The following is a 284604-nucleotide window of genomic DNA, read 5'->3' on the forward strand; positions in this document are numbered from 1 at the left end:
AGAACACTGAAGATGCCTCGTGGGTGGGTTTTCCAACATGACAATGACCCAAAACATACTGCCAGGACAACAAAGGAGTGGCTCAAGAAGAAGCATATTAAGGTCATGGAGTGGCCTAGTCAGTCTCCAGACCTTAACCCGATCGAAAACCTGTGGAGGGAGCTGAAGCTCCGAGTTTCCAAGAGGCAGCCAAGAAACTTGAAGGATTTAGAGACTGTCTGTAAAGATGAATGGGCCAAAATCCCTCCTGCGCTGTGTGCAAACCTGGTGACCAACTACAAGAAACGTCTCATCGCTGTGCTTGCCAACAAAGGTTTCTCTACAAAGTACTGACTTGTGTTGTGCTTGGGGATCAAATACTTATTTCCCTTAATAAAATACATAACAATTTATAACTTTTAGATTGTGTGTTTTTTATGCATTTTCGACTGATATTCTGTCTATACCCATAACCAGTAAACAACCATAAAAACCAGAGTCTGATCATTTCTATGGAAGTGGGCAAACTTACAAATTCAGCAGGGGATCAAATACTTATTTCCCCCACTGTATGGGTAGCGAATACTGAACTTAACATTCACCACGTAGTCAAAAAGAAAGCTTCAAATGAATCAAAAACCTGCAGAGTGTCTGTAGGTTCAATAAGTAGGTATTGACAAGCCCTCGGAGCATCTTGAAGAATTCATTCTGATGATCTGAAATGACTCATTCTAGATATGTGCATCCTTAAGCCTAAGGAGCACAAAGCCCTGATCGATAACATTATGGCGGCTAAGCTCCTACTTGAACATAATATGCATTAAGAAGTGTTCAGACAGAATCAATGCGCTTTAAGCGATCTCCAAACCAACACACTGCAACTTCAACAAATGTTAGAGACCTTGAATTTCACACAGAAAATATCAGAATATCATGGAGTATGTAAAGAAACTGGCTAAACAAAGTGATAAAGCGCAATTGTGATCCATCATTAATGTTGCTCTGTAACAGCTGAATGCGTGAGTAAGAAAGTCTATCACTGTTTGCTCTTTAAAAGTTTGGTCAGACACTACAGCCATATACCAGTACCTGTTGATTATTCACTAAATGTGTTTGTTAGTGCGGTGTCCAAAATAAGCTTCTCTCGAGCAGACACCAGGGGCAGGAGCTCGTACCACAAAATGCCGTGGTACTTGGCGCTACCAAGGGATTGAAATTCCGAACCTGGGCTACGAGGGACAGGAGAGACTGATCTCGAGGGAACCAGGGACGTGGCGCTTCTGCGGGCTGCGGCTTGGCTGAGATAGTTGGTGGGGGCTTAAGTATGGGACCACCAGGTTTGGCTGGGGTTTAGAGTCTGGGCAGAGCTTGTGCCACAAAATGCCATGGTGCTTTTGCTACGAGATAATCGAGACCCTTAGCATGGACCGTCAGGGTTCCTGAGGGTTCCTGAGGGTACCAGGGGTGCGAGGCATCTGTGGGCTGCTGCTTTTCTGGGACAGTTGGGGCGGCTTAAGTGTCGGACACCAATGTATTCCAGTTGATTATTGAGTGTTTGTCAGCGCAATGCTCATAATAATAATCCAGAGTCCTCTGGAAGGACTTTCAGCCCAAGATAGTGACCTCTTGCGGGGCTCCATTTCCTGCCAGCTCAACTCCCTCTCATGGAGGTTAAACATATTTTTTGTGTTCATTAAAAAACAAAAAGTCTTGTTAAAGGCTTAATAAGAAGAAAAAAACTTTTCATACAGCTTAAGTGGAATTTCAGCAGAATTTGTTTCTCAAAGCGCTTTCCTTTAATTCAGAAACATAACACTGTAATCGTTCAGAGACCAGTTAGGTTCAGTTAGGCATCAACAGCCGTTACATTATCAACCCACCAAGTATTGATGACAAGTAAGATCCAGCAGGTACAACATATGCGCAGCCTGCTTTTTGGTGCTAGACCCACTTGAACTTCGGTCAAAACAAGAAAAAATGTCTAAAACAAACGCCTTTAATTGCCAAAACGCATATTTATGTCAATATTTAATAAGCTCAACAGTTGAAATACCTTTAATTGGGGGTGTTCCCATGGGCCTGATCCCAATTAAAGTCCTTTAGGCATCTCAGTGACTTAACATCAGATCATAAAATTGGACTAATTTATTTTACGTTAAAAGAGGTAGAGTATCAACGACTACTATGAGCCATCACTATGGAGCCAAATCAGGGCCAAACGTTTTATAAACTTGAATAAAAAGATTTGAAATTGAAAGATGTAACTTTGATCTTGAACTTGATCTTGAAAGATACAACAATTGTGTAAGCGCGGAGAAAGTATATTTCAGTTTAAATTTGATTTTGGTTCAGTTCTGAAACTGTTGAAAAAAATCACTTATTTTCATTTTTTCTTTTCATTTATATTTAGACAGGTATACAAGGGCAGCCAGGGACAACCAGATTGGAAACCCTCCACTCAAGTCCATCAAGGAGATGGAGAGCAAGGCTGTCCTTCGCGGTTAATGTGACTATATCTTCAGTGATGATGCGATCCTGGCCGTTGGGTGCAATGACAACAGAACTGTCACTGTGCTGTCAATCGACACAGGGGTGGAGCCTATGACCTCAGTTTTTAGGTACAACGGTGACACCACATAGAAAGAGCCTGTGAGTTTTCCCGCTGTAATCCGGAGCTACAACGCTAACATGGGGGGCACTGATAAGCTTGACACGTTGGTCCACCTCCACCGCACCCCCATGAAGTCCAAGAGGTGGTACATGGCGACTGTTCACATACAGCACTGATGTCACAAATGACTGGGTCATCTACATGAATGACTGCAAGGCCCTTGGTGAGATGGGCCTGTCTCTGAAAATTTTAAGAATCCAGGTCTTCATGGGTGCCAGTAGCCAGAGGTCAGGCATGTCTTCCACCCGAAGAAGCTCATCGTCATCACGTGAGAGGCTGGGCACTGTTGCTGATTTCCCCAAGCCTGTCTGGGGACACAGTAGCCACACACCAAATGAGGCTGTCCGGTTCGATCTGTCCCTCTTTCATGCCCCTGTGCACAGCAGCCGTCAGACCTGCACATACTGCAGCAGGAACCGCAACATTATCAAATATGGTCTGCAGGATCTGTGAGGTCCACCTCTGCATGAATGTTGAGCATAACTGCTTCATTCACTCCCACAAATCAGTGGCATAATTTGCATTTGTATATGTATTTGTATATGTGTAAATATGTTGCTATGATGTGCATGCTGACAAGTGTTTGTATGAGCACTTATGTTTTAATGTTATAAAAGTTATGTTTTAATTTTATAAAATGCATGTTGCTTTCACCTTTGATGTGTTTTTCATGTATTTCTTTAACATCACACACTTCATTTTATCACATAAGGGCAAGTGATCATATATGGTCATGTGATCATATATGACCTCGATTTTCTACATGAATTTTTTTTTCACAACTATAAGTCTTGTTATGTCCTCCATTAACAAACCAAATTTAAATGAGTGTCCTATAAAGGGTTAAATTTAATTTTAATTCAGTTCTGGAATTCTTCAATGAATCACTTGGCTGTGTCCACACCGAGTTATTACTTACATATGTATTGTGAAATGATAAGCATTATTCGACTATAGCTGTAGCTGGACAGAAACTCATAGACTCAAGGAAGAAAGCATGAACAGGGATCTCACTGAGGTAACCCAGAGCATACATGGTACTACAGATAATAATCTTTTATGAACACATACTGTGTAGCAGTTGGTTTTGCTATCTTACATTGTGTTTAAAAACTGAAAGGTTTCCAGGTTTTTGTACATGCATTGGTCTTTTGACTCTGTATCTATTGCTTTGCAAGGCAACTTTTTCTTGTGAAAACAATCTGCTGACGGCATTCTGGCAAACACAAAAGTTAGCAAAGATACACAGCCAGAAGTTTAAAATAGCTAATAGCATGAAGCTATTTCAAGAGTTGGCAAATTTCTGTTTACGTATGCTCTAATGTGACAAAAGTAACCCATCATAATAATATTTGGAATGATTTCTAAGAATATCTATTTAAAAATAACTGACGATTCTTACCTTGGTAAATGTAACTTTATCCCTCGTGTCAGTTTATTCAAGTGAATAGGATTTTATACAAAGTGCTGAGGCATATGTCTCAGTAATACCCATGTTCCCTGAAGGCAACGTGATTAAGTAAGGCCTTCAGTCATCTTTGTCATGTTCTAAGCCCCCCTCAATATGGGTCACGCCTACACAAAAATCAAGACTAAAAGAGTAAAACTAACAAAAATAAAAATAAAAATAAATAAAAAAGGGATTTGAAACCAAAAAATAAAACTGAAAAAACAAGACCTCAAATAAACATATAAATGAAAGTGAAAAATTAATATAAGATTATCAGCACGGAATCCAAATTTAATATTTAAATAAACGTTCCCTCCAATTAATTTCGAGTGCAATACTGGATTTTCAAGATACAAGTTATAAGTTCAACATCAAAATTTGCTCTTCCAATTTCAATTGTTTTTTTTCCAGTCAATGATCTTTGGCTTCATACATCAGCAAGAATTCCAGGTTAACCTGCCGACTCTGACATTTGTCATTTCAAACAAGGGGCGATCATTGCTAGCTAAAATGCTGAAGCTTCACGAATGCTTTGCACAGAGAAAGAGGCAGAGGGTGAGTCACTCAAAAGTGTGACCAAGTCGTTTTTTCCATTACGACACTGTAATTTCCTCAGTCATACAGTGTCACTGCGTGCAGTGTAGTAGGTCCAGATGCCATTAAGAGGAGCAGCACAGCACCAGCAAAGGTGGACAATCCACAGTGGAGTACAAGCAAAGAAAAGGGACTGGAAAAAGGATCTCTTCCACTTTAGTCAATATGAAGCAATCAAAATACATCCGGGCTCGGAATATCTCTTTTTTTAATAACCATAATTTCAATTTCCATATATTATCAAACACTCATTGAGTACAGAGACACTCCAAATATCAAGTTCCTTACCAAACATCTAAAACTAATATGTAAAAAGTAAACCTGCGTTATTAAATGCGTTTTAGACACATGCCCATTTACTCATCTGCACCAATAAAAGAAATGAATGCAATATGTGCATAAAGTGCACTTTCCCATACCTCTTGGCCCACACTGGGGTAAACAAAACCATAAAGCCGTCAGTCCAAATAAAATAAAACACTACTGTGGTCTTAATAGCGCCTTGATTATATGGACCATAAATATGATGAAGGGTACACCATGAGACCAGACAAAAATAAAAATAAAAATAAAATAGGTTACTCACCCACCAGCAGGTTGACTTCTTACTGTCTATTGCGGCTGACAGAGGCTGTTTCCCTCTGAATCAGTTTTCGTCTGTTGAATGTTCATCTACTCCCTCTGTCAGATGATAAAAGTGGTAGTTGGAGCCACAGCCAGCGCAGTCACATAGTCCAACATCAAACAGAAGCAAATTTCACTCTTAGCATCTTACCTTAGAAAGCCAACACTAAGGTTAAAGCAGTCTGACCTTCGAAATTAAAATAACAGCAGCTGCCTTTCAAAGCCGTTTCAACTTCTGCAGCTTTTGCCATCCTGACGGGCCGAAGGTTTCTCCAGGCCAACATGTCGCCTGTCAAACAAACGCGTCTCCGTTTGTTTGCGCTTCCTCCCGCTCCAGCCAATCAGGAGGCACGGAAATAGACGTTGTTTCCGCGTTGACCAATCAGATGCGGAATGTAAACAACAGTTTAAAATGCGAGTCCAAAAAGTATACTCGGTTTTGCAACTCCGCTGCATGTTTGATTCAGACTACTTAAACTGGGTTCAGGGACGACGGTAATGTCCATGACACATGAAATATGCAGGGAAAAGACACTGACGATATTCAACGGGAATCAGAACCTTGGAGCAGTGGTAAGTGTAACAATACAGCAGGGATGCGATACCACTATTTTTTTTTTTACTTTCGATCCGATACCAAGGCTAATGTCTTGATATCGATATCGATACTTTTAGACGTGTACCCCTGTAAGAAAATGAAAATAGTAAGTTTTACAATGAATATTTGTGAATGTAATTATGAAAAATACATTTTATATCGCTGTATCAGAATTACCGTGACCTTAGTGAGGATAAGTGGTAGTAGAAGATGAGATGAGATGTATAAAAATTAAACAAGCTGCCTAATATCAGACAAATCAAAGCAATTAAAGACACAAATCAACAAGTCAAATGAAAATCTGAGCAAATCACATAAAAAAATCCCTCCCAAACAAAAATTAAACTAAGAACAGCCGCTCTGACTTTGATTCTTTTTGGACCATACAGAGTGGTCTTCAGGTAAGAACTTAGACAACAAAGGTCGCATCGTACATTCTCTGTCATTTCCCATGTATATGTTTTTGTTAAGAAACAACAGTATATTGACATGTACTACGTTTATATGCCTGTGATGGGCACTGTGGTGTATTTTCACTCTTTCTGGATATTGCCTGCCTCTCTGAATTTAAAGGCTTCCATCATAGATGTCAGCAGGTATAGGGGGCATTTCCCTTTGCTCCCTCTCTCTCACACACTTTTTATTGTTTTAGAATTGATACAGATCATAAAATTATTAATATTTCTTGTGAAAGTGGACTTGGTATCGTTATCAGTACCATCAAAATATAGATTTTGATGTGAAGATTGATTCTAGAAACACATGTTTAGATTGGAAGTATAGATATTTCTGGATCGATGCGTACATCTCTACAATACAGCAGCATGTAAGGACATGCCCATATGTTTAAAAGAGATATAGGAGAAGGAGAGGAAACAATATACACTTAAAGTATTTGCAGCCCTCAGAATTTTTAACATTTCTGCATAGAAATGGCTCAAAACATCAGTAGATCTCCCCGCAAGTCTTGAAAGTAGATAAATAGAACCTGATCAAACAAATGAAACAGAAATATTACACTTTGGTATTTGTTTATTCAGGAAAATGAGCCAATATTGCATATCTGAGAGGTGCAAAGGTAAGGGAACCATTGTTTTTAGTGTCCTTGGGGGTGCAAATACTTTCAAGCAGCAGTGTAGATGGGACAGAATGTGATATGATATTCTACACTACAATCTTGATATAAAAGCTGTGATTGATCTGATGCGAGCCATAGGTTGCGGTGCTGATGCTGGTACATTTAGATATCAATAGGAAAAAAAAATTAATTATATTCAACTGTACTGTGGGTTTTACCTTGTCCAAGAGAATTTACAAAAACAATGTATAGGGAGAACCATGGGCAAAACAGATAAATACATCACATTTTGGTAAAGTCATCAGCATTCTTGTTTCTGTTTCAGTCAGTCTCTGCTGTTCCCCTTTGTAACTGCAGGTTCTCTGCGTTGGCACATGCCTTAACAATTTCAGAGAATCCTTCCCCTGGACATGTTCAATATTTAAAGAGTTTTTCCACTGATACTCTTGCAGTTAGAGTGCAGATGATTAGGCCTCTTTAGAGCTCTGTTGTAGGAGTTGTTTCATCGTGCCTTGAAAAGACATCAAACTGTTGATTACCAGGCCTTATCTGGCTGACAAAAGCTACTAATTGGCATTCTGTCTAACACAGCCCACCTCTGTGCCGTTTTGATAAACTATTGTCCAATTTAATGGAGTGTTTACATTATTTTAGACAACACATTGTGGTCTTGTCCAGCTCTTTGTTACTATGACAATAAATCAACACATAAATTGATATGTTTTGTTGTACAAACTACTAATGCTAGCTACCAATGCACGTATGTAGTTGGATGTAAACATTGATAAATGTCTATGTATATCAAGTGTATTTAATTTATATAGCACCTTAATAGCAAAGAGCACCGAAGTGCTTCATATTCAACATGTCGTATAAAGCGTGTAAAATATAGATCACATACATCAATGCATCAAGAAATGAAAAGCTATTAACACCTAGGGTGACCAGAAAAATAAAAACAGGTCAAATGCTATTGAAGACCGAGGAATAGAGATGGGGGAGGCAGATCTGCGTGTCATCGGTGTAGCAATTGAAGGAGATGTTGTGTCTTTGGATAATTTTTTCCCAGCGGTAGCACGTATAGACTGAAGAGAAATGGACCTAAAACTGAACCCTGGGGAACCCCACATGTAATGTTTGCATGTGTGGAGGAGGAGCTGCCAATGGAAACAGTGAATTGTTTACAACAAAAACCACAGAATGCACTCTCCATGCAAGGCATTAAGGAAAGTCCTTGGTAGAAGTTGGACAACAGTGTCAGAGGATGAAGACCCACATCAGTGCTGAAACTGCTGGTCAATTTGTTCTATTACCATTATAAAGAGGATGAAGGTTGTGCATGATTGAGTCAATCCCAGTATTTATGACACTCCTTTGAGTACAGCCAGGCAATGAATGTGGATTCAGTCCTACAACAGAGCTTGCCTTCTTGAGTGGCGTATTGAGCTTTTTGACTTTGACAATATTTATGCTCCCTCTCCGGCAAATCATAGAAGCGATTTCGAGGCTTTGTGTTTTGTGGTATTGTTCACAGCAAAGGACATGAGTGCCCTGACTATTCTGCACATATGCGTGTAAAGGATGATGATGAATTGGTGCAGTTAAATGTACAAATGTATATTATGTTAGCTGTAAATATTTCCCATATAGTAGCCAGCCATTTATAAGTTGAAAGTGATAGTTCATATAGATGCAGTGAATCCATTCTGGTGCCTCGCTGTATTGGTGCTTCATGGTCTGAGACACCTGGCATGCGGGTGAGTTCAAGTGATTGGCCAACATTCAAGAGATTTTCTCCTCTGGAAGAAATTTTATCTTAAGGCTGCTTCCGAACATGTTGCTTGTGTCAGCCTGAGTCATATCTACACCATACATTTACTGTGAACTACAGGCATAAGAGTTGCCAGAATTTTATTATAAATTTACATTATGCCTACTGTAATCAACTTTACAGTATTATACTGTTGTAACACACCTTGAAGTTAATTACTCTAAATTCCTGTGTTTTTGTTTTTCATTTACAGTATGCTAGAGGCAGCAGGGTTGCCAGTAAATTACAGCTTTTGAGTTTGCTGTAAAACTGCTTAATAACCTAATAAAAATATGCAGCATAGGTCTATATTTTGTATAAAATTACTAACATTGTTATTACTTTAGCACATTTATGACATTCTTCAACATTTATATCAAATTATTTAGGTTACCATGACATAAATAGACAAAATACTTACAACAATATGATGACGGTAAACATTTTGGCACAGAAATGACTAATGTGGTTGTAGTGGTGACCTCACTGACATATGAAACACCATTTAACGTCAGTAAGTATCCTCGGAAAAGAGGAGATGTGGGAATTGACAGTGCAGTAGGTAGCATGGTAGCAGTAGTCAAGGTGAAATAATTGTAGTTGTTTTTTTTTTGTTGTTTTTTTTTGTGTTTTTACTTTGGTACCTACTCTGAAAACACCTTAATCTATCCAGGTATTTACTACTCAACAGACAAAACAGATGTCACCAAAGAAATACGTCAAATCTCACCATCTAATTTTCTCATAAATTGGCTGACCTTAATGGGCGATTGCTCATAGGAAGCTGGGTTTGGCCTTCCAGTGTTGTTCCACATGTCTCCCCATGGAATACGGTAGAGCTCTGAATTTACAAGATCTTTTTTTCTGTTGATTCTGACTTCACTCCCACAGTGCAATGCACTCTATAGTATTACACAGTATTTTGTGGGAAACTGTAATTATTACCCAGAATGCAATGTTTTTCACAGTAACATGCAATTTTTATATAAAACAGAATCAGTATTCAGCCGTTATTTTACAGCAAGTTGTTACAGTGTAGCTGAGTTCCCTCTTCATCTAATCTCATTATTTCCATACCCCAGTGGTCATCTCCTGATTATAAGTCATTAATTATTGGCATAATTGAGCTGACCTATTGTTTTGAACCTAACTTCTTTATCTTTTGTAAAACGGATGGCTTTTCGTGCCCTTCTTTCTTGATGTCAAAGTCATACCACGCACAGAGAAATGGTTAACACAGACTCAGTAATTCAGAGCAGAGGAAAACCAATGGATCCTCTTGCAAAGCGTATATAAGACGTGCATTTTTGTACGATGGAATATTTCCCAGCTTTCGGTTTTAAAAGTTGAAGATCGTCACTCCCAGCACAGTTCTGGCGAACAGCTTCTCAACAAGTCAAACCTTGTTCTCGGTTTTTGTTCCATGACGTTGAGGCCGGCAGAGTTTCTCAACTTACCGCTGCGTAAACTTCCCATAACAAGCTGCTGATCTTGTGATAGTGTGTCATATAAGGCATTGCTCAAACCATTGAGCCTATCACAAATACACTGTAATTATTGTTGTGTCACTAGACAGCCCCTCAGCTCTAAGACCAGCAATCAATAAGCAGTTAGCAATGCTCATTTATGCGGTAATTTGTACAGGGAAAAGTGAGGAAAGAAACAAGGATTTTGTAAATAAATGCATTACAACAAATACAGTGAAACCTTTAAGGGGTGGTTGAGTTTAAACTCAGCCTGAGATGCACTATGTCCGAACTCTGGACTGATATCAGTGAAATCTGAATGAAAGCGGTTATAAAGTACGTCCTCGTGCATTTATTCCTCACCAGCCCCATTGATTGGTTTGTCTGCAGGCTATCGAGTAAATGTGATCCATACTTCACTTGAAAACACTTTTGACGAGACTCTTTTCTTTTTATACTCGCGGACCTCAGGACATGTAAAGCTGTGATCTCCTTTAGTTGTGGCGGCACAACTAGTAGATTGGGCCTTTAGGCTATAGTGGATGTCAACCCAGGCGTATTTCTCCAAAGAACATCCTGTCTTTAACTGGAACACACACGAGCGCAATGTGCACAGGGACACACACAAACAGTTCACTTTTCATTCAATATGCAAATTGAAGCTGCAGTTCATTTGCTGATGAAAGAGGATTCATGCTCAATTATATCTTAATGGGTTGGATATAACAGCGTGCTCAGACCAACAGGTTTCGTTGAGTTTTTTTTTTTTATTTTATTCTTTCACTGGGTCAAATCTCAATCTTCCTCAATCAGCTGAAGTAAAAGTGATTTGACCTGACCCGGGCAACAAGCTCAAATGCATTTTTTTTTCTTTGCCCCCCTCCAAAAACAAGCATCCTTTCTCTCACTCCCTCTAAAGTTGTTATGAATGCAAATGCATGCACCAGCAAATCCGCAGGGTGAGATATGGGTGGAAAAATAAAAGCCCACTTGGGTGGAACGATAGAGGGCGTGAGTGCGCTTGGAGCGGACGCGTGCCGATGCCTCTGAAATGTTAAGCGCTTTGGGCTTAACAGACAAACAAGCACACGTACACATGCACACACACAAACACACAACACGCACACACTTCTTGGTGCAGTTGAGAGATCGAGAGAGAAAGGGAGAGGGGGGAGGGAGAGGGCGATGCAAGAATATGTGACCCCTCTCTGCAGTTTGTCAGTCTTTGTTTACTCTCTGCCAACCATAAACTGTTCACTAATGGCTTTTGCGCGGAGCGCTCTCCGCCAATAACATTATGTTAGGGGGAACTCCCTTCCTCTCGCAGGCCGGACAGCTTGGTTGGTTGGTCGGTCGGCGCCTGCAACGACCTGACTGGCTTGAAAATTAGAGATGCAGAGGCGGTTTAACAGAGCGGCAGCGTGGAAACCCCGGTAGTGCTCAATAGCAGCAGACCGATGCTGCATTGCGCTCCTCGCCGAGCAGGTTCGCTCCGCCGAGAGGCAGCATCCTCACAGAATCGTGCGTGTGCGCGTGCGTTGTGCATGCTTGTGAGAAAGTAAGAGGTGGGGGTGGGGGGGATATTAAAACGGGAAAAGTTGTAATTTCTATTTATTTTTTGAAAGTTGTATTCATCTGTCCACATTAGTTGCAATAAGGGAGCAGTTTGCAAGGAATGCTTTCTAGGCATACCGCAGGCCATAAATATTACACCAGCGTCCCATTATGTGACAATCTCTGCCTCCTCTGGAATGAATGAATGAATGAAGCCTTTTACACTTGCCCCGGCACATGAAAAAAAGCTGCACCAGCAGAAATATGACTGAACACCGGGCTGTGTTGAATCAGGGATCACACTCTTTTCTTCCCGTCCCTCTTTGTCCTCTTCTATGAATATGTGAATAAAGATATTTTCCCCACCAGGAGCTGTCAGCGGCCGGGACACCGGGCCATTTAATCTTGCTATATGACAGGGAGAGAGAGGGGGGTGGGGGTGGTTGGGGGGATGGGGGGTGGTCTGTCCCCGGTAACCGACATACACACAGAGCGACCCAACACCGCCTCTGCTGCCTCTCCCGTTACAGCTCAGCGATCGAGTTACGCGGCCGGGGAAAATGTTGCAGTAGAGGAGGGAGAGAGAGAGAGAGAGAGAGAGAGAGAGAGAGAGAGAGAGAGAGAGAGAGAGAGAGAGAGAGAGAGACTGCACCATCGAGACCGGAGGCAGCAGCAGTCCCGAGCAGTGCAGGTGAGAGGAGAGGGGAAAAAAAGAGCCAGAAGAGGAGGAGGCGCATGTGGAGGAGGGAGTGAGTGTGTGAGAGAGAATGCGGGACTCTTGGAAAAAGACGCATCTACGCTCGGTCCATCACCGAGGCATCCATCCCGAGCACAGGATTATGCCGTATTGATGCTGATGTCGGGATTTCCCCAGTCAGCCCACCAAGAGAGGCTCTAATTTTCCTTCTTTTGAGACAAAAAAAGAATTATATATATATTAGAAGAAACTCGTCCTGAAAGCACTCCTCTCTGATCATAACTTGCGTAAAGGAATCCGACTGCTTGGCACGTTGCTCCACTGCAGGGGGAGGGAAAAAAAGAGAGGAGAAGAAGAAGAACGCAGCTGGATCGGAAGGTAAGAAAAAGATCCACCGGCAGCATCCCAAAGACTTTATTCAAACTGCTGATTTTTATATTCTTCTGTGGAGATGCTGAGTTGATTTGCGTCCGGAGAGCTGAGCAGTGTGTGTGTTTTCTGTCTCCCTCTCTCTTTCTTTTGTGTAGTGGTGCTGCATTGCAGTTACTAACTGTGAGAAACGCGAGAAAAGCCGCCGTCCCAAATGTGACTGGAATTAAAAAGAACTTACAAATGGCATTATGAACTGATAAGCTTCCCCTTGTGCCAACGGGATAGCTCTGCCTTTTGCGAAGAAGAAAGGAGAGAGGAAGAGTGAAGTGGATTAACCAAAATCTGATGAATTAGTTATTTTTTTTTCTTTCGGAGCAGCATGGATTTTTTCATATCTTTGTGGCTCGAGCAGCGCTGGAAGATAGGAGAATTAGTGTTGTAGAAGTTGGAGAAAACCCGCTGAAGTGGAGCTGTGAGCGCAGGAGCTTTTCCCCGGACCTCAGGCGTCAGTCCGCAGAGAGCGGTAGTGAGAAGGTAAGAAAGGATAAATCAAACAACCACGCTGTGAGCTACACCAGACCACAAAACACCAATAAAGAAGGTACTAGCCGCAGCTCGGAGGCAGACAGAGCGGGGAGGAGAGAAGAGAGGCGAGAGTGAGGAAGAAAGGAGCCATGCAGAGGCTTGGTGCAGTGCACTCCTCCGCGGCGCAGGCTCTCAGCCTCGTGGTCTTGGTGCTGCAGCTGCTGACTCAGCTACCGGGTGCCGACTCAGCTCTCCGGTACCGGGTGGCGGAGGAGGGCCCACCTGACGTCAAGATTGGGAACGTGGCCGCTGACCTGGGCCTCACCGCAGGCACGGGCAGCGGGGACGTCACCTTCGCCCTGGAGAGCGGCTCAGAGTTCTTCAAGATTGACAACGTGACAGGTGAGCTGACCACGGGCCCGCGGCGCATCGACAGAGAGAAGCTCCCCCAGTGCCAGATGATATTTGATGAAAACGAGTGTTTCTTGGACTTTGAGGTGTCCGTGATAGGCCCACTGCAGAGCTGGGTGGACCTGTTTGAAGGCCGAGTTGTCATAACAGACATCAATGACAACACACCTTCCTTCCCCTCACCTGTTCTTCAACTCTCGGTTGAAGAGAATCGACCAATAGGGACCCTTTACCTGCTTCCCACTGCAACAGACAGGGATTTTGGAAGTAATGGCATTGACCGCTATGAGCTCATCCAAGATGGTACAACTGTGTCAAGTTCAACAAGACGCACAGCAGGAGGAAACCCTATTAGCAGAGTAGATGGACTTGGGGACCGGAGGGGTAGAAGTGGAGAAAATGGAGGAGGACCCCGGAGCAGTGTATTTGAACTGCAAGTGGCCGATATACCCGATGGTGACAAGCAACCACAGCTCATTGTGAAGGGCACATTGGATCGAGAGCTTAAAGACTCGTATGAGCTCATCCTCAAGGTCCGAGACGGAGGGAACCCGCCACGTTCCTCGCAAGCCCTGCTCCGCGTTTCCATCACAGACGTCAATGACAACAGCCCGCAGTTCGAGAGGTCTACATATGAGGCAGAGATGACAGAAAATGCTCCTCCAGGTACACCCGTCCTCCAGGTCAGAGCCTCAGACCGTGACATTGGAGTCAACGGGCAGGTGGAGTACGTCTTCGGAGCTGCCACCGAATCCGTCAGGCGACTTCTGCGACTGGACGAGGCAACTGGGTGGCTCAGCGTTCTACACAGGATAGACAGAGAAGAAGTGGCACAGCTGAGGTTCACAGTGATGGCCAGAGACCGGGGTCAGCCTCCCCGCACCGACCGAACCACGGTCATTTTGGCTGTCCGGGATGAGAACGATAACGTCCCCATTGTAGAGATCCGAAAGATTGGGCGGATTCCTGTTCGAGACGGAGCAGCACTGGTACCAGAGAATGTTCTGGTGGACACACCAGTAGCTCTGGTTCAGGTGTCAGACCGGGACCAGGGAGAGAACGGTGCTGTGACTTGCACAGTTGTAGGAGATGTCCCATTCACCCTGAAGCCCGCTGGTGAAACAGTACTCCCACCCCTACCTGCAGATGAAGCCTTCGACAGGTGAGACAAACCAATGGCAGCCGTTCACACCAATTCTGAGTAGGCCCAAATCAAGTAGTCAAGATCTTATTGCTAATCAATAAGTTATTCCTGAATAGCTCCGCAAAGCTAAGCCACTTTCTTAGGCACACACGGTTGGATCAGTACTTGTCTAATAATAGTGGGCTGTTTTTCTTAATGGAACACAAATGTGAGGCTCTTATAAAAGTAATGATGCATTTCAAATAAAAGTTCAGAATCATTCACTACTTTACATGAACATTAAGTAAAAGACAGACACAAATCAAATAGTATTCGGACACGTGCCATTAAGCACCTGATTGCAAGTTGCAAACAACAAATATCTAACAACTGGCTGTTATCCATTAAGAAAATGGCCATGATTATCAGACACTTGTTCAATAACACTGCAGTGTGTAATCTGTTCCCTAGTGTACACTATAACTGGTGAGGAGTTACTCAGGAATTATCTGCAAACTGCATTGATTTGAATATCTCTTGGTATATCCTCAGTTATGGACTACATTTTGGCGCTGGTGACATCATTCATAAACAATCTGGACATACTGTATAAATCATACAGTGGGTATTCTACTGTTCACATCTCCACACACAGAAAGCAGTTCTGGCAGCAGATTTTTTTTTTTTTTACATTTTCTGTTTTCCACAGAAGAGAAAAGTCTTGTTGTATGCAAATTTCAGTTAAACTTGGTTCAAGTGGTGGCACTTGGAGTAGTTAGACAATCTTTCAATATGTGAAGCTGAGGCATAAATTATTAAAGTCAAGGATTTTACTAATGCCATTCAAGGAGTACAAATGACAAGTGTCAATGTTCAGTCAATTGTAAGAACATTTTCTGAAGCTACTGAATAGATGATATAATACGGGAATGAGGGAAACAGATAAGTCCTTGATATAACTGCTGCCACATATGGCACCTGTGCAGTGAGGTTGGCTACTGTACTTAATGCAGATCTGTCCGTGACTGAAGATTTTATTCGAAGCAATAATCATGAGAGGTCTCCAGCAAATCGATAAGTGGATTTAATTAAAATGTCACAGTCACACTTACTCCAGTATTACTGTCTCACTGTGGATCAGGAAAATCTCTTCAAATCTAATGTGCATTAAAGGAAAGCATATTAGAGCTGAAATGATACAAAATAACTAATTACCATAATAATTTTGTCAGATGATTAATCGTTTCAGTGAATTTCCTTTCTGCTTTTTATCTTTGTTTCCAATCACTCTACGTATCATTTCTCTGCTGGCTGGACAACGCAAGAAATGTGCAGATGTCACCTTGTGCTTTGTGAATTTAAAAAGGAATCTTTTTTTTCTTAAACCATGTAATAGAACATTGCCAATGAAAAGACAAACACAATGACTACCTACAAAAGAAGCCTTAGCCAGCCAGCACCTTGTAACATATAAGTCAGCAAATTTGGGGCATCACTGTTATTTTAGTTTTACTACACTAGTTACAAGGCCTGTGTTATTTCCTTTTGAGATAGCTGCTGAATTCATGACTTGTTTAATTATGTTCACAGGAACAAGAAAAAATTCTTCTTGCACACTTCTGCCTTGCTGGACTACGAGGCCACAAAAGAGTACAGTGTTACGATTGTGGCAGTGGACTCAGGTAGCCCCAGTCTGTCCAGCAACAGCTCACTGATGGTGCGAGTGGTAGATATCAATGACCATGCGCCGGCCTTCGCCCAGAGCGTTGTGGAGGTCCACTTCGCCGAGAACAACTCCCCTGGTGAAAGGGTGGTCACTGTTGTCGCTACAGACGCGGACAGCGGTAAGAATGCAGAAATAGCATACTCCCTGGACTCTGCCACCAACGGGCCATTTAACATAGACGCAGACAATGGAGATATCCGTGCCACTGGGATCCTGGACCGTGAGCAGCAAGAGAGATACGAGCTACGGGTTATTGCGAAGGACAAAGGGACCCCCTCTCTGCAAGGCTCTGCAACGGTTGTTGTTCAGGTGACCGACCGCAATGACAACCCACCAAAGTTTGTTCAGGAAATCTTCACATTCTACGTCAAAGAGAACCTGCTCGCCAACAGCCCGGTCGGCATGGTCACCGTCACCGACGCCGACGAGGGCGAGAACGCCGAACTTAGCCTGTTTGTAGAGATGGACGGAGTCGACGTGAAGAAAGCGGGAGAGAAGGTGGACGGGGAAGGTGGCGAGAAAGAGCAAGACGAGGTGTTCTCCATCGAGAACAACACGGGGACCATATTCTCCTCTGCGTCGTTCGACCGCGAAAAGCTGTCCACCTACACCTTCCGCGTCCGGGCCGTGGATGGAGGGGAGCCGCGCAAGACTGCCACCGCCACGGTTTCACTTTTTGTCACGGACGAAAACGACAACGCCCCATCGGTCACCTCGCCAGCCAACGAGTCCTACACCCTCCTGCCGCCTGCCAGCAGTGCTCGCACCATCGTCAGGACGGTGACAGCCCTGGACTCCGACACAGGCCCGAATGCAGACCTCCGCTACGCTTTAGTGGGAGGAAATCCCTTCAGGCTGTTTGAGATCGGCCACACCAATGGAGTGATCACGCTGGCAGAGCCTCTGGAGCGGCGCCACAGAGGTCTTCATCGTCTGGTGGTGCGAGTCAACGACAGTGGCATCCCCTCTCTGTGTGCCACTGCGCTGGTTCATGTCTTCATTAACGAGAGCCTGGCCAACGCTACACTAGTGGATGCGCAGGTAATTCTTATGCATTTGTGGCTGCCTTTCTGGCTGATTTCAGCCAATCAAACTTGAGCGAAAGAAATAATGAACCCCACACTGCTGAATATTTTAGCGTGTGCTGACTGCTGTTGTTCCAGACGTTTGGCACTCAAAGCCAATAATGACAGTGACTACACTGTCCTTTGATCTATTCAAATAACGGCCACAATGATAACACATTATGGTCGAAGGGGGCTTGTAATGACCGATTGGAGCTGTTTAGACTGAACTGGTAAAAAGATTATTCTCCCGATAGAATGAGATAAATGCGCAATTTCAGCAGGCGGCGCGGTGTCGCAATTTTCTCCCCATTTTTCGGAAAAAACAATTGCGTCTATATTTGCTCCAGATAAAGTACCTCATTTCTCATTTGAAGCCCATTGGCAATTCCAGCTTCTTTGTAGTTTGGGGCCTACTGGAGTGTGTTCTTTGTCCAGCATGCATTGTTATAATGACTATGTGGTTAAAATAACAGTTATTACTGAAGTGGTTCTACTTTTATGGTACATTGAACTCTGAGAGCATTAGGTACGTGTGCATTTGAGTGTGAGTGTAGGTGTGTTTCTGTAGGTGTGCATGTGTGTGTTTATGTGTGAGGGAGATGTGAGATACAGAGAGAGAGCATTAGGACAAAGTGTGTTAGAGAGGAGACAGAGAGGGAGACGGGTATGTCCCAGTTTTGGCCTTGTACTACAGAGTAGGTTGAAGTATATTTGAACATTTGAGTAGAAACTGTACTTCAGCAGTGTCTCTTCACCATAAGATGGAATATTGATGAGATTTAGGAGTTTGTGTTGCGTCGCGCGGCATGATCTGAGTAGAACAGAAGTGGTCAGACTTTGCAGAAAGTATCTTTAAACCACTCTAAACCTTAAATGAATAATGTTGACACGGGCAATACAGAGAAATGTGGAATATGTGTGTACTAATGCGCTTGCTATTACCGACTAAATCTGTGTGGTCTCCTGGAACAGAGGACCTCGCAGCAAGAGCAGAGCTGGCCTGAAAGATCTGCACCGAGGTGCAGAGGTAATTGACTAGACTCAGAGACATTACTGAGATACCAGAAATAACTACAGCAGTATGAGTCCAAATTTAGGCCGTGGTTGTGCCGGTGGAAACCTCTCATTCTTCTCTGCCCCTGTATTAATCAAGCAAACTTCCCATCATGCTTTAAAAAAATGTTCAATTAAGCTATAAATGCTGGAAGGTAATAATTACTGAAACTTCATCTCCGGTGAGAACTAAATAACTCGTATTGACTAATAATTAAAGCAGCTCAGTGGGTTTGCGGTTACAGTGTTTGTTCTGAGACTAACGGCTTGTGGCTTCAGCGCCTGCTCGAAACCTGGCTTGCAACACATTCTTTGAAGACACGGTCTCGAGCTCTCAGGTCTGAACACGCAACATGATGTGTAAAGTTTAACCCTTAAAGAGCGCTGAGGTGTTTAAGTGGAAAAGAACAGCCTGACAACATCTCGGGAAAAGCCACAAGACACTGATGGGTCATCTTCTGTCTAAACATGCACAGGCATCGCAATCTGCTTAATGTGCGCAGGGAAAAAAAGATGCCAACTATGAATCCTATCATTGTGCGTCTCTCCCCTGGATGGGAGGAGGATAAAATAAGAAGCACCTGGGGAATATACGTATATTATACATGTGTGTATATATATATATATGAAAAATGTAAACATCAGATAATTTCTCATTTTCCGTTAAGTCAGTCTGGCTTTTCTAAACAGTCGCATAGCAACTACAGTAAGGTTGCACTTTGTGTGCCCTCTGGGTGTCTTTGTTTTGAACGAAACTTAAATATAAATAATGCTTTTAAGCGAGAGAAAAATGGAACACCCTGTATAATCACAGCCTGAGAGTTTTGACTCACCTCGTGCGGAGACGGCTTCCAAAAAAACATGTAGTGTTCCACTACTTTCAAAGAAAGATAGAAAAAAAACAAAAACAAAATAACAGCTGGGTACAGACCGACGGTGCAGGATTTCACCGGTAGCCATTATTTAGACCACCCAATGGATGTAACAAACTGAATAATCAGGGAGCCGAGGATTAGAAGAGAGCGCATGGTAGTGATGAAACAATAGCGCGGACAGGTAGAAATAAGTGCAACCTAAGGCCACTGAATCAAACAATAGGGTATTATGTGTCCAGGCTGGTATAAAAGCCGCCTTTGATTACAATATGCACAGTTTAGTTTGATTGTAGGGAGGAACTTGGCGGAGTAATTGAGTAGAAGTCATTGAAGTGAGAATACCTCCATCTCATAATGAAGTCAAACTGAGTGGTGGATGGATGCCAGATGCAATTAGGGAACGAAAACGGCTGCTGCCGCTGCAGCAGCATCGCAGCAGAAAATTACTCCACTCTTTCCCATCCAAGAGTACTGGGAGAGCCACATGTTGTGTAATTATCTGTAATATTTTGCCGCAGAGTTTGAGGTGGGGGAGGAAGGAATGTAGTTGTCACATTTCAGACACAGTTGTCCTTTAGGACGCTTCATACGTCAGAGGCAAAGGCTGCACTCTGGAGCCTAGAGTTTTGCCGGTGGAGTGGAGTCAGGTTTATGTTTATGTAGAGTTATTACAACAGTCAACGATCGCCAGGCCGCGTCTCTCTGTTGTTAACGCTGAGTGCACGCGAATGCGCGGAGGATAGATCTCAGATCAGATACTTTCTAGACTTGAGTCAATAGTGTGGTCAGGGGAAAACTCCTTGTCTTGGCATCCGCGGTGACATACTGATGACGAGAATCCCCGGAGAGCGGAAAAAGACAGATGGTGATGTGAAGACCAGCCAGAACAAAGCTCAAACAGGAGAATGCAAGATTCCACAGGGATTTCAGTGATGCGTCAGAGGGATGCGAGGAAGGTGTTGGCGCGTGCTGCCTTGCACTCGGAAGTGTCCTGGGTGCGCCCGTACAGACGTGTGTGCAGCACACCCCCGGACACTGCAAGTCTGCACTCGGATGCATTTACATCGGTTGCAATGAGTCGGCTGTCCCTTCTCCTCACATGCACATTGGAGTTGACTCCTTGCGTCTTTCTTCCCGCCACATACACCTGCACGCACGCCCCCAAACCCACACACACACACACACAAACTTGGCTGCGGCATTGTCATACGGGGCGTGCGCATATGGCACCGCGTCGCTGTTTTCCCTCTGTTTTCTCGCACACAATACAGCAGACAGCGCCGGGTTGCGCTATGCCAGGGATGCCCTGCAGAATGAGAATGGAAAGCAATACTGCGGGCGGGCGGGAGAAGGAGAGCGGCGGGGCGGATGGGAGAGCGGCGCCTGGCAGAGGGGGCCTCTGCAGTGGAAGCGGAATAATGGAGTAGAACCAACACAACTCAGTGGAAAAACAATGAAAGTTAACCCGCAGATAGATGGTGATGAAACAATGAAATATAACACACGCTCATTCCTAGCTTCGGGGTAACAAGAACAGAGAGTGAATAATGCAGCCGTATATGCTGTTCGCCTTGGATAATGCAATAAGCAAGTTACACAGTGCAGCTGAATGAGCGTAATTCTCTGCAGTATTACAGACACTGCAGGTTTGTTACTGTACTTATTTTATTTGGCTATTTCGAACCATCAGGGCTCACATTTTGCTTCTCCGTCTCTGTCTCTCTCTCGCGCTGCCGTTTCTTCCTGCAAGCTTTATTACCCACCATTCTTAAGGCGGCGGGGATTACATGAATCTGTAATTTCCAGCCTTGACGGGGCCAAAGAAATTGCCGTATGAGCTTTGAGACAAGGTGTCGGGGCTGCAGAATGAGATGTCTCAGTAACAGACAGCTTAGCCTCAGCGTGAGCTCATGTAGGTGCACGCACTGTATGATTTTTTTTGTGCTACGCCTGCGCAGTGATTCTCCCAGCAAAGTTGCCATATATTGATTATCTATCTTCAGATTCCTGCCCTGCATTTCCAGCCGGGGGCCTGCAGACAAGAACTCCGCAGCCTCATTGTCTCTCTGTTGAGCAAACCTCCATAACAACTAATGGCTGCATTTGTGTTTCAGCATAACCCACTTTCTTGTAATGATCCTTTTATTAGTGTTCGAGCACAGAGCACATGTTTGTATGGCTGCCCACTTCTGAAAACACAAATACAAACCACGATTTAAATCTAAGACGTACTTAATTGTGTGTAACTTGGATTATCAAGTCATATTCATTGAATGTTTTAATTTGGATTAGCATGGCTTCGCTATGAAATCACCATGTCGGTCGTAAGAAACTCAAGATCCTAAAGAGGCAAAAAAGAAAAGAGCCTAAAAAGGATTCCACAGAGCACACATGTTTACAGTAGCCGTCTATTTGTCTATCCGTCAAATTCTCTGTGCAGAAATCGTGGTAGCAAATCCTTAACAAATCCACGCCCACGCTATCATTCATAATAGAGACATTGTTCATTGATGAGACAGAAAATGCGTCTGTGCTCTGAGGACGTAGACATGGCATGTCTCTTGCCTTTATTTGCACGCGTATCAACTGTTTTCCCTTCGTTTCCTTTTCTAACTGGCCCCGACCTCGGCGTCTAAAGTTTTATTCTTTCAGTCAGCCGTAATTCGTATAAGCCTTGGCATTTCCTCCGCCACAGCAGATGATGCGACATCACAAGTGGGGAATTACAAGCACAACTTGAAATGCTGCAACTGGGAAGCAAGAGCAATTATATATTTAGTGGCACGATGAGTCTGGGAATAATGGAGAAGCTCCCACACTAAAACACAGTGAAGAGTTTAATTAAGATGAAGATGCTGTTTGATGTTTCTCTGTGGCTCACACCCACTGTGTCATCTTTTACAGTCGCTGATCTGGACTGTTTTTCTTACTGATGTTCCTTCTGTTTTTGTTCCCTCTCCTCCTTCACTCTGTCTCTCCTTTCTCTCTTATCCGTCTCCTCTCCGCCTCCCGCGCCAGGTGGCCCGAAGCTTGATGGCTCCACTTTCACTGGACATCGCTGGGGACCCGGACAACGAGCGGGCGTTAGGGAAACAGCGGCTCAGCGTGGCCATCGGTGTCCTGGCGGGAGCCGCGGCGGTCATCCTGGTTATTCTCCTCGTAGTCACAGCGCGCCAGTGCGGCGCTCAGGGGAAGAACGGCTACGAGGCCGGTAAGAAGGAGCCGGAGGAGGACTTCTTCGGTACGTCTGGGGCCCAACCGCAGGTCTGCCGTGGCGGCGGATCTGACCGTGGGCGCAAACCCCGGCGGGACAAGCGCAATGGGAGCGGCGGCGGTGTCGCCGGAGGAGGGAAGTCGGATAGGTCGCTGTACAGCGGTATTGTCACGGTCAACGGGCTGCGGCGCCACGTCAACGACGACGACGAGGAAGACCTGAGCAGCGCCAGCGAGCGCCTGGCGGCCCGCTACTGCGCTGTGGATGGGGACCCCGGCAGCCCACGGATGGGCGGCGGCAGGAGGCACCAGTCGAGTCCCGACCTGGCGAGGCACTATAAATCCAGCTCCCCTCTCCCAGCAGTGAACCTCGAGCCCCACTCACCTCCGGCGGAGGGAAAGAAGCACCAGGCGGTCCAGGAGCTGCCTCCATCCAACACCTTTGTGGGCAGCGGCGGATGCGTGGGGAGCGCTGGCTCCAGCACCAGCAGCAGTGGGGGCAGCGGCAACGCAGACGCCATGTCCCTGGGATCTGACCAGTGCTCTGACTACGGCTGCCAGACTGCAAACAAGTACAGCAAACAGGTAGGGGCTCTGCAAATTAACTCTTCGGTGGGTCTTCTATATAGCGTTGACCTCTTTCTTTAATCAGCTCTTTCTCTCGCCGCCTCTTTGTCTGATCTCCGTCTCCTCCTCCACCTTCCTCGCCTTCAAGCCTTCGCATTTACACATCTGCTGGCGCGCCGCGCGGCGCACCCTGCCGCTAATGTCTAAACGCTGTTTTATCGGCACAAAGTAGCTGTCATGCGAGCGCACGTGCTGGCGCGCGCACACACTCGCATGTCTGCGTCGGCATGCTAAGCCTATGAGCGGTGTGACGGTGCCACACTGTCAGAGCGTGTGTGATCTCGGTGTCAAACATCAGTCCTCATGTTTAGCTAGATCTACTGCGAGGCACATGAGTCAAGCCCGCGCTGTAGCCAAGCAATATGCGAATGTGCATGTTTGTACACACGCCATGTGTATGTGTGGGACCACATATATGAACCCCCGAGGAGTTCAGTTGGCACGGATACACAGACGGAGTGGGCGAACGTAGATGCTTCCAACAGGGTAATTGGTCATTTTCTTTTTCTGCTTGCCTTGTCAAGCTGTTTAACTTTATTCCATTCGGCGCATATGTTTATGTTAAACGCCATCAGTTCCGGGGATAATGGATGCACCAGTTTGGGATTTCATTTACGAAGGTACACGTGAAAAGCTGGAGTCATGCTGGCAGATAAATACTGCATAGGGACGGTCACTCACCCTGCTACCCACACCGGCACGCACACACACACACACGAACGCACAAATCCCGGCGCCATCTATCATCGTAGACACACTGACACAGCAGGGTCTCCGTAGTGCTTGGGGAGTGCTCCCAAGAGTGATATTTGAGTGACAGCGAGTCCTTCTTAAAGGGGCGGTGTCTCATTTCCCTGACAGACAGCTCCACATTTATCCTCCCCGTGGTGAAAAAGTGCTGATGTGGTCATTAAAAGGGAAGAAGAGGAGCTTCTTAGGCTAATCAATTCATACATGGGCTCTCTGATCCCGCTCGACACTCACACACACACACCCATGCACGCACACACATCTGCGTGAGCACACAAACTCCAGAGGTTAATCCATTACGGAGTCAATCCTCTTAATCGGCCGTTCCCTGGGAAAGAAAATGCTTACTTGGAGAGTTTGGTTTTCATGCTAACGTGCACTCAAAACATGCCAGCACACATAGAGAGTCATGCAGACACACAATCTGACAGCTTAATGAATTATTGATCGTATGCGGTAATTAACTCCTCTGCTGCAGTGGGATGCCACCCCCCCTCCCCCCCTCTCCCCCGCCACCCACCCACCAACCAAAACCCTCCCCCAAAATGTCCAACAGCCAGCGGTTTCACACACCACTCTGTGTGTTTGCGTGCGCGCTAAGACTTTGGGCGCTCGCGCACATGTCAGAATCTGTTAACTCCGACAGTTTGGCGACACGAGCAGGTTTTTGTTGGTGGGTGCCTGTCACCGCGCCCGGGGGACTGCTTATTCCGCGAGAGGCGCGCGCGTTTCTCGTACGTGAGTGCCAGCAAGAGATAGACTCGGGGAGCGAAAGGTGGCAGGGACGCGGCGCCACGGAGGAAGTGGGGCGCCAGCAGAAATTGGAAGAGCATTAGATCGTCGAGTGGGAGAGAATTATGGAAGGTTAGGAGGGGAGAAAGAAGGAGTAAACGAGATGGGGAGCCAGCGAGGGGAGGGGAGGGAGGAGGGGAGGGTGGGGGGGGGTTGTTTCAAAGCTACTTTACTGGGTCAGTCAAAACATTAAAAACTGTTCATTTGAAGTCAGCGCATCAGCAGACCAACCAGGGGGCTCAGGGTATGAAAAAACACTAACGGGAAGAGGAGAGTGATGGAGAAATGGGCTTCGTGGATGAGATTTACAAGGGAAGGATATCTCATCTATATGAATGAACAGAAGTGTAAAAGTATAATATAAAATATAAAATAAGACAAAGCATTTAAGCATAAGATATATAAGGAGTGGCAAGAAGTATAACTTATATACTTCCACGCCTTCTCCTAGTCTAGACATTAGACATCGCGCCTGATACTCACAGATAAATTAGTTTCACACGTTGAATTGAATAAAGATAAATCTAATTTACATATTCACATAATGCAATAATATTAAATATATATTTGTATTCACACACATATACAGGTATTTAGTGTACATGTTTATACAAACACACATACATTACAGGCCTAGAATCTGGAAACAGCTTCAAATTTCTGTTCACAATCCCTTTCTTAAAAACCAGCATCAGTTCTATGTATTCTGGGCTGTATTTACTGCTAAATAATCAGACTTTGCTTTTACCATTTTCCTCAATCTACCTTTAGGCGTACATTAACGTTACCAGAACATTGCTGAATAAATGTCAGTAAAAGAAAAGAAGAGCTTAGTTTTAGGGTCAAGAAGATTTGCAAGAGTCACAAGTTCAGTGCAGAAGTAAAAAAAAAATAAATAAATAAAAATCACAATTTGCATTATTCACCTTTACTCTTTGGCTTTTGAGAGTCTGCATACAAATATCCCTTGTACATGCCACACTGCTGTTAAAGCCAGAGGAGGTTACTTTGAGGAAAGGAAAACTCAAGTACATGATAATTCTCATAAAAATGCCTGGTGATAAGCTGCTCTTTATATAATAATCATGCTTTTTTTGATGCAGAATAAACATAAACTAATGAAACTATGATCTTTTATGTACAAATCCGATGTGGCCTTTCAAACTTTTGGCCTGTAGTGTACTTACATATACTACACACATGTACTCATAATATATACGTGATATAAACATACACCTTCACACATACAAAAAACATGAAAAACAGAAAAGAAATATGAATATGTGAAAGACTGACACTCAGAAACCTTTCCTGATTGTGCGGATTCATTTTTCCATTTAAATCATAACACATAAAGATATGCGCAGATACACGTTTGTAGGAACTAATAAAAGGAAGACGCTCAAAAACTGACCAAATGACATAGTGGGGCTATCATTTGAAATTATTTTGATAACATTCTTTTAATCTTTCAATTTAAAAAGAGTCTTTTAATTTATATCACAGTGTGGTTCACCCGTCAGGCCCCGTCGAGATGATTTTTCAGGAATTTTACTTTGATGGATAAAAGTGTATAAAAAAAAGTGCCTGAGTAAAATTTCGTCTAAAATAAGCAAACTCATGATTAATGGATGAGAAAATAAGTGTACAGGCATTCGGCGCAGAGCTTCGGCGCTTTCGCGAGTTTTGAACTCGCGGCGCCGCAGGCACAGTTTGGGCAGCGCCAGAAAGGCAGAGAAGTTCGATACCAAGTTTCTAACGGGAGACAGTGGAAGGGAGGAGGTTTTGGACTGCGTGCATCCAAGTAGGGAGAGGCGAGAGGAAAGTGGGTGGGCGAGCGACACAGAGAGAAAGGTCTGGTTTGGGCGGCGGCCAAAGAGTGAGAGTGGACTGCTGAGATGTGGGTCATCAGGATACCCGTTGGCATCAGGACACATTAATGATCACAGCGGTCACATGGCACTGCAGTCAATATGGGCAAAGTGGCCTCGTTCCACCCACCGACTAATACCGCGCGCGCATAATGACCATGGAAGCGTTTCTCCCCGTCTGCTGCCCCCGAGACGGCCACAACAGAGGTCACAAAGCTGGCCGTTTATGTAAGTTAAGTTAGTCTCAATTTGCATTTTCTTTTGTACTTCCCCTTACGACTCCTTTGTTCCTTTCTGTCAACTTTCTCGCCATATGCTGGTGGCCGTAATATGCGACACCGCCACCCACCACTACCTTTGTGTCTTCCGCGAGCCGCACTGACCTCTGGGAAAGAACCAACTCAGCGTTTTCACTTCTTTTACTCCAGCGAGCACTTTCCCCCTCTCTCTATCTCTCTATCTGGACCCAGCGGGGTTGAGTGGGTGGGTGTGTGTGTGTGTGTGTGTGTGTGTGTGTGTGTGGGCGGGCGTGGTGCCACAAAGGCTGAATCGAACCAGACGCACGCCCACACAGGTCCGGTCCAAGTCCAATCAATGCTCCGTTAACAAGGCCAAGACTGCAGTGGAAAAGTGGAAACAGGTGGGTTGACGGCGCATTTTTTCTTTTTTTTCCTGCATTGCACAATTCTGCAACTCTCAGTGAAGGTCAACGCTTGGCTCTCACGGCGCTCGGCTCCGCAGTGTTTCCACGGGCGGCTACGGTGTTGCAGGACTCATCCCGGCCGGTCTTGTTCTCGGTCTAATTGGACTGCGCGGACGGGGCCCGGGCGGACAGATTAGGTATACGGGATTATAAAATTGAAAAGCAGCTTTTCATTTCAACGAAATCCCCACGGGATTAAATATGATGAGCGTCTGTCATGGGCTCACATGAATTCCCCCCTGCACGTACGCCTTCCTGTGATTACATGCGGCGCGCATTTGGGTCACAGAGGTGACAGCACTCTCGGGCTACGGGGAAAAAAAAAAAAAAAAGGTGGCGAGAAGAAACGCGCGCGAGCTCCCTCTTTCCCTCGGTTACGCTCGAACACTGTAACCGAACCGTGACCTCTGTCACGGTGATACCAGCGGGGTTGATGTGTTTATTAAAGCCGCGGCGGCGAGTTCAGGCCGCGCAGCCTGCCATATGCTCAAGGGGGCGAGGAGGCGGGGGTAAACGAGAGGTGAGAAGGACCAGGTAACCAAAGCTGGGATCACCCAACGAGCCAGACTGAAAACTGATCTACTGACCGGGCGGCAAAGAGCGAGGGAGGGAGGGGGAGGGGAGGGAGGGAGGGGGGGGTTGTAAGGGGACGGGGTGCAAGGCGGTGGACATCAGAGAGGGGAACTCGAGCCAGACGGGAATGGAGTGAAACAGAGAGAGAGAGGAGATGAAGAAAGGCTCAGACGTTACAGGGAAAGATGCGCTCCGTCCTGGAATGAGAGCACGTGCTCATCCTGTAAACATTGATTTTCTGCTCGACCAGGATCCTATGGATATAAATACTCTCCGTTTGAAGATGCTTTCACATCCGCAGTCCAGCCTCACACTCACAATCAGAGCCTTTTTTTTTTTTTTTTAAAGCACAGATCTACGGTCAAATTATAACAAACAAAAGACTTTAAAAATAAGAAGAAAAAAACACATTACATTGCATGAGCTGACTAGTTATGAGTTACGTGGACCTGCAACCTTTACTGACCACAAGTCGCGCCGCACTTTGCACTTTGCACTTTGCACTTTGCCAGATTTATTCTTGAGGTCCCAGAGAGCCCTTTAAAGTAATAGCCGGTTGCAAGCGTTATTAGGTAAGACTGGTTGGCCCTTACCTGCCATAAATTATCTCTTCGAGTCGTTACAGACGTGGGGACAAAAATAACATTTGTGCTGCTCTCGCAGAATGATTGAACGAACTGATACGTTTGCAGGATCATAAAGACGACTCTTTCAGGGCTTTATTTAGCGGAGTGGACTAATTCACTCTGTGGTTTAGATTCGCTGCAAGGCTGTGCAGTTGTTTAGGTCTGCAATAAAATTTGAACGCCGGCGTTCGTGCAAGCCTTAAAGGAAACCAAGCGCTCTGAACTCAAGGTCCATTTAGTGGTTATTTATTATTATTTTTTTATTTAGTGACGATTTCAGATCGCACAGTGGTGTCGTGGCTTCACGTAAAACGACGGCACTGCTGCTGCGCTGACATGCTGCTTTTACAAAGAGGCCAATGTGGACCTCGGAGCGTCTCGACTTCAGATGCAAATAATGACCGGGTGAAATTAAAGGTAAAGAGAGCCAACGAAGGTTGGGCTCAGAGGGCCGTGGAATAAAAGTCGGTGGAGGATCCCCACCCAGTTATTATTAAAAAAAAAAAAAAAAAAAAAAAAGTCGTGTTTCCGTTTGAAGGAGTCTGGGACAGAAAGACAAAGAGAGGAGGGAATCAGAGGGAGGGAGGCTGTGGGAGTCAAAACGAAAGAGATTGTCTGTTTCCTTTCACATCAAGGTCACGCAGAGCTGCGATGTGATTGGAAGTCCCCTGTCTGTCTTAGCTGTTTACCGCACGAGATAATACAGACGGGCTGCTCGGCTGATAATGTTTCTGTGTTAACAACTCCTCCCTTCAGCTTTTGTTTCAACTTCTCTGTGAAATGGCAGGAATGTCACACACACACACACACACACACACACACACCCACACACACACACAGGCAAGCTGAGGCATGAACACACGCGTCAGACACCACCAGACTTGTGATTTTAACACATGCGGACGTCCCCACCGAGACGCGGTCTTATGTGCGTGTGTGGGTAAGTGTGTGTGTGTGCGCACATAATGGCACATAATTACGCGCCCTCCCCGATCCTCATGCATGTACACCTTCCGCGGCGAGCGAGTGAAGTTTGATGAGTATGCGACGGCGCGCGAGTGGATGGGAAAGTTTTCCATCTCTTACATCAGGTTCGCCTTCCATTCCCCCGCGGATCGAATCGCGAGCGCAAGCCCAGGCACACTCTGTCTCCTAGAATCACACACATCCACCGAGGCCTACGAACACGCTCCCTCTTAACTCCCTGACACACACACTCACACACACACTCACACACACGCACACACACACAAAGACCTACATAGCGAGCCCCTCGCTGAGATGCTTCCTTTTATTTGCTTCTTGAAGACTCCGCTCTGCATTGTGCTGCTCGGGATTGAGCTCATCTGCCTTCCAGCATTACCTTAATGGCTGTCTGTGGGTTGAGCAATTTTGCCCAATATTGCTAAACAAAGGGGCTCTTTCTCACACTAGACATGGATTCCAGGCAGCTTAGTAGCCCCCGTGACTGGTTTTATCCACCTACACAAAAGAATCTTCGGTGCATTAAGTGGTATTCAGCCGGTCTGAATGATATTGACTTGAATGGATATTTGAATTGGACTGGGCCCAGGTCAGCTAAATTGGACGGTTCCTGACGGTTCGGAGCCGGAGCTGGACCGAGTCAAGTCAAACTCAATCAAGCCGGAGCGAGTCGACATGATTAAATTTGCCGTTGGACGTTACAGGCGGCAGCTTGGGTTTTTGTTTGCGGACTGACAAAATATCGACGTCGATGCTGGGGATAACTTTATGAAGTTTTACAGCCGTACGAGCGAACCAATCTTGAAGCAATTAAGGGATACGCACGGATCAGTATTGGATTACACTGAAAGAGTAAAGCAGGCACATCCCAACTCTTAAAACACACTTTGCAGATACAAAGGTGACAAGCAAAAAATAAATAAATAAAAATCTTAAGACGTATTGATTTGGTCTGAATGAAACTGACTCGAATGGATATTTGAATTGAACTGAATTGGGCTGAGTCCACGTCGGCTAAATCGGATAATTCCGATTGTTTGGAACTGGAGTTGGACCGAGTCGAGTCAAACTGAATCAAGCTTAAGATTAAATTTGTTGGATGTTGCAGGCGGCAGCGATTTCATTTGTAGACCGACAAAATATGATTGCAAAAGATGTTGGAAATGGTTTTATGAAGTTACATTTAAGTTTATAGCTGGAAGCCATTAAGGTGTACCACACGCACGGGGATGCAAACGTACAAAACAAAGGTGACAAGCGCAAACTCCATCCGCCCCATTAATGTGAAAATAATTATTATTACAAAAAAAAGAGAGTCTGCACTGTCTCCTTTTAAAATCAGTGCCGTGTAACTCATCCAATAAAAAAAGCATCTCTTTCCAATCCTCCATCCCTAATGTCTGTCTGCCACCCCCATCCCCCCACCCCCCACACGCACACAACCACATCCTCCTCCGTCTGTCTTCCTCCTGATTGATCTCTCTGTTCTCCCTAAGTGGTTTCATCTCTTTTCATCACTCTCCATCTGGATCCATCTTTTCAAAACGTGTTTTTAATGGTTCCAAACTTTCCTTTTTTTCCCCCCCACATAACACTTAATAGTTTCTTTAAATTTTACAAATGGCTCTTAACAACCCTCTCCGTTTCCTCTCCGCCTCTTTTCTTCTTCTTTTTTTAGACCGTGGTTAAAGTCAGCTCTTCGTTTCTCTTCTTTCCCCCCCTTTTCTTTCCCTCCTTCTGATTGGATAAAATTAAGCATGCTACCAAGGAACAGGCCTCAAGTGTGAATATCTGCACTGTGCAATATGGTTTATGCATTTTTGCTAAAGGCGAACCGGAGCACATTTCTCGACGGATATCTGCTTATTAGATCTTGCGTGAGTGCAGAAAGACCGGCCCTGGTAGCGCTGCAGTCCAAAGCCAATGTTTTCGCTCCAGGCTAAGTGTAGCCATCTGTTTAAGGATTGTAAATCGGAAGATCGAGATGGAGATAGAGGAAGAGAAAGGAGAATAGAGGAAGAGGAGTAAAGAAATTCCTGGTCGGTACCCAGGGCTAAGAAAGAAAGAAAGAAAGAAAGAGAGGGAGGGAGGGAGGAGGATGATGGGGGGCGATGAGTGGCTGGAGATTTGGGTAGGCAGGTGAAGAGAAATGAAGTGACTGGAAGAACAGGCAACGGTTGAGTGAGTGGTAGGAGGAGATGCGAAGCTACGAAATGAGAATGCGTTCATAGGCATCGCCCAGGGATGGAATACGGATGGGGTCAAGGCTGGGGGATAGTGAAGGAGGAGATGAAATGAAAAGGATAGAAATGAGGTATATGGGTCTAGGATTAGAAGAAGGCGAGAGGGGAGAGACGAGGAGGGGAAGGAGCTTCAGTGAGAGTAAAGCTAGTTCAGACTCTTCAGGCTATTTTGGTGTGTGTGTGTGTGTGTGTGTGTGTGTGTGTGTGTGTGTGTGTGTGTGTGTGTCAGAGAGAGAAAGAGATGGAGAGAAATAAGAGCTCCCTACCTGCCATATTAAAGAAGTTACATAAATCTGAGTGGGCAGTCCTCTGCCTGCAGCGATGCTCTATATTATACCACTGACCCCAACCTCTCCCAATGTATGCGTGCATGTATATGGGAGTGTATGCGCACGTGTGTTTGATCCTTCTTTAGTCCAACTTGCTCGTTCATGTCAGAAATAGACAAATAGATGGAGGCACCCACACAAACACACAAACAGACAGGTGTGCGCAAACTACTCAGCATCGCATGCTCAAACCGTGTAGTCGTATCATTTTTAACTTGCTCCCGTGGACATTAAAAATGAATAACTAACATGATTTTTTTTCCCCCCGCACCCAAACACAGACTCGCACACAAACCAAACAAACCGACCTTTGATGAATCCAACTGAAACTTCAAATCAATGGCTCGCTCCTAATACAGCGCGGTAATTGCACGGAATTACCATAAAGCCGGCTTTTAATGGGTCAACACTGCACAGGTACAAATCAGACATACATAATTTAAGAGGCTCTCCTCTCCCGTTTCAGAAATGCGGCGATATTGTGAAGATGGAAACTATAACAGCACTTGAGGCAAAAGGGAAAACAAAACAACTCCCGTCCATTGAACGTTACGCGGGTAGACATACGCGCAAACCTGAACGCGACCGCCCTAAAAAAAAAAAAAAAAAAAAAAACTATAATCAAAGTCATGCAAATCCATCTGCCAATTAGGGCCCCAAACAGGTTTCCATGGGGATGAAATAGCAACGTCTAATTGGCTGGATAAAAGAATGCTCACATCTGAGCCGACAACCTGAGACGGTTTGGAAAACATACACATCCCCGTGCGCGTGCGTGCTTGCGTGCACACATGCGCAGGTGTACACAAAGTAAGTGGGGATCACAGGCAATTTATGCACAGTTAGGGGAGTCACAGACAGTATCAGCGGTAAGATGAGAACCGAGGATAGAGTGTGTTGACACAGATATGGTGCATTGTCAGGTGCAGGCACACGCGCACAAACGCTCGTTGACCGGTCAGTCCCTTTTAAGAGCGTGAATAAAGCTTTGGTCGTGGTGTCGTGTTAACATGAAAGCTTTCACGGCTCTTAAAAAGGAGCAGGCTTTGATTAGAATTTGATGCGCGAGAGTGTTTCTTAATGCCAGCCTTTGCTGACAACGACCCTTTTAAATCCAGCGGAGCCGTCGCAGGGAGCCTTCCGTCAAAAATGTGTTGAATCGACGGATTCCCCTCGACGTGCCGTCCATTGGTTGCATTTTTTTCATTTCATGAATTGAATTTTACAAAAGGCAGAAGGGAAGAATGGTTGGCCACATCTCGAGTGTTTCTAAATCAACAGTGCGGCTGCACCGTTGCACTTTCAACCCCCGATCAAACGTCGAATTCAGAATTATTGACTAAACTACAAATTGAATACTAAGAAGAAAAAGACAATGTTATATTCATGTGACTATCGAGTCGCTCCTTCAGGAGAATGGCTCGGCGTGACTTTTACAAAGCAGTGTTACTCTCACATGGCGTGATCATTATGAATGGTTTAATAATTCATTCCCAACTCCCATATGGGGATTTATGTAGAAAGTGACTCTGAAATCTGGACTGTGATAAAAACTAATTTACACAAAGCACGTCTTGACTGGCGCAGACGTCGGCTGGTGCGCTTGCATCTACAAAGTGCTTGACTCAAGGCGTAAGCTCAGCATATATAATTAAGTTAATTAAATTACGTAAACACTGTATACATTAGAGGCCTTGTTTCTGACATGCGGTATATACACTATATATATTACACTATATGTATATATATAAAGTATGTGTTCATGTGTGATTCATAAGGCAGTTCAGATAAGATAGTGCAGGAAATTCCTTTTCAACAAATTAAAAATTTGTCCTTTATCACTGATAACTTAAAAAAAAAATAGGGTTGTTCTTTACTCATTGCTCTTTGGACATATTTAGACTGTAGAAGTCTGTAACAGTTTCAATCTCTTAATTAATCATTTAGGTAAGATTCAGAAATGACAACAGACAAAGTTTTAGACCGTAGGTCTTCAACAGGAGGTCTGCGACCCCTAGGGGGTCCACGGAGGTACTGCAGGAAGGAGTCACAAAATCTTTGGTTGATTGGACATTTTATATATACATTTTTTTTTATTATTTCCTCCAGAAATTTAAATTTCTTTAGATACACATTAACATGTTTTAGTAAAGGGATAGGGGACACCTTAGTATTGAATTCAAAATGATAACAATAATGTATATTTAAATATAGCACTAAGCCGAGGTTAATATAGAACACATATAGTAGGTACTTAATATCTCCATCAGTTTAAACCCTTGTTTTAGACTGTTGGTTAGATACAACAAGACATATCTGTGATGCTGTTGGACTTTTAGGACTGAACTGTGAAAAAAAGCAGTAAATGCAGTATTTTTTGAGTGTCATACACCTCCTCATGTCCCCAAGTGAACCACGATAAACAATACAAGGGCAGATGCATTGACATGCGAGTCAGAAAGGGGGGGACATACTTTGACACGTTATTGGTAATTAGCGCAGCATATCGCTATAGTATTAGTGTACAACAAACACATTTCTTCCAGCTGCAGCCGCACTATTTTACTGAAGTAGCTGTGAACCAATTTGCATTTTTTAAGACATTTCTTTAATGCCACGGGTTGCATAATAATCAGGCCGAATCCTGAGCGGAGGATCAGCCCCTGCGAAACTCTGCTCAAGATGACTCCACTGAAGTCATTTCTTAACCCTAATGCCGAACCATAATTTTCAAAGGGGATTGCAAAATGGAGCCGGCGCGCAAAAACACGCTTGAAGTGCGGTTGCGAGGTTATCGATGGGAGCGGCTCGGATTCTCCCCTGCTTTCTCATTAACTCTCCTCCTTCCTTCTCCTTCTGCTCAATGGCCCAACTTTGCACTCGGTCCCTGGTGTATGTGTGCGCGCCCAGTCACACCCGCACACATACATACGCTCACATGCAAGGAGTCTGTTTGCATACCAAAAGCATACTTCATAGCTCTGAGAAAATGAAAGCCGTATTAATTATACAGTCCACGTTGGAGTATGTACGCACGCACGCACACACACAAACATGGGAAAATAGGAGGAGAGAGGGGTGAGATAGTCAGGGAACAGTTATTTTATGTTTTTCCCCTCCTGCGTCAAAGGAGACAGAGTGTGAGAATGATTGAGTCTCTCTGCGTCAGGGAGAGAGGGAATGAGAAATGGCGCAGAGGGAGAGAAAGAGTGCACTGTTTCACCTCTTTAATGCATGTGTCTGCCCTTCGTGTGTGTGCGTGCGTGTGTGTGTGTGTATATGCGTATCTGCGTGCGTGTCGTCTACCCAGTATAACGCCCCCTCTGTGTCCCCGAGCCACTCACTGTCACTCACACACACTGAGACTATTGTCAAGACATTGGACGAGGCGCCCCAAGACATTTCTGTGGCACTGTGTCTGTCACGGGGGTGATAGGGCTGAGATGGGGTTCACGCACACTGTGATGTTTTTATAATTTTAGAGGACGTAACATTGACTCGTACTCATTGTCTTGAAATTTATGCCGACCTTAAAACATATCACGGGGGAATTTCTCACCGTAAGCCTCACTGGGTATCGTATCGATATCGGTGCCGATACCAGTACCCTTAAAACGATACCGAAAACAATTAAATACTTTATTCAATTCTTTGTGAATAGAAAACAATCAGTTGTTTAAATGTCACCACTCCTCCCCATTCAAAAGATTTTTACACAAATAACATTTTGAAAGTGTCCAAATTACTGAAACTTTTATTGAATAACTGTACAAATCTGAACAACAAAGTATTATTTGGGCTCTTCAATTTTCAACATCACAACCATGAACTCTAATATTCTCTAACGTGATAAAGCAGCTCATCAAACACGAATCTTATAGTCCAGTATCTTATAAATGATTATTAGGTAAAAGTTAGCGAAAATGATTTACTTAACAATAAAGGTTTTAACACACAGAGGATGAGTAGAGGTAGCCTAGTAGCCTTTTTATATACAGTATTACGTGAAGTTATCGATGGTTGCGCTTTGTCATTTTCAGAAGACGAGACTTGTAAACACAGTGTAGTTCTCCACTTTCAAGTTTACTCAGTGTTTGATGACGTGTTTTGTCCGGTTGCTCGTTCAACGCCTTTTGGAATCTTACCACCTCTTATACATTTACTAGTACCAGCGGGAGTTTAGTATAGCCATACCTTTGGCTAGTACCAGCATTTTGGGGGCATTTTGAAACGCTGCAGCCAAGCCCACCACAGACGCAACACGAAAACGTTTCATGGGTAGTGGACCAATCACATGGCGCACTGAATCACAGAACGGTCGTGGTGACTGACTGCAAGAAAAACCATAGAAACAGTAATTGCACAAAAACAACCACTTGTATTCATTTGACGTGACAGGTGCAGATAAATATTTGGAAATTCTAAATTTCAACCTGTTAGTGTTATCATCAGGCAAAAGAAGACTTTTTTAAAGCTTTTGTAACATTTTAGAAATTTTTTCATGTCCATGCAGAAAATCAATGGCAAGCGGCCGTATATGGTCATTTTATTGACCCTAAGTGGTGTAAATGTAAACATGTATGTAGACCATTAGAACATAAATGCTGATTCAGGCACTCATCAATGTACGCATTATCGCTTTAGACAACATGAGGCCACAATAAGCCAGTTACGCTGGAGATGAATCTTGCAGACCACATTTGAGCCTGATTTGACCTGAGAATGTTTCCTTGATCTTCGCTGACTGACTGAATGAAAACCACATCCTTCTACACAGTTTAAAATTTAAAATGTGTGCTGAAGCTAACACATATGGTTCCTCGCACTTTAAAACAAAGCCTTCCCTCAAAAAGTAGTTGCATTGTGAGAACTGTGTGCAACTGTAAAAACACCTTCGTCCACACATTGTAAGTAATACAAGTACACACACACACACACACACACACTCAAACTTGTTTAATACTCATACTCAAAAATGCTGTCGTATCATTTTTGGGTCATATTTATATCTTGGTAGGTGAGTTAATGCACTGCCTTCCTGGAGTGCAGTGTGTGTGTGTGCTTGTGCATTTGTCTTTGGTATGCGCGTGGCCGGGTTCAAGTGCACTTTATAGCTCTCACGCACGCGCACACGCCCGCGATTGTGTATGTGTGGCAGCCGTACGTGTTTGTTTGTATCTGACAGCACATTAGGCAAAGCTATCTTTAACCTTGTAAAATGAGTGACACTGATTCTAAACTGACAGGATGGATTTCAGTTTGCCACGGCGCTCTGTCGTGTCAGCCTCTGTCAGCTCAGCCCGTCCGCCCATTTCGCACAAAAGACAGGAGCGCCACAAAGGAGACAGAGTGTGTGTGTGTGTGTGTGTGTGTGTGTGTGATGGGGAGAGGGCGAAAAAAAAACAAGAGGGATATGAGAGAGATATGGAGAGAAGGCGAGGGCCAGATTTGATAAAATGTAGAGTTTGAAAAGTGGAGGAGAGAGGGGAGGGAGAATGGGATGCGGAGAGAGGAGAAAGTGTAGAGGATGATGCTGAGGGGAAACTGGGATAGTGAGCAGAGGTGGAGGAGGGAGTGTGTGGCGGTGGTGGAGGGGGGGGGATAGAGACCTTGCTCTTGTACCGGATGTCTCTGAGGTCCTTTATTGACTCTGTCTATTGTTCACAGCAGCACTCCTAATCACTCTCAACAGGGAGGTTGTGTTAGGGTGTGTGTGTGTGTGTGCGCGCGCGCTTGTTTTCCAGCTTTGTGTGTAAAATACGCATCTTTAGCTTCATCCTCACTTTTACGCTTTCATAAACTGCCCCCCACAGAGAAGCCATTGTTCACTCTTCATCTGGTCATCTTTAATGGACAATGGCAGTGGGTGGGAAAAGCCTGTTCCTAACACGCATACTATTAGTCTAATGGTTCAAACGCGCACACACACACACACACACACACACACACACACACAGAACGGGCAGTAAATGGCATCTAAATAGCAGGCATACATATGTATGGTCTCACTTGCTCACGCATACGCACAGTAGGCCACTTGTACTCCACCATCCTGTTTGCATCTTTCTTAACAATGACCGCTGTCATGGATATTATAAGAGATGACTGTTTTAAGGACTGGCAGTGGAAAGTGATGAACATCACCGTCACACACGGACACACAAATGGGGCTAATCTGAATCATGGGCATTTGTCCTGTAAGCCTCGCTTTACATCTCAACTCTATGAGCTTTTGTTTCTGTTTTGTGCCTGCCCCTATACACAGCCACTGCTGCACAAAAGGATAAACATTTCAAAGGACTCGATGCTGTGAATAGAGTCAGTGATTTTCAATGTGTATCTGCAGGGTGGAGAGCCCAGATGGAGACAGGGAGAAGGGAGGAAGCACAATGCCAGAGTGGACAGCTTGATGGTAACAAAGCTGTGGTGGATGGCGATGCAGCAGATCCACATGCAGTGAAACGGACTGTGTGCCTGTCACTGCTGCACAAACAAACACACATCGCACCTGACACACACACACCCTCACTCCTACAGTAACTAGTTAGGGCTATGATACTGATCAACGGCCACAGCGTTTAGTTTTATAGTCGCCCACATAAGACGAAGAGATTTATGTCTGAGATGCTTGGGCAAATTGCATACATGCATTTTACGGTGCATCAACTGCTCATCGAGGCAGGCGTGCCAGCAGGCAGCAGGGCTGGTAGTTCCAGATATGGCCACAGGGGGGCTGGCAGCAGACTGCAGCAGTCTGAGGAGGGAAAGAGAGAGAGAGAGGGAAAGGGTCCGCATAGTGCCGATCAGATGACCTCGCTGCTGCAGTTAATGTTCTCTGGTGCTCAGACACAAGGCTAAGGCGCTCTCTCATTGCGCTGGGCTGCTGTACAACAAGCTATTGTGTTGGTAGCGGTGGTGTTGTTAGATGTGTGTGTGTGTGCGGGAAGAGACAGATTAGAGGAGCGCAAGAGGAGAAAGTGTTCTTGTGAGGGGAAAGAGGGAGCATGACACCGAGTAGGTGTATGTTACTAAAGCAGAGCACTGCTCCATTTCTGTAATCCCGTCTTTCTTTCCGACTCTTTTACCTCTTTTGTCTTCTTCCGCATCTTTTTCTCTTTGTCCCACATGCTTGTCCTCCTCGAACCCACCCCCCTTCCCTCCCACCCTCCCCGCTTCATTTTGCCCTCCCTCAATTCCTACTGCCGCACTTGCCCCCCTTTTCCTCTACCTCATGCCCCCTTTCCCTCCCTCTTCTCCCTCCCTGTCTCTCCCTCTCTTCTTTCTCTCGCTGCAGTGCAGCACAGTGATTATCATTCCTCTCACAGAGTCAGGCCTGATAGTCAGATACTGCTGAGCACCCTTCTACATCACCTGCTTCTACAGGGAGCAGCGGAGAGGCGAGAGACAGAGGGAAGGGAGAATGCGGAGAAGACCGGCAAACTGCACAATTAAAAAAAAAAAAAAAAGAATGAAAAGGAGGAAAAGAGGAGAGCGGGAGAAAAATAGCAGGAGAGAGGGGGGGAGCGAAAGAAACGAGGAAAAAGAAGAAAGCATGTAGAAGGGAGGACTGCTCTTACTGCAGAGGTGGTCCCACTGCAACAACATGCGCGCTGCATAGTTATAAACGTGCGTGCGCATGTGGAAGTGCACACCTGCAATGTGTGAGCATAAGCAAGCAGGTGTGCCTGGCCTAATGTGTGCGTTTACGGTATCTGCAGAAGGTGTGTGTGTGTGTGTGTGTGTGTGTGTGTGTGTGTGTGTTGTGGTAAAAAAACGTCTTGGCTTTTCGACGTCTATGAGTCAGACAGCTGAAGAAATGGTGTTCAGTATTGCTTCATCCCTCCCTGAGCTGAGTTTGAACCTGCTTCAAACCATTTTCTGCATTCTCCAAATACCACAACACGTCCACCGTCTCTTCCCCCAAACAGCATCCTCCATCTCTTCACTTCTACTTCCAAGAGTTTGCAGAATGGAGGGTGGGGGTGGGGGGCTGGAAGCATACATATTACCCCGTTGACTGACACTCCTTTCTTCGATTTTTTTTTTCTCTCATCCTGTCATTGATCAGTCATTCTGTTCTAACTGACCCACTGTGTAAACAGGACGTCTTTTTTCACCGTAGCCTCAGGAAACTGCATTCCAACACTGCATACCCCCCCCCCCCCCCCACCCCCCCCCCCTGCGATCACAGCACCGAGGGCCTGAGTACACTTTTAGGTCAGTTCTATATTTAAATAACCGGTGTAAATATATCATCGTCAAATGAATTGTTAACCCGTCTGTCCTGTTCACACAGCCACCGCAAGATGCGTTCTGTCAGCATATTCCACTCTTTATTCCCATCGCTGCCTTTGATGCATAACTTCATTTGACAGCGAAGCGGTTCAAAGGACTTTGTAGTAACCTCTCAGAAATGTCATTAGCACATGTAACAGCAGAGAGAATTTGACCGGCTGACGCTTAAACTTATTGCCATGGTGATGTGTCATATGAAGGGGAGACATCGGGAGCGGGTCAGAGAATCTAAAGGGCAATTAAAACAGTGGAAAACAATCGTAAAGAGAGGCAAGTTAAAGTGGACTTTCAGTTGTGAGTAGTAGAGCAACGTAGCGAGAATCAGGGGTGAAACTGTTGAAGAAAACACCCATACATGTCGAAATGACAAGAGTCTCTATGAATGTATTATACTCTCACTGCCATTGAGGTCACTTGTTCCCCTTCTTCTCCACATTGCTGCATTTCATTCGTACTTCCTAACCAAAACTTTGCTAAGTATTTTACCTCTCAGGGATTTTATTAGTACAAGGAATGGCAGAGAATGCTTTAACTAAGAATGCTTTCAAAAATGGAAGTGTTTATAGTTTATTTTCATCAATTAACAAAATGTAGTGAATGAACATATGAGAAATCTAGATCAAATCAATATTTGGTGCGACTTCAAGACAGCATCAATTCTTCTAGGTACTTGGTATAGTTTTTGAAGGAACTCAGAACTAACCACAGATCTTCTGTGGATGTAGTTATCCTCAAATCCTTCTTGTTCTTCGTTACCCGGAAGATAGTTCTTAATGACCTTAGCTGTATGTTTGGGGTCTTTGTTCCGCTGCAGAATACATTTGGGGCCAATCATACGCCTCCCTAATGGTATTGCATGATGGATAAATATCTGGCTGTATTTCTCAGCATTGAGGACACCATTAATCCTGATTAAATCTCCAACTCCATTTGCAGAAATGCAGCCCCAAACTTCCAAGGAACCTCCACCATGTTTCACTGTTGCCTGCAGACACTCATATATGTTTCAAATTCTGTTCATGTATTTTTGTGCATAGTTGAGTCTCTTGACCTTGTTGCCATGCTGTACGTCTGGATTGTTGGCTGTAACTCCTCCATGAAGACCACTTCTGACCAGACTTCTCCAGACAGTAGATGGGTGTACCTGTGTCCCACTGATTTCTGCCGGTTCTGAGCTGATGGCTCTGCTGCACATCATCCAGTTTCAAAGGGAAATAAGCTTGATGTGTTTTTCATCTGCTGCGCTAAGTTTCCTTGGCCAATCACTGCGTCTATGATCCTACAGAATCCATGACTTTGTGCATGTGTACCTATAAGGATTGATGCAAGGTTTGAAGGCAACAAAAACTTGTATCAAGTGAGACGTCAGGAGAATGTAAATGGCAATTAAAATGGTAGAAAACAATTGTAAAGAAAAGTGAGGTACGGTGAACTTACAATTAAAAGGTGTAGAGACACATAGTGAGAAAGTTGAAAAAACCCTCCTCTAAATAGCGAAATGACAGCGTTCCTTCTTTAAAACAGTCTCTATGAAGTATCTTCCATTAATAACTTAACTATAATATGCTCATTGTCATGGAGTTCAGTTATTTTCTCTTCGTTGCTGTCTTTCATTCCCAACTTAAGGATTCAGCTAATGGTTTCTAGAAATTTACCGGGACTGAGATTTTATTTGCAAATGAAATAGCAGAGAGAACTTAGCCAGCTGACCCAATCCCTTAGTCACAGTGTGGTTTAAACTCAGTGGTACGGTGATAAAACCAGGAGAAAAGCAGCGGCAACAGAGTTTTGAAACAGTGTTGAAAAAGTCAAATGAACTTTTCACAGATGAGGTAAAAATAAACCATGCCAAATTTCACACTTTGGGTGCTTGTTAGAAAATCTTTTAAAACTCAGACGACACCAGATACCTGGAGTGGAGGTAAGAGGGGTTTAACGTGCAATTAAATAGGCATAAAACAATACGAAAAAGAAAGGAAAAGCAAACTTCAATTGAAATGCAGTAGAGATGTCAGTGTAATCCTGAAAAGTGAATGCATTCCTGCTTTGAAAAAGCCAATATCAACGTGAACTGAATTCTAATCTTCTAATATGCCGAGTTCACTTCCCCTCTTTCTCCGTACCCTTGGCTTTGATGCAAAACCTGACCTCAAAAAGTTTCTAAATATATTTTGGTAACCTCTCAGACATTTCATTTGCCAATGTCAAGGAAAAGAAATTTGACAAACTGACTCAATCCATTAGTGAGTTTAGTTAAGTCTTATTTATATTATCAATCTCATTAGTGTGGTGCTAAAACTCGGAAGAAAAGCAACAGGGAATAGTGTTAGAGCAGAATGCTAAAAAAATTCAGATGAAAAAAAAAAAACTACCAACACAATTCATGTGATTTTTTTTTCACCACTGAATTTCACACTTTAGGTGCTTGTTAAGAAACCCTTGAAAACTCATATGAGGCAAGACATCTGGAGTTGGCACGAGACTCAAACATGCAATTAAAAACGGTTTGAAACCAAGCCGAAGAAAGGAAGCGCAAACTTTAAACGCAGTGGAGACGGGTAACGGGAATCAGTGTCTCTACAAAAAGCACGCTGCTTTGAAACAGCCAATGAGAATGTATTATTTTCCAAAAAGATGAGTGGGGAAGCTTCTGTTTGCAGACTGCGCCACCCACCAGGACCAAGCCAGACATTAAGTACATCTTCACTTAATCATTCACTCCACTCCCATAGTACACACAGCACATTCACATCCACCAGCTGCATTAGCGCAACAAGATTTTTAAACGGCAAACGCAAAACAAGAGAGCGGAAGCAAAGGTCATTTTGACTGATCAGCATTCCAGTTATGGAGTCTGGCCTGTTCCTATGTGGTGTCAACAGAGGCATATTAGTTTTCATTGTGTGCTGTCAGAGCGCACTCCAATATCACCTTACTTATTTTGCACGGTTATAGCTGATATGCACAAAACTGACATTTTATCGGCTCAGTTATTTTCAGGTAGTAAATGAGCCATGAGGAACAGGATGAGGTGATATAATTTGATGATACATAGTGACGGTTATATTGATTTGGCATTGAATATCAGATGTCTGCTTGTCCGGAGCTGTTGAAAGCTGTTTAGAAATGTCCCGTAAACACTTATTCACTAATATTTTTTGGTCGTTTTTACAGAGAAATAATTATTCAGTCGCTACACAAATTACATTTAATTGCTAGGGTCATTGGAACCATTCCCCCCGCGCACTCGCGCCGCTACGCTTCTTACGGAATTCCATACATCTGGCTCCTAATTGAGACTTGTGGTCTCCCATGAGGGTCACGCAATCCAATTTCAGGCGTGCAAAAATAATCATATTGAAAAAAATGTTTACACTCTGCATCGAACATAATGTGTTGTCTGGTGTGAATCACCGGTCAGGGACAACTGGCGGGAAAATTGCAAAGCTACAGGGAAAATTTCAGACGTCTGGAGGGAGCGATTACAAACAAATGTCAGGTGTCGGCTTGATTGACGTTCCGGCTCACGGAATTGTCTGACTCCTGTCTGTTTCAACACAAAAACATAACCGTCACTTTGAAGGAAAAATAACAAATCATTTTCACTTCCAATTGCTTATTTTCTGAGCACAGCCGCAGATGCAGCCAAGTCCGACTCAAGTCTGACCACGGCTGTTGAAAAAATGAAAAACCTCCCTGCGTTTTCTCCTCCTCACATATTAAACGCATGGATTTGTTCCAGCAAAGTTGCTGTTACTTTTTCATACTTTGCATGCTTTCTTTAAGGATGAACAGAGAACAATGGAATAGAACAAGGCAAGAATCACACGTCGTTTATGAAATTAAATCTGTTTAGCCCAATTGTAATTATTTAATTTCATCTCTGCATTAATTCACTGTGATTAAAGATGAATCCAGGAGGAAGCAAGACTCTCAAACAACCTCAGTGGATAAGGATAAGGATCATAAAATTCGATGTCAGTGCACAATTGTCGTACGCTAATTTTGCGTGTATTTAGTATGCTGAGTGGCTGCTGTAATGTATATGTTGTGGTACATCTGAGACGGGGGTAGAACAGGTCAATGCACTTGGTCAGGTGTGGATTATGCATGGCATCCTGACTCTGGCTGCATGCAACGTGACTACGTTTAGCGCTTGGAGGAACGAATTCGTATGTGAATCCGACCTCCACTCTGATCTCTGTTTAAACCAACATAGCTTCTACATATGACAGAGGAACTGAAGGTATAAGCAGCAGGCTAATGAATGATAAAAAACCACGCTCACCCTCCAATACCTGGTGTCAAACATAGATGAGAACCAGCAGAGAGTCACCGGGAAACCAGGCTTCGGCCCTACAACCATATTTGTAGTTTTGGTTTATGCATAAGCCGCATCCTGTCAATTCATTATGCAGACCAGAGAGTGTAGCGGGGCATAGACAAACACAAACAGACACTCACGGCCAAGTGTGCCCGCGCACGCACCGGCAGTCAGATGTGCAGATCTACACACACGTGTTGAATATGCAGACACATGTAACGAGAAGAGAGGGAGACTGTTAATTAACTAGAGCTCGTTAATTCTCTTTGAACCGACAGCGAAGAGGTTTACACACTAATTACCTTGATGACTGAGCCAACCTGCGCACGCACCCACACACACACGCACTCACGCACGCACGCACGCACACGCTTGTCCTCGCAGTACAAACACACGTGTACTCTCGCAGGCTGACATCGCACATCTCGCAGGCCTTTGAGAGTCTCGCGCTCATGCGCTGCCACAGAACACAAACATAAAGGTGTGAAGTCTCACTCGTGCGCATGAGCATATGCGCACACACGGCGCACCGCAACACGCACCACCTGCCCTGAAATGAAAGCTATATTGGGAACGCTTCCCTTATTCATTTATTTATTTCTTTTGCATCCGAGCTGCAAGCTGGTTACATTTATTCTTAGTTCAGACCCATCATGCTTTTGTTTGATTCGCGTTGATCTGCTGGGAATAACTTCGCTGCAACAGCTCCCGCGCAATATATATATCAAGACACTTGTACGCCTCGGCCTATGTTGTTGCAATTAAATGCGCGCGTGTGCAAAAAAAAACACAATCGCATCCTCCCAAGCTCTCTCGGTGTGGCGTTCGGGTGAGTCGAGCTCTCATGTCAGTACTGAACAGTAATGGCCCGTGTCAGATTAAGGGGAAGGCTTTTTTTATTATTATTATTTCTTTTTTTTTTTATGTCCTCCGCCAAACTCAATTAATATTCCATCAGGCATGAATTCACAGGCCACGCTGGACCTCTGCCAATTCATCCATATGGGGCATACACGCGCGCTCGATCGTATTTATAAATGCGTGTCGACGTTTAGTGGATGTTTGGGATATTTAGCAATCGGCCTTTATTGCAGCCGCTCAGCCAAATGATGCACGCGCGCACGCTGCAAAACACGTATTGTGAGTCAGGTTGGAAGACATCAAGGAGTGCTTGCAGGGAGATTTTCTTTACAAAGGGAAAACTGGTAAAGCGGAGAGCGGATAATAGGAGATATATTTCACGTATAAGCAAAGTAGACAGAGATGTAAAAGCTTTTTAAGATATTCAGAGGAAATATTCTGGTTACTGAGTAGCCGATGTACGTATGAGAAAGTTAAAAAGACATTTTTTGGGGGTGGGTGGGGGGGTAAAGACTGAGTTAAAGAAGATGGAAGATGTGCGAAAAGGAGGGAAAAGCAGGAGTGTAGGGAGTGGAGAGGAGTTATGGGTCAATAAAGCCTGCTGTGGGGAAGTGAAGAGGGACTCATAACGAGGTCAAGGACACATCATTGATCGCCATATCATAAAGCTGACTGGCAAGGAGAAGAAGGGATGGAGCAGGAGGAGGAGGAGGAGGAAGTGAGCAGGAGGACCTGAGAAAAGAGGGAGAGTTACAGCTGTGAAAAGCAGAGCTGACTGCAGGATTGGCCCGAAGGAAAGAAGGGTTGAGGGAGAGAAATAGAAAATAAAATTATCAGGGTGAAGGAATTAAAGGGGGCAGCTCCGGCCAGAAAGAGGTTTAGAAGGAAATTGAATTAGATGGAATCGTGGCTGAACAGATGAATTCTGTAATAGAGCACACGCGGACAACACGCAGCGCTCGGCTGCCAATAGTAGTAACTCTGACTTTGTCAATCAACATCCGCCCTGTGGCGTAGGCTGCATCTTTACATTCACGCAGTAATCCCGGCATCTGTTTCGCATTGCATTCACGCGGGACGCAGGGCTAAAGAATCCAATTTTTGCAAAGCATATAACCTGTCCCCTAAAAAGATTTTAAAGGTGGGTGGACATGACTCCTCATACCAGATGGTTTGTTAAACCGACCGGTTTGAGGGAGTCGTCTTTGGAGCCGTTCGGATGGGGAGGGGGCACTTTCAAAGAATTTGTTTGCACGTGACTGGCGGGACCATCTGTCTGTGTTGTGGGCTGACATGAACCAATCACATCAATCGACCATATGACATGGTAGGAGCGTGCCAACGTGGAAGCACATAGAGGAGCACTGAGAGCTGGTAAGCAGTCGGTCTACCTAGCTGTGTATGTAGGTTGCTGGCAAGTTACTCGTTTTTTTATGAGCAATCTGTGCATAAAAGACATTGTTAGGAGTGACTGTTGTTAAACCTAAGACATGTCCATAACTGCCGGTAGTTGGACAGGACACTGATTGGTCCGTGTCTCTGCGGATCAGCCTCAGGTACATGCTTTGAAGCCTGACAACATAGTTTGCCGTGTGATCTTGTGATCTCACAAACCTCCTGGGTACCCACCTTCCTTGCAAGGTAAGGCCGGTCTGTCAAACACTTTGGTCTAAAGCGAAATGGTTGAACTGCTGGATGTATTGCCATTCGGTTTTTATAGACCACATAGTTCCCAGAGGATGAGACCTACTAACTTACGGCGATCCCCTGACTTTTCCAGTTAATGCTGACAATTCGGGCCTTAAATGAAATAGCTCGATAACTGTTGGATGTATCGCCGTGGAGTTTGGTACCCACTCAGGACAAGTGAATGTTCATCTACATTTTAATCTAATTTTCTTAATCGTGACTGTATTTAGTCTACTCTGCTGACACATCGGCTGTAGCTGTGCTCCATACTTCGTTCTGAATTAGCAAAGCTTAGATTGCCTTGTAGCTAACTTTAGGTTGTTAGGGGTCTTTGCATTTTCAGTGCCTGTAAAATACTCTTAAATGTTTTCCAGCTGAAACTTGGTGCATCTTCTTGCCACTGATGTCTGTTTGAAAGGACAAAATACTGTCCACGGTACTAAATGGTTGCTAGGAACCAATGCTGTGGATGGTGTTTCCTTATACTAGTGAAAATTTTGTATCATTTGTTCCCATCAATTGATGCCTCAATTTCAAATTTAGATGCAGCTTGGAACCTGTTCACGTTGCATCATCAGACATTTTTTCCCCTGTTGTGAGAACCACTAAATTTCATTACCATTCCACGAACTCTCTTCTCCACATCTCTGTTAGTGTCTTCCTGTGTGTGTATGCCCCTTTAATTCTAATCCTAACCTCCTAGAGGACAAAAAATGTTGCACAAAGGAATGATTTTTGACTAGTTATTCTTTATTTTAGTCAAACACTGACGTTCAAAATACCTGTCTGCATCTAAAAAAAAACAAAAAAAAAAAACAACAAAAAGAAACAGAGGCTACAGTGGGACAGATTTGGACTCAACTGATGAAGCATCTGCTTAAGAAAAACCCACCGAGACTTCATCCAGTCAAAATAGATAAACAAGAGGTTAACAGGTATTTGATAGAGTCTTTTGGACGTAATTCAAACCAATCAATTCTTATTTATTAACGCAGCAGAAGAGGTGGGTACTAAACAATCAAAACTCTAATCCCGTGAGAATTCATGGTCATATCGTGTGGCTGCTGTACAGTTACACAGCAGAAAAAGAAGACGTTAAAAAGTCCTGATGTCAGAAATTTATGTGTCATTCTTTGGAAACAGAAATGATTCAAGAGAAGCATTGGACAGCACCGCGCGCTGAATTACATTTCCATTCCACGATCTCTCATCTCCACATCGCTGTTAGTCTCTTCCTGTGTGTATGCCCCTTTAGTTGTTCTTGTCGAACATCATTAGACGGTATTGGGAAAGTATTTCCAGAATTCTCAAAGACTCTTCTAACCTCCTAGAGGGGGAAAAAAAATCAATACATTGCACAAAAGAATGATTCTTAACTATTTTTTTTGGTTGTGTATTTCTTACTTCGTACAGCTAAAAGTGACTTGATGTGTTTTTTTGTTTTTTTTTGCAAGCACGCTAAAAAACGTCAGCCATGCAATTACATGGGTTGAAAATATTTTCCTGTTGTAGGAAATGCGTAGTACCCGTTTTCTTTCAGATGGTTCAAAGAAAATGGTTCAGTGGGCCTATTCATTACACTCAAGTGTTGTTAAGTGACCTTCTGGCTTTCCCAAAGACATCTTGAAAATTGTTTGCTCGACTCTGTGACAGCAATGTCACAGCAAAAACCTGGGCACGAAACGGGGCTCAAACTTCTCATCTAATCTAAATCATCTTTTTTTTTTTGAGTGACTGAACCGAAGGCGGCGGAAGAATCGTGCCGCCTGCCGCTGTTTTCGTGTGATCAGAAATAATTGCGGTTTTACATCATTGTCATCATGAAATAATTACCACTGTGATCATGAAAACACGCGGCACGACGCTGATCCCGAGGAAACAGTTTTGACAGGCTGCTAATTCCAGAAAGAGAGGATGCATTTGTGATGTCGACGTGTCTGATCTCGCAAAACAAACATCATTAGGGCGAGATCACACAGTTGACTTTTTTCATGGCGAGAAAAACCCGAAATCATTCTTATCCGCGCTCTGACTCTTTATCCTCAGAGTCTCGCACTGTGTCGCCCACTTTTCTCTCTCTGCGCCATTGCCCCTTGTCTGGAGAGTGGAAAAGAGGTTGGGCCGCTCCATCTAAGCTAATGCTCTAAAAATACATTTCTGTCTGTGGAGGGCTAAGATGAAGCCACTGAGATTCCAAGAGCTGCTGGTTTTCCATTAGACTCTAATATCTCTTCCTGGGCCCTTCCCGTCCCCTCCTTTCCCTCATCCTCCTTTCTTTTGAGCGCGTTGTTGAGAAGCGGCAGAAGAAACAAGCGCTCCGTTAATTCCCCCCTTTCTGCTTAATTAATTTTGCTGTGTTCCTCTCTCCTCTTGTCTTATTTGTTCAGCAGGCGAACTGTTCAAATGTTTCTATTCTCTGGGAGAAGAATTGGTACAGCTTTTTTTTTTTTTTTTTTTCCCCTCATCCGGACGCGTCCATCAGTTTCCTTCCAGATTATCCCGAGGTGACAGCCTGAGCCGAAGTTTTTCCGCCCTAATCTGCTTCTTCGCCCTGTTCTCTCGCTGCCTCTCCACGCGCTGCATGTGTCAAAGCACATCTAGATTGAAAGGGTTGTAATTTTGTGTGCCGATAAATGAGCGTGTGAGGAGATAGGAGGGTCGTTGTATAGAAAATGGGCTTCCTGGTGCAGAGCGATCCCTCCAGGCCAGATTGAGTCATTTAACTCTCTGTGATATACTCTCAGCATGGACTTATTAGAGTCTTTTTTTCTTTTTCTCTTTTTTTTTACCGCTTTGCCAAGTGAAAAGTGCTCTGCTAACTAGACCGGGGTGAATTGTGTGCCCTAATCACAGCAGGTGTGACGCTCAGTTTGTATGTAATGACGTAATTCATTACTGAGGCTGCTTCCACTGCAGGGCTGTGATGTTGTGGCTGTGGAGGGTTCACTGGTTTGTGCTGATGGTGATCGGTGCTGCAGACTTTAAAAAAAAAAAAAAAAACTGGATGCCGGTTTAGCTTAAACAAATAGAGGGCATTCTTCTTTCTTCTTTTATCCACGTCATTCATGCTGAAGGAAGTTAAACATGACAATTGGGCAAAGGTAAACATTAGGGTTGCAGGGCTAACACATAGACAAACTACTATTCACACTCACGTCAATTTAGAATCACCCTAATTAGCTTTTAACCAAACTCCACCCAGAAAGGCCCGAGCCAGACTCGAACCCAGACCTTCTCGCTGGGAGGCATCAGTGCTAACCACAGTGCGTTAAAGATCTGTGGCACTCATCTCAAAGCCCATTGGTCCCCTCCTGCATGTGCTCGTCTTTAAAAACTAAATTGCTTCATTTTTAAAGGGCTAATTCATTTCCTAAATGTTGCCAAATGAGGAGGAGGATATTGCGCCGTGGTGGCTACTTTTAGCCACACTGCAAAAAAAAAAAAAAAAAAGGAATTTCAAGAGAATTTCAAGAAAGCGAAAAGTCCTTGTATCAAAGAAATACATCTTATATTTTGTTCAGAGACAAGAATTTGTTGCTTATTTTAAGAATTTTTGTCAAGCAAAGGCAGAATTTTTGAGGATGATTTGACTGAATATAAGAACATTTTGCTACTTTGCATGGATTAATGCATATTTTGGTAACTGGTAACTTGACTAGACTGTGAGGGAAGTCCTCCTTTGAAGAGTGGCGCTGTTAGGCTTTGGATACAAAGACTTTTGTTCTCTGCTGGAACAGCGTATCACCAGACTTAACGCTTAACAACCTTCACTTATTTCAGCAGAGCACTAAGTGTTTCTGAGAGCGGACTCTCGTGTCAGCCAGCTGCTGCTATTAGGCACCACTCCAGATGAAAAGCGGGTGTCTTCGGACGGACCGGCCGTTTGTAAACATCTTCCTTGTCCAGCAGCGTTAATCTGAACTGGGATTAAACGCCATCTGAAAACTTTGAGAGACCACCGCGATTGGTTGATGGCTATTACCCTGCATTGTAGCTGCTAAGCCCATAATCAAGGCGAACACGATCAGATTATCCCGACTGCAGACCCCTGCCCAACAGCCTAATCCCTCAGATTTAGAATCTCAGATTAGGAGTCCTGGATGATTAATCCCATATTGTGTGTGTATGCTCCCTGCAGGGGACCCTTCGCCGGGTGACCTTCTCCGTGGTGAGCCAGCCCCAGGACGCCGGTTGCTATGACAGCGGCCAGGAGGACTCGGAGACGCCGAGCAGCAAGAGCTCGTCGGGGCCGCGCCTGGGAGCCCTGCCGCTTCCGGAGGAAGGCTACGAGCGAACCACACCCGAGGGCAGCGTGGGCGAAGAGGAGCACGTGGAGAACGGTACGAGAGGCCGATCACACAGTAAACCAAGACGCAAGCAGCCGGTCGAGTTCGTTGAACTCGAGTGGCCGATGCGTTGTGCGTCGTCTCTCCCAAGGCTTTGAGGGGCCGTTTGCCATGAATGGCTTAAGCATGTTTTCATTAAAACACACTTTCACACACGCAGAGACAAACACTTTCATTAGAGTCTTGACTAGCCTTGTCAAGGTCTCTGGAGGCTTTTCTGTAAGCGCATGATGGGAATGTGTTTTATACAAATAAAGAAGTCGTCCCCGTGTGTGCGCGTGCATGCACCCCACATTGAGCGTGTTTGTGTGTGTGTTTGAGGGTCCTGTGTATTATAAGCTAATGCGTGGCAGTATGTTGTGCCAGAGCCTCATCTGCGGCCTTGCCCTGAGCCTCCACCTCACCAGCAGATTGTGTTTTTCCCTTTTTCTAACCGAGTCTTTGTCAAGGATGTCAGGAGGCAACAACAAAAAAAAAGAAAAAAAAAAAAAAGATTTTATTTTAATATTTTGGTTCCTCTTTCCTGTGTGTACGGTCGAACTGGCGCATCAGTGGCAGCGCACACCAAGGTCACAGCAACCTTGGTGCGCTGACTCAGTACTTCTGGAGCTCTCACCGCGCTCCCCGCTTAAATGCAGCCTTTCCACCGACGTGTGAAATCTTGCAGCTTTTTGTGGCGTTTTAATAAGTTTTTGTCACGGTCAGATGGAGAGAGGAATGGAACAGCGGATTCATTGTGTTGGTTATAATTATACCGCGTAATGATGTGCTTGTTTGGTTTCACATGAGGGTGCTGCCGTCGCTGTGATTCATAGTCCAGAAAATTTGGTTTTCACAATACAACGGAAATATTTCATTTTCTCCTGTTAAATTCGGGTAAACCCGAATTAAGAGTATCAAACAGGAAACGAGCGCGTTGCTTTCATCAGCTCGTTAGAAGCCTATTTCTTTCTGAGCATAAGTAACTTAACAACTCCGATTTTGGTTTATGTATCTGTCAGGAAAGTCCCATTTATCTCATCTATCATCATTACAGTTTCCGCCCCCATATAACATGCTGTCAGGTATTGATTCATGAATGATTGGTGAACATAGACAATAACAATGACCTCTGACCCTACAGGACATCAGCGTTCAGTCTCTGGTGGCCTCACTAACCTTTTGAACCGACGCTCCAGGGATTTAGGAAATATGTAACTTTACCTTTCCCCTGCACAAATCTAGATCCGTCACTCAGAGCTCTGATAATTATCTGATCTTTGTTTGGTTTGACTTCACCTTTCCCCTTTTATGTAACGCTGAGAACTGCTGGGTTTTTATTTAAAACGTTCCTCAGGAGTCAGCGATTTTCATTTTGCACCTGCAGCACTTTTCTTACCGTTCTCATTTCCTTTACCTTCCGTCCCCTCCCTTATAACCTTTGTCCTTATTTTCTTAAACCTATTTTTAACTCATCACTTCTACGGTATTATCTTTTATTTCCTCGTCTCTTTCCTCATGGGGCGTCTCGGTGACATTGCGAATATCGGTGATGAATCGTCCCTCCTTTGTCTTTCCCCTCATATTCTCTGTCACGTAGAGGTGCCGTTATAAAAAATGTCTCTTCGTTTTACCCCTTTGTGTTTCCAGATGCCAGGCAGCTGCCGGATGTCGCTCTGACAGGAAAATGTACCAGGGAGTGTGACGAGTTTGGCCACTCTGACACTTGTTGGATGCCGGTCCGCGCTTCGCCGCGGCAACGGCAGCGCCACGGCAGCGACCCCCCGCGGCTGTCGACCTTCGCCCCGGGAGACGACAACAACAACCTCCGTGGCAACGACCACGAGAGTGACAGCGAGAGCGCGGGGAGCTCGGAACCCGGAGTGGTCGTCAGCGGAGAAGGTCAGCGGTTGGCCCTAGCCAATGGGGATCCTCTCGGCACCCTGGGCAGAGGGGACCGCAACAGGAACATGGGCGACCACAACCGGAACCTCCTGAACCGCAAGATGACTTCGGCGTCCTACGACACATTCAGCAGCGCGGGCTTCGGGAGGCGCCAGCAGGTGGACGAAGGGGGAGAAGGTCAGAACCCACCCGAGGTCATACCGCTGACGCGGACAGGAGGGGACCACAAGACTACGTCCTGCCTCACGCTGTCGCGCCGCGAGGTCTACCTGTGATAGCCTCACAACGGAGCGGTCCCCGCTGCACTACTCCCTGAACGAAAGGGAACTTTACTGGAGGGTCTTTTAACCTGTGAAGATGGGAGAACGTCAGGAAAATTGCTTTCTGACATCAATCAATTGGAACTTTTGGATTCTGACTAATATTTATAGGCACTTAAACGAGCAAAGAATCGACTCTTTGAAGAACTCTGACCGGAGAACTTTCTAAGACTTTCTTTTTTTTAACTACTACTGACAGTTACCGACGGGCAAAGATCCTGTTATGAACTTATCTTCTCTTCTCTTTACTTGAATCCAGTGCATGCCTGTCCCTTTGTCACGGGGGGGATCTGTGTGAAGAAGCGAGAGCTTGAGACGGTGTAAATACTGACGTTCTTAATACCTGGCTGCATCTAAAAGAAACCGAGGCTACAGCGGGACGGATTCGGACTCAACTGAAGAAGCATCTGCTTAAGAAAAAACCCACCGAGACTTCATCCAGTCGAACTAGATGAACAAGAGGTTAACGGGTATTTGATTGAGTTATTTGGATGTAATTCAAACCAATCAAACTTTCTTACACCTAATCGCAGCAGAGGAGGCGGATACTTAACAATCAAAACTCTAATCCCGTGAGATTTCATGGTCATAACGTGTGGCTGCTGTTCTGTTACACAGCAGCAGCAGCAGAAGAAAAGACGTTCTTTAAAAACAAATGATTCAGAAGAAGCAGCAACATTTTTTTTTTTTTTTCGAAACAGTGATCCAATGTAACTACTCAGAATACAGGTTCTCATAGAGTGTCAGTAGTGCCACAGTATTCCGGCGTGTGTGAAAATATCTGTTTATTATTTTTGCCTTCACGCCCGGTCTGTATGTATATATCGTATGTGTGTATTTGATAAAAAAAAAAAGAAAAAAAAGACAGCAGCGTTATCCCTCTGCTGAGGCCACCGTTTCAAAGTAGACTGAGGTGCTGACTCCATTACACATCTACAGTATCCTAACAGTGTTCATGTATGATAAACTTTCTTTCGCGCACACACAGCAAACATACACACACACACACACACACACACACACACACGCATGCAAGCTCTTACATACACAGACCTTAGCATGTGAACACAAACCCATATGGTGCATTTACAGAATGTGAACATGCATAGAGCCGCACAGTTTATGACATGACTCCGTGGCCGTGTAACATTAAGTATATGATAACTCGTCCATACAGAAACAGAGAATGCACACAAACTGACACACACACACACACACACATATAAAAACATTAGTAGTTAAGATGTACGCAATGCTCAGCTCATATGCACTACGTGTGTATGTGCTTTTTAATCCTGATTTTTTAACATATTGCCTCATCGAACTAGCTGTAGCATTTTGCCTGCTCCCCCTCCAGCCAATATTTAAACATGAAATGTATTTAAATAATTACTCATCTCTCTGACTGATGTATGAGGTTACATTAAAAGGAATTTCAATGACATCTACTGTAGGACTCATAGAAAAAAAAAATACCAAATGTCTGTAATTTCTGTAAGAAAAAAACAAAAGAAAGGAAAAAGACTCTGCATGAAAGGAAGATAACTAACTTTTTCTCTCTCTTTTTTAATCAACATGCTCTTTTTTGTGGGAGGTTGGGGTGGGGGGGTGAAATGTGCGTGCGCTTACGGGGGCGATGGAGATAATGATGGCAGCGAGGGAGTTAGCTTCAGTCGTGGAGTGAATATTGGGGTAACCTTGGGCCTCGCCCTCGCTTGGTCGGCACACGGTGTGCCGCGGGGCTGCAACGAAAAAGAACACGGTGTAGTCGGGAGTTCTCTCGCGACCCGGTTCACCGCGCAGTGCTGACCTGAACACGCCCATACTGCTGTGCTGAACTGGGCCGATAACAGACTCCTCCACGTTCGTCCTTCCCATCAGCTACTGCTGCGCGACTTCCTGCATACTCTGCTGCACCGGGCTGAAAGGGTGGCTGTGGATCGAGGCCAACGCATCTTAATTCCCATCATCAGCGTGTGGCTCAGTGGTGTGATAGGGATAATAGGGTTAGGTCGTCCCCGTGGTCTTAATGAGTTTCCTTTCTCCTCTCTTTCCCTCCCTTGATCTGTACTGATCTCATTAACGTCTGTATAGGCGAGTGGAACGCTGGAATTTGCCTGTAAGTGTGTCTCTTAATTCTTCTGGTTGTTTTGGATCACGTGAGGCAGAAGGAACATCTTTTTTTTTATTTGTTTTTTTTTTTTTAGAGAGAAGTTAAAATGCAAGAACAAAAAATGTGTGACGGTGTTACACCCACTCGATACTGTTTCTGCTCGACGGAAAGGTAACATCTGGCGACGGAAGTAGCGAGCGCCACATTTTGCAGTGGTAATCAGGATGAAAAAATGTGTTATGCGCGTGATTACACTTTGTATACCTGTATATACTTTCCACTTAACCGTGTGAGCGTCAACTTTGGGCCCACTGTTGTCCCCGATTACCCCCAGATCCCCCTGCGTGGCTGTTTTTACGGAGCTCTATTGTCCACGGACTACACTGAGGACGTGACAAAACTCGAAGCCTTCAAACATTCAGAGTTTCTCTCTTTAAGGACACATTATGTTGAAAAATGCAATTGGTGAAAAAAAAAAAAAAAAGGGAGAGAAGCAATCCTGCACTGTATCTATACTTAGAGACGAAAGGACGTATGCTCATTCTCTGGTAGAAAGAGCTGAGATAAATGTGTCTCAGTACCTGGAAGGCCGCGAAGAAGCCATGGAGGAACCAGCTTGTGCGTTTTGGAAAGAGACTCGACACGGCCTTGCCTCTCCAAATTGGCAGAAATCTCTCCAAGCTGCTGTTTTATGGCAGTTCCACAAATGGCACCTTTCAAACCCTCGAATCTGGATTTAAGGGGAACTTAATGTACATGAATCTCTGTGGGTGTGTCTTTTTATTTCTTTTTTTTTTATATACTGCACGTTTAAACCTGAATCTACCGTGAAACACGGAGGAGAGTGGGGGCACGGGCGGACGGACGGAGGAGAGCATCATGTCTGATAACCGTCACGCGCTAATCAAGACTTTTTTAAAATCAGACAACCTGTCTCCCGCCTCCCCTTGTGCTGTTACTCTAGCCATGTACAGATAAAACTACACTGTAGAACAGACAGCGGGAAACCACAACAGACTATGGCATGCTTAAGGTTCAAATCTGCACTTGATAGAAAAAAAATGAGGAAAAAAATGTTTTTTTTATTATTATTATTATTATTTTTGTTTTTTCCTAAGGGACTGGCTGTTTTATTTTATTTATTTTTTTTTTTTGCGACTCCCTTCCTGTAATTACATAATGAACTAATTGCATTTGCTATGATGAGGAAGACGAGGAGCTGTCAGCGAACGGTTTGGTATGAAGATGAATCATGTAAAAGTTTGACTTTGACATTAAAAACTTCAAACACTCTTGTCGTGCTTGTTAACTCTTTTCACGTATTATGTCGCACGGTAACTATGGAAGCAGCAGTAGCTGGGACTCCATATTGCGACTCCGAACTAAATAATTGCCTCAGGAACATCAGTTTAGTGGGTTGACCTTTAGATGAAAAATAATAATAATAATAATAAATTTAAAAAAAAAAAAAAAGTGTTAATGAGGACATCTGTTAAAAAAACAAAACAAAAAAAAAAATAACTTCCAGTTCATCAGACAGACACCTCCAGTGAGTGACTGACATTTGCTGAACCTTTATTCATGCCTGAATTAGCAACTGTAGATGTGACGTTCTTGTTATTTGCTTTTATTAACCGTTAATAAAGTCAGGTGAATGGAGCCTAATTGGAAAGTGGCAAGACATCTAAGCTTTTCCCTGTCTGAATGTATTGAGACAACGCACATCTCTCCTCGGGAAACACACATGTGACGCAGTCAAAAGCTCCAGAACAAACTATCATAAAGACCTTGAGTTGTTCTGACGTCTACATTTTCCAAGGTCAAGAACAACCCGTGAGCATTAATTTTTTAGCTGTCCTCGTGCCACCATCACCGAATCCTTCCACTTAGCAAAATTGCACCTTTAAACGCTTTTTTAAAATTTTATTTTAATGTCTAATGTCTGTTCGCAGCGGGCTGTTAGGTGAATGGGTCATGTGGCACAATCCAATCAGCATTATTTGTGAAAGGTGAATTTTCTGAACTTTACACACACACACACACACACAAAAACATTTTTAAAACGTAGAAGCAATTTAGTGATCTGAAAATACTAAACAGGTGTTAATGGCTGCAAAGATTAGTGTGAATGACTCTAAAATAATATATTAATAAATAAAAAAATAAAAGAAGTCCAGCAAACTGCTTTGTTTCCTCCAGTGAGCAACACTGCCACCATGTGGTAGTGTATCTTTACTATTCCCCCTGTCCAAAGTTGGTGTTTCAGATTTATTTTGAAGAGGGGATGGAAAGGAAATTTAAGGCACAGATAGGAAACAATGAAAGAAAAACCAAAGAACAAGAAGGACAAGAGAATCATAAAACAAAAATGATCTAGGTTAATTGCTATTCTCTATCAAACAAAGCATTTATTAACTAAGAAAAACTTGTATCTGTTATATACTTCACTGATAATGCCATACATGACATACTCTATAGAGGTTTGGGGAACTGTTTGTAAATCCTATAATTAAACTACAAGAAAGAGCTATGCACATAAACCCACAAACCCACAAAGTGGGTTATTTAGAACCAACTAACCAATTATTTATTGAATGGCACATTACAATTCTTGGATATAGTTCAATTAAACATATTGGAATTAGAATATTTTAGAATCAGAATAAAAGCATTGTTCAAATTTAGAGAAGGAAGACATAATTTAAGAGGGTTCTTCATTTTTGAAATATGTAAAGCAAGAATAAATGTAAAATACCTGAAGTTATGTTGTTGTCACTTTTCAAAAAAGCCCTGAAATATAAGATCATTGAAGATTGTAAGGAAAGGAGATAAAGTGACTTAACTTGGACGTTGTAGTAATTTATTTGTTTGTTTTTTGGTTTTTATTCAAATAGTTTAACTTGTATTTTTCTGTAGATATGGAGTTGGATTGATTACCTAGGACAGGCATATACTATAACTTCTGCAGTCAGTGATTAAGATGTTATGCTGTGTATTACATCATGGAAAGAAAAAAAAGAATGAAAGTCATTTCTTTCTGAAAATCCATTTCTTAGCAGCCAAGCAGATTGTTTAATCTGTTTTACTAAAACAAAGAGATTTAGTGCAAAGTTATCTGTAAAACTGTAGTTTAACAATAGAAGGCTCTTCGTGGTTCCAATTAAATGTCGTATCAGATATAGCAATGGAAGGGTTTCCTTCTGTAGGTGTAATTTAGAAGTATAAATCTAAGTATAAACTGAAAGTGTTAGAGTTTTATGACTGGGTTGGTTGTTACATGCCAGATACAATAGTTGCAGATACAAACACATGCCTGGTTACTAATCATCTTCATCGTCATAAACATAAACCACTGTATTCTGCTTTCCATTTTCACAGATTCTGGACTGGACTTTGGTCGCAGACACTTAATGCAGCTCCACTGCAGCCTCCTAATTAGATTTTTCAAACAATTACAACTTAATATTCACATCACAGGCCACATTAATTGTGGTGTTTGAGAAACAGACTAAAACAAATTTCCAGTTAAATTTCCGTTTTTCTAGGCTGCCGGCTTATAACTATCCCACGTTTGATTTAGGCTTCAGTTAAAATGTCAATTCATGCATTCTAAAACCATATAATTGCCCCCCCTCTCGTCATCTTCAATTAGTATAATCACTTGCGTTCAAATGCCAGCATGTGTCACGTCCGATGAAAGTCTGTCTTGCACTAAGAAAAAAATAAATAAAAAATGAAATGATTGAACACTGTTTGAAGTCTTCAGTCCAGATATTACCACCCCCAAAGGAGTGATTGTTCTGGAAGCTCACAACACAGCCAAATGAAATATCAGCGAACCACACAGTGAACAATATTAGCAGCCTTCTTTGAAACATCACAGGCATCAGGTATTGTATCAATCAAATCATAGTTGTAAGTCATCGCATGTGAGTAGCCTTTGTGCAAGGCAGATAAATTACATGGTTTCACCGGGTAAATGGACAAGAAATTGTTTGCACTGAAAATTAGAAAAACAAAGAACAAATGTCTTTGAACTGTTAATTAAATGCAAGAGATAGAGCATCTTATTGATTTTTAGATCTCCCCCAATCTCAGAAGATAGAGGAAAATGTTGTGAGAAAGGAGGTGCCTGGTGAGGTAAAACCCAGATTGTTAACCTCCTCACACATTGTCCAGTATATCAAATGGTCTGTGGAGGTGTGAGATGCTTTGAGGGGCTTAAGTGGAGTCTTTTTCTGAGTGACAGCGATCTGCAGCGGATTGCCTTTGAATTGCCTTTACATGCATAGACATCCTTGGGGTCACGGCTTCAAAGCAAAACGACGCATCCCTGAAATGTGCTGAAAATCCTTATATCTTATTTCTTCACGCGCTATCTGCTGATGTCCAGTCGGTCAACATCTACAACACCAAAGCAACACTCTCAGCGTCTTCACAGCCCAGCTCAAAGCGTTGAGCAGATGTGAGAAATCCTGTCGTTGCCGTGTTCTTCCAATCGGAAAAGCCTCGTGGCAGAGTTGTAAACATTCTTTCTCACCACCACCATGCCAGACAGATGATGTGAGATTTGATTCTCCCCGTGCTCCTCCATAGGCTGTCATTTGTGTCTTTTCATCTTTTCACGGTCACATCAGCCTGAACTCATCAAAGCCTGTGCCATCAGCGTTCCTGTGATAGCGTGAAATTACGCATACACGCACAAGATGATTTCAAATGAAAGCATATCCTTCAGGAGAATGTGATCCATCTGTAATTACACCGAGAAAGAATCTCTCTAATTAAAAGTGTCTTGTCCACATATTTTAAATGTTTACAAGTTGACAACAACAACAAAAAGTCCCAGGGATTATATTTGGATTGTGTTTTGCGTCTTTGATTCCCAGTAATGAATAAGACACATGTGTTTAGCAGTGGACTGCTGGAACCTAGATGGTCACATTGGTTTTGTTGCAATATATAAGCACTAATTGGGCTGAGGTTGCAGTTCATAAGGGAGAATGAATGAGTATATATGAAGGAATGGAGTCTGAAGGAATTCCTTAAGAAATAAACAATGATGATTAAATTTAAGCGTGAATAACATAGTGCAGGGGTCTTCAACAGGCCTTTGTGTGAAACGGTGTGCTGTTGAGACACTTAGAGTATCATTGACTGAGTGAAGTGATGACTGAAAGATAAGTTGTTCTGCCTCCATTTATCCCTTTACTAAAATATGTTGGATTCATGTCAGTGTGTATTTAAATAAATTTTTTAATTTGTAGGGAAAATGAAATATATATATATAAAATATGTCTAATCAACCAAAGATTGTGCGACCCCCCTGCAGTACCCCCATGGACCCCCTAGGGGTCCTGTTGAAGACCCATGACATAGTTTGCCAAATCCCCAGTGTCATGATGGTCAGTTTATCAGGACTTGTTTTAAGTAATATTTATCATTTTAATTAAATTTCAGATATTTGTGAAGGTGAAACTTCTTTAGAAGGATGGACCAGCTACATTAACATGAAAATATCTTGCCATATCTTGTGTCTTTGAAATTTAATGTTATTAAAATAATGTCACAAGTGAAAGTATTTTAATTCAAGCATTGGAGTCTACCCACGTTCTGATGAAATAAGGTTTTCCTCACGGTATTCTGGTGGAATCTTATGAAACCAGTCCACAGCTCTGTTTTTACGTAATGGTCCTGGGATTTTGGGAAGTCAAACTTTGATGCTCACTAGAAGCTACCGCATTTAAACTAAATATTAGATTTGCAGGATCCTAACATTTTTGGTTCAAAAACGTTGGAAGGGGATTACTTCACAGTCCTCACAAACAACTCTGTGATTGTGGTCCTCAGAAAGTAACAATAACGTGTGTGTGTGTGTGTGTGTGTGTGTGTGTGTGTGTGTGTGTGTGTGTGTGTGTGTGTGTGTGCGTGTGCGTGTGTGACTGACGATCTGCTGGTGGTGCCATGTGTGATTTGCGGTTTCAAGTGATTGCAGACGTGTGTCTTATTTGCTGATTGACCAATAGTTGACAGTGTCTGGTTTCCAACTGACTTGAGACAAATCACTCTGTGGCTCAGCTCTCTTGTTGTGTTGTTCTTTTTAAGCTTGCAGCTCCTTCAGCTGTTGTGTGGTTTTACCACCAGAAAGTTTCCCGCTTGTGTGTAGATTATTGACAGCTTCAGTGTGCAGTTGTGACAGTAGGGATTTGTTGGTGGCTATGCTTTTAGGCAGCACAATGCCGTCATTTTGCAACTTGTAATTACCTGACTATATCTGCAAATAGTACTCTGAACAAATAACACACTTGGTAGGGGTAAGGATATTCACACGTTTCTTTTTTATTTGAGATGTTTGATGATTGATGGGACTAAATGCAGTTGTGTTTATGCGCTTACATCAGTAAATACATAAATAATCTTAATTTGAACCTTGATTTAAATGGATTGTACTTATCACGGATGGTGAGTTTCACAATCTCCTACAGGTCCTGGTTCACATGGGGCAAAGGGCCCAGTAGATTCTGTAATGAATCAGCATCTGAAAAGCAGGCTTGACCTTTTAAAAGAGCTCAATGTGGACACCAACAGGACAAAGGGGGGTATTACATTCAAAGAAAACGAAATGACCACAAAATGTTTGTCTCAACTGAGCTTAATTGAATTAATGTCATGAATTATATCCATAAAAATATATTGCATCAGTATAGTCCCACCATTTGGACCCAAATATGGTAATATCATCATCAAAGAAATGCATTGTCACTGTTATATATATAAATTATATATAATTTTGATCAATCTATCCCTTTGATTGGAACAGAAACTGAAGATGATAAAATATATTGCAAAGTGTTTAAATGTGGCAATAGTCAAAACAGAACTTTTATTTTTGGTGTGTTGCACTGTGGCCAGATGCAGTTCAGATATGCACAGATGCCTCCTCTCCTCCTCTCTGCGAAAAAACCTCCCAGCTGGCTCAGTTATTCTGTCTATACCCTTTCAAGGCACAGGAGGAAGCCACTGTGTTGTTATGGCACCTTTTCAGACTTCTATACACCCCGCATACACCCAGCTGCTGTTTTCCATTTCTGTGATTTCATGACCCGCTTCAGAAAATGGGGGGAAAAACAAGCATAATTTCAGCCTCAAAAGCTCAATATTGTATCTCCTTGGTTTGCTCTCAGAGCAGATGGCAGTGCCAGCGTGCGGGTCTCTGTTGGTCCCTGTGAAGGTGATGTTGTCTGCATTTCATCTGTACTTCAAGCTAGGAAAAGCTCGAAAAACGTCTGCATGTTATAAATTTAAAATAGCTCTTGGTTTCATTGGAAAGATTACATAACTGTAGAAAGCTAAAAATACCGGATGTGTTGTGACTAGCTTTCCCAGAGTTCATAACACTTTACCATATTTACAGAACACCATTGTTCACTTGAAAGACTCGAGACTCTGAAAATCTCATAAAAAATGTATATATGTTTTTCTTATCATAGAAAAGGAGAAGCTGCTGGACTCAATGGAAAACAAGGTGATGTTTGAAAAAGGCATAATTTATAAATTTTTAATGGTCAGAATTACACTCTCAGCCACACGTAATCTGTTTATCACAATTTCAAATTCACAGCACAAGGTGATGGAGCTAAGCAGGAAGTCACAGCAAAATCTTTCATTATCCCGCGCTATATTAATTAATATTAATATTGCAGCTGTTGCATGAGGTGTGTAAGTAAAGTACAATTTCCAAAGAGTTGTCCTTTGAGAATACTCTTAAACAAGCGATACCAATCTCATTCTCCAGATCAAACATGACAGTTTTGTCAATCGGCTGCTGTTGCCAAGGATTTCAATGAAAGGAAGCATTATTTAGTTTTACATGTACACGAGTCAAGTCCAGTCTATGAATTTTCTGTTGACATCACCCGAGAATTGTTGCAGAAATCTGGACAAGTTAAAGTATTTCATCAGTGCACAATGAGACTAATTGTTTCTCTGTTATTGTGGCTCTCTCTCATTGCAGGAGTCTGTTAATAGACTCCACCTCTCCTCTTCCAGGTGAATAGTACAACATTTTCTCTGGTCTGGGCTTTTGTGGGAATAAAACGGAAACAGAAACACAATGACGGTGATTATGCAGTATATTGATAAAAACATAATTATGAACAAATGTCAGTCTAAATCAGTCTAAATGCTACAAAGTGGACCTCTAACTGAATGACTGGGCTGTGTTATCCTTTCTGTTCACGAAACTATCTCATGCACATCATCAAAGGAGCCTCTGCTGCTCTCCAAAGATGACTGCGATCTTGAAGTTTGCCAAGGAGGCACTATTGGAAAACATGTCATGTCGACTCCGTGCTATTAAAGTTTAACTGTGCAGAAGAACAAGCAGCACTAACATTAAGAAATCATCAGGAGCTGGGGCCTCTTTGCTGTCTCAGTTTTATGTTTTTATTTATTTTATTAAGTAAATCTCTCACATTAAAGTACATTATTTACATAAGATCCACTATATGTGTCTGTGCAGAAGCCTTTCTTGTAGCTAACCTTGCAGTCTAAGTGCCTCATTTACACCCCCACGTATGAATGTAGCAACATCCCTGATCATCTTTCACATATTGATACGATTTATTAGAACTGCTAATTAGGAACAGAAATAAGGCAAAGATAAAGTGCGATAAACAGACTGTGTTGAATCAGTGAGCAGCTGTGATTGCGGGTGACCAGCTGTGGCAATGTGGCACCTTCAATCCATCACTTACAGTGTACAGTGTCTGAACGAATGATGGCTCATCGTCATTAAGTGCAAGAAAGACGATCGGTGACTGATTTATAGTTCACACTGAGACTTTTTTAAGGCAAGAAACATCTTTTGGTAATAGGCTATTGGCCAAGCTACCCCGAGGTGGCACAGCTCTCCAGCACACCAGGAAAGACTCGACAAGAGAAATGCATACTGTTATAACAACACCCACTGCTGACAATGGATTGGTCTCTGGCGGTGTCACTAGCAGAATGTAATGCATTAGTAAAAACATAAAGGAACAACTGCCAAATTTCTTTCTATACACCAATCAGGCATACTATTATGACCACCTTCCTAATGATATTTTGTTAATCCAACACAGTTCAGAGAATGAATATGACCCCTGTCCCATAGGTTGAGCGGCCTGTGGATCAGGCTTGTGTCTGGCTGCATCCTGCTGGTGATGGATACTGCCATCAAGTAGTGCCATTGCTATGGTGTAGGGGTGCCTGGTCTGGTCTAGGTGGGTGGCACATGTCTAAATAGCATCCACACGAATGCCAGGTCCAAACGTTTCCCAGCAGAACATTGAATTGTCAAGATGGTCAGTGCTATTTACTTCTCCCGTCAGTGGTTTTAATGTTGTGGCTGATTGTCGTAGTTAAATAAACTGACTCCTAATATTTACCCAGTCTTCTTACTGGTATGTGCTGCTTGAGTATTTGGTCTTTTAAAGCCTCCTGTGGATTGTGGTTTGATTGACGCGTTCGGGCCAGGAGGTCAAAACAATCCTCGTCCTCCAGGGTCTATGCAAATCCAAAGCAAACTCACCCTGGCAGGTAGTTTGTTAAGACTCCTCTGTCTGAGAGTTCAACAGAAGGTTGAACAGGTTTCGCCTGCAGGCGCTGCTGCGACCTCCTAAAAAATAAAATCTCTACTTCATGAAAACAAACCTTTGACAGATGTTCAAAAGAAGTATGAAATCAATTCAGAGGGCAATAAATTAAAAATGTACTGCTTATCTGCACATTAAAGTACAACTGTCAAATTGTAACATACTGAAAATCCGATCATTTTATGAATCTTCTGATAAAGTTTAATTTTCCTACGTCGGAAAAGGAGGTAAACACTGAAAAATAACCTTAATTAATTCTTACCCTGACCTTGCCCTCTTCTTTAATTTATTTGCCGAGCCACAGATAAAAAGCATTTCCTCTAAAGCATTTCGCAATTAATCAGATTTAAGTTCTGAAATGAAGAGTGATAAATAGACAAATGGAATTAATTTACACCAAAGCCTGCAATCAGTCTTGATCAATGAAAAACAATTGCACAATCAAGCAATATTTGTTTTTCTTTTCTAGGTAAAGTTCATCATTTTTTCCCCACCTCATTTCAGTGTTAATTTCTCATTGTCCTCCATTAATTATGCATGTCTACTTTCATATGACAGTTTATTGCAGGTATTTCACTGAATCGGGATTCTCTGGGAAACATTGACTATAGTTGCCATTCTGTCAACGACGCATTCATCACGAAATGTTCAAAGCTTTTCTTCAACGCCCTTTTCTTTCTCACATATCCCAGTTGGCCGTCGTAATTAATCAGATGCGGCGTCTGTAAAGATTGTCAGTCATCCAAGGTCATAAAGTTTTTAGGTTTTCTCGAAGAATTTTCACCGTCATTCAAGCGGCGTCTTCAGTTCTAAAAGACTGCTGCATAAACTCTTACCACAACTCGGGCTTCAACGTCTTGCTCAAGAAGATTTTGGCATACTGTAACACTGTTCATGAAAAAAGTTTAAAAATAAAATATTCAAAAAAAAAAAAAAAAAAGAGAGAGGCTTTTGGCCTGTAGTCAACCCCAAACTGAACCACTAACTCTCTTCTTTGTGGTCAACCCAACCTACTCTACCTACTGAGCCAATTATCACCCACTAACTATACTCTAGTTTTAACATCTGTCCCCAAAACAGTTTCTTCCTCATTAGCTTAATGAGTCTTCTAGTTTTCTCCATCAGTTGGTCATTATCACACAGTTCACTGTGGAAAAACTCCACAAATCTCTGAAATCTGAACAAATTCTTCTAATTGCAGGTTACGGTTTGAGTTGATAACCGACCGTAGACATGTGTGTTTCAGGTAGACACCAGTCACATCACACTGATCAGGCGCAACATTATGACCATCGACAGGAGAAGTAAATAATATTGATGAAGTCGTGACAATACAGTGTTATTCTGGGAAACTTTTGGACCTGGCATTCCTGTGGATGTTACTTAGGGATGCACCACCAACCTGCACTAGATTAGAAGTTAAAAAACAGGAAAAACGGCACAAGGTGTTGACCTGGCCTGGAAATTCCCAAGATCCCAAACTGATCTATTATCTGTGGGATGCACTGGAACAAGCTGCATCTACAGAAGGCCCTCTCCTCAACCCAAAGGACCCAAAGACCAAAGACTCTTTTGGAGGCACAAGGGAGCCCTGCACAATATTAGGAAGGTGGTCATAATGTTATGCCTGATTGGTGCAACTGCCTGATAAAAACCTAGAAATGTACGCTTGTAATTTAGAGCTGAAGAAGCCACTTGGATGAGTATTTAGACATGAGGAACAGTTTACACAAACGTGGCCGTAGTCCAGTTTTTTTTAACGGTGTAGAGTGTGTGTCTCAGGAGTTGGATGTTGAACTCGTATTGTCTTAACCTAAGCACCTGGATTCCACCTGATTTAATGTATTGATAAATGATCCGGGCCAAGGAAATGTCAAAGACAAATGTAGTAAAAGAAAGGGCCGATGTAACTGCATTAAAATGACTGGCATCACATAGCATTAGTCACATAAAGCTGGCATTGACCTCAGAGCGCCTTTATTCTGCCTTCATCTTTGATAACAGTCAGCCTTTATTGAATGATTCACGGTTCCACTGGAGACACCGGACAACAGCATCAGAAACAAAGCGCCATAGAAACACTAAATGTACCATAAAGGAGCAAACACCCAGAATTGATCAGAAGACAGAAAATGAACAATTTTTTTTTTTAAAAAAAAAGAAACAAATTGAAACGTGAAGCTTTAAAGAGCAGCAGCAGCGGTGGCGGTGAGAGCCGAGGCGAGTTCAGCATGTCACTACGACAACGAGGATCTATTTCTGGCGAGAGTGATTGGCAGGAAAGTACGACACACGTCGTGAAGTCTTTTATTGCGAAACTCTACTATGCAGGTACACGAATCTAGACCTTAAATTAGCTGTTGCTTGGGCTTCAGCTCTACTTTCACGCATTACAGGAGAGCATTGACACATTTGCATAATAGTATAATGTGCATCACTTTGACTGAAGTCCACAGCAGTGTTGAAATGCATGATTTAGACCTGGTATCAACTGCCTCTGCCCACAGTGAATATCTTTAAGTGTTCGAAGCACACGGTGAGCAGTGTACGAATGTGCCTGTGCTGTTGAATACAAATGTGCTTTGAAAGAGTTCCTCCACTGCAACGACAAACCACGAGTGGTGTGCAACATCTAAAAAACGTGTCCATGCAACATGTATAACCGATCCACTTGGGTCACATTGAAATCTGTATTGCCAACATGTTGAAACCAGATGCAAAAAACAATAACAAATAAATAAATAAATAAATAAAAATGTTATTTACTTAGCTGTCCACCGTATGGGTGGAAAGGAGCACCATGTCTGAGAGCAGACCCACACAGTAAGACGTGGAAAGTGAGGAAGTATAAGTAGGAAGTCATGCTCACGGGGAAGCAAATAACAACATGACATAATACTGGGGTCACATTTGGAAGCTTACAGGGGGTCCAACACTGGATCTGTGAGTTTTAGGTAAAGACTAATTGATTGTAAATCACACTTTTTTTTTTGTTTAGTTTTTTTTTTTTTTAGACTGGAAGTATAAATGTGCTTCTAAAATGCAGTTTTAAAGCGTGTCACGATTGTACCACATTAAAAAATAAATAATTAGACTCATTCATGCCCGGTGTGCGCGTGCTCACACTCCCAGTCACACACATTGAAACGAACTCGCACACACATTTAAGAGCCGAAACCCCCAGAGCCGTCCACACTTTGTGCACGGGTCACGTGTTCAGCCAAGGCTGGTGATGTTGGAGCGACCACCGGGGGGTGCTACGATGCGGTGGCCAGACCGACGCGGGATGTTGTCATCAGTCTGCGCACCTGATAAATACGAATTACAAGAAAAATTAACATATTACATATAAATATGTATATATTTACAGATTGAATGTAGCTGGATTTTTGATTTGTGTTACCTGAAAGGCTGAAGTTGGACTGGTGAAGGTTGCGCACTGGCGGCGGCTGGTGAGTGGTGGGGGAAGTTTTGGCCGATGGAGCAGGGGTAATGTACTTGGGGGTAGGGGCGACGTCATACACAGGGCCGTCATATATTCCACGGGTGACGCCCTGCTCGCTCTTTACCTGCATAGAAAACACACAAACAAGCCTATTAGTCGGTCCTCAGAAACAAATTGCCGGTAAACCCGTTGATCACGACACCGGATTAATTGGCTCATTTGTATTTTGTTTGAACAGGCTCACAGTGGGAAGGCAATTAGGGCTGTGACTAATGATCATTATTTTATTTTTCATCATCAATTAACCTGTGCATCCTTTGCTTTTCCAATTAAACGACAATTTTTTTGTTTATTGTTGTTTGTAAAATGACAGAATCGTGAGACAATCAGGAAATCCTCACATTTAAGCTGTTGAGATTTAGGCCTAAAATGGACACGTGGCAGTTCTTATTAACAGCGGTGTAATCTCAGCAGGTGAAGAGCGTGAGTGTGGTGTGGTGACGTCCTGCCAAAGGGAGGAATGAAGAGTTTCCTCCACCACATTATGCTCAGGTATATGCCTCAGTGTCAATTTCCCAGCATCAAACTTCCTTCCTTAACTTCCTTCTGACCCACCTACTCTCACAGACACTGCACTGTATTCTAAATGGCTTACACTAACTCACTTTTCTCATACCTAACCCGATCCTATCTCCAGGGAAGCCAGTGAAGCCTAATTATTTCAAACTAAACAATAAGATATGTGACTGTGTTTATCTGTGTAAGTGTACAACGGTTGCACCGTAAATGTTTTAGCCCATTGCACATTTAAAAACCCAGGTGCAGCTGCTCTTTGTCTGAATTCTGCTGCACCTAAAAGGGAATGTGACGCAGCGAATCTGAGGCTGAGTGCGAGGAGCCGCTTCATTTAAAAGATAAACGGCAGCCACCTGGTGGTTACTGGTGATATTCTGATATCCGAGTTGAACAGCACAACACCGAAAAGGGCCACACCTCTAATGCTGCTTCAGAGGTGTTTCTGAAGTCATCCGCACCGAAGTCACTGTACCTGATTCCTGAACTTAATGCGCTGGTAAGCAAAGTCAGGGAAGGGCTTCCGCGGAATATATCGACCCGTGCCCTGCTGAGCGTGCAGCTTGCCTTGTTCGTAAGCTACCCGACCTTGACTCAGCACCAGCGCCGGACCTCCCCGGCACTCCAGACCCTCAAAGATGTTGTACTCCGCAGCCTGTGTTTGGAGAGGGAGAAAACACCGAAACAAAGAAAATCTGGATTAGGCAAAGGGACAATAGAGAGCTTTTTCATTTCCCCCCGCTGTCTAGGTCTACTGTGCTATTTGAGGAAGAATTCTATCAGAGGGTTTCACGAGATGCAGTTGAGAAGGGGGGGGGGGGTACCAGTGAGAGGCTTTGGGATACGTAATAGAGTGGCAATAGAGGGGGATGGGTGGAGAGAGGGTAGCCTAGAATGGGTGAGGGGTGAAGGGGGATTACAACCTAAAGCCAGCACCAGTCTGGTTTAATGCCTTTAAGGAAAGAGTGGCAGAGCAGACTGAATACATTAACCACTATCTAATATTTTCACTGAATTATGTCACATTGTCTGGACATTTTTGATGCCATTCTCTAGGATTTAAATGCATCGTTTTGTCTTGAAATTATTGTCGTCATCCAGGTTCTTGTCTAGCTATAGCAATATTGTCTTATGCACACAGATTTCCATTATCAAGGCCTTTCTGTCGCCGTCTGCGATGTAAAGAGGCGCAAATGGAGCTTCGTTTGCGGAGCTCAAAGGATTAGACTGACCACGTCCCACCTAATCCACCGTCCACACCCAGCGAACGCCGGAACGTCCTTCCATTAAACACGTGACAATTTTTCAGTGTCGTTTCCAATTAATGTCAGTGCGATTTGTATCCATTTGTCTTCATTATTCATATTGTTCAGTGCAAGCGGCAGTAGAAATGTTTGATTTCAGATTTGTTCAGTCAAGACAATCTGAGTGGACAGCACTGGAGATAAATGAGAAAATGCGTTTGTTGCATTAAGTTGGATGAACTGCCTTTTCAAATCTAAATCTCAAAGTCACTTGGCACATACGATTTCAGTGTCCTTCAAAGATGTGACCTCAATAAACAGAGGTAAAGTGCATGCACTGCGATGCACGTCTAAACCCACTGCACATGCAGTTCGGCGGAAAATAATGTCAAACTTAACTGAAAATCACTGTGACCTAAAAGTAATGTTCAGGTTTCTCTTCACTTCGTGTGATCTTTCTCTTCACTTTTATCCTATTTCACACTCCCGCAGCCTCCCATGAAACCTTCCTCCCGCCCCCCCTGCCTCAGTTTTGCCTTCAGTTCCCCTCACTCAGCAACTGATTTACCACTCCCTCCCTCCCTCTCCCTCTCTCATCATGTTTCCTTTCCCTCGGCCCTATTTCCTTTTTGTCCTCACCGACTGCTGGAGCTTGGCGGTGATAGTTTTGACGCTATCCGGGTCCCAAATGACAATGTCTGCGTCAGATCCCACAGCTATCCGGCCCTTTCGTGGGTACAGATTGAAGATTTTAGCGGCGTTGGTGGACGTGACTGCAACAAACTGGTTCTCATCCATCTTCCCCATGGCCTGTGGGACAAAATAAATGAATTAAAAAGAAAAACGTCACACACAAAAGACACGCACATACACACACGAACGCGCACGTGGCCTCATTGCTCACCACAGCCTTGTCCCAGACAAAACCCATTCTCTCCTCTATTCCGTTGGTTCCCTCTGGGATCAAGGTGAAGTCATCTCTGCCGATGGCTTTCTGGGAAGTGCTGTAAGCGCAGTGAGAGCTACCCACCACCTGCAGGTCCCCGCTGTCGGAGCAAACAAAAGGAAAAAAAAAGAAACACATTTATCTATAACTAATACAGGGAGATCAGACTCGAAGATTGGCCACAAAATCTTAAAAATCCAACCGTGTTTACATTCAAACCAATACAAAGAGAGGCAATTCAACTATTGGCCACAAGGTGTCCTCTTAGAGCGAGCATGAGTTAAAGCTAAAGTCATGTTGAGGCCTGAGGCTGAGAACCAGCCAGCTGAACTCGTCACCATGGTGCAACACAGCTGCAGTACCAATCCCTGAAGCATCTACGAGAGTACATAAGTACACAAGTTTAACTGCATTTTTTATTTAAAAAAAAAAAAAAGCTCTATACACAAGAGGCTGGATATGACGATATGAATCCCTTTATTTATTGGCTAATTACAGTGATTATACTGTAATATGTGAGCTGTGGGATCATCACCCAAATGCCAAGAGAGTGCTTATTATGCAAATAATGGGCCTCTCTGGAAACGGAGAGAAAAGATGCAGTTCTTTCGCCTCTGGAAAAAAAAAAAAAAAAAAAAAAAGAACCTAAAAATACACCGTGTGTCGGTTCAAGGAAAGCTCAAGCGCAACCGCAGAATCACACCACCGGCGTGACAACACGGGCCCGCCTTGAGAGGAGGGAGTCGCAGATGAAGGGAGGAGGAAAAGGGAGGAGGAGGAAGAGGAAGGAGGCACTTGGTAGCCAAGGCAACGGGTGATGAAGGATTCTAGTTCTTGTGCTATTTGTGGAATCGGGGACAGTCAAAAAATGTACAGCTGGAACTGCCGTGCGTTGCATACATGCGTGAGAGGTGGAATTTAACTTACTATTATCATGAACTGTGCTTTATACTCAGTTTAAATAGGCTTCTAAATCTTTACACAGTCATTTATCTATGACTAAGCCCCCCTCACCTGCTTCTTTTTCCACACGCACACCTTCACCTTCTTTTTAACCAAGCCCGACGACAGTTGCGTGTGACGTGAATGCCTAACGAATGCGTAAGGGAAAACAACGAGAGTTTCGCATTCCCACAGATGTCTCCTTTCATGTCATGCGGCGGATTTGCATTTCACATTGTGCAGAGGTTACAGCTAAATTAAGCATTTTATTTGCCCTCACCCTGCATTAATCACAAAACTTTTCACACGAAATGCACTGTGGTATAATAATTTCTTACTGTGAAATGTGTATATATCTTTTTTTTTCTCTTCCAACTTTCATTACAAGAACTGGGGAGACTTCCTGAGATGTGCCCCCACCCTGAGTCTCGCTCCCTGGGTTCCTCTGCCATCATCAGCCTACACATCCCTCCCCCCTTTTCATCCCATCCCCTTTACCTTCCGTAACCTTCGACCCTTCTCACTCCTCCATCCATTTGTCTCACAGCTTGTCTGGCAATAAACTTATGAGCAGCAATTAAGGTGTGTGGTCTTTGCTAGTGCATTTATTTTTGAACAAACTAGAGTCGTACCAGGCCAGCAGTGTGTGCAGATGGTCCGGAGTCGTTGGGTCGGGACTCAGAGGTGGAGACGTCACATAAGCAGCCGCCTTCGCCCAGTTTTTGCTCCAGTAGTGAGAGCCGTCAGTGGCCAGGCTGGCTGTAATTGGCTCTCCGAAAACTACAGAACCTGGATGAGACGGCGGTAGGACAGTAAAGTTCAGACTGAAAAAAAAACCTGCCAAAGAGCACGTGTGATGAAGAGAAGAAAGAAAGGGAACGCCAACCTTTCCTCCGGGCCAGAGTGATGGCTTCAGCCGCGCTCTTGCTCATCACCTTTGTGATGTAGACAGGACAGTTCACACGGCCGCCGAGAGTGATGGCCCGGAACGCCGCCTCGGCCTCCAGCTGCGGAGAAACGAGATGGAGAGCGGCTCGAGCTGACACAGTAACAGGCGAACCGAGATAAATTGTGCGTGGAAATCACCTCCTCGGGACGACTCAGAGGATGGCCTTCGGGGCCGGTAATTCCCATTCCGAGGATTTTTCTCTGTTCCTGAAAAGCAAATTAACCCAATTCAGGCAATCTCTTCACACGCTCTGCAATCACTGTCAGGATCACATGCAGTACCTGCCAAGCCGTATTTTAGTGCCTCTGATTGTGTCATCGGCTCGCACAATGAACATCTCACAGCCTGTTAGGCTATTAAAGGAAGTGAGTGTGCATTATAATCCTAGAATGCCAGTGCACAGTGGGGAGTATGTGCTGGCCTCAGTTATTATGCTACAGCCTGCAGCACAGAATGAAAACAGATGAAAACCACCACCCTTCCCTTTTTTTTAACATTTTTTTGTTCTCTAAGGGTTTGGTGCAATTTTTCATCCCCTACTTTTAATTACAGTTAGGTTAACGAGCATGTCATCTGTTCCTTTAGTCTATGCCATCGTCACCATGGCCACGGTAATCACCCCTGCTGCTGGCATTATGACCACCTTCGCCCGCAGCCGCATTAATCATCATTACATCATCATCATTACTCTAATAACGGTCAGCAGTAACGGTGGCCCAAGATAAACGCGTCATCTTCGGAGGCTGCAGCGCCAGCATTAATCCCCTCATCTTTCCGAGGGCTGAAGAGTTATGCAACAAGAGCAGCTCTCTGCTGCAGCGGAGGCTGGATGCGACTGTGAGGTCGGAAGGCTGAAGCACTTACCTGAGCGACCAGGTCTCCATTTTCGGCATGAACTAACACCACAGCACCCAGCTGCTTCAGGAAGGAGAACGCCGCATACAGCTGGAGATGTGACGAGTTAAAAAAGAAGTTAGGGGGGAAGGAAAGTGACCATGTCTCACGGTAATTGGTGCAACTGGTGATCATGAAGTGCACCTGAGAGTCTGTCATCTGGTACACGTCCTTATAAGCCATGTACACTTGAAAGGAGTTGACACCTGAAACAGCAGAAACGATGACATACTGCATGAGGAGAAAGTAATGAAGGGAAACAAGGAAGATTAATAAGACTCGCTGTGTGAGAAAAACTGATTAACAAACTTGTTTGACGTGCAATCGACGCATGTTTATGTCTGACATCCGCTCAGTTTCTTTTTTTTTTAGCTGCCTCTAAAGAAAAACATTTCTTTTACTTAAACCAGATTACAAGCAAAATTTGTACTCTGCCACCATGACAGCGTCATAATGGGAACAATGATTCTCCACTGTGGCTTCGCTGTAAGAGGATTCAGCACTTGGCAAAATTGTTTCTAAATCTGTCCCAATTGTTCTTGCGAAACGTGTCCAAACAAGGGATTGGAATAAGAATTACAGCGATGACCGCCTCTCTTGAGATATTACCGACTAACCAAAAACCAAACCCACCTTTCTCCTGCACCAGCAGCTCCAGCTCATCTTTGACGGTTTCGTTCCACTGGGGGATGTCCACGTGCAGAGAGTAGTCGCAGCATGCCTTTTTGTCTGCAGCCTCTTGCCAGTATTCGAACGCCTCCAGCAAACTGTCTCCAGGCTGAGGGGTCACGTGGTCGACTAAGAACAGGGAAGGGTCGAAGGTCGGGGCGGAAAGGGGGGCGACCGTTATGTTTCGACACGGATGTGGACACGATAATCGGTGCATATGCATCCACACTCACTGATCATGGTGGTGCCACCGGCGATTGCGGCCTTGGTGCCCTGGAGGAAATCATCAACAGGCTGTGTGCCCAGGAAGGGCTTCATCAGACAGGTGTTGACATCTATCCCCCCTGGTATCACCATGCGGCCATCGGCCTCGATCACCTTGACATCGCCTGGAACACTCAGATTCTCCCCCACCTGCCTGCCAAGAGTCAGACACATGAGGGTAAAGAAAGGGGTGGGTGACAGGCAGATGAAAGCAGAAATGAGGAGATGCGTGGATGAAAGGGGATTGCAGAGGTTGAGGGGGGACGACAAAGAGAATTCAACATTTATGCCCCTGCTGATGTGAAAATGATAGGCGCCTGTATTCTCCCCCACATACGCACTTGATGAGCCCGTCCTCAACGTAGACGTCGGCATAGAAAGACCGGTCGTCGTTGACCACTCGCCCTCCTTTAATCAGCAGCCCTTCGCTCTGCAGGGAAGAAGTGCACAGGGGAGGGAGAGGAGGGAGGGGGTTTGAATTTAGTGCTGACATTTTGACGTATTGCACAATCAGTTATGTAATCCGTGACCTTATAGCGATATTGACACAGTGCAGTGGAGGGTGGACAGAAACGCATGGCCACACAAGGGCTGCTCATGGGCGGGGTCTGAGGAAAGCTAATGCTGTTGCCTCTCTTGATTAATCATATGCAGAGCGGGAGCAATTATATAAATCTGCGGATGAATACTTAAGCGCATGGTGCTAAAACAAGCGCACTACAATGTGTCCACGCCTTCCACAGTACCACCATAGAGGGTGCCTGGCAACAGCGTTAGGAAGATGTTAGGTCTCCATGGTAACCATTGATCATTCGTGGTTCCACATGACGACAGCTGACAGCCCGCTGAATATCAGCATCTTTATTCAATAAGGATGCTTGCAAAAAGGGGAATGTGTGCATGCATTTCAATGTACTGTTGTCTTCACTCCCACTAAAAGTCAAATGCTTGCTAGGGGTTGATGATGGAGTCATTTGATATTTAATAATACCTAGTGTGCAGACAATGCATTACGTAAAATGGAAGCTTTAGCATCAGAGGAGGAAAAAAAAAGGATCCACCTCAGCACATATCCAGTTTCACACCTCGGTGGTGTCCCGGTGTTTCATGCAAGCAATTGGTTCTAGCGCGACTCCTGATTCGACCGTCATGTCAGCCGACTTAATCCCTTTGACAGGCGGCGAGATTACACAACACTACCAGACTCAGACAGGGAGCGCATACACAGACAGGGAACTGTCACCTATCTCGAGGCTGCGGTTTCACATGGGAGCAACATGAGAGGGCCTTCTGCTCTTTGTCGCTCACTAAGAATCTAATCCCCCTTCTTCCTGCGTTGGCAGCAGGGATTTGCATACAAGAGAGGCCCCTCCGGGTGGCAGACCAGGCACCAGGTCGTTTCTCTTACCGTCAGATGGGGGATGCTGTTATTCTCCTGGTAATCGGTCCCAGACATGTCCTCCCCGCCGCACTGCCCTACGGCAGTCAACTCAAAAGGAGAAATAAGGTGACCCCAGCGCAGGGCTACGCCTCTGTGTCTCCCTTGATAAGAGTTGGTAATTGTTTCCTCGAGCAAAAGCGACGAATCCGCCGCCGTGCGGCTGCGTCAGGTTGCGTGGAGCGCGCACGGCGAAAGGCAGGTGACTACCCCCGTGCATGCCCGGTGGCGTTCACGGCAACGTTCACGCGCAAAAACCACAGAGAGAAGGGACGTCCCCTGTCGCTGTCCAGTTCAGCACCACACAAAACACACGCCACTGTTTGGATTGGCTACATTTGCGTCTTTTTGGCGCATGTTTTGTTTCGAGCTATACTATACTGTAGCTAAACTGCAATGCAGCACATAAGTTCATCATTTATGCATCCCGCAGCGTTTGTCTGAGAATAACGGTTCGCAGTGGGCAAGAAATGAATAAGGAAAAACATTTTTGGCAACTTTCAGAAATTATATAATATATGAGGCTTTTGTCAGTCAATGCTCTGACGTGGGTCAACAGTTGTCCACCAGCTGTGTTTACTGCTGCACTTAATGTGGCCTATTTTATATACTCAGACCTCTTGAAAATGACAAAACCGAGGACAATAACCCGCCCAGGCTTACCTCTCCATTTGAGCACTCCTTCGTCGATGAACGTCTGGCCTCGGCACTTGTTCGTGCGTCGTCCGTCTCCCCGGGCGAGTGGCTCCGCGACCCCTCCCTATGCTCGCCGGGCGTCTTACCGATGGGGTCACCGGCGTCCAAAAGCCTCTCCCGGCTCCCGCTTCTCGGGGTGCGGCTGCCCTTTCTCCCCACCGCGTAGTTATCGAAGTCTATGGTCTTGCTCTCGTACGCCCCCTCCACGGAGCTGAACATCCCGAACGATTTTCGCTGGTTCGGCCCGGTGGTGATGGGCCCAGCCAGGTAGACCGGCAGCTCATCCTCCCGGTTCCATTGCCTCCTGCAGTCAGACATCGTGGCTTCAGCAGGAGAGGCAGACGTCCCCGAATCTTACGCGATGTACACTGCTTTGCTTATTCTACGTCTAACCGGGTCACGGTCCCGCCTATCCAGACGAGCGTACGCATCCGATGCTGCGAAGAGTGAAAATCAGCTCCCTTCAGGCAGCCTAGAGTCCTTCCTCTACACACATGATGCAGTGCTCCAGTTTTGATAGGTCTGCTGGTGGCGTGTTGGTATGAACTAGTTTTAAAGTGCTGCAAGAGGCAGTGAGTGCACCTATCTGCACGTATGGAATGAGCGCAAGTCTGGTTTTTGGCCTGTTTGTGCGCTCCTTTGTCTCCCCAACCCGTCCTCTCTCCGTGGCGTTTGATGTGGGGGGCTGTGCGCGAGCAGATCACAGCATCACAGGATTAAAACCAGCGTGTGTCATCTTTTAACCCACATCCGCGGGGGGTACATGCAGCATGCCCGTGTGCCTACGGGGGCTCTGTTGACCTATGGAATGTCATGTGTGCAAATAACACCCCAGACGTTTCCTTTCCGCACGAGACAGTTTATAATGATTTCAACAGGCTGCCCGTGGGAACTCTGGGAAAGAGAGTGCGAGAGGGAAGCTGCCGTCTTTCGTTCCTCAAGCAGGTGGACAGCTCCCTTAGGAGACGCGAAACAAAAAAGCAACACGTGAGACTCTGATCACTCATTGCACATAGGCTAAGCGTAGCTGTGGCACATGGCCTCATACACCCTTTTTCTTTTTATTGCACTGTTTATTTAGTTGTTGTTATTGTTGTTGTTAGAGGTGGCGCTGCTACTGTCAGGTTTATCCTGTAGCTTTTATGACACCACACTAAGGAAAACAAATGCCTTTTCTAAAACTTCTGAAGGATCAGTAATTCAATCATGTTGCTCACTTAACGATCACGTTAAAATACATTGTTGCCCGAGTTGGAACGATTTTATTTCCAGACACATTCCTCTTTTTATTTCCATTTGCGCGTGTCAGTTATGTGTTATGTGATGAGACAGTTTTATCTGTCAAGAATAAATCACATTGTCATAAGAATTTCAGGAGAGGAGGTATAGATAGATATTTTTCCAACATTACATTCAAATTAAACTGACTCTTCTCTCATAGAAATATGAGTAAACACCAACACTCAGCACTGGCTACGATTCACGCCCTGGTGATGTTACCATATTGTCTTTACGTCTTCCCCAGCATCTCAGTGGTCTGGTGCCATATGGGAGAGACACACTCAATTAAGTGTAGGCCTACATAGCTTTTGACCTGGAACCCCGTAATCTGCTTAAAGGGAGAGAGAGCTTTCTGTGGTTGTAGCTTAAAAGCGCCACATGCAGCTTTACTGGACACCAGTGGTCAACTACAGTCGAGCTTTTGTTTTATCATATATATATGAACAAAATGGTGAAAATGCTCGAAGAGGTGACACAAACAGTTTTCTCAGTTTCTCAGTTTTACAAAGCAAATCTCAATAGCCAATCAGATCGTGTATTCTTTTGACTGACAGCTGTTCTCCCCTGTCGCGGACAGTCTATTTTAAGAGGGCGTGCCCCAAAAGTTGCCGTCGTTGTTTATAGACCTGAGTTTGACGGCAGCAAGTGTGCGTCTCTGGTTTCGCTCGGAGCTGCTGCCTGGCGCGGATTAAACTCCGGCATGGGACACGCAGACTGCTTTTAAGTCCAAGAGGACCCTTTTGTCATAATCCTAGGGGAATCTGGTCGTTTGCTGAGTGAGTAAGCGGCTCTTATTCGTTTGTTTCGTTTTCTGACTGCGGTTTAGGTGCAAGTTAAGCGTTTACATGGCATGACGCTCCCGTGTGTCCACTCACTGTCTGTGGCTGCATGGGCAGGACCAGACACTTGGTGTCTGTCTGTCTGTCTGATGCGATGATTTCATACTGACTAATTACAGGTTTATAACATATATATATATATATATAATCCTTGCAAAGTTTAAACTGCTCCTTTGCCAGCATATTTTGTCAAATTGCAGTCGTAACGTTTGTAATGATCCAACTTCTTACTCACTTTAACAAGATTTTAGAAACACCGGTTCTCAACTCTTTCTCCTTTCAAGTGGTCGGTGTCACATTTAGGTGTAAAATATCAGGACGAAAAGAGCCAGCGGCTCCAACAAGAAGTCCACTGTCCATATCTGCCTCCACTTATAATTCACTTTTGGAAAGTATCATTATCTTTTTTTTTTTTTTTTGCAGGGTGTAGTTGTCATTAGCTTGCATGATGAATTACTCATGACTTTCGTTTATTTCAGGAAGGATGGACAAGGATTTCCCATCAACACCCGCTCCCACCAACACCCAAAGGTCTTGCCCTGTCTCGGATGGACCTCCCCGTCCCTCCCCCTCGCAGATTCCTCCTTCGCCCATCTCCAATAACCTCTCTGCTGCACCTCCTGAGCACGACAAATCTGCGTCCCCATCAGAGCCCGGGAAATCATCTCATTCCTCCCCAGCATCCACACGTGCCGTCTCTGCACCAATGGATCCCTCTTCTTCTGTGGATGAGAAGAAGCCCTCATCATCCCCTAAACCCACATCTAAAAGTGTTTCCCCTGAACCTGTGTCTAGCAAAACTCCAACTCCAAAACTTTCCAAGCTTGCTTCGGCATCTTCTTTGCCGATAAACCAATCCTCTGTGGATTCCCCTCCTTCCTCCTCCAGTAAAGGTTTTGCAGCTTGTCACCACAAGCCCAGCTTTGCATCACTGGCCAAGCGGGTGATTATACAGGAAAGACTGAGGAAAGCAGAGGAAGAGGATGCCAACGATGAAGAAGATGGTAAGAATGCCTGCTTTTTGAGTGTGGGTGTAAATTTGTTTTGACGAGACTGAGAGTAAGTCCCAGACCACAGAGAGGAGGTGCTAAGCTCCGTGTTATGCTCCGTCACGTCTTTCCGCGTGTAGCAGTGTAACCCTACCTTCAAATAAACACCACTGCCGGACGGAGTAGAAAATCCCTTTAACTGAATTTGTTCGCTCATTTAAATCCTGTCTTCCCATTTGAGCTGCGTTCGCATCAAAAAACTACGTATAAACAGATGACTTCAGCAGAATAAAGTAAGTAGCTTAAATAAATTAGATCCCTCTTGGTTTGGTGTAATTTTTTCTAAAAAAAAGTAAAATATGGACTGCTATAAAATTTTAACTTAATCAGCAATTTGACATTTATGAATTTCACTTAAACGTCTCAGCAGCTGTGGACTGCCGTTGAATTTGGTGCATCAAATGTGTGTTTTGGAGGGAAAACTCTGATGTTTTTTTGTTACTTTTTTGGTGACTTTTAAGTGTATACCATAATTGTATTTGTCAGCTACACAGATTTGACTATACACCTGCAAAACAATTCAACTTTCAGTAGTTTAAGCTATAGCCTATAGCGTTGTCTTTAGTAAACGTAAAAGGTACATAAATGCAGAAAGCAATGGTTTTCATCTCCAAATAAATGATTGCACATGACACAATAATTTTTTTTAAAAGGAACGTGGTTCCAGGTTTCCATTATGCTCTATATCATAGGTCTTCAACAGGGGGTCCACGACCCCTAGGAGGTCCGTGGAGGTAAAGCAGGGGGGTCACAAAATCTTCAGTTGATTAGACTTTCTTTAAGCATTTTTTTAAATTTTTCCCTCACAATTTTCCGGCACGGCCACCCTACTGTTGCACAAGTTTGAAATCAAAAAAATGATCGCGTATTATTTGAATAGCTTAACACTGAATGCAAAATGTTAATAATCTATATTTATAAATAGCATTAGGCCGAGTTTAATACATATAGTAGGTAGGGGGTCCCTACTTTATCTCTCTGCCAGTTTGAGGGTCCTTGGCCTGAAAAACATTGAAGACCTCTGCTCTATACTGTACTTTGGAACATACAAGTCCTCTGAGACTGGCATTTTGGCTCACAGAGCTGCTGCCATGATTCTTAGTCGCGAATTCTCAACGCTCTGTTGCTCTGTTGTTGTTTCTATAAATACGTTTTAAAGTACACCATCAATAACTCATTTAAATTCTATGATACTTCACTGATATTATATTTCAGAGTTGCTGGAAGTGACACCGATACACACATTCACCAGTAGGAGATATTGCTGTGTATGAGAAAACCGTGACATTGGATTTAGGACCTAGAAGCTGAACCGCTTTGCTTAGAGGACACTGGGGGAAACAGTAAGAGCTTTATGCAATTTACAAGTCCAGGCGTGTCATGAGAGCTGGGTTCAGTGTTTCTGGCACTCTGTTGTAACAGGATGTCTTTATAGCCAGACAGACGCAGACATGTTTAAAAGGCAGATTCAATCTCATCTACCCCACATTCGACTCCGTGTTGTGCTTAAGTCACAAGTTACTATGCAGCACGCTGGACAGGGTTTTATCACTGCAGGCTGTGAAGCCACTGTATTAATCAGCGCTGAGTCACATTGATACTTTAATAAAGTGAGGCCATTATGTAAACCACAAACTGAAAGGTTTTTCATCCACGTGTAAAGGCATCTTCTCGCGTCTCCTCTCCTCCAGGTGAAGAACCAGAGGAAGACCTGTCTCTGGAGCAGATGGAGGAGAAAGCCGAAGCTGGAGATGCCAGAGCTCAGACCCGGGTGAGTGAAAGCACGCATCCACAGACCTGCACTTGGCATTGTTCAGTTCAGTCCTGCTGGTTGACTCAGTCTGGCTGTGAGGTGGTGTGTATTTTCGGACTCCTGGAAGATGGAAGATGATCCCAGCATTTCAGTGTAGCACACCGATATACTGTCTGCCACACATGGAAATCATTAACAGGATATTAGAGTGCGTAACGGCATGTACTGAACTGAAGCCAATGCGTGTGGCCACACTTCTAAAGTCGTTGAATGCATGCCATGAGGAATAACCAGACACTAAAGACTCATCTTCTACAAATGGACACATTTAAGAATAACTTTGTTATTAAATCACAGTTAATATTAGAAAGCAGTCACTTGATATGCTACTTGGTGCTCTGCCCTTTAGCTAATTATGACAGAGAACAGAGAATTATAGGTTTTGGTTGGTTTGCTGTGTTGATTGAAAGCACCATCAAAGAAGTAGCTCCTGTAAATTAAATGAGCGCTGAGCATTAATATAAGTGATGAGCAGCTTTCTGTTGAATATAAATGTTCTGTGAACCCATGGACTGTGAATAAAGATGGACAATAGAACAACTCCAGTAGAGCTCCCCCTGGTGTCTGGCGGCAGTGTAGGTCATAAGCCCCACCCTCCCCACGTTAGTGGATGAGACATGGGCCAAACTAAGTCCCACACAAAAATACACATCAAATTATTATCATTATTGTTTTTCATTTTAGGCAGTAAATATAAAGCTGATGCATGGTCAAGTGTCAATTTATTTATAGAAAATTATAGTTAGTTACTTGACCCTATAGAAACAGGATGTGACCCCATGATAACTACCAGTTGCCATGCCAACCACTCCACAAAGAGAGTAGGAAAAAAAATGAATAAATAAATAAATATGTACCCTGTATGAAGTAACTTTTATTTGTAACTGGTGGAGATAGAGCAGAGCGCATCACTAATCAAACGAAAACACAAGTGAACCTGGCGTCAGTGTGGGCACTCTTGTACTTGAGACTCTGGCTCCAAAGGTGCGAGATGGCGCTGTCTGTATAACCCGGAAAATAGCGTCATTTTGGCCAATTCAAGGAAGTGTGGACATGTTGTCCATATGGTGTGTACACACTCTGGCCATCATGTTGGGCTGGAGGCAGAAACCATACTATGAGAATAGAAAGAGAAAATCAAATCAAATAAAGTACATGGACAGATTGTCATTGTTAAGTTACTTGCTTGCTAGTGAGCAAAAACCAACCAGTAAAATCAGTGTAATAAAATATTCAAATATAGTTTATGAACTAATTCACCACGCTCTATTTTTTCTCCCAGAAACTAAAAGTTTTTTGTGCAGCTTGCATGTAAAGTACACTTTATGTCTGATTATACCTCAAGCAGGTAGTTAAACCGAAGCATTAATCCACCTCTCGCTGTGTTTCAGCTAGGTCAGCACTACATGATTCTTGCAGAAGAGAAAGACACAGAATTAAATAATCGCCTGGCTGTTAACTGGCTCATCCAAGCAGCTAAACAGGGAAGAAAAGGTGCAGCGAGGGCACTGCAGCGCTGCTGGATCCAGAAAAAAGGTTCATGCTACAGATTTTACTGCACGCAGCCCGTGTGTCTTTGCGTTTGTAGCCGTGTAACTGTCATCTGTCATCACCTTCTAGGAATCACTCCAGAGAATGAGGCCGATGTGCGCAAGTTGTCCACGGAGAGTAAGTTCGAGCTGGCGGTGCGCAAAGCAGCCATGATGATGTACTGGAAGCTCAACCCGGACAAGAAGAAGAAAGTGGCCGTGTCGGAGATGCTGGAAAATGTCAGCCAGGTCAATGCAATGCCGGGTAGGAGGCGCACACGCAGCCACAGACATGTGGACAACGACGCTCTCAATACCACCGCAAGTGACAAGAATTTTAGCCGGTGTACCACAGGCTGCTCAGCATGCATGTTGTCATCTGATAGTTGCAATTGCTGTTAAATATATCATATATTGCCCTTTGTGATTTCGGTGTTTGCAGCTGTCACAGTCAGCAGTATCACATTGCATGCAGGCACCAAGGGGAATGTCTGTAGCTCACTGGTGCTGTTGTGATTCCTCACCAACAGGTGGCACTGCAAGCAGGATTCCTGTCCCGACTTCAGGCCAGGCCCAGAAAGTGTTGGAGAGCATGGTCAGCAATGAGTGTAGGTGTCCGGCAAGAGTGAAAGAGAGACAGAAAATGCGACGCTCTCTTGTAATACTGCCTGCTTTTTGTCCTCTTAGCCAAACAGCTCGTGGACCTGGATGACTTTGTTGAGATGACTAAGAACTACGCACAAGGTATTGTTCCCCCTGCTTCCCCAACTTCCAGCCAGGTCACGGCCAAAGCTGAAAGCCCCACACCCCTTGACCATAGCAAGGAGGTAAAATAACAACGACAGCACAGTCATTCACATCCTCATTTTCAGTTTCTTGACGCAGTGCATATGAGCTTGTTCGCATGTGTGACTCTTTTAATTAAAAAGGACAAGACTGAACTAGTTTCGTCAGGATGCAAGAAGCCCCGCAAGACGTCTTGGGGTTTCGGCCGAAGCGGGATGATCCTGGACACCAAGCAGACCAGCGCCATTACAAGAGCAATGGGCATGAAATCACAATTAATGGTACCGTAGTCTGAAACTCTGTTCTAGTACACGGCGTTTACACATGTAACTGTCAAAAGAATGTTTTTGTGGATGTTTTTAAGCTGTAGTTCATAACTTTTACACACAAAAATTAACAACCTTTACTTTCATGCACTTGAAAGTAATGGGTCGACACAGTAGGCTGCATCAGGTCAGACTATGGGGGCGTCTTAGGCAAAGAAGCTATGATGTTGTGAATTTATTGTGTCGTATCGCAAGAGTTAAATAAAAAAAAGCACATGAAGCTTGGTATAAAAATGATCTGAAAAGTGACTGATGTTGAATGAAGATTACAGTTAACGTGGTGCTGAATGATGAGCAAGGATTAAATGACTGTGGGACTCATAGGTCAACAATTTTTGTGAATGACTCTAATCTAAGAAGTTACAAGATACAAAAGTTGTACTTTAGCTTTAATTCTTGTTTTGCTTTGAATCTTTAAAACTCCACATGCTCACCTTCACATCTGTCTCTTGTCCTTTCAGATGCTGCAGTACCCATTGCACGGAGTTGTCGAAATGAAGGAGCACCTCGTCGACTGGGCCTCGCGGGCCGGCGTCCAGTGGCTGAGCACCATCATCCCCACGCAGCACGTTAACGCCCTCATCTTCTTCTTCATCATCAGCAACCTCACAGTCGACCTGTTTGCTTTCGTTATCCCTCTCCTCGTCTTCTACCTCTCCTTCATCTCCATGATCATCTGCACTCTGCGTGTTTTCCAGAGCAGCAAGGTGAGTGGAGCTGTCCCCAGCTTCACAGTTAGGACTGGTCCCAAAGCACACTGTCTTTTTGCTTAATTCACTTGATTCACAATTAATTAACACTACTAACTATGCGTTATGCTGTGAATGGAGAAGCCATTTCTAACATTTGCTTTTCCTAACAATACAATAGTTAAAATTTTACACCGATAACATTATGACAAAAGAAGTAAATAACACTGATCATCTTGTGACAATACAGTGTTCTCTTGGGAAACTTTTGGACCTGGCATTCATGCGGATGTTACTTAGACATATACTAGACCAGACCAGACACCAACCCATAGCAATGACACTCTTTCATGGCAGCAGCCATCTCCAACAGGATGCAGCCTGACACAGACACAGAAATGCACATGGAATCCCCTCAACCAAGACACCACAGGATAGAAGACCCATGTCCATTCTCCGATGAGTCACAACTGTTTTGGAGGCACAAGGGAGACCTACACAATATTGAGAAAATGGTCATAATGTTATGCCTGATTGGTGGATCCTGCAAACAGCCAACCAACTTTTTCTTTTTCTTTTCTCCCTTTTCTCTCTAGACTTGGGAGAATTTCAGTGCACTGACTTCTCTGCTGACGCGTTTTGAGCCTGGCCTGGACGTGGAGCAAGCGGAGACAAACTTTGGCTGGAACAACTTGGAACCGTACCTCTACTTCATCTTCTCCGTCTTCTTCGTCATTTTCTCCTTCCCCGTGGCCGACAAGAACTGGATCCCCTGTTCTGAGCTCTCCACCGTGGCCATCTTCTTCACTTTTGTCAGCTACCGGAGCCTCAGCCCCACTGCTGCGACATACGCACGCAAGGCGATAGTCATAGAGGTCAATAACCCCACTGATTACGGTTTGCATGTATGAACTACGAAATGCCAGAGTGTATTTGACATGATCACCGCTATAATCTTGCACAGCTCAAAATTTTCAACATTTCTAGCGTCCACTGAGCTATTGGTATTCATTCATTTAAATTCTGTTGGGAAATCTAATTTCAGCGATTTGTCAGCACAAATATTATTAGAGAATACTGAAAAAAAAAATCTGTAACTGTGCAGGACAGAAAATCTGCTTTTCTGCAGTGACTTGCTACAATGTTTATAATCTTCCCCATACAAAATGTCTATGGCCAAACCATGCCCCATTATAGTATTTGTTTTGTGCATTTTACTGAAACCCAATTACATTGAGTGATTTCTTCATACTTATAATCAGGATTCATTCTGTCTGTTTACAGCAAATAAATAAATAAATCTCATATATCCACTCTTTTGCTACCATTTCAACCCAGGTGGCATCATCTCTGTGTTGCTTGACCCAGTTCCTGCCGGAGCACATGACAGTGCTTCGTTTTTTGGGGCGCACCTTCACCACTCTGCCACTGGGGGAGTCTGTTGTCCTGAAGCTCAGTCTCCCTTGCCTGCTCTACCTTTACCTGTTCTACCTGTTTTTCAGGTGAGCAGAATTCTTACTGACATTTTTCTGATACATCTTTCTATTCCCTAAGGTGATGAGAAAACATTTTACCCTGACTGCCTTTGTTTCTCCTCTCTTAGCATGGCGAGGATGCGCGGCTTCCACGGGACCTACTGCTTCCTGATTCCCTATCTCGTGTGCTTCATGTGGTGCGAGTTCTCCGTGGTGCTCCTCCAGCATTCCTCCCCCGTGGGTCTAATCCGCACTTGCGTGGCCTACTTTCTCTTCCTGTTCGCGCTGCCCGTTCTGGCGTTCGGCCTTGCCACCATGCTCTTCATCCAGCTCTTCAAGTGGTTCCTTGAGCTGGAGCTGACGAAGATGATTGTGACCCTGGTAGTATGTGCCATCCCGGTCACCCTGCGCCTCTGGACGCGCTTCAGCATGTCCATCCTGGATGTCTTCCGCTCACTGACACACCGCGGGCCCGTCAAGCTCATCTTACTCTGCATCTCCATGGTGGTTGTGTTCTTCTCCGTCTATGTGTACCATGCAGAAGGACAGAAGGTGTACAACTCCACCCTGACTTGGAGTCAGTACAGCCAGGTTTGTGGGCCTCCTGCCTGGGAAACCAAAGGCATGGCCCAGACGCAGATCTTCTGTGGCCATCTACAGGGGCACAGGGTCACCTGGACCGGGCGTTTCAAGCATGTCCGCGTGGCCGAGACAGAGAACGGGGCCCAGTCTGTCATCAACATGTTGCCTGTGTTCATGGGGGACTGGCTACGCTGCTTGTACGGTGAGACGTATCCCAAGTGTGAGCCAAAGAACGCCACAGCGGCAAACCTAACAACTTCGAACGAGGCGGCCGGCCCTGCGTCGGCCACCCTCGCAGTGCACATGCTGCTTCAAATGCAAGAAGAGGAAGAGTTGTGCCATATCAAGACTCTGGCGAAACACACATGCCACGTCAAGCGCTTTGACAGCTACCGCTTTGAGGTGACCGTTGGGATGATCGGGTCCGAGGACGCGGCCCGGGATATACTCCTAATGGCCAGCCACGAGTTCAGGCAAGTTCTGCTGAATCTGACCCCTGGTAACATGGTGGAGTTCAGCACCAAGCTGGAGGGCCGTCTAGGAGCCAAAGCTCCCGCCTTTGAGCTGAAGGCTATCCACTGTCTGGACTGTGCGTCCTCACTACTCACAGGGGGCAGGCAGGTGAAGATAGAGAGAGACTGGAGACGAACCACGATGAGAGCCATGAAGTTTGCATTCGATTTTTTCTTCTCTCCGTTCCTCTCTGCAAAAATCTAAGAAAAAAAAACGGAGCCTTATTCTTTTGATGTGATTTTCACCTTACTAGTGCAACTTATGGTATTGTTTACAAATTGATCTACAGTGTTTATGTGCTGGCATTTGGTCACCGTTAACCTGTTCTCAATATTATTTAATATATTTGATCTTTTTAGTGCCAGAGTTTGCAAAAAAATGTACTATTTCAGTTTGTGTATAGCAGTTGGAGAATGGCCAGCTGCTAACTTTGGCTGCAGACACCCTCTTTTGGGTCTTTTAATCATTTTGTTGGATGAAAGCCTGTAGTTTAATTGTGCCAAATGGTGTGGAGTGAAGCCAATGCCCGGTGCTGACCACCTCTGAATTCTCGGGGATATTGTACATTTGTTAAAGATAACCTATTACCTGAGCGACATTTATCTTTGATGGAGCAAAGTTGTCGATGCTGCTTTTGTGATAACATAGTGTGTCGTTACATTAGTGCATATTTAAATGCACAGTTAGCTATTTATTTATGGGCGTCCAGGAAACACAGTGAAGCGTGTGGAAGAAAGCTGTGCTATGTTATTTTCTTTGTGGTCTTAAAATGTTTTGTTCTTAAGCTTATTTATCTAAATTAGGGATCAGATTTTATGCCCTGAGCAACAATGCATATATATATATATATATATATATATATATATATATGGCAGTTTGAAAGCCAACATAAACACTGACTGAGCTTTTTGAGTTTGCAGTAATCGTGCAAGCTTTTTAATGTGTGCTTGTGCAGTTGCAGTTTCATTTGATTAAAACCTCAAACGACAAAATGCCACATTAAATTATCTTAATAAATTATCTTAATGGTGTATTTTTCTTTTTTTTTTTCAAAATCACGGCAGTATAATCACTCCCTCATTGTGTTGTAAAGGCTGAAGGGTCGGTCCATTTACCATTTGAATTTCAGTTCAGACTGGAAAAATCGAGTCTTTTTTACTGAAATTTTTCAAAAAGTTTCATTTTCATGTAGAAAATCAAGGTCAACGAAAGGACCATATATGGTATCTAACATTTGTACTTCATGATACTCTGGCCCTGAGTACAGTTCAGTAAAGGTATTTCAACGTAGTCAATTGATGTCAATTGAACATCACAATGAAATTACTAACTGTTTTTCCGTTTTATTGATTTTCCAGTCTGAATTGAAATGGTTGAATGGTTGTCAAGGCTACCCGTACCCTAACTCTAGCTTTTATTGCACTATTAAACAGTTTTATGTCTGCCACTCACAAACTATAGAGACCTTTCTTACAGAAGAACTGACTCACACACTTGCACCTTTTTTGTCTCTCCTCTCTCTCCCTCTTATCTTTTTTTTAAAAAAAAAATCTTTGCTACTCAGCAGCATTGTGACTGATGTAGCCATAGTAATAATTTATTATGTCTTTGCATCCAGCAACTACAGACAGCTGATAAACCGAGGCAGGAACAAACCATTTCATGCAGAATCACGGGGGTGGTTACTTTTCCTGCCAAAAAGAACACTTATTTTTACTACTACATTTTATTATTGTATTACACATTATATTTTTATGATGATGGCTTTATAATTTTTGTCTCTCTCTCTCTCTTTTTATTTTTATTTTTTTACCTGTCTTTTGGTGCCTCTGACAGTCGGGGGCCCTTGGAATTGTCCTAACTTTTCCCCCATACAGCACCACTGAGTATAATTCAACCAAGGCCTCAATGTTAAATCTGATTTGTGTTTTTGAACGCAACCAGTAGTCATCACGTTACTAGATTTGAACAATTTGTCAACATCAAAGTTTCATTATCGTGAAATGAAGTATGAGTGGTGAATATATTTAGGTAGTTTTGATCCAAATTTAGATATATACATTAAATAAAGGGATAATAATAACCCTATTCAGGAATTGTTAATCAAAACAGACAAAAGCGAAAGATTCAATTCTGATATTCCTACAAGTGCATTGGAAGAAAACTAAAAATGTGTTTTTTTTCTTAAAGATATGTGATTTTATTTTTTTTTCATAAAAGCAATACAATAGCAGTGGATGTGAACACTCTTAAACCCTTAATGTGTCTGAATGAGTATCCTGTGAATGTGAATGCATTTTTATCTCGTGATGAAGTTAATGGGGGTGTCAGTTACCATTAAAGTGCTTGACTTTGCTCAAAATAATAAATCCTGTGTGAAAGTTTTATTCCAAGACCGAGGGACAAGCCTATTGACAGACATTAAAAGATCTGACACGTTTTTGTTAGATTTCATATTATTTTATTAATGCACATTCCTTTCATTCGCCTCATTTGAGTTATGCTTTTGTACTGTTAGATTTGTCTCTCTCTCCTTTTTTTTTTTTCCAGAAGTATGATAAATATACACGCTAGTAGCATTGAGTAATGGCAACATGCTGCTGCTGCTGCTGCTGCTGTGCACCTGAACACAAATCCACTCGCTGGTTGTTGTGTGGTGAGGGTGGATGTGATGTGATTGCGGCTGACTTGTTTTAAAACTAGCATGTACGATGATGCGTTAGGTGGCCTGTCACTGTGTGCGCGTTGAGTCGTCGCCGTAGTACCGTACGTGTTGCTTAAAACAATTAGTGCAAGATCGTGTCTGCATTCAACGACATTAGCCGACAGTGAAGACCTGGAACACAACACGGGTCGGGCCGCAGGCTTTGAACAGCGGAGGAAAAAAAAACAAAAGAGGTGAAAGATGAGGAGCAAGCGGACACATGGAGCGGATATGACTGCTTTCTGTTCTTTTCTTGGGGTTTAGGGTTTTGCACAGTGAAATATCACTGATCCATCAGATTTCACATGTTAAAAAAAAAGTGCAAAGGGACGTGGTACATTCCACCTCTGCACTGATTCTGTAGATCCACCCGCTGCAGTACGTATCCAGATCCCTTATCACAATCCCACCAGGGCCAAGGTCACTTGAAAAGAAAGTTATGTCGCCGTAAACCATCAAATAACTTCCACACAGACGTCAACTTTATCTCTATAGAGCCGAGGCTTTCAGTGTTGCACCCCAGAGTAGCACGTGGCCCAGTGAGGTATACACGGTATATACTGACATATATGATAACCTATGATAGACCTTCAGCAATGTACATAATGAGCTATTGCACTGATGATAGCCACTGACCTTCAAACACATTGCACACGAACACCGATCTTTGATTAAACTCAGATTAGCTGAATCGGAGGGGGGGGGTCTCGTTTATCAACAGTGTGCTTAGACTGCAACTTTTTCTGGATTGTAAAAGCAGAATGTGCTTTTTTTTTTAAAAAAAGCATTATTAATCAATTAATATCAATTAAACTTTCGTGTAGATTAGATTAGATTCAATCACTAATCAGCTTCAGATGGAGCAATGACGTAACCATGTTGATGTTACACATTAAATTTCATTGATAAACCAATCAAAACCCAATGCAGCCTTATTATACCCCCAGCTTTCTGCAGCCAGCAATAACTACCTATGTACTGCTAAAAGAAAATATCTGAAATAGTGCGATTCCACAGCCTTTCTATAAATAAGATCATTTACAGTGTTTGTTTTTTTTGTTTGTTTTCTTGTTTTAGTTCTCTGGAACCAAAATTTGGTACCACCTTAAAAAAAAAAGAACACAGACTATTTACAGCCAACGGTAAAAAGAGTGAATACATTTATGTTACCTGTAGAAGAAGAGCTGTTTTTAAAGCAGGAATACCGTTCCACTGTTTTCTGTTAGTGCTATTATTGCAAAGTGAACGGGTGGGGGGGGCAAATAACATAGATCGGTTAACATGTGCGATCTCCAGGAGCACTGCTCGAAAGGAGAGATTCGGTTGCTGTTGTCGCCCGACAAAGGGTTGCCTTGCAGATCTGCACGGTAACATCACTGCTAATGCTCCACAGTGGCGACTTAGATTTAGATGCACTGTCTGATGAAGTCATCCACCCCGAGGCCCTGTGTGTGTTTTCCTTCTACCTAGTGCGTATCTTCCATTTCGTGTGAGAGTATATTAGTGTAACACTGTGTGACCAACAGCACTGAGTCACTGCAGATGGAGAGGTGTCCCTGCACCTCTTGCACTGCCCCTACAGTTGGGAAGTTACATAAACATCTTCAAAAAGTGGGAGTGCAGAACAAAAAAAAAAAAGGTCCTGATGGGGACTAGAGATGTCGGTTTATCTCGGTGTTGAAACATGATTATACACGTGGCTCTGGGATCAAACAATCGAATTGGATAAATAATCTCATCTCATCTTCCCGCGCCTTCTCTAAAACATCCAATCCGTCCAATTTGAGTCACTGCTCGCGCGTATGCTGCGACGGCCGGACGAAAACACCACCACCATCCCTCCGCGCCCCCGTCACTGCGCCTGCGTCTCGGGGTTGACGCGATCCTGGAAGATGTACAAGTTGTTGGTGGCCGCTATGGCGATGATGTTCTCGGACGGGTGCCAGGCCATGTGCAGGATCTTCTTGGTGAAGTCCAGGCTGTCCACGCCCACGTCGCCGCGGCGACGCTTGCCGCCCGTGTACACACGGCGGGTGCGCAGCACGGCCCGCGGCTTGCTGCTCTCCCGCCACGCCTCCAGGGTCACGCCGCGGCCCGTCTCCCTGTCGAACATCCGGAAGAAGCTGTTGTACGCGCCCGTCATGATCACGCTGAGTGGAGAGGGGGAGGGGGTGGTGTCGAGAAGGAGGATGGAAGAGGAGAGGAAAAGGAGCGAGGTTCATCAGGGTAAAATCAGACAAAACTAAACTGAAGCCAAGAGGATTGATTTGACGTCTGCAAAGCTCCTCTCTGGGATTGATTTAAATGCCAGATAATGGGGGTTGCATTTAGAGAGATCCCCATAAGCAGAAATACACTGACTTAACCCCCTGCTTTGCCTTCAAATGTACTTAATTACACTATGCCGCCCACCTACACGCCTGTCACTGCCGCTTACCTGTCTGAGCTGTTCCAGACGCACTCAAACTTGTCAAAGATGCAGTCGTTTTCATAGAGGGAACACAGCTTACTTCTTAGATATTCATGGACCTGGGGGTGACGTACAGAGTCAAATGTTGTTTCTGGTTTCAGAATAAAACTATACACAAAATCTGCAACAATCTGCATGTGTAAAAAATCTGGCTGACTTATTAATTCATTTAAAAAAATCACGTAGATCTATATTGTTGCGTGTAATATTCAATTTTTTTCATTTGTTTTTTGCTTATAACTTCTTACACCTATTTTTCTAGTGTTTTTCACTATTATTATTTATTTTTTATTTTTTAAAATGTGCAACTGAGCTACTGTGACCAAACAGTTTCCCTTGTGGATCAATAAAGTCTATCCAATTCTATCTTTTATCTTACCTGGTACGTCTCCACTGGTCCTTTGTCCATATTCAGGTCCCACACCTTGGCGGTGAGGTAGTCCCTGGTCAGCAGGTAGCGTCCGCTGTGGCTGAACTTAACGTCCGACACAGAGGAAATGATCTCCGAGAAGAAGGACCGGCTCCCTGGATCCTCAGGTTCCTCAAAAACTGACAGAGCACAAACCGGTGAGGGTTACGTGTTTTGTTTTGTTTTTTTTTTTAAAAACGACTCGTCCCCAATGCCCACGCCGCGCTCACGTTTTGTGTGTTTGTCGCAGAGTGCGGAGGCCCTCATGTCACAGAGGCGCAGCGTTCCCTTGCTGCTGCTGTACACGAACAGGTGGCAGTGGTGAGGGTGGAACTCGGCCGCTGTTATCACCTCCGTCAGGTCCTCCATGTTGGCTGGTTTGATGTCAACGATGTCTGAGGAGAAGGTCCGTCAAGGAGGAAACAACTGAAGAGATCCTGAACATAACATCACACGGTAAGTCCCATGCACAGTAAAGCATGGTGAGCTCATCCTCCTCGGATTCAGTTTTAGATGAATTTGTCATTTCCAATGTATTCCAACTCAGTTCGCGATCGCAACCCCCCAAAATTTCCCCTTCCAATATGAACGCACGCTCTGTTCCCCTCACTGTTCTATTTGTGGTAGTCCTGTGTGGTTCAGCGGAAAGTGTACTGCTGACTGAATTATTTAAACTCGTCTTCCATAGATGCCTCCACAATTTTCTAGGTCAGCTTCCATTTGAATGGGAAATCACCAAGCCTGTACCGAAAGCGCACTGTGCACTATGATCTCAACATGAATGCAAACATAGCCCTGTCCTGCAAAAAAGGACATCAAGACGATGAGAAATGCGGAATTGTGTTTACAAGAAATGAGGCGTGGCTTAAGTAGTACATGTACAGTAGATTTCAAAAGCCTCACGCACTTTCCACATAATATAACTACATGGTGTTGATGGGATGCCCATCAACAGCATTTGAGGCATGCACGCTACAAATCATGGGATTCAATGCACAGATTGCATGATACATTATTCTGCACCAAACAAATTGTGATTGCGTTTTTAATAATGCATTGGTTTTATATTGCACTTTACTAAATACCCAAAGACGCTTTACATCGGATACATTATTCATCTGCTCGCACAGTCACACCCTGCTGGTGGTGGTAGTCTACCTCAGTAGCCACAGTAGTCCTGGGGCAGACTGACGGAAACATGGCTGCCGATTACGCGCCTACGGCCTCTCAGGCCACTGCCAACATCACTCGCTGTCAATCATACACCAGCGTAGTTCACACTGGGAGCTAGGTGGGTTAAGTGTCTTGGACAAGGACACAACAGACAGGTTAAGGATAGGGCGGAATCAAACCACCAACCTTTCGGTTACTGGACGACAGCTCTGCCTCCAGAGCTGCAGATAAACTGTAGTGAAAAAAATGAAAAAAATATGATGTGATTGATAGTGACTTTACTTGAGTCATGTTTTCCCTCTCTGCTGTGGGAATAATTCAGTAATAATAAAGCTCACTGATCTTCTTTGTGCTGTGTACTTTTCTGAGAGGCCTCCTCCACTGAGAGATTAGATTACACATGACAATCACAGATTATAGAGTCAGAGAACAGCACAGAGTGATGCACGGGAGGACGACAGAATTAAAACTGAAAACGTCACACCACCAAAAACAAAGGATACTGAAACTACGGTCTGTGATGCCCAGGTGCCACATATTAATGCGGAGGTCGTCGGCGGACAGGTAGGTCTCCCCGTCACTGTTGACCGAGATGGAGTTGACATGGTAGGTGTGTCCGTTGGAGAACACGCGCCTGGGACGGACTTCCACCATCAGATCTGTAGGTTTCAGCACTGGCACCTTGGACGGAGAGGTGTAAGTGGTACGGCGATGGACAGCAGGAAAGGTGAAAAAAAAAGACAGTGTTAGGTGTTAGCATGTGAGTCAGGGATCGTGTGGGGGCAGGGCACAAAAGGGAAACTCGTGCGCCGATACAATGCTGTGCCTATGTGTCTGTGTACCTGCAGAGAGGTGATAGTGGAGACGTCCTTGAGCCGTCCCTCCTCATCTTTCAGGTTGTACCCCTCCGGTCTCTTGTCTCGCTCGCTCACCTTCCACAGTTTAATGGTCTTATCTGTGACAGGCAGCAGGAATTTCACGTCAGAAGTAATTTAGAAACGTTAACTCCAGTCACAGTGGACTGATAATGATAATCTCCCGTATTTCGCTGCGGACGAATTAAAATGAAATCCATGTGGGAGAGCGTCGCTCAAAACGTCTTTGTTTGGGGAGTTTTGTAAACTGAGCCGCAGAATACGATCCTCGTTTCACAGATTTGGGAGAGCGATTAGGTTTATTTAAAGCACAGATTAAATTAAGTGGTTTTCGCACCAACAAGTGAGACTCCAACCACTTGGCTTGATGTTATTTCATCCTTCCTTGGTAATGAAAGAAGAAGCTAGGCTGCCCTTCGTTTGGGAAACAGGAAGTAGGTCATACTTTGCAACTGACACCGGGGTCACTGGGAAGATCACTGGATTTGTCATTTCTGATGCACATAATCTATATTTGTCGTGCTTTGCTCCCGCACAATAACAAATCTGTGAGATTCCTCACCATTGGTGGAGAGGAGGAAGTGTGCTGCGTTCTGCTGTGGCAGCCATCGGATCTTGTTGATTTTCTCTTCTATCTCCAGGCTCTTCAGGTAGTCAAAGTCAGGCTCGTGACTCTGGAACGTGCTGTAGACATTGTACTCCCCGGAGTCCCCCGTCTCCCCTGCCTCCTCCGACTCCCCCTTGGACTACCCAGAGAAGCAGACAGTAAAAAGAAAACACAGCTTTCAATGGACGCTTTTACAGTGTCTGTTAAGAAGCACGGCAAAGACCGTTGGGCTGACCTCAATCTCTCTCTGGAAGATGACCACTCGGCCACCTTTGTCCCCAGTGGCCAGCAGGTCCCCAGTCTGGTTGAACTCCACTGTAGAGATGACATCAGCTGAGAGGAAGGGAGGAAAATGGGAGACAATTAAGTGTGATGACGGCATAAAAAGAGAGGCAGACAAAGAAGTGGTGTGGTGAAAAACGAAGGGTATAGAAGTGGTGACAGAAGTGGGACGACGACGAGAAAAAAAAATAACACTGCATCACCACATTAAACTGTATTCGGGTTGGTTCAGTAAAACCACATATTACATCAGCGACAAGCTCCTCAGACTCCAAACTATAAATCAAACATCTCTCACAAGAGAATATGATGTCTGAAGCACATTTCTCCTGTGAAGCAGAACAGGACAGAGACGACAGCGGCGCGTTATCTGACACCACGGGGACGGCAAAGACACACCGTCTGCTCTACCTTCAGTGACGTAGTCTCGCAGGAAGGTGTGGTTGATTTTGGGGCTCTCAGCGTCCTCGCCCATCTGAAGCTGAAGGAGGGTGACCCGCCAGCGCGCCCGTCCTGAGGGGAAGGGTCCGATCCGTAGTCTCTCTCCCCACCCAGGCTCCGCCCATGCTGCTGGGGCCTAGCGGAGCGGCCTGGAACAGGGCATCCTGGGAAACCAGCCGACCGGAAGGAGGAGGAGAGGCATGAAGAGGTGATGGAGACGGGAGTGGAGCGGGATAAGAAACCGAGGTTTTCTTCTTCTTTCTTTTTTTTTTTCAGACAAAAAAAAAAAAAAAAAGATGGTGAGTGTCAGAAGAAAATGAGATGCGGGAAGACGGAAGGCAGTGAAGTGGACGGGTGGATGGAAAGGCTGGTGAAGGAGATGGCTGTGGAAAAATACAAAAAACGAAGAAGGGGACTGTCATCAAGATGCAGTATGCACACAGAATGCCAAATGATGTGACCTTAGTTAGACATTCAACACAATCATTAGCAAAGAAACACATGTGCACACGCACAAGGTCTAGGCAGCGCTGGAAGAAAACCCCACTCCTTTGGGACGAGGACAAAACAACACACATACTGTACAAGCAGAGAATATGAATCCTCACGCATGCATGCAGAAATAAGTGCAGGAGACGGAGATTGTGTGAAGAAGATACACAGCAACATTCACTCCACACGGCTCTGGCAGAGGTAGTAAATGTTCCCAGGGTGTGGTAGTCCTCTCTGTCTACTTTCCAGGTCCCTGCTCTCACGCTCACGCACTCACTTCAGATAGTCCCGAGTCCTTGACGGAGACCAGAGGAGAATGCGATGTCTATGCCTCTGCTGCAGGAGGGAGGGAAGAAAAGGGCCTCAGCACACCTACCAGTCCGCCTGCTGCTTCTGCTGCTGCTGCTCCTCCTGCCGCTGGTGTGTACACGGCCCTCTGCTGCAGTGTGCACCGGCAGGCCTGTGCGTTTGTCTGTCGGAGGGAGGGAGGGAGAACGGGACAGAGAAGAGAGAGAGAGAGAGAAAAAGAGAGAGAGGACGGTGGTGGTGAAAGGAGGAGAGGCAAAGGAGGAGAAAAAAGAGAAAGAGAGAGGGATAACAAGGAGGATGGAGGTCTGCCGCCTGCTGATGCTGTGGATCTGATTCTGTGCAGCATCCACCGTGTCATGGCAGCCTCCTCCCGGAGCAGCCAATCGGGGCACGGCTGTCACTGGCGGATCCGCCCACTGCAGGTGATGAGGAGCGCCCCCGACCAGCAGAGGGAGCCCTTAAATAATGAGTGGTGGTGAATAATGTATTGTAGTTTGATGTGCAGCATCAAACATTTAGATGAATGTTGTATGTTTTTTGAGGAAAGAATTAATGACATAATTAAACACTGCTATTTAACTAATTCAGTGTCGGCATAAACCTATTTCCTGATTGGATTGTAGTTACAGGTGCAGAGATTTCTCTCCAAACAACAATAACAGCAACCTGAGGCCGAGTGAGAAATAAAATGCTTCAAAAGGCCACATTTAGAACAGTACTGTGCTGCTGAAGCTTCCTGTGTTTTGGCACAGGTGGAAAGAAACGTTTAATCCACCATTCACTGATGATGCAACACCTGGCCTTCAAACACCTACACCGGTCAGCCACAACTTTAAAACCACTGACAGGTGAAGTTAAAAACATCTCCTGATGTTCTGCTGGGAAACGTTTGGACCTGGCATTCATGTGTCGACATGTACCACCCACCTATAGACCAGAGCAGGTAACCCCACCACCCCATAGCAATGACACTCCTTTATGGCGGAAGGATGCAGCCTGACACAGACACACACACAACATTTTAGGAACAACTCAAAAAACATGAAAAACAAACTAGATTCCAAACTGATCGAGCATCTCCCAAACGCTGATGAGTCACAACTGTTTTGCAGACACAAGGGAGACCTAAACAATATTAAGGAGGTGTTCAAAGACTATGACTACACATGAGTAACCATGGAAACAGCTCAGCACTGGTCCACCTTCTGTTGACTTTTGGTCACTTTTGGTCTCTTTGGTCCCTGAATCATTTCTGCCACAAACATGACTCTCTTCCTGTAGTGGAGAGAGAGGACAGAGATGCATTGTGTAGAGTTGTCTGGCACTAAGACACCAGCCATTAGGGAATCCAGTGGGTGTTTGTGTGTGATTCAGCCAAAATCAGATTTAGTCAAAATGTAGAGACTCACGCATTTATTAGATTCCAAAGCACTATTCACATTAGAGTGTTTCACATGACCCCGGTTGACATTTGCTACAGCTGCAGTTTAATTTAAGAGAGCCTTACCTGACAGAGCAAACCCAATCCCTTAACGCTGCTGGCCAGTCAGTGACGTTTAAATCGGCTCCATTTAATGAATAAACCCGTGGCGCCAGTTCGTCTAAAAAAAGTTCAGAGGATTATCGTCAGGCAATCTCTCGCAAGGGCTTCTCCACTGACATCACTCTCCTCAAGTCATTCTTCTGCTACACCGAATCCTCACGTGGCAGCTACTTCTTCTAGATACGTCGGTCTGTGCGTAAAGAAACTGAGTTTAGGCGATCTTTTTTCGCTTTACTTGTGCGAGGGGATGCCCTGCCTCCACTCCGCGGCGCTGGAGTCGATGGAGCCTGGTAGCGCGACTCCCGGGGCATCTGATGCTGGCACAGAGAAGTCCTTCAGCAGGGAAACCGTGAGAGACTCGCCGATGGTGCAAGGCCTGGGTTGGTTCTTCTCCCCGCTGTGGAGCCCGCCGTCCAAGACGCGCAACAGAAGGTTTGAAAAGGATAGGAAAGGCGACCGAGGGGAGGCATGGTTGGATGACCACTCCGACTTTACGCGGGAGTATTTTTTACGCAGGGCTTCAGGGTAAGCTTCAGGGGTTTCAGCTGTACCACTGATTCCCCAAACTTAAGCTGTTTTAAATGTATAAGAGCAGAAGACGGTTGTTTTGGAATTATTATTTAAAATTGAAACTCTAAATAAAATATCTGAATGTAATTTGTCTTTATTTGGATCTCAGGGCTAGCTGTTCACCCCTGCCGCCTCCCAGGAGCAGCTCCGACCACTCTGACCTGCTCATGAAGACTCCTCGCAGCAGAGCTTCCTCTCCGCCGACCAGCCCTAAATCTAACATCTCATCTCTGTCAGAAAAGCTTCAACCCCTCACTTTAAATGCCAGTTCTCCTGAATGGATGCATAGCTTCTGTCCCGATATCCAAGGGCCTCACACTCCCTGCTCTCCTTGCTCTCCGCACTCTCCCCGCTTCTCTTTTTATTCCAGCCATCCACTCTATCCCGTTTGCCCCTGCTCTCCTGACTTGACCCGCTCTCCACACCTTCTGACGCCCACTGCTCCGAAGGCTACAGGCTGTGGCCACGGTGGCTTTTGCCCTTGGATGACGGGGCTCCTGGGGGGAGGCCTAAGTTGGATGGGTTCCATAGCGGAGCTCTGCCAGGAGGCTGTCATGCATGTGGGAGAGCTGCTGTCGGCCAAGGCCAGTTCCCTTGCTCTCGTGAGGAAAGACTCTGGTGGAAGGCGCGAATTGGAAGAGGTGATGGCCCTAACAGTGTTGGGGTCCTTGAATGAGAGCGTCTCGTACAGCCAGGCCCATCTGGAGTTGGTGAAGGGCATCACGGGATGCGTGTTGTCTACAGGTTCACCAATGAACCTCAGAGATGCATCTGAGGTAAAGCTCCACGTAGAGGTCATGGCATTTCGTAGTGTTAAGCAACCCCTACCTCACAGAAGAAAACGAGGATTTTACACACAAGGAAGTTATTTGTTTGGCCTAGGGCACAATTAGGGAGAATGAGGACTGTTCCCTGCAAGCCTGTTAATAGATTATAGTAACTTCTTGGAATGTCGACAGTAAGGGAATCCCAGATTGCGAACATGCTCTTAATCCGTTACAGAGTTTTTCCACTTATAAACCTCTGATACCTCAGACGGAGATGTTCTCTGCACTGCACACACCCACGCACACACACACCCACACAGTGAAGGAAGGTGGCACAGCACAGCTCATTAAAAGGCTTACAGGTGGTTGATAAGGAATGAGTGCCAACACATGGCACAGTTGGACAGCGGGTAATCTCAAAGTTAGCTGGAGAGACGATGGGTAGCTCTTAAGAGCATGCTGGACATCAAGGTTCACGGCACACGTGGATAATCCCGCCCGGATGTGATCAAGGGAGATGAGCAGCGATGGCCAGACACCTGAAGGCAAAGCATCTCAATAGAATATGGTTTGATGCCGCATTAGAGATAAGAGGTCTGATGCCACATTAGAGATATGAGGCACACAATGGCCCTATACACGTCTTTCATAAATGCACAATCAAACAGAGCATCAATCCTCTGCAGGAAGACAATCACACTCAACATTTCATAGACTGGGACTTGAACTAAGTTGCACTCTATATACAATATTATATTATTCACTTTTCATACATATTTACATATATACGTACATATTTTTCTTTTTTATAGTTCATATTTTTCATAAGTGTGTTTACTTATGTCTCTCTATTATATGTGTGCCTCTTAAGTCTGCAAAATTTCATTATGTTCTCATAATGACAATAAAGACCCTTGATAAGTTATGTGTGTGTTACAGCTTCTTTGTTCTTCTTCTTCACAGGACCCCAGATTCCACTTAGATATTGACCAATCACAGAAGATCAGGTCTGTACTGAGCGTTCCCATCAAGAACCACAGAGGAGAGGTAGTCTTAATTATCTGCGAATTATTTTATGTCATTTTATTTAATTTTTGATATTTATCTTTTTGTAGAAGTCCTAATGCAGATTGCGTCTTTATTTTGCCGTTAGGTGGTTGGTGTAGTGGTAATGGTGAACAAAAGAAATCGCGATGGATCGTTTTCTTCTTTTACCAACGTGGATGAAAAGGTGAGGCGTTGTTGTGGATTACTAACTGTGTGATGTTTGCTTGTGTCTTATTTTAATGCTAACCACTTACTGTACACCGATCAGGCATAACATTATGACCACTGACAGGAGATTTATATAACACTGACCATCTTGTAAACATTCTTTTTGAACTTGGCATTCATGTGTTTGTTACTTAGACATGCAGCACCCACCAGACTAGCCCAGAACATAGCAATGACACTCCTTGATGGCAGCAGGATGCAGCCTGACACAAGCACACACGCAAAACCGCTTTAAGAACAACTCAAAGGTGTTGACCTAGATCCAAATTCCCTGAATCCCTAACTGATCACGTATGTCCAGGATGCACTGGTGCAATTCCTCAGAAGGCCCATGTCCCTTCTCTGATGTGTCACAACTGTTGGGAGGGTGGTCGTAATGTTATGCCTGATCGGTGTATACATTTGCAAGGACTGACTCATGCGTGTTCACCATTTTAATGACCAGGTGCTGTGCTATCATATGGATGTGTTGGGGATGGTTCTGGATAATATTCAGCTATATGAAAGCTCAAGACAAGAGGCCAAACGCAGTCAGGTAACCACCAGGAACGTTATGAAGTATAGTTCTCTTTTTATGAATGTTTTTCATATATTACCGTACGTCTGTGTAATCCACCCACTGCATATTTACTTGGGTCAGGCCTTGATAGAGATGGCACAGGTATTATCAAAGGACCACCACTCCTTTGAGGTTCTGCTGAGTAAGATGGCTGCCACCATCATGCCCTTCACACATGCTCAGTACTGCACCATCTTCATCCCAGGCAAGCAAACTTCGGAAGACAAGGTGCGTCATCCTGCTTGACTGGCGTTTCTCTGTATTTGTTTAAAATCCTCTTTATCCCATTTAAGATGTGGTGTTTTCTGACCTTCTGGTGGGTTCATTTCAGTTCCCGTTCTCGCGAGTGATTCACTTAGAGTGTGAGGAGCTGGGTTCAACTTGCCAGATCTACAGAAGGTATCCCCTGCACGCTGCACAAGTCCTCATTGTCAGTTCATTGCCAATTTAGGTCTTCTTGTTCTAATAGCAGAAGCGCGCATTACTTTTCAGGCAGGACGACGTCAGCGATGTGGATCCGTCACATGCCTTTCGAACGCTGAGGGCCATGGAAACGCTCAATATGTCGGAGAGTTCCGAGGAATCAATAAGGAGTCTCATCTGCTGCCCGGTTAGGAATGAGCAGTCTGAAAACGTTATTGGTAAGCTGATCTCTCTGAACTTATTTTATACACACAGTCGCAGTCTCTCAACCTCCCCAAGTGCCACTGTAAACCAGCAGTAAACACAAAGGATGTTGTTCACATGGAAACAGAAGAAATTAGCAGTTTACTGCTAGTAGAATATAAACGTTTAACCAAGGATTAAATATAATGTGTGAAGCTACTGGCCTGTTCACTGAATGTAGAAAGTTAACAGGCAGATACATTTTTTATAGCCTGTCCGCCTTCAATCAGTCATGCTTCTTTTATGAGTTCAGGCCGTCTCTTAAAACTGTCATTTAGCCGTGTGCCAGCTGATGAACAAACGCAGCAGAGACTCGGATGAGATGGAAACCTTTAACAAGTACGATGAGCGCCTCCTGGAAGACCTGGCGGTGTACTGCGGCCTGGCTCTACAGTATGCTCAGGCCGTCCAGATCACAGAGGAGAGGCGAGCCAGCATAGAGGTCACGCAGGAGGTGGGAACACGACCCTGTTAGTGTACTACGCAGATCTCAACATGTGAACTTGTTCTGATGTTTTTTTTTTTTTGACACTTGCAGGTCCTTGCTTACCACATCACTGCAGCTGAGCAGGAAATCCAGACACTGCAGGTGAGCCTTAATCTTCTTTGGCAGCTGTGTTTCAACTCAGTGCGTCAACCTCAATTACTTGCCAAAAAACAACAACGCACAGGGGAAGGCTTATTCTTCAAACTGCACTTCCTCTCTAGCTCTGTTTTAACGACCCTCCTTCTACACCATCATTGATTTGTATTTGCCGTGCCAGCCGTGCCAGCTTAACCAGCTTTAATGCTAACGTTCAGCTAATTCACTAAGGACTCAAAGCTCTTGATCAGCTGCTATCGCCGCCTGTGATTGGCCGCGGTGACCTCTGACTCTCGTTAAAATTAGACGACTTACCTGTGCGTGCCCGGTGAGAAAAAAGAAAAAGTGTGTTGTGTTTCAGTGATTTATTTGGGGTTTTCTGATTTTCAGGAGGCCACTATTCCCTCTGCCGAATCCCTGCGTATTTTAGACTTCCATTTCTCTGATTTTGGCCTGCCAGAAGAACAGACCACTCAGGCCACCGTTCGTATGTTCCTGGACCTCAATTTGGTGCAGGATTTTAACATCAATTACAAGGTAACTAACCTGCTAATAACGTGGATTTATTGCAGTAAGTGTCAGAAGCCACACTATGATTCAACACTGGTATTAGCTGCAGCATCAAATTCACACTGTATGCACAATATATGAAAAGGACAAAGTGATTAGCATCTGAATGGACGCTGTTTGCGCTGTTACTGGTGAGAAGATCTTATAAAGCCCTCCGCAACCACACAACATGGAACATGAGTTTTTGTCCTGTGACTGTGGCTGCTGTAAATCAGCCCAAGAAATTATATGTAGTACATGTCATAACTGTGGTGTAAATAACCTGGACAACTGGGTGACAATTTGCACAACACTGTTAGTCATAATGTCTATTCTATGGTCAGATTTATATTTACATTCATATTTATGTTCCATTCCACTGTGATTCAGATATAGATTATGTTTGTTTGTTTTTTAATACTCTTTTTAATGTTTACGGGTTGGGCCCCAGAATCTTGTTGAACTCTACAACCTGTGTTCTGCAGTGGCTTCTTCTTCTTCTTCTTTGAAAGAATATCATCACTCTCCGACTATTTACTGATTTTTATACATCTTTCTTTCTTTCTTTCTTTCTTTCCTTCCTTCCTTCCAGAGTCTCTGCCAGTGGGTCCTGACTGTGAGACGTGGCTACAGGAACAACGTGCCTTATCACAACTGGAACCATGCGCTGAGCACTGCTCAAAGCATGTTCGCCATGCTCATGGCCACTGGTCAGCTCCAGGTTTGTGCAACGCAACAAACGTTCAAAAATACCGTTGGACAGCTGTTTGATAAATGCATGCATCTGTTCAGTCGAGCTCTTTGGAAGTTTTTGGAGTTCTTTGGTTTGCAGCTACTTGTACACATCTCTCTCTTTTTTTTCTTTAACCCGTATTTCCTGAGTTATAATCTGACTTGGTTATGGTGAAATATACAGTAAATGCAGTGATGATGCAGACTAACTAATATTATACAGTTATTTTTTCTCAGTTAATCAGTTATTTTTATAAAACGTATGTGAAAATGTTGAAAAATATCTTGTGTTTTCACAAAGGCCTCTTTCATTTCTATACGGTACAAAGAGATGTTGTTACATTAAAGGAGCTGAAACCAAATTCTTATTGGAAAATGATGTACATTAATCAAATACAGATTTTAACTTGATAATTATGAATTATTCAGTCAAGCTTTACCTAACTAACTTGTGTAAAAAAAAAATATTAAAACAACTACAATGTAAAAATCAAAAAAATAAAAATAATTAAAAAATAATAATAAAAAATCTTCGTGTGAATAAACAGGGAAATTATTTAATTCATTATCTCTTCCTCTACTTCTATTTATCTGTCCATCTCTATCTCAGAGTATTTTTTCCCGCCTGGAGATATTAGCGTTGATGATAGCCACCCTGAACCATGATCTGGACCACAGAGGAGTGAGCAATTCGTATATAGAAAGGTAAACAGTACCTTACCTTTTCTCAGTTAAAAGCTGTGGTCCTGTATATACCCTGTGCTATGTGGTGACTGTTGCGTGTGTCTCTCTCTCTCAGGACTCAGCAGCCTTTAGCTCAGTTGTATGGACACTCTTCTCTAGAAAACCACCACTACAACCTGTGCCTCTTCATCCTAAATAACACCGTAAGACCTGATACTCTGGTCTCTTCCTTCATTTTCACCTGTTTCTCATTCCGTTGTTCAACTTAGATCTGTTTCACATCATCCTCACCCGTGTTTTTGTTCAGTCATAGCAAAGACTCAGTTAAATTTTTTGCATAAGCCGCCATTTCTACACTAACGGCATAACATGCATAGAGCTGTAGTCCTGCAAGAAAGTCACAATATAATATAATTCTGGCGGTTTATTCTGCATCTCTGTCCTTCTTTTTTTCAGGGGAGTCAGATTCTCAGTGGTCTGTCTAAAGAAAATCACAAAACTGTGCTGCACATGATCAAAAGAGCAATCCTCGCCACTGACCTGGCCGTCTACATGGAGTATGTTAAAACATTAAATGCCAAAGTAGCTGCAGGTCAAACACTGTGCAAGCTGTTTTAACCCTGACATCTGTGTTTTTAGGAGAAGAAAGGAGTTCTTTTCTTTGGCTAACAAAGGCACAGTGAGCTGGAAGAGTGAGAGAAAAAGAGATTTGCTGAGGTGACAGACAATTATGAATCCGGGATGAGTTATAATGATGCGTGCAGTGGAACCCGGGCAGTGATCTGTTTTCTAAGCTGTTAATTTACCCCGCAGATCGATGCTGATGACGGCCAGCGACCTCTCTGCCATCACGAAGCCTTGGCCTGAACAAAAAAGGGTGGGTCTCACAAAAGAGTTTCGAACACCTCGAGCTTTATCTCGCCGTGTTTTTCAAATCATAACACAACCTTCACCTCATTCTTCCTTCTGAACAGATTGCAAACCTGGTTGCCATGGAGTTCTTCGCACAAGGGGACAAAGAGAGGGAAGAGTTCAAAATCAAACCTGTTGTGAGTTGAGCTTGCTGGATTTTGTCTCTGTGTCACTGTTTAAACTGAGTGAAAATTAGGTGATGAAATATTCACACTCATGTGAATAAGTGATATATATATATATATATGTGTGATGTCACATGATATATATATCACAAACTACTTGTTTGTGCAAAGATAGCATTGACCATTCGGACTCACTCACTATTGTATCTTCTGAGGGGAATGGGTCTGTATATATTCACAGCTTCGGCAAAAGATTTTTTCTTTTTTTTAATGAATGAATGAATATTTCTTTCTTTCTCTTGAACAAAAATGAAAATAAAAAGTAAAAAAAAAAAAAAAAAAAGAATATGCAAAGATCAGTTGAAATAGAAGCAGGATGAAGTATAAATTTATTAACTCCTGTCCCTTATCACCCTGTGATTCATTGCAATATGCATCATCAGTCAACTTCATTATAATAAATAAAATGTTAGCTATAGAAATTTATATTACTATTACAAATATATTAGAACAGTTCATTACATATATACACATACATAAACATATATTAAGGGATTTAATATACAATAGTATATATATATATAACACTAATTAGTCACCTTTATGATTAACAAATAATAGCTGTGGAGGTATATATTACAGAGATCTTCTCAGCTTGCATTAAGGCAAAACTAATCATTAAAAATTCTGATTGATCTGACTGTCTTCCTCCCAGTTAGAGGAAAGGCCTCCAACTTTACTTCTGAATTAGCTTGAATGCAGCTCGTGACTTGGGTTCGGTTAAACTGGAATATTCAGCTATAATTTAACTCATGTTAGAAAATCAATCTGCCCATTTATAAAATATATCTATCTCTTTTTTATCTCTCCTTTTTTTCTTCCCACCAGGGCATAATGAACAGAGAAAACAGCACTCGACTGCCACACATGCAGGTTGAATACATCGACGAAATCTGCTATCCACTCTACAAGGTGTGTTACTGCTGCTTGTCTCTGTGTGTGCAGACGCCTGCATGTTTGTAAAGAGATCAATATTACATTATCATCCCCGTTGTTGTCTGTTCTCATCCTCATACACGGATTTCCCGTCCTCAGGCCGTGTCGCGGCTGTTTGACAGCTGCTCTCCGCTAGTGAATGGGTGTAAGAAGAACAGAGAAAACTGGCTGCAACTTGGTGAGGAAGAAGAAACCAATGAAAGCAGTGAAATGCTGGAAATGCACAAAAGCAATGAGGAAGAGACACACGCGGAGAAATAGAGGATGGAACAAGGAATCTAACCTAGATATGTGTTGTTCTGAAGACACATCTTAACTAAATATTAACCTGGTGGGTACACATCAGAACTTTTATGACAGGATGTTTCAAAGGGTTATACAGTAATCAGGACTAAGATACGATATGGTGTGCTGCAGCTATGTCCCAGACAAATATTCTGCAGTATATCCAGTGTAAGGACTGTCCTACACTGATCCGTTTCCTCTGCACTGAGGCTGATTTGCTGATTTTCATGCAGTATCTTTATGTGTCTTTATGTGTATTTTTAAACATGTGTGCAGATTTAACAAATGTACTGCTTCATCGCCACATACTTAGTGGAATCTGTCTGAGACATTTTATTCAACATTTGATGCGGCCGGGGCTTAGATTTGCATAGAGATCTACTAATATGCTATTTATGCAATAATAATGATTATTCTGGATATGGTTGTTATCTTGCAGCATGCAATCAGCAGTCAGAGAACAAGCAATGTAAGGATTATTTGTTTCAGACGAACCGTAGTTACAATTACGGCAAATAAATGGTTCCAGGAAATTAATTTGCTGCAAATTAACAGTTGCTCTAAAACTGATGTCAAGCTTTTTTCTTTTTAAATCTCTGTGTATACTGTGACACCAATAATATGACACACTTTATTTTAAAACACTTCTGTCCTTCTATCCAGTCTATCCTGGAACAAAGGGGCTGAAACCAGACATTTCTTATTGAGAAAATACATTATATCTTTACTAAAATATTGTAGTTTTAACTTGATAAATGCGAATTTTTGAAAAGAAAAAAAAAATGTGTGGATAATTTACACGTACAAATTAAGCGATTAGCAATATGGGATATGTATTGTAAACCCCACCACCGGCCTCTGGGGGGCACTGATGCATTTTAACGCGGCGCAGTCGCTCCGGATGCTGCTGGGCTCCTGCAGAAGAAGACGGCGACGGGGAGACAAGAGGAGGAAAATGACAGGGCGCGCAAAAAGAAAACCAAAATCCATTCAGGTAAAAATTTCTCCGTTTTCGGCACCTCTGCCGAGCCTTTGTAATGTCCGCTGAAGATGTGGTTTCACCAGGCAGCGAGCAAAGCCGTATGCGCGTATCGTGCCAGTAAAGCAACTGTTAGGGGCTATGCGGAGGGTTGTTTGCACGCTAACTGAGCCGCAATGACGGCAACATGGCAGCAGCACCGCAAAGCTGCTATTCAGCAACGCTCACGTTACATTTGAATGGGATGTGCAAAAATAACAAGCGCTGAACCCCAAGAGAGCATTTATTACAGCTTGGGAATGACTTTAAGTTAGTTTTCTATCCTCTGCTTCACGGAAACATGTGGCTGCTTTGATTTGATCCGTGTTTTTATTTGATGAAGACTAAAACGAGTCCCCTAATAGCTAACACGGGTTAGCTCGGATTTGACACAGCTCAAAAAAACTATAAGCCTTAAAAGTAGAGCTTGGTGCTTTGCGCTCATCATTTGATTACAGAATAACCAGCACCGGCTGCAGTAGCCATTACTATACGCTTTTTATAACTATTACGTATTTCTGCAGTGTTTGCTTGCATCTTATTTTAATGCTAACCACATACACCGGTCAGCCACAACATTAAAACCACTGACAGGAGAAATGAATAACATTGACCCCCTAGTGACAATACAGGGAAACGTTTGGACCTGGCATTCATGTGGGTGTTACTTTGACATGTACCACCCACTTACCAGACCATACACCCCCACCCCATAGCAATGACACACCTTGATGGCAGCAGCCATCCCCAACAACTCGAAAACACATGAAAAACAGCACAGGGTGTTGACATACCCTCCAAATTTTCTAGATCCCAAACTGGTCAAGTATCTGTGAGATGCAATGGAACAAGCCTGATCCACAAAGTCACCTTCCATCAACCCATAGGACCAAAACAGATGAGTCACAACTGTTTTGGAAGCCTAAGGAAGACCTACACAGTATTAGGGAGGTGGTCGTAATATTGTGCCTGATCATTGTATAGTTGTTTAGTTTGTCATGCAGTTGATTATATCAAGTAGGTGGGGTTGTAATGGTTGTGTGGCAAAATACATTTTGCTGCAGACCCCATCCAAAGCAGTTTATCTCTTGACTTGTTGTTCCTTCTGCTTCTCCAAACTGGGAACTCCATACTGACCAACATGCACGTGTGGAACACGGTGCAAAAAAAAACTATCCCTTCTATCCCTTTAATGTGTAACAGAGTTGGTTCTCCTATATTTTATGTCTTTAGGAGTCGGACACTGGCAATGGGAAGTTGAAGAAAGCCAGAAATGATGAATCAAATGCCTTCCCGTTGTCCGGAGTGGATTCAGAGCAGCGAGATGAGTTGGCGAAGCTGTACGGTTTTCAAATGCCAGAAGATCTGTTTCACTTCTGGGACTTCTGCATGGAGCTTTGTCCAGACAACCCCCGTGGTATGCTCTAGACATGAATGCTGTGTGTTGTTACAGTAATACCGATAGGATAAAAGGTGCATCTGACATTTAATCAATTTCTCTGTCTGTGAACCCAGAGGAAACAGATGTACCAGTGCTTCTTAGCCATTGAAATGTCTGAGTTGATGTGTGCTGAGTTGTCTTTTTTAGCTCTAATAACGCTTCTAACAGCACAGCTAACAGTCAGACATCATTGATCCCACAAGAAAAGCTCAGATATTATCTACATTTTATTCTGTTGCTATTTCTATAAAGATGTAGAAGTAAAACGGTGTATATTAATCTCTTTCAGAATAAGGATCAAGACCATCAGAAATTAGTACTTGACTGATGTTTCCACGTCTCTTCTTTAGATGCACTAAAAGACACACTGGGTTTGCGGCTGGTTGGTCCTTTTGACATTCTGGCAGGAGCACATAGAGACTCCAAGAACAAACAGCCTAACTTCCACCTGCACTGGAGGTATTTTTATGACCCACCAGAGTTTCAGACGGTACTTCGGGGGAGTGAGGACAGCCAGCATCACCTGGGATACTACAGGTATGAAGCTGCTTTCATTTTCTAATTGTTGTTTGACAAGCTACAGGGACATCTAAATGAACATGAATTACTATTGTTCTATCGTTCCACCAGAGATACTCCAGACTCCCTCCCTTCATTCGTTGGGGAAAATGAAGCCAAGAAGGGCTGCGCTATAACACAGATGGGGGACAATGTGTTTGCTGCTGTCCAGTGAGTGTCAGCCTCCATATATTCACTATGCATCTCTGTTTGTATTTGAGATGACCAGGCAGAGCTGTAATTGGTTCAATAGTATAAAAAGGGGAAGGCAGTTCCTAGAATTCACATGTATTAAATAATTTAATGTTAAAACCAAATAGTTATTTGCTGGGGTAAAAAAACAGTATGTTCGCCACTTAAAACTCCACCTTAAATGATAATCTTCTCTGGTGTGTTCGCTTCCTTGCTTTTCCTTACACATATGTCCCTAATACACATATATCTCTTATGCCACTATTGATACCTGTGTTCTCTCCTCCGTCAGCTTGTATCTGATGAGAAAGAGGAAGGAGAGGGGCAGTAAAAAAGTCGGGGAGCAGGCTTTGGAAAGCCTGGAGGCAAAACTGAGAGACAAAGCAGAGACTCTGGGCTTATCTCTAGAGCAGAAGACCAAAGACATGAAGTTGAGGGACAAGAAGGTAAGAAGCATAAAAACTTCTTTTCTTTCTCCATTAAATGTAAACCTTGTCATATTACACTTATTTGGACTAAAACTAAGAAAACTCTTCAGCCTCTCCCTCATAAGACTGTTGTGCAATAATCCCCAAACCTATTCCCTAGTCCACCCACACTCAGAAGACACATTAGTGCGACTGTTTACTCTTTTAAAATGCCGCTATTCTCTTCTGTGCTACTAACGGCCATTTGTGTGCTGCTATGGGTTTTCATTGTATATATTACAGTTTATTTTATTGTGCATAGCTGCTGTAGTTTTTATCTATTTTTCTTGCTTCCAAACTAAAGAGCTGCTAACCTGTATCTTGTTGTTTTTCACCAATATCAGTAAAACTTCTTAAGGGACTAGACGCCGTAACCTACACATGTAGCCGACGCTGGTGCCGTTTATACCTGTGTGCTCGCCATTCTGTCTTTCTCTGTACAAAAGAAACCTGAATACTAGCCGGCACTGGGACTTTTATGCCAGTCAGGTCAATTTTTGTTTCCGCTTCCGCTTGACTTTCAAATGGCTAATGAAAGTTTCCCCGAAGACGAGTCGTACAAATGTTTGTATCACTGAACCTCCTCAGTTAACCTTTCCACACTGTGTTCCATCTGTATTGATCCAAAGAAATCAATTTGAAAACTGCGGAGATGAAGAAGCAGCTGGAAGAACTAAAGCGGAAACACACTACTAACAAACTGACCAGTCACAGCTTGCATAGCGCGTAGGTGCATCAAATTGACGCAGAAGTCTAAACCGTCTATTATTCTGTTACTTGTCCAGTCCCTCACAACTAAAATGAGTTTGACACCCCTGGTGTGCAGAGGTTCCCAGCATTCTCCAACTCAGAGCCATGTTCGTGGCTCACCTCCGACCCCATAAATATAGACAACATATAATATGTTCTCAGATTCATAAATAACGGTATCCTTCAACAATGGAACAATTTGACATCCAATATCAAATCCAAACATCATGTCCAAAAGAAGTCCATTAAATCGATAGGTTTACAAATTAACAAAAACCCGATATAAAGATGATCAGTTTAGCCAGATGAAATTCAATTTAAGCAAAAACAGTAACCTCAAATAAACTAAAGTAAAACATTGTATTCTTACTTATGGCTTTTTCCTTTTCAAAATAAAAACTGCAGGGGATCATATTAAGATGTCGTGATGTTGGCGTTTGACATACAACGTCGCAGAACACAACCAAAACCCAAATATCAAATGAAATGATTTGGCCGTGGCCCTCAGGTTTCTGAATAACTGGTCTAGAACATCTGGCTTGGACGCTTGATTCTAAAGACCTCTTATTGCACCATAGGTGGTCACCAAGACGTTCCATGGTGCTGGCATCGTTGTGCCTGTAGACAAGAACGATGTCGGCTACAGAGAACTACCAGAAACAGATGGTGAGTTTTAGATATTTGATTTTAGAAACTTTCCTCACATGTCTGTTTCTTCCTGATTTGTTTGCTAACTTGGTTTTTTGTTTGTAGCCGGACTCAAAAAGATCTGCAAAGCCATTGCTGAAGCACGTAGTGACGACGAACGCGTCAAAGCCTTCGGACCAATCCAGGAGATGATCACCTTTGTTCAGTTTGCTAATGATGAGTGTGACTATGGCATGGGTTATGAACTAGGAATAGACCTCTTCTGTTACGGATCCCACGTGAGTCTCTTCATTCTTTTGTCGAATAATATTAACAATATAGGTAACAGTGGAGAATCGTTTGTTGGTGGAGATTAGGTGATGCATGTTGATAAGAAATGTATTCTAATATTTGAATTCCTGTCTGTCCCAGTACTTTCACAAGGTTGTGAAGCAACTCCTGCCCATGGCCTACAGCTTGCTGAAAAGGAACTTGTTTGGGGAAATCTTGGAAGCCCACCTTTCCAGCCGCAGCCATGACAACATAGACCAACTCTCTGCACATTAAAAGAAAAGAAGAAGAAAAAGACTCGGTTCAGTTCTCTTATAAGCTTTCCCACCACATGTCATTGTCTCCTGTTTGTCATTGTTGATGTTTGTTGGTGGTTTTGGTGCTGCTGTCACTGATTGAAACCCGTTCAGTGGTATCTTGTTTGTAAAAGGTAGATGTCAAATAAAACATTTTTATATTTTTACCTGTTTGATTTTTGTGTCCGACCTGATCTCACTGAATCCTTACATTAAATGTCGTTTCAGATAATGAAGGCACAGTGTCATTTTATGTTGCTTATTAGCCACCAGCTGACAAATCATTTTGTGGCCCGTTGCTTTTAGTGGGGTTTGTTGTTTTGTGTGTGTGTGTGTGTGTGTGTGTAATACCTAGCCCTGGGAACAGGGAGCAGTGTTGTGCGTGTGAATATACACCAGTCAGGCATAACATTACCACCTTCCTAGGGCTTGACATTAACTTTTTTGTTAGTTGCAGCGTGGGTGTGATTCCTGCCTATCTTTAGTTGTCCCTATCTAATACCGGGGCAAAAGCCCTAAAAATATCTTACAAACAAACAAACAAAAAAAATGTACACACTTTTTAAATGTAAATGACTCTTGCACACACATATCAAGAAATGTCTAACCCTGCAGGTCATTATCAAGTATTCAGCTCTGATAAGTTTCTGCGTAGGCCTGAAGCTCCTTTTATATCTATAGTGATAACAAGTGTGGTTTCTTATGATCTTCCTAATATTGTGTGGGTCTCTCTTGTTCCTCCAGAACCGTTGTGACTCAACAAGATGGCAACAAGATGTTGTTAGTGGGGAGGCCTTTGGGCCCCATGGATTAAAGGGAGTGGCCTCCGTTTATCATCATACAGATACTTGATCAGTTTGGGATCTAGTGAATTTGGAGGCCAGGTCAAAACCTTGTGCTGTTTTTCATGTTTTTTTTTTGTTTGTTTTGAGTTAAACCTTTTGTGTGTGTGGGTTTGTGTTGGGCTGCATCCTCCTGGGGATGTCTGATGACATCAAGTAGTGTCATTGCTATGGGGTGGAGGTGCCTGGTCTGGTCTAGGTGGGAATCAACCAGATTTTTCAGTACCAGTGAAGGAATGACTAATGACTAATGACTGCTTTGTGCTGACAAGTCATACTACATCTTAAAAACCTGCGTCTCTTCCGGGTGGAATGAACTGTCAGTAATCCAGATTATTCAGTAGCTCCTTTAAATTGCCTACAGGGGTTAAGACAGGGCAACGCCCATCCAGGACCACTCTGTGTGCATCGCATTACAAAGGCAAAATAAGAGATTTAATTTCTGAAGATATCAATCCTAAACAGTGGCATTTTGCCAGTTTAACATGGTTTCTTGAATCTCCTCCCCCTCCTTCTTTTCCTCTTTGCCCCCTTCCATCGGTGTCCTGCCTGGTCTTCAAACGTCTGGAAGACATCGTTATTGATTTGGTCCTGGCAACCCCCATTAAATTTGTGGCTTAATGAGGAAACCCAGGCAATGCGGGGCCTAAGAAAAACTAAGAAGGAGACTACATTATTTAAGGCCGACCCATTGTTTGTGGGCAGTGGTGATTTCATATGTTTCCAGTGTTTATTTAATCGTGGGATCACATGATACCTTTCACATCAGAAGCTGCTGGACCACTGTTGCAGAAGAACCGTATGGGTGGGGGCTAAATCAGAAGAAAAACAGGAGCACGCCACTTGATGTTGCATTCAAATACAGTCTGTAGACAGCTGTTTTATAATGACCACGCAGAACCGATCTTTCGCGTTGGAGCGTCAGTGTAGCTGCTGTTCAAAAGCCGCATATTTACTGTTATTCAGAGCCACGCGTGCCTCGTATTTCGGTAGAAATTGCGCAGTGAATGTCCGCTCTCGACGAGTGATCACGACAATCAAGGTGTTATGGTGAGGTTTTGAGATCGTCCGTGAAGGCAACACCGATCCTGCGGAGTTTCGGGGAAGCGCACGCGAAGCGCGTTCACGTGTCCATACATCACACAGACAGGCCAAGAGCAACACACCGGGAGCATCCCTGCACAGAGGGGAGCGCTCGTGTCGGTACGACTCTCTGGAAGAAGAATCAGCGTTTGTCACGTTTGACCACTGACTGTCTCCGACGACGCAGAATGATCCCGGGCCCTGCCGAGCCCCGCGGATTCTGAGATCTGCACAAAAATCCACCTTGCACCGGCAGAAGGACCCCCCTCTCCTCTCCTCTCCTCCTCTTCCTCCTCCTCTTCCTCAACACTGACCACGTCTCTTCCAACAGCAGCAGCAGCAGCAGCAGCAGCATCAAGCCCGAGACGGGATGTCAAGTAGCCCAGAAGAATGTCTCTCAAGGGGCGGCGGCTCCGACCGGGACTTGAAAACGGCCTCGTCGAGCAACACGTCCCTCGAGGGTGGACCTCCACCACCGTTGCACCAGAACCGTATACGGCAGGTGGGTGTCAGTCTGTCCGCAGCCTGCTCCAGCCTGCGCCGGGTGGCCCGGCCAGCCGTGAAACGAGCGGCACCAAAGCGCCGCTGATGCTGCGCGCGTTTAGGCGCAGCGGTCAAAAGGCGTTGCCGTGCTCCATCACACACGGGCGCAGCGGATCTGGCAGATTTTCTCGGATTGTCGCATTAAATTGCGCTCGAATTAGCCACCAGTGAGATTTTTTTTTTTAAAAAAAGAATAAAAAATCTGCAGCGAACACACCATCTGTTCAGATAAGAGACTTATAGTGATGATCCTCGGGGGAGTGTGATGATACCCAAACAGGCCAACTGTGCCAGTGGTTATTATTATTACTGCCACTAGTGAGGAGGAATATTTACAACGTGACATGTATCATTACAGGTTCAGTGTGTTGGTAGCCAGGTCATATTTACAGGCCACACAGGGAGTATCTCTAAATGTGACTTCTTAAGATTTGTTTCTACCAGCTCTTGTTGGTTCCAGGTGGTCTTTGCCAAACACAGGCCAGTCTAGGTGGTGCACTTAATGAAATGTGAAGTCTGCCTGCATGTGTGATTCAGTCCCAGCCCAGTGGATTGCTGTGAAGTGTACATGTGTGATTGAATGTGCCCTGTGTGCCCTCTTAAGTGCTCTTTCAGGCCACTTGTGGTCATCGCTGTTAACCTTTTCTATCCTCATATGGACTCAAACTCTGATCACATCCTCCTCCATTATTCATATGCGTACTTCAGCGTCATCTCACGCACTTATTGCCGAATCCTATAAGTGTGTTTCTTCAAGTTCAGGTGGTGCCCTTATCTGGTCTTAAGGAGGAAACTGGCACATGCTGGTGCATTTGGTACGAGTCGGTTCTTCGCGAATGTGCAGCATAAACAGGAGAGTGGATGTTAAGTGGTACCACCTAGATTAGATCATGTAATGTGTGTGTGTGTGTGTGTGTGTATTCAATTCGAAGTGAGTCAGGAGATGGTAGAGGGTTGTTTCCTGTCTCGGTGCAGTCTCAGAAGCTAATGTGATTTCAGTAATGGACTGTAGTGCTACCAACACACACACACACACACACAAAGACAAACACTCTTCAGGCTCTTCTTTTAGGGTGGGGCCTTTGCGCTCCTATACTTGGATGCGAGTTATCCTATTGAAAAATGAAAAGCAGCACGGTTCAACCAGGTGTGTTTTTTGGCATCATGTGTAGGATGTCTGCTATAGTAACGTCCTTTTTGTTCGTCTCGTTTGAGCATTGTGGGGGAGAAGCAGATTAGTCACTGGTCACTGAACTTCAGCTCGACATATAATCATCTCTTTACGAAAGCACAAAGGAAACATCTTGAGTTCTACGAAGTGTTGAGGCGTCTTGGGAGGCTGAACTGATAAAAGTAGTCACGCTGGAAGCTAATCTCTGTGCACATATTTGTATCTGTACCTGCAGATCTCACAGCTTCTCATGAATACTCACCAGCGTTTCATGAGCTCAACCTGGATAAGCTTGTCTCCTCCGTTCTGATCTTCCGAATATAATCATCATTAGCTTTGACACGGAGGAACTATTGTACTTTTACCTGAAGCATCCTGTTTACCTCTGCAATTAAACCTATCTTTGTTGCTTATCTCATCTTCTCATGGAAAATTACTTTAACAGGTAATTGTTTAAAAGGCATGCTCCCTCTATAGGTTCACTTTTACAAAATCCAAATGTACCAGTCTCACAGATGGCCCATAAAAGGCAAACAAGAGTGCACTGTATTTGTTCTCTTTGCTTCCCCATTAAGGTACAAAGTAGTTGGATGTAGCTTAAGTTAGGCCTGGGTGGTATTTCTCAAAATTCTGATGGTACAGTATTTTTTTTATTTTATTTTTTTCATGCATAATCACATGATCACAATATTATCTACTGAATTGAGGAAGGAATTAATGCGGTAAATTGACTAAAGATGGGCTATACTTTACTGTGATGATGAGTAAATATTGTAGAATAATCCCACACTAGCCCTGTGTTGGCACTGCCTGCTGATGTGGAAAAAAAGGAGAAAATGTTATCAAGATGAAATGAAGAAACAGGCACAATTACGGTTTCCTCCATTTTGACATATTTATTCATATTTAAACTGCTATGTATGTAATGTTAACAGCAGCGTAACCTCATATTGTAATACTTGTAGTCTGCGTCCAGCATTTTTTTTTTCATTCCTAAAGCAAAAATTGGGGACACTTTCAGGGACAGCTATAGCCGGGGGACAGGTCTTCCAAAATGGGAGCTGTTCCCAGAAATCTGAGACGTCTGGTCACTTTAAACAAAAACAACCAAAACAACCAACATATATACATATATATACCACCCAGCCCAAGTTTAAGGTGCATATTTGTTATCATGGCACATTGTCTGAGGCACCTGGATGATGCGGGGGAATAATTATCTTCTCCTGCAAAGATCCGTTTATAGGCTCGAGCAGCTGTACTTATAAACTGGCAGAGGCCACTATTCATGTGGTCTTTTTAATCACGGCCAGTATGAAGAACAGCGGGTTGTTATCCTCAGATATATCATTTATACTTGCAAGAAAGAGAATGGCACTTCTAAAAGGTAATCGGGGGCACATTGATTGTGATTTGTCATTTGGGGGCAGTGACTTTAAGATGGCGGGGGCTTAAAGAGAATGATAAAAAAAAAGTGTGATATGCAGAACGAGTCGATACAGTAACAAGTTTGCAGGACATGTGAGGAAATCACAGAGGACACACTGTGATGTGAAGATCTTACTTTCAGGTCTAAAAATACCGCCCGTCTCTTGAGTGATTGTCTTGGAGAAAAATAGCTTCTTTCTCTGCGGGTGGCTGTGTCTCCATATCTCCTGCTCACGGCTGTGGACCAGTGTCACTGGGCCTCGGCTCTCAGCTTGGTGCTGGTGTTAAATGATTGCTCTCCGCAGTCTGCCCTCTCCTCCATCCGAACAATACATGCACTGCGTCATAATATGTCGGCCCCCCTGCCTCGCTCCCCCGTGGTTAAATAATGGAGACTTCAGTGCTCGGTTTGCAGAGATCAACCGAGGACAAGATTTTATGACATTGATAATGGAAATATGTACTGTGTCCTGCAGCGGCGTGTCCTAACGGAAGTTTAAATGACACGTTTCTTTATCTCCAGACAAAAATACCTTCTCAGTTTAGATTTAGAGATGACTTTGGCAGCTTGTGTTTCTTATTCTCACAGCTTGGCAGGAAGATCCCCTTTCAAGTAAACTTGCTCGAAAGTGCTTCCCTTTGTTTGGCAGTTTCTCTTTCACCGCATTCCTTCCCTCCTTTTTCACTCTGCAGTGCCTCTCTCCTCTCCCCAAATCCGCTCTTCTCCTCACTTCCTTAATGTGGGGACTTTGTTCTTTACCCTAGTTCTTTCCTTCTCTTCTTGGCTGCCATTTTTTTTTCTGCCTCTCATTTCTCTGCAAAATGCCCCCCTCTGTCTCTGTCCCCCCCACCACCCCCCTCGTTTGCCCCACACTCCTCCCCACTGGTTCCTGATGTGCCAGGAGGTCAGATTACACTGCGGCCTTTGACATTTTCATCTGTCTCTTTTCCGCCTCTCTTGTGCCTCTCTGTATCCGCCTGCCTATCCGTCCGTCTCTCTTTCTCCGCTGGGAGTGACATGATGGGACTCTGCAGGAAGGGAGTCCTAATGGAGCCGTGGCCTTCATTACATTACTTCAGAACAGCTACATCGGTGCACACCCACACATGACCGCAGCCGTGCATAATGTCTGATGGAAATGTTGGGGAGATTTGGTTCGCTGTGGGTGCAGTCACACAGATTGCATCTGGAGCATTACGGTGCATATCGGTATTTACCGGAGCAGTTAGAGTGCTTGCCTGGTTGTAAATGCTTATGCAGAAACCTGGAAATGACCTCAAGTCAACCACAACAGTACCTCTATTGATAGTTACCAAACACCATTAAGAATTTATAATTGTTTCCTGTGAAACATGGACTCGGTACCGACTCTTATGAGGCCATGATTCAGCAAGCTCTGCGTGTCCATTACACGCCGTGAAGTAGTTCTGAGTACGCCTCATAAGTGGTTCTGAGAAAACGAAAGCCCCTGCTTAACTTTTCTTAATGCACTCTTTGTATTTAATATAGTCATCACATGCCACATATGTAAATGAGTGAACTAATGCCTCGCTTTGACTAATCATTGTTGGATGATTTTTAATAATTAGTTCATTGTTCAAACTCAAGATGCTGTGAAACTGCTAAAATATTCATTCCCAGAGTCAGATGTGAAATAGCACACTTCAGAATTGCAACAATGAGTCAACTTGACAGCAAGCAAATTCATTTATTAAGTATGCTGACTGTACTTTTTAAGCAAAGATTCCAACTGTTTGTTTGGTCTGAACTTCTCAAAGGAGTAAACAAGCCTAAAGGTATTTTTGAGTGTTCAACTTATTGTCCTGTGAATATAGGGCACTCCCTTGTACCCCACATCCGCCCCACCAACAAATACATGCCAGAAAAAAAAAAAGAACGTCTCCAAATTTGAAGCCTTCAATTGAAGGGGAAACCATAAACAAAGTATGGAAAATGGCTTCAAGTCAAGGTGCATATTTTGTATCAGTTTCTCCAAACACAGAAAAGAATGCACCTCTTTTAACGACCGCAGGGACAATGGAACTTTTTATTTCCAGCGAAAGAGAATCCGTCTACGGGCAATCAGCAAATGCCAAAGCATTAGGCTGCACGGTCGTAGCCTTGCTGTTGTGGGGTGGTGTGCCAAATACGACTGTATGGAAATCAGGAGCTGTTTACAGATTTGAGAGAACACCTCAAAAATACTGTCCAAGTAACTGTTAAGGGCAGGCCATGCCCAGAAAATACACCGCACTGAGGCTGGACTGTATCCACATCATGAGCAACCAGGGATGTGAAGACGATGAAGCACCGAGCCCTTTCTCGCTAAACGTCTTCCGAGAGCTCTGCCCTCGACAAATCACAGTCGAATAATTGCAACATAATCTCAGCCCTAGCACATTCTAGTAAAGTTGACCCGGGGAACTGACACCTAAATATTCACGCCCCACTTGGCTGAACTCGCCTAAAAGAGAGGCCATATTAGGTCCGGTACTCAGCAGTTCAAATATCAAGGAGCCACATTGTAAATGATGCAATCCACAAGCAACGGCCACTTGATCTTTTCTGGGCTAAGTATGAGCGTCCATGCAGTGTTGGTGGTGATTGGGCGGTGAGAGAAGCGCTGGCGTTCCTTGTCACTGATCCAAATCCACGGAGGGTCGTCCATATTTGGGGACAAACAAGGTATTGACATTCCTGGTGTATCTTGGAGCGGATGTCTCTGGCTGTAGAGGTGCCTCATAGCTAACTGTGGCGTCCTATATGTTTGACAGCATCACTCACAGGCTTACGTTCGGTGGCAGAGGTAGCGTAACTTGATGAGTCATGGTTCCTCGTCATTGTGCTTTCCTTGTGTAGGTCAGACGTTGCCCATTAAGCCGAAGCACTTTTTATAAGCAGGGATATGAACTCACCGGCTATTAACATCCACATCCACGGCTGCGGAATATGAGTAACACGAGCTAGAATATAGAAATATTATACTGTCTTGAGTTGTGCCCTTTCCTCCATGTTGGGCAGGTGTTTTTGGACTGGGGGAGTGGGAGGCATTTAGAAGTTAATTATTCATTATGGCCTTATAACGCTGTTTCCCGTCAGATGGAAACAGACAGGAGCAGAGAGAGCAGGGCGGGGTTGGCGATCAATAGACTTCTCAGAACACCTACATGTAAATGTGCTCTCTCCTTCCTAACGTTACCCCTCCTCTCCCCGTCTCTCGGCCGCCCCTCGCGTTCAATTTCGCGAGAGTGAAGGCCTTCGCTCAGGAAAGCACATCTGAGCTCTTCGCCGTGCCGCCGAGAATAGCATGGCTCACGGCGCTGAGAGCAGACAAACACAAAAAGTAGCGGCGAAACATCGAACTGCTTTTGTCACATGCTGAGAAAGATGCTGCGATGCAACGGCGGTGCAGTCAACCCAGCAAAGGCATACGCTTACAGCATAAAAATGATGACTCCTAATCATCTGCGCCTTCTGCTCCCATCTGTTTTTATTCTTCCTCTCGCCCACAGATGTTACATGCGACTGATTGTCCGCCCGGTTGTTCCCCTCTTCTCCCTCAGTCTGAGTCTTGTCAGCATCACTCAGCATTCCTGGTATGACTGTGCGCTGCTGCGAATTTTAGGTCACACATTTCATTATTCATAACACGTCCAGCTAGGAGGTGAAACTAGTTTCTACCCCAATACACTTCGTCGTCTGGCGGTGGATGAGATCAGCCGTCACATGGGAGTAAGATATACTGCTGGCATTTTTCAGCGGCGCCGGCTGATGAGGAGTGGGTCAGAGTGGGAAAACTGAGAGTTTCTCTGTGTGTTATGTAAGAATGAGGAGAATCTGGGGGATCTTGTGTCAAAAAAATATAATTTTATTTACTTTGAATCCCAAACTAACTGTAGATAACGGATTGATGCGTCAGGGTGGCTTCTCTGGTCTAGGTGGGTGGTACACGTCAAACGAATGCCAGGTTTAAAAGCAGAACAGCAGAACATTGTATTCTCACAACATGGAAAACGTTATTTACTTCTCCTGTCAGTGGTTTTAACGTTGTGGCTGATTGTTGTACTTTCCAGGAGGCCCCCATCGCATCTACTTAACCAGGACCACAGGCTGACGTCACGTGCTCCCAGGGGGCAGCACTTCAAAGGGAAAGCTGTAAATTATTACGACGGCAAGTTAGCGGGTATTTCACCAGTCCTCACGCATCCTGGTGGATGCATTGCTGCAAGGGTTGCGTTTTACAGATTCTTAGACTTAACGCAGCGCAAACCTGGTGTCAGTTCCAGGAAGCGAATGCTTAATTTATGCACGTACTGTAAGCAGGTGCTTACTCTGCATTTCTGGGCTTAGATCTTCTTCTACAGCGGTCATAGTTTGCTGTGGAAAAATGTTAGGCTTTGGCCTAATGTGGCAAAAAAAAAAAAGTAATCAGTTAATGTGGCGCTGCCATGCGCCTGAGGGGTTGCTGCTCGTCAGTCTGCGGAAGCGGGTAGGGCTGTTAATGCGTTCGAAGGACAAACGGAGCATGTCCTGCTCCTGGTAAATCAGCTAAGTCCCAAATCAGGAGTTGCCATTTTTTGTGCGCTCGCTCCTGTTGGCGTGTAAACATGGTAATGCTTCAGTCACGACAGGGCGTGGCCCCCTGGACTTTCTCTTCCTCCAGTCGGCTCTCTCTCCGGGGCATATCATGTGACCGTATCAAGGTTATGTATGCCATCTTTCTATCCCCTCTCAATTCAACCCCTCCCTCCCAGTGTCTCAGCATCATTACTCAGTGTTTTTTGGGTGTGGCCCGATCTGGATTCTTGACCGGCCGCTTTGTCTTTGCTCGCTATTAAATTTGACTCTGCTTGATTTAGTTTTCATGCGAAGCAGTCATGGAGAGAGAGGGGATAGGGGAGCGTGTTTGTTTGTGTGCTTTATGACGCTGACCTTTCCCGAGCAGTAAAAGAGTCTAAAAAATGAGTTGACATTTAAATAATATCCACGCAAATCTATTGCAGCGTCTGCTCTGCACTTTTAAGGGAACGGACGATCATTCGTAGGCTAGCAGTTTTCACACTACACTAACTTTTGGGTGCAAAATCGTTTGTTTCCGAGGCATTTCTGAGGCACGATACTTCCACACACACGAATCCTGTGACAACACCAGAGTTACTGTTTATCGCCATTCGCTCACACCGTATGATATGGTCCATGGTGTATATATATATATAATAGTGAAAAACATGGAGTCGGGTATAGGAATCGGGTAAAACTGCAGCACTGATATCCTCATGTTACAGCTGCGTGGTGTAGGGTTCAGCTGCAGTTTAGAATCAATAACCCGAAGGGAAAGAGTGAGCGATGTGTGTTTGTGTGTGGATATTTTGAGCTGCAGTGCACGACTGGTGTTGTCTTGGACACAGATTATACCAAAATATTCCTCCAGATTTCTGGATCCATAAACTTGAGGCCCAGGTTGTTTATCAGACTAAAATATTAGTATTATTATTATTATTAATTATTTTCTTCTCTTTTTTTGCAGGAATTATACACATATCTGCTTTCTTGCTGAGACACAAGTTTCTGTGTCTCAGTGTGTTCTGTGTCTCGTTGCAAACCAAGAATTGTCAAGCAGTGGTGAGAAAAGATGGCAGTGATGCATGCGTGTTGAAAGCGATGAAAAATGTGTTCAAGCGTGAAAAAAAACATTTGCAGATCTCCCTGAATTTGGCCTTGCGAGTCACGTGACGCTTCTAGCTTAGAGGCTGTTGGAAAAGTTCGAAGGACTCAGTCCGTGTCTTGTACTTACTGTGGAGAAGGCTTTCAAGTCTCGCTCACTTACCGGGATAGCATAAGTGTAACGCATTACTCAGACCAAATAAATGAAAACTAGCATTTCTCAGCGAAGAGCAGCCAGGGCCGAGGGAAAATATGTTGTGGTCATGAAAAATGTATAAGCTTGAAGAAGTCTAAATGAGTTGTTTCAAGCAGAAAGATCCTCCCTCCATTAAACCTTAGATGCATTACGCTCATCGCTTGGCAGAAGCTGACTCGTCAGCGTTGTAGCTCCATTAGGAAGGCAAACAGTTCATAAACAATGGCAACGGCACCTTCTAAAACAGCAACCGAATAAGAGATAAGTTGAAGAAACAACCACTGCAGATTCTTTAGTTTATGTTACAGATAGATATGATCTACTATTTGGTAACTATAATAAAGAATAAAGAGAATTAATTGCAGCTGCATACTGTTATGTTATTGTAAAGCTAAACCCAGAAGTCAAGGAAAAACCATGATCAATACAAAACGCACAGCTTCTAGCCCTTTCTTAAATGCACCAAAATGTTTAAATAAGTCCAGAGCGGAAAAGAGGTGAACGTGCGTGTGCAGGCAGGAGGAGATGGATGGAGAAAGGTGTCGGGTGTGTTGTGTGATTAGAGAGCAACAGCAAGAATGAAAGGAAAGGTTTACGTGGCAGCTGCGCAAACAGCGATCTCGGAGGAAGAGCTGGAGGCGGCAGAGCCGACAATGGTCGGGTTTTCTCTGGGCGTGTTTAAGACCAGAAACGAGTGGCCAGGTTGAGAAGATTTGGTTTGATTGGTGTTCAGAGGAAGGATAGTGAATATATTGAGGTGGGTGGGATAGTGAGTGTAGCTGAAGGAGGCCGGGGTTAGAGAAGCCAGGCGGGAGGTCTAGAGGAAGATGGTGGTACTAGATGGTGATTTGCTGTAGTGACCCCAGGAGGGAAAAGAAGGAGATGTGTGTGTGTTTGTGCATGTGACATGGCACTTTACACACCTCTTTAAATACAGACACAACCCCAATGTTGACACTCGTGGACTTACTGACTTTGAGATGCTTTACTGATAGGTTTGTCATGGCAGAGGGTTTTCTGCAGACATTATTATTTTGTTTACCAGGAGAAGGAGAGGTTTGATAGATTAATGATTAAATAAAGTAAATAGAATATTTCCCAACACTGCTACATCTAATCGTCTCAATAAGGTGAGAGCGTGGAAGACTTTCTCATTGTGGAGTTGGCCCATAAAGGGCCTTGGCAGCCAACGAAGAAAAAACGTAACGTCTCGCTGAGCAGGTGACGTCATTTCAGTCTATAACAGTGGAGTGATTATTCCGCAGCAAAGATATTGAGATTGTGCCATACACTTAACACTTGGCTATACACAGTTTGAAGCACTTGGACGGGCGCGGGCACAGATACACGTGCAGGTCTCTGCGTTTCCCATATCTGCCTATCAGAGCATTCTAATGGGCCAAATAAAAGCCTTCAGATCTATAAAATGGAAAGCAGGCCATTAACCCATCCCCTCGTGTGAGATCCAGTAAACCAGTAGAAGGAGGAGTTCTCTTCAGCTTTCTTTCTAGTCCCCAGTCGATGTAATCTGACTCTTAAATGGGCAACGCACACACATTGATGCACACGCTCTCTTTGTTAGAGTATAATATATTCTCTTAATCCCTATTATCCTGCGTGAGTGATCGATAGAGATCAGTGATCAGCAGATTCTGTTAATAAGGACGCACGATGACAGACTGCACGCGCACAAGCAGCCGTGGATCAACTGACGTGCTGATCAATGATTATAGATTTTTTTTTTTGTTAAATCAACATTTCAAGTAACACGGTTGTTTGTGTTTTAAAAGATGAGACGATCTGTGTCCGCATTTAACCACTGTTAACACGTCGGGTATAAAACACAGAGAAGCTAATACACAACTTTACAGCAGCAACTAAAATATGTCATGAATATAAAACATTGCTAAAATGAGTAAACATCATTAAAATTCCAACATTTAAACACTTTACTTTTTTTTTTTACAAAAATCTAAAATTAAATTTCTATTACTGTTTTATTATTTATATATTTTTTTTATTTTATTTCTATTTTTATTATTATTTTTCTCTTTTTCATGATCACTCCACTGCTGCCGAAAAAAATAAATAAATTAAAATTATTAATTAATAAAAATTGTGACAAGGAAAAATTACACTAATGGAGTGATCATTAATGTCCTTTTATTTCTTCTATATTGATTCGAATCAAAGATCCAAAGCTGTTGCATTAAAAAACAGAACGTCCGATTCCCTGTGTTGCCAGCAGAGAGTGCAAAAGGAGCAGGACCGTAATCCCACAGCCGTGTGTATTCCCTCCGAGCAGGATTGACATGGAACTAAGTGAAGCACTCAGGTTAAGTGCACCGGGGTAGAACGATTTAGACCGTATTGTTGCGTGGACTGATTCAGCAGATCTGTTCCATTCATGATTACTAGCAGAAGGAAATGTTGCTGTTGCTGATGCTGAGCCCGTGGAAACACGTCAGGCACAATGTGTGAACAGAAATAGAGGTGTGAGATTGTGTCCCTGTCCCTGGTGCTGAAATTTCAAACCCCTAATATAGCTGCATTGACAGAGAGAGAAAGAGAGAGAGACCTTGACACACGGCCGCTGCTGGACACACACACACACGCACGAGCTGTCAAATTAAATTCCATCAGGCACGGTACTGACGGCGCAGTGCACTGCAGTCGCGATCTGGACCGACCCACTCTGGCACCACCGTAGGGGGAAAGCCTGTAACTCACAGGTGATTGGGCGCCACTGTTCTGTGCTTCTTGGTCCACCCCCTCTAGATGGAGTGGTGTGTCCCTTCCTCTTTGCTGGCTCATAGAAGAACAGCCTGTACCCAACTTCACCCCGATTCTCATCCTAAAAGCCTTTTTTTTGTCACGTGCCTTGCGGCTTATTGTTTAGATTTGTGCCATTGAAACAACTTTTTCCTTTGCACTTTTTGTTGCACCCACTGTTAAGTGTCTGCATACCCACCTGCTTAATGGATAGACGATGGTGGCATTAACTGTGACGCACAAAAAGACCGTCAGTATCTTAGCAGTCTCACTAATGTAATAACATAAGTGTGTAACTCTTTCAGAAAGTTTTACCTTTAACCTTTATTGTCCAACAAGTGGACAGATTTTGAAGGGAAATCAGTGTAAATAGTTTGCTTAGATCTTATACAATATAATTAGTAAATACACAATGTCTATATAAATATATATATATATATATATATGTGAAAGGATCAGAAAATTCCTCATGACATATTTAATATTCAGCTTATTTTCTCCCGATTCTCCCATTCCTCTCCTCATTTAATCCCCATCATCTTTTAACCCTTTGTTCTCCCAGCAGGCCCCCGTTCCTCCCCACCCTGAATGGTCACCGAGAGGGTATCTGGGGCTGCAGCACTCAGCTGGCCGCTGGCATGCAGCCTCACTAAACCCCTTACACAATAAACACTCTCTTGTGACAGTGACGCACACGCACAGTAATACTCACATGCATGCACGTGCGCGTGCACACACACACACACACGGGCAAAACACACACACACACACCTATTGTGCAGACACATCTGTTCACATGGAATTGGGCTTTCATGCACATCTGGAGGGGATCATTCCCTGCGTGTGTTGTTGTTGTGTGTGTGTGTGTTGTGGGATGAGTGAGTGGATGTGCCTTGCTCTTATCATTCACCAGCCCTTTTCAGTCACCATTTCCTTTTTTGAGCGGGACTGTGTCTTATTTTGCGTTTGCCATTTGTGGATCAATGATTTCACTTGAGAACATGCAAATCCTTCCACCGTTTCCTGGCTTTTGAAGAACACAAATTTTTTGATTATTTTATTGTATTTTTGCTGCTGGGGATTTTTCTAAAGTTGCTTTAGTTTCAGTCTTTTTGGAAGAATTTGAAACGTTCCTTGAAGCTCTTCTCTGCATGGGGCTTATGCAGCAGGAAACTGAATAACTCTTTAAAAATCACATATTCACACTTTAATGTCATTACTGCGCTTCAGACTGAGGTTGATCTTAAGCTCCTGGTAAAAAGCGTCAGGCTGAAGTCATGGCTCACGCTGCAGCCCATCTGAAGAAGGCTCGCGAGCTCGAGCAGCATCCGGAGTACAGAGCTCTCCAAAAAGCCAGGGAGAGGAGGAGACGGCAGCGAGAAAGAGCTGAGCGGAAGCGTCTGGTAAAACGCATCACACAACCACGTAGGGTTGCCACCCATGACACAGTCCTTTTTACTCTAAGAACATACTGTAACTGCTCGTGTTGTGGGTCGTGGGCGTGTGCACAGTTGACCATGTACAGGGAAGCGGCTAAAACTATTGCACTGGAATACTTTGTCCTTATTATTTATCTCCTACCATAAAGATTTTTTTTTTTTTTTAATATTTATTTTTCACTTTCACTACAATACTAGCCAAGACAGGGTTCATAAGCTTCCATTAGTGACCTTGCGTGCACAGACATGCAGCTGCTAATGAGATGTTTCCCACGCACAGTAGAGGTTTGATTTGCTTCCAGTGTAAGCGTGCACTTGGACAGAGCTCAGTTCATAATCCAGGACGGTTCATTACATGACTCACTCCTGGTCAATCTGCAAGCCTCCTGGACATGTGCAGATTACGGCTGGATCTCAATCAAATCAACGTCGTGCCGCTTGCTTGGCAAACGCACGAACGAGATGTGCAGTAAATGCAAACGCGTCAAGACACCTGACTCCATCTGTAATGTCTCTCTGAGTGTTAGATGCCGTGTGAGCTCAGAGCCTTATTTCTGATGAGTAAGGTAAGTTTAGACCACAGCGCCAGGCGGCAATGATCTTTCCCTATGCACATCCATTCCAGTGCATTATCGTATAACATTAAATAAAAAAATAAAAATAAATCACTATGACTTAAAAGCACCACCAAGCTGCACGAAGGAGGCTTTCAAAAACTCAGTATGTTGATGAGGTACAGTAAAAGAGGTTTGAAGGTTTGTCCATTCGTCACGAGCGTCGGACTTCCTGGAGAGCACCGCAGACCGTGCAGTCCGCATTCTATCCCAAAACCAGCTGTCACGCACCCCACCCCGGTCACACGCGGCACAGGGGCTGGTGACTTGGTAGAATTGCCGATGTGTAGTGGTAAAAATAGCCAAGATGGGAGAGACGGAGAGGGTTAAATGTTTATGGTTGCAGTTGTTGTCCTACAGAGAGAGGAGCAGCAGAGGAAGTAGAGGCAGGAAGGACAGGGCCCTGACTAGATGGTGCACTCACTCTGAGAAAAGAGGCCGAGGGATGAAAGGCAACAGTGAGGGGATATAGCGTTGTCAAGTAGAAAAGGAAGTGGAGTTTCGATGTGATGTAGTATTAAGTTTGAGTGGAAAGTTTGCACACTTTTAATGCTTCGTCAGACTGACTGATGCAGGAGAAGGATGGAAAGGCTGTTTTCACTTTGAGGTTGCAAAGTGAGAAGCCACAAAGGATTTTACTTGGGTGGATGATACCATACAGTCGTAAAAGTAAGTGAAGAAAGTGCACAGTGTTCACGCGTAGTCCGGAAGTTCTCGTCCGATTTGGATGGTAACCATGGGAAACGCAGCGACATGTAAAGCCTGTGGATCTGAACACAATTTGAAGACCACTGGGAGTAACAGTGACGTGAACCAACACACCGATTACTACGAGGCTGCTAGCGGTCGATCTGAAGTCGACTACTTACTGGTAAGAGTCGGAGAAGACACGGTGCCTGCTCCTTTTAATGACTTTTGTGTTTTCCGATTCTCACGCTGCACACTTCCCTTATTGTAACGTGTTAATCTCTGCTGGCGGTGTGTTTATGCGTGTGCGTGCGGTGACGTCTCATGTCAGGGGTTTGACCCTTGATCCCGCAGAGAGGGGCGTGTCCTCATTCCTGACATGTAGCGAGGAGTTCCATCGTGCTGATGTGACAGGGTAACACCCTGACACGGTAAAACCTTAACCCCGCTAACAAGAGTTTAAAACCCTGTCAGCATTCCCTCAGGTCAAAGCGCCCAGTAGTAATCTGCAAGTGTTTTGACTCCTACTTACGAGGGAACAATGAAATGACAATCAGTGTGTATTTATATTACTACTTTACCATGTTTGAAAATGTCAGCTGTCTGAAATGAACCCACGTTTGGAAGCAAATCTCATCATCAGCCACTGGTTGGCCATTTTCAGGCAGCCAGTAAATTGAAAGCAGTTACTTTGACAGTAATCAACCAGTTAAGTTACTGTTCAGTCGGAAACGGCATCATTCATTTCCAGTTTGTCAGTTATCGCTTTTCTTTTTGTGTGCTTAAAAATTTCACTTCACTTTTCTGGACACATTTTTATGTGTCAGCTTTAATCCAATGTCCACTTTTACTATTTTTCAAATTTTTTCCTTCTTTTAGTCAAAAATAATTCTTATTTTTTAAATTGCCGCTAAAGTTTAAAGTCTGCAATTGTATCGTGCTGTTACTGCATATTTGTGTATTAAGATTTATTTATTGAGTGGCTATCCTGCAAATAATCTAATCTGGTGAATTGACTTTTTTTTTTAAATCCAGTATTAAAATAATGTAAGATTATTTATCTTTAAGAGTATTTTATATATTAAAATTGGCGTCAAAGCCGATGTCATTCAGGCCCTAAACCGTTGTGGTGAGCTATTTGTAGCTGTGCTGTGGGTTATGGTTCCGTAGTTATGCTCAAGTTGTGTTTACAGTTGATATTGATCCCGTGTCAGAGGAAAAGGGCATGCGGACAGTTCCCTTCTTCTCTTACATCCTTTAAAGAGAAACAGAAGTAGGTCAAGACTTTTAAGGAATTCAGTGTCAATCAAAATTGAAGGGGTGCAATCTAGAAAGACATTGGGGTATCTTTTCTTTCCTGTAAAAATAAAAATAAGTCAGAGTAATGTCGCCTGAAGTGATGGAAACATGACTGTGTGTGTGTCGCAGCTGCTTTGTGCAGCCCGGATGTCTGATGTTTAAAATTAGAACAGCCTACATTCACAGTGGCACAAGCATTTGGACCATAGAGCCTTGGAATTCCTGCATACTTGATTTATTTATTTTTTTATGAAATTAAATCGAATCAAAATTCAAATAGACCTTTGTTTATTTGTGTTTATCTGCTGAGTAATATAAAGTACTGCCTGACTTGAACAGCTGGCCTTGTGTTTATCTTCATACAGCATTTGCCACATGCGCCTCTAATATCACGCCCTTTCTGTCTTCACCTTTCTAGTCGGACAGTAACACCAGTTTCCTCCGGGCTGCCAGGGCAGGGAACATTGACAAAGTTCTCGAATTCCTGAAAAATGGAGTGGACATTGGCACCTGTAACCAGGTAAGAGCACGTCTCCCCAGCCTCAGCACCAGCTACATCTGGCACATCTGGTGCCAAACGATTAACGGTTCCTGGCTGTTGTACGTGATGTTCATCAAACTGCACCGAATCAGGACCACAGAACCCAGTGCTTTACATGATGAGATTTCAGAAAATCAGACTCAAGCTGTCAAGGAACATATTCTAATAATTTTTGAGAGAGTAAATCTTTGACTTTCACTTTGACCAATATGTCCACTGTTAAATGATCACAAGTAATCCAGCACAGAAGTAATGAAAAGACAAAACAGAAAGTGGTGACTTGTGGTGCAGTTGGTGAAAAACTCTATAAACTACAGCGATCAGCCACAACATTATGACCGGACAGGACAGTAAATGACATTGAACAGTGTGACTTGTGTCAATTCATTGCTCTTCTGGGAAACATTTGGACCTGGCATTGGTGTGAATGTCACTGAGACACGTACCACACACCTAAACCACACCCCCCCACCCCATAGCAATGATCCTCCTTGGCAGCAGCAGCCATCCCCAGCAGGATGCAGCCTGACACAGACACAAAAACAGTTTAGGAAAAACTCCTGACCTGGCCTCCACATTCACTACATCCCAAACTGATTAAGTATCTGTAGCATGCACTGGAACAAGCCTGATTCACAGAGGACCCAAAGGCCCCTACTAACGACACTGTGGCTCAGAAGGCCCATGTACAATCTCTGATGAGGGCGATCTACACAATATTAGGAAGGTGGTCATGATTGGTGCATACCGCACAGCAGGTCAGAGCACTTAGCTGGTCTGCCTGTCAAACCTGCTCAAGCTGGCCTCCACTTTGTTGAGTCATGGTCGCATCGCTCGACTGAGCTGGGTCAGCGCATACCTCAACCCGCCAGGCCCCCTCCATACATCCCCACATTATAACTCCCCACACATCTACAGTTACCGCCTTCCCCTTCTCTCCAGCACACACACTGACCGGCAGGCCCAGCAGCACTGGAGAGGCCTGTGTCCCTCTGACAGCTGTTCACACACACACAAACACACCCTTGACCACATTCCACTGAGAAGTAGGGAGCAGAGTGGGCGATATACCCCCCTCAATGTGATTTACAGCAGTCACAAGGCAAGGATAGCTTAAAGGATCACGGTGCATGAGGCTATGTGAGTGTACGTGAGTGTGCGTTTTGGCGTCGCACACCAGATCTTCTACCTCCTCATCACTGCTGCCCTTTTGTTGTTCTCCAGCAAATAAACAGCAGCTATTTATACACGGGTCTGTAATTGGTTGAAAAGCAGGGAGTGGCATCTGGCCACTCATAGCTCAATTGTTTGTTGTCACTGGCACCATGGATTTGTTTTGTGCACCAAGTGTAAAGTCTGACTGCACACACACACACACACACACACACACACACACACACACACACACACACACACACACATACCTCATGCCCTGCAACAGGAGATCCCTGCCCTTCATAGTAATAGTCAGATGATCACATTTGAGACTCTGTCAGGTGATCATCAACGTGAGTGACATTTACATACATCCCAGGGGTGCCCTGACTTAAAGTGTGTGTGTGTGTGTGTGTGTGTGTGTGTGTGTGTGTGTGTGTATATAGAGGTCAGAATATTATGTTGTCAGTCTAAGTTTAGTCATACAGATCAGTTTATTCCAACCACTATCTGCATGTGTGCGGTCGATGTTTAAATGCATGTTAAGGATTACACACATACAAGTACAAGTTCTTGAAAGTCTACTATGTCCATTCCTGCTCCTGGCATGTAGTTTAATAATAATAATGTGACCGTGCTTTTAACACAATCTAAGGCTTCTGGCTTCGCCTTCATAAACAGCTTAAAGTTAGATTTTCTGAAACTTCTTTTGGTGAACATGTAAAGGAAGAAGATTTGGGGTTTGGTCAAACTGAAGCAAACGTCACCGTCGTCACCTTCTGGTAAAAGTGCGTGACCTCAGTCAGTGGCATCGACTTCACCGATTAACCTCTTTCTAAGATCCGCTCGACACGGTGCCTTTTAAAACTGATTGAAATCCCACAAAGCAGCCAATTACCAGAAATGCCATAATAACACACCATTACCGTTGAGTGGATCGGAGTCATGTCAGTGGAAAAGCGCTCAATTACAGAGCCATTATCTGAAACAGTACTGTCAGCATCGCATCCAGCGGGGGTGGGGGGGTTGACGATAAGAGCATCAACCCGCATGAAATGATATAAATCTAAGAAGGGCAGCCTGGTTAAATGACTGTAACAGTCGATTTGCCGGCGATTGTGCACAATAAAGAGCGTTAATGTTTCCTTTTTGCTCGACGCGTACTTCGGCAAGTCACCGGAGGAAGCTGCAGTGCCATTCAGGAATTCCTCAGCAGTGTGTTCATTAATAACCGAAGAGTGGAATCCTAGAGAGCAGCAGCAGCAGTGGGAGCAGGAGCGGCGAGGGCCGGGGTCTGGCAGCCAAAGCAGACGGCTCTCCAAGTCTGTTCAAGAGAGGAAGTGAGAGATACTCGTGACTTACCAAAGCAGTGCGCAGCAGTCAGTGCGTGCTTCTCGGCTCCACAGATTTTATGAACGAGGCAAATAAATAAAATAATAAGAATAAAGTTGCGATGTCTTTGTGAATTTTAGAGTCTCAGGGTGACTCTTTCATGATAAAAAAAAGGTCAGACCTCCCCTCTAATCTACCCTAATGTTAATCCTTGGTGAGTGATATTACTGTTTAATCTGCATGCATTTACATTATTTCCTCTTTTTTTTTTTTTTTTTACTCCAACATTCATTATTCTGTGAGATTTGGACTCGTAAAGCAGCACCAGACAAACGTGAGCATTTATTACCGTGTGTGATTATAACAGAGGTCAGCGGTCAAAGGAGCTTAAGTAATAATCTGCGGAGCGCAATAGTTTTCTTTTTTTTTCCCTGCCCGGGGAGGCTACACCCAGCCGTGTTGGGCTGAACATCCATTAGCTAAATGAAGCTTTCACTTACAGATGAAAACGAGATTTCCATCAGCCTGTGTTTGTGTGTTTCTCTGGAAAACACTCTAATGAGATTGCGTAATATCTGCCGTCGCGGTGACATTTCAGAATTGACGCGGAACGCTAAAAAAACGCTTAAATTATTCAAATGTCACGCCACAGACAGTCTCACATTTAAAAGTTGTTTCGTCCCGTCTGCTGGCGAGGCCGTGGAAATGTCACGCACCCGCCGAATGTGTATTGATTCATAATTTTTGTGACAAGTGGTAACATTAGAAGCTGGGTCAGCGCGACCTGACTGGCATGATGAGCATGTCCGTAATAGCAGAGTGCGGCAAGAATCTCAGGCTCAGTGGATAGACACAGCATTCACCTGAACAATCTGGTGCTGCTTATTCTGCCAGTGAAAAAATCTATATCCACTATACGATTTGTTCAGTGATCAGTTTTAGAAATAAAAAAAGGAGGATTTACTTTTTGTTTTTTTCGTGCATTGATTTTAGGTCTGGTGTTTGTAGTGGAGCCATTCATTTGAATCAGGTGTGGTGGAGGAGGGAAACATCGAAAACATGCCCCCGAGGACTGGAATCGGGCAGCACTGAACTAGAGAATTAATTAGTTAAAAAAAAAAAAAGAAACTATTTTATACTAAGGATTAGACGTAGTTTGAATAATGTGTTATGGTTGAAATTAAGAGTGTAGACTTAATATCAATCATTTGAGTAATTTCCAAATTGATGTTAACAGGGAGTCCAAGACTCCTAGAGGGTCTTTAGTTGATTAGACATTTTTTATACATTTTCTTTTTTAATTTTCCCCCACATTGTTCCAGCACAGTCACCCTACTGTTGCACAAGTTTGAATTTAAAAAATGAATATTTAAACCTGTGTATTATTTGGATAGATTAATATTAAATGCAAAATGTTAATAATAATGTATATTTATAAATAGCGCTAGGTTGAGGTTAATATAGGGGCTCCTACTTAATCTCTCCATCAGTTTGAAAAACGTCAAAGAATGAAATAACTAAATGTTAAAAAATAATTAAATACACTTTAGCGTGAATTTTAGGATGATTAAATAGACTGAATGTTTAATAGGATGACGAGTAAAATGTAATTTAATAAGGATTAGCACATATTGAATTTGGGGAAAAGGATGTTGCCTCAAGACCTTAATCAAGGGCCAATCAATCAGCTTTGTTAATGGAGGCCTAAATTCCCTTTCCAGAAAATAGCACCGACTTACATGAGGCTTTTATTTTAAATACAGCATTGGTGCGCCTGCCTTTTAAAGCCATAACATGTATCACCCAAGCAGACGCTCACTCCCCCACACACATAGTTTGGCCTTTGAGGAATGCCCTCTTTTCTGTTTTTGAAAGGCTGACATTTCCATTAGCTTCTAAATATGACTTTCTATGTTTGTATGTGTGTTTGTGTCCTACATGCGCTCTATGACTGTGCAGAAACATGACACCCCATTGGCTGTTTGGCATTTGGAAACTCGGAACGAGAGAGAGAGGGAGAGTATGTGTGTGTGTGTGTGTGATTGCCTCTGTCTATTTTTTGTTTGTGTCTATATCCGTGTTGTACGCGCATTAGTAAAGGAAGAGGCCAGTGACAGAGGTGTTAGCCGCCGACCCACACTTACAGCTCCTCTTTTACATGAGTGCCAGGAGAGTGCCCACGGAGCTGTAATCTATCTGACCGTCGGAGTGGAGCAGGCAGCAGCCAGACCTAGAAAGCCGGTTGTAAACTGAGGGGGCAGAGGAGGAAGGAGGAGGGAGAACTGGATGGAGCTCCATCATCTTTAAGGTGGAGAATCTTTTAAGAAGGCATACGGAAGAAAACGGACGTCTGACGGAACCGAACACAAACGAGACCATGCAGAGAGAATGATGTTTGGTTTTAATAAAGGAGCAATCTGAAGGATAAAATCAAGACTTGAAAGGCCGTAGTTTTTGGGGCATTTCGAAAGGGACACGGTGCAGAATGGAAGAAATGGAGGATGAGGTAAATCTCGCACACTTCCATGTGTTTACATATGTCCACCTCAGGGGTGTTATGTGTGTACGTGCCTGTGTTTTATATGACTGTATCAGTGTATAAGTCGTGCTTATCGGCGTCAAACGTTCACGCTCTGGTCTTGTGTTGCTGCTAACCTGCACAGTAGCTCTGGATGATGGATGTGAGGCCTCTGCTGTGTGGTTTGAGCTTACCTGAGGGGAAATGTGGGCATTACTGAATGAATTCGATCTCATGAAATGGTGTCTCTCAAAACAAGTCCACAAGTATTTATGTCTAATATTGACAAGAGACCTTAATAATCACAGGTTGGACGGAACGGTAAAAATACCTGACCAGTGTAATGAAGTAACAGCTGGGATTTATTGCCTGCAGACTTACTACAAATGCTAATGAAGGCTTCTCTGCTACAGTCGCACACACAGGTGGTTGCATCTTAATGCAGGAGGACTATTTCGTTTCAATGCATTGGATTGTGCATCTGTGCAATATGTCACAATGCTGGTATGCATATTAGCCTAGGTGTGTAATCTGGGGCTCGATGCCTGTAATGCAAAGCAGAGAGCGCCGTGCAGTGTTGTAATAATTGCTTCACCACATCCGTTTTTTTTTTGTTTGTTTGTTTTTCCCCCTCCAGAACGGCCTCAACGCGTTGCACCTGGCTGCTAAGGAGGGACACAAGGATTTAGTGGAAGAGCTGCTGCAGAGGGGAGCACCTGTCGACTCTTCCACCAAGGTACGGAGCGCGATTTAAAGGTGTCACGCTTGAATAGCTCGCCAGACGGTTTGATGTTCGGCCCCTTCGTGGGGGGAGACAGGTCAAGGGGGAAAAGAAGTGGAGTTGGAGGAGGCGTGGTAACTATTGGGAAAGAGGAAAGTGGAGGTTGGGCGACGGGAAGATAGAGAGGGTGATGATGTATGGAGTGCATATGTACAGTGGTATCAGTTCTAAAGCACTATGTGTATCGATCTGTCTCTCTTGACCTGTGAAACTTGATTCATGGGGGTGTTGGCGGACGTGAGGGCTGGTTTATGAAGCTTTATAAATAAAGTTTATTATTATTAGTATATAATTCTGTAACATATATTTAAATGAATTACGTTAATAGCAAAGAATAAACCATTTTCTTCAATTCTTTATCTTTAAAAGAGGTCGCCATGGATTCATAGGTGTTCTGATTTCAGCAGGGAGGTGAGAGAGGAGTGCGAGTGCGTACTATGCTGCTTGGCAAACGGCTCGCTGTGAATTTCTCAGCCTTAACAGTCAGAATCTGTCACCCTGCTGCCTCTGCCCTTGGCATTAATCATAACCTTCTCCTCTTGTAAATCAAAACAGATTCGCAGTGAAGGCGTTTGCGTAAAAACCTGTTTGCATCACATGGGTTGAAGATATAAATATCAGATGTTCACGCTCACACGGGATACCCACCTGTTTTTTGTGTTTGTTTTGCTCTTCAGAAAGGAAACACCGCCCTCCATATTGCCTCGCTGGCCGGACAAAAAGAAGTGGTCCGGCTATTGGTGAACAGAGGAGCTGACGTTAATTCTCAGTCACAGGTGAGAACGATCAAAGTGTGTTGGGGCGAAACTGTTCAACAATCCCTTGTGGCATCTTGCGCTATATTTGTCTTTTGCCTCTCTAGAATGGCTTCACTCCGCTCTACATGGCAGCCCAGGAGAATCACCTGGAGGTGGTGCGATACCTGCTGGAAAACGAAGGGAACCAAAGCATTGCGACGGAAGTATGTCTGCGCGTGGGACACCTGGACGTGCTTTAAACCGTACAGACTGCAGAGGACACTGTTGCGTAAATAGTTTGTTTTGTTCCTCCGCTTCTCCAGGATGGCTTCACGCCGCTCGCTATCGCGCTGCAGCAGGGCCACAACTCGGTCGTCTCCTTGTTGCTGGAGCACGACACCAAGGGTAAGGTGCGACTGCCGGCTCTGCACATCGCGGCCCGCAAAGATGACACCAAATCTGCCGCACTGCTGCTCCAGAACGACCACAACGCTGATGTCCAGTCTAAGGTGAGATGGAGTCACTGGGAGAAACTGGTGGACAAGGGTAAACAAAAGGAGAATAGAAGTATAGAGAAAGGCAGAGTGGGATTGTAATGTATTTGTGAAGGAAAGGGGAAGCAAGCTGGGCTGTAGTGTGTTTCAATCAATCTGAATGATATTCCTTCATGTTTTATATATGTTGTATGATCATTTGCATGACCATTAGGACTAGAATCAAATAAAATGTCAAAATCCTTGTGAAGGGCTTCCTCGTCTTTCAGTTCTCTGATTGTGTAGCCTTAGAATCGTACCCTGAGTTAAATAAGTGTCATCCTTTCCTTAACAACCCTACACCCTGTCCCTCCTTTCTCTTTCCACGCACCCTAACCAGATGATGGTCAATAGAACCACAGAGGTACACCGACTCCTTACCTCTGCATATGATTCTGTTTTGCCATCGTTTCCAGCTCTTTTGTCCTGACCTTCCCTCCCGGACTTAACACTTTCCTGACACAGGGAAATCCTGCATGTCTGAATTGTATACTGTTAACACGAATGCACGCAGTCGACTCCGTTGTACTACACGCTGCATGGCTGAAAGTAAAACACAATGTGCCGGAATAATATATCACAGAGAGTTATTGCATTTTATGATAGATGATTTTTCACAGTTACGTTGATTAAAATGAATTGCAGACTTTTTAATACTTAACAATTGAAAGCATTCTAATAAGTTTGTCCTCTTTGCTTATCGCTCTGTTTCTCCTCGTGACCGACAGCATGTGAACTTCTGAGCATGTTGATATAATTGATTTTGTTCTGGTTGAAGCACAATCTTTAAGTTATCTCTGTTTCTTAATTGAATCGCACCATGTCTATCAGAACGGGAAGGTAAGGAGAGAATCCACCTACAATCGTCTATATTGCCGATATTTATATATTTGTAGCTCATATATAAATTTCCATTTGTCCATCTAAGCAGATACACGTAGCTGCCAGGCCACATGTAGTTGCTCTGTGTATTTGACTTTTGGTTTTTAACACCTTTCATTTCGACCTTTTTAGTGTCCAAAAACCAAAAAGTTTAGATGTCTTCACTTCTTTTTTTTTTTTTTTTTATTTTTTTTTTTTTTTAGCAGCCATGGTCCTTGCGGTCCAGCAAGGATTTCTTGTGCACTATGAATTGCATGTGCTATTTTGGGGTTTGCTCATTTTTCATGCTTCTTCTTACACCTTACATTTCTTTTTTCAGCATGCTGCCTCATCATAATGCTGCTTTCATAGAGTCAGCCTTCTTTTCTTCAACCCACAACGTTCTTTCTCTCTTTCTCTCTTTCTGTCTTACCTCACCGGCTGGTTTATGCGTCTCCTCCTTTCCCTCTCACTCTGTCCCTCCCTCCTTTCTCTTTGTCTGTCCTGAACAGAGCGGGTTCACCCCTCTGCACATCGCGGCTCACTATGGTAACGTGAATGTCTCCACCCTGTTGCTGAACAGAGGAGCCGCTGTTGACTTCACGGCCAGGGTAGAGCCCCATTTCTACTTCATAGCGAGCAAATGTTCTCTGTCACACTGGGAATGAGTGACTTGCAGAAAAAAGCATTGCCGTTTACCATCACAATTTTCCATTTTTAAGCTAAGCCTTTGATAACTATACTCTAGCATATTTGCATTTCGTGCATGTTATCGACTGGTAATAGTAATACTACTGCATTAAGTTTGAGGACATGATTTATACTTGAGTACTTGTGGTCAAGGTCCTTTCCTCTCTTCCCAGAATGGAATAACTCCTCTACATGTGGCCTCCAAGAGAGGCAACACCAATATGGTGGCCCTGCTGTTGGACCGAGGAGCCCAGATAGATGCTAAAACAAGGGTGAGACCTGTTATTATTATTTATCACAACTTTCAGCTGGTTAGCTTTCTCTTTGGTCAAAAAAGATGAACAATATATAAATGTGTGAACAACTTGTGTCTGTGCATGTTTTCATTCAGGATGGACTGACACCCCTGCACTGCGCAGCGAGGAGTGGACATGACCCAGCAGTGGAAATTCTGCTGGAGCGAGGAGCCCCCATCTTAGCCAGAACCAAGGTAGGGTATGCCTGCGCCATTAATTGGTCACTAAATAAACAATTTCAAATGTTACCACGGGATACAGTGGTGCGACAATGAAGATATCACATTAACACGTCATTTGAAAGGCGCACAATGTCCCCACTTCTTCCCGCAATTTCTTCACTGTGACGCTTTTCCTGACATATCACGTCTGCCGATGCACCTGTTACAGAACGGACTGTCCCCGCTGCACATGTCAGCCCAGGGCGACCACATGGAATGCGTGAAACTGCTGCTGCAGCACCAGGCGCCTGTTGATGATGTCACGCTGGACTACCTCACAGCGCTGCACGTGGCGGCTCACTGCGGCCACTACAGAGTCACCAAGCTGCTTCTGGACAAGAAGGCCAATCCCAATGCTAGAGCTCTGGTAGGTTATTCAGATAAAAAAAAAAATTAAAACAAAGAAAAGAAAATGCAGTAATACAGACTCATAAATACACACACAAAACTACATTTACAGAGAGAAAAGGCAACAGTAATGGTCACACAGATGATGATGTACTAATATGCCATTTATCAATGTGTAGAACTAATAATATACAGAGGTGTATATATATATATATATATATATATACTGTATATGATGCAATAATTTGAAAGAAAATATGTGGAAATATAATTATGTATGTATATTATGTACTTGTAAGACATAAGATATTAAATATATAATGTTGTATAAGAATATATAGTTGCAACAAGTGTAAGCAGCAGCAGCAGAAACCACAGCGTAGTTGTTGTCATAGAGGAAGCCGTTATTCCCTGTACACTGTAGAGAAATGTAGTATGTACTTGTTGATTCCTCTCATACTCTTTCTCCCAGAATGGTTTTACTCCTCTCCACATCGCCTGTAAGAAGAACAGAGTGAAGGTGATGGAACTGCTGGTCAAATATGGCGCATCCATCCAAGCAATTACTGAGGTGAGATGTCCTGGTTGCAGGTTTAAATGCAACATCTCTCTCAGATTTTTTGGTAAATTTGGATTCACTGCCCTTCTTGAATCTCTCTGCCTTCTTTCTTCTAGTCTGGCCTGACTCCGATCCACGTAGCTGCTTTCATGGGTCACCTCAACATTGTTCTACTCCTGCTGCAGAATGGAGCCTCACCAGATGTCCGTAACATTGTGAGTAGTAATCGCCGTTACGTTTCACGGTGCAGCTGTTCTTAGATGCGTTTGTCATTCATTAATGCTCATAAATGTTCTGTCTTTGCATCTCATCAGCGTGGTGAGTCAGCTCTCCACATGGCAGCACGGGCAGGTCAGATGGAAGTGGTCCGCTGTTTGCTGAGAAACGGAGCATTGGTGGACGCCGTGGCCAGGGTGAGTCAGCTCCTGGCACCAGTGCCTGAGCACGTGGCTGGGAGTTATTCCCTGTTGACAGAAAATAAGTACATTTAATTACTTGAGTGCACAAACATTCACATAACTCATGTCACGGCCTCAGCTCCAGCTGCAAGAAATCTTCTACATTTTTCTTCTACATGACTGCTTCATTTGTCTTTGTACTTTTTCCCCCTCAACCACAGGAGGATCAGACCCCGCTCCACATTGCATCCCGTTTAGGGAAAACAGATATTGTCCAGCTACTTCTGCAGCACATGGCACACCCAGATGCCGCCACCACGAATGGATACACGCCTTTACACATTTCAGCCAGAGAGGGCCAAGTAGAGACTGCTGCTGTGCTACTGGAGGCCGGAGCGTCACACTCAATGGCCACCAAGGTGAGCAGAGAGTGATGGTGTACAGATATAGACAGATAATGTGATCCCCAAACGGATGTGCCTCTTTCGGTGTCCAACCGTTGGGAAATGTATTTTAAATGAAGAACTTCCCCCTTAAATCTGCAGAAGGGATTCACTCCCCTGCACGTAGCCGCAAAATACGGAAGCCTCGATGTAGCCAAACTTCTCCTTCAGCGCAAAGCTCTCCCCGATGATGCCGGCAAGGTGAGCTGAAAACGTGCAGGGGCAGATTCGCGCTCAAGGTTTTGATGAAAACAAAAATATGTAATTTAACGAAATGCTTCTTGTCACAGAATGGTCTAACTCCACTACACGTGGCAGCTCATTATGACAACCAGGAGGTAGCGCTGCTGCTGCTGGATAAAGGAGCGTCCCCTCATGCTACTGCCAAGGTTAGAAGAAGGATCTCAAAGGACAGAAAAACTTGAGACACTCACACTATTTATACGTGATACCTTGAGGTGTAGTTTACTTTTCAGTGAGCAGTTTCCTCGACCCACTGCAACTCACTGAGCCCATAGAATATCTTGCCGTCTTGTTTATAACAAGCTCCAAAGACTCAGTGAACACCAACACAGATGGGCATAATGCACTCTTATATAGGCACAAAGCACGTTCAGTTGTAGGCATCTGTGGCATATTTGCACAGTAGTGTAAAACTGTAATGTGACGTTACGAAGCTCTTCCTCATTGCTTTTCGGATCATTATCACAGCGTTTAACCGCTAAACTTTCTCTGTGTCCAGAATGGCTACACTCCTCTCCACATCGCCGCCAAAAAGAACCAAAAGAACATTGCATCGGCGCTGCTGGAGTACGGAGCAGAGACCAATGCGCTAACCAAGCAGGGAGTCAGCCCTCTGCATCTGGCAGCCCAGGAAGGACACTCTGAGATGGTCAGCCTGTTGCTGGGAAAAGGAGCTCACGTCAACACCGCCACCAAGGTCACACAGAGATTTTAGCGCCGTCGTTGTGTTCGCAGTTCGATTACAAGTCACCCCTCCAGAATGTGAAACGAGCGGCAGTGACGTAAACAGTTTGGTTTATTTATGCGTTCACTCATGTCCCTTTATGTGTTACAGAATGGACTGACTCCCCTGCATCTCGCAGCCCAGGAAGACAGGGTTAACGCAGCGGAAGTACTAGCCAAGCGTGACGCCAACTTGGACCAGCAAACTAAAGTACAAACATATACACTCGTGCATGTAAACACAAAAGGCATACACACACAAAATCTAGTCAATGCCTGTTCACTGCACCAGCTGAGCCTACTGCCTATCTGCCACCTACTAGTTTTATAGAGGTATAACAATGTATATGGTATAAGTTGTGTGGGTTTTGTAACTTTAACTATTTTCTAAATTTGCTGTAACTGAGCAAAAAAAAAAATATAATAATAGTAATAATCATTTAAGAAGTGATTGGAAATAATAGCATATTTCTCTCTTGCTCCTCCTCCACACAGCTTGGATATACTCCTCTGATTGTGGCATGCCACTATGGAAATGTCAAGATGGTCAACTTCCTGTTACAGCAAGGTGCCAGCGTCAATGCCAAAACTAAGGTACTGTATTTTAGAATTTGAAACTCAATAAGAATCCCTTTCATTTTAGTTTTTACAGCTACTAAACAAAATGTTTTCATCTTCATGTTGATCACAGAATGGCTACACACCGCTCCACCAGGCGGCACAACAAGGGAACACACACATAATCAACGTGCTACTGCAGCATGGGGCCAAGCCCAACACTACTACAGTGGTAAGACAGAAAAGTGTTTCCTCTACTCTCGTTATTTAAAATGATATTGTGAAACGTTGGGTGAGAACATGGATGCTACGTCTTCCTCTCCGACAGAACGGAAACACGGCTCTGTCGATTGCCAAGCGCCTGGGCTACATCTCCGTGGTGGACACCCTGAAAGTCGTCACAGAGGAGGTCATCACCACGACAACAGTAAGCTTGTGATGCCTTCAGACTCCAAATTTTTTCTTTTTCAATTTCCCTACATTCTCCATTTATCATTCCTCTTATTCTATCTTATTCTACTTCTACGAATGGGTGTAACATCAGACGGTCACAGAGAAACACAAGCTCAATGTTCCAGAGACCATGACTGAGATCCTTGACGTGTCTGATGAAGAGGGTGAGTTACTTTAAACAAAGTTAAGAACACCTTTAAAAACACATTGCAAACATGTTGTTCTGCTACTGCTCTATAACAAGTTCAGTGTATTACTGGCAAAAACATTTCAGCTATGGCAAACGCTAGATATTATAACTTAAAAAATTAGTTTTGTAGCAGTTTTGTCTAAAAACTGTATGTTTTATAGCTCTGAGGCTTGAAGACGAGCCATTATGTGCGATGTCAGTGGCGATGGAAGGTACTCCAAAATTGCTTTTCCAGCTTGGTGTGCAGACAAAAAAAAAAAAAAAGACTCCTGAGAACTGTGTCTTTAGCCTGCTGTTCTCAGTTTTCTAAATCCCGTATTAACTGCACAGAAAGACAATGAAGTTGATGTGGGTGTGTTTTGTTGTGGTGCAATTTACAGTTTCTTTGTGTCTCAATGGAAATTCAGTGGAGTGTGCACCATTGGCACTAACTGGTGGAAACTAACACCTTGAAGATTTTGGCGGATGTTGTCTCCAAAATTAAATTCAGTCCCCCTAACCAAACCAGTGATCTCAGGGTGTTAAATTATAATTATTTAATCAATAAATAGATGCAGAAAAGATCCAGTATTTTTCCTAACGCTGACAAAAAGAGCTGCTGGTATTTTTTGTGTTTAACGTTATGTCCGTTTTCCAGGTGAGGACACGATGACTGGTGATGGAGGAGAGTATCTGAGAGCGGAGGATCTCCGGGAGCTGGGGGATGATTCCCTTCCAGGACACTACCTGGATGGCTTCAGCGACATGAGTCACAACCTGGACAGGTCAAAACAGCATTGTTGGCGTTCACGTGTGAAATCACTTCTTCTTCTGTTTGATGTGCACCTACAGTCAAACCGATACATGCAGAGAGACTCATCCACCTTGGTTTCCCAACAGGCTTCATCTTACTCCCATTCACCAAAGTTTCCACCAGAGAGAGGGAGTTCTCATCGATGAAATGTTTACGAGTCAGCAGGTGAGGACAGAGCTTAACTGAAAGTTTATGGTGTGCGCTGGCGGCATCGTGGTCGCTCCAACCAACCTGTCGGTGTCTGCTGCGTTGCAGGTGTCGGCACTGTCGAGAGAGCACGACAAGGAATCGTACCGCCTTAGCTGGGGCGCCGAGCACCTCGATAACGTCGTGCTGTCCTCCAGTCTGCTGCACTCTGGGTAGACAAACACACATTCTCACATGCAATTCCGCAAGTTCTTTGTGCAAAAGTGAATCCGAATTCACACATTCGTAGTCAGGTTTCCATCAAGTCTGCAGGTACTGGGGGTTGTCCCCAGCAGTGTACTCTCTGTGGACTTCGAAGGAGCCCACTTTGCTTAAGAAGTCACTCACAATCCAGCTAAACACATGGAAAAATAAAGCTTCACTAGGCATTCTGTCCATATGTCTTATGACTCAGACGATGCCTGCACTATTTGTCAACTTTTTAGTGAAATCTACTACTTTTTTTTATTTTTTATTTAACGTCAGTCAAAATATGACAATGGGAAAATAGCAGTGACTGGCTTAAACGTTGTCTGGCCTAAATTGCCAGTAGCAATGCCGTTGAATGAAGCGTTCAGGGATTTCAGTTGAGCTGCATGAAAACACACGAATGCTTTAAGCCTCAAAGTGAGTTTGATCCTCTCTCCACCCAGCACCCGTGCAGATTTGACATGCCGGCGATGAGCACATTGTTGTATATATGAAAACTCAGTCTGCACATCTGCAGGGTGGACATTTGGATTCAGGCTAAGGGCCCTATTTTAGTGTGCAAAGCTGCAGTGTCTCTTGGATGTATAAACTATGGGGTTGTCTCCAAATGCATCTTTTGTTTTATTTATTTATTTTTTATCACACACTGTGCGTGCAGCGCCACAACACGACTCTAACCGACTCTAAAGTTGCTTCACCAATCACAACATGTATTTTTAAAACAATGATTTGAATGTTTGTTGATTTGTTTTCAATGGACATATATTGTGCAAAGTTAAAGACATGTTCTCCTCCAAAATAACAACAATGCACTTTCCCAGTGCCTCATTTCAGGGAACCTCCTACGTGTTTGCAGCTGCTCACTCACCTGTGCATTCAGTCTGGCTTGTGCAGGTCATCACACAAACATAGGGCCCTAAACAGTGTTCATTATATCTTGACGTGGAGATTCCATCTCTCACATACTTTTCTTTGTTGTTAGGTGTATGTGTGTGTCACTTCCAAGTCAATTTAATTTGTCCTTGCATTATTTTCCACTCCTTCACATCTGTGGTTTTTACTCTTCTTGCTTGTTTTTTTTTTTTTTTATCTTTACTGCTGTGTATTCTTATGTGTGGTCACTTTTGTCTCATCTTTACTCACTGTTTATTCTCTCTTTCTCTTGGTGTGTATCCTCTTGGTGTTGCTTCTCTCTCCATCCCTTCTCTTGTCCGTGTTTGTGAACGTGTGCGTGCCGCTGTGTGTTCGTTTGGTTGTGTTCTGCTGCTAGCCGCTCCTCTCCATGCCTAGACCATGACAACAGCAGGTGATACTCTTTGTTTTGGCTTCTCTACTTTCTGTCCTTGTTTTTCTCCCCCTCAGTCACTCTTAAATAACCTTCTCATTCTCATTCGTCTTGCATGACTTTTTTTGTAAGGCATGGCTTCACCTTGTATTGTTCACTAGAGAGGCTCTAACCAGTTTCTTTCTTTTGATACAGATACTGACTTCTTGAATCTTGAGCATCAAAATGAAAACACAGTATTACAGTTTTTATATGGTAGTGGGAGTGCGGAGGAGGTTGTTTATTACAGCTTAAATTGAACTGGATAGTCCTTAAAGGCCGAGGTTGTTATTCTTTGTTTAATTATTGATTTAAAATGTTGTAAATCAGTAAAGTGGCCGTCCAACTTCCACATCCAGCCAAGTCAGCTGGTTTTTCCCATCTTGAACTGTTGTGCCATGAATAAAATGTTCAGTATTCCACAAAATAACTGGTTTAGTAAATGCTACGCACTATATTTATTTTGTTGTATTTATTTGTAGATTAACCTCCCGAGGCCCAAGCATTTGTATGGAATGCAAGTTAATTTCTTTAAGATAAGATAAGATTAAGATCTTCCGGTATTTGGGATTAGTAGGACCTAAGAAGTTTAAAACAAAAGCGTCATCTTTGAACTAAAAGTATTCTTTGAAAGAAATTATGTAGACATAGAGATTATTTCAGTGTATATTACAATTTAAGTCACCAATGAGTACCAAAATATAAAACTAGAAACAGTGAAATCCCAACGTTCTCAAACAAGTCATATCAAACTAGAAAAGCTAATAAGCATAAATAAACAAGTGCATTCACCCTTCACTAGCAAGACAAAAGTGTCTCTTTATGTAGGCAACAGGTCTAAATGGAGCAGAATAAGTTGCCACAAACCTAAAATATAGTGTCCCCATATGAGGATGCCGGGTCTCAGGAGGTTGATACATATTTGGTGCAGCAGTGAGTATTTTCATGGACCAGAGCAGCAGCCGGACTAGACAGTGTAGTACTAAACAACCTGTAATAAAGTCAGATATAACCGTGCAATAAGAAGAATTTAGAATACCGGCCACATTATGATCCCTTGTAGGTCTCCATTCCATGTTGTGATGGCCTCCCATATTTTTTTGTAACTTCACACACTTGTGAACATTTCATACACAGAAAATCTACCCAGAAATCCTGCTTGCCTGAAGACATGCAACCATCATTCACACCTATTCGCTCATGCTCTCCTCAATATAGAATCTTGTTCACTGTCCTCCTCCTTGCTTGCCTGTCTTGCAAGTTAAATCTGAAAGGAATGAATTTGAATTGAGCATTATTTACAGAGTCCTTCCTGTTGTTATGTCTACTCAGGTCAAAAAAACAGCCCTTCTTTTTTGCTTCGTTTGCCTTACCTGCATGAAGGTTCATAGACAGACTATATCTCTGTGTCTTTAGAAAGCAGTTCATCCATTACTGGGTGTTTTTCTTTAGCTTCCTGGTCAGCTTCATGGTAGACGCCAGAGGCGGAGCTATGCGTGGTTGTCGCCACAATGGTCTGCGAATCATTGTGCCCCCAAGAAAGTGTTCTGCGCCTACACGGGTGACGTGCAGGCTGGTGAAGAGGCATCGGCTGGCCTCCATGCCCCCCATGGTGGAGGGAGAGGGGTTGGCTGGTCGCATCATAGAAGTGGGACCCACCGGAGCCCAGTTCCTGGGGTGAGTGTGGGTTTGTTCGTGGGTTCGTGTTTGAGTGTGGCTTGTGTGACTGCGTTTATACAGTTGTGTGGTGTGTTCATACTTTCTTCTCCACTCCTCTGTGCTGCGTACGGATCAGTAAGCTCCACCTTCCCACAGCTCCACCCCCTCTGAATGAGGGTGAGAGCCTGGTCAGTCGCATCCTGCAGTTGGGTCCTCCAGGAACCAAGTTCCTCGGGTAGGACCACGGAACCCTGAAATCCTGGTCACCTATATATTTGCCAGTGTCCACCTTAGGCTACATGCTTTTTAAGTTTTTCCACGATATGCTTTTGGATTAATTTATTTTAATTTTGTTACTCCCTTTGTTTCTTGGTGCTATATTAGTTTAAGTCTTTATCTGAATCCACCTGACTTGTGTGTTTTTAAGTTACCTTCACCCTTCCCCCTGTCTACTCTGCACCTCTACCCCAGTCTTGTTTCTATTAAGGTTCTGTTCTTGTGGTGTGGAGTGGATGTTCCTGTTACATTTTTGTGTTTTTTCAGTGTGACTATTTGTGTTACTCAGCATGAGATGCTCACATTCAAATCATAGGTTTTTCTTTGTTCTGCTTGCAAGGTGTATGTCAACCCAAGCACCATATTATTTTCTCAGTTTTTCGCAGAAGTCAACCCCTGGCAAACTTGTACCGCAAATTTACTTCCAAGTGCAGATTTTATTTGACTATCTTGTCACCCCTTTTAGGCCTGTGATTGTAGAAATCCCCCATTTTGCTGCTCTGCGGGGCACAGAGAGAGAGCTTGTGATCTTGAGGAGTGAAACGGGGGAGAGCTGGAAGGAACACCACTGTGACTTCACTGAAGAGGAGCTGAACCAGATACTCAACGGCATGGATGAAAGTAAGATAACGCAACTGAATCATGACATGCCAGAACAGAAAATTTAACAAAAAATGACATAAACAGGCTATAGTACTGTAGTGTAAATGTATTTTTAATACTTTATATATATATCTGTCTTCCCAGAACTTGATTCCCCTGAGGAGCTGGAGAAGAAAAGAATATGCCGCATCATCACCAGAGACTTCCCACAATATTTTGCTGTGGTGTCAAGGATAAAGCAGGACAGTCATTTGATTGGTCCAGAGGGCGGAGTCCTAAGTAGTACTCTCGTGCCCCAGGTCCAGGCTGTCTTCCCTGAAGGAGCCCTTACTAAGAAGATAAGAGTTGGCCTACAGGTACTTACAGTGCATTTCTTCATTACTCATGTATCAATAGACTGCTCAAATTTAAGGCAGCCTAAATAGTTTATACCCTTTTGTACCTTGTCCTAGGCTCAGCCAATTGATGTTGAGCTGGTGAGAAAGACTCTCGGCAACAAAGCCACATTCAGCCCAATCGTCACACTGGAGCCAAGAAGGAGGAAGTTCCACAAACCGATCACCATGACGATCCCCATTCCCAAGACCTCCAACAGTGACGGGCCAGGCGCAGTATTCAGCGGGGAGACGCCCACTTTACGATTGCTCTGCAGTATCACAGGTAAGTCGAGGGAGTAATGAATCCCCGTATCAGCAAACAATAGAAGTTGTCGTCAAGTTGTTGACTCGGTTTTGCTTCCAGCAGCGTATGTCGGATTAGCAACAGCGTAAACTGTTGTATTTTCCCTTTCTAAAAAAGTGCAACAAATGTGTGAATCCCTGTAACAGGTTGGGTAACAAATCCCACTTCTGTGTCTCAGGTGGAACCACTCCTGCCCAATGGGAGGACATCACCGGCTCCACACCTCTCACCTTTGTTAACCAATGTGTTTCCTTTACAACAAACGTGTCGGCACGGTAAATCCTTTTTATTTTTTGACTGATATCTGACATTTTTATATTAGCTCTGCAATCCTCTTTCAAGCTCAGATTTTTTTATGTATTTATTTATTTTTGCTAATCTGTGTTAGTTACTAACTATAAGTCTCTTTCATATTTATAGGTTCTGGCTGATAGACTGCCGTCAGGTCCAGGAGTCTGTTAGTTTTGGTTCTCAGCTGTACAGAGAAATCATCTGTGTCCCATACATGGCTAAGTTTGTCATTTTTGCTAAGACTCTGGACCCCATTGAGGCACGCCTGCGCTGTTTCTGCATGACGGATGACAAGATGGACAAGACCTTGGAGCAGCAGGAGAACTTCACTGAAGTGGCCCGCAGTCGAGATGTTGAGGTGCAGTTCGATGAGGGGGGATAGATTATGACGTAATTCTTGATGTGTCAGTACCCATAACCCATAATGCAGAGCAAAAAAACAGAAGCAGATTATAAAGAAAGTGTAGCGAAACCTTAGGGGTGTAGGAAATGAAACTTGTATCTAAAGAAGTTAGAACAGACAAAAATCTACCAATTAATTCCTCGTAACAGAGGTTCTTGTTAGACGGTAATGATTTTTTTTGTGTTGCAACATATCAACATACAGGTACTGGAGGGAAAACCTATATTTGCTGACTGTTTTGGAAATCTGGTGCCTCTTACCAAGAGTGGACAGCACCACGTGTTCAGTTTCTTTGCCTTTAAAGAGAACAGACTGGCCCTCTTTATTAAGGTACCGCTATACAGGCATTGTGTCCACATCTTACACTTTAGAGTTTCAGAAATCCAAATATATGCAGTCCATTGACTGATTTGTTGCGTTAATGAGCAGATAAGAGACACAGCACAGGAGCCATGTGGTCGCTTGTCCTTCACCAAGGAACCACGCACATACCGCAGTCTTAACCACAATGCTATCTGCAACTTGAACATCACCCTCCCTACGTACTCAAAGGTCAGTCTGAATATCTTGAATTTGCGTTTCTATATTTAAAGTAAGTTATTCTCAGGTGCATGAACTGCATTGTTGTTTGCTCTTTGTTTTATTCCTTTCTTCAGGAGTCTGATTCAGACCAAGATGCAGACGAGGAGGTAAATAAAGTTTGTTTGATACAACTGTACATTGCATGGAAAGGCTGTCGTAGCTAACTGTAATATTTGATATTGTCTTTTTGTTTTGCAGAGTGAGAAGAGTGACAAGAAATGTAAGTTATTTATGTCTCATGTTTGGATTGTCAGGTTAGTTTGGATTGTCAGTTTACAACACATTCAGTATTTATAGTTAAATAAATATGTATATATAATTTTCTTTACAAAACAACACAGTCTAGGCTGAAGACACATTCCTTGATTGACATGCAATTACTGGTCATAAAGGTTGCGAACTATTAGTTTAGAAATATAACAACCTGTATGTGCTGATCTATACATGTTACCTTTCCTTTAGTTTAACCCTGCTCAACCCCGCTCTACTAACACTGTGTGTAGTTACATGTTTGGCACTAGCAGCTATGCTACGGCTCCCCTCACTTCAAACTCCACCGACTATCTCCTCCCTGTTAGCGTTTTAAGTTTCTGCATTTACTTTGACCTTTTCCTTTTTTAATTAATTCTATATGGTCAAAACATTATTATTTTTAAATCCATGTGGAATTCTTTGGATAGTCAGGATAAGAGGAAATTCAAAAATAAATATATATATATTGTTTTGTATTTAAGAAATATTATTTTTGACCAGATATATTTTTCTTTCATTTCTTCTCTATTTACATACATTTTTACCAGTGGCATGTTGGTTGCATGTTAATTTTAGTCATCCATTGTCTTCATTGTCATTGTCCTCATTATTCATTTATTAGTATTTACCTCAAATACACATTTATTTTTCATTTACCCACCTTCATGTCTAGATGCATTCATGCATAATTGAGTTATACTTTAAGTCAGTTTTGCATTATTTTTACATCACTAATTTATTCCTGTATGTAAACTAGTAACACAAGGTTAATGCTAATTACTAATGCTAATAATTTTAACTTAAGTTTCCAATTGCTTCTAGATACAATTTTTTGTAAAAACCTGTTAAACAAACAAAAAAACAGTAACAGGTATACTGTTATTTGACATTTATTGCCCATCTGAAACCTTGTCAAAATGTTTAAGTTGTGGGCAGACATGACTATTTATAACTTCAGCAATCTTGAGAAGTTTTGTTTGTCTGGTATCCTTGTTCCATTTCATTCCCTACGTAGGTCTCTACGTAGGTCTCTCTTCCATTTGGTTCCTTTGTATATTTTGTGTTTGAAGTTTATGAATATATATACTCAAACAAATTAGATTAAATATTACTCTCGTCTACATTTGACCCGTTTTGTTACTCCTTCTGGCTTTGCTTGTGCTGTTGCTGCTCTACTCCCCTTCAAACTCTTCTGGACTTCTTTGTCATCTTCTTTTTGGCCTTCTTTTCAAGACTCCTCTATTATCTGCCTTGTCAGTCTTCTTCTTACGCTGTGAACTGAAGATGGATTTTTGATGCCATTGCCTTGATGACAGTTTTGTGATGTCTCTCTTTCCCACTTCATTTGTCCCTTGTGTTCTTTGCCCTTTTTGGTTATGATATTTTTTATATTGAAGATGATGAATCTGAATCAACTGAGACATTCTCCCCGAGAACTTACCACCCTCTTGACCCTGCCACACTTGCAAGCCCGGATCTCCTGTCAGACATGTCGGACATTAAAATACCTGCTGCTTTTATCGCAGATGCATATGAAGAGAGAGCTGATGCTAGGAGGTTGGGGGAAAAAGAGTATTTGTTGAAAGGCAGGCCAGAAAAGTCTGGAGAAAGTGAAAAAGACTGGGTAAACACCAGCAGACAGAAGACGCAACAAGATGCTGCTAAAGATGATAAATATTCATTCTATGATGCAAAGGCTGGCGAGGAATCAGTGTTTAGCATTGAGACACATGATTTAGGTAGATCTGACACGGGGGTCAGAAATATGAAAAGCATGGCTTCACAACTCAGCATGGACATGGACATGGAAGAATACATGGAACAGAGGCCAGTTATGACATGTAGTTCTCAAGAAGATCTCCTCCAAGATAGTCCTGAACATAGTATTGTAAAGCGTGATGGCAAACGGCGACCCCCTGATATCAAGAAACCTATTAGGAAGAAACTTAGGGACAGAGAGCGTTCTGGGTGTAGCAGCTCTGAGGGAGAGCTGGAAAGGATGAGTTCTGTGGAATCTTTGGATGATGATGCTCTTCTTAAAGACAACAGCCTTGTAACCAACCCAGTCATGGATCCTCCAGCTTCTCCTTTAGTGGTGGAAACACCCATAGGATCTATAAAGGACAAAGTTAAAGCTTTACAGAGCAAAGCTGAAGAGGAGATGCAAAAGAATACTAAATTTCCTTATGAGACAAAGTCTTCTGCCCCAACAACAAAGACCGTAGAAGGTGTCATGCCAGATCTTCCCACAGTTCCCAAATCTCCCAGATCTCAGACAGAAAGATTAGAGGAGACTATGTCTGTGAAGGAGCTCATGAAAGCATTCCAAACTGGGCAAGACCCATCAAAAAATAAATCTGGACTTTTTGAACACAAAGCAATGGATTCCCCTTGTGTTTCAATGTTGAAATCTGAATCAGAAGATTCTGAAGAGATGCTGGCAGCTGAACAGAGACCTACACAGGATCCAGAATTGCATAGTCAAGCTGAGAGACTCACAATTGTTCATTCACAAAGCGATGACTACATGTATGACAATACAGACCAAAAAAATCAGTCGCTAAGTATATTCAGAGAAGATTCTGGTGAATCTCTTTCAGATGGTTCCCATTTGAAAAACACAGTAAAGTTTGATGATACAGTTCAAATTGCAGCTGGAGGCATTAACCCACAGAGAGAGGTGCCAGAGAACAAGCCTGCTTCTGTAAAGGAGCTGATGAAAACATTCCAAACTGGACAGAAAGACAAAACTAAGCCAGCTGAGTCTCTTGAACACCAAACCATGACTTCAAGTATTTCAGTGTTGAAATCTGAATCAGAAGATTCTAAAGAGATGCAGGAAACTGAACAACAACCTACACTGGGGCAAGGGTCACAAAGCCAAGCAAAGAAAATCACAATGGTCAATTTACAGAGTAATGCCAACATATGTGACAACACGGATTTAGAAGATAAACCAGTTAGTATACTCAGAGAAAATTCTCGTGAATCTCTGTTAACTACAGATGTTTCACGTTTGAAAAAGACGGTCAAATTTGAAGATTCAGTTCAATGTGAAGCTGGAGGCATTAGCCCACAGAGAGAGGTGCCAAGGAATGAGTCTGCATCTGTCAAAGAGTTGATGAAAACATTCCAAACTGGGCAGACAGACCCCAAAACTAAGACTAAGTCTGTTGAACACCAAACTGTAGCTTCATGTATTTCATCACTGATAACCGAATCAGATTCTGAAGAGATGACTACTCCAAAAAGTACTGTAAGTTCACAAAGCCAAGCTAAGGGCATCACTATGGTCCTTTTGCAAAGTGATGCAACCTTACATGACAACACAGATGATGAACCAGTTAGTGCACTCAGAGAAAACTCTCTAGATGATTCGCTGAAGACAGTAAAATTTGATGATTCAGTTCAGTGTGACAGTGGGAGTGTTAGCCCACAGAGAGAGACGGAATTGTCAGAAAACCAGTCTTTGTCTGTTAAGGAGCTGATGAAAACTTTCCAGATTGGGAAAGAATCCTCAAAAACGCAAGTGGTGCTTTCTGATCACAAAGCTATGGCTTCTTCTGTTTCAACAATGAAATCTGATTCAGGAGATTCTGAACAGACACAACTCACTCGAACAAAGACTCCAGAATTACACATACAAACCCAAAGCCCCACCAGTGTTTATGAACCAAGTGAAATTTACAAGAAATATGACCAAACAGAAATATATGATCAAGCACTAAGCTTGATCAGAAATGAGTCACTGTTAAATCCAGGCAGTGCTTTTGGAAAGACAGTAAAACCTTCTGAAACAATGAAGTTTGATGTAAAAGGCGACAGCAACGTGCTTGGGTCATCAGATCAAGACTCCATGTCTGTGAAGGAACTGATGAAAACATTCCAGACAGGACAAGAACCTTTGAAAAGTGGACTAGTTGAATCAGTAAGTCCTTATGAGATTCAGAGACCTGAAGAGAGTCCCACGCCTGAGTCAAAATTGGAAATCCAAATACAGAATAACAAAAATTTCCAATCACAGAAAGATGTTGACCAATATGTAATGTTACAGATCAGCCCTGATCGCAGACCATCTGAGGACTTCAGTGCTGACATAAAGGCTGAACTGGAGGAAAATCTTGAGTACCAGCGGTTCAGACACACATCAACACCTGCAGAAGTCAGCTGTCAGCTGGAGCCACCAGAGAACTTGACTGATCATTCAGATACACATCCAGAATCAGTCCTTAGCCCCTGTTTTAAATCTTATTTCACAGAAGACATAAGTCCTGAGAGTCCCAAGCATGAAGGCATGGCTGAATCTTCAGACACAAGTGTTAATATAAGAACCTCACATTCCAGCTCAGAGGAAGAAGAGCATTCTGAAGAACTCACAGAGATGCACAAAAAGGCCAATGAAAAGCTTGCCTATTCTACAAAAAGAGAAGAAAATTGCATAATACCTTCACTGGAAGAGAGAATTCATGAAGCTAGTAAAGACAATGTATCAGTTGATCATGGCAGCAAACAATCCTTTACACACACTGAGAGTGAAGTAATAGCAGTCAAAATGAAGGAGCCACCACTTCAAGAAATCCACATAAGAAAGCAAAGCCAGGCCTCCACAGAAGAAACAGATATGTCAGGAATGGAGTTCTTAATGAAGGGGGACTTGGTTGAATGTCTAAAAGCTAAGCCCGTGGAAAGGCAGCCATCAGAAGACGATACAGTTCAGGAAAAGTTTGAACAAATTATTTTAACAAGGGGTAAAACTGAAGAAATTCTCACATTTACCACAAATGAAAATAAAGGTAAAATAATGGATGAAGCAACCCTAGACTCAGACTGTGCAACTATTGAAGACCACACGTTTATATTTGGACATGAAAGGGAAGTGCCTGGGATAAATGTGGTGGGGCATGAACAGATGCAGTCTAATATGACTGAAGTCAAAGAACTAACACCAATGTCCTTTTTGGAGACTCCATTCCAAGAAGTTTGCACTGAGAGAAGTATTCACCAACAACAGAATACAACTGAGAAGAATATGTCTGGCATGATGTCACTTCTTAGTACTGACTTAGATCAATACCTCAAGGAAACACCAGTGACCAGACAACGCCATGGAGTAGAGGATCTAGTCCATGAGACCTATGAACAAAGGATACTGAAAAGTGAAGATTTTGGAGACCAGATAGGGGAAGAGACAAAGGGACACCTTCCAAATGATGTAGTTGGAGTCGAAGAACTAACACCAACGTCCATGTTGGAGTCTCCATTCCAAGAAGCTTACATTGAGAGAAACATACACCAACAACAGACTAAAACTGAGAAGAATATGTCTGGCATGATGTCACTTCTTAGTACTGACCTAGATCAATACCTCAAGGAAACGCCAGTGACCAGACAACGCCATGGAGTAGAGGATCTAGTCCATGAGACCTGTGAACAAAGGATACTGAAAAGTGAAGATTTAGAAGACCAGATAGGGGAAGAGACAAAGGGACACCTGCAAAATGATGAAGTTGGAGTTGAAGAACTAACACCAACGTCCCTGTTGGAGTCTCCATTCCAAGAAGCTTACATTGAGAGAAATATACACCAACAACAGACTGAAACTGAGAAGAATATGTCTGGCATGATGTCACATCTTAGTACTGACTTAGATCAATTCCTCAAGGAAACACCAGTGACCAGACAAAGCCATGCAGAAGAGGATCTAGTCCATGAGAGCTGTGAACAAAGGATACTGAAAAGTGAAGATTTAGAAGACCAGATAGGGGAAGAGACAAAGGGACACCTGCAAAATGATGAAGTTGGAGTTGAAGAACTAACACCAACGTCCACGTTGGAGTCTCCATTCCAAGAAGCTTACATTTTGAGAAACATACAGCAACAACAGACTGAAACTGAGAAGGATATGTCTGGCATGATGTCACTTCTTAGTACTGACTTAGATCAATTCCTCAAGGAAACACCAGTGACCAGACAAAGCCATGCAGAAGAGGATCTAGTCCATGAGACCTGTGAACAAAGGATACTGAAAAGTGAAGATTTAGAAGACCAGATAAGGGAAGAGACAAAGGGACACCTGCAAAATGATGAAGTTGGAGTTGAAGAACTAACACCAACGTCCATGTTGGAGTCTCCATTCCAAGAAGCTTACATTGAGAGAAACATACACCAACAACAGACTGAAACTGAGAAGAATATGTCTGGCATGATGTCACTTCTTAGTACTGACTTAGATAAATACCTCAAGGAAACACCAGTGACCAGACAATGGCATGGAGTAGAGGATCTAGTCCATGAGAGCTGTGAAAAAAGGATACTGAAAAGTGAAGATTTAGAAGACCAGATAGGGGAAGAGACAAAGGGACACCTGCAAAATGATGAAGTTGGAGTTGAAGAACTAACACCAACGTCCATGTTGGAGTCTCCATTCCAAGAAGCTTACATTGAGAGAAACATACAGCAACAACAGACTGAAACTGAGAAGGATATGTCTGGCATGATGTCACTTCTTAGTACTGACTTAGATAAATACCTCAAGGAAACACCAGTGACCAGACAACGCCATGGAGTAGAGGATCTAGTCCATGAGACCTGTGAACAAAGGATACTGAAAGGTGAAGATTTAGAAGACCAGGTAAGGGAAGAGGCAAAGGGACACCTTCCAAATGATGTAGTTGGAGTCGAAGAACTGACACCAACGTCCATGTTGGAGTCTCCATTCCAAGAAGCTTACATTGAGAGAAACATACACCAACAACAGACTAAAAATGAGAAGAATATGTCTGGCATGATGTCACTTCTTAGTACTGACTTAGATCAATTCCTCAAGGAAACACCAGTGACCAGACAACGCCATGGAGTAGAGGATCTAGTCCATGAGACCTGTGAACAAAGGATACTGAAAAGTGAAGATTTAGAAGACCAGATAGGGAAGAGACAAAGGGACACCTGCAAAATGATGAAGTTGGAGTTGAAGAACTAACACCAACGTCCCTGTTGGAGTCTCCATTCCAAGAAGCTTACATTGAGAGAAACATACAGCAACAACAGACTGAAACTGAGAAGGATATGTCTGGCATGATGTCACATCTTAGTACTGACTTAGATCAATTCCTCAAGGAAACACCAGTGACCAGACAACGCCATGCAGAAGAGGATCTAGTCCATGAGAGCTGTGAACAAAGGATACTGAAAAGTGAAGATTTAGAAGACCAGATAGGGGAAGAGACAAAGGGACACCTGCAAAATGATGAAGTTGGAGTTGAAGAACTAACACCAACGTCCCTGTTGGAGTCTCCATTCCAAGAAGCTTACATTGAGAGAAACATACAGCAACAACAGACTGAAACTGAGAAGGATATGTCTGGCATGATGTCACATCTTAGTACTGACTTAGATCAATTCCTCAAGGAAACACCAGTGACCAGACAACGCCATGGAGTAGAGGATCTAGTCCATGAGACCTGTGAACAAAGGATACTGAAAAGTGAAGATTTAGAAGACCAGATAGGGGAAGAGACAAAGGGACACCTGCAAAATGATGAAGTTGGAGTTGAAGAACTAACACCAACGTCCCTGTTGGAGTCTCCATTCCAAGAAGCTTACATTGAGAGAAACATACAGCAACAACAGACTGAAACTGAGAAGGATATGTCTGGCATGATGTCACATCTTAGTACTGACTTAGATCAATTCCTCAAGGAAACACCAGTGACCAGACAACGCCATGCAGAAGAGGATCTAGTCCATGAGAGCTGTGAACAAAGGATACTGAAAAGTGAAGATTTAGAAGACCAGATAGGGGAAGAGACAAAGGGGCACCTGCAAAATTATGAAGTTGGAGTTGAAGAACTAACACCAACGTCCATGTTGGAGTCTCCATTCCAAGAAGCTTACATTGAGAGAAACATACAGCAACAACAGACTGAAACTGAGAAGGATATGTCTGGCATGATGTCACTTCTTAGTACTGACTTAGATCAATTCCTCAAGGAAACACCAGTGACCAGACAAAGCCATGCAGAAGAGGATCTAGTCCATGAGACCTGTGAACAAAGGATACTGAAAAGTGAAGATTTAGAAGACCATATAGGGGAAGAGACAAAGGGGCACCTGCAAAATGATGAAGTTGGAGTTGAAGAACTAACACCAACGTCCATGTTGGAGTCTCCATTCCAAGAAGCTTACATTGAGAGAAACATACACCAACAACAGACTGAAACTGAGAAGAATATGTCTGGCATGATGTCACTTCTTAGTACTGACTTAGATAAATACCTCAAAGAAACACCAGTGACCAGACAACGCCATGGAGTAGAGGATCTAGTCCATGAGACCTATGAACAAAGGATACTGAAAAGTGAAGATTTAGAAGACCAGATACGGGAAGAGACAAAGGGACACCTGCAAAATGATGAAGTTGGAGTTGAAGAACTAACACCAACGTCCCTGTTGGAGTCTCCATTCCAAGAAGCTTACATTGAGAGAAACATACACCAACAACAGACTGAAACTGAGAAGGATATGTCTGGCATGATGTCACATCTTAGTACTGACTTAGATCAATACCTCAAGGAAACACCAGTGACCAGACAAAGCCATGCAGAAGAGGATCTAGTCCATGAGAGCTGTGAACAAAGGATACTGAAAAGTGAAGATTTTGGAGACCAGATACAGGAAGAGGCAAAGGAACACCTTCCAAATGATGTAGTGGGACTCAAAGAACTAACACCAACATCCATAATGGAGACTCCATTCAAAGAAGCGTACATTGAGAGGAACATATACCAACAACAGACTGAAACTGCAAAGAATATGTCTGGCATGATGTCACTTCTTAGTAATGACTTTGATCAATATCTCAAGGAAACACCAGTGACCAGACAATGCCATGCAGAAGAGGATATAGTCCATGAGAACTGTGAAGAAATAATACCGACCAGTGGTAGTTTCGAGGACAAGCTTTCCAAAGAGGTACATGACCAGCAAAACGAGATGGAAAAACAAACTACTGACTTGGTATTGGAGACCCCATTCCAAGAAGTTTGCATTAAGAAAGACACAGAGCAACAGCAGCCTGCAACTGAGAAGAATATGTCAGGCATGTTGTCACTTGACAGGGACTTAGATCAGTATCTCATAGAAACACCAGTGGCAACAAAATGCCACCCACAAGAGGATCTAGTCCATGAGACCTGTGAACAAATGATACTTAGTCATATCTTAGAGGACAAAGTTGGGAGAGAGGCAAATGAAGACCTCTATATGCAGTGTCCTACATATTCTGATAAAGATGAATGTTCCAAGAGTTTCTCGTCTGAGGAGGGTATGGCTAAAACCTCACTGAGTGCATTGACACCCTTTACTGACTCTACAGAAGGGATGGTGGACATAACAAATTCAACAGATTCCAAAAATGTCACTTTAGTTTCTTCTCATTCAATTTTCAGAGCACAAGACTTCATGGAACTACCAAGTACTTATGACACACCACAACGGCCAGTTGATTTGGAAAGCCTAAACACTCTGATATTTGAAGACCCATCTAAAGAACCATGTCACAGAGATTCACTTGAAGCAAGTCCTCTCATGGAAGACAGATCTTCAAACAATTCCCCTGATTCAATTGAACCAAGCCCCACCAAAGAATCTCCTTGTCCAGACTCTCTTGAGGGAAGTCCTATTCAATCAAAGGACACAGAATTTAAAATGCCAGAGAAGACAGCTTTGTATGAGGATTATGCTTCTCAGCTTAAAGCATGTTTTGCTCATGAGGATGTTGAGATCATGCAAATGGATAATGAAAATAAGGAAGACAAATATTCAGACTCCACAAAGAGAGAGAGTGATGACAGTGAGAGTCGTTGTGTAGTCATTGAGCAAAGCTCTCTTGACAAGAATGATAATAGTGAGGATGATGCCAACAATAAACAATTCACTCCCGAAGAAGAGATGTTCAAAATGGCTGCAAAAATCAAAACATTTGAGGAGATGGATCAGGAGTCCAAAATGAAGAGAGAAAAATCTTTAGATATCACTGCAGTATCAGAGACAGACGATCATGAAGATGGTAAGATATTTAAAACATCTGGCCCAGTTATGCCGTCTTCTTCAGAAGATAAACTACAAAACGAATCTGAAAAATGTACTCAGTCAATTGATGCATGTGAGGATTCTGTGCCACTGTTATCGGAAATAGAACCAAAAGCAGACAAGGATAAGGGCACAATAGAAAGTGAGCATTGCCAAGTCACTGGTACTCATCTGTCCTGCTCTATGATGCATGAGCACCATTTAGACAATGACAAAGAAGTTGAATCTCCCCCAGAGGATGGTTCAGGTTCTGTAAGCAAACCTCTGGCTGAGGTTGAGATTGAGGAACAAATTAAACTTTGTTCTGCAGAGGATAGAAAAACATCCAACAAAATATCAGATGTTGAGAGAATCACTAATCCATTTGAGTTTCAAGAAGGGAAGTTATTTGAAATGACTAGAGGTGGGGCTATTGACATGACAAGAAGTTTTGACGAAGAAGGGGAAGGATATGCATTTTTTCACATTGGGGAACGTCCAGTTGATGAAGTTGTGCCAGAAGAGACTGAGGAAACTCAAACACATCCCTTAACTGTACAGAGAAGTGATTCTATTACAGACACAACCCTTCCACAGACCCCCAAATCACATGTGATTCAGGGTATAAGTGACGAAGTCCCTTGTCCTAAACCCAGAACTCTGATCAAACCTGCGAGTGACCAGTCAGAGATTGAAAAGCCACTTACCTGGGCTGATTGTGGTGTCTTCGATGAGGTACAGCTTTGTTCCACGAGTTCTGTGGACAGTCTAACAAATATTCAGACAGAGGCTCAACATCTTGAAAGCCTTGGGCTAGACTATCTGGAGTCTACCATAGCTGACCTTCAATCAGGAGCATCAGCAGCTGACTATTCAAAGTTCTCAGAGCAGAGCCATGATCTCTCAGACTCCTCCCCTGATAATAAGGATGATGAGGTATATGAAGATGATGAAGACCAGTGCTCTGTCATAGAGATGGCATTTTCAGTTTCACAGCCCGGTATTTCAGCAGTTCATCAAGATTCACCGTCAGCCACCACAACAAAAGAGGAAATGATAACCATCACACAGAAATCTGACTTTCAAAGACAAGCAGAAAAAGGCTCAACTTTGGGTCTTAGGACAAGATCCGAGGCTAGTGAAACAAATAAAGCCTCTTATGAAGACAGTAGGAGTTATTCTGATAGTAGCAGTAAAGCCATTCTTTCCCCCTCTAAACTTACCACCATGATGCAACAGAAACCTTTCGCTCATGTGTTGCCCTCATGCTCTCCCCCAAACAAAGATGTCAAAATCTCTAATACTATAGAAACAACTGTTAGCTCATCTGTGGATTCTGATGATACAAGCAGTGCTAGTCACAGGAGTCCAGACTCTGTTGTCTTCGCATATGACTTTAAAACCTCACATAGTTCAGATTCTGATGGCAATATGCTGCCAGCTGTGCATCCATCTTGGGGGACAGAGGTTGTATTTGAATCCAGGCCTGCCTGGGATGACACGGTGGAAACTCAAATGCAGAGAATCATCGATGACCAAACTCCCCAATGTACACCAGGTATGGCCAGACCTACATTGGGTTTTCTTATCTCCTTAGCAGCAAAATCTTTTTTTTCCTCTTTATTACCTATTTTGTGTCATTTTCATACGTTTGTGATTTGTTTTGTCCCATCATTTTCTTATTCGTTTTATGTTGGTGAATGTGGATGTGTGTGTGTGCGTGCGTGCGTGCGTGTGTGTATGTGTGTGTGTGTGTGTGTGTGTGTGTGTGTGTGTTGGTATGTTATTTTTACATTTGTGTTTGTGTATATGCAATCTCAAGATTGAGTGGCCATGTTGATTAAAGATTTGGCTTAAATACTTGATACAGATTTTGACTACTGTATAGGTGTATCTGTACTAAGGTTACAGCTTTACTAATATTAACATGCACATTGCTTAATGGGCACATCAATGACCTTGCTTGCAGCAATGTTTAAAAAGCAGTACTAATTGTGACCTAATAATCATTGCTCATAAAGTAAACCTCTCTCAAATCCAACCTTTATGTTATCATCCATGTCATCATCACAGATCCACATTTACTTTACAGCCCATTATATAGCTTTGAAGAAGACATTACATCTTCACTTATTTATATTTAATAAAACAGACACCCTCAAATTGACAAAAAAAATATAAGGTCTGTTTTTGGTGGTATTTTACAACAGTTTTCATTATGCTGTAACTGAATGTTTGGCTGCCATGGTATTTTTTTAGTTGATTGGCAGGATGATGCTGACAGGAAAGAGGAAACATTAACGATCATTGCAGATCTTCTTGGCTTCAGCTGGATGGGTAAGCACTTATTTTTTGCTGAAGTCTATAGCTGCCATAAAGTGGTCATGTCCACGTTCTAGCAGAAAAACACAAAATAGTAGTGGTACTATTTATTTATTTATTTTTACATTATTGCCTTTGTCTTTTTTCCATCACTTCAGAGCTGGCAAGAGAACTGGAATTCAGTGAGGAAGATATACATCTTGTAAGAACAGACAATCCCAATTCCCTCCAAGAGCAAAGTCATGCCTTGCTGCAGCGCTGGGTGGAGCGGGAAGGCAAACATGCCACAGGTACATTGGCAGGCTTGTAATCTGTATATTTACTTTATATTTGGTTTTATTTTGAATCTACCAAATAATTTGCGTATTTAGTACACCCAGATCCATTATGTAATTTCCAGGTTTTTAGATAAATTGAAGTCAATGTGTCTCTGCTTTCTGCTAATGACTGATGATATTTTTCCACAGAGGACTGTCTGATTAAGAGACTAACCAAGATCAACCGCATGGACATTGTACATCTTATTGAAACTCAGATGAACAAGTCAGTTCAAGAGCAAACATCTAGAACTTATGCAGAGATAGAGAAGACACTGGATCACAGTGAAGGTAGTAACACCTGCAAAAATGTAGGCTCTACATGTGTGTTTCCTTGGAGTCTTATATCACATGTGTTTTACAGTGTCAGTGGCCCTTTCTTCAGTGCAAGAAGATGCAGACAGCCCCAGAATTGTGAGAAGGGTGGAGTCAGACCGCAGACCTCCCCCAGCTGTTTCTGAAGAAGATCTTTCAGTTGCTTCCTTACTGGATATTCCTTCATGGGCAGAGCCTGTTGGACATACCCACTCTGAGAGCATACATGGGGACCTGCTAGAGGAGATCGAGATCCCACAGTAAATGATCTATTTAAAATTATTCCTGACGCAATCAAAAATAAAATTCATAATTATGATGCAATTGAAAATCTTGATATCAGAGCTATATTTCATGCACAGTGAACATTTGTGCAAATGTAACACATAATTTAAGGCCACAGTAAATTGAAGTTATCATCAATGAATGTCAATGTTTGTGACCTAGCCTTCTTTTCGGTTTTACAGTGAACTAAACCCTAACCTATGGACTTCTGAGGATGTAATTGCTCCAGAACCTACAAGTCATGACAACTCAGGTGAAAAAGTAAGTACGCTACCCACTTCAAAAGAAGCAGCTCCAGGGGCCCAAGCTACTCAAGTTTATGATCCCAAAGTGAAAGACCTACAGGTTTGCTGCAGTGGTGAAGTTCATTTCATCAGGTCTTTCCAAGATGACACTCACGTCAAAGATGACTGCAGCCAAACTTTGCCATTGAAGCAGTTTGGTTGTGAAGCGGAGCAAGGGCACTCACCTGAAATTCAGAAGTTACACTCCTCAATATCTATAAAAGACTTTAGCCTGAGCCTGTCAGAGTCAGACAAAGCTGAGATTGACTTTAGTGAGCTTTGTGATGAGTTGAGGTACAAACCACAGGTGCACAATTCTAGAGGAATCTATGAGCCTAGGTTGTTAGCCTTGGAATCGGAGGACCACCCACCATCTCTTGCCATGAAGGAAGATGACACAGATGTAGCTCAAAGCAGATTCACTCATTGTACTGATGAAGCCACAGACCAACTGTACAAAGTACAATATAATCATGGTAAAATCCTGGAAGTTTCAGATATGGACATGGGATTCAAACCCTTCAAGCCTCATATATACAGTGTCGGGTGTCAGGAAAACATACCCTTCATTGATGACGATGGTGATATTCAATCAGTTGACCCCATTATTGCTACTATTCCCTTGGTGCCAAGGACTGTTATGCCAGAAATTTTTAGTGGCCCTACTCACATGGCTTGTGACTTAACTGATAAGTATTGTAACCAGTGTTCTTTTAATCCAGACAATGACCGTGTCATAGTCAATACATCCTACATCTCTGCACCAAAGCCTGCCACTTCCAGCTTTTTCCTACCAATCTCCCATCAAACTCCAGAATCACTTAAGCAAGATATGACATCACCTTCTACTTTCATGGAATATAGCCCTTTGACCCCTGATTCTTTAACATCTGAGGATCAGTGTGGTTCTTTTTTGTCTGTTAATGAAAGGTATCTCTTCCCTGCAGAGACATGGATGTTAAATGAGCCCATGCATAGATTGTCATCGCCTGAATCTGTCATGTCAATTAGTGATTACAGGGCAACATCACCTGACTCTCCTCAGCAGAAAAAGAAATTTTTATCTGCAGACTTTTCCAGCATATTGGATGACAGTCCATGGCGACTCTCCCCAATGTCTGATGCTTGTAGCTCACCAGAAGTGATAATTGACGTACATGGAAATAAATTAAACTGCTATCAGTCACATGTAGTTGGATCTAAACCACTGTTTGATTTGAATGAATCTGCCACTGATGTAATTTCATGCACTTTATGTTCGGAGTCCTTTGAGTCCTCTGATTTTGAAGTACCCAAATACAGTCAAACTTTACCTGAAAGTGAACATATCAAGAGAGAGTGTGGAACATTCTCACCTGTTGAATCAGATGATGATTGTGACGAGTTATTTTTTAAAGATTTTTCTCCTGATAGAAGAGCATTTTCTCCTCACTCAGTTACATCTATTCATGGGGACGGAATATCAGATTGCCGGCCATGTTCTGCTGGATCTCAGACTTCTCAGTGCAGTTTCTCATTTATTGAACTTTTGCTTTCAGAACCGATCCGTGCCCAACTTATGAGTCAGCATTGTGATTATTACTTACTTTATTCAGGAGGTAGTCCCACCTCCCCACTTCCAGTGTCAGCTCTGTACACTACAGTCTGTTGTCAGGAAGTGGGTACCCCAGTTAGCACACAAGAATTATCATCCTCAAATTACGCTCCTCTCCCTCAAGAAACTGTTACATCAGAATCTTCCATTTCTCAGTACAAACATGAAGAACGTGGCAATGTGCCATGTTTTAAAAAATATGTGTCATCACCTCTAAACGCATGGTTGGATGGACAAAGCACAGACGAACAAGATCATTTACCATGTATTAGAAATTCAGAAAAAAGACCAACTTCTGATGCAGATGAGAAATGCCTGACACATGCAGATATCAAAAGCATAAAAAATGAAGATTCAGGCTATGTAAGTCAAGAAGAAAAGCCTTTTAGGTACACATCACTGACCAACAAACTAGACAAGGATTCTAGTCAGACTTACATTAGTTACTGGTTTTCAAAGTTGGAGCCAGAATCCTCTAAGTACAAAGAATCACAAGATCAGTCAGATAATGTTTCAACAAACGATAGTCAAAACATCTCTGAAGACAGTGAGAACAATTTGTGTGTGTTAAAGGAATCCTCTAAAATAAGTTCTTGCCCAGATCAAAAGACAAACCGAAGCTCTCTGAAAACAGGCCACATAATTAAACAAATACCATTGTCAAAACCAGTAGTCTTTAACATGGCAGAAAAACCAAAATACATTTTAAATTTTCCAAATGAAATACCTTCACTATCTAACACGTACTTAAGTAAAACTGTGAAAAGAGATACTCAACATGAAAGTGGAAAAAGCATGTTAGGACCACACCAAAAAGCAATCAAGGAATATTTAGGAACTGATAATTTATACATTGACAGCATGATAAATGAAAGAAATGAAACTAAAACAATGGATGACAAAAGAGTACTTCCCACATCTTTTGAAAAGACACACTTGAGTGTAACAGGAATTGAAACCCAGGTACTGTCACATAAAAGGCCTCTTACATATGCAGATGTAGTGCGGGGCATTTTACATGAAAAACAGGAAGATTCTGTGCTGGGTGGAAAAAAATCTAACTTGCCAGCTGTTTGGTCTCAGTCAGTGTCATCAGACGAGGATTGTACTTCCCCCATAACAGACGATGTGTTGGCAGAGTTAAGGCCGCAGTCTCCTGAGTCGGTGGACTCTCAAAGTGAACTTAGGCCCCTTTCTCCTGACTCACCTGTTCCTCAGTTCAGGTCTTCCCATATTGATTGCAATGTGGAATTGACAGGATACAGGTCATTTACACCAGAATCAGCATTATCGGATTGGGAAGGTACAGACTTTTGCCTGGAAATTCTTTTTGACGTGGCCAGACCAGTATCTCCACAGTCAGTTTTATCAGACTTTGAACTGGACAAGCTATTTAGCAGCAGGGCATCCACACCAGAATCGCTGTCTTTTGTGGACGACATTTCTCTTTTGCATGACTGGCTGGCAGACTTAAGAGCATCCTCGCCAGAATCTGTGGCAGCAGTTGAACATTGCTCTTTGGCAGCGCCCAATATTACATTTGTTCAGACAACCTCTCAACACTGTGACTACTATTTACAATATTCTGGAAATAGACCGCTGTCACCCCTGTCCGCGATGTCAGATGGTGAGGACTTTGAATTTTGCCTTGAGGAAATGTTTGACCACCACAGACCAGATTCACCAGATTCATTTGCTTCAGGTGCTGAGATCACGTCCTTGAGCGTAGCTGTAACTGCAGCCCCAGTACTTTTAAATACAAGGCCTTTTACATATGCAGATGTAGTGCGGGGCATTTTACATGAAAAACAGGAAGATTCTGTGCTGGGTGGAAAAACATCTAATTTGCCAGCTGTTTGGTCTCAATCAGTGTCATCAGACGAGGAGTGTACTTCCCCCATAACAGACGATGTGTTGGCAGAGTTAAGGCCGCAGTCTCCTGAGTCGGTGGACTCTCAAAGTGAACTTAGGCCCCTTTCTCCTGACTCACCTGTTCCTCAGTTCAGGTCTTCCCATATTGATTGCAATGTGGAATTGACAGGATACAGGTCATTTACACCAGAATCAGCATTGTCGGACTGGGAAGGTACAGACTTTTGCCTGGAAATTCTTTTTGACGTGGCCAGACCAGTATCTCCACAGACAGTTTTATCAGACTTTGAACTGGACAAGCTATTTAGCAGCAGGGCATCCACACCAGAATCGCTGTCTTTTGTGGACGACGTTTCTCTTTTGCATGACTGGCTGGCAGACTTAAGAGCATCCTCGCCAGAATCTGTGGCAGCAGTTGAACATTGCTCTTTGGCAGCGCCCAATATTACATTTGCTCAGACAACCTCTCAACACTGTGACTACTATTTACAATATTCTGGAAATAGACCGCTGTCACCCCTGTCCGCGATGTCAGATGGTGAGGACTTTGAATTTTGCCTTGAGGAAATGTTTAACCACCACAGACCAGATTCACCAGATTCATTTGCTTCAGGTGCTGAGATCACGTCCTTGGGCGTAGCTGTAACTGCAGCCCCAGTACTTTTAAATACAAGGCCTTTTACATATGCAGATGTAGTGCGGGGCATTTTACATGAAATACGGGAAGATTCTGTGCTGGGTGGAAAAACATCTAACTTGCCAGCTGTTTGGTCTCAATCAGTGTCATCAGACGAGGAGTGTACTTCCCCCATAACAGACGATGTGTTGGCAGAGTTAAGGCCGCAGTCTCCTGAGTCGGTGGATTCTCAAACTGAACTTAGGCCCCTTTCTCCTGACTCACCTGTACCTCAGTTCAGGTCTTCCCATATTGATTGCAATGTGGAATTGACAGGATACAGGTCATTAACACCAGAATCAGTATTATCGGACTGGGAAGGTACAGACTTTTGCCTGGAAATTCTTTTTGACGTGGCCAGACCAGTATCACCACAGTCAGTTTTATCAGACTTTGAACTGGACAAGCTATTTAGCAGCAGGGCATCCACACCAGAATCGCTGTCTTTTGTGGACGACATTTCTCTTTTGCATGACTGGCTGGCAGACTTAAGATCATCCTCCCCAGAATCTGTGGCAGCAGTTGAACATTGCTCTTTGGCAGCGCCCAATATTACATTTGCTCAGACAACCTCTCAACACTGTGACTACTATTTACAATATTCTGGAAATAGACCACTGTCACCTCTGTCCGCGATGTCAGATGGTGAAGACTTTGAATTTTGCCTTGAGGAAATGTTTGACCACCACAGACCAGATTCACCAGATTCATTTGCTTCAGGTGCTGAGATCACGTCCTTGGGCGTAGCTGTAACTGCAGCCCCAGTACTTTTAAATACAAGGCCTTTTACATATGCAGATGTAGTGCGGGGCATTTTACATGAAAAACAGGAAGATTCTGTGCTGGGTGGAAAAACATCTAACTTGCCAGCTGTTTGGTCTCAATCAGTGTCATCAGACGAGGAGTGTACTTCCCCCATAACAGACGATGTGTTGGCAGAGTTAAGGCCGCAGTCTCCTGAGTCGGTGGACTCTCAAAGTGAACTTAGGCCCCTTTCTCCTGACTCACCTGTTCCTCAGTTCAGGTCTTCCCATATTGATTGCAATGTGGAATTGACAGGATACAGGTCATTTACACCAGAATCAGCATTATCGGACTGGGAAGGTACAGACTTTTGCCTGGAAATTCTTTTTGACGTGGCCAGACCAGTATCTCCACAGTCAGTTTTATCAGACTTTGAACTGGACAAGCTATTTAGCAGCAGGGCATCCACACCAGAATCGCTGTCTTTTGTGGACGACGTTTCTCTTTTGCATGACTGGCTGGCAGACTTCAGAGCATCCTCGCCAGAATCTGTGGCAGCAGTTGAACATTGCTCTTTGGCAGCGCCCAATATTACATTTGCTCAGACAACCTCTCAACACTGTGACTACTATTTACAATATTCTGGAAATAGACCGCTGTCACCCCTGTCCGCGATGTCAGATGGTGAAGACTTTGAATTTTGCCTTGAGGAAATGTTTGACCACCACAGACCAGATTGACCAGATTCATTTGCTTCAGGTGCTGAGATCACGTCCTTGGGCGTAGCTGTAACTGCAGCCCCAGTACTTTTAAATACAAGGCCTTTTACATATGCAGATGTAGTGCGGGGCATTTTACATGAAAAACAGGAAGATTCCGTGCTGGGTGGAAAAACATCTAATTTGCCAGCTGTTTGGTCTCAATCAGTGTCATCAGACGAGGAGTGTACTTCCCCCATAACAGACGATGTGTTGGCAGAGTTAAGGCCGCAGTCTCCTGAGTCGGTGGACTCTCAAAGTGAACTTAGGCCCCTTTCTCCTGACTCACCTGTTCCTCAGTTCAGGTCTTCCCATATTGATTGCAATGTGGAATTGACAGGATACAGGTCATTTACACCAGAATCAGCATTATCGGACTGGGAAGGTACAGACTTTTGCCTGGAAATTCTTTTTGACGTGGCCAGACCAGTATCTCCACAGTCAGTTTTATCAGACTTTGAACTGGACAAGCTATTTAGCAGCAGGGCATCCACACCAGAATCGCTGTCTTTTGTGGACGACGTTTCTCTTTTGCATGACTGGCTGGCAGACTTAAGAGCATCCTCGCCAGAATCTGTGGCAGCAGTTGAACATTGCTCTTTGGCAGCGCCCAATATTACATTTGCTCAGACAACCTCTCAACACTGTGACTACTATTTACAATATTCTGGAAATAGACCGCTGTCACCCCTGTCCGCGATGTCAGATGGTGAGGACTTTGAATTTTGCCTTGAGGAAATGTTTAACCACCACAGACCAGATTCACCAGATTCATTTGCTTCAGGTGCTGAGATCACGTCCTTGGGCGTAGCTGTAACTGCAGCCCCAGTACTTTTAAATACAAGGCCTTTTACATATGCAGATGTAGTGCGGGGCATTTTACATGAAAAACAGGAAGATTCTGTGCTGGGTGGAAAAACATCTAACTTGCCAGCTGTTTGGTCTCAATCAGTGTCATCAGACGAGGAGTGTACTTCCCCCATAACAGACGATGTGTTGGCAGAGTTAAGGTCGCAGTCTCCTGAGTCGGAGGATTCTCAAAGTGAACTTAGGCCCCTTTCTCCTGACTCACCTGTACCTCAGTTCAGGTCTTCCCATATTGATTGCAATGTGGAATTGACAGGATACAGGTCATTTACACCAGAATCAGCATTATCGGACTGGGAGAGGTACAGACTTTTGCCTGGAAATTCTTTTTGACGTGGCCAGACCAGTATCTCCACAGTCAGTTTTATCAGACTTTGAACTGGACAAGCTATTTAGCAGCAGGGCATCCACACCAGAATCGCTGTCTTTTGTGGACGACGTTTCTCTTTTGCATGACTGGCTGGCAGACTTAAGAGCATCCTCGCCAGAATCTGTGGCAGCAGTTGAACATTGCTCTTTGGCAGCGCCCAATATTACATTTGCTCAGACAACCTCTCAACACTGTGACTACTATTTACAATATTCTGGAAATAGACCGCTGTCACCCCTGTCCGCGATGTCAGATGGTGAAGACTTTGAATTTTGCCTTGAGGAAATGTTTGACCACCGCAGACCAGATTCACCAGATTCATTTGCTTCAGGTGCTGAGATCACGTCCTTGGGCGTAGCTGTAACTGCAGCCCCAGTACTTTTAAATACAAGGCCTTTTACATATGCAGATGTAGTGCGGGGCATTTTACATGAAAAACAGGAAGATTCTGTGCTGGGTGGAAAAACATCTAACTTGCCAGCTATTTGGTCTCAATCAGTGTCATCAGACGAGGAGTGTACTTCCCCCATAACAGACGATGTGTTGGCAGAGTTAAGGCGGCAGTCTCCTGAGTCGGTGGACTCTCAAAGTGAACTTAGGCCCCTTTCTCCTGACTCACCTGTTCCTCAGTTCAGGTCTTCCCATATTGATTGCAATGTGGAATTGACAGGATACAGGTCATTTACACCAGAATCAGCATTATCGGACTGGGAAGGTACAGACTTTTGCCTGGAAATTCTTTTAGACGTGGCCAGACCAGTATCTCCACAGTCAGTTTTATCAGACTTTGAACTGGACAAGCTATTTAGCAGCAGGGCATCCACACCAGAATCGCTGTCTTTTGTGGACGACGTTTCTCTTTTGCATGACTGGCTGGCAGACTTAAGAGCATCCTCGCCAGAATCTGTGGCAGCAGTTGAACATTGCTCTTTGGCAGCGCCCAATATTACATTTGCTCAGACAACCTCTCAACACTGTGACTACTATTTACAATATTCTGGAAATAGACCGCTGTCACCCCTGTCCGCGATGTCAGATGGTGAAGACTTTGAATTTTGCCTTGAGGAAATGTTTGACCACCGCAGACCAGATTCACCAGATTCATTTGCTTCAGGTGCTGAGATCACGTCCTTGGGCGTAGCTGTAACTGCAGCCCCAGTACTTTTAAATACAAGGCCTTTTACATATGCAGATGTAGTGCGGGGCATTTTACATGAAAAACAGGAAGATTCTGTGCTGGGTGGAAAAACATCTAACTTGCCAGCTGTTTGGTCTCAATCAGTGTCATCAGACGAGGAGTGTACTTCCCCCATAACAGACGATGTGTTGGCAGAGTTAAGGTCGCAGTCTCCTGAGTCGGAGGATTCTCAAAGTGAACTTAGGCCCCTTTCTCCTGACTCACCTGTACCTCAGTTCAGGTCTTCCCATATTGATTGCAATGTGGAATTGACAGGATACAGGTCATTAACACCAGAATCAGTATTATCGGACTGGGAAGGTACAGACTTTTGCCTGGAAATTCTTTTTGACGTGGCCAGACCAGTATCACCACAGTCAGTTTTATCAGACTTTGAACTGGACAAGCTATTTAGCAGCAGGGCATCCACACCAGAATCGCTGTCTTTTGTGGACGACGTTTCTCTTTTGCATGACTGGCTGGCAGACTTAAGAGCATCCTCGCCAGAATCTGTGGCAGCAGTTGAACATTGCTCTTTGGCAGCGCCCAATATTACATTTGCTCAGACAACCTCTCAACACTGTGACTACTATTTACAATATTCTGGAAATAGACCGCTGTCACCCCTGTCCGTGATGTCAGATGGTGAAGACTTTGAATTTTGCCTTGAGGAAATGTTTGACCACCGCAGACCAGATTCACCAGATTCATTTGCTTCAGGTGCTGAGATCACGTCCTTGGGCGTAGCTGTAACTGCAGCCCCAGTACTTTTAAATACAAGGCCTTTTACATATGCAGATGTAGTGCGGGGCATTTTACATGAAAAACAGGAAGATTCTGTGCTGGGTGGAAAAACATCTAATTTGCCAGCTGTTTGGTCTCAATCAGTGTCATCAGACGAGGAGTGTACTTCCCCCATAACAGACGATTGTTTGGCAGAGTTAAGGTCGCAGTCTCCTGAGTCGGAGGATTCTCAAAGTGAACTTAGGCCCCTTTCTCCTGACTCACCTGTACCTCAGTTCAGGTCTTCCCATATTGATTGCAATGTGGAATTGACAGGATACAGGTCATTTACACCAGAATCAGCATTATCGGACTGGGAAGGTACAGACTTTTGCCTGGAAATTCTTTTTGACGTGGCCAGACCAGTATCTCCACAGTCAGTTTTATCAGACTTTGAACTGGACAAGCTATTTAGCAGCAGGGCATCCACACCAGAATCGCTGTCTTTTGTGGACGACGTTTCTCTTTTGCATGACTGGCTGGCAGACTTAAGAGCATCCTCGCCAGAATCTGTGGCAGCAGTTGAACATTGCTCTTTGGCAGCGCCCAATATTACATTTGCTCAGACAACCTCTCAACACTGTGACTACTATTTACAATATTCTGGAAATAGACCGCTGTCACCCCTGTCCGCGATGTCAGATGGTGAGGACTTTGAATTTTGCCTTGAGGAAATGTTTGACCACCGCAGACCAGATTCACCAGATTCATTTGCTTCAGGTGCTGAGATCACGTCCTTGGGCGTAGCTGTAACTGCAGCCCCAGTACTTTTAAATACAAGGCCTTTTACATATGCAGATGTAGTGCGGGGCATTTTACATGAAAAACAGGAAGATTCTGTGCTGGGTGGAAAAACATCTAATTTGCCAGCTGTTTGGTCTCAATCAGTGTCATCAGACGAGGAGTGTACTTCCCCCATAACAGACGATGTGTTGGCAGAGTTAAGGCCGCAGTCTCCTGAGTCGGTGGACTCTCAAAGTGAACTTAGGCCCCTTTCTCCTGACTCACCTGTTCCTCAGTTCAGGTCTTCCCATATTGATTGCAATGTGGAATTGACAGGATACAGGTCATTTACACCAGAATCAGCATTATCGGACTGGGAAGGTACAGACTTTTGCCTGGAAATTCTTTTTGACGTGGCCAGACCAGTATCTCCACAGTCAGTTTTATCAGACTTTGAACTGGACAAGCTATTTAGCAGCAGGGCATCCACACCAGAATCGCTGTCTTTTGTGGACGACGTTTCTCTTTTGCATGACTGGCTGGCAGACTTAAGAGCATCCTCGCCAGAATCTGTGGCAGCAGTTGAACATTGCTCTTTGGCAGCGCCCAATATTACATTTGCTCAGACAACCTCTCAACACTGTGACTACTATTTACAATATTCTGGAAATAGACCGCTGTCACCCCTGTCCGCGATGTCAGATGGTGAGGACTTTGAATTTTGCCTTGAGGAAATGTTTAACCACCACAGACCAGATTCACCAGATTCATTTGCTTCAGGTGCTGAGATCACGTCCTTGGGCGTAGCTGTAACTGCAGCCCCAGTACTTTTAAATACAAGGCCTTTTACATATGCAGATGTAGTGCGGGGCATTTTACATGAAAAACAGGAAGATTCTGTGCTGGGTGGAAAAACATCTAACTTGCCAGCTGTTTGGTCTCAATCAGTGTCATCAGACGAGGAGTGTACTTCCCCCATAACAGACGATGTGTTGGCAGAGTTAAAGTCGCAGTCTCCTGAGTCGGAGGATTCTCAAAGTGAACTTAGGCCCCTTTCTCCTGACTCACCTGTACCTCAGTTCAGGTCTTCCCATATTGATTGCAATGTGGAATTGACAGGATACAGGTCATTAACACCAGAATCAGTATTATCGGACTGGGAAGGTACAGACTTTTGCCTGGAAATTTTTTTTGACGTGGCCAGACCAGTATCACCACAGTCAGTTTTATCAGACTTTGAACTGGACAAGCTATTTAGCACAGGGCATCCACACCAGAACGCTGCTTTTGTGGACGACTTTCTCTTTTGCATGACTGGCTGGCAATTAAGAGCATCTCGCCAGAATCTTGGCAGCATTGAACATTGCTCTTTGGCAGGCAATTACATTTGCTCAGACAACCTCTCAACACTGTGACTACTATTTACAATATTCTGAAATGAGAACCTTACCCCTTCCGCGCATGTTCAGATGGTGAGACTTGAAATTTTGCCTTGAGGAAATGTTGACCACCACAGACCAGATTCACCATTCATTTGCTTCAGGTGCTGATCAGTCCTTGGGCGTAGCTGTAACTGCAGCCCCATACTTTTAAATACAAGGCTTTTACATATGCAGATGTAGTGCGGGCATTTTACATGAAAACAGGAAGATTCTGTGCTGGGTGGAAAAACTCTAACTTGCCCTGTTTGTTCAATCAGTGTCATCAGAGAGGAGTGTACTTCCCCCATAACAGAGATTGTTGGCAGAGTTAAGGCGCAGTCTCCTGAGTCGTGGACTCTCAAAGTGAATTAGCCCCTTCTCCTGACTCCCTGTTCCTCAGTTAGGTCTTCCATATTGATTGCAATGTGGAATTGACAGGAACAGGTCATTCACCAGAATCAGCATTATCGACTGGGAAGGTACAATTTTGCTGGAAATTCTTTTTGACGTGCAGACAGTATTCACAGTCAGTTTATCGACTTGAACTGACAAGCTTTTGCACAGGCATCCACACCAGAATCGCTGTTTTTGTGGACGACTCTCTTTGCATGAGGCTCAGACAAAATCCTGCCAGAATCTGTCCATTGCATGCTCTTTGGCAGGCCAATATACATGCTCGACAACCCTCAACACTGTGACTACTATTTACATATTCTGAAAAACCCTTCACCCCTGTCCGATTCAATGGTGAGACTTCGAATTTTGCTTGAGGAAATGTTTGCCCACAGACAGTTCACCAGACATTGCTTCAGGTGCTGAATCAAGTCCTGGCGTAGCTGTAACTGCAGCCCAGTACTTTTAAATACAAGGCCTTTTACATATGCATGTATCGGGGCATTTTACATGAAAAAGAAGATTCTGTGCTGGGTGAAAAACATCTAACTTGCCAGCTGTTTGGTCTCAATCAGTGTCATCAGACGAGGAGTGTACTTCCCCATAACAGACGATGTGTTGGCAGAGTTAAGGCGCAGTCTCCTGAGTCGTGGACTCTCAAAGTGAACTTAGGCCCTTTCTCCTGACTCACCTGTCCTCATTCAGGTCTTCCCAATTGATTGCAATGTGGAATTGACAGGATACAGGTCATTTACACCAAATCAGCATTATCGGACTGGGAAGGACAGACTTTTGCCTGGAAATTCTTTTTGACTGGCCAGACCGTATCTCCACAGTCAGTTTTATCAACTTTGAACTGGACAAGCTATTTAGCAGCAGGGCATCCACACCAGAATCGCTGTCTTTTGTGGACGACGTTTCTCTTTTGCTGCTGCAGACTTAAGAGCATCCTCGCCAGAATCTGGGCAGGTTGAACATTGCCTTTGGCGCCACAATATTACATTTGCTCAGACAACCTCAACACTGTGACTACTATTTACAATATTCTGGAAATAGACCGCTGTCACCCCTGTCCGCGATGTCAGAGGTGAGGACTTTGAATTTTGCCGAGGAAATGTTTGCCACCCAGACCAATCACCAGATTCATTTCTAGGTTGAGTCAGTCTGGGTCACCTGCGCCAGCTTAACAGCCTTTATATCAGGTTTCATGGCATTTCAGATAACAGAAATCGAGTGTCTGGTGAAAAATCTAACTTGCCAGCTGTTTGGTCTCAATCAGTGTCATCAGACGAGGGTAATAACGGGGGGGGGGGGGGGGGGGGGGGGGGGGGGGGGGGGGGGGGGGGGGGGGGGGGGGGGGGGGGGGGGGGGGGGGGGGGGGGGGGGGGGGGGGGGGGGGGGGGGGGGGGGGGGGGGGGGGGGGGGGGGGGGGGGGGGGGGGGGGGGGGGGGGGGGGGGGGGGGGGGGGGGGGGGGGGGGGGGGGGGGGGGGGGGGGGGGGGGGGGGGGGGGGGGGGGGGGGGGGGGGGGGGGGGGGGGGGGGGGGGGGGGGGGGGGGGGGGGGGGGGGGGGGGGGGGGGGGGGGGGGGGGGGGGGGGGGGGGGGGGGGGGGGGGGGGGGGGGGGGGGGGGGGGGGGGGGGGGGGGGGGGGGGGGGGGGGGGGGGGGGGGGGGGGGGGGGGGGGGGGGGGGGGGGGGGGGGGGGGGGGGGGGGGGGGGGGGGGGGGGGGGGGGGGGGGGGGGGGGGGGGGGGGGGGGGGGGGGGGGGGGGGGGGGGGGGGGGGGGGGGGGGGGGGGGGGGGGGGGGGGGGGGGGGGGGGGGGGGGGGGGGGGGGGGGGGGGGGGGGGGGGGGGGGGGGGGGGGGGGGGGGGGGGGGGGGGGGGGGGGGGGGGGGGGGGGGGGGGGGGGGGGGGGGGGGGGGGGGGGGGGGGGGGGGGGGGGGGGGGGGGGGGGGGGGGGGGGGGGGGGGGGGGGGGGGGGGGGGGGGGGGGGGGGGGGGGGGGGGGGGGGGGGGGGGGGGGGGGGGGGGGGGGGGGGGGGGGGGGGGGGGGGGGGGGGGGGGGGGGGGGGGGGGGGGGGGGGGGGGGGGGGGGGGGGGGGGGGGGGGGGGGGGGGGGGGGGGGGGGGGGGGGGGGGGGGGGGGGGGGGGGGGGGGGGGGGGGGGGGGGGGGGGGGGGGGGGGGGGGGGGGGGGGGGGGGGGGGGGGGGGGGGGGGGGGGGGGGGGGGGGGGGGGGGGGGGGGGGGGGGGGGGGGGGGGGGGGGGGGGGGGGGGGGGGGGGGGGGGGGGGGGGGGGGGGGGGGGGGGGGGGGGGGGGGGGGGGGGGGGGGGGGGGGGGGGGGGGGGGGGGGGGGGGGGGGGGGGGGGGGGGGGGGGGGGGGGGGGGGGGGGGGGGGGGGGGGGGGGGGGGGGGGGGGGGGGGGGGGGGGGGGGGGGGGGGGGGGGGGCGGTGTGTTGGCAGAGTTAAGGCGCAGTCTCCTGAGTCGGTGGACTCTCAAAGTGAACTTAGGCCCCTTTCTCCTGACTCACCTGTTCCTCAGTTCAGGTCTTCCCATATTGATTGCAATGTGGAATTGACAGGATACAGGTCATTTACACCAGAATCAGCATTATCGGACTGGGAAGGTACAGACTTTTGCCTGGAAATCTTTTTGACGTGGCCAGACCAGTATCTCCACAGTCAGTTTTATCAGACTTTGAACTGGACAAGCTATTTAGCAGCAGGGCATCCACACCAGAATCGCTGTCTTTTGTGGACGACGTTTCTCTTTTGCATGACTGGCTGGCAGACTTAAGAGCATCCTCGCCAGAATCTGTGGCAGCAGTTGAACATTGCTCTTTGGCAGCGCCCAATATTACATTTGCTCAGACAACCTCTCAACACTGTGACTACTATTTACAATATTCTGGAAATAGACCGCTGTCACCCCTGTCCGCGATGTCAGATGGTGAGGACTTTGAATTTTGCCTTGAGGAAATGTTTGACCACCACAGACCAGATTCACCAGATTCATTTGCTTCAGGTGCTGAGATCAAGTCCTTGGGCGTAGCTGTAACTGCAGCCCCAGTACTTTTAAATACAAGGCCTTTTACATATGCAGATGTAGTGCGGGGCATTTTACATGAAAAACAGGAAGATTCTGTGCTGGGTGGAAAAACATCTAACTTGCCAGCTGTTTGGTCTCAATCAGTGTCATCAGACGAGGAGTGTACTTCCCCCATAACAGACGATGTGTTGGCAGAGTTAAGGCCGCAGTCTCCTGAGTCGGTGGACTCTCAAAGTGAACTTAGGCCCCTTTCTCCTGACTCACCTGTTCCTCAGTTCAGGTCTTCCATATTGATTGCAATGTGGAATTGACAGGATACAGGTCATTTACACCAGAATCAGCATTATCGGACTGGGAAGGTACAGACTTTTGCCTGGAAATTCTTTTTGACGTGGCCAGACCAGTATCTCCACAGTCAGTTTTATCAGACTTTGAACTGGACAAGCTATTTAGCAGCAGGGCATCAACACCAGAATCGCTGTCTTTTGTGGACGACGTTTCTCTTTTGCATGACTGGCTGGCAGACTTAAGAGCATCCTCGCCAGAATCTGTGGCAGCAGTTGAACATTGCTCTTTGGCAGCGCCCAATATTACATTTGCTCAGACAACCTCTCAACACTGTGACTACTATTTACAATATTCTGGAAATAGATCGCTGTCACCCTTGTCCGCGATGTCAGATGGTGAGGACTTTGAATTTTGCCTTGACGAAATGTTTGACCACCACAGACCAGATTCACCAGATTCATTTGCTTCAAGGGCTGAGACCAAGTCCTTGGGTGCATCACTATCTTCAGCCCAAGTGCTATTCACTGCAAGTCCTCATACATATGCAGACATTTTTCATGGTCATACAACTATTCCTTCTGAAAATTATACTTCAAAACATGAGTCCTTGTATAATTGCACCCAGCTTAAAACGGTTTCTTCTGACATCTTGTCATGTCATTCGGAGGAAATATCATTTTCGAAGGAGTACAGGATGAGACCAAATCCTCTTCCTAACAACCTAATTTCCCATCTATATGACCCACTTTATAAAGGACAGTGTTCTTGTTGTGAACCACCATCGCCTGAATTCACTCAAGACATTTAATCATGCATTGTCATTATCAGAAGAATTATTTTGATACAGTAAGCATACAAAGAGGAGAACAGAAAATTTATACCTCAATCAGATGAATCTAATGATTCTCACCTGTATGCCGTTCTGATTCCTATATATCTGTGTGAAACAGCCTACTTTAGACTCATAGTTTTGATGATTTTATTGTATTTTTGATTATTTATTTTAGTTTTTGTACTGTAACCTTACATATTACATCTCCATGATGGATCCAAAGTTATCATATAAGTTCAGTCCCCCATCTATCTCAAAGAATGAAATCCCAGAAGTAAAATCACGAACCGTATCACAGTGCTTTACTGATATCATAATGATTCATGTTTTAATGTTTGATAAGATCATTTAAATGAGTCTGTTGTTTTGTGGAAGTGCTGCTGTTGCTCTTTAGCACATTTGGTAGGATGGTGGATCTGTAGAAGATTTTTCAAAACTATAGTATTAATGTCTTAGACCACCCCTTTTTTGCTGTAAATCATGTTGCATTGCTGCAAGTCACTGGGCTTTCCATGCAACTAAATTTATTAAGTCAGTGTCAATAAATGCTTATCAAAATATGTTTGGTTAAAAAGGTTAAACAAGAACACACAACAGTGTAACAGGTCCACTCAAGCTTCAAATAGAAGGAAACCACTTGGAATAGAATTTTTTGTTTTGTTTTGTTTTGTTTTTGTTTTTGTTTTTTTGGAATTATAACGGTTATGCACAATAATTGCCATTAGTTCAAATAACTGAGATCAGAAAATTTCTGTATAGATTGTAAGCCCTAGTATGTCTGTAATAAGATGAAAATGTACAGTACAGTAATGTACTTCAGCAAAATCTTGCCCTTCAGAAAGCATAATACCAGGATCCAAACCATTACAGAATTATTCACTCATCTCCCTCTCGAGAACTTACAGTAACAGATTCAACAGATTTTATCAAAAAATAACAAACTGGAAACTGCTGGAAGACGACCCACACCTCACAAATGACAAATGGCTTTGGTCAGTTTTGTACAGTTGAGTCACATGCCATCTGTTGGGAGAAAAAAACAAGTCACCATAATATAATGCTGCCTGGCTGGATTATGTTGTTAAAACAAGCAATCCCCAAACAAATAAGGACAAATAATGAAGACTATGAAGACTATATGAACATAAATGGACATACCATGACTCACAGTCAGTAAAGATGACATGCCCAAGATTTGGTTTCCCAAGAACATGAAAAGAAAATCCATGACCAAGAACAAGAGAAACGTTCCATGGTGTTCGGTAAGACAGCCCAAGCTCTTGCTAATCAGTGAATGCAGTGGCAAAAAGGTGTGAACGTGGAACTATTCCTCAGGCTTCTACTATTAACAAAGGCTTTGCTGTCCCGTTGTGGCATGTTTGCATCAGAGCAGACGGAATGATTCTTTAGTGAAGCTAAACTAATCAAAATGACTTCTACGATGGTAACTTACTGTAGCATAAATTGCAAGAGTGCTAAAAATCTATAAAAGTCTAAACCAAGTGACATACAGTACATGCATGTACTGTGTTTTATGTTTGACTTGCTGCTTGCAAGGCACACGCTTCCAGTACTTTGATAGCAAACATCAAAAAGATCACATAGTCATTAAGTACCACTCAAGTGGCGCCTACAATGTTTAATAACTGCACACTGGCCAATATAAGCTGAACTGAGTTGCAAAAAGCAGAAAGCATTAACATTTAAGTGTGACACATATTGTAAACTGGTGGGTTTTGCATTTTTGAGGAAAGTGCAATGCTTTCTGGCTTTACATTAAGATGGCAGCAAGCATGCACTGAATGTAAAATAACACACATCCATATGTTACAACAAATCCTGAAGGTCATTTGAGCCCTGCTGTTAATGTGTATTAGTGAATAATCTTGTATTGTCAGTGACAATGTGGCTATCAGTATTTTTCATCTTGATCATATACTTATTAGATATGTCATCTCTTTATAATATGTTAATTATAATGACAGGTACACATGTGGGCTACAAATGAATTTATTCATTTGAGTCACTACTATCATGTTTAGAAGCGACGACTTGTCCTTGACAAATGCATGTTTCATTGAAGCCTTATTTTTGTCACCAAATAACCCACACATTGCATTTATTTGTAATTTGCCATTCCATTGTATCATTTCTTTCAGGTATCAGGTGCATCTTCCAAGACAAATGTTTCACAAACTTCAGAACAAAAAAATGTTGATTTAGGACCGAGTCAGGTGTTTCCAACTGAGACCCCATCCATGGCGCACGATTCGAGCAAACTTCCCACAGAAAATCTAGACTTACCAATTCTAGGGACCTTTGATCAAAGTAAAGCACAAGACATCACAGTGACCAGTAGCTCACTGCAAGATCAAAAAGAATTATTTCCTGAAGAAAGGGAAGATTCAAAGTTACCTAAATCAAGCCCAGATTCACTACATCAAGCAGAAAGTCCGGATGTTCTCACCATCATGTCCCCAGACTCTATACCATCATCACCAGAGTCTCCGTTCCCTCAGATTGACCAGCTTGTCTCAGATCTGGAGGACATGAAGCCTACATCTAGACCAGTAACACTTGATGTACCCTTGTCAGAATTTAGCTCTGAAGAAGATCAAATTTCTGAATTTGAAGAGCTTGAAAATCAATGTCTTACAGAAAATACTGATACTCCTGAGGTCAGTGTTTCACCTGTTGTACCGCTTCCAGAAGATAACAAGGCAAGTGTAGTGGTCACAGAACCAGAACATTTCCAGACGTCCATTCAAGTTGAACCTGGGGCATTCTCTGCCAATAATGATGTTACAAGTACTTCTGACACTAGTACACCATCAAGCCTTGATATTCATAAAGACAGCCAAAGTCAAGGAGGACACAAATCAGCTACAACATTTAAAGACTCAAAGAGTGTGACAGGAGAAACACCATTACAGATTATCCAAGAACAACATCTCCATTCACAGGAAGCCACCTATGTTGAAATCAGTGAGAATGAAGAATATTCTTCTCAGTCTCTTTCTGATTTAACTCCTGAGACAGTTACGACTGCAAGATGTTTTAGCTTTGATGAACTGATGCCAAACCACTCCTTAGGGAACTTGGAAGTATCTTCGTATGAAGCTGGGCCACGATCCAGTGGAGAGCGTTCGGAAAATTGGGATTATGAATGCCTTCCCTCTCAGTCTCCTGCAGTCAAACATAAAACTGAAACGACTTTGTCAGCCTCTGATGAGGACAACTGCATTCCACCTGGATATGCAGAGATCTGTACCAAACCTCCAGAATACGCAGAGGTTGTGCATAGTGGGGCTGAATATTCTGACACGGAGCCTTTCTTTGACTGTAAGCAAGCTGCATCAGATCTCTCTGAGACTGAACTTGATGAGTCTGTGACACAAACTGGTTCGAGTGGAGGTCTGCCCCAGGATCGCATTGGCCATCCTATTATGTCAGAAAAGGTGCTGTTGTCTTCTGGAAGTGAAGACTATGAGGACGCTTCTTTTGTCCAAGAGCCTCTGTATCAGTTACGGGAAGAAAGCGATGAACACTACTCAGACGCATCCGATGAAGAATTCAGTTTGTGTGAGGCTTCACAACTGCCCCCTGTCAGGCAAACGGAAGCGTGTGACCATACTGATAAATCTCTAACAAGGGTAAGATTGGATTCGTTAAACACCTGCAAGTCTTTACCAGAGCTGAGCTTCACTGAATACTGTATTTCCCTCAGAGAGGAATGACTGCTAACCCTCTGGCCACATGAATGGGATCTGAAACGCCTTGAAACCCTCATTTTGCTTTGATTTCAGTATTAACCAATCCTAACTTAGCATGTCACTTTGCTCCCTGTAGACAATCAGCGTTACTCACTTCACGTATCGTTTTGTTATATGAACCTTTGTGATAAGCAACGTTATTTTTTTTTAATTAAGTGAAAGCATGGCATCTTTTCCAGATGTTTTTTAAAGTTAAAGACTGCCATGTTGCACCTTTCAGTGTAACGTAGAAAAATACATACAACACATTGGAAAGTGCACCATATCACTCTGCTGTTTTGCTTGCCTTGCTGCAATCATAGCATTCAAATATTGTCATTCGTTACATCTTGATGGATTTGTGTTGCTTGGTCAGGAGATCGTCGCAGAGCTTGGATCAATGTCAGAAAGTTCAGACGATGAAATTTTGACCACCAGAGTAGTGCGAAGGAGAGTTGTCATTCAGGTATCCCTTTTAGCACGATTGATGGTGTTTTAAATTAGCATGGAGTTTACGTCTTAACCAGGATAAATAATCACTGGTCAACAACCGTGTTTACTGTCTAACAACCTTCAGTTTACCAGAAAATGTGTGTTTGAAGATCAATTTGATAACCTACCACTTGATTTGCATAGATGGCTGAACCCTGTGGAGGTGTGTTTTTATGCTGCTGTGAACACTTCTTTGTTGTTTTATTTGACATCACCCTGAACTTGCGAGTTTGCCTCCCCATTACCTCTGCAGAAATGCAACTTTTGTGTCCTTTGTCCGTCTTTGTAACATGCACGGCGACTGGCGTGGAGAATTAAGGAGAATCACGAGTTGGCTCTGCTGACCAATGTTTGTCTCGTCTTCTCTCATAGGCCGATGAAATGCCCGATTTCCCCTCTCAGTCAGTGACGGAAGAAAAGTACGAGGATGAAAATGGACACATAGTTGTCAAAAAGGTAAAGCAGGATTCTGTATAGAGGCACATGCACATATCACATAGTAGTATTCAAGCTGGTCAGTAATGCTGAGGGAAATAAATATGTGGCTGTACAACAAGACCTCCGGTTTTTAAAATGGTCCTTTGAATGCATTATCTTACCCAGGTTACCCGTACAGTTATCCGTAAGTGTGTTTCTGAGGATGGTAAAGAGACGTCACCGGAAGGAGCCACGGCAGAGGGAGATGGGTACTCCAAAGTGGTCAAACGAACTGTAGTGAAGAGTGAGGGAGACCACACAGAGGTGTGTATACTGCATACCATGTGTGTTTTCATTCATTTAAATTTAAATTCTCCTTTTGACAGTGTGAAATACTTTTCTTTCTCATCTAGGTAACATTTACTGAATGTGAAGGTTTCTCATCATCGACGCAGCAGAAAGTTGACGGGCTTAAGGTCAGTCAGACCGAAAGGACAACGGTGGTGGAGGGTGAAAGGACAGTGACACACCACGGTGATCCGTCTTTGGCCTCTGACCTCCCATCTGCACAAGACGACTTCAAGCAGGTTTGTCAACAACCAGCCTAACACAAGCACAAGCACACACTCAAAAAAAAAAAAAAAACAGTTTAGGAACAACTCCTTGCATTTGCGTATGAAGTCTCCCGTTTCTGTTTTCACAACTAAATGAGATAAAAACAGTCTTCTCCCTTCTCATGCCACCAGGCAATAGGTTATTTAAGTGGCGTTAGCAGCACAGAGCTCCCTCATGTGGTAGAGAGTGAGACTGTGAAAGGGGATGGAACGGTGGTGAGGAGGTGTGTGAGGGCTGTGCGCCGTTGTGTTGCTGCTACTATTTGGAGAGTGTGTTTTTTTTTTCTTTTTTTACAATGACTGAATTTAAATGACATGTACTAACACTGACTAATATTCCTAACGTAGTGATGTGCTTTTTTGCGCGTGCAATTAAACAAGGGGCCGATTGCTGTTGGCACACATTATTTATTTGCTACATCAAAGTCCTATTGTTTTTGATATGCTACTTGGTAGCATCATGTTTTGAGAGTGTCAGATAACCTTGAATATTACACGTAATTAAGGAGCTACACAGGGGACAAAGTGACACAAATCTAGTTTCAGGAATAGAAATCAACAGATATTTCTGTGACAGTCTCTTACTCTAAGCTGACCACTTTTTTTTCCAGTAATGAGTAATCTAATGCGTAATCACATTTAAATTACTTAAAGAAATTACTGTGTGTTAAAGGGTTTGGAGCAAAACCAGTAAGTTGGGGAGAGTTGAAGAAGTTGGTCGGGCAGTGTGTTGTAGAGGAAATGCTGTAAACTGCAATCTAACTTAGTTACTAAGCCAAGTCACTTTTTAGAAGAATAATCACTAATCAGATTACTTTTTTCAAGGTAACTGTGGCCAACACTGGTGATGGTTTATTCCAAACAGGAGGTTTGGAAAACAGAAAGCAATTACAAAGAAAATAATAAATATGAATAAATATAGAGAAATGTTGAGAGTAAAAAAAACGACATGAAAACGTTGTTAATAGCATGCCTTTGCCATTACAATTTGAGGTTTCTGCAGTGACAAAGTAATGAAGTTTGTGTGTATGTGATCACAACCGAATGTTGGATTTACAAAGCATTATATACTTGCGTGGTATGTGTGGTTTGTTTCTTTCACATAATATCTTCCTTTAACTTGGACAGAGCTGGAAGTGCATTATTTTTTTTATTTTTTTTTTTTTTAAGACACTAAACTGTTGTTGTCCGTGCTCCGTTTTTAGGGCCCACGTGCGTAATGATCGCACCCTCAGACGAACAGTGGTGAAGGGAGCTGGGCAGCATAAACGGGTCCTTCTAGAGAGAGTGGACAGCCCCAGAAAAGGGTTAAAGCCCCATGGTCTCCAGCAGCATCTCCACCAGCTCTTTCACCGCTACTATGAAGAAGAAAAGGAGGATGATGAGGAGGACGAAGAGGAGGAGGAGGAGGAGGAGTAGAAGAATGACTTATCACTCTCTCCCACCACTCACTGGCTCCGCCCACGCTAAAGTCCCTGCTACTCCTATGCATTAGCCACATGCAATCCCAGTGTGCACCGCGGCACCTCGAAACTACCACAGTCTTCCCCGTTTAAGTCCGGGAAGATGATCCTGAGTTTTCTTCCCTGGCTGCTACTACGTGCTCACGATTTTCTTTTCATGTTCTGATGTTGCTTTGCCTTTTTTTTTTTCTTTTTTTTTGTGACCAAAGAAAGCCTTCTGTTGTTTTCCTGATTCATTTTACTTTCCATGTCAGAATTGTCTGATAAGTTTTGTCTTGATCCTGTGGTAGAACTTAGAAAACAAACAAAAGAAAAAACACTATTCACAACTTCAACTAACACACAAACCTCCTGAAGGTAAAGAGCACTTTGCCTACGAAACACTGGCACCGCTGTCTGAGCGGGTGCTCGGACTGAAAGACAATATTTCACGTTGCACTGCCTCTCACAAGTATCTCAGATGTGTGATTCTGAACAACACTCTCGCTCGCTGTACTAAGCCTCTCTGCTTTTTGTTTTTTTGTTTTTCTCGATTCAGGTGTTTAAGATGTCACAGACAGGAAATAAGACTGTATCGACACTGAATTTAACTGCTGCTGTTGTGTTTCATGTAGGCTATGTGTAATCTGTCTTTGGAAATGATGTATTATCTATATTCTAAACATTACTGACATCTGTAGCCTAGGAATTAATAATCACCCATGTGAAGTAGAACAGGCATGACTAATCAACATCTGCCAGTTTGGTCTTAGCTTTGACTGCTTCGTCGTCCTATGGATTGTCCGCCTGCCTTTTCGTTTCCCGTCTGCGTACGTCTTTTCATGTGATTGGGGGCGATTGTGTGTGTGTGAGGCCGAAGTGTGCGTCTGTGCATGTGTCGACTGCTGTTTTTAAGAGAGTTTGGTGAGAATTACCTTTAGATTAAACAGTTTTAAGATGTCTTATTTTAGAGTTTAGTTGTTTTTATTTATTTTCTTTTTTTGATTTACGAGAATTTGATTTGCTTTCGTGGCAGTGTGATCAGTTCCAAATTGTTTTATTTAAACTTTACATAAAGGGTTGGCAGTCATGTTGACATGTTTGTGAGTGAATGAGCGCGTGCAAGATTCTGCCTGCGAAGAAAATGAAAAGTTTGTTATTATTATTGCACTCCTGAATGTCAGGAGGAAACGCCTCCATGCTTTGTTTTGGGTTTTTTTTTTGTGTTGCTTTTTTTTTAGTTTTTCTTGTGCACATGACATGAGGTACGGTAAAGCTTAAGACAGGATAGCCTCGTTTTTTGGGGGGGACGGCTGAAAAATACAAGACAATGATGCACCAGACACAAGCGTGACAGATTATAAGTACTACTACCCACAGCTCAAAGCATCGCTACTGTTTGTATCTACAACATGCAATGTATTTATTTCACTTTGTGATTTAGAAAAATGTAAAATGCAAATTAGTGAAAGTTCACTGTGACAGGTATGCTTTTAATTTAAAGACTCAGCATCCCTTTTCTGTGATGATGACAGTTCTATACATATACAATGCATATATATATATATACATATATAAATAAATAAATATCTATAAGGGCATGTGTTACTGTATCAGAATCCCCAAAAACAAAATGGCTGCAGTGTATCTATGACTGGTAGACAATAAAAATCTACAAATGTACAGTATTGCATCTAATTTCATCTTGTCCTGTCTTGAATACTGAGACTGGGTGGATCTCCAGCTGAAAAGTGCTTAAAGCAACAAAATATAAGAAAAATAAAAAATGTAGCAAAGGGAAATGAAAAGTAATAAAAGCAACAAAAAGTACAAAATGAGCAAAATAAAAAAGTAACTAAAAGTAATTAAAAGTTACACAAAGTAACAAATAACCAAAAGTTAAGTAAATTAAGTATTTTGAAAGTTTGTTAAATCCAGGATTTCCAAAAAAAAATAATAATAATAATAAATAATTTCATATGGCTACAAATCCCCATATTTATTAAGAAGATCAGACTAGATGTTTGTCCATGTGCTTCACTTCATATGAACAAGGCTGTAAGTAGCCCTGACAAAGTTTATGTGTGAGGATTTTTCTTTTGACTGTTTAAACATATTACGTATTACTAAAATCCCAAAGTAGGTCAAATAAAAAAAAAAAAAAAAGAGTCAGTCTGTTTAAGAGAATGAGAAGTTTTATTGTTATTGTTTGGTGAAAAACAACGAAATACAGTGGGGGGTGGGTGGGGGGGCATCGTTCCTGGAGGTACTGCCAGAAAGACAGAGAAGCAATCATTACATTCACAGCAGGTAAAATACGTATTGAGCACATCACAGTTTTTCATAGTAAACTTTTTCTAAAGGCCCTATTCACATGAATTTTTCACCAGGTGTTGGTAACAACCCAAGTTATCCACACATAGAAAGAAACCAAAACAAATTAAGTTGTGCGTAATAATGTGAAATGATAGAGGGAAAAGGTATTGAACACACGCAGACAGGGAGGTGGAAAAAGCAACGGAGAGCCAAGACACCAGCTGAAATCTGTCAGTGATCAGAAGCCATCCTGCCCCTCCTCAGTGCAAATGAATACCAGCTGGTTCAGTTCAAACTGACGGCCTATAAAAGTGTGTCATTAACAACATGTTACACAAGGAACATCTCAGGATGGGTAAAAGCTAAGCACTTTCTCAAGACCTTTGCAACCTTATTGTTGCAAAAACATTCTGATGACATTGGTCACAGACGGATTTCTAAACTTCTGAATGTTCCAGTGAGCGCTGCTGGGGCCATAATCGGGAAGTGGTAAGAATATTATGGCCTGTATGCACACTCACCATGCTAGACTCCATTTCTGAAGAAAAAGCATGTTGACGCACGTTTAAAGTTTGCTGCACATCATTTGGACAAGCCTGTAAAATACTGGGAGAACATAGTCTGGTCAGATGAGAGCACAATTGAACCCTTTGGATGCCGTAACACACACCATGTCTGGAGGACAAAATGCACCACACATCACCCCAAAAACACCACACCGACAGTGAAGTTTGGATGTAGGAACATTGTGGTGCAGGCAAACTTCATATAACTGAAGGGAGGATGAATGGAAAAATGTACCAAGACGTTCTTGAGAAAAATCTGCTGCCGTCTACCAGAATGATGAAGATGAAACGAGGGTGCATGCATGCGACTAGTTTCTCCATACAGGAGGCGTCTGGAAGCTTCATTACCAACAAAGGCTTTTCTACAAAGTATTAAATATCAGTAAGCGTGTTCAATGCTTTTTTCCCTCTGTTATTTTACATTATTGCACATGACTTATTTTCTGAATTTTTTTTGGTTTCTTTCTATGTATGGATTACTTTGGTTGTTACCAACACCTGGTGAAACCTTCATGTGAATAGAACCTTTAGAAATATGTTTGTGTGTGTATGTGTTCAATACTTATTTTACCCGCTGTACCTGTCTACAAGGGTTTATTCATTTCTGTCCTTTGATATTGTGGGCTGGAATCCAATTTTACTTGCTGTATTTACACTTTTATAATGTCCATGGCAGCGTTCAGGGAAGTAGGTAAGAGACAAGTATATTCTGAAATCTGTAGTTCCTACTCGTGTCCACAAGATGTCGCCTTTAAGTTAGAAATTTTCTGTTGACAAAAAATGTTAATATATGTGCTGAAGATACACACTACATGATGACCTAGTGGTATGCATTAGGATTGAATTCAAAGGTCACTTGAAAATCTTTGCAGTGATTAACTTCCAAGTCTCACACAAATGGCTGCATATATATAACTGTATATTCCATAGCCACATTTTCTATTCCAGTCGCATCGTTTAATTCATATTTATACTAACGTTTATGCCGTTTTCCTGAATAGTTTTTATCGTTTTTACTGAGCATCTTGCAGAGCTGATGCTGAATGAGGGGGGAGGAATCTAGTCTAATAGCAGCAGCTCCTCTCCAGAGACACAAATACAACTCATCCATTACCACACCTTGTAGCTGATTTATTTATTTCTTAAACATGTTAAGCCATCCATTGCCATGCTGGCAACAGGTACACACACCATATAAGGAGTGGTGCATTGCATTGACATCATACGTTTCATCAAAAGAAATGTTTAACATATTTTCCCCTTTCAAAAAGAAGAGACAGACCAACTGAAAAGACCAAACGGTAGGGATGACGAGGACACTCATCGTCCCGCGGTGGCAAAGACCGCGGGGCAGCAGAAGCACTCATCGCCAAGGAAGACATCCAAACATTTATTCAAGTCCGCTTCTCATTCTCAGACTCCACCCACTCTCGCACCTCACTTTCTTTGCACCACACTCTTCCCAGACTGCAACGTATTTCGAGTCTGTGGCGCTTCCAGACGCTCCAGTCCCAACTGCCAGGTTATTTATTTGAGACTCTTGTGCCTTTGCTCCATCTTCATCACCTGCACCTTCTCTCTGCAGCTGGCAAACAAACACGCTGGTATGACAAGAACAAAATGACAACAGAAACCTTACGTACGGTCATACAATACGAGTACAAACATTATGAAAAATGAGCTTGTTTTTCTTCTCATTATTATACAAAATGGTCAAAGGGGTGCTTCGGCAACCGGGGGGGCAGGGGGGGTTTATTCTCCCTCCTCTTAGATATGACATTTTGATAGTAGCACTGGAGTTTTTTTTTTTTTGTTTGTTTTGTTTTTTAACAGTTCCATGATACGGGAGGACATTAGAAACATCTGGGACAGGACTGATGCACAACATTAACAAATGCAAACCAACGGGTCAGTGATCGACAAAGCAAACAGAAGATATTATAGTTTCATATGATCTTACTCACGATAACAGCCCCCTCCCTCCCCCCACCATGCACTACACAATAGTCTTGGATTTTCATATATTACATATATGCTACATTCTCTTATTTCTTATTTCACTGATATAAAGGCAAACAACTCAATGCAAAGTGTAAGCTGCTCTGCTTTTCTTTACATTTAAATTAGTACTATAGGTTGAAATCTGACAATTTAAACAGTATGACTTAGCTCATAGCAAACATAAATGTAGCTCATAAACTGGATTTTACGTAAACTCTTAAGTCCTCTGATAGCAAGAATAGCAATTTCAGTGTTTTGTTTTTGTTTTTTGTTTTTTTATCAACAATCACAATGTATATACATCACCAGAACTAAAGCAAGCTCAATTTTAACATTCTGATTCTTTCAAATGTTTTTTTTTTTTTTGAATTGCACACACATAAATACACATAAAAATACAGAACTAATTTTTCGGGAGAGGTTACAATAGTCGATTTTTAAACATCTCTATTTTATATTTAAAAGGCATACCAAAACATCTTAAAAAACAAACGAAAAAAAGAAAAGAAAACAAAGAAAGGTCTCAATATGCTTGTTTCGTAATGTCCAAATACGGTGTGCAGTCACCCGGCGGTGGTTTTTTCGAATGACGTCCATTAATAAAATGCCATAACAGTAAAATGTAATAATACTTGTGTCCTGTGCGATGTCATATCCTTAGAGGACGGTCAAAGGTCAAAGGGCAGTCATGGGTTGGCTAGTAGACTGCCCCGCTAGATTTGCTGATGGGATTATTTTTTTTTTGTTTTGTTTTGCTTTGTTTTTCCTGGCGACACGTAGATACTCCATTAACTGCAAAAAAAAAAGAGGAAGAGAGAACAAAGAGAGAGCAAAGATATGAGACGAGACAAGTTCACACATTTTATGCATAAATAACAGTTATTCACAGAATATGTGAGCACACAGAGCTCAGGTGTCATTTATGGACGGTGGTTACATACAGGTGTCATTTTTAGCCTGCCTACAGTATGAATGTTATGGAATAAAGACTTATTTATATAAAAAGCAGTATTTAGTTGGTAAATGGGTTTCCCTTTATGCTAAAGCAGGGTGTGGGATAGTGAGGATCCCCTAAGTCAGCTATGCACGCTTGGTCTTTAAACTTTGGTGCTTAGTTTCAATATGACGGTGGAATTTACATGGTCGCATACACTTCCTTGTAGATAACTCATTAACATGCATGTGAAAAACCCGAACTATTGCCTTAATCCGACTCTAACTGGACACTTCAGTTCACGTAAACGCATTACTCCGACTAATATCAGAGTTCTCCTTATCCGACTAAGACAGATAATACGACTGGAAATTGATTTTCTCGGCCATATATACACCTTAATCGGCGTTTAACACAACAACGCGCATGCGCATGCTCCACAACCGCTGCGCTGCCATAAGACCCCGTAACAAAAACATCCAAAGAAGATGGTCGCAGAAGAAGAAGAAGGTAAACGGAGCCGGAAGAAGAACCACCTGAGGGATAGCACCAGACTCTCTGTCCTCTCCTACTAAAAATCGACTAATTTTGGCCCTCGCATGCAGGTTAGTTAGCTAACCAGATGTTTATTTTTTCTAACGCTGCGCCTCCCGCAAAGTCCTCTGGCGCCTACCTGTGCTAGAGTGCAAAGCTTGGATGGAAGAGTAAAGAGGGTTGGGGCTTTGCTCTTGTTTTTCAACAAGAATGTAAATCCTGCCGAAGGCCTCATGCTTTCATTGCGCATTTTTCATTTCCCAAATTAAGTTACCTAGTTGTTATTTAGATAAAATTGTTAGCCCCTTGTCGCTTCTTCTTCTTGCCACCGACAGATGCCTAGCAGCTGTGCTCCCCTGGCTTAAAACTGATGTTACACTTGAATGACAAGTTTTTTAGTGTGTGTGTGTACACACACTAGCAGGAAAGCCATGACCGTTAACTGTGCATGAGTTCCAACTTGTTGCATGCTCCACCCAGTGCTAGAACCAGTACACTGTGAGAAGGACATTTGACTCATTCTTCTTATGCCCCTTACAGCAGACTGCAGAACTTGTTTACATTTCCGACTAACTTTTGTTCTGTTCGCGTGTCCTCATCGCGACTGTAGCAAGAATTGAGTCGATGGTGTGAGTGGCATGCACCATTCATGTCTATTGTGGCCCGCCCAACAGCCTTCTATTGTCATTTCTGTCGTGTAATAAATTGGAAAGTTTTGTGGGGTTCCTTTTTGTGTTTATAACACTATTTCAAATACTAATAAAACACTGTATGGTGACTTGTTAGTGCTCTTCACCCATCTTGTCACTGACTGCCATTTTTTTTTTTTTTTTATCACGTTGACACCTCTGCTGCAGTGGCCCTCTGGAGCTCTCGCTGGCTAAGAATAGCAAGTCATGAGGCTACTGTGTCACGTATAGAGCTAAACATAAAGCAGCTGGAGAAGTTGGAGATTTAAGGGCCTCTTATACTAATATAAAACCTAATACATTTACATTACATCCTTTTTTTAAAGGAACAAGGAAATTTGGATTAATTCCATAATTCCATATTGTGTGTTCACTGTGTGTTTTAATTAACAATAAAAAGTCTAGCATTTTATTTATATGTTTATTCTCAGTTGCTCCTGGCACGTTTACATGGACACTAGTATTTCACAAAAAAAAAAAAAAATCTAAATGATAGTCCAAACAGAACTAACTATGTCAATCTTAACAGACTGGCCAGGGAGGAACTTAGCACCTCCGCAGACCCCCTAGGGGTCACGGACCCCCTATTGAAGACCTACATGCCCTACATGGAGCAACGGACAGAAACATTATTACTTTAATCTCTACTCAGAATGATTTCAACTGAGCTGAAGAAATCCTTTCCATCTAAACGTAGCCAGCTGACAGCGTCACTGAAGCAAGGTCATAAACGAAACCAATTCGAGGGCAGGCTTTTATTTCCGCCGTGTACTTCTTACTGCCTCTTACTGGGAGGGGATGCTGGGTGAGCCGGAACGATGGAAGTGAATGTTCTGCCACTTTCCATCGCGGCGGTGCCACACACGGGTCTCCTCGGACTGCATGGTGCGAGGCATGCCGCCACCGTCCATGTACTGGGTCAGCCGAATGTAGGCAATGCACGCTGCATTTTCCCCAATAAGATGCACGTGCGGGTTCAAGAGGATGGTGTGCACCGGCTTATTCCCTTTGGACAGTGCTGCAAATGAGAAAGACAGGGAGAGGATTTCGTAAGAATTGTTTATTGCTATTTTAATCTCACACAGCTGCATGCGGAGGCCGCATGCGGCTCTTTGGAGTTGGTGCGAAAAGCAGGAGAACTGAAGTCCCCATTTGTTGATGTTGGACAGTGGACAAGCGCAGGCTTCCCAAGTGATTGAGGTTTCTGGGACATATCTGGTTTATCTGAACTATTTTTACCCAGACTCAGAACATTCTGCAATTTATAGCAGACATTATTCACCAGTGCATTTTTGCCCCAAGGTTGGTCGCTGCCCTTGTAGCGAGGCAGCAGACACAAAGTGTAAACTGATACAACTAGATACAGTATTGATATTTAGCCCAAACCCTCTATTGATCCATCTATATTCACTTTCTGGAACACTCACCACACCACTTTTCCTGTCAGTGGGGGGGGGGGCGTGCTTACCTTTTAAAACTGGCACTTTACTTCCAGTAATTAAGCAGACGTCTTTAGGTATGCTGCCACACCTTCTCAGCTTTGACTAATCAGCATGTTTCACATACACCTATGACTTCTTCCAAGTTCAAATCAGGAACATGCTGCGTATTCCAAGAACTGTCACAGTTAAAGCGTAATTGTTTTCATTTATTTCTACTTTCCAATCCAAAACTTCAAGTTCTCCCCATTATATGTTGAGACACACTCATTAGATCCTTCAGACCACCGCGCCATTGTAAGAGTCTGTTTATCCTTCTGTTAATTACAGTAAGAGTTCACGGGGAAAGTAAGCAAAACAGACAAGAGCAATGCACAATTGATCATTCTTTCTACCAGTATCGCCGAGAGGGAACTTCAACATCTGGGAAAACTTTTGTCTGCTTTCACTTGCAGGGAAGCGAGCATAGATTTTCATTTCACAGATGTTATCAATTGTTATTTTTATTATCATCTTTTCAAATAATGTTCTTACCATTCTCAAAATAAAAGCGATGGAAGTCATGACCTTCCACGAGGTTTCCCAGGGCCTCGGGCTCAAAGGAAGTCAGACCAGGGTCACAAATCTTCCTGTTCAACCAGAAAACAAAGAAAAAATCGAAAGCACGATGAGCAAAGCAGAAAGACGACGCTTATATTCAGTTAGATGTGGCCGATTAAACGTGGACAGAAGCAAACTTACGCGTAGGCCTCGAAGTCCCCATTGTTGATAGACTCAATCAACTGCTCAGTGACTTTAATAATTTCCTGTTTGCGAGCTACAACACAACATCACAGAACACCGTCGAGTGAGCTGATGTCAGAACCGTGGCGTCACTTCATTTCAGGCAAATGTTGGTCTCATTGCAGATAAAGAAAATCTTGAGAGCTTCGAATGGATTCTAGTCTACAAAATTTGCAGGACTTTCAAAGTTATTAGAAATGGGAGGCACTCAAAATGGCATGAAGAGTTTGAAGAGTTTTTTATATATATATTTATATATATATATATTTCATGTCTTCACAGTGGCAAAGCAAGAAAAAAGCCTCCCATGACTAATAGTGATATCAGGCAGGAAAATGCAGGATGACACGCTTTCTTTCACCCAACAAAGCTCAAAATGAACAAAGACAAACCAATGCTCAGATGCAAGGATTTGCTAAAGAGGCATTTTTGGACTAAAATAATGTTGACAGTTACCTTTATTGTTATTGGTGCAGGCTGGGGGATATTGAAAAAATTACTTAATTTGTGCAACAAAAGACATGCTAAATAACAAAATAAATACTGCACACAAGATAGGTCTTTCACATACAAAAGCTACAACACTGTATGTCCGTATGTGAGTCAGCTCTTTACTGTGTGACACTGTGTTCGTGGTAAATCAGAACAGAGCGCAAATGGAAAGGAGTGAGAGAACAGCATCTGAATCTACACGACATGAATATTCAGCAGAGAATCGTCTTTGATTAAAAGAGGATTAAATCCGTCGGAAATACTTAAGACACAGGTTTAATCTCACTAGAGAAGGGACAGTCGGTGATCGCCCTGTTGTCCAACATTAGGAAAAAATAGCGGCTGACACTTTGCTATGAGAGATCACTACACACTACAGTGAAGACTGAGTAACATGAGGTATACAACACAGGACATCTCCCCCGTTGCGGAGGGACTTACTCTGAACTGAGGAGGTGGGAGTCTGTCTTGACTCAGACATCTGTGAGGAGCGGCTCTTAGAACTCAACACGCCCTTCACTAAGCTGCCCAGATGAAGGGCTGACAGAGGTTGCATGGATGGGTGCGTGATTGGGTGCCAAGTGTGTGCGTTGGGTGAAAAATGTAACAAAGATAAGCATGTATGGAAGAATAGGAATCACGGGAAACAAAATGGTATTCTCAAAAGAGCGGGAAGGGGGAAGAAAAGGGTAGAAAGGGGAAACATTTAATAGTAATGAAAACATAAGATGTCGGTGCGCAGAAAAAGAGTCCTGTTCACCGGCTCCAACATTAAACTCAGGCACTATCTGGGATCAAGATGCAGCTGAGGGTGACAGAAAATCAACAGGACGGACTGCATTTTGCACGAGGAGTCGACCGTAAGATGTGAAATTGCAGTAGTTAGCTTGCAATCAGCTGCTTAACCATACGGAATGAAGAAAAATACACAGTGCTAAGAAGTGACTGGAAATGATGAAATCTGTCTCTGAAGGTTTTAAGTCATCCAGGTCGTGGTACATCCAAAAGAAAACAAAGCTGAAACCAAGAGCGACTGGAATGGCAGGTTTCTGGAAGACATTTGCACACTCATCCAAGTGGCCTCTTCCGTTTTAAATTACTTAGTGAGGAGTTGGGCAACGCTCGCGGGCGCTCCTAACAAAACCACAACCCCATAACAGTCATTCGGAACAGAGGGCGCACTTTGGCTGAGTTGCCATTGTTTCAGCTTTGTTTGTTGGGTTAGGCCATTAAGTGTAGGTGAGGACTGTAAGCAAAACAGCACACAAACAGAAAAAGGTTTCCGTACCTTTTGCATCCTCGTCCTCAATGGTGGTGTTGGCGCTCTCAATCGACTCCTGACGAAGAAGGACATACAGATTGTGTGTACATTGTGCATGCGGCTTTAATGACACGTGTGCAAAATTCAGATTTAAGAGAAGCTTTGCCTTTATTCTTCGACTGCAACACAGAGTCTTTAAACCCCAAACCCACCAAAAGGCCCAGATGATGATGCTGATGGTTTTTTTTTAATGCTGTACCTTGTTTCCATCCACGGGGTTGTGGATCACAGTTGTCTGTGGTTCCTAAAGAGAACAAATGGGAGAGGAGTTATGGGGACAAATAACTAAACAAATAAAAGAAAGACAGAATGATGCTTGAGTGTATTTTGAGTGGAATCTATCTATCTATCTATCTATCTATCTATCTATCTATCTATCTATCTATCTACAGTATGTCTTCAGTTGCTTGTGTGCATTTGTCTTTTATATTCTGTTCTATCTTCTTTTCCGTTTATTTTGCATCTTTTTTTTCCCTCTCATCAGGCTTCACCAGTGTCCTGCCTTGGTAATCAGATGTGTGGGCTTTTGTGGAATCGATCATGATGACCAGCTCAGTCCTTCTAATCACTCACCCGGATTACACCAGATTATAGCATCAACAGTCTGTCTGTGTGTGTGTGTGTGAGCGCGCGCGTGTTTGTGTGTTTGCAGGATGATGTACAGAGAAAGGAGGATAGAGAGAGTGAAAGAGACAGATGTCATGTGCCTGACTTCATGCGTAATCGTCTTGACAGCAAATGGGGGGACGGGATGTCTTTGACATCATGCGGAGCGGCAGTCGTGTGGACTGACGTAGGCAGCCAGTCAGCGGAGACCATGCACAAGCCAGTGAGTGACAGCCAGGGAGCCAGCATCCTCACATTCCTCAGAGGCATGCACGCACAAACTATGTTGGCAGCAATTCGCGGATTCCCACCAAGGTGTTGTAACTTCCTATGAGCAACATTTAGTGACATGGATGGAACTCATGCATGGTACAGATGTGTAAAGAGGAGGCGGGTAGGAGGAGGACGAGGAGGAGGAGAAGGTTCTTAGCGAGGACAAAGGGATAAGGAATGCAGTGGTTGAGGTAGAGGTTGCCCTTACCACAAATTTCACTTGCCAATCAAACACTTGGCCACCAAACACATTTTAGCCAAAAGGTTCTCATTGCTATCACAGCACAGTGGTTCACATCATAGTGCACAATTCAGCAAACTGAGACGACAAGCTCAATCCCCATCTGCTGCTATTCAAACAATCATAGAATCTGGAATAAATTTCATGGACGTGTCAAAAATTCTGAAGCTGGACATCTGGATACAAGTTACCTCTCATGGGATAGCATTGAGCTAGACACAGTTTCGAAGCTAGCGCATCATAGATGGCTTCATTAGTATCCTAACACACCTGGTTAAGAATTTAAAACTTAGCAAGCGAGGTTAAGATCAAAAAGAAGATGATCTAGAGCTGTAACCGTGACCCCCCATGATGGGTATTGAGTAGTACGAAGATGTTTGAATGATTTGTGCGGGAGTGTAGGCAGCAGTGCTTAGACTCATGTGGCATTAGACGGGATGTTGACACTCCCTTACTTTCCGGCTACCGTCCCTTCCAGAAAGTTCATTCCGACTCATGTGCCCCACAGACCTGATGTTATTTAGCGTCATATTGTTGCAAAAAAGAGCAAATTATGGAATCTCTGTATCTTACAAGACACATGATTTAGGACATAGGTCTTCGACAGGGGGTCTGCGATCATCGTTCGACAACGACATTACGTGTCTGCCTGACTAACGGCAGCAATTTTGCCCGCTTTCCAGTCGATGAATGCTAGCAACACAAAACAAACACTGATTACGTGGGGGCTTGTATTTACCCAAATGGGGGCATGGCCTATTTGTTACTCTCTTCTATACCTATATGGTGCACGTATAGAGAAAAGCTCCATACGTAGACCGGCAGAAGCGCAATCAATCAAATTGGACTGTGCTGAAATGTTGGGAATATATTCTTTTCTGATTCTTAAAATCAAATTTCTTCCAAAAAAAAAAAAAATATAAGCTGCTGAGGTCAAACTTTGGTCGTCCACCTGCACCTTAAACATGAAGGACAGCCCACTGGGGACAGCAGTGTCCACATTTTGGACGGAGAAGGCAGACGGTTTGGGAGCAGACTGAACAAACCGTTTAACATGAGTGGGGAGTGGCCCACATACAAGTCACTCCTGACATCTCTACCAAGACAATTTCACAATAGCATCATTAACACACCTTTTGTCAAGGGACTTTCATGGGAGTATCCACCCACACGTGACCGTTTTTCTAGACGGATTGACATCACAACAGAACTAATTTCAGGTTACCTTTCCCATTGAGCAGGTTTATACCTTGTTCATTTATTAAACAAATGCAACAACCTAATGTCATTTATGTTATTGTCACGCTCGATGGCGCATCATTTCCGGCTCTGCACGGTCGCACATTTACAATTCTCTGCCCCCACCCCTCAAGGCCGTAAACCTCCTAGGGGGAAACACTGATCAGGAAACACAAAGAACTACAGACACTTTATCTTTCGTCAGATAAGGCCACGCGGTTAGGAATGAACTCCCTGGAATGGATCTCGTAGCGTGAAATTCCGTGTCCTGACCCAAACACAGTGACACGGTTTATACAGTGTATGCAGAGTTCCAATCTCAAATCAACACTCACTTGTCTGAAAAGCAAAACAGGCGCACAGTATTAGTCACGGACACTAAACCCTTTAGAATGTGACGAAGCTTGCCCGCACATGCACCTCTTCATCAGGTGTTAGATTTCAGATTGGGCCTCAAACACACAAAGAAAATAGGGTAGAGCAGAACAGGGAGCTCTCTACTCAAGTGATTATGGGAAACATGAAACATGGTAAATTCAAGGAACACAGGCAGGAAGAGAAACTAAAGAGGTCAGTGATTTTCATAAAGGATGATGAAACTAGAACTCACATATAGTCAGTGTGGTTTGGCGCGCCACAAAGCTAAGAAGGAAATAAGAACTATCCTCCCACAGCTGGGAGTGACTGTCCCTGAATGATGATGTCGTTAAGTGCACAGTGCATAATAATAATCAAGACACTTCCAGGCATTTTCTTCGAAATGTGCGAAGCAACTCACCTTAACGCCGTCTGACTTCTTGTTAAGCAAACTCTTGGCTGCTGTAGAAGCGAAGAAAAACACAGCACTTCAGCATGGCATTTCAGGAATAGAGGCCTGTGCCTGAGGCTACGCTAACATGCAGCAAGCATATCAATCCAACTGTGCTTATCTTCAAACTCCAGTTGCAAAATTCATCTGCAAGGTACATAATGCAATGCAACAGATGCTCTAAATAAATATCATCATTTATGCGAGGGTGTTATCCGACTTCATACTGGTTAGCATGTGAGCAATTGGGTGTATATGCTGTGTATATATAAATAGTAGCTGGTGAAAAGGGTAATCTAGCTATCTCCAGTAGACTCTCACAGCATTCTTACATTGACATTTGCACACATACACATGCACTTAACCATTATCACCCACACATACAACCCGCCGCTCCGCTCTCATCTCTGCTCTTTCTAGTGGTTGAAAGAATTCAAACTCTAAACTCCGCATGTCGAAATGCATGCTGCATCCTCATCTAAATTTTAATTTTTTTTAATAGTTGCCCTATCAAAGAACAAATGCCTCATCTTCATGCATATGTGGTTGGCTTGTAGAAATGTAGGGAAGCCTAAACATCACAACTTAACAGCTGGGCCCAATCCTGCATACAGTATTTTCCCTGCCATTCCAGAAATCTTACCTCCAATGGATACCATAATCCAAAAAACAAAAAAAAAAAGAAAATGGAAAGAAAATTGAAGAAAGGAAGAAAATGATGAATAAAAAGAGACACAAATGCACTGATGCAGTTCACTGTAGAATGAAAAGAGAACGTGAGCTCGTAAGAGCTGGAGAAATTAGAGATAGGTTCAAAGGAAATACATGCAAAAACGTATGACGAAGTGCAAAATAGAGATAGAGTGGTAGAACAACAGCTCGAAAGATAAAGGGAGATGACTGTGTTTACCAGTGGCATGTTTGTACTAGGATCATCTTTTCTTCAGACAGAAACAGACTGAAGGCATTTGAAAATAAGTTTGGAAGCCTCCGTGTTTTCCCAGTGTTGTAGATGCACTTTTCAAAAAGAACCAAGCTATCTCCAGCATCAAAGGCTAACATTGGCCACTGGCTTTTTTTTTTTTTTTAAGGATAAATGTTCTAGATTTTATTCAGTTCAGTTTAGTTACATATGTTTGGGAAACCAGATCTTGGACCTTGGATCTTGGAGAGAGACATACCTGAGAAGTTTCTCGTGACCAGCAAAGTGGTCAGTATGGCTCCCTGTGGTCACAGAGAAGAAGGAAAGAAGGAGGAAACGATGATGAGCAAAAGGAGGGAAACTGAAGACAGGAAGACTGTTTATAAAGGTTTCAGCAGAAAAAGAGGAGGACAGTAAAAGGGTAACTAGTACGTCTAGTCATAATTTCATGAAACGTTGTCTGGCCTCTCAGACAAGTCACCATCTGGATTTATCCAGATACAAATAGATATGATCATCCTATTGGGCAATTTCTGAATGAGCCACAACTGATGCAATGAGTAACTTTTCATCTCTTAAACAACAATGTCGAAAGACACATCCTGCGGTTATGGAAAAGATGTCAGTCTGTTTGAGAAGGGTCAAATCACTGGCGCGCATCAAAACAAAAAAAAAACATCTAAGGAGACTGAAGCAGAAACTACTAAAGCTGGGTAAACAACTGTCCAACGCATTACTGAAAACTGAAAGGATGATGAGGACCACATCTTCAAGGAAGAAATGTGGTCTTTACAAAGTCTTGACTGATTAAGATCGGCGATCACTTAAAAGTTTGGTGAAATCAAATTGAAAATTACAACAGTAGAACTCAGGGCGACATTTAATAGTGGGGGTGTGGAGCCTTAAGGAGACCACTTACAGTATCAGTGAGGCTAACCTGGGAAAACGGCTTTGCTAGTGAGCATAAAGACTGGACTTTGGAGCAATGGAAGAAGGTCATGTGGTCAGAGTGATGGGGCATCAGGGTAAGAAGAGAGGCAAATGAAGTGATTCACTCATCATGCCTAGTGTCTACTGTACCAGCCTGCCTTGATCTGGTTTTGCTGCAGTTGCTCAAGTCTAGATTCAGCAACACTATGACCAAAGAATGAGGTCAGCTGACTACCTGAATATACTGAATGACCAGGTTATTACATCAACGGAGTTTTTCTTCCCTGATGTCACGGGCATATTCCTACATGACAATGCCACGATTTATCAGGCTGGAATTGCTAAAGAGTGGTTTTCACACATGGTTTGGCCACCAGAGAATTCAGACCTTAACCCTATTGAGGACATTGTTTGGATGTGCTGGAGAAGGCTTTGTGCAGTGGTCACACTCTCCCATCATCAATACAAGATCTTGAGGAAAAATGAACGCAACACTGAATGGAAATCAATGTTGGGACATCGCAGGCACTTACTGAAACAATGCCACAGCGAATAATCAAAGCTAATGAAGAAATATTACAGTGTGTGAAGTTTTTTTTTTGGTGGCAACTTCATTTTTGGCCAGACAGTGTATTTTCATTGCGAAATTTCGAAGGAGACGGCGAGACAGACAGAGGAAGAGAAAGTCAGGTGCACAGACTGTTCTACAATATGTACACAGGGATAAGAAGTCTCACCTTGAGTTTCCTCCTGGCATTGAATTTCTTCAGACACTCCACAGTCTCCTGCCTGTGCATCATGGAAGCTACAGTGGACCGTTGCTGCAGAAACAAGACGAGAGGATTTTAGGATTAGGACAGAATGGAAACAGCAGGTGGGAGGATGCTGTTTATTCTATCCGATGCCTATGGCATTTTATTATTATCGATGTGTGGGTCTTTAATTCCGGGCCACATACGCAGATCCAGGGATGTTTGAGGGCCTCTGCGGCAGTGATGCGTTTACTGGGGTTGATGGTGAGCATCTTGTTAATCAGATCTTTGGCCTCGGGAGTTACAGTGTCCCACTCAGGGGACGGGAACTGTCAAGAAACAATAAGAGAATGTCGCACACTCATTACACAGACAAACGCTACAAAGACTAAATATAGCAGACCGAAAAGAGAATCTGAGGGAAGGATTTTTTTGGTGAAAATGAATATGCAAGACTGTCAATCCAGAAAATCTATGTTATCTTTCAACACACACTAAGGTTGTGGTTATTTTTTTTATATATATAACTGTAAAATTGCAAACCTTACTCCTGCACCTGTTATCTCTGATTTAAGTGAGGAAAACCTTTCGTCTTTCATGTGATGTCACGGTATGCAGAGGTCCTCTTTAATATCCAAAGGGACCAAACTATTCTGTAGTGGCCCGACCTGATTCCTGATAAGTAATGTGTAGAAGTGTATTTTTAAGCTATACTGTGGAACATCTGTTACAATGGGGGTTTTAAATCCAGAGCCTGTGATGTAAATCCTGCACTGGCGCACTGGTAGCGATGCGGGGAAGACGGTTGGTTTGCCAGGGACAAAGAAGGCTACAGCTGCTATGTAACTGGATCCTATTCCTGAAAAACAAGCAAGTGTTTTTAATGTACAGCCCCGTGGAGAGTATGTGTGTGCACGCTTACATCATAGGCCCCAGCCTTGATTTGTTGGTAGAGGCGGTGTTGATCCTCGTCCCAGAAGGGAGGGTAGCCCACCAGCAGGATGTACAAAATCACACCTGGGAGGAAGTTGTACATTAATTCAAACCATGAACACGGTGTCAGAGTCGTCTCCTCGACACATCTGAACGGCTCAGAATCTGAATATTATTTACCGCAGGCCCACATGTCCACTGGTTTCCCATATGGGTCTTTCCTCAGAACCTCCGGAGATAAGTAGCCCGGGGTGCCAGCAAATCCTGGAGGAGTAATATGAAGGGAGGAGGGTGGGGTGGGGTGGGGAGGTGGAATGGTAGGTGGGATTGGGCAGTTCAGTGACTAAGCTGTTTGTCATCTAAATAAGTGATAGATTGACTGATTGGTTGTTCGATTGACCAACTGTTTCAGGTTGGAAATGTGGATGGATGAATACTCACCGAACCATGCCTGCTGATCCCCCTGTACCTCGATAGCCAGCCCAAAGTCAGCCAACTTGACCGCCGCCCCCTTCAGCTTACTGGCCAATAGAAGGTTCTCAGGCTGGGGGGGGCGGAGTCAAACAGGTTAGAGGTGAGAGGTCACACGCTCTGGGAACAAGCTGCCCACAGACACAGATCTAAGATCAGATTAGCCAAACCAAGTCCTAATTTTTTAAAAACAAAACAAAAAAAACATTAGGGGTCGATGATACTAAACTGCTCTTAAATCAGTGTCTGAGGCAACCCCCTTTCTGCCACACCAATGACAGAGAAACAAAGATGTGCACGGGACCAAATCTCTACGTGACCACGGACATTTTTTTCATGCTGGAGCTGTGGACTTGCTCCCCGAGCCTCATGGATTCAGACGGGAGCGACTCGGTGGTGGGCGTGACGTGCCTGTCCACACCGAGACCAAATCCACTGTTTAAATCCATGAGTGGGAACAAAGTGCACAGTGCAGGGAGAGGGATACAGGGGGAATGTGCGGTGTAACAGGAGACGTGGGTGCAGAGACATGTGACTCGGCTACATACAGTACGGGTGGCGACAAACGCACACCAAACAATTTAGCTCAGTCATAAATATGAACAAGCGCACAGCATGCACCCGTACACACACAAACACACAAACACACACACACACACAAACGGACGCAGGTGCAGAAAGGTCTTTGCTAACCGAAGGCTAGTCAGACTGTGTGCTCTAATGAATAATACATTTCTTAACATTTAAAAACTCTAAACACAGACAGCGTATGGCAGACATTTGGGTGGACAGGACACGGGCAGCAGCTGACAACTGGACATGTCTTCATAACGATCTGAATCATTAAATCACTTCAGGAAAAGACAACTCTCCTCATGGATGGAAAACCCTGTGAATCGCCTGGGGTTACGCGCTCACAATCCGTTGTTTTCTTGCAGCATCTTGCCCCTTTTTTTCTCCAAATCCAAGCGCTCGCGCAAAGTTATGAGAATGCAGGCCAGCAATAGAATATTCATGAGTTTAGAAAACCCTTCATACCTCAATGTGATCTTTACAAAATTAGGCAAATGTGATCATTTATTTATTTTTTTCTTTTGGCTCCAGATTTCCCCTGCTTCTATCGCTGTGGCGCTACACCGAGAGTAACACACAATCACACACACACGCTCTGGAAGAATCACTGCAACATCTGGTCCATGTTCACGACGTTGACAGGAAGGGCATATTAACAACACTGACTAGCTCAACTGTCCTCAACTACATGCTGCTGCAACACTGCAAATCACACCCACTGTGGGAAAGGTTATAGGATTATCTTATCTTATCTAAGAACAAAACAGAAGAAGTGAAGCAGGAAAGAAGTAGGTGGCAGGTTTTGAATGAGAGCTGGCACAAATTTGAAAGCTAGCGCCAAGATCATGTCAGCTTCATCACGCATGCAGTTAACTGCATAACAGGAACATTAAGTAGACTGTGAATAAAGATTTCTTATGACCTTAACACAATTCCAGGTGAGAAAAACAATAAAAAAAAATAATAACATAACGTCATCCTGCACATTGTAAGAGCAGCAGAATGTAAGAAAGAGGCAAGTCTGACTCCGAATGTTGTCTTCCGTATAAAAAGTCAGGACCGCTTCACATACGTTGGCTTCTTTCTTTTTCTTTTTTTTTTCTCCTCTGCAGCAATGGCTTGCAGTCATATACAAACCTTCAGATCCCTGTGAACGATCCCGTTAACGTGGCAGTGATGGACGCTCTCCAGGATCTGCTGTATGCAGTGGCTGAGGGCGGGACAAGCATCGAACAAGCGCAGGGTTGGGATGGAAGGAGAGATGAGGGGGTGGGGGGGAACAAGGAAAAGAAGAGAAGGTAGATGAGAGGAAATAATTAAAGGCAGATAATGAAGAAAGTATTCCATACTCTCCTCATTAGACTTCTTATGTTTGACAGTCTTTTCTTGACGGACGACGCTAGGTCACATGTAGGCAAGTCATTTTTCACATATTTTTATATATATATATAGAAAGAGAGAGGCTCAAGAAAGTTATATAACATCCAACACAAGAAGACACAACCGTCTCTCTGGGGGGGAAGTATTTCAGTATACCGCTGGCAGTGTAAGGTAGGCTGTGTATGATTAATACTGCAGGCTATATGTCATTAATCACCTTTATAAATAACTCTATGAGACGCCTCAGAGACGAGGCAGCTGCATCGCACTTCCGAGACGACCATATGGGAAACATACAAGTACGCGCGCACATACACGGCGTAGGCACACGGTGTTCTCTCCAGTTAACGGGCAGAGATGCATAATGGCTGCTGCGCGCAGCCTTGTGTGCGCGCGCGTGTGTGTGTGGGTGTGCATTACCTGGCATCGGCCTCGCTGTAGTACTCCCTGGCTACTATGTCCTCAAACAGCTCTCCTCCTGTCACCCTGTGGGGACACAGAGACAACGTTCTCCTCCATTTCAAACCAAAACGAAACCCTTCATCAAACGCGCACCTTATTCATCCTTAAGCGACGTACAACAGGTAGAACGCGCCGACTGAAATGCAGCTGATGCTGTGTACTTGCATATTAGTGTGTGTGTGTGTGTGCACATGCATGTTAGTATGAGAACGGGATGAAAGTGGTTTCACGCGCTCCGAGTTTCACACACGAGAACCGCGTGTGGCCTTATTCGGGGTGTGAGCGTGGGTGTTTGCGCACATGCCGGGTAGGATGGGCATACACACACGGTCACACCCTGAGGTTTGCATGGGCGCGCACAGAGAAAGAGAAAGTGTCGGTAGACCAGAAGACGATTGCATCACATCAGCCAGGTGTGCTGTTTATGTGTAAATGAGCCGACCAACAAGATCTTATCTTGCTAGTGCATGACCTGTTAAAAGGTGAAAGACTCCACATGAACCAAATCTGACCTGGCATATACAGTAAAAACAAAATGCATATAAATAACGATGTAAAGCTGGAATATTTTTAAATTACATTGTGCAAAAAAGCAAAACACACCTCAAGTTATTTATAATTGATCTAGTAAATTAGATTAGATAATCTGCATATTCAGGTCAAATATGGGGGATGATAGGTGACGTTTCTCTATTTATGTGTGTATATATATGTTAATTGCAATAAATGCAGCTTTGATGCAACAGCCTGTTAACATGGTAGATTGCTTTTCACTGGATAGCTCTGCAAATGTTTTGTGCAAAGCTATTTATACACAGGGGGGTTGGTACTTCGTCTCATCTAGGTGGGTGGTACATGTCTAAGTAAGATCCACACAAACGCCAGGTCCAACTGTTTCCCAACAAAATGCTGAACTGTCACAAGATGATGGATGTTATTTACTTCGTCTGTCAGTGGTCATAATGTTATGACGGATTACTGTGGATTAGTAAGGCTTTACATTCCTAAGGACAAATCCTCACTTAAACTCAACTGCTAAGAATGGAGAAGGAGGTTATACAAAAGCGAGGGATTTGCGAATGCAGCTTCATAATCAAGGACAACAGTTCAATTCATGGCGTCAACCCTCATCCAGATGCAGACACGAGTTCTGAATTAAAATGAAACACACACTAAACGCGCTGTAATTGGTGCGGTGGATACAAGTGACGGCGAATGTTTGCCTGCGTGTGCGAGACAGAGTCTGTTACTCACAGATCAAACACCAGATAGTGGAAACCCTCTTCCGATATGCTGTCATGGAGTCTTACTGTAAAGGAGATTTAACACAGATACAGGACAGGCCAGGGGAAACGGGGACAGAGGGAAAAAACACACACACACACAAACAAAAAAAACATGTAAAAAAAAAATTCAGCCAGTACTACACTGCAACAAAGTACCCAGAAACTATGCGGTAATGTAACGTTGGGTGGCGTCTAAGTCAAGTAGAAACAGAAGTTTGCTTAATGTGACAACTGAATTATTGGCAGCGGACGACTTGTGAAAAAGCATTTGCGTCATCAGAAATAACTGTTCTGTAACACAGCCACACTCAGACGAGTTTTGATGATGTTGTATTTTCTTTCTCAATGAATGATTCATTTTCTCTTTAAAACAGTTCTTTATTTAAAACAATTCTTTTTTTTAAACATGTTTCCAAGTAAGGCTTTTTATATAATATTTGTCCATTAACACATGGTTCTCGTTTACTTACTTACACTCCTACAATGTGTTTATTGCACAAAAACCCCCCAAGGCAAATTCCTTTGGTAAAACTGCCACTGTGTGCAGAAACGTCTGAAGCATTGCAATAATAATTAACTGGGTATTTAAGTTGGAGGTTTCGTTAATAATGTCCACAAAACCACATGTTGGAGCAGCTGTCCTTCATCACTTCTTCGCTAAACGGTGGCGTAGATAAATATGTTATTTCAATCTGAAACAGTGACGTCTAAGTGAAGAAAGAGCACGTGTGCCTGAGCGCAAAAAAAAAACAAAAGGGGAGCGGCAGCTTATGTCGGAGGAATAATGAGGAGGAAAGAGTGTGTAAAGGGTCAGTGGTTCGGGGGAGAGGGGGGTCTTTTTGATGACTCAGCTCTTGCAGGTACATCCTCATTAGATAGTTGCACGCGCAAACACACACACACACACACACACACACACACACACACACACACACACAAGCACTCTCTCTCACAAGCGTGTCTAGAAGATGAATGGCCATCAGAGAAATCACAGGAGACCCGAACAGAACGTGTGTGTTTGGTTTGTGCATGCTTTGAGATTGAGGACGCGGCGCTCACCGATGTTGGGGTGCTTCAGTAAACGGCAGATCCTCGCCTCCCTCTCCAACTTTTGATGATCTAAAAAAAAGAAAAACAGAGGCGACACAAAGAGAGGCAGGTTACTTTAACGCCTGTAGACTGGGCTTTCTGCGTCATCTGACACGGAGCTGGTTTGGTTCTGACTCGGTGGGGGACAGGGTGAAGGGTGTTCGGGCGTCTGTCAGTGTCAGCGCGTGTTTCCGTGGTGTCTGTCTGTCTGTCTGTCTGGGTGCGTGTGCGTGCACGCTGGCTTTGCTTCAGCCTGCTGTTGTCTTTATCAGAACTGAAATGCTTGACAAAAATAATGTGACCTGATATGTGCTTGGTTGAACGCCACGAACAGGACAGGCAACAGGGAACAACAGCAGGGCGAACAGCCGCGGAGGATGCACGTCGACCTCTGGCGTCGGACTCGACGTGGGCGCCTCTAATGCGCTTGAGGACAAACTAAATGTAAATTAAACTAAATGTTCACCTACTGAATCAGATTTATCAATTAGACTTTATTTGTAAAGCACTTTTCATGCAAAAGTAGCACAAAGTGCTGTATACAATAATCCCACATGAACACACACACCCCCACCCCTTCCTCCGACACAAACACACACCCACACATGCACAGACAGACACACAATTCATTGTGTCGAGCAAATAAAACAGGATTCATTAGAGCCGGAGCACCAACAGTGGAAACGCTACCGTAGGCTGGATAAAAACGACACCCTGAAAATAATACATAGTCCTAAAACACTTAAGGTCATAAAAAAGCACTATAAAATGCTAACTACAGAGACAGTAAAAGAGATTAAAAAAAATAGTAAACAAGTAAATAAATAGATAGTTAAGATCAAATTAAGTAAAGTCTAACTATTAACAAATACAATGCAGGTCAGTTACAGTACGCATATGTTGGACGGATCCCTTAAAATGTTTTAAAGCAGAGCCTTGACATTTATTTTTAATTACAATGAGCATAATTAAGAAAGTAAGTAAACTTTACTTACATAGCACCTTTGACAGGTGATAAACCACAAAGTGCTTAACAATGAAATAGTAAAAAGACAGAATGTTGCACAAAAGAATAATACAAAAGTAAAAACACATACATTCAATGGAGTTAAGAGAAAAAACAAAAGAAGAATAGAATTCAGGTTAAAAACAGTCATAAAATTTCCAAAATAAAAATGCCCATTTCCTGCTTTTTAAAAGCATCAACAGAATTGAGGCAACATGATTACATCACCGCCATAGTGATGAGGTCACATGTTTTTTTATTGTCACGCAACCGTATATGAGACAAAATTCTGTTTATATATTCAGTTAAATCGGGGAGGCTTTATCTCTTCTTATTCATCCACTGCAGGTTATACCAAACATAAATCAGAGGCTTTATGGAAATATTGAAACTTAACTTGTGCGTCAGTGTAATAAAGTGCTAACTAAGTGATCTTAAGTGATTTAATCCACGGGACTACTGAGGAATAGATATGAACGTCTAATAAAATAAATATTCCAGCTCTGATTAAAACATGACTTATTCTTCCGCTGAGATCCAGCATAAATACTGCATTTAAATGTGTCCCATTAAATTAAATTTCCGACTCTAACAAACCTCCACAGAATCTGTTAGCACATCCAGATGCCTGCCAACAGGAAAGACGGCGCATCTTGAACCCGAACGCGACATCGTCTGTCCTCGTCGAGAAACAGACAACGACAGCAGGTATTAAGAGTTACCGTGTTCCTACAGAACTGGGACAGAAGCCCAGACAGGAAATATGGCAGCTCAGACAGCGTCCCTCCGGTGTGAGACCAGACTGAATTTATCTGACTTGGTGAACAAGGAGTGACGCTCGAAATCTCTCCGTCACAAGAACCAAAAGTCCAGTGACCCTGATTCGGAACAACTGAGTCAGAGATGAAGTCGTTGTGAGCAACACACAGTACAGTACAGTGCTGAGGCGACCCACTTCAACTTTGCCTCAAGACAGAGAAAGAGAGAGAGAGAGAGAGAAGAAGAGCAGCGAGTTCAGATTTTTTTTTTTTCCCTTTTCCTCCAAATAAAATAGGACGCCTATTTTTCACTCTCATCTGTGTCTCCTTCCTCTCTGCTCATCTTGATGCTATGGAAACTGCGAGCTCGGTGCAGCGCAAAAGCAGCAAGACCAACAAAGAATGCCAAGCATCTTGTTCTCATTACAGGCCCAGGTATCAGTGTAGTCTTGTGTCAGTGCGGCAACACCCACAGGAATAAAGAGGCGTACGGACCCGGGGGCTCGTGGCAGCCACGGACAGGGCGGCCCGCTGCAAAATGTGACGTTCAGCAGTCACAGTGGTAGAGTCGATTCAAAACAAGCACACAAAAAAACAATCTATAAATCAATGAGGGGACGGCTTCGGGGCCGTCACAGTAGCTGCAGGGCTGATGAAGATGCTGAATGCATCTGGGGAAGATCCTTAGCCGCGGCTTTGTTTCATACAGCTAGAAAGCTTGGAACGTTCTGCAGAGTCGCTCCGGCGCACAGAACCGATGTTTGTCTTTTTATGTGGTCACAAGTCTGCACAAGTTTGCATTCGGTTCAAGTATGCCGACAGCTCCCTGGCACACATGCGTCCTGACAGGCAGAGCCAGGAACAAGGGCATTACTGCGCGATTAGCAGGACCCTCTGAGCAAGGTCGCTGATCTCTCCATGTCAGCCTCAGTCTCTTCACGTTACTGAAACCCACATCAGCCTCCGGCGTCCGCACTAATGTAAAACAGATTTACTGCACTGACACCATCTTACACGTCCATTTCTTCGGTTACACGTCAATATTTACTTCAGCCCAGCAGCTTGACATTACACAGCTATACTTACGCTGTGAGTGGAATTTAAGTGAATCAACGTGTATTTGCGCCGCATGCACAAAACACAAAGTGCTATTGAAAATCTGTTATAGATATGACAATAAATCACAGCCTTGTATTATATAAGCCTCCTCACCGACAGGCAGTACACACCATATTTCATCATGACAGCACTTTGCACCAGTCAAATTACTAGAAAGCATAACACTCTGCTGAACTCAAGACCGCATTTTAAGTTTCAAAACTTTCTGGTGCCGAAAAGTACATCTGGCTGCCCACACAAATACTGAGTGGGCAGCCAGATGGTCAAACAGGCAATTTGGCAACTTAGTTGAAAGTGCAAAAAACTACTCAAGTCTTCCAGATTGGACGTAGAAAAGGCAGGAAACCTTCCTTCTCTAATTAGACGCGGTCTTGTCGAAGCGGGCGTCCCTGCCAGAACCACAGACGAATCTCAACCTGTGAGAAGCATTTGGGATTTGTGGTTAGGTTGATCTATTCAAATACGTTTGGACTCTGCGTGCTGCATCAGTCCCAGAAACTCGAATTCTGCAGAAGCGCTCCATTGGCGTACAAGTTGGAAGACAGGAAAATGTCACTTTTTTAAATTGATTAAATCACCACTCTACGGCACATATAGTACAAAGGCATTCGCGTTAGGGTGTATTTTTTGCTGCAGCCCACTCACTGACTGTGCACTATAAATGTCTGTCATATGACAGCCTCACTCCTTCTCTCCATCATTTTCCACCTCCACTTTTCTTTCACTCTGTCTGCCTCCTCTCTCTCCATCTCTCTCTCCCTCCTCCACAGGTAGTCCACCTCCTAGCCGGCTGGACATCTGTTGTCTAGCAACTCCTGCACCAATCAGAGCGCGAGGCCTCTCTCCTCGCCTCTCCTCTCGTCTCCTCTCCTCTCCTCTGCAGTGGAACCAGGCTTGCATGCAAATGGCAGACGTCGAGAGTTCACACGCAAGTATCAAACTCCACAGAATGGCAGAGAGGAAGGCACGGGCGGCTCGCTCCGCGTCTGAGTTGCAGACGACGCGCCGATTCGAGCGCATCTGCTCCCGTCAAACCAATACAATAAACCCGTCGCCGCAGCATGAACTCGGATAGGGATGGAGCGGGGGAAGTCAGGCTTTAAAGACGTTGTACTGCGGCAGATAAGATGTTACGACTTCAGCTGTGTACGGAACGGAGAGGAGAGCGGGAGAGAGTATCAGGATGAATACAAAAACGTCAAAACCGCCACTTCTCGGTGTAGCCTGCAGCTACAGCCTCTGCAGCAGCAGCAGCAGCACGTTAGTGCAGGAGACAGGATGCTGCTGAAAGCTCTGGCAAACCAGGAAGATGTGGAAGAGTACGCTGTTGATTTTAGGTGAAATCTGCAAACGAAACACTTCCAGTATGTAGGTTTAATAAGAATAAACAAACCATTAAGCTACTATGACTATAACCTGCTATTGCATATAAAAAAACACAATGAACCAGTCCACATGGTGTTGATCCACGTGGTTTCCCTGAGCTATGCAGTTTTCCCCCAAGAGATTATTATTTTTGCAAACATAAATATATATCTGTAAATGCAGTGAAGGTGTGTATTAGCGTACCACAGCATTTTTATTATCAATGGATGAGCGAATCGTATTTTACACCTTCCCCTCAACACTCTTCTGCTGCGAGCGACTCTGAAATCTGCCCGACTCTCAAAACTTCTCAGGCCGACAACAATGAGCTGTGACTGGCTGACTAAAACGCTTTGCAACACTCGAACGCATCGGTGCGCGTGCCAGCCTGAGCCCTGCTGCCGCCGCCGCCGGCCACAGACAGAGGTGTTTCGCTTACACGGTCAAAACTGACAGCGGCATTTTCCACATTAATGCAAGGCCGGTGTAATCGCGCAGACAAACGAGCAGCTACTCCAGTCGGCTTATACCATTCAACACTATCTGGATCTTTTTGGCCTGATCTAAGCTGAACATCTGTCCGTGCACGTTACGACTTCTGCAGAATTACTCTTAACGTATTAAATCGATGGAGGTGTCATGCGAAAGGTTTTGCTTGTTTAACGTGCTTCAGTTTGTCTTGTAATCTACTTTTGTGGGGAAAAGAAAAAGAAAAAAAAAAACGGTTACACAACTTGCAATGACTGTGGCGAATCCCTCTTCCTCTTTAATCTCCAGATTACAAATCATTTCTCTGTGCCATAAAACATTTCAACACATCTGTTGTGCAATCTTCCTTTTTGAAACTGTGATGCAGAACAGAAGTCGCAAGAACCTCAAAATTATTTAGTAATAAATCTTGGTTTATGGGAATTCATACTCTCACTTTTGTAAACTTTCTGTTTCAAGGGGATATTGTTAAGTGGCAGATACGACAGATTGACACACATCGAAAGTGGCAGGCCTAAAACGAGGAATCGTGAGACAGGTGCAGGGGCTCTTAAGAGCTGCAACGCAGTCAGCTGCTGTCCCGTCTGTAGGACGCTGACCTCTCGCATTTGTCGCATCGTAAACCATCCTGTCAAAAACCAGCTATTTCTTGGTTGGCATTCCAAGTATGTAGTCTTTGTGCAGTCCAGATTAGGATTTCACACTTTGTAGCACGCTTAGGAAGGACCCTTTGTCGTTAGTGTTCATTTGTCAAATGGGAGCACGACATTAGCGGAGCTACTTAGATTGCGCTGTTGTCTCTTTAATGCAAGAAGAGGGTTACAATTGAGCGACAGCTGAACTATCATTATTTCTAGAATTCGGTGGTTAAAAGCACTCATATGACCATAAAGGTTACTAACTGTAAGAACTAGAATTATCACCTCGTCTGAGCCAAAGTCCAAATTCTGTACCTGTAGTAAGATTTTGATTAATTATGATAACATTCAACAGTGCCAACAACATGTTTTGTGAGGTCACTGAGACCTTTGATGTCCAAATTCTATTTAAGTGGGCTGCGCTTTCTGAAGAAATTCACGTAGGGCTTTCTATTGAAAAAATATCCTCGGAAATGGCAGGTCAGGGAGTTGTGAGTAACTCTACCAGTAATCCTAATATGAGCCATTTACACAGTTTATCTTTCATTGGAAATGGAAAAGTCATTGCATTAATAACAACGTCCTTTTCACTTTTAACAAACAAAAAGAAAATGAGATAGTAGCTGTGATGGTGTCTAGTTTTACTTTGTTTAACGATAAAGTAAACATACACTGAAGTCTATTTGCTGCAGGAGCTTGTCACAATCTTGACAAGAAACATGCTTGCAAAGCGCGTCGTCTTGAAAAGCCGCTGACCAGCTGTTTACTCTTATTGCAACACAAGAGAAGTCCTAGACTTTCCACAGCAGGACCTGACCACCCCGACCTGTACTTCTATCGCTGCCTCGCTCTTTCACTTTTTGATGTGTCGCATCTGCAGCCACACTGCACCAGTGTGTATGTTCGCATGCGCCATGTACGTGTGTGTGCGCGCTATCTTTGCCTTTTGTAGTACAGCGTGCTCTGAGTCCGAACCTAGACGTGTGACAGAGAAGGACAGTTGAATGCAAAAAAAAGAAAACAAAAAGAGAGATTTGGCAAAATGGATAGACAGTGAATGTGTGGCTGTGGATGTAGCAGAAGCAGAATGACAATCAGGATGTTCTCCTGAAACTAAAAAAATTACTTTCAATTTATTAACTTTAATATTATTATTATTATTATTATTATAGTTCAGATTGTCATCAATTTACTTTAATTGGTGGGAGTTGCAAGATCAGTGGCGCTGTATGGGGGGGTAAAAAAGGTAAAAAAAAAAGGTAAAAAAAAGAAAATTATTAAACAATCTTCATAAAAAACATCATTGTTTAATACAATATAGTAGTAAGTAATGTGTGATCTCTTGGTTTTTGCTCAATCTTGGCAGTAAACATTAAATATCAGCTAATAAGATGTTAAATAATATTGACCAATCACCCCCATGAGGTTGCATTAAAAGGTTTGGTCCTGCCTTAGTGCATGGCTTGTGCAGGTAACAGTCTACTCCATAGCTAGATCAGTCACAATGTTTCCCAGTAGTAAAGGAAAATCATGTTTTGTTTTGTTTTTTTTGTTTGTTTTTTTTAAATGTGAAAGGCGAGACAAAAAGTGGTAGAAATTAACCTGTTGTTCATAGTGACGCAGCCCATACAGACGTCTGTATGGGCTGCGTTCAGGCAGCAGTTGTTGTCATTTTCATTCATGGGGCCCAAAAATTCCTGGCAGCGCCCCTGTACAGGATGTACACGTGGTAAGGACATGAGAAAGAATTAGAAACACGGCGCATTATTCTTTTTTAACAGCAACCTGACTTTCTGATACCAAATGTTACCCATTATATTTCATGAAAACATTCAAGTTTTTGGTTTCAATCATGAGCCGATTTTCCGAAGGCATCTCTCACCGGCCCAGAAGACCTGCAGCAAATGTCTTTACCATTGACTTCTATATTAAGTGGTAAGTTAATTAAGTGGCTAATAACCACAATGTGACCTGTATGCTGCAGTAACACTTAACACAGACCAGAACATTTAGCCACATCAGATGTGAAGCGGGTGGCATTTATTGCTACGGGAGAAAAGGAACGGAAAGGGCAATATTTTACTGTGGCTGCGCTAATGTCACAAGATAAAGGTATGTATCACAATTTGGAAATGAGCAGTAAAACTTGAGCAGGATCTTAACGTCTATTTTTTCCCTCGCACGGATATTTTTGCAACAACACACATACTCAAAACTAGGTCATTCGTGCCAAAAAAGAAGCCAAGAGGCCGACCCCGGTTTCGTCTGCAGACGCCCCAAACTGTAGCAGGAGTTGATGAAAAGCAGAACGTTGGCTGACCCGCTCTTTTCCACAGTGAGCACATTGCAAGTCATCGGGGAAAGCTGGTACCAAAATATTTCTGCATGTGGGCTGAATTGGTAATCCCTCCAAAACTAACACCATATAAGTTGTGTCGCTCCGTATTCACTTACGTCTGTAAGGTCGGGTTTCTTGGTGGAAAAAGTCAAATCGAAAGGTACTGAATCACACGAAAGATTCTTACAAAGTATAATTGTTGCAGATACCGGTAATAATAACCGACAAAATAAATACAAAAGACAGAATCTTGTTTATTGCGGCTTCTCAAATGTCCTCTGCTTGTACATCATTGTAAATGCAATATCTCTGGATGTTATTACAGAGTTTGCCAGACAAAATAAACAGCTTGAAAATATATTCTGGGAACCTGTGACGGGCTTTAATCGATTGACTCTTCTGCAGAAATCAATAATTAAATCGATGAAAACAGAACTTCTTTTTTCGTAAGCCCTTACCCTACACACACACACACAAATGCACAGTGCACACACATACGACCTAAACCACGATGGAGGGACAAGAACTGCTCTGCTCCAATTTAATTAAGTGTTTTAATTAAAAAGATGTAGTGGGGTGAATGTAACATCCTATGTGACCAGCGGCTAAGTGCTTCTCCCTCATACGGTTCCATTGTAGCCTCTGCAGAGAGCAGGGATGCGATGAAACCGTCCAGGACGCCAAGACACCGTCACCCTCCGCTGGTTCCCAACAGAGGAAGAATTATGAAGCCGATAACTGCCCTGCTTTCTCTTCTGAAGGGAAACAAAAGGTCGTTGGCATTACAGATAAAACTGCCCCAAGAGTCAGGCTGGGAGTCTAATAACGTAGGGTAATGTCTGCCTTCATCTTATCCGGTGTGCGCAGAAACGCACATTAGACAAATATGTAAAAGTGGTTCAATCAGGGAACGCCGATGAGTGTGCCAAAGACATCCGGACAAAGACACACAAACACAAAGAAACATTCATGATCACATACACATGCCATGGGTTTAAACGCGGCAATGAATCCCCAATAAGCAAGTTATGCTTTATTCTAAGTGAGGGGATGAGGAGCAGTGGCAGCGCCAAGGTACCGGAATACAGCACCCATCATCACACAAGATAATACAAAAGCATAATACCAGAGAATATCATGTCTGACGCATGACAGAAGAAATAAAATTTCCCCTCCTTCTTAATAAAGAAGAAAGACTCTCACGAGGTTTACCAGAAAGAAGGAAAACACTTTGGATAAAATAACTGAAAGAAAGGGTCCAGATTAAAAACACATGATCCAACCCTCGAGGTAGTTTTAGGGAAGTTTATTATTATTATAGTCTGCAAAGCCTGCCAATAAGTCTGGAGCAGGGGTGTCCAACTCATTTGGTTCAAGGGGCCACATACAGGCCAATTCAATCCCACGGGGCCCAGACCGATAAGCTATGAAAACAATGACAACTCCATATTCATCTTTTGCTTTAATTTCACTTTCTTTTTCTCCACTTCCTGTTCTTCCTTTTCGGTCCATGTATGTTTTGGTCACTGGATTTTCCATTAAGAAAAGGTCATTAAAAAACAACAAAAAAAAGCATTTATTGACTTTCATTTCAAAATTGAAATTCAAGGCATTTTTCTTCATCAGGGTCGAGAATGGACAAAGCAAAACTTTAGAAACTACTCGCTTTTCGTCTTTTCTTTCATATTTTGCAACCGGAAGTAGTAGGAGCACATATGAGGACGGTGCTGTGCTTCTGCCCAAACATATGACTTCTACCTGTGGTTTCCATAGCTAGCCCAGGCTAAAGTGCCTTTGTAACCTTATTCTGATGTGATTTTTGGTAAAATTCATGGCAAAACAAATTCTTGTCATCTGCAGAAATCTCTGCATGCATACCAGGATAATGTTAGCTACTAGCTAACTGTTCCCTGTTTATACGTAGTTATTTTTAGTTTTTACCTGAAATACGTGGCTTAGTTTTTTTGCAGCAACGTAATCTTCACTGAGACAAACCCTTTAACTTTTTGTCGAAAATCAACATACTCATCCGTGTCCATCAACTTCTGTTACACGGTGCCGTCCTCGGACGTGCTCTTTCTTTGAAAAGGACCACTTCCGATCGCACAATATCCTCCTGAGACCCAAGCTTTTATTTGGTATGCATTTTTAATTCCTCCAAGGTATTTGGGATTAGTAGGACCTACAACATATAAAAACTAAGCATCATCTTTGAACAAGGAGCAGTAGTTTTTGAAAAAAATCAATGTCCTCATATGTGGACACTGGGATTATTTCATTATTTTTATCAAGGGTCTTCTCAGGTTTATGATTTATATTATAAAGAAGACACCAATGTGTGACAAAATCTAAAACTGTTGTTAATACATGGCTGTGCAATGACAAAATTGTAAACAATGAAGTCCTCAAATGAGTACTTGCTAATTAGCAACAATTGCTAATTTGTTAAATTTGTATGTCATATGAATAAGTAAATAGGTTTTAACCTTCGCTATCACTACATGACAGATTAAAGTGTCCACTAATGAGGACATTTGGTTTAAATGAAGGATAATGAGCTGCAATAAAACCTAAAACTTAACGTCCCCCTATGAGGACACCGGGTCTCAGGAGGATATGAAAAAAGACTTTTTGTTTCTGTCTTCTAACGATTTTATTTTTTGTTTTTCGAGACTTAGAAAACTAAAAGCAAGTGGTTTTTGAAGTTTTGTTTATCCATTCTCAATGGAAAAAAAATGGCTTGAATTTTAATTTTGGAATTTCAAAATGAAAATCGGATAACTGCTAATTTTTTGTCTTTTCTCCTCCTCCCCTTCTTCTTAACACTTCTGTCCCCTTTTCATCTTCCTCCTTTTCTTCCTTTCTCTTTTTTTTTGGCGTTTGTGGCCTGCAGACGGCCTGTCTTCACCCCTCCTCTAGAGACGGTGCAAAAACTTTCCACCCACGTGGTACACGCTGTGGATAAAAACTTCTCTTACATCACTGTTGATGTTAGGGGCTCCGATTCAATGTCCAAGAACCACCCTTAGGAGCGTTTTCCTGAGAAAGATGTGAGTCGCACACAGATGCAAACCAGCCTTAAGAGGAACAATATGCCAGAGATCCAGAAAAAGGACAAAAATAAATAAATAAATAAAAAAGACTGGCAAACAATAGGCAGCGTGAAAGAGGGAGGGAGGTAGGAGGAAAATAGAGACAGATGCACTACTGTGTAATTAAGAATGTCCTTGCTTTTCTGCACAGTCCATTAGGCTTGTTAGTCATACTGTAGGTTATTCCGGGCTCAACGATCAATTGTTCTTGTTGAATTCCTGACATCTGAAAAATGCAAGAGCTGCAATTTTGATTTGAATGATTCAAAGGATGACACTTTTATCTAATGACTGCCGATTTCACCAGTAGCAGCAGCAGCGGGATGTTTTCCGGTTTGGTGTCATGTTTGCATCTCCTCGCAGTTAATCAGCATTCACTGTATTTGTTGGCAACGTTTGGATCGTTGCAGTGAAACGCTCTAATCATTCAAACATGGTAATGGTTAGACCGTCTATGTGCTTTTCAGACAGACAACTACAGCGGCAGACAAAAATGGAACACACCGAAATCTCTGTTAAATGCTGGAGTCCACGTATTGCCGTTTCAGAGCTGTGAAATAGTTTCTTCTACTCATTCCTGACCTTTAAAAATAGTCATTTTCAGACCAGTAACAGTCTGGTTTGTTTTCCTGTGCCGTGTCTTTTTCAGCTTTACACCAAATTATTTTTTAAATTTTACACACATGTAAAGAAATGCTGTAGAAACAGGCTTTCCTGTGACCGCTGGCAGTCTGTTATGCATGACAGGTGACCGTCGACTGAAACCAAAAACAAAAAAAACAAAAAAAATAACTCAAACCTGGCTCCTTGCAAAAGATAGATCTTCAGTCGTGTGTGTGTGCTTGTCTGTGTGTGTGAGATAGAGACACACAGAGTGAGAGCACGACCAGCATTTATTTTTAGCCTTCAAGTACCCAGTGAGTCATGTGACCCCTCCTTCCTTTCCTTCCCTCCTGTGTCTCTGTCTATCTCTGTGTCTTTCTTATCCGTTCTCCCTGCTCCCTACTCTTCCCTTGAATTAAATGCGAGGTGAAACACAGTCACAGCGAGACTTTAGAGACGGAAAAAGAGAGGGAAGAGAAAGCGGGGAGGCAGCAGGAAGGAGGACAAATCTTTATACAGTGGGGTCAGCCGTGGATCAGTAGACTGGAATGACATCAAGGCCGAAAAGACACTAATTCTGACCCAAATTCTTCGCCGGCACGGTACATTCCTTAAAAATGAAAGATAACAATTTGGGGGAAGATGGGATGAGATGACGGAATCAGAATCAGCTTTAATATTCCTCCAAGACGGATATTTCCAAATCTTAATTTCGGTGTGAAAATATTGCACCTCATTATCTTCTCATCGCCCACTCGTTTTTTTACACAGGCCCCTTTTTTAATATTCAAAACATCTGTATTGCAGCTGCAACAGATTAAACGGCGCAAAGCTACCAAGCTGCTAACCCGCGCTGGAAGGGCCACGTACTGTAGTCAGGCGAGCACGGACTCACAAATAAGGACACCCACGCACACGGGCACACTCAGACAGATGAGGGATTACAGACACGCACACAAGCACCTGCATGGTTCGGGACATGCACACAGCGCGTCGCGGGCAAAACGACAAAAGATAGCGAGGCGGGACCCTGGCGCGTGCGCGACGGGAGTGGACAAATACCCCGGCCGCTGCAAGGAATAAGGCGCGCGCTGAAGTATCGACCCTCTTGATTATCAGCCTCGCTTCCTCTGCTTCCTATCCGTTTTCGACTTCGCTCTCATTCACCCACTCATCTGCTGCTTTTAATGAAATGCTGCATTATCAGGATTGCAGATTGCAGGACTGGCTGCTCGCACATGTGTGCATGCATGACCAGAAAGAAAGAAAAGCACGCGTGCGCGCACACATCGCCTTGATCTGCCTGCCACCAATCCCACCAATCCCTTCCCTTAAACCCCTCTCAATTATATAGTATCACACGCACGCACACGGTGGCGGAGAGGGGTTGAGGGGAGGTCATGATCCTACCAGGGAGAGGGGAATCAGAGTTGCAATTCTAAGGCTTATCGCAGAAGGACGGTAAGACCATATCTGACACGCAAGCACGCCCGGTATGTAAACCTCTATTCACACACAGAGCAAAAAAAAAAAAAAAAGAAGAGAGCGCGTGTTTGTGTGCGTAGACCCACATGCACAAGTGGTGACATAATTCTTTGCAGTATTTTTGGAAAATGTGTCCATGCGAGCGGTGAGACACTGATCCGTCTCCCGAGGTGTCCATTACCAACCGCCGCGCTCTGCAACCGAAAGGGTCAACACGGGCCGACAGAAGAAGGACAAGAGAAAGGGAAAGAGGACTGTTGAGGGAAGGGGGGGCGGGGGCAGCGCGGACTGAAAGGGGCAAAGAAAAAGAGAGGGTATATGGGCAGAGGGATGACGGAACGAAGGCCAGGGTGGATGGTGGGGTATTAGCAAAGGATGAAGGAGGGAAGGAAGGAAGAAAGGGGTGGGCGCACTGGATGGCTGCTGAAAAATGTAACCGTGTCTTGGAAACCACCAGGTATGAAAGAGGGAGGGGAAGGGGAGGGAAATACATAAAGAGCAGAGAACGTGGAGAGGGGTGGGATGATAAGGAGGAGAGAGACCGAGGGCTGCTGGAAAGGAATGAAAGGTAAAACGCTGCAAAGAGGGGGAGGGGCGGCTTGTTAATACACACATACCAGTACACTACCACAAACCGCAAATTTGCATCGCCGCGATGAAACGGCGGCTCGCGGCTCGACGTGTGCAGGAAACTCGTTTTGAGTTAATAGCTGCAAATTTGATTTTAGCCGGAGGGCTCGTGTTACACAAGCGCGACACCTGGACGTCGCAAACAAATGAGCAGTGACACGAATTCACCACTGGGCTGAGCAAAACTTCAAAATAAATAAATAAATTAATGAGGCGCAACACACCGTTGGTTTTGCAATCACAAGTGGCCCGTTTGTGGTTCCTGGGTCATGTGTGGGCTTGCGCATGCACGTTCGGGAGTGTGCTCATGAGCTCGGGTGTGTGTGTGTGTGTGTGTGTGTGTGTGTGTGTGTGTGTGTCCCAAGCCTGAGGCAACCAGGCCAGCAGCTACAATTACAGTGACGGATGTGAAAGAACTGGGTCGGCTTCGCAAGAGATCTGCCCCTGGGACGACAAGACCAGCCAGAGCCCTGAATCAATACAGAACACACGCACGCACACACGCATGCACACATACACACACACAAGGTTGTACGTGACAAACATTTTACACGAAAACCAAAGGACAGATCCCAATGACACAAATGAGAGGGACGGCCGCACATCTCCAAAAGTGCAACTGCGCAGAAGCGGCGTTACATGCCACTCGAGGTCTTCGCCGTTTCCTTCTGCACATGCGAAAAAAAGAAAAAAAAACGTAATCGTCCAAAATCCAGATGAGTCTTTTCCTCCCTCTGTGCCAGTCTGTCGCTCACTCGCTGACGTTAAGACACACTCTAACACTCTCGCTCTCCCTTTCAGAGCCCCAAAGCCGGTTTCAGGGGCAGCAATGTTCACGGCTCATCTGCACGTAACTCTGTGAGAATGTCTTTCTGCTTGTGTGTAGCGTACGTGCCTGTGTGTGTGTGTGTGTAGCATACGTGCCTGTGTGTGTGTGTAGCATACGTGCCTGTGTGTGTGTGTGTGCTTCCTACCTCTGGCAGAAAGCTTCTTGGTGTTGATGATTTTGGCAGCATACTCCTGTCCAGAGGAGATCTTCACGCACCTCCTGACCACAGAGAAGGCGCCCCTGAAACAAACATGCACAGAAATATTTATGGGTGCACGCGTAAAAAGGTCAAGGCGACAAACAAAGCGTGCGGCATCATCCATAAAGTTCGATATACAGTCGGGGGAACACTGTCGTAAACTTGACACTCATTGCACGTCCTGACCTCTACCGGTTCATTTTGAATGTTGTTTCATGCTGAATGCGAGATACTGGCAGCGGAGTTGGACCCTGGGGTGGAGCTAACCCTGAAAGCTAGTCTGGAGGGAAGTGTTGCCATGGTAACTTCCTGAAACCTACTTCATGAAACTGAGTTTTCTGATTTACTCCGGTTAACCTGGCTTAAATAATGATTTTGTTTCATCGAGGACTCCGCTCGGATGTCACAGAGCCGCATTAATTATTGACAGTGACATTTTTAACGTAAAAAAAGGCATGCAAGTGTAGATGCGGTGGCTACTCAGACAAACACACACACACACACACACTACACTTGTGGTACATGCTTTCCAAATCACTACAGGCTCCTATTAACACCTACAAATACACCAATCCGGTCCTCTATTGTTCAGACCATGTGCTGTTCTGGTGTTTCAGGCACATGTATGAAGACCAGAAAACTAGGTCAGCTATATTTGAGGGAGGAAAGGAGCGGAGTGCCGCATCTCTCGTCTCTAAATGCAGCCATGAAGTGGTCCACCTGCCTCAGCTCTGCAGCCGCGCAGGCAGCTCTGCAATTCAACCTCCTCCTCCTCCTCCTCCTCCTCCTCCTCCGACGACTGTGCACGGCTTTTCTCTCAAGCAAAACTCGTCCTCTTTCACCGCAAAGCCCCATCTCAGCATCGGAGATATCAGGATCAGTTCGTAGCATAGAGGAGGATACTCATCACCTCAAAAATAGACCCCCGGCTTTCACTTATTGTACAGTAGACTGTAGTATTGTGCGTAGACTGACAACGGTGGTTACTGTAGCACCACCACTGTAGGAAATAACCCACATTTTGCGTCTATTTAACAACTAGCTGCTGGGTATAAAGTGATGTGTACCATGAATGTGTTATCCAACATCCTCTGGAGCGAGCAGCTTTTCCACTAAAGCTTACCTCTAATTTAAAGGGGATTTGTTAAAGGAAATGATCATAGCATAACATGTTACATAAGAATTTTAGTTGACTGTTTACTTGGGCAGCATGACACCGTTTAGTGCATGTGATAAGTGCGTCTGCACAGCACTAGAGTGCAAAATAAAGTACAGCGATAGGTGCTGTTGAAAGCAAATCAAAGGCATATGGAGTAGACTTCTTGCAATTATCATTGGACTGCGTCCGTGTTATTGCTGCTGTATTCTGTATCCTTTCCATACAGAGATTTTAACATATTACATGAACAGAAGCTCACAATTTAGTATCCCTCGCTGCCATGCACGGGATGAAACGCGAATGCTTGTATTGTCACGTTCATTGGTTCATTTTTGTCATATTCACTTTGCTAAGTTTCCTGTTTGACCGTGACGCTGCATGTAAATATAATCGGAAGTCATCCTGTTACAATGATGGTAAAAAAAACATAGAGGTATCTTCATTCCGCGCGGCCAGTCAGTGCAGGGAAAGTGGTGCCGTGCTAAAGGGATCAGGTGAGGGAAAAGGTATACCATAAAAGCACCACGAATGCATTATTAACAACGGATGGTGTAAGGTGAACGCTGCACGGGATCATGAAGGCAGGGTGCTCGAGCTTGAGAGGAGAGTTTCTCATTCCTCACTAGAAACCGAGGCTTCCACCAGCGCACTCAGGTGATCAGAGATCAATTGCTCCAGCTGGACTGATAACTGGGGGACACTGTGGACAGAGAGAACGTTCTCATATCCCGTTCCTTTCTGCTTTAGCTGAAAGTCAACACTGACTGGGGGGTGCGTGACCACACAAATAGGATACAAACACGCATATAAATCCAGACCCTCTGAGAGATTAGCACGTGCATTAGAGAGCACACGGATATGCAGGTAACCCTCTATCTCCAATGTCTCAGGGGTGAGGAATTCCCTGATTGGGCATGGTAGCTGACCGCAGATGTGAGTGTGTCATCTTCGACTATGGCCTGCTGTCGCATTACCAAGGAGTGTGTATTTCTGTCACGCTGGAGGATGAATTGGAGAGAGGGGTGGGTTACCAAATCTCACCCCTTTTTCGCTCATCCTATCCCATTTTTAGCCCGGTTCAGCTCCTTAACACGGGGGCGCCTATGCCCTGCTGTGGCACCTCTAAGGTCGACACGCAACGTCAGCGGCTGCACAGGATGGAGGCAGATGACGACACGCTCGATACGACATCTTCTTTCGTAAGCACAAAACGTAAGCAGGGCTTCAACTGTGGGATTAATGGGATGCCATTGTGCATACGGGCCTGCATGATATGCATGGCAGCGTGTGCAGCCCCCCCTGCATCAAAAGGTTTCTTGGTTACACCAACAGCAGCGCGCACACCAACAGAAACACACACAGGCAGTGAGAACCCAAACCCTGCCCCCCCCCCCCCCCCCAAAGCCAGTCGCATTACATACCAGGCTGACATTTAATACAAGGATGATGACATATAATAAAAACAACCCTTACTTCCCCAGCTCCTCGAACAGCTGGTATTCGTCGGTAAACCTCGTGCAGATCGTTAACGCCATCCTGAAGGATGTGCCAAGAGGTGTGCAGAGACGAGGGTAAGGTGCACTCACAAAGCGTATCCACCGCACACAGTCGTCAACACCGCCCGGTTTTGTCCTGGACCTGCAAACCAAACGGGGGGAATCATGCACAGCAAAAGCGCATCGGCGGGAGCTCTGGTGGAATGATTTCTGCGGCAAAAACGCTGCCTGCGCGAGTGCCTCGGTCTGGACGAGAGGATTTCCGGCGTTGCGCTTTGCGGTTTCTTTATTTTCTTCACACCCAGCGGCTTGTCACAGCTCCTGGACGCAGCATTTTGTGTGCATTTCGGTTTTCCCGGTGCGTGTCCTTCCAGCACTGAGAGTTGTCTTTCTGCACACATCAGACGCCGCACTACCGCACCTACCCCCAACTGTGCGCTCAGTCCCGCCCCTTTGCCTGCATCCACACACAGGCCAATAACAAAGAACAGACTAATATATCATAAATATATAGAGATATTTTGGCTATCAACTATAATGCAATGGATTGCTACACGAGCATCAATGAATGCACGTTAAACGTCACAACTATTAAGACTATGGATTGGAATTGTAGACTAATTTATCTCGAACGCACATTGGCTTCAAAATAAGCCTGTTGTCAAATCAAGGTACAACACATATGTGCAGAATATTTGCACACTGTGGCAAAGTGATATTATTAACTGACCATCAGATTTACAATAAGGTTTATGCATGAGGAAAATACACATAATCTGTATTTTAAATAGACATAGTCTGTATTTTACTTAAATCTTCTGTGTGTTTTCATAAGCCTACTATTAAAGCCTGAGTTTCCTGTGATCGGCCCATCCATATACATTAAAGACCAATCAGCAGTAAATCTGTCTCTTGAGACATTAAAGTGTCCATCTTAAAGATTTAATTTGCATAAATGTGTGTTAAGTTCCCGTTTACTGCAAAATGAGGCATCAAAATATCGCCTGCTATGACGCACTGATGGATTTGTACAAAAGTCTTTGCATTAGCAGTACTCACAGCTGATGTCTGTGGTGACATTCCTACAACAGCAGCAGCAACTGGAGATGCCTCTCCAGCTGAGAACCTCTGAGAACCGACGTTTAAAAATACACCTGCAATTATCACTTTCGCCATAGGTGTCGCCAGAAAACTGAAAGGAAGTCTTTAAGATTGTCCATATAAACTGACTGGGTTCGTGTCACGTATTTTGGAGGAATATCAAGCCACTGTCAGTCAGAGTTCACAACACATATTTGTCTTTGCTGCTGCATAAATCTTATTTTAAAACTGATGGACAGTTAATAATATCACTTTGCCATAATGTGCAAATATTCTGCACATCTGTGTTATCCCTTGAATTGAGAACAGGCTAATTTTGAAGCCAATGTGCATTGCAGTTAAATTAGTCTACAGCAGTTTAGTCATTTTCTTTTCTTAATAGTTGGGACGTTTAAATGTGCATTAATTAATGCACGTGTAGCAATCCATTGCATTATTGTCTGCCCAGCCAATTAAATCATTGGTGTGGGCTTTATGCAGTGATGGACAGGGGATTAACAGTACATGTCATCTGAGAACTGCTCAGTAGAAATTGGTTACAACAAAATTACTTTGATTGGTGGTTGGCCTATCCAATTGCCAACTGGAAATTTAGATTTTATTTGTCTTTGTGTCCGTTGAAAAACTGAATGCTGCTAAATGGAGTGTTACCCGACTCATGACTCATGACTTTGACAAGAATTGAATCTGGCTATGCTAGATGAACTGATGCCAACTGAGTGAATGTGGCTTACAAAGCAAACAGACACAGTGTATACACCCCATGGATTTAGTTAAATCAACTTTTTTTTCTTGTTGATTCTTGACACATTGCATTGTAGTAATGATTAAGTTATAGTAGCTTTGTGTATTGACTGAAGTTGATATATATTTTCAAAACAAATCCAATGTAAACCAGTATGACAGAAACATAATACATTAGTACTTAGCATGCTAAGTTTATGGGTTTTGTTTGTTTATTATTTTCAAGTCAATCTTACTTAAACAGGTTGTTCTTGTAGTTCAAAATTCATATGCGTTTTATGTCACCGTTGACCACAGCAATTGGGACTCACTCCAAACACTTCATGTGAAAATGTGAAAAAAGGAATTATATTTCATTATGTTTGTTTTTATTTAGTTTTGTGTTGTTTTGTTTTTTGTTTGTTTGTTTTACAATCTCGACAAGTAATTATCCATAAAGCCATGATCTGCATTATGAGTGAATAAGGTGATAAGCTTTTCCGTACAAAACTGTCAATTTAGAAATTACATGTAACTTGTTCATTTGAAAGTTTGACTGCCGGGCTCGTATTTCACAGAATTCCCATTCTCAGAGAACGTGAGGCTAAAGGTTTCAGATTTCAAATTCATCGAGTACAGGCATGTGTAGAACCAAGGTTAGAGAAACATTATTCCTTAAGAAAACAACCTTCTAGTATCAAACTCTGCTCGGTGAGGCTCAAAATTAGGCAATAATTAACTCAAGATTATGGCAGCACAAGAAATTCAACTCTGGAATGCACCCATTTAAAATAATATAAGTCAGTTACAGTAAGCGCGACGAGGAAGTGATACTTTACAACACAATTATTATTATTATTATTATTATTATTATTATTATTATTATTATTTTGCTTTTTCCTAACTGCATGTGTGCGTTTGTAATTGGTTATGTGTATACGATTTGTTGAGTGTAAATATGTGTTTTTAGACTTAACAATGTGATATGCTTTGTCCTACAGAGCGGTCAATTCAGAATTCAGAATTACTTACATGGAAAAATGTCATTCTTTGAAGATGTATTATGATCATTTCAAAAGTTTGATAACTGGAACGTCACAGGATGGCTACTGGAGGTTTCAGATTGCCGCATGACAAAGTAGTGTTGCAGAATCATATGGGTATGTGCATGAATGAAACTGAGGTCCGAGAAACATTTTCCCTTAAAAGGACAAAAGTGAAAGTAGCCTTCAAGTATCATATCCTCCTCAAACATTCAAACTTGGCAACAATAGGAACAAAGCACCACTGAAGTGTGGGAAATACCCTAAAATTAACAAAGACTCTGTATTTAGATACAGTCAGGAAGGAGCCGCAGGGAACCGATTCCGTCATAGGATAAATATAAAAGAAACATAAACACAACACGTGGTTAAAGATTAAACCAGTGATTGTGAGCCATTACACCCTTAGTAAACAGTAAAGATGTAATAAATTGAGTGTTTTGTCACATTTCACATGTCAAATTAGCTGTTTCTGTCCAAACATCATAGATGGTTTTGATTAAATCACATTTAAAGGCCTCAAGAGTTCAAATTATTTAATGAAACCGTTCAACAACAAATCTCTTGTTATATATTCCATTAACAATTTGGACCCACTGGACTAAAATATTACTAATTCCCCCTTGTTTTGCTGGTAGCTCAGTAAGAAGTGGCATGAACATTTATGCCCAAAGTGTCCAATGAGGTCCATCCATATTTTACACAGTCTCATATGTTATCATGAAATATTTTTGGAAAAATCTTTTTTGTGTGTTTCAAAAGGTGTGGCCGCATTAGACAGACACAGACAAACACACAAAAATACAAATCATATTTATTTTATTTACAAGGAAAACTAACAAAAAATTCTTGACAGTTTCAATGTGTCGCTTCTCAACACTGTCAATATCAAAGTCAACAAATAACAGAGAATGTGTTCAAAACTGAATGAAAATAATTAATAAGCCATCACATAATCAAATTAACATTTAGTACTCTTGCCATTAACAGGCAGTAGAGCTCTAATCCTGGCATGTTCCCCACAAGCCTTTCCCACTGTTGAGGGGAAACTGTCCCATTCTTTTTGGATTACTACTTTTAATTCTTCTAAAGTCTATCAGTATTTGAACCAGACCTTTGGATGATGTACCACAGATGTTCAGTAGGGCTCGTGTCCAGGGATTGAGCTGACCACTCTTAAGCCCTGGATACTGTGCTCCTGCAGCCAAGTTCTACTGGCCCCGGATGTGTAGCAAGGGGCACTATCTTGCCCAAACATCCGGCGTGGACCTCGATGGAACATGTGGGTTTGGAGAATGGCACAATATTTGGCAGAGTTCAATGTGCCGCCACAGTCAGTGAGATGACCAACACCAGCAGCGCTCATGCATCCTCAAACAATGATGCTGCCTCCACCATGTTTGCCAGTAGGTACTGTACATGCTGGGGGTAATACTTCACCTGGCCTTCTGTGTACCCTCACATTAGCAGGAGGAAGCTGCTGTGGGCGCTCCTGTGACATCATTCAGCATTACACCGCAGTGAGGTCATGTTGGGTTTTTGTCTCCTCACTTCCTGTTTTATTTTGAAAAGTATATCTCCTCTCGTTTCAGGACACGTTCAGGCCCTTCCTCATGTGCCAACGGTTTGATTGTCTTCCCTGATTCCTGATTAGTTTCCACCTTTTCCCCTTAACCTCCATGTGTTCAAATAGTCTGCGCCTTGCTTCTCTTGTGCCAGAGTGTTTGTCTCCGTCTTTGTGTGTTCACTGTAGCCTTACCGCAGCCTTGATCAAGATCGCTACTTGGACTGTGCCCTGTTATTTTCTAAGAGAGTTCTTTTCTTTGAAAGTTTTCTCTTATATTTTGCCTTTGTTGTCGACTTCTGTCCCTTGAGTATTTTTCCTCCTCTTGAGGAGTGATTTTTTAGGCTGTTTTTCAGAGCCGGCTTTATTTTCCTTGCCTTGAGCCTTATTATTAAAGACTGTTTTCTAGAACCCTTACCCTGCTTCTCCTGTGCCCTTGCCTGGCCGTGACAGGATCAAGATGCAGACATTTCTTGGTGAAGAAACCCTTGGACGCCCACTTGCACTTCCTGGTGGTTTGGTGGCAGCTGTGCCCTTCCTGGGTGATAATCTGTATCTTCAGTCGTGTTTCCTGCGTTAGGTTCCTTGTTTTAGCCATTTTTGTCCCTGAAGAACTTTCAAATGTGCTGGCTTTATATAGACACGAAGCACGGCAACCGAAAAATGTCTTTTAGTGAAAAGCACAGCCTTCATCAGTGGATCACTGGTGCCAAAATGACCCAATACTCAAAATTTCTCATGCATTTTTATGGTACCAATCAATTTTAAAGTTTGTTTAAAGTTGGACTTGTTTGGTATTTTGTCTGTGACTGTACTAAAAGAAATTGCACTTGGAGTGCTGAGAGTGATATTTCACAAACACAAACGTTTCCCACCACTGTATATAGTTGTATCTATCATACCTGCATAATGAGTATCTTCTCAGTTCTTGCTTGTCATTTACCATTGACTACATCAATCTTTAGATGTATCGGTTATTGGAGGAATTCCATAAGAGCAGCATTGAAAAGCACACAGAACACAAAGAGCTAAATAACAATGTAGAAAAGACAAAAAAGTAATTTGATATAAAATATTTTATTAATTTATTCAAAATAGGTAATTGAACTTCAGTACATATAAATACATAAATAAATATGGTTAACAAAAGATGCTGTTGAACAACTACAGAAGCAGCCAATAAACAGTCAGTTACTGGCTATAACACACATGAAATACATAGCAAACAACATAACATGTTTGATACAAACAATCAGATCAGTGGTTCTTCGATATTAAAGTGAAATGAGTGCAAGGGCTTTAGATCCCTGATTAAAAATACTTTCAGGCACTTCTCATTCACTCGTGTAGCAAACATGTGTCCCGCAACTCTTCAGCGTCTTTTGTTCCTGAGAAAAGAAACAGAGAGAGGAGCCGTTATTATCATGTTCTATCCTACGGTTCTCCATCCAACATTAGATCACATCACGGGAATCGTTAAGACTTACATGGAAAGGATCTTCTCAATCACCCTCTTCACCCAGGGGGCATTGGGGTCAAGGCAGACCTCTTCGCCTGTCTTCTTCAGGGTGGCACTGCAGCACAAAGCAATAGGCAGAGGGCGTAAATTTGGGCGAAATGACAAAATCTCGCAACGACACTGTCAAAGGCGTGACGGGATTTGTCGGGCTCTTACATGATTTCGGTTTCGTCGCAGTGGGAGCTGGCCGGAATCATCTCCACCTTGGCGATGTGGCGGCCGATGGGTTTGCTCTCGGTCATGATGCAGCGACAGTGGAGCTCCACTCCCAGACTTGGCACCGCTGTTAGGAGGCAGGACGGGAGACAGGGTCAGACAGAGGCAAATCTGGATGCGCACAACAAACTGAGCAGCTCTCAACTGTTACATGCAGCTGTTAAATCACACAAAAAGCTTACCTTCACTGATGGCCAGGAAAGCCAAGAGCATCACGATGGATGTGACAATGATTCTGCTGCTGTTTGCCATTTTAGTTTAGTTTTTTTTTTTTTTTGCAAATTCAGAAGTAGTTAAAGATGAGAATGCCCTTCAGAAAGTAGCGAGCTGAAGCCTGGAAACAATAGTTAATAAGTTATGTTGTTTTCTTTCCTTCAGTTCCTTTTCTCTTCTGCCTTTCTTGTTTCAGCGACTCTCTGGCTGTGTTTGAATCTAGCGCTGTAGAGGAATGCTCTTATATAGTCCTCTCTGGTGAGTCACTGCTCTAGCCTTGAGGAGGTTTCACAATCTGGGACTGTCAGCGACGGGAATTTACCCGTTTTTTTTTTTCACTCACTTGTGTTTTTTTACCACCTGTGAGGGTGCATGGATCACCGTTTGTCACAATTGACATATAGGAAAATCACAGTGACTGCAATAATCTGCCTGATGCGAAAAGAATGCTTTAAAAAAATGTTTTGCATTACTTCCCCCATGTGCTCCAGTGCTTTTGTGCGTGTGTCACACCATTGCTCAGGGACCGAAGAACTGATTCATGCCGTGAAATAAAATGAAAAGTTAGATGTATGAAGCGATCATCTGATTAATGTGACCCCCAGGTTTTCTTATTTGACACCGACATGTAAGTTCATGAACTTGGTGTTGGCATGTCTATGTGTTTAGATAGCGCAGAAGCACTGCCCTGGAGGCACTGCCGTGTTTGTAAATGTCAAGTCAGTTAATTCATGTCTTCCGAAAATGCTTTCTTTCAGCCTGGAGAAATAAAGTATATGTGGAGGTTAGACTATAAGCGTATCCGTGCAAGGTAACTATGACATTCAGCCAAAAAATTCTAGGTACTTTAAGTGATATGCCAGATTCAGTCATGGGACTGCAGCCTGATGCAACTTCAACAGGCTCAAACACATTCGCCGACAGTTAACACGTCACTGGAGCCATTCACACGAGCCAGAAGGCAGAACCGATAAACATCTTGTTGCCTCTCATCAGTGACACACGCTGATTGAACCATTTTGGAGAAGGGGACAAAATTCTGTCTGGTGAATTGAAATGCAACTCCTGCAAACTTAACAAACTGTATAAGTTCATTTCTGCTTTAGCTGTGGTCGTGACCTCGCTGAACCGAAAGTGTAAAAAAATAAATAAATCTGTCGACGGATCGTAGCCTACGCTGACCTCAAACACGCCATGTATGGTCAGCTCTGTTCGGACCGCAGCATGTGACCCTTATGGGAAAGTTTAAGATTTATTATTTTCATACCCACAGAGTATGATGAAATAAGTGAAAATGACATGACAGACAGATGACATGTGACAGTCAAATATTGGTTTTCCCCCGAAATGTGACACAGGTGGCGGGGGCACGTTTTTAATTTTAGATCAGTTTGAAATTAAAAGCATTTCAGTTGTGTACGTTCATTTCTTTTTATGGCTTCATATACAGTAAACACTGGTACATTTTCCTAATGTAATTATTTCCAACTATACAGCATATTTCATTTTTTTTCTCTTTTTTTTTTAATCTCTTTTTACACACACGCACACGCGCACACACAAAATAGAGGAAACAGACGTTTTGTCTCAGGCAACAGAATAGGAAGTGTGACCAAATAATTTCTTTGACAGCATGATTCGTTGTCTTTTGGGATATTCCCAAACTTCCTCTTGATCGCGTCTAAAACCAAAAAAAAAAAAAAAAAAAAAAACATTAAACTTTAAATGTATGCGGGCCATTGTCATGATGTTGTTTCTTCGTTTTATGTAACAGCATTTTATGAGCTCCAGTAAGGGCGCGACAATGCCATGTTTATCTTTATTAGATCGATTGTCATAACTTTTATCGCATATATGAAAGACGTATGAGGTAAAAGTCATTCCGGTGCCAACAGGTCAAACTCATTCATTGCTGTGTTGTGAAACTCTGCCAGACGGATTGCCACACACACACACTTGTGTAGAGGGCTTGAAAGTTCCCAGAGGATCGCAATTAAGAACGCTGGTGATCGCCTCATTTGTCACCTCACGTCCAGCTGGCTCATATTTTGAGGATGTTTAGAGAGTGATGTGTTGGGGGGGGGGAGGGGGATTGTTTTGAAATATGCGAGACCGCAGACGTTCGGGAGGCTCACTTCGTCACTTTGGCTTCTAAGCAAATGCAGCCTAAAAAAACTGACATCCCCCACGATCCTCGAATTACAAATAAAAACACAGCTCCGGCCAACTATCAACCAGCAAAAGACCATGTAAGCACGTAAAAAATGGAATGCAAACAAAAACAAAAGCATGCCGTGTATGCAGGAGCACCATGTGTTCGAGTGTAGGACACTAGAAAGTCTGTTCGGGCTTGTAGGGAATTCTCCAACTCAGTTTCGCTGATTTTGCATAATTGCTCCAAAGATAAAGAAAAGGAAAACATAGGAAGCACCGATACTAGTGTAAATGCTAAGGACTGTGATCACGACCGTGAAGAAAGGAGCTGGGAAAACCAGGAATGAATCATGCGCTGTTTCCTCTCAAGTTTCCTCATTGCTTGCTTTATCCTCTGTATAAGCAGATAAGTATGCATGACTGTGCCATTTATGCTATGCGCAAACAATTACTTTCAGATTATCTGGAGCTGAACAGGTTTTCATGTAAATGATTTATGCACAAGGAAATGAGAACCTGCTAAAAGAAGACCGAAAGGCACAGAGCCTTCGGGGGATTTGAGGAAAATGTCACAGAGTTTTTCAGGGTTGAAGATCAACTGCTTTTCCCCCCGACTCTCACAAAACTTTGAGCAGCGTTATCTATACGAGAGCGAGGGGCCACGTAATTTACATTTCACATGTGCATACCAGCATTCCTATGACATTAAACGGCACAGCAAATCAAATTTGCAGATGAGAACTGTAGACGATGTGCAAAGCATTCATATTTATTTTAGTGCAGCTTTAGTTTTGTGCAGGTCTAGGTGGGTGGTACATGTCTGAGCAACAGCCCCGCGGATGCCTTGTCCAAATCTTTCCCGGCAGAACATTAAATTCCCACAAGATGGTCAATGTTATTCACTTCTCCTTTCAGTGGTTTTAATGTTGATCAGTGTATATACATCACTTGGACTTGGATATTGACATTTCAAGATGTCTTGGGGTTTAGTATAGCGTAGCCTTAATTTCACAACTGGGATAGTTTGGCACATTTCTCAGATTCTTCCAATCAAATGGCTGTTTTTTCTTTTTAGAAAAAAAAAAACTCAGTTCCTTGGAAACTGTGAAGGCGGGAGTACAACACAGAACAGAAAGGAGCGTTGTAGAGGAGACTTGCATCACAGTTCGGAGCTGCAGAGGCACGAGCAGTCTGCATATTTTGATCTTCTCTGAGGTGCCGGGATTAGAGACTGAAATCAGATATGTCTGTTGTCACTGTCATGGCACTGCTGGTCGTCCTCATTGCCCATGAAGGTGAGTAAAATCTGCAGATCACTCGGAAGCTGTGTCTACTTTTTGGTCTGCATTTTGCAAAACGACGTGTTTCTTCTTTCACTTCCAACAATGTCAGGTATGAGTGCTGGAGATGAGAGGACGGCTTTGCGTTGTCAGTGCATAGCCATGGAAAAAAGGCCCATTGGTCGTCTTATTGCAACTGTGGAAGTGAGACTTCCGACCTCCGACTGCAGGGATAAGGAGTATATGTGAGTTCAAGGGTTGCTCTGTAAACACTTGAAGCATGTCTGAGGTGATTGCCAAGGGTTGAATGATTTTCAACGTGTCTGAGTAGACATGTCTGATGTCTCTGATCTGTCTGTGGTCCTACAGTGCCATTCTTAAAAGGAGTGGGAAAAGGGTTTGTCTGGATCCTACTGCACCCTGGGTCCGAAAGGTGCTTGAGCAACGGGTCAAGTAAGTGTTTCATTACTGTACTTTTGTAAATATTTGGGTGGCATGAGAATAAAGCCTCATTGCGACCGGACGCTCATGAACTCTGCGTGTTCGGGTCAAGCGGCTGATGGCACAAAGAACCTTCAGCACCGGGGGGATATTTGGCTGCACTAATGTCGTCTGTAAGGAAATTCTTGCTATTGGCAACTTGATTAGTCACAGATGATGAAGAAAAATACGGTGATGTTTGCAGAAGGAAATTACAACATTTAACACAAAAGGAAGTCGGTTTACTATTCTCTGACTAAAGGAATGAGCTGGACCGACCATAGTTGTGGTCTTTGCGGTCTTTCTTTTCAAATCCTTTCACGAATCTCAATAACAAATGCTCATTTTCTTCTCTGCAGGCGGACACAATGAAAAACAAAGCTTCGCAGATTTGGCTCAGAGGCGAGGGATGACTTTTGAGAGGAACACCGTCATCACAAGGGGCAGGCAAAACAAAAGGGTGGGATGCAAAGGGAGGGAGCACAAACTTTGTTTTAGCTGATGGGAAACATTTGTGTAGCGTCTGTACCCAGGTGTCAGCCAGGAGGGACGGCACGGCGACACAAGATGGTATACGGTCTGCTTGCTGTAAAAGAGCCACTTTGTATTAAAAAAAAAAAAAAATCATATATACTAGCATATTGTTTCCTTCTTTTTTCTTTCTTTATGTCCATGCCAATGTTTATGTGAAATATACGCACATGCTTTAGTTCAGATATTATGTATATGTAGCTGTGGATTTACTCAAAAGCCGCAAATCTGTTCATGTTCATCCTTTTTTTTTGTGCGTGCATTTCTGTTGTAGTGGAAAATGTGGGGCAACATATGGTCATGGTTTAAATCCATGGTTTTGTCACAAAGGTTGTGACATTGTGGTTTTGTAAAATACTGACGAGTAGATAAATCACCCTTGAAAAAAATGTGTCTTAACATTAACAATTTTTTTTATTATTATTTAAATGTCCTTAAATGGAAACAAGTCACTTTATGGGATTAGTAAGTAAAGCTTTTACAACATAGATTTAGATAATCAGACATAGATTTGAGGTCAAAATTAAAGGTGGTCTCAAATTAAATATGCTTTGATTATGAATAAAGATTCATTCTTCAAAAGGAGGGAACAAGATCAAGTTTAACCAGACATGACTAGATTTACTCAGATTTTCTCAAATTAAATAAATGACCGTATATATATATATATACATATATATATATATATATATATTTTATTTATTTTTTTTTTAATTCAGGCAACTATTTGCATGGATATTTCTGAGTAGATTGAAAGTAACATGAAAATGTTACAATAACTTACATTAAACAGTTTCACAACTTAAAATAACCGAAACTTGAGTTGACTTGAAATCACTTAAAAAGACCCATGCGAATTGTTTTTTTTTTTTTTTAAGTATATGTCCAAGAATCTAGTTAAGCTCTTTGTGTAAACCCACTGACACCAGCCATGATGGAAAGGGCAACTGTAGAATCACAGTATAATTCCTTTGACATCGCCTACAATATTCAACCTGACATTTTCAGCCTGGACTCCACATGATTCCTCCCCAGTAGACAGACAATGTGTCTGTATCTTGTATCTTGAAAGGTCAAATGGAGCAATTCAACAAAACCTGTTTTCAAAAGGGACATTTTAAACCACTATGTTTGTCTGGTATCTATAAAACACTACTCTGTCTCTTAATTTGGAGACATAAGCATTGCATCGCTCTTCGTTCCATCTCTCAAACGCTTTCACTCTGAGGGATATAAATTAGCTATGTGTGACATAGAATCACAAATAAAATATCAATGTCATGCAAAAAAAATTTTTTAAAAGAAGAAGCAGCGGTGTCGTTTGGGTTGTGTTATTTAGGATGCTGTACACCAGAGTCACATTAATCCGTCAGATGAAGAACATCGCCACCTTTTGGAGGAAAGGCACACATTCTGTTTTTACAGCTGTGAAGTGTTCTGCTGTCGTAGCATGCCATCATTAAATACACTGCCCATTACGAAGAGCAATGGGATTCTAAAGTTAAACAGTTTTTCAATGCATCATTTTAAAAAACAACACACCATTTGGATGGTGTGTAGAGGGCCAAGTAATTGAGGCAAAAGCCAAGAACAACACAATAATGCTGTTCCCAGTGTTGCCCCTCCCCCCCCCGCCCCCTCCCATTTTCTTGGCAGTAACTTTCATCTTCGATCCAGATCCACTCCTCGCAGCCCTCCAATTACCCCTTTCCACGGAACTTCAATTCCTGCTGTTTCTATGTTGAGTTGTTCCAGTCTTATCCTCTGCCTGCCAGCGTCTGCCTTTTCTGAAGCCTTCCATCTGCATCTTCCCCTTTGGTAAAAGTAACCCTTTTGACTCATTTATTTAGCAAACATTTAACAGCACACACAACAATTATCAATGCAAGTCAAAGTCATTATCCCACGGAGGTCTGGATTTGGAATCATCCTACAGTGCCTGGAGCAAGGGAGGACTGTCCAGTTAACTCCTGGACAGTCCTGGTGCAACATGGCGTTGGTGGATGGAACCGGATGTGCTCGATTGGATTCAGGTCTGGGGAACAGGCAGGCCAGTCCTTAGCGTCAGTACCTTCATCATGCAGGAACTGCTGTCACAGTCCAGCCACATGAAGCCTAGCATTGTCAAGCATCGAAGGAACCCAGGGCCCCTTGCACCAGCTTATGGTCTCACAGTAGGTCTGAGGATCTCATCCCGGTACCTAATGGCAGTCAGGGTAACTCTGGCTAACACATGGAGGTCTGTATGGCCCTCCAAAGAAATGCCTCCCAACACCATTCCTGATCCACTGCCAAACCGGTCATGTTGGAGGATGTTGCAGGCAGCAGAACGTTCTCCGTCTCCAGACTCTGTCACATGTACTCAGAAGAGGCGAACAGGGAGCCAGTGACGAATCTGCCAATCTTGGTATTCTCTGGCAAATTGCCAGTCACTCTGCATGGTGTTGAGCTGTAAGCACAGGCCCCACTTGTGGACGTCGGGCCCTCATACCACCCTCAATGGAGTCTGTTTCTGACAGTGTGAGCAGAAACATGCACACTAGTGGCCTGCTGGAGGTCATTTTGCAGGGCTCTGGCAGTGCTCCTCCTGTCACTGTTTACACAAAGCGATCCTGGTCTCCTGGTGTACTGGCCTGTCTCCTGGTATCTCCTCCATGCTCTGGACACTGTGCTGACGAACACAGCAAACCTTCTTGCCACATGTCCCATTGATGCGCCATCCTGGATGAGCTGCACTACCTGAGCAACTTCTTTGGGTGGTAGGCCTCATGCTACCTCCAGGAGTGAGATCACAGATCTCATCACTGATCACATCAGCCAGAAAGGAATGGTCTGGGGTCACCATCTGATCAGAACCACTCCTTTATAGGGGTTGTCTTGCTAATTGCATCTCATTTCCACCTGCTGTCTGTTTCATTTGCACAACAGCGGGTGACATTGATACACAATCAATGTTGCTTCCTAAATGGACAGGTTGATTTCACAAAAGTGTGATGGACTTGGAGTTACATTGTGTTGTTTAGGTGTTGCCTTTATTTATTTATTTATTTATTTATTTGAGCAGTGTACAAACATGAATGGAAGACAAAAGCAGGGGACTGGTACAGAAGAAAAAAGACAAAAAAAAACACAACAACAACACAAAAATAAGCCGGTGATAGTAATACATGTAGAATCAAGGAGAGAAAATAAACAATGAAATAAATAATAATAATAATAAAAAACAACTGAGAGGAAGCGTAGAAAACAAAATGAATGATAATAAGTTAGATCAAGTTCGATGAACAGCTCTGAGAAGAAGAGGGGTCCAGACTGCTTCAAAGTAATGCCTTTGGTATTGGAAACAGGCTGAGAATTTTTCCATGGAAATGTGTTCTGTGAGGATGTTAAACCAGTGTGATGTGCTCACTTTGTGTGATCCTCTTGACTAGTTCCAAGTAAACTGGGGTGAGGGAGAATTTTAAGTGAAATGAATTCTGTGGAAGACTGTTAACTGTATTAGCAGTAACTTAGTATTGTTTAGATATAGTGAAAGCATTCTGGGAGATTTATGCCAGTAATTGGCACTGGGGCTGACCATTAGGTCATTATCCTGTCTTTGTGTGGGAGGCAATATGGTTGTGTCTTTCTTGAGTAAAGACAGTGGTTTCTTTGTATTTTTAAATCTCAAATAACTATTGTGTCTTCTGTCAGTACTGGAGGCTGCAGATTATTGTGAGTTATTTTGATTTTGGCTTTGAGAACTGATTTTAATTGGAGATGCTGTAGATACTGGTCAGTCCCTATGTCATAGGTGTGGATAAGATTTTTCCATTGAGGTTAATTTGTCATTATGCAAGATATGATGTAGGTGAAGGAGTGAATTCTTCTGTGTGAAGTTCGGGTTATTCCAAATAGGGGTGTATTTGCAAGGGGTTAATGTGGATTTGAAGAGCTTGATTTTCTACTAATCAATAACTGTGTTATTGAATGCAGTGTGTAATTTTAAACTTGTGTTCAGAAATGTGAGGTCGGATATTAAGATGGGTGTCCATTTTCCTAGTTCTGTCCATGAGCGGGGCCGTATTGTGTATTGTGTATTGTGTGATATAAATATATTGTAACCAGTTGGTGAGAAAATAAAAATGAAAATTAGGTGCCTCTAGACCATCTGCTGTTTTACTTTTTTGTAGTGTAGCGAGTTTGATCCTTGACTTTGTCCAGTGATTGAAGCCAGTTAGTACTAGCTCAGGTTGGTATCATTGTAAAAAGATTATTGATTTTGGGTAATATTGACATTTTGACTGTAGCAGTTCTTCCACTGAGGGAAAGTTGTTAGTTCATCTTTGATCTCTGTTCATCTTTTGCAAGTTCAGACTTTGGCTCGAATGTGAACACCTAAGATCTGAATTCATTCTGAAGTACTTGCACTTGTGTTCATTTATACTCACATCCGTCCCTTTTGAGATCCCCAAGCATCTGTTGAGGTCCTACATCAAGTTGTTTTGGCAGCGTGGATGGGTATGGTGCGGTCTTCACGGCAGGATGTTGCAGGTATTGTTGCAGTGAGCTGTGACAGCCATGTTTGGAGATGCACAAGATACTATGAGATCTGCATAAAGTGCTTCAGGAGTTGTTAAAAGATTGTTTACATGCTTTGGTGAGCCATGTAGATTTGTTGTCACGGCAGGTTGCTGTGCCTTTGGTGAATCGGTATGGTCACTGAGCGTTGAGGCCTGTTTACAGTCGCAGCTAGATTCAAAGACAAGACGAATCAACCAACCAACCAACCTATCAATCGATTGATCTATCATGCAAACAATCAAGCAATAAATAAATAAATCAACAAACCGACCAATCTATCAATCAACTTACAAAGAGTAAGAGTAAGCAGCTGTACAAACACATGATGGTCACTAGATATAGAGAAGGAGGGTCTGAATATATCTAAATATACATGTTTATGAGCATGTGAGAAAGAAACAAACACAGGAAGCAAATGGTAAATGTTCAAACATGCTATTTAAAATTTGTTCAAATGTTGTTTTCTTTGTTTTGTATTACATGTTTGAAATATGGCTTCCATTCATTCAGACATTCATTCATTCATTCATTCATTCATTTACATTAGAATTATCAATTTAATGTATAACAATAAACAAAATGTGTTCATGTTCATCCTTTTTTTGTGCGCGTGTGCGTTTCTGTTGTAGTGGAGCAACATAAGTCATGGTTTAAATCCATGGTTTTGTCACAAAGGTTGTGACACTGTGGTTTTGTAAAATACTGACGAGTAGATGAATCACCCTTGAAAAAAATAAAAGCTATCGACCGTCAATGTGAAATGTTTTAACATTTCTTAATTTAAATGTCTTTAAATGGAACAAGTCACTGTAAGAAATGATTCATGGGATTAGTGAGTAAAACTTTAAGTCTTTACAACATAGATTCAGATACTCAGACACAGATTTGAAGAAAAATGTCAAAATTTAAATATAGAAAATGATCTCAAATTAAATATATTTTGATTTTGAATAAAGATTCATTCTTCAAAGGGAGGGAACCAGTCTCATTTTAAATAAATGACCGGGTTTTTTTGAAAAATAAAAAATTCAGGCAACTATTTGCATGGATATTTCTCAGTAGATTGAAAGAAACATGAAAACGTTACAATAACTTACATTTAAACAGTTTCACAACTTGATATCACCGAAACTTGAGTTGACTTGAAATGACTTAAAAAGACCCATGCGAATTGTTTTTTTTTTTTGTTTTTTTTTTAGTACATGTCCAAGAATCTAGTTAATCTCTTTGTGTAAACCCACTGACACCAGCCATGATGGAAAGGGCAACTGTAGAATCACAGTATAATTCCTTTGACATCGCCTACAATATTCAACCTGACATTTTCAGCCTGGACTCCACATGATTCCTCCCCAGTAGACAGACAATGTGTCTGTATCTTGTATCTTGAAAGGTCAAATGGAGCAATTCAACAAAACCTGTTTTCAAAAGGGACATTTTAAACCACTATGTTTGTCTGGTCTCTATAAAACACTACTCTGTCTCTTAATTTGGAGACATAAGCATTGCGTCGCTCTTCGTTCCATCTCTCAAACGCTTTCACTCTGAGGGATATAAATTAGCTATGTGTGACGTAGGATCACAAATAAAATATCGATGTCATGCAAAAAAAATGTTTTTTAAAAGAAGATTCACAACAGTCACATTAATCCGTCGGATGAAGAACATCGCCACCTCTTGGAGGAAGATGCACACGTTCTGTTTTTACATCTGTGAAGTGTTCTGCTGTTGCAGCATGCCATCATTAAATACACTGTCCATTATGAAGAGCAATTGGATTCTAAAGTTAAACAGTCTTTCAAAGCATAATTTCCAAAACCAACACAACATGTCCCTCTACTGTCTCACCTCAGGGATGTGTTCTCTCTCCCTTACTTTTTATCCTTTGTGCAGACGTGTGCAAGAGTGTCTATGAAAACAGGTATGTTTTAAAAGTTGCAGACAATACCGTCATTGTAAGTTTGCTGCGCAATAATGAATCCAGCCATGGTCCAGTCCTGGAGGATTTCATCAGGTGGTGTGATCTTTCTTTCTTGGTGCTTAATACATCCAAAACAAAGGACATGATTATTGATTTTAGAACTCCGGCTCCAAATTATGATCCCACAGCCATTAAGCGCCAATCTGTTGAATGCGTGGACAGTTACAAGTATCTTGGGATTGTCATCGACGACAAACTGACTTTTAACAAGAACTGCGAAGCAGTATGCAAGAGGGGACATCAGCGGCTGTGTTATCTTCGGAAACTGTCCAGTTTTAACATTGGCAACACTATGCTGACCCTATTTTACTGTGCTTTTACTGAGTCACTATTATCTTTTGCCTTGGTGTCTTGGTTTGGTAATCCCTCACTACAGTACAAAAACTCCCTGAACCAAATCATCAAATGTAATTGGGAAGCCTCAACTCCCCACGTCTTCTCTTTATGACACACAGTTCCAACGTAAAGCTAACTGTATTCTCAAGGATGGCTCACACCCTTTGCGTGGTGAGTTCCAGCTCCTTCGCTCGGGTTGTCGTTTTGGGGTCCCTAATGGAAGGTGCACAATCTTGTTCATGCTGAACAATTGATTTTGAAGCACTTTTTTAACGACCGCACTTTTTAAGGTTGTATATGTTAGGATGTGTGAGCTGTTGTTGTCTTGTCTGTCACGATGTATTTACATAGATGTCATTTTGTACTTCGGTACGGTACAAATAAAGAAACCTTGAACATTGAACATTTGGATGCTGTACATTTATAGAGGGCCAAGTGATTGTGGCAAAAGCCAAGGACAATACAACACTACTGTTCCTGTTGTTTGCTTTTCACTCTTAAACAATGCAGTTCTAGAGAAGGCTGCTCAGGGAATGATGGAGTTTTATCAAGAAAAAAAAATATATATATATATATATATATACAAGTATTTCATCAGATGTTGTTAACCAGTTCCCAGTGCTGTCGTCTTTTTCTTCCCCATTTTCTTGGTGTTAACTTTCATCTTAGATCCAGATCCACTCCTCGCAGTCCTCCAATTACCCCTTAGAGTGTACTTGCAATTCCCTTTCACCTGACTTGCCCGCCCAACTTCACACCTGCTCCCTGCTTCATCATCCACTTAGCAGCATTAATACCAGACAATTTATCTTCTTCAGTGTGCCTGCTGACTGTGTTGAGTTGTTCCAGTCTCATCCTCTGCCTGCTAGTGTTTGCCTTTTCCAAAGCCTTTCATTTGCTTTTTATCCCTTTGGTAAAAGTAACCCTTTGACTTTGGCTCAATTTTGTTATTATTATTTTTTTGCAACATTTAACAGGACAACAACACAAAAATAAGCCAGTGATAGTAATACAACTAAAAGGGGAAAAGGGTATCAGTCACAAGAGTGTTTATATGAGGATTACTGGCTAAACCTCATGAAGAATCAAGGAGATTCAATTAATAATATATAACAATAAATAATAAGTAGAAGAATAAGAATAAGAATAACAATAATAATAATGATAATAAACAACTGAAAAGGAAGCGTAGAAAACAAAATTAATGATAATAAGAATGTTAATGTTTAAAGATGACACTAGCCAGGTCAAGTTAGATGAACAGCTCTGAGAAGAAGAGGGGTCCGGGTTGCTCCAAAGTAATGACTTTGGTCTTGGAGACAGGCTGAGAATTTTTCCAGAGAAATGTGTTCTGTGAGGGTGTTAAACCAGTGTGTTAGACACTTTATAGACACTTTACACTTTAGACGACATCACACTAAGACACTTTGGATCCGCACGGAGTAACTTTGGGACTGAGACACTTTAAAATATCTACATATCTCTGTACATAAATGCTGTATATTCCAGGTAAATATGACTGTAGATTGGACTGTATGTTCTTTGTTATCCTGAGACTCTGTTTTATATTTGGTGAATTCTGTGGAAGACTTTGAACTGTATTAGCAGTCAGTATTAGTTTGTATTTTTTGGACACAGTGAAAGTGTTGTAATTGGCACTGGGGCTAGGTAATTATCCCGTGTTTGTGTGGGAAGCAATATGGTTGTGTCTTGGTTTAATAAAGACAGTAGTTTTTTGGGGATTTTTTGTTTTTTCCATTGAGGTTAATTTGTCATTATGGAAGATATGATGTAGGTGAAGGGGTGAATTTTTTTGTGTGAACTTCGGGTTATTCCAAATAGGGGTGTATTTGCACCGGGTTAATGTGGATTTGAAGAGCTTATTGATTTTCAAAATAACTGTGTCATTTTAAACTTGTGTTCAGAAATGTGAGGTCGGCTATTAAGATGGGTGTCCATTCTTCTAGTTCTGTCCATGTGTGAGGCTTTGAAGTTCATCTTTGATCTCTGTTCACCTTTTGCAAGTTCAGACTTTGGCTCGAATGTGAACACCTAAGATCTGAATTCATTCTGAAGTACTTGCACTTGTGTTCATTTATACTCACATCCGTCCCTCTTGAGATCCCCAAGCATCAAGTTGTTTTGGCAGCGTTGATGGGTATGGTGCGGTCTTCACGGCAGGATGTTGCAGGTATTGTTGCAGTGAGCTGTGACAGCCATGTTTGGAGATGCACAAGATACTATGAGATCTGCATAAAGTGGTTCAGGAGTTGTTAAAAGATTGTTTACACGCTTTGGCGAGCTGTGCAGATTTCCCTGCAGGCTGTGGTTTTTGTTGTCACGGTAGGTTTGCTGTGTCTTTGGCAAATCGTGTCTGCATCATTGAGCATTGCGTTATCAGTAAACTCATGAATCAATCGCTTAATCAAACGATTAATCGAACAAATAATCAATCAATCAATCAATCAATCAATCAATCAATCAATCAATCGATTAATATTACCACAACTTGTCTAGTCAATCTAGATTAAATACTGGTGGGCTGTCAAAGTCTTTGTTTTGTATAACATGTTTGAAATATGGCTTTCATTCTTTCATTCATTCATTCACATTAGAATTATCAACTTAATGTATAACAATAACAGTGCTATCTATCTATCTGCTTCTGGTGGATCACGGGCAAACACTCTCAAACAGACGCGGTCCTGAACTGGTTAACATCCGAGGTAACATCATCCTCCGTCCATGAGATGTGGATTTAAAGGTGAACGCCCACATTGTGTAAGCGGAAGATGGAGTTCTCCGCTCGCTCCGCGGTGTCTTGCCGTAAACTGGAAGCAATCGTCTGAACTCCATTTTTTCGTCTGCACATCTGCAGCCAGCCAGCAGCGGCAGCAGCAGGCGTCATGTGTGCTCGTGTGAGCTCCGGAGGTTGCGAGGACCGAAACGCCGCGGACATGTAACGCTGGACGGATAAGCTGGTCTAAAAACATCGAGCCGACATGTGCTGCTGATTCGAGGGGGCCGACTGGTAAGAGGTAAAGACGCTTTGTGTTTTTGTGGTGATGCTTCATGCCAGTTACGCAAGGATCACGCGAAAACTAGCGGCATCTTGCTAACCAATCCCTATTAACCGCAGCAAACTTTCAAAAATACCGCAGGCCTGCGTGGAGGTTAATATTAGTTGCTGCGTAAAATTAATTATAAGCTTACAGAAACGTTGTTTTTCTATTCAAATAAGGCTCATTTTAGTAATTGCTCTCCTTTGCGCATGTAATGTATGCTTATTATTGTGTGCCTTTATTATTGTGTTACTGCGGTCCCTGTTGCATGATCTGCGCCTGCGTGTTGCTTACCGTCTCCAGGTGCCCCTCCCGTCACGGTGCTCCCCAGCCGGTGTCCCTGCTGCCATGGAGGTGGGCAGCCTCCCCGTGGAGCTGTGGAGGGTTATCTTGGCCTACCTCCCTCTGCCCGACCTGGGCCGCTGCTGCCGGGTGTGCCGCGCTTGGCGGGAGCTCATCCTGTCCCTGGACAACACCCGCTGGAGGCAGCTCTGCCTCGGCTGCCCCGAGTGCCGGCATCCCAACTGGCCCAGTCAACCCCATCTGGAGCCACCATCCTGGAGGGAGGCCCTGAAGCAGCATGCCCTAGCCACCCGCACCTGGACTCAAAACGGGCCCGAGCTCCAGTCCTCTGCCTGCCTGCTCTTTTTCCGCCGACGAAAGGACCGCAGGGTTTGGCACGTGGGGCCCGGGTGCGAGTTTGAGACCTTGCGCGGGGCCCTGGCGGTGGCGGGGCCGTATGACCGCGTGGTCCTCCATCCGGGGGTGTACGAGGAGCAGGCGGAGGTGTCGCTGAAGGTGCCCGTGGAGCTGGTTGGGCTGGGCCGACTGGGCGAGGTGGCCCTCCTGGTGTGCATGGAGCAGCAGTGTCCCACTGCCAGGCTGTGCAACCTGGTTTTCATGCCACCCTGGTTCTCCACGGTTGTATACAAGGTGAAGTAACAGCTTCTTATTGTTACAGGTATCTCAGCGGTGTCAAATCCAGTTATAACTGTCTGACTCCAATCGCCCTTTCCTCTCCTCTAGACATCATGGGGTCACGTCCAGCTGGACAACTGCAACTTCGAAGGAGCCCAGCTGCAAGTCCGCGGCCCGGGAACCTGCCAGGCTCGGTTTTGCTCCTTCTCACAGGGCAGCTCTGCCCACTTGCTAGGCGTCGTCCTCAGTTTATTGGACAGCTGCGACTTCTCAGGAAGCGAAACGGCCTCGGTGACTGTGGAAGGTCCCCCGGTGTCGGACAGGAACTGGGCCTGTAAACATTTGGCCGCCCTGGCCAGGACGTTCCCGCCATGCGGCGTGTTGGAGTGCGACGGTGTCCCCAACGGCCCTCGGGACGACTCCATTGGTGGGACCCAACCTCCGGGCGCTCGTGTTAAAAAGGAGCACGTGAGCATGGAGGACTGGAAGAGAAGGACCGGGGTGGACGCGGTCTGTCAGGGCACAGTGATCGAAGATGGCTGGAGTGATTGCGAGCGCAGCGAGGGGGAGGAGGAGAACCGAGACGGAGGGGGAGCCTACGACACCAAAAAAACTTTTACACTGGATTACAGAGTCCCGTATGACCATCACGGCCTGTCCCATTTACTCAAGCCCCGGCCAGACGGCTCCCTGCCGCTTGCCTCGTCCCCTGACCCCCCCTCCGTGACCCCCGAGCTCCTCAGCCTTCACCAGGAATTAGACAGGGACCCAGAGGCTCGTATGTTGGCGGCCTCCACCCTCGGCTGCCTCATCAGACGCTGCCTCTTTAGGGACGGGAAGGGTGGCGTGCATTTGTCTAATTATGGTCAGGCTCGACTGGAGGAAAATGTTTTCCGTGGGCTGAACTACGCCGTCCGCTGCATCCAGAACTCCACAGTAAATAAAATCCCATCAGTCAATATCAATCTTTGTTGTGGAGAAATGGAATGTAATTACATCTGACAGGACTTTTATCCACAGTACACCAGTTGAATGATATATCAAGTTAAGGAAGGAGCCAATATCATTAGTAATTAAACAGCAGTTTCCTATTCAATCTGTCACTCGAGCTCTGCCTCTCTTCCCTCCAGATAGTGATGCTGAGAAACGAGGTCTGCGAGTGCCGTGCGTCCGGCGTTTTTCTGCGCCTCTCAGCTCAGGGCCTCATCGCAGAAAACAACATCCACTCGAACGGGGAGGCCGGGCTGGACATCCGGAAAGGGGCCAACCCCACCATCTTGGTAACTGCTACACCTTTGTCTGTTGAGGATGCAAGCAATTGCACACAAAAAAAAGGTCCACGTGCTAGTGCTAGTTTTTCCCAGAGTTTTTAAAAGCATCTCATGGCCAACAGTTATGAGTAAGATTGCTTTATGTAACAAAAAAAAACAGTTTTTATGACTTTGCGTTCATAATAAACTACACAAGTTGACCAAACTTTTCTTGGCTACTACTGCATTTTTGCCCTCTCATTCTCTCTTTCATTCCGCAGTGCAACAAAATACATAGCGGTTTGCGCTCTGGAGTTGTTGTTCTTGGAAACGGAAAAGGTTCAATTCGGAGCAACCAGATCTATAACAATAAGGAAGCGGGCGTGTATATTCTCTTCAGTGGAAATCCTGTGGTGAGGTAGGCTGGACCCTGCGAACATCTCAGCTTCTCATGGAACTGTTTTTCCCTCATGGTTTCTGGATATTATTCAAAGCGGTCAGACAGTTTGTAGATGGGGTTTGACAGTGAGGAAAAGACGGGGATTTCTCTGCAGCTTCTCAAACTAAAGTGTTACAGTAGTGACCGAGTGTCTGTGTCTGTGTGCGTATCTGCACCCTGAAATGTAAATCAGGGATCATTCATTTACACCTGAACGTCCAGAGGATGTTTTTAAATACCAAACTCCACTGCAATCAGTGAAGAAAGGGGTTATTTCTAAGTGTTAACGAGTGTTGATCAGGATGTTTGCGGCATTTATTCAGATTTACATATGTCAAAAACTCGTGGTTTTGTACATCCAGAAGCCTTAAAGAAAGCCAACTGCACTTGTAGAGTTTGTCTTGTGGTTTTGTACAGTACGTCGTGATGACTCCAGTTTCACAACGCACTGCAAGCTCCAGGAGTTCTGCAGTGCAGTGGAGTATTTTTTCTCAGTAAACGTGTGCCATAAGCAGTGTTACATAATATTTTCAGATGTGATGCTGCGGGTGCAGACGGCGTGTGAACGCGCTCCGTTTCTATTAATATTCTCTCATCTTCGCTGTCTCTCTCTCAGTGGAAATCACATCTTCCAAGGGCAGGCGGCGGGGATCGCCATCAACGAGAACGGCAGAGGGATGATAACAGGTGCGGGTTTGTTCCGTCTATTTCCCGGCTTCGCGCAGCTTCCTCACCTCCACACGGTCGAACCGAAAGTTAAATCACATAAATGCGTTTTTTTTTTTTTAATTCTAGAGAATGTGATCAGAGAGAACCAGTGGGGTGGCGTGGACATCCGCAGAGGAGGCGACCCCATTTTGAGAAACAACTACATCTGTTACGGCTACTCGGACGGCGTGGTGGTCGGAGAGAGGGGACGCGGGCTTATTGAGGGAAACCACGTGTACTGTACGTATTTCTAGCCTGGGTAGTAGGTCCATGTTTAGTCGAGTCGCGCCACAAATGTTGCCTCTTCCTCCGCTTTCTGCAGGTAACAAAGGCTGCGGCGTGTGGGTCATGTCATCCAGCCTGCCGCAGCTCCTAGGCAACTACATCGTCCACAACTGTATGTACGGGCTGGCGGTGTTCTGCAGGAAGGACCCGGAGAACATAGAGGCCAGGGAGGGGAACTGGCCCGGGCAGGAGGGGATTGGCGGAGAAGGAGGAAGTGGCGAAGGAGAAGGAAGAGACGGGCAGGAGAACTTCAACGAAGAGGGCGAGCTGTTCGCTTGGGACAGCGATCTGGACAGCGAGGACGAACGCCACTCTGCACGTCGCTCCATCAGCGTGGCCCTGGTGGAGAGCAACTGCATGAGCTACAACGGAGGTGCGCTAAACAGATCTGCCGCAGTGAAACGCACGCACGGCCTTTCTTCTCTGTCCCTCTAACGTTCTTTCTGTGTCCTCGGCGCAGCGGTCGGCCTGTACGTGAAGAGCAGCGAGGCCCTGAACGTGTTCGCCAACCTCGTCAACAGCAACCGCGGCCCCGGCGTTGCCGTTCTCCAGAGCAGCCAGATGACCCGACTCGTCACCAACTGCATCCTCGAAAACGGTCGAGGCGGCGTCATGGTGGAGAAGGACTGCAGAGTGGAGCTCCGCGGCAATGGCATCTATGAAAACAGCGGCCACGGAGTCAGCTTTAATGGCAACGGGCAGATCACGGAGAATGACGTGGTCGGAAACCGGGGGTATGGAATCCAGGTCTCTGGAAGTGCCGATATCAAGGTGGGATGGAGTTAAGCATGGGCACACTTTGCTTTTGATTTCCTTAATTTTAGATATACACAAAGCATGAAGCATAGACACGTACAGGCTAATTACTTGCTAAATATTTGTGTCTTTTTATTATTATTATTCATGTTTTTTAGGTGGTGCGTAACCGCGTCCAGCCAGCGCAGGGCTGTGGAATCGCTGTGCTGGGGCCGGTGAAAGGCGCCGTCCACGACAATGTCTTGTTCCAGGGCCACCCTGGAAACAAAAAAACCCTTCTACATATGGATCCCGGCAATGAGAGCTGTGTGTTGCGCAACAACAGTATTGTAAAGCATAATAACAGGTAACTAGGCAACCCATAAAAGTGGCGACGTTCAGAGACATCAGTCTGAACATTTTCTTCTGCAACCCGCACCGCACCTATAATCAGTATATTATAATGTATGGAAGTTTGCGGTTCTGGTGCAACGATTACCGCTCGTAATTATGCGTTTCGAGAGTGGCGCCTCAACGTAGTGGAACATTTAACGAGTCAGATGTGAACATCGTTGGCTACAGGCTCCACTTCTTCTAATCAAGCTTATTTTCTCTTTTCCATTCTGAAGCCGTACATCTTCTCCACAGTGGGTTTTGGAAAACCCTCCCCCCCGCCCACTGGCCAGCCCCCCCGGCGGACTCTCCTCCTCCCAGTATCCGTCCCGACTTGGAATTTCCATGACCACCAGGATCAGCGCAACTGTTGAGAGCGGGTGCCACAGCGGCAGCATGTTCTGCACCATCCTGTGAACGCCGGCGAGCACTTGCACACCGACAGGACCGGCGCGCTGGCCCCCGCACGCCTCCGAAATCATGTCGGCCGGGGTGCGGCTTGCCCTCCGTCAAAGGAGTAGGAGGCCACACCTGAGACACTAAAGGGCCCGTCCACTCTCCCGGTACATCTGTGCGTCACAGCATTTTCCTAATCTAAAAACAAGGCTTTTGTAATTTTACGATTAAAAACGCTTTTTGCACTTCACACTGTCGTCAGCCTGCATCCCACACGAAAGCTTTACCGTCGTCACTTTCCCCGTTTACCGTAGACACCGTTGGCTACGTTCGTTTGCTTCTGGGACTCTCTGGTTAGGAAGCGCACACTTATTAATCCTAGCAGGAGTCAAAGACTTCAGAGACGCCAGCTTCACCCATAGGACAAAGTAAAGCTGTGCCTTGTATGACTTTTTAAAAATCAATCAATGATTGTAGCTAGGGAAGGAATGTTTATAGTGTGAGGTGTATATGCAAAAAGAAAAAAAACAAAACAAAGCCAAAATGAAGCTACTGCCTCTTGCACAGAGATGTTGCCCGGTGAGTCTGTAACAACACGTCCTCCATGTTTTTATTTTGTTAGTGTGATGCTCTTCGGTTTTCTTTGACATTCCAGACACTCTCGGCGCGCTGCACACACTCACAGACTCACTCGGTAACAGCCGGTCAGAGAAAGGAAAAGGATGTTCAGCGTGCAATATGTGATGTCTACAAATGTGCCTATACGTCTTTACTGTCTAAGATAGATGTTCTCTCATTGAGAATTTGTTTACATGTAGTCGGCTTATTTTTTTGTATCATGGACTGCAAAGCATCAAGTGACAATATCATGCACAACTCAAAGTTCACCACTTTGTCTACAAAACACATCAATAAACAGCTCTTGTTCGTGGCATCCGCGGTCCTCACTGTCCTTTTTTCCCCGCGGCCTTCAGTGCATTTTCTTGCGTTTCCGTCTCTCGGTGAACTGGTCGTATTTGACCAGAGGTAGAGCCAGGGTGGCCTGTCTGTGTTCTTCTCGCAGTAAGGCCTCGTCGGCCTTTGCCCGGGGTGGTTTAATCAGGGTCAGCCCCATAGACTTTGCAATTTCAATCACCCTATAGAAAAACATGTGAATCAGTCATACAGCCAGAGTTCTTTTAATGCAGCCAATGCAAATACCCTTTAACCATAAATAGCCCTTGAACAGCAAGTTCAGCCTCAATGTCCTCGCAGGTTGTTCTCTCAAGTTATGTGCATTTACTGCGGATTTGCACAGTTATTATGAGCGGAGATGATGATACAAATGATGATGTGCAAATTTGGAAAACATCCCTTCCCCGGGGACGAATAAAGCTTTCAGAATTTAAAACAGCATTATTGCCCATTAACTATTGACATTTTACAGTTTGATCTACTGACAGCCATTATAATAACAGTTCATTATGTAATTTGACAATCATTCAAGTAGAACGGTGCATTTCACAGCGTGGAACGCAGTAAGAGCCACCGACATTAACATCAGTCTTCCTGTGTTATTTAACTGAATGCCTGCGTTCTTTTTTTATTTTTTTTTATTTATTTTGTCCATACCTGGCCTCTGTGATTCCCAGGTCACGGTGCAGCAGTGTGAGGTCTGCAGTCATGTGACCCATATGCAGCAGCAGCGCCAGGCAGTGGGCTGCTATTTTGGCACGCATCGATGTTGACACTGTGTTCTGGACCCTGTAAGGGTGAAAGTAATGGTGAAGAAGTGCAAATAAATGGTGAAGACAAAAGGCCAGCTGGTTTAGAAAGCGGCGGGGCAGTCGCAGCCAGTTTGGTCACTGGCCCCAGACCCATGGCGCTTGTAGATCACACGATTCAAATCAGCCGAGGTGAAAAATGAATCGCGATGCCCTTTTTAAACAGCAGAGGGCGTAATCTAGTTTTGAGTTCACTTAATCGCTGATCTTCCTCAAAAAACATTAAGTCCCGAACAAGGAAAAAACATGCAAGCCTTAGATTTTTTGTTTATTATTTTAAGCTCTTTTTTTAATTTATGTTTTGTTTATATAAAATCTAATTTCAGTTGCACTTTTAAGAGTACATCTGCATTGTATTGCACAGTTTACGGTACCTCAGACAAATACAAAGAGATTCTTTAAATTTGTTAAAGACAAAATATAATTTGTAGTTTTTAAATGATAAATATATATTTTTTTAAATATGCATTCTTTGCATGGTTTTTATTTTGAAGTTAAATCCTACCTCAGAAGTGTGTTATTTTGTCTGGGAAATAAGTAAAGGGATCCTTTTCAGTCATAATTTCTCTCTCAAGCTCATGAGAAAATCGTATCAAATCATGAGTTGAGTGTATCATTAAATACCTAGTACGTCCTGCAAATACAGTGACAATCACAAACTTTTCAGTCTGTGTTCATTTTAAAAAACTGTACTGAAATTCTAGGGGCAACAAAACAAACTATTTTCATTTTTCCAAAGAGGTCAGAGTATACTGACACTGATTTTATGCAGATGATGCTTTTGATTTGAGGCTGCAGCAGTGAGACGTATTTGTTTTGCATCAGCGGTAATCTCTAAGTGCTCAGCTGTCGTGATCATCACCACCGGTTAAAAAAGATTAAATTAACAGTAACTTAATACAGCCTTTTTTTAATGTAATGTTATACCCAGTTAGGTAACAAGCAAACATAAAAAAATGTTGCAGTACTTCCATCAACAGGTCACAGGTACATCATAAGCACAGTAATTTAACAGATATTTAAATAAAAATGTGTGATATGTAATAATGTTCAACCGCCATCATACCTGCCGTTGTTGAATGTCTCCACAGTAAATGTTCTTAGCAGTTTGTTCTGAACGTTGCGAGGGCATCCTTCCTCCAGCCCAACTGTAAAACACGAATTACCATCACTCTGTGTGCACCACTTCACTCACACATGTGCGATGATATGCGAGAAAAGCAGCAGTACTCACACTTGCGGTTGATGCTCTTCTGCCGAGACAGTTTGAGCAGCATGGAAAGGTAAAAGGCGCATCGTGCCATTTTCTCTCTTTCTTCTCCTGTGGTCGGCAGGTTCTCCAGGTGCCTCACAACGCACAGACACCTTTTAGGGGGCGAGGGGGGATAAGTGCAAAAGAAAATGTGAATGCAAAATGTGAATGCAATGAAACACTTCGCTAATAGAATTTCCCAGGAGGCATGAGCCCTGTGCTGCCTTTACCCTCCATCATCTCTCATTTTCTGCAACTCCTCAGGGGTGAGTGCTGCCATCTTGGAACCAGCCTGCTCCAAAGCGTCGTAATCTACTGGACTCAGGACTGAGGATACAGGTTAAGGGTGGAAACATGAACAAGTGTAGCTCTAAATATACACATATATATTATGTGCATTCTCTTATTGACTTATTGAATAATCTGAATAATTCTCCCTCTTCCCCTAAATCATCCTCTCTAAACTCTGATAGACACCAGTATATTGCCTTAGGCTTCGACACGTATCCACTAAATGTGGACATGGTTTAATCCAATGCAAAAGCCTTCATAAAATTCATTATACAAACATTTAACTTGCCAGAAGCTACGTTCCTGTTAGTGATGATTGTAATATGTATGTAATAAAATCAGTTCCCTGCTAATGATAGCATGGGCAGAGTTCATGGGCAGAGCATTTCCAGAGGCTGATCATTCTGTCAGTATTGCCACTGAAGGTAAACTCCTTCAGTGGACCACCTCTCTGCGCACGTGATGTGGAAAAATAAAGGTCTTTTCCTAGGGATTGGGACATGCCTCTTATGCCACCAGTCGAAACCTCTGATCAGAGCGATTTCAGTCGGGTTGAAGAACTGCTGTCCACGCTACTGCAGCCAGTGGCACACAGAGCAAATAAAAGATACGGTCATCAAATGGGTAGACGTTCTCTCGTTTGTCTGCGTTTGCATTGCAGGGAGGAAGGTGGCTGGCCAGGTCCCCCTGCAACTCGGTCTCATCCACTTCCTGTTGTAGAGCTGCGGAGAAAGACAGGGGACAGACATGTGACTTTTGCTCCGTGTTGACTTCTCTGCCACATTTCCCCCCAGTAGATGTGTCTAATAACAACTGAAACACAAAGACTGTGGCAAAGCAACAATGCAACAGCTTTACCTTCCAGACCCTTCTGGTCGATCACAGTGTTGGCAGCCTTGGCCACCGCATGTTGCAAGGTGTCACCTGCCACCTGGTTCAGCCTGCGGGACGTCAGAGCCCTCTTCTGTTTGTTGGTGCCAAAGGCCTCAATCAACGAGTCCACCTGAAGAGAAAAGCCGAGGGAAGATTGAGACGCCGACGTCACATTTTAACTCTTAGTCTGTTGGACAAGTCATTACACAAACCTTATCTCTGTATGTCTTGATGTCCTGAGGTTTTTCAGACTCTTCCATCTCTCCTGGTGAAAAATTTAGAAAAACTGATGAAATCTTGAGCTGTGCAAAGCATTAAACATTTACTATCGAAGGATAATCCAAGCTCATTTACCAGGATAGCTAATAAATTAATTGCAACTGTATCAATAAGTACAGATATGTAGACTCATTATAAGTCATTAATCTTACACTTAATATAAAAATCAACACATTACCTGGTATGACAGGTTGCATGTTGAACAGCTGAGCGTTGTGCATCTCCATCTGCATGGTCTGTTTGTTCAACACACCCACATAATATCTGAAGGGACGACAAACTGATTAGGACGCTTCGCTGAGACACAGGCCACCATCATAATCTTATATTCACCTACTTGCAGAGACTGTTACACTTTAAAGATCCTGCTCCAAAATTATTTCCAACATAAGACAGTCTGTCTGTTTCAGAGACCTGAAAAGAGAAGAACATGCTGAGCAACGCGACCTAAACAATTTATGAGGAAGTAACAAGATGACAATGCTCTATCTTTCATCTTTCTCACCAGTATCCGTTTGCTCTTTTTTCTGGGGTTAACCTCATCCACGTTCTTGTACAGGGTGAAATCCAATCTGTCTGCATTTCTGGGGGTGCCATTTGAAAAGCGAACTGTGAGAAAAAAAGAAAGAAAACAGGAAACAATCAGTCCCTAACTCTGGACATTAACAGGACTTCGATCACGTCAAATAGTCACTAATGAGCCCTATTTCTACAAGGCGGTTTGTAAGAAGTTTGTGTTTTTTTTTTAAAAACTGTCATCATACAACTAATATCAAGTGAAAGGGATCCCACGGAGTCGCCTGAATAACCAGCACTAGCACCGTGGCTAGCACCCACGTGTGCAAGACACAATTATGTTCAAAAAGAGCCGCAAAAAACGACCCGACACCAACGTCACTGTTTCATTAACAGTTCTCTTCACTGGAGTTTTGACATGCAATAAATGTGAGATAGTCACCAAGAACAGCTTTGTCAGAGTCCCTCTCCTCTCCGCAGCACACTAACGAACAGGAGGCAGCCATGATTGTTGTTATGAGTTTCCACGTGAGGCAAGAGAATTCCGCTCTCCGTACTTCCGGGTTCGCCCGTTTACAGGGACAACGTATTGCATTTGTGTTATTGAAGAAACATAATTAGACAAAAACAGAATAAAACGGCCTGACAGTAATAATAACAATAATAATAATTAAAAACATAATTTCATACCAATAAAAAATTAAATGAAGGAAAAACAAACGAACTATTCTGGGTTCTTATTTATTTTCTCTTAAAACAAAAGAGGATACAATCTCCACTCAGAAGCTACCTAATGTTTTTTTTTTTAATTATTCCTTAATTACCCTCAGTAGCAAAAGAGTGTCCAGATTAATTTTTGTTCCACCAAAATAGATGTCTATGAGAATCATAATGGAAGTACATAACATATCACTGCATCACTGTAATTTATTCACACAGGTGCTTTAAAAATTTGTATTTGGCAGATATGAGCTACCCCGCTTTTAAGTTTACATCACAAGTTCACAGTTAATATTTTATTTTCCTCAGTCGTACACTTATACTTATGTATATATACATATATACACTTTATCTTGAGTGCTGAATTGCTGTTTCTACTGTAGTACTTACAGTACTATTTATTTATTTATTTATTTTTTACTACTGGCTGCAGGTACAACATACATACAATAGGTTTTACTGTGCATTGTTCTATGTATAACTGTGCATGTGACAAATACAAATCCAATCTCTTATTTTATTTTATCATGTTGAAGCCCAGTTACACAGTTTAATAAAGTTTCATTTTATTGATAAAGTTCACACATTTGCTTTAACCTCTTATCATACCAGTCTTTTTGACAAAAAACAAACAAACAAACCACAACAGCAACAAAAAAATGCCTATTTGGCCATACCCAAAGTAAACTGAATGCTATTCATGAGCATTTTGGAGCTATGCATGCTCCTGGTCTATTGTGAAAGCCAAAGCTATGACGTTTCTGTCACAAAAGTCAGAATCACTCTCACAAGTGGTATTGTCCTTGGGTAATCAAAGTTAGCACACAAAAAAAGAAAAGAAGAGAAAAAAAGAGGAATATTGGTTGTATTTTCTGTGTTGGTTGAATCCTACAACAACTTTTATCAATGAAATCAGAAAAAAAAATACATATTGCTTATAGCCTTTACTCAAACACAACTCGTGTATAGAGCTCTGATTGGTTCAATATAAACCAATGAATGCTAAAGGGTTGAGAATAATAATACATAATAAAATAAAGAATTAAAAAATTCCCTAATAAAGTCTGATATACTCTGAAGGGTTTCATCTTGACACGGTTTGCTATTTTCGGAGAACCAGCGTGTCACGACAGCGACGCCCTGTGGCGAATGTGTGTAGCTGCAGCCTCTCACCCCGACGGGCCGGGTCACGGACTCGATAGGAGGCGAAGCACAGCGCCACCCTGTGAGTCTGCTCGGGAAAACCCCGTCTGGGCGGAGGGAAATTATTAGAGATAGCGGGGAATGGCTGGCAGCCCCGGTCGGTATTCGTGTTAATAACGTGTCGGTCGTGTAAGGAAGCGGCGAGACCGAGAACAGACGGGAGGTGTTTGGGGCCGACCGTCACCGTGACACCGCACATCCCGGGCAGCCTCCCCTCCACCTCCTCCTCCTCCTCCTCCTCCTTCCCGCGGACAAACCCTCCACTAACGGGTAAACTGTTTGGAAGTAGACCACACAGGGAGCGAGGCGGAAATGTTATCTTTGCTCGGCCTCGTTTAAGGACACATATTGTTTTGGGGTTGGGGGGGGGGGGGGGGGGGGGGTCGGGTTTATGTAGAGACAAGCTGACAGAACATCTGCTGGGCTGTAGCCAGCTAACTTTAGCCTTGTCCGTGCCTGGTCGGGGCCCTGCTCCGCCACCTCTCGGTGCCTGCGTTACCGGATATTTCAAGGTATTGTCACATGCTAACGCCTCTTTCCTTTCACCTTAATCGTGACTGAACGCGTTTTTGTGCCACTTTGGCCGGTCACGTTAGCTCACTGGTCATGGTTTAGCTTCGTGTAGCCTCGCTAGCCGCCTGTAAGAGTGGAGAGTGTGCACACGAGCATTTTATTATTGTGTATTACTTTATGACAAGGTAATGAAGCATTGGTTAATACTGATCCTGCTGCACATTAATCAGTAACCAATCTGTAATAATAATATTAACAATTAGCACATGAAAACCATCTTTCTCTATGAGATTTAATTTATAATAATTATTATTATTTTTTTTAGATCTCCAACAAAACACAAAGACACAAACCAAGTCAACAAAATATCTTCAAGTTGCTTGTTTTGTTTTTGCTGAGTGATGTAAGACCCATTTCCTTAACTTAACTAATTTTTGCATGTTAAAAACTTAAAAAGGCACGTGTTTTGGTGTTGATGAGCTGATCAGCCAAAACATTAAAACCGCTGAGAAGTGAACAACTTTGAGTGTCTTGTGACAATGCAATGTTTTTGGCATTTGTGTGGATGTTACTTAGAGTTGTACCACCGACCTAGATCAGACCAGATACCCCCACCCCGTAGCAATGGCAGCAGGATGCAGCCTGACGCAGACATGCACACAAATATTATTGAGGAACAAAAAAACAACAACATGAAAACGCATAACGCGTTGACCTGGCCTCCAAATTCCCTAAATCCCAAAGTGATTAAGTATCTGTGGGATGATACCCCTCAACCCACAGGGTCCGAAGGCCCCGACTAACAACATCCTGTTACCAGACACCACAGGACGCCCTCAGAACAGTTTTGGAGACACAAAGGAGACCTACACAATGTTAGGCAGGTGGTCATGATGTCACCCCTGATCGTTTTATGTTCCCGATCCATCCTCTGCTCGTTTACGACCGCAGGGCCATGGATTTCCCCGGCCACTTTGAGCAGATCTTCCAGCAGCTCAACTACCAGCGCGTCCACGGTCAGCTGTGCGACTGCGTCATCGTGGTCGGCAGCCGCCACTTCAAGGCCCACCGCTCGGTGCTGGCGGCCTGCAGCACCCACTTCAGAGCCCTTTTCACCGTCGCCGAGGGAGACGCTAGCATGAACATGATCCAGCTGGACAGCGAGGTTTGGAGAGCGAATCGTAGTGCGATGCCGTTTTTTTTTTTGCGGCAGTGGTGAAAATGTCGACCTCTCGTGTGTTCGCAGGTGGTGACGGCCGAAGCCTTCGCAGCTCTGGTGGACATGATGTACACGTCGACGCTGATGCTCGGGGAGAGCAACGTCATGGACATCCTCCTCGCCGCCTCGCACCTGCACCTCAATAACGTGGTGAAGGCCTGCAAACACTACTTGACGACGCGCACGCTGCCCATGTCCCCCTCCTCCGACAGGCCTGCCCACCACCACCCTCAGCAGGAGCAGCAGAGGCACCGGCAGCAGCAGCAGCAGCAGCAGCAGCAGCAGCAAGCAGCAGATTTAGCGGTGAACACGGCTTTAGCGGCCAACGCTAACCTCGCGGCGAACGCGGCCACGTCCAAGCTGCAGCGCTCCTTCTTGCTGCAGCAGCTCGGGCTTAGCCTGGTGAGCTCCGCCCTGGGCGGGATGGAGGAGGACGGGGTGGGAAACGTGGTCGGCAGCAGGGGCGTCGAGCAGAGAGCCTCCTTCCCCATCCGGCGCTTCCACAAGCGAAAGCCATCTCTCACCCTGGGGCTTTCGGAGGAGAGGCCGAGGCAGAGGCAGCGTCCGTCCGCCCCTAACATGGGGCTGTTAGGCGAGCAAGGGTTGAACGCAGAGCGGGACGAGGGAGGGCTTCTCTCGCCGGACTCGCACAAGATGGGGGATGAGTCCAAATTGGACGCTGCGATCACTGGGCTGGTGGCGGTGTCCCAAGACGACGCTCAGATGCCCAGTCAGTCGGACGGCGGACACTGTGAGGGGGACAAGAACCTGGGGAGGATGCAGGGAGGGGTGAGGAAGGAAGAGGACATGGACGAGCAGGATCACCAGGACAACCGAGCCGGGGTGAAGATAAAATCAGGGACGGAGGAGGAGGCCGAAGAAGAGGAACAGAAGGTAGACTCGTGTGTTTTTCATATTCTTACCCTTAGTCTTCCTTGCTTTATAAATGCTGTAACTCAATTAATGCAACAGCTCTGGCATTTTTGAAAGCATCTTCTTCCTCTTCTGTAAATGAATCTGCAGGAGGGGACATTTCTGTTTATCTAAGATCAGATCTGGCAATACTCAGGGGGCTCAACAAGCAGATCGGCTTTAACGAAACAACATTTGTGCTTTCCGCAGGTGGTGGTTAAAAGGGAGCCGCTGAGCTCGCCGGAGCCGGCCGACGAAACCAGCGACGTGACGTCGCAGGCGGAGGGCAGCGACCCGGCGGAGCCCGGGTGCCAGGAGGAGGAGGAGAAGGTGGAGCTGAGCCCCGAGAGCAGCGACCGCAGCTTCACCTCCGAACCCCAGCCCGGCGCCGACTCCCTGCTCCAGCCGGGCCCCCAGCACCTCCTCAAGGGCGGCATGGGAGGAGGCGCGGGCTTCGGGTGCGGCAACGGACTGAGCGGCAAGCCCGGTTTCAGCATTACCAGCTTCCTCGGCCCGAAGGATTTCGGGAGCGGCGGCTCTGGGATGGTCGCCGGGGAGGACGATCTTCCCAACACGACGACCGGGGAAGCGGTGGCGCATCACTTCCTGCTGAGGCAGGAGGCGGCGGGGGCGTCCGGCTCTGCCGCCTCCTGTCTCATGCAGTCGGGTCAGCTGACCGGTGAGAGCAGGAACAGTTACGGGGACAACCTGCCGGCTGATTCTTTGTTCCTCCGCCCCCTGCATGACGGCAGGGGCGGTGGGGGTAGCGCAAGCGGAGGACACGGAGGAGTGGATCCCTTCGGTTTAGACTTCCAGCACTCTAGCCTCGGGCTTCACTCCTTGGCCCGACCGCCGAGAGGAGCGGGAGGAGCCAGCGGCGCCGCGGCTCTGGGTTATCCCGGCTACAGGCGCATCGCTCCAAAAATGACCCCCGGCATGGGAGGGGAGGAGGGCGTCCTCCAGGACGCGGCCTCTTCTTCCTCGAGTCTGGCGAGCCCCCTGCTCCTCAACGAGGGCAGAGGGTACGAGATGAACGGCGGCAGGCCCACCTCCCTCCCCCCTCAGCTCACCAGGGCGTCGGCGGACGTGCTGTCCAAGTGCAAGAAAGCCCTCTCCGAGCACAACGTCCTGGTGGTGGAGGGGGCGCGCAAGTACGCCTGCAAGATCTGCTGCAAAACCTTCCTCACGCTCACCGACTGCAAGAAGCACATCCGCGTGCACACGGGGGAGAAACCGTACGCGTGCCTCAAGTGCGGGAAGCGCTTCAGCCAGTCCTCGCACCTGTACAAGCACTCGAAGACCACCTGTCTGCGGTGGCAGAACAGCAACATGTCCAACGCCTTGCTGTAGGAACGAAGCGGACGCGCCGACGAGGGATTCGGCGACAGGCTGAATTCAGAGACCCAAAAACTCGACTCGACCGAACCGCCGGATCTCGTCATCTCCTCCTGATCACAGGCCAAAGATGTGGAGCATTTACTACTAATAGTTATTTGAAACATTGCCTGTAGAAAGATTAAAGGGATGCAGTGAGTATTGTGGTACCCTGCACACACATCCCAAGTATTCCGGTGGTTTTTAATTATACAGCCCACGGACTTTGCGCAGCGACACCCAGGCCGGCGGGGCTTCGGCTTTTAAAAACTGCAAGACTGTCACTTTGACAAAGCCGTGGACTCTTTGGTTGTCAGGGCGATCCTTTCCTCTGCTGACGCGTACTTTGCGGTACGCGCATTTTTGATTCAGTCATGACAACACTCACCGAGTGTTTTCACATCACAGGCAGCTAAGAACCAATATCACGTAAAAAAAAAAAAAAAAAAAAAAAAAAAAAAAATCTTGTGCTTATCTGAAGTTTTTTTTTATTATTATTGTGCGTTTGTAAAACATGTAGCAGCGTGTCATATCAGACCGTTGAGACGTCCCTGACTGTGCAAAGGGACAGTCTGTGGATTGATTTGGTTCATGTGCCAGGAATAATGCTTTTAAGGACAAAGAACTGACGGACGTGATGTGATGATACATGGAGAAACTTCACCGTAGTAGGACAGGTTCAGGCTTTTTTTTTTTTTTGAAGGCTTTACAAACAGAGAAGACGACTGATGTTGTGTTTGTGTTTGCGTTCTGCCGTTTTAATTCAGTGTGCGAGAAATGTGACCTTTTTTCCCCAACATTTCACAAATGCAGATGAAATTAGTTGCCTTTCAATCCGAGCTCTGATTCATCCGGAGCCGTGTAGCTGTTTAATGTAGAGAGTATTTGTGGTATTGTCGAAACAATGAGAATGTTTGGGCCTTTACACCGACTCTTTAAAGCAGACTTATACACCGACTTATACCACCTCCTCCATACTGGAGACACCAGGGAGAACCACACAATATTAGGAAGGTGGTCATAATGATACGCCTGATCCGTGTATATTCATTTTCATGTTTGTAGTTTAGTTTGGGGTTTGCTTGAATAGGTTTACATGCTTTAATAATACACTTTTAGTCCCCTTCATACTGAACACTGCTTCACCGCGTCTTTTTACCCTCAGTCTGAATCACTTTATTAAAACCAAGTCTTTCAGCCACTTTTGTTTTGCACAGACTCGGGGACTTTTAAGACCTTTTAAATACACAAAAGAAAGGACACAACCCACTAAAGACTAAAGAACCCCCCCCCCTCCTTAAAAGCCTCTTTAAAATCTCACATCAACTTCTCCTTGAACTGTAGAATTAAATCAAATTTTTGGGGAGTAAAAAAAATAAATGAAGAATCGCGGGGAAGGGAAGAGAATCAATTTGCAACCAAAAACATCTACATTTACTGAGCCTTCCAGTTTATTGTTGAGAAAATTAACACGTAATACTGAGTTACAGTTCCGTTTTTATAGTAAGAAACAGCATAACGAGAAAGTACGCTGTGAATACACCTCACTCTGTCATCACTTTATCGTGTTTGTCATTTGTAAAAGATCGGTTTACCGCCCGTCCACACGTGTCCAGGTTTCAGCGTGGTCACCACCGGCCTTTTTTTTTTAGCGAAGACAATGAAGTTGCGCTAAAGGATTCTCTAGAAATGTAAATACTGCCCATGTGTTTTGTTTTTTTTTTTATAATAATTTCTCTCTTTGAGAAGAGGCAAAAACAACTAGTGAAATTAAGAATTCAACATTGCGCGTATAAGTTTGCTACCGTACTCGATATGAATGCTTTTTATATTACGAAGTCGCATCTGTTACAGAAGCACTAACCCTAACTGTGTGGAAAAACACGTTGCACTAATCCAACTCCGCCAACTCTTGAGGTTTATTCCTCCCGTCTCGAGCATTACGTCTGGGGTGAAACCCTCCTTTTGATCTCACGCAGGTGTTTCACCGGTTTTTACCGAACGTTTAGTCTGTGTCTTTCTCGTTCGTTTCATTTTGGGTAAAGGTTTCAGTGGAGGATTTGTGCAAAAAATTTGCATCGATCAACATCATGTCAAAGGATTTTCACTACAACCCACTTTGGTTGTAAATACGAGCGGCTTCCACGGTCGACAGTTTTGATGATGGAAAACAGTGTTCATGCAGTGTTGTAGAGTTTTGTTGTAGTGAAAAATAACCTAAAAAAAAAATACACGTTTGCCTTTTTCAATATTTTATTGCTTGATGTATTGTGACGCCTATGGTCATTGCTTTTATTCCTAGTTGGCACCTTACTGTACTGTAAAGTCATTACACTGTACAAAATGCTCAAACGTTTATTTGCCACATATGCTAATCTTGACATTTTACTGAAGGAGAATTGCCTTTGTATGACGCCCTCCCTGTGAACATAAGCTAACGTACTGGTTGAACTGACTGATCATGGAATTCGTTTAAAAAAAATGACCACTTGTGGTCAACTCCCGCAGAGGTTCATCTGTTTTTATTCTCACTTTCTGCTTAATCTCTCGTCGTGTAAAGATGTATCTGTGACGTCCCGTCGAGAAATTAAGAGGTGACGGACAAACGATGGTCCTCCAGAATGGCTTCTCTCACAGGGGCCTGTTAGGAATAATAATGGTGCTGTCTACTGAAACTGTTGAACGAACGGTTCTCGTGAATATGTCAGATTAAAGAAAGAAAAAAAAAAGGCCTAAATTGATTATTAAAGTCACTGCCTTACGCCCTCTAGCTTTAAAAGCCGGGCTTTTTGTCGACAAGCCAAAACCGAAGGAATCCTGTTTCGTTTTTTTTTTTTTTTCTTTGTGTGACTCTCATACTGTAACCATGAGATGACTAAATGTTGGTCTTTTTACTGTTACTGAAGGCTATGAAGATTGTATAGTACGTTCAGTTGTCGTATAGACTGAATAAAAACAAGGTGAAATCGAGTTTGTTTGTGACGTTTTTATGAAATACAAGCTGACAAAAGGGACATTTAGAGGGAGGAATCATCCAGGACTTATTATCTCAGTCCTCTGAAGAAAATTAGATTTGAAAAGGGATTCATATCCGTTATTTAATCAGTTCTCAGAGTTTAACTGGTTTAGTCTCAAAGCTTGAGCCCTTTGATCATCGGCTCACCCCGCAGGCCGAGGAGGAGGTTGTTTGCAGCCAGGGTGGACATGGCATTGCGGGTTGCGTAGGAGGCGCTAGCGATGTGTGGAAGAATCACTGCAGGGGGAGAGAAGATCAACGAAGACAATGAATGACAGGCAGTAGGAGCTTACAGAATAACCCGACGCTGTTTTCAAGAGTTAGGCCTGACATACCGCAGTTTTTTAAGGTGAACAGCGGGTGGCTGGTGGGCAGAGGCTCAGGGACGGTGACGTCTAACCCGGCTCCTGCTATTTGGCCGGTGGACAGAGCCTCGTACAGGTCTTCCTGGTTCACCACCCCACCTCTGACATGACAGACAGTGATAACAGACACAGATGAGCAAACATGCTGTTATCGTAGACCGGTCTGCTCGGTGGAAAACCGGTTGTTGTGCAGACGTGACGCACTGCAGCTGGAAAACGATCGGTTGATTTACTGATTGAATCAAAAGCTGATTAATTCCAGAGCTATTGTATTAAAACGTTCACCAGTTTGAAAGGTGAATATTTGGTTCTTAAAGAGATCATTTTTGCAGCGGGTTTGGTTGAAGTACTGATCCTGCAAAACACCAGCTCTGATCTCACTGAGTTTTTACAGTCACTTTATCCACTTTGTTCTTGTGCAGTGTTTTTGTTGACTGTTGTTTTTGTTCTATGTAATGTCTTTTTTTGGTCATCTTATCCACAGCCTACAGTCCGGCATGACAAGCAGACATGAGACTTGTGTGACTTTGGCGTCTTAAAAAAAGTATTTCTATCTGACCCAATGTGTTAACACGCCGACGTTACACAATAACACAAAACCTCCAGATTAAAATGACATTTCTGTGTTCTGCTGGTTAAAATCAGTTTGTTTGTCTGTTTTTTTGTCAGTGGCGTCTTGAGATCGTGGAGAGAACATAGGTTGAAGAACAAGCTGAAGCTGTAATAATATTCTAAAATAAAGTTTTTGTTGCCAGTTTTGAGTCCATTCACAGCTTTTCAGTGCTTGACTTCTGCAGCGGTAATCTTGTCTACTTCTACACACTTCTTGGGATGTGCCAAAGAAACATAAACTGTAGGTAATGAACTGACTGTGGATAGGTATCATTTAAAGAAGACATTTAAATACCTGAATTTGAGGCATTTTCTGTCTTTTTCGTGCAGTGAGTGGTTACCAGAGATTGATCTAGTCACGTCTTTCATGCTGAAGTTAAAATAATGAGCACCTGCTTGTGTTGATAAATATGGAGGTGTTTTTCATTTTGGAAAACATCTCCTTGTTGCAGATCTCCTTGGTTTCGGGTGTTAGAGCGCAGCACACGCTCAGGAAATCTGACTGCCTCGCAAGTTCGTCCATGGAGACTACAAGAAGAGGACAAGGTTAGTGTTGTAACGATCACAGTGCAAGAAAAAGTCTCACGCGTCATCATCCCCCCCAATTAGGTTTCATAAATATGTCAAGGTGAAAAAGAGAGAGGTGTGAAAGGTCAAAGGAGATCCGGTGAACTTTGCTTTTTGACTAGCCCCTTAAACGGCGACCCCTCGTGTACGTAATCGTGCAAGTGATCATAAACCTGTTCCTCACCGTATTCTGCGTTGATGAGACTGGCCAGCTCAGGCCTGGGGGCGACGTCCGTGTAGATGAACTTCTTCACTTTGAAAGGCGCCAGACGCTCAGCGATCGCCACGCCTTCGAGCAAACGTAAGAGAAACGGTCAAAAGCGGCGGTTCGATAATGAGCCAGTGGGAACGCTGCTTTTTTTAAACGAGCTCACCTATCCTGCCTAGGCCGAGGATACCCACGGTGCTGCCGGCCAGCTCATACCCACACAGCCAAAGGGTCCTCCACGTACCCCAGCCGCCACTGGCGATAAAGAGAACCTCGTTTACTGTCGTGCCGTCGTTTATAGATTGATTGTGCGTGTGTGTGAGCGTGTATGAACCTTACGTCTTTGCTTCGTGTGCGGCCTCCACGAGCCTCCTGGAGGTGGTGAGTAGCAGAGCTACAGTCAGCTCAGCGACGGCGTCGGTCAGAACATCAGGGGTGTAACCTACACGGATTCCTCTGCAACGTGATACACAAGCTTTCACAAATGTGCCGCCAGGTGTTTGCACATCCATAACTTGCATTGGAGGAATAATTGAAAGTTAATAGAAAGATTGGGTTCACCGTTTCTTGAGCTCCCCCAAAGACAGATGATCAAACCCCACGGACATGGTGCTGAGGACCTTCAGGTTAGGACCTGCATGAATACATTAGACACACATGCAAATAAATGCATCAGCGGGGAGAGGCTGTTTTTTTGTCTCATCTAAGCTGTTCAACTGACTATCCTTCAGACCTGCAGCGTCCAACAGTTCTGCATCGATCTTTTCAGTCAGCACGCAGAGCAGAGCGTCGATGCCTCTGACCTTCTGAAGCAGCTCCTTCCTGGGCACGGGGACGTCGTCGGAGTCCCACTGCTCCAACTGCACCCTGGGGGAAAAGAGACCATGACAAAGATTCAGTCAAATCTCCACAGAAAGACAAAAACATAATTAATGGTGATACTGGGACTTCAAGATGCATTGAAATGTGTCCAGCTCTGTTATGGGGGAATACTCTTTTTAGGCTTATCAAGACCAATCTCAAGGTAAATATTTGCCCACCTGTTTACTCAGAGTGAATGAACTACAAAGCAGACTACATGGCAGCATCACCGTCAAGTCTCAAAAGATGTTTTGTACAGCGTGATTAAGGTGGCACAATAAGACACCACGACTCACTGTCCAGATTCACGCAGGATCTTCAGGCCCTCGGGTGGGATCTGCCGGGTGATGTACACCCGCGGCAGGGTCGACGACATCTCCCTCTGCGCCGTGCTTGCTAGACCTCCAGCGGTGTTGAAAGGAGCGGCGGCGATCCTCTGGAGCCGACGCAGTGCCATACGACTGCACCACATTGCCAAAACAGATTAAGTCTATGGGCAGGCGTCCGCTGGATGAAGGTGTTGCGTTGTCGTTGACAGTCTGTTGTGGCATGTGAGTGATTCTGGCTGCAGTTCAAGGGGAGGTTCCTGTCTGCGTTTGACCAATATGATTAAAGGGAGGTGGTCTCCGAGGTCTGAAGGTGATGAAACCTTTCCGCAGACAAAGCAAACACAAAATCAGGGGATTGAAACTTGTGTCCAATGTTAAGTGAAATGAGAGACTTTTACTCTTCAGATTGAATTAAACCACACATGTGCACGAGATATATAAACTCTCACACAAACGTATGAAAGGACACTCCAGACTTTGTTGATTTTCTTACACCACTGCCCAGAATTGGAATCAGCTGGATGTAAATGTTTTACTTGTCTATTGACCTTTGTTTCTTCAAACAGGTAATGACATTTTTTTTTATGTTCTGTTTCTCTGGCTTGGACCAGTTCAGCAATCTTTCTTCTTAGTTTCCCAACTGGTGATAAGTTTTTCACAACACTGTGCTGTTTCAGATATCAGAGCTCAGCAAAACACGCAAGCAGTGATATGCTCAAATACTGTAATATAAAAATAAACAAAAGGGTTTAAAAAATAAACTTTGCAGCAGAAGAGCTCTAATGTTTAAAAATGTGTGTGTGAGTGTGTGCATTACAGACAAGTTTGTGGTTGAAAATATTAGAATGTGAAAAACATTTTCCATTTCTGTCTTATCTCGAAAAGGCATGCCGCTTGAGTGAAAGACACAATGCCATATAGTCATTTTGGCTAGAAGTAGTAATGTTTCACCTCAAATCCAGACTGAAATAAAATACTTAACAAAAATCATCATGTGAAAATTTCAGATAATCAGGCAATCTCTCTTTAACACAGTGGTTATCTGCTGCTCTTTCTTCAGGACCCACCATCGCCTCTTCATGACAAGCCACAACTGAAATAAAAACAAAACAAAACAAACAAAAAAAGTCAGCTTCTCAAATTTATTTTTTGAAATTTATTATTGATTGAAATATTGTGCAGGTTGAATCTGAAATAGTAAAAGAGAATATCACAGTATGAAAACACACACACACAAAAACAAACACTGTAACGATAAACCAAAACGACCAGCAAGTGGCGATGCTAGAGAGGAAATTGTTCCCTTTTGCGCTCAATTAGATGCATCATAATTAAAATCAAAACTTTTCACTTCAGTAACTTCTAACACACTGTAACACATGATAATACATTAAAATCATATAAACTGCAGGTTTGTTTGAGGAGTATGAGTGACTTTAACGAAAGTATATGCTGAAAATGTTTGACATTTTGTAATTGGACCCGCAGGAGGGCTATATCTAACACAGCAACAAAAAAAAAAAAAGGATTTAACCACAAATGTAGTCCTAGAAAAATGGCGTAAAATGATTGGATGACTTGGGTCATGTGACTCGTGGTAACCCGGAACCACTCAAAGTTTTAACCAGTCACAGCCATTCATTCGCTAAAGCTCGTCGTGCGTACTGACAGGTAGCTACAGACGATATTTTGCCTATATTTAACAATTCCAGCAACGCTTTTTTCATATTGAATGGTAGACATTTTAATATCTAAACAAGCCATCTGCTCTGGCCAGTTGCTTGTAGCCTAACGTGTGTGACATCACTTTTAACGAGTTTAGGACAAGTGTCTTCGCCACCGGCACCAGGCAGCAGTGGCACCAGCTAGCTGCACTTGCTAACGCTGAGGTTTCTTCACCAGCTTCATGAAATCTTACAACGCCGCAGGGGAAGCTGAGTTAAACGCTAAAACATTTGACTGTTAGAAGTTACTTAATATTTTGAACGCGGACTCTTTACCTTGTTGCGCGGGTGACGGTTGTCAGGCCAACAACACGTCTAGAGTTAGCTGGCTTTAACAGTTAGTTAGCATTACAAGCTAACTTACAGTAGGGCGTTGGTTTTAGATCATTACCGCTCCCCCCCAAAAGCTTTTATACGTTTGACAGTGTCTGTATTTTTATTCATATATTTTTTTTATATATATATATTTACATAGGTAGAGTCGTTTTCTCTGAGACAGTTGAACTTCCCCCTTCCCCTCCCAGCATGGCTGCAGACTTGATGGAGATTGACGACTCCCTTTACAGGCAAGTTCACCTTTTGGCTGCACATCACAGCACAGTATAGTCAGCGTATCACCACCACCGACAGCATCGTGTGGCAGGAAATGACAACAGCACCATGCGCCAACCAGTGCACTTGCTGTGATTTTGCTCCTCACTTTCCTCTCTTGATATCTCTGGGCAAATTCCCTCACACTCCATCGTGATCTCTTGTCTCCCCATCCAGCCGCCAGCGCTATGTCCTCGGAGACAGTGCTATGCACCAGATGGCCCGGTCCTCGGTCTTTCTCAGTGGAATGGGAGGACTGGGGGTTGAGATCGGTAGGCAAACATCTTTCAGACATCTTTCGCACTGTGTAAAATTTAACATAATAGTATTCGTAAGGATTCGACCAGGCGAGTGTAATTTGTCGCTAAGTAATTTGACTTGTTTTCACAGCGAAGAATATCGTGCTGGCTGGTGTGAAGGTAGGGGCGCTCTCTCTGAATATTGTGACAGTATAAAAACACTAGTGTGCCAGTCAAATTTCTCACAGGTGTAACGTTTGTTAGTGGACATACGGTTTCTGTGAACATCTGTGCTCTGTGCGTGTACAGACTGTCACACTTCATGACACGAAGCAGTGCGAGACCTGGGACCTCGGCTCCAACTTCTTTATTCGCAAAGAGGATGTTTTGAACCAGACGACAAGGTAATGATGCACCCCGAGGCTGCGCCGATCCACTTCACACTCTTGTCCTGTGATACGTGCGTAAATGGCCACGTTCTTTTCGTTATTATTGCTCACCCATCCGCTTGGATTTCTACCGCAGGGTGGAGGCGGTGTGTCCTCGGGTCGCAGAGTTGAACCCCTATGTCCACGTCGACATGTCCTCTTCTGCTCTGGACGACAACTCTGATCTCAGTTTTCTCAGAAACTATCAGGTCAGTTACTGCCTTCCAGAATCAAACTCATGATTCCTTAAATGGATGACTCCTGGATTATCAGTGAAATGGTTATTTCCCAGACGATAGAAATTGTTGTATATATTCAAACACTGTGGTAGCATAGCTCCAAAGCTGTTGTTTTATTATTTTAGAAAGAGCAGTGGATGTGGTCGGGTGGAATTCATAGCCTTCCAATGGGAGCAAGCTGTCACAGTGTAAAATTATTGTCCAAATGTTTTCATTTGGGTAAACACTGCTTGTACCTCAGTCTGTAGACATGTTATACCTAAAATCTGAAATGTGAGAGGTCTTGGAACGAAGCGATCCGTTATGATTTTATAAAACCTTTAGGGACGATGCATCGCGCCATTGGCTGGCCTATTGTGTGTCTGCATTATTTGTTTCCTTTTCATCAATGGAACAATTAAAATACTGCTCTGCTGTTTCCTTCAGTGTGTGATTTTGACAGAGACCAGACTGAGCCTACAGAAGAGAGTAAATGAGTTCTGCCACTCGCAACAACCCCCCATCAGAGTAAGTCTACAGTCCCGCAGTGGTTATACATTACAGACAGAGCGTGAGCTAAACCACGTCTTGCCAATGCGGTGCACGCAAGCGGTCAAATATTAACCAATTTTTTTTTTGTCTGTAAATAACCAAACCGTGCCACCTTTTGTCGTATCAGTTCATCAGCTGTGATGCACATGGCATCTGTGTGCGGGTGTTTTGTGATTTTGGAGACAAGTTTGAGGTGTCCGACCCCACGGGAGAAGAGCCCAAGGAGATTTTCATCCAAAGTATCACTCAGGTAGTTTTTCTACAGCTAGAAACTTCTCTCACTCTCTACATTATGCTACATTTGTATGGATGTAAGAAAGCTGGACTTCCCTGAAATGTGCTCATTTCTTACTCATTGTCTTCGCCTTCAAACTGTTTCCTCTTTAGGACAATCCCGCGGTGGTGACGTGCATGGACAACCAACCCCATGGCTTGCAGACAGGCCAGAGTGTTGTCTTCAGAGAGGTCAGCGGCATGGTTGAGCTCAACGGCACCGCACGACAGGTTTCAGGTATTGTGTCTGCACTGCAGAAAACAGATCTTAGTACCTTACAGTTTTGTTTTGTTAAATGTAACATGCAGATTTGGAGACATGTTTCGCGTGTAAAGTCACATTATTTAATCTAATTCTTCATATTTATGTGTGTTGTGTTTGAATGTGTGTGGTTTTAGTTCTTTCCCCGCACAGTTTTGCTATAGGAGACACATCCCAGCTTCAACCATATGCACATGGAGGTTTCTTTGTCCTAGTGAAAACTCCAAAGACATACAGATTTGTAAGTTTAAAAAAAACAACAACTAAAAATATCACATTTGGAAAAAAATGCATTATTTAAATAAACTGCATTTATATCCACTTATGTTTTTCAGGAAACAATAGAGCAACAGTTGTATGAACCCCAGGTCATGACTCCAGACTTCAGCAAACCAGAGGTGAGAGTTTAGAGAAAGCTGTGAACTAGAAAACCAGTTAAAGCACAAATCACAAGCAAGTTGGTTCATAATCCACGTAAACTACACTGCATGACTAATGTTGACCCTAGACAATGGACCCTCACCACAGAAACTTACCATGGTCAAAACACTGCTTTTACTTTTACAAATAACAGGAACACACGTACACCATTACATTCACCCTGTTTCTTGGAGTTTGTATGGAGATGTTTAACCATCAGCCTTGTAAAACTCGTTAAACCAGACACTGTGCGTTAAATTATTTGAGTTCATGAATTCCTGATTGTGTTTGCTTGAGTTTAACTAAGCAGTTCATTGCATTTGTGTTTAAATCTACCCATCAGGCTCCACTACAGATCCATGCAGCCATGTTAGCACTTGACAACTTCCAGGAGCAACATAGTAGACTTCCCAACATTGGGTAAACAAAATTTCCACTCACAGTTGTCCACTTCAATCTGCTGCTCTACTCTCTGTACGTTACCTCGGGATATTGAATAACATTTCCTCGTGTGTCCTCAGGTGTTTGCAGGATGCTGAGGCTCTACTGAAGCTAACTGAGGAAGTGAATGCAACTCTAAAAAATAAAGTGAGCTTGCTTTTCTGCTTGTTTTATTCCATCAGTTTGAAGCTACGCACAGAACCATACCCCGCTGAGATGATTGATGCTAAACATCACTCGTTCTTTTCCTTTCCTCCCAGGCTCCTGTGAACGCTGAGCTGGTGCGCTGCCTGTCGAGGACGGCGAGGGGAACGCTTCCTCCGTTAGCAGCAGCTGTAGGAGGTCTAGCCAGTCAGGAAGCTCTTAAGGCCATCACAGGGAAGTTTGCGCCGCTGCAGCAGTGGGTAGGTTACTAAATTCAAAATGTAGGTCACCATTACAGGGCTGACATTGTTCTTAGTGCTGGTTGCGTAGCTCACTTCACCCTTAATTTGACTTTGTACGCATTTTTGCCTCAAGTCTTTTCCCAAATATCTGTAAATTTGGTCTCATTCCCTGTTTCTCTCTCTCACACATGTTCAGTTGTATCTCGATGCCATTGAGGTAGTCAAACCACTTCAGTCTCTTTCTGCTGAGGAGTTTTTCCCAAGAGGAGATCGATACGATGGATTACGAGCTTGCATTGGTGAATCGATGTGTCTCGAACTGCACAAGCTCAGGGTCTTCATGGTAAGATTTTTTCAGCATTTTAAAAACATCTATTGGATGCTGCTTAAAGGTCACATCCAAGTAAACTCATTGTTTTATTTCCTTCTAGGTCGGCTGCGGTGCCATAGGCTGTGAGATGCTAAAAAACTTTGCCCTGCTTGGGGTGGGACTGGCCAAGAGCTCAGGAGAGGTGGGCATTCGCTTATTTATCTTTATTTGTGTTCTGTATATTTCATCTCTGTGTGAAATGAGCTTACTGAAATGTACCTTGTTGTTTCTCAGGTGTGCATAACAGACCCAGACCTCATAGAAAAGTCAAACCTCAACAGGCAGTTTCTCTTCAGGCCACATCACATACAGGTGAATTGGTACTCAACCACGTCCTCGTTTTAACCGCAACCCTTTTCTGCTTCTGCACCCTTTGCATTGTGATAACAGCTTAGTTCAGGGGTGTCAAACTCATTTTAGTTCAGGCGTCACTTACAGTCCAATTTAACCTCCATATAACCAGTAACATAATAACACAATACCCTACAACTAACAGGAACTCCAGATCTTTTCCTTTGTTTTGGTACAAGGGTAAAAGGCTGCATCTATAGCAAAAAAGACAAACCCCTGGTGGACAAATTAGGAATTATTTTTACAGAAAAATTGCAGTTCATGTCTTCATTGTAGTTTCTGTATTTGGGTTTTGGCCCCTGAACCGTATGTTTGACACACCTGGTTTAGTTTATTTATTGATTCCAATCGTCATGCTCCCCTTCCTTCTTGTTTCTCTCTATGTCTCAGAAACCGAAAAGCACCACCGCAGCAGAAGCCACTTGCGATATCAACCCAGACCTGCAGGTGAATGCTCACCTCAACAAGGTGTGTCCAGCTACTGAGAGCATCTATAGTGACTCGTTCTACTACTCTCAAAACCTCGTGGTCACTGCTCTGGACAACGTGGAGGCCCGGAGATATGTGGACAGGTTGATAAAAACATGCTTTGTAAAATAGTCAACCAACCATAGTTTAACCAAACACATTTTCTAGTTAACTTGGTTATGATGTCAATCTCGGAGTTTCGTGCAATTTAAGGTTGTTTTTGTCACGTTTAGCCGCTGCGTATCCAATCAAAGGCCGCTCCTGGACTCTGGCACCATGGGAACTAAAGGACACACTGAAATCATTGTGCCAAACTTGACCGAGTCCTACAATAGCCATGTGAGTCTGCAGAAGATGTTTTTTTTTTTTCTGGCTCCAACATGTTCATTAAATTCTTTAATTATTGCATTACCCTCACCATGCTAAAATATCTGTCCCCTTTTCCTCCCAGAGGGACCCCCCTGAGGAGGAGATCCCATTCTGCACCCTTAAGTCTTTCCCTGCTGTCATAGAGCACACCATCCAGTGGGCCAGAGATAAGGTCTGACAGCTTAAATCCCAGCACCATTCTTGTTCCGCGCGCGTCCGTCAGCGTGCCTCCTAACTCTTTCCTCTGGTTGTCTAGTTTGAGAACGCCTTCGTCCACAAGCCTTCCATGTACAACTCCTTCTGGCAGACCCACCCCTCTGCTGAAGCGGTGCTACAGGTGAGACTTGTGCTAAATGTGCAGCAAACAGCTTGGTTAGGAAACTGTTTTCTTTAATGAAAACTCTCATGTGTGCAGAGAATGCAGACGGGGGAAAGCCTGGAGGGGGCGTTCCAGGTCATCAAGCTGCTGAGCAGACGGCCGAGTCAGTGGGAGCAGTGCATCGCTGTCGCCCGTCTGAAATTTGACAAGTATTTCAAAAGAAAGGTAACTAGCAGTTGTTATATGCAAGCTCTACAAATGTGCATTGTTTATGATATTCGTGACATGTTTTATTTTTTTTTTTTTTAAGGCCCTTCAACTCTTGCACTCTTTCCCCCTGGACACAAGGTTAAAAGATGGAAGTAAGTTTTTAATAATCTTGTGCAAACCTCGCGAAGTTATCAAATAAGATGTTTGGTAAAAGCTTTCTCCTCTTCTTTAGGTTTGTTTTGGCAGTCCCCGAAAAGACCTCCAACACCTATTGAATTTGACTTGAAAGACTCTTTGTGAGTATGCTTTTATGTCCCCGTTTAACCCTTCGCTCCGGCTCGATGTCGCACATCCAGGCTTAACGAACTCCCCTCTCCTCCCACCAGACACTTCAGTTTCATTGTCAGCACTGCCCGCCTCTTCGCAGGGATCTATAACATCCCTTACTCAGAAAAGGTAGGCTGCTTTGACTCGGGAACACACTCTCAAACACACACTTAATCACTGACTGATGTTTTATTTTTATTTTTTCAGGATCTCTCTGAAGAAGCGGTGAGCAGGGTTCTCTCAGAAGTCGAGATTCCTGAGTACAGGCCCTCGGAGAAAGTAAGAGAAAGATCTGACCTTTGTTTTATCTGAGAGTTAAAAAAAAAAAACAAAAAAAAAAACCCTAATCTCTCGTCTTGTGGATTGTCAGAGTATAGTGACGGACGAGACGGCGAAGAAGCCCGATCAGGCGAAGATGCCTCTGAGCAGCGAAGAGGAGAGGGAAGCCATCGCCCAGCTGGAGCAGGCCATCGGCACTGACAGGGTCACGCCAGGTCTGCAAACAATCGCCGATCACATCCGTTCCGATCTCTCATTTCCCGTCCTATTAAGCGGTCGAAACGAAATTGCCGTTTTTGTAATAGTTAGCGGTAACGCTGCCTCCTCCGCACACTCTGCAGAGTGTTTACAGATGAGCCCCCTCCAGTTTGAGAAGGACGACGACGGCAACGGCCACATGGATTTCATCACGTCGGCGTCCGCCCTCAGAGCCACCATGTACGCCATCGAGCCCGCCGACAGATTCAAGACCAAGCGGATCGCTGGCAAGATCATCCCAGCCATCGCCACGGCAACGGCGGCTGTGGCCGGACTGGTGAGAACCGTCGCGCACCACGTCTTTTATCATGACTCATGTTGTTCTTGTCCTTCGGAGATCATTTAATTTCAGCCTGCCCTTCAGAAGTGATTAACGGTGTAGTTTGCAGCGAGTATTTTGATGTGGTTCACTGTGTCTGCACGGATCAACCGCAGCATTAAAACCATAATAAAAATGTTGCGCAGGGTTTCCTCTGTGCTGCCTCGAAAACAGTTCTGCCTCATAAAGGAAAAGGACTCGGGCCTTGTGAGGTTTTCCTGTGGTTTCTGGCACCGGGATGTTTGCAGTGGCATCCCAGTTTTCAAAATACTTGATCAGTTCAGAATGTGGGGATTTTCAGAGGCTGGGTTAAGACATTTAGGCTGTTTTTAATGTTTTTAGAATAGAAAAGAAAAAGACTTTATTCGCTCCCTGGGGGAAATTCAAGTGTCCAGTAGCTTGTCCACAAACATACACAGACATCAACATAACACGCCAACAAAATCACCAGAATCTACAGTGCAGAACTATGTAAATATGAGGCTGTGCTAACATGTCAATATGAATCACTGTGTGAAAAAAACTTTGTATAGTTCAACAATTTAGAAATGAGTATTAAGCATTTAAAACAGCGGCGTTGTACAGCCTGATGGGGGGGACAAAGGACGTCCTGAACATCTTAGAGCTGTTTCGTTGAGTGAAAAGACGTATAGTTCTGCTGGAGATGGATGATGCTGTTAGGGAGTGTTTTAGGTGGATGGTACATGTCTGAGTAACATCCACATGAATGACAGTAGTTGTAATGTTGTGGCTGATCAGTGGGTTTCAGACAAACGTGTTTTTAAATTATATGTTTAGATTGGAATTGTCCACATTATACCATGCAGCTAACAATCTGATCATCAGAATTTATTTTTCTAGTATTCTTATTCTTCTATTATTCTTATTCTTAGTATTTTGTTTAAATGAATGAATGTTTGATTTTACGTCGTTTAGTGTAAGGCTGAGTTGTAACGTTTCGTGACATTTGAATGCACCCAGGTGGCTCTGGAGCTGATCAAGTTGGTCGGAGGTTACGGATTCGAATCTTTCAAAAACTGCTTCTTTAACCTGGCCATTCCTGTGGTAGTGTTCACGGAGCCGGCCCAGGTCAAACGGACGCTCATCAGGTACGAGGGTTTTTACCGTTTCTCCGTCTCACGCATGCACGATGTCATTCTGGTGATGGGTTTATGACACGTGGTGGAATATTTCAGCTTTTTTGACTTATGTCTCTTGAAAATCAGAATTACTTTATTGATCCCGGGGGGGAAATTACTTTTCGTTACAGCAGCTCCAACTCAAAGTGTACCAGTGTTAAGAACAAAGAGCAATCAGAATAAATAAGAGAATTAGAATATAGGAAATATATATATAACAATATGTACAAGTATAAGTGAAGTGAACCGGTGTTCCGAGTTATTGCTCTACAGAGAAAAAAATATTGCACATGGTGAGAATATATAAGGAAATATATTATAATTATTATTGCACAGTCTCAGGGTCAGTATAGTTATAAACATGGGTTATAGTTATAAACAATTATTGCACATAGTAAGACCAGAGTCCCCGAGTATACAGGGAATATGTCTCTCACCCTTACGACCACACCTTAACATAGTGGCGCCAGCACTGCAGCAAAGTTTCATTATTATCATCATCACAAATCAGTATACAGCATAATATAATGATGGCTGCATGGCTTCTTTCCCAGGAACGATATCTACTTCACCATCTGGGACTGCTGGACTATTTTTGGCCATGAGGACTTCACTCTCTCCGACTTCATGAATGCAGTGAGGGTGAGAAACATTTCTCCACATCTATTGTTGTTGTCTTCATAAATCAGATGCAGTTTCCACATTGTTTTACGTTGCCATAGACTGTTTATTTGTCAAATAAAAATGTATCATTTGTCGTGCTTTCTGTTTTAGGAAAAGTACGGAATTGAACCCACTATGGTCGTCCACGGCGTGAAGATGCTCTATGTGCCTGTGATGCCTGGACACTCCAAGAGACTGAAACTGACGTAAGTGCTTTACTCAACAGAGACCTGTGCTGGGTTCTTAGACGCAAATTATTTGTCCGTTACCTAAACCGAACCCATGCATTTAACTCGCTCGGCCCCGACTCCCCCGCAGAATGAAGAAGCTGATCAAGCCATCCGTGGACCGCCGCTACGTGGACCTCACCGTATCGTTCCCTCCAGAGGCGGACGGAGACGAGGAGCTCCCCGGTCCCCCCGTCAGGTACTACTTCAGCCCCGACGGAGGGACTCCCTGACGCCTCCCCGGAGATCGCACTCAAACCTCCTGTGTCCTTATTTCCCTTCCTTCATGTAAAATTGTTATAACCCAATAACCGAGGCCAGGGCCACGAGTTTTCCCTCGAGATGATATCTGACGAAGGGCAAAGCTCCTGGCCCCCCGGCACAAGCCCCCTCTGTACTCCATGGAGCAGGAAAGACCGGCGACCGGTCCCAGTTTTCCTCTCGTCTCAGATCTAGCCAGTGGAACACAGGGCTGCTTGAGTAGCACTTATAATTGTACCTGTGTACATATATTTTCTCTGTTCTGTTTTCTACTCTGGTGAAATGCACAGCTCCGCCTGTGCCAATGCCTTAATTGATTAATAATAATCTTTTTTTTTTTTTTTTTTTGTGTGGCAGTGAGTCCGACTAAAAACTATGTTTACTGAAAGCTGCATACTCCAACGTACAGCCCCCTTCTTTTCACTTGTTTTAAATCTGCTAGGCTCTTAGGGAGGGGGGAGGGGGGCTGTCGGCACAATAAAGATTAGCAGGCATCGCATCTTCTTCCTCCGAGTCGTCTCGTCAGCCACTGACGATAGTGTCAGCCACATAATTTGCCAGTTGTTGCCCACGTTCCCCCCCCCCGAGCGAAACCGGTCAAGCCAATATTTCTCGTGTAACATAAAGATGCAACAGGTCAGTGGACGACGGCAAAAAACCACCAAAGATACTGATTATCATTGTGTCTGCAGACGATTGTTCTTTTGTGATCACGTTGACTGCCTCATGAAAACATGTTCATATCACAGAGGATGGATGCCACTCACCTAAGAGCGACACGCGCCGTCGCGTCGCTCTCCGGTCAGAAGCGACGGCGTCGGCGCGTGTTGCGCTCGACAGCTTTGGGCGCGGCCGCCTGTAACCGTAGCTTCTACTCTCACCTGCTCTGCTCAGTACCTAGGTAACGGCTGGCATCAGTTAACACAAACGTTCTCCATTAAGATCATGTACTGGCATGCATTCAGTGACTGTTTCACACATAGAGAAGCCTTATTTTGACAGACAGGAAACATATGCACCAACTTCTGGGATCACATTCCTGTTTTTAAAAAAAAAAAAAAAAAAAAAAAATGCATTCGTTTTAAATGGGTAAAAAAAAATTGGAAAAAAAAATTTGCTGTCCATGATTTGTGTTGTATTCGCTTATGGATGTTTGTCTGTGACATGTATTTATTTACTTGTTACACCTCTTTTTTTTTTTTTTGTGTGTGTGTCAAACTGAGCCTGTGTTGACGAGCTCCGTTGAGTCGTGGTGCACTGGTTAACTGTTAATCATCCTAAAAGTATAAACGGCCCTTTTATTTAGTTCACATGAAGGTTATGAAAAGGATCTCTGAAATAGACTTGTCACATATTGGCAATGATGTCGACGCGGTTTTGAATGATATAATCAAACTTTGTATCCAGATCAAGCTGAAGACAAAGTCATCATGTGTCTTTAATAAAACTTCTGGCCCGAAGAGACTTAAGTCACACAAAATCCCACCTTGGCTTTCATTTACTCCTCTGCCCGTAAACGGCTGCTTCTTGTGCAGTGAATTCCATAAGTGTAAAACAGAACAGTGTTAAAGAGTGACAATAATGATGTATGTTATTGTGACGGACGGCTCGACCAATGGTCCAATAAATGAAT

The 284604-nt window shown here is 43.7% G+C and overlaps 15 protein-coding genes across 28 annotated transcripts in view; 9 read left to right on the forward strand and 6 right to left on the reverse strand.

The window, feature by feature from the left end:
- The first annotated feature begins 12441 nt into the window (after nt 1–12441).
- pcdh7a (protocadherin 7a) lies at nt 12442–57508 on the forward strand. The gene is made up of 6 exons (XM_047578550.1): nt 12442–12899; nt 13049–14991; nt 16543–17719; nt 22692–23471; nt 51692–51893; nt 53529–57508. The coding sequence occupies exons 2-6, from the start codon at nt 13568–13570 to the stop codon at nt 54056–54058; spliced, it is 4113 nt and encodes a 1370-aa protein (XP_047434506.1). The 5' UTR covers nt 12442–12899; nt 13049–13567; the 3' UTR covers nt 54059–57508.
- Nucleotides 57509–67792: 10284 nt separating this feature from the next.
- On the reverse strand, nt 67793–78584 carry crmp1 (collapsin response mediator protein 1). Of its 4 annotated transcripts, none has more exons than XM_047576951.1 (14): nt 77876–78582; nt 76116–76204; nt 75744–75928; nt 75475–75639; nt 74986–75047; nt 74812–74892; nt 74085–74153; nt 73885–74005; nt 73631–73787; nt 72015–72156; nt 71750–71920; nt 70342–70521; nt 69252–69417; nt 67793–69156 (listed from the first exon to the last, which is right to left on the reverse strand). In XM_047576951.1, the coding sequence occupies exons 1-14, from the start codon at nt 78224–78226 to the stop codon at nt 69065–69067; spliced, it is 2031 nt and encodes a 676-aa protein (XP_047432907.1). In that variant the 5' UTR covers nt 78227–78582; the 3' UTR covers nt 67793–69064. The 4 variants fall into 4 exon arrangements, with proteins under 4 accessions (XP_047432907.1, XP_047432909.1, XP_047432906.1 ...); XM_047576953.1 differs by lacking the exon at nt 77876–78582 and adding an exon at nt 77183–77376; XM_047576950.1 differs by having other exon boundaries at nt 74812–75047; nt 77876–78584.
- A 1248-nt stretch (nt 78585–79832) lies between these two features.
- Nucleotides 79833–89810, forward strand: wfs1a (Wolfram syndrome 1a (wolframin)). Of its 3 annotated transcripts, XM_047576920.1 has the most exons (13): nt 79862–79965; nt 80313–80420; nt 80512–81032; nt 82769–82848; nt 84282–84426; nt 84511–84684; nt 84950–85027; nt 85107–85246; nt 85349–85486; nt 85993–86238; nt 86817–87095; nt 87559–87722; nt 87824–89810. In XM_047576920.1, the coding sequence occupies exons 3-13, from the start codon at nt 80513–80515 to the stop codon at nt 88992–88994; spliced, it is 3135 nt and encodes a 1044-aa protein (XP_047432876.1). In that variant the 5' UTR covers nt 79862–79965; nt 80313–80420; nt 80512; the 3' UTR covers nt 88995–89810. The 3 variants fall into 3 exon arrangements, with proteins under 3 accessions (XP_047432884.1, XP_047432892.1, XP_047432876.1); XM_047576928.1 differs by lacking the exon at nt 80313–80420 and having other exon boundaries at nt 79833–79965; nt 80508–81032; XM_047576936.1 differs by lacking the exon at nt 80313–80420 and having other exon boundaries at nt 79835–79965.
- Nucleotides 89811–92579: 2769 nt separating this feature from the next.
- ppp2r2ca (protein phosphatase 2, regulatory subunit B, gamma a) lies at nt 92580–98947 on the reverse strand. 2 transcript variants are annotated; one of them, XM_047576954.1, is made up of 10 exons: nt 98620–98947; nt 97722–98012; nt 97264–97361; nt 96984–97167; nt 96389–96501; nt 96050–96227; nt 94604–94768; nt 94344–94513; nt 93932–94023; nt 92580–93644 (listed from the first exon to the last, which is right to left on the reverse strand). In XM_047576954.1, exons 2-10 carry the CDS (start codon nt 97783–97785, stop codon nt 93347–93349), a joined length of 1362 nt encoding a protein of 453 aa, XP_047432910.1. In that variant the 5' UTR covers nt 97786–98012; nt 98620–98947; the 3' UTR covers nt 92580–93346. The 2 variants fall into 2 exon arrangements, with proteins under 2 accessions (XP_047432910.1, XP_047432911.1); XM_047576955.1 differs by having other exon boundaries at nt 97722–98134.
- A 1280-nt stretch (nt 98948–100227) lies between these two features.
- On the forward strand, nt 100228–109487 carry pde5aa (phosphodiesterase 5A, cGMP-specific, a). The gene is made up of 20 exons (XM_047576945.1): nt 100228–100620; nt 100775–101441; nt 102396–102479; nt 102586–102663; nt 103153–103242; nt 103348–103494; nt 103598–103665; nt 103759–103907; nt 104211–104386; nt 104471–104521; nt 104906–105052; nt 105657–105785; nt 106407–106501; nt 106596–106683; nt 106937–107037; nt 107120–107197; nt 107294–107357; nt 107455–107529; nt 108406–108489; nt 108613–109487. Exons 1-20 carry the CDS (start codon nt 100343–100345, stop codon nt 108772–108774), a joined length of 2811 nt encoding a protein of 936 aa, XP_047432901.1. The 5' UTR covers nt 100228–100342; the 3' UTR covers nt 108775–109487.
- A 188-nt stretch (nt 109488–109675) lies between these two features.
- LOC125004163 (histone PARylation factor 1) lies at nt 109676–114605 on the forward strand. The gene is made up of 8 exons (XM_047578574.1): nt 109676–109792; nt 111050–111233; nt 111608–111794; nt 111888–111986; nt 112300–112453; nt 113803–113890; nt 113978–114150; nt 114284–114605. Exons 1-8 carry the CDS (start codon nt 109700–109702, stop codon nt 114416–114418), a joined length of 1113 nt encoding a protein of 370 aa, XP_047434530.1. The 5' UTR covers nt 109676–109699; the 3' UTR covers nt 114419–114605.
- A 1217-nt stretch (nt 114606–115822) lies between these two features.
- ank2a (ankyrin 2a, neuronal) lies at nt 115823–190566 on the forward strand. Its single transcript, XM_047576158.1, has 52 exons — nt 115823–116865; nt 132596–132697; nt 138361–138459; nt 139182–139280; nt 139367–139465; nt 139565–139750; nt 140115–140138; nt 140606–140614; nt 141148–141246; nt 141499–141597; nt 141717–141815; nt 142012–142209; nt 142663–142761; nt 142866–142964; nt 143064–143162; nt 143369–143566; nt 143693–143791; nt 143881–143979; nt 144333–144530; nt 144669–144767; nt 145052–145150; nt 145248–145346; nt 145443–145541; nt 145659–145731; nt 145919–145969; nt 146395–146521; nt 146637–146715; nt 146806–146909; nt 148217–148252; nt 149723–149947; nt 150066–150164; nt 150672–150826; nt 150953–151164; nt 151261–151468; nt 151668–151764; nt 151910–152138; nt 152388–152513; nt 152613–152735; nt 152840–152872; nt 152964–152985; nt 165345–165422; nt 165566–165697; nt 165875–166015; nt 166089–166299; nt 166507–166585; nt 184311–185804; nt 186280–186369; nt 186768–186851; nt 186999–187136; nt 187226–187399; nt 187559–187650; nt 188632–190566. The coding sequence occupies exons 1-52, from the start codon at nt 116734–116736 to the stop codon at nt 188843–188845; spliced, it is 7458 nt and encodes a 2485-aa protein (XP_047432114.1). The 5' UTR covers nt 115823–116733; the 3' UTR covers nt 188846–190566.
- Nucleotides 190567–192860: 2294 nt separating this feature from the next.
- Nucleotides 192861–229563, reverse strand: camk2d2 (calcium/calmodulin-dependent protein kinase (CaM kinase) II delta 2). Of its 6 annotated transcripts, none has more exons than XM_047575284.1 (21): nt 229092–229563; nt 226406–226500; nt 211879–211938; nt 210788–210842; nt 209492–209557; nt 208829–208901; nt 207089–207191; nt 206828–206911; nt 206637–206731; nt 205921–206043; nt 205700–205783; nt 204292–204334; nt 203081–203121; nt 200143–200187; nt 199911–199959; nt 199064–199162; nt 198587–198607; nt 198089–198164; nt 197882–197976; nt 196698–196926; nt 192861–194543 (listed from the first exon to the last, which is right to left on the reverse strand). In XM_047575284.1, the coding sequence occupies exons 1-21, from the start codon at nt 229151–229153 to the stop codon at nt 194540–194542; spliced, it is 1602 nt and encodes a 533-aa protein (XP_047431240.1). In that variant the 5' UTR covers nt 229154–229563; the 3' UTR covers nt 192861–194539. The 6 variants fall into 6 exon arrangements, with proteins under 6 accessions (XP_047431240.1, XP_047431248.1, XP_047431283.1 ...); XM_047575292.1 differs by having other exon boundaries at nt 203081–203118; nt 229092–229562; XM_047575327.1 differs by lacking the exon at nt 199064–199162 and having other exon boundaries at nt 229092–229562.
- Nucleotides 229564–234603: 5040 nt separating this feature from the next.
- On the reverse strand, nt 234604–235703 carry LOC125004253 (permeability factor 2-like). The gene is made up of 4 exons (XM_047578735.1): nt 235463–235703; nt 235221–235347; nt 235033–235119; nt 234604–234933 (listed from the first exon to the last, which is right to left on the reverse strand). Exons 1-4 carry the CDS (start codon nt 235530–235532, stop codon nt 234918–234920), a joined length of 300 nt encoding a protein of 99 aa, XP_047434691.1. The 5' UTR covers nt 235533–235703; the 3' UTR covers nt 234604–234917.
- A 3067-nt stretch (nt 235704–238770) lies between these two features.
- On the forward strand, nt 238771–240043 carry LOC125004206 (C-X-C motif chemokine 2-like). Its single transcript, XM_047578644.1, has 4 exons — nt 238771–238942; nt 239040–239172; nt 239297–239380; nt 239767–240043. The coding sequence occupies exons 1-4, from the start codon at nt 238891–238893 to the stop codon at nt 239777–239779; spliced, it is 282 nt and encodes a 93-aa protein (XP_047434600.1). The 5' UTR covers nt 238771–238890; the 3' UTR covers nt 239780–240043.
- Nucleotides 240044–249609: 9566 nt separating this feature from the next.
- On the forward strand, nt 249610–255938 carry fbxo10 (F-box protein 10). Of its 2 annotated transcripts, none has more exons than XM_047578640.1 (11): nt 249610–249856; nt 250184–250813; nt 250907–251734; nt 251929–252078; nt 252330–252466; nt 253104–253174; nt 253283–253435; nt 253518–253853; nt 253941–254251; nt 254395–254582; nt 254845–255938. In XM_047578640.1, exons 2-11 carry the CDS (start codon nt 250229–250231, stop codon nt 255023–255025), a joined length of 2940 nt encoding a protein of 979 aa, XP_047434596.1. In that variant the 5' UTR covers nt 249610–249856; nt 250184–250228; the 3' UTR covers nt 255026–255938. The 2 variants fall into 2 exon arrangements, with proteins under 2 accessions (XP_047434596.1, XP_047434598.1); XM_047578642.1 differs by having other exon boundaries at nt 249610–249849.
- On the reverse strand, nt 255589–260536 carry polr1e (RNA polymerase I subunit E). The gene is made up of 12 exons (XM_047578643.1): nt 260421–260536; nt 259968–260071; nt 259800–259876; nt 259641–259726; nt 259396–259448; nt 259169–259313; nt 258922–259032; nt 258250–258346; nt 258002–258132; nt 257834–257915; nt 256616–256747; nt 255589–256140 (listed from the first exon to the last, which is right to left on the reverse strand). The coding sequence occupies exons 1-12, from the start codon at nt 260482–260484 to the stop codon at nt 255975–255977; spliced, it is 1248 nt and encodes a 415-aa protein (XP_047434599.1). The 5' UTR covers nt 260485–260536; the 3' UTR covers nt 255589–255974.
- A 1357-nt stretch (nt 260537–261893) lies between these two features.
- Nucleotides 261894–268889, forward strand: LOC125004562 (zinc finger and BTB domain-containing protein 5). 2 transcript variants are annotated; one of them, XM_047579234.1, is made up of 4 exons: nt 261894–262171; nt 263366–263579; nt 263661–264527; nt 264756–268889. In XM_047579234.1, the coding sequence occupies exons 2-4, from the start codon at nt 263370–263372 to the stop codon at nt 265893–265895; spliced, it is 2217 nt and encodes a 738-aa protein (XP_047435190.1). In that variant the 5' UTR covers nt 261894–262171; nt 263366–263369; the 3' UTR covers nt 265896–268889. The 2 variants fall into 2 exon arrangements, with proteins under 2 accessions (XP_047435190.1, XP_047435189.1); XM_047579233.1 differs by lacking the exon at nt 261894–262171 and adding an exon at nt 262283–262413.
- On the reverse strand, nt 268886–272101 carry grhprb (glyoxylate reductase/hydroxypyruvate reductase b). The gene is made up of 9 exons (XM_047579235.1): nt 271845–272101; nt 271421–271554; nt 271249–271321; nt 271027–271143; nt 270854–270942; nt 270664–270768; nt 270305–270440; nt 269271–269401; nt 268886–269172 (listed from the first exon to the last, which is right to left on the reverse strand). The coding sequence occupies exons 1-9, from the start codon at nt 272018–272020 to the stop codon at nt 269051–269053; spliced, it is 1083 nt and encodes a 360-aa protein (XP_047435191.1). The 5' UTR covers nt 272021–272101; the 3' UTR covers nt 268886–269050.
- Nucleotides 272102–273505: 1404 nt separating this feature from the next.
- The window catches only part of uba6 (ubiquitin like modifier activating enzyme 6), an 11128-nt gene continuing 29 nt past the window's right edge, over nt 273506–284604 (forward strand). The window contains exons 1-32 of the mRNA XM_047579217.1: nt 273506–273548; nt 274077–274167; nt 274370–274464; nt 274583–274611; nt 274741–274835; nt 274957–275068; nt 275525–275605; nt 275757–275879; nt 276017–276140; nt 276302–276405; nt 276500–276562; nt 276928–277004; nt 277106–277172; nt 277286–277429; nt 277608–277754; nt 277843–277923; nt 278016–278093; nt 278523–278704; nt 278834–278939; nt 279052–279141; nt 279226–279306; nt 279385–279513; nt 279599–279650; nt 279731–279794; nt 279885–279954; nt 280033–280104; nt 280196–280319; nt 280446–280639; nt 281663–281790; nt 282375–282462; nt 282595–282689; nt 282802–284604. The exon at nt 282802–284604 is cut by the window's right edge and continues 29 nt beyond it. Of these exons, the coding sequence (XP_047435173.1) occupies nt 274127–274167; nt 274370–274464; nt 274583–274611; nt 274741–274835; nt 274957–275068; nt 275525–275605; nt 275757–275879; nt 276017–276140; nt 276302–276405; nt 276500–276562; nt 276928–277004; nt 277106–277172; nt 277286–277429; nt 277608–277754; nt 277843–277923; nt 278016–278093; nt 278523–278704; nt 278834–278939; nt 279052–279141; nt 279226–279306; nt 279385–279513; nt 279599–279650; nt 279731–279794; nt 279885–279954; nt 280033–280104; nt 280196–280319; nt 280446–280639; nt 281663–281790; nt 282375–282462; nt 282595–282689; nt 282802–282943 (3078 nt within the window). The 5' untranslated portion in view covers nt 273506–273548; nt 274077–274126 and the 3' untranslated portion in view covers nt 282944–284604. The remainder of the gene's footprint in view (nt 273549–274076; nt 274168–274369; nt 274465–274582; nt 274612–274740; nt 274836–274956; nt 275069–275524; nt 275606–275756; nt 275880–276016; nt 276141–276301; nt 276406–276499; nt 276563–276927; nt 277005–277105; nt 277173–277285; nt 277430–277607; nt 277755–277842; nt 277924–278015; nt 278094–278522; nt 278705–278833; nt 278940–279051; nt 279142–279225; nt 279307–279384; nt 279514–279598; nt 279651–279730; nt 279795–279884; nt 279955–280032; nt 280105–280195; nt 280320–280445; nt 280640–281662; nt 281791–282374; nt 282463–282594; nt 282690–282801) is intronic.

Source organism: Mugil cephalus, chromosome 2, assembly GCF_022458985.1.
Source record: "Mugil cephalus isolate CIBA_MC_2020 chromosome 2, CIBA_Mcephalus_1.1, whole genome shotgun sequence".
NCBI classification, from domain to species: domain Eukaryota; kingdom Metazoa; phylum Chordata; class Actinopteri; order Mugiliformes; family Mugilidae; genus Mugil; species Mugil cephalus.

Bases quoted from the DNA above. Each gene is read 5' to 3' on its own strand.
- pcdh7a (XM_047578550.1), top strand. From the start codon at position 13,568: ATGCAGAGGCTTGGTGCAGTGCACTCCTCCGCGGCGCAGGCTCTCAGC. The intron at 23,472-51,691 runs GTAGGGGCTCTG...TGCTCCCTGCAG, and splicing joins CAAACAAGTACAGCAAACAG to GGGACCCTTCGCCGGGTGAC. The intron at 51,894-53,528 runs GTACGAGAGGCC...TTGTGTTTCCAG, and splicing joins AGAGGAGCACGTGGAGAACG to ATGCCAGGCAGCTGCCGGAT.
- crmp1 (XM_047576950.1), bottom strand. From the start codon at position 78,226: ATGTCTGACTGCAGGAGGCAATGGAACCGGGAGGATGAGCTGCCGGTC. The intron at 75,048-75,474 runs GTGGGTTTGGTT...CTGCTGTTTCAG, and splicing joins GCTGCTGGTGCAGGAGAAAG to GTGTCAACTCCTTTCAAGTG. The intron at 74,006-74,084 runs GTGATTTCCACG...GTTTCTCCGCAG, and splicing joins CTCTGAGTCGTCCCGAGGAG to CTGGAGGCCGAGGCGGCGTT.
- wfs1a (XM_047576928.1), top strand. From the start codon at position 80,513: ATGGACAAGGATTTCCCATCAACACCCGCTCCCACCAACACCCAAAGG. The intron at 81,033-82,768 runs GTAAGAATGCCT...CCTCTCCTCCAG, and splicing joins TGCCAACGATGAAGAAGATG to GTGAAGAACCAGAGGAAGAC. The intron at 85,028-85,106 runs GTAGGTGTCCGG...TTGTCCTCTTAG, and splicing joins GAGCATGGTCAGCAATGAGT to CCAAACAGCTCGTGGACCTG.
- ppp2r2ca (XM_047576954.1), bottom strand. From the start codon at position 97,785: ATGGGCGAGGACGCTGAGAGCCCCAAAATCAACCACACCTTCCTGCGA. The intron at 96,228-96,388 runs GTACACAGACAC...TCTCCGTCCAAG, and splicing joins CCACTATCACCTCTCTGCAG to GTGCCAGTGCTGAAACCTAC. The intron at 93,645-93,931 runs GTAAGCGGCAGT...CTCTCCACTCAG, and splicing joins GTCTGGAACAGCTCAGACAG to CGTGATCATGACGGGCGCGT.
- pde5aa (XM_047576945.1), top strand. From the start codon at position 100,343: ATGCCCTGCCTCCACTCCGCGGCGCTGGAGTCGATGGAGCCTGGTAGC. The intron at 103,666-103,758 runs GTATCCCCTGCA...ATTACTTTTCAG, and splicing joins ACTTGCCAGATCTACAGAAG to GCAGGACGACGTCAGCGATG. The intron at 107,530-108,405 runs GTGAGTTGAGCT...TCTTCCCACCAG, and splicing joins AGTTCAAAATCAAACCTGTT to GGCATAATGAACAGAGAAAA.
- LOC125004163 (XM_047578574.1), top strand. From the start codon at position 109,700: ATGCTGCTGGGCTCCTGCAGAAGAAGACGGCGACGGGGAGACAAGAGG. The intron at 111,234-111,607 runs GTATGCTCTAGA...TCTCTTCTTTAG, and splicing joins TTGTCCAGACAACCCCCGTG to ATGCACTAAAAGACACACTG. The intron at 113,891-113,977 runs GTGAGTTTTAGA...TTTTGTTTGTAG, and splicing joins AGAACTACCAGAAACAGATG to CCGGACTCAAAAAGATCTGC.
- ank2a (XM_047576158.1), top strand. From the start codon at position 116,734: ATGTCAAGTAGCCCAGAAGAATGTCTCTCAAGGGGCGGCGGCTCCGAC. The intron at 144,768-145,051 runs GTACAAACATAT...TCCTCCACACAG, and splicing joins ACTTGGACCAGCAAACTAAA to CTTGGATATACTCCTCTGAT. The intron at 145,347-145,442 runs GTAAGACAGAAA...CCTCTCCGACAG, and splicing joins AGCCCAACACTACTACAGTG to AACGGAAACACGGCTCTGTC.
- camk2d2 (XM_047575284.1), bottom strand. From the start codon at position 229,153: ATGGCGTTAACGATCTGCACGAGGTTTACCGACGAATACCAGCTGTTC. The intron at 209,558-210,787 runs GTGAGTAACAGA...GTGTCCCCACAG, and splicing joins CACTATCTGGTGTTTGATCT to GGTGACAGGAGGAGAGCTGT. The intron at 206,044-206,636 runs GTAAGCGTGCAC...GTTTCTTGACAG, and splicing joins TCAAGGCTGGGGCCTATGAT to TTCCCGTCCCCTGAGTGGGA.
- LOC125004253 (XM_047578735.1), bottom strand. From the start codon at position 235,532: ATGGCAAACAGCAGCAGAATCATTGTCACATCCATCGTGATGCTCTTG. The intron at 235,348-235,462 runs GTAAGCTTTTTG...GCCTCCTAACAG, and splicing joins TTTCCTGGCCATCAGTGAAG to CGGTGCCAAGTCTGGGAGTG. The intron at 235,120-235,220 runs GTAAGAGCCCGA...TTTGTGCTGCAG, and splicing joins TGCGACGAAACCGAAATCAT to TGCCACCCTGAAGAAGACAG.
- LOC125004206 (XM_047578644.1), top strand. From the start codon at position 238,891: ATGTCTGTTGTCACTGTCATGGCACTGCTGGTCGTCCTCATTGCCCAT. The intron at 238,943-239,039 runs GTGAGTAAAATC...CAACAATGTCAG, and splicing joins CGTCCTCATTGCCCATGAAG to GTATGAGTGCTGGAGATGAG. The intron at 239,173-239,296 runs GTGAGTTCAAGG...GTGGTCCTACAG, and splicing joins TGCAGGGATAAGGAGTATAT to TGCCATTCTTAAAAGGAGTG.
- fbxo10 (XM_047578640.1), top strand. From the start codon at position 250,229: ATGGAGGTGGGCAGCCTCCCCGTGGAGCTGTGGAGGGTTATCTTGGCC. The intron at 250,814-250,906 runs GTGAAGTAACAG...CCTCTCCTCTAG, and splicing joins TCTCCACGGTTGTATACAAG to ACATCATGGGGTCACGTCCA. The intron at 252,467-253,103 runs GTAGGCTGGACC...TCTCTCTCTCAG, and splicing joins AGTGGAAATCCTGTGGTGAG to TGGAAATCACATCTTCCAAG.
- polr1e (XM_047578643.1), bottom strand. From the start codon at position 260,484: ATGGCTGCCTCCTGTTCGTTAGTGTGCTGCGGAGAGGAGAGGGACTCT. The intron at 259,314-259,395 runs GTTTGTGTAATG...TTTTCTCTTCAG, and splicing joins TCAAGACATACAGAGATAAG to GTGGACTCGTTGATTGAGGC. The intron at 258,347-258,921 runs GTATCTTTTATT...CTGTATCCTCAG, and splicing joins CGTCTACCCATTTGATGACC to TCCTGAGTCCAGTAGATTAC.
- LOC125004562 (XM_047579234.1), top strand. From the start codon at position 263,370: ATGGATTTCCCCGGCCACTTTGAGCAGATCTTCCAGCAGCTCAACTAC. The intron at 263,580-263,660 runs GTTTGGAGAGCG...GTGTGTTCGCAG, and splicing joins TGATCCAGCTGGACAGCGAG to GTGGTGACGGCCGAAGCCTT. The intron at 264,528-264,755 runs GTAGACTCGTGT...TGCTTTCCGCAG, and splicing joins CCGAAGAAGAGGAACAGAAG to GTGGTGGTTAAAAGGGAGCC.
- grhprb (XM_047579235.1), bottom strand. From the start codon at position 272,020: ATGTGGTGCAGTCGTATGGCACTGCGTCGGCTCCAGAGGATCGCCGCC. The intron at 270,943-271,026 runs GTAAGGTTCATA...CTTTATCGCCAG, and splicing joins GCCGCACACGAAGCAAAGAC to TGGCGGCTGGGGTACGTGGA. The intron at 270,769-270,853 runs GTGAGCTCGTTT...GTTTGCTCGAAG, and splicing joins CCTCGGCCTAGGCAGGATAG to GCGTGGCGATCGCTGAGCGT.